The 288,358-nt window shown below is 39.1% G+C and overlaps 4 protein-coding genes, 1 long non-coding RNA gene and 1 pseudogene across 7 annotated transcripts; 3 read left to right on the top strand and 3 right to left on the bottom strand.

Annotated features, from left to right (window-relative positions):
- Positions 1-32,383: 32,383 nt before the first annotated feature.
- On the bottom strand, positions 32,384-35,480 carry LOC132155145 (prothymosin alpha-B-like). Its single transcript, XM_059563967.1, has 5 exons — positions 35,327-35,480; positions 33,496-33,558; positions 33,310-33,391; positions 33,133-33,221; positions 32,384-33,024 (listed from the first exon to the last, which is right to left on the bottom strand). Exons 1-5 carry the CDS (start codon positions 35,369-35,371, stop codon positions 32,980-32,982), a joined length of 324 nt encoding a protein of 107 aa, XP_059419950.1. The 5' UTR covers positions 35,372-35,480; the 3' UTR covers positions 32,384-32,979.
- An 8,096-nt stretch (positions 35,481-43,576) lies between these two features.
- LOC132154274 (uncharacterized) lies at positions 43,577-44,985 on the top strand. The gene is made up of 3 exons (XR_009437139.1): positions 43,577-43,695; positions 43,773-44,812; positions 44,881-44,985. It is a non-coding gene; the product is annotated as an uncharacterized LOC132154274 (long non-coding RNA).
- An 8,007-nt stretch (positions 44,986-52,992) lies between these two features.
- Positions 52,993-82,156, bottom strand: LOC132155144 (prohibitin-2-like). Its single transcript, XM_059563966.1, has 10 exons — positions 82,028-82,156; positions 76,430-76,559; positions 64,683-64,767; positions 63,790-63,869; positions 62,931-63,115; positions 61,438-61,567; positions 58,797-58,900; positions 54,781-54,858; positions 53,905-53,981; positions 52,993-53,572 (listed from the first exon to the last, which is right to left on the bottom strand). The coding sequence occupies exons 1-10, from the start codon at positions 82,136-82,138 to the stop codon at positions 53,554-53,556; spliced, it is 999 nt and encodes a 332-aa protein (XP_059419949.1). The 5' UTR covers positions 82,139-82,156; the 3' UTR covers positions 52,993-53,553.
- Positions 82,157-103,581: 21,425 nt separating this feature from the next.
- LOC132155143 (PEX5-related protein-like) lies at positions 103,582-216,678 on the top strand. Its single transcript, XM_059563965.1, has 15 exons — positions 103,582-103,883; positions 143,552-143,644; positions 161,812-161,923; positions 162,212-162,418; positions 179,649-179,778; positions 183,621-183,669; positions 186,308-186,388; positions 193,042-193,161; positions 197,346-197,489; positions 201,315-201,385; positions 204,974-205,135; positions 206,388-206,468; positions 210,684-210,849; positions 214,506-214,663; positions 214,804-216,678. The coding sequence occupies exons 1-15, from the start codon at positions 103,863-103,865 to the stop codon at positions 214,991-214,993; spliced, it is 1,785 nt and encodes a 594-aa protein (XP_059419948.1). The 5' UTR covers positions 103,582-103,862; the 3' UTR covers positions 214,994-216,678.
- Positions 216,679-217,880: 1,202 nt separating this feature from the next.
- LOC132155142 (guanine nucleotide-binding protein subunit beta-4-like) lies at positions 217,881-237,884 on the top strand. 3 transcript variants are annotated; one of them, XM_059563964.1, is made up of 10 exons: positions 217,881-217,909; positions 220,102-220,210; positions 223,135-223,173; positions 223,664-223,770; positions 225,532-225,595; positions 227,370-227,532; positions 227,638-227,704; positions 236,233-236,434; positions 236,573-236,789; positions 237,093-237,884. In XM_059563964.1, exons 2-10 carry the CDS (start codon positions 220,154-220,156, stop codon positions 237,197-237,199), a joined length of 1,023 nt encoding a protein of 340 aa, XP_059419947.1. In that variant the 5' UTR covers positions 217,881-217,909; positions 220,102-220,153; the 3' UTR covers positions 237,200-237,884. The 3 variants fall into 3 exon arrangements, with proteins under 3 accessions (XP_059419947.1, XP_059419946.1, XP_059419945.1); XM_059563963.1 differs by lacking the exon at positions 217,881-217,909 and adding an exon at positions 218,513-218,535; XM_059563962.1 differs by lacking the exon at positions 217,881-217,909 and adding an exon at positions 218,793-218,921.
- A 5,420-nt stretch (positions 237,885-243,304) lies between these two features.
- Positions 243,305-287,551, bottom strand: LOC132154358 (mitofusin-1-like; annotated as a pseudogene).
- Positions 287,552-288,358: the final 807 nt, after the last annotated feature.

The raw sequence follows: 288,358 nt of genomic DNA, 5'->3' as shown, positions 1-288,358 counted from the left end.
TTGTCATTGCACATGTGGGCACAAGGCAACGAAATGCAGTAGACAGGGGAAGAGATAACAGCAAAACATTAGGAAAGTGAGGAGAAAAAAACCAACACCCAGACTGTGCTCCTATGGGAACCGGAAAAACACCTCAGCACAAAAGCACATAATCAATACACCATAAACACACGACTTGCAACTAGGGACGGAAATTGGGGGGGTCGAGGTAATCCAGCGCAGGCAAACAGTCATCCGGTCCAGCAGCTATTACAGCGCTGGTCATAGACCCGCTTGCCAGACTGGCGGAACAAAGCGGCGAAGGCGAGGTATGGGGGTGGGGGGGTGAATGAATATCTGTATATGTGTAAGAGTTTGTGTATTTTTAGGCCTGGAGAGTTGCGATTCTCTCTAGATGCCTCAGTCCGCAGATTGTACAGCGTCACAGCAAGTTGCCATGGAGACGGCCTTGGTCAGGTCCTAGACAGAGTCAACAATCAACAATATGGGGGTTATGTTTAACCAACCAGGTGTTACCCAACACCACTGGAGCGGTGGGCGAGTGAATAAGGTGAAATCTAATCTCCTCGGCATGATTACCAGACAAAGTTAATGTGGCAAACTGGGTGGTGTGAGTAATATTAGTAAGGTCCTGGCAGAAATAGGTTCGGCCAGCCCAACGGCCAAAATCCCCAGACGAGTTGCCAGTCTGGAATCCATGAAGACGCTCTCTGCTCCAGAGTCATTTTATGCCGAAACCTGGAAAATAGCTCCCCCAAACTGTACTGAAGCTTGAAACTCTGAATGGCCACCAGGTGGCAGTCGAGTTGTAGTGACGCTCACCATACACTCTCCCTTGCATGAAAACCGTCGCCCCGCCACAGGGCATGCCACATGACCCACCTCACGGCAGTACAGACACAGCTGATTATCCAGGTGAAGGTGTCGCTCTCCTATGGTCAGCCGTGCTCTCCCAATCTGCATAGGCTCCTCCTCCGGGAGGATGCGGCGTTGAGACATCGTGTCAAATGCTGCTCCAAGTGTGACCCCGGTGATGTGTTCATGGGGAATCCCCTCTCTTCGGTGCTGAGAACGGAGGGTAATCTGGTCGTCGACATGAATGGCGAGGTCGATAAGCTCATCCAAGTCAGATGGCAGCTCCAGAGAATAGATCTTGTCCTTCACATGCTCAGCCAGGCCGTGGAGGAAGTGATCCCAGAGAGCCTTCTCATTCCAGCCGCAGGACGCCAGACACTGACTGCTCTCCCTCCTGAAGCAGCATCAATGCTTGTGCTGCTTTAATACCGCGTGCCGAGCGATCAAACACCTTGCGCTACTCCTTTGAAAATACCTCAAATGACACACAACAGTCATGCTTGCTGTCCAAAATGGCCGTTCCCCACTCTCTCGCTTGACCTACTAAGAGAGTGATGACAAACGGTAACCTGGATTGCTCCGTGGGGAAACAGGAAGGCTGGAGAGTGAAAGTCAGCGAGCACTGGGACAGAAATGACTGACATGAGTTGGGCTCACCCGAGTATGGAGTGGGCAGATAAGCAGTGGTTCCACGTGGCGAGGAACCACTCCTTCATGACCCAGAGCGGGTGGGACAGCCTGGGCATGCTGAAGGGCTCGCCTGCAGCTGGTAAAGTCGTTTTGCTAGCTGGTTGAGTTGGAGAGAGATTTCCAAGTAGACGCGACGAGAAGCTGCGATTTCCTCCTGCTGTCGACCCAGAAGAGAGCCCTGCTGCAGGAGAGCTCGGCGCAGCTCCGTTTCCTCTGCTGAATCCATTTAATGGTGAGTAGATTCTGTCAGGGTGCGGGCTAGACTGAGGTCTCAGATGCAGAGTAGTGAAAAGGAGAATCTTTTATTTTCACCACAAAACACAAAATAACATAAACAATAATTAAATGTTCAGGTGCACACAGAGATCTCCGAACTGGCCGGCACACTGCAGACCACTCGCGCTGTTGGATCTCCGAACTACGGATCCTTAAACAGGATAACAGAAGGTGAGACTTTTTATGACAAGGCAAGGTTAGTTTAGGTTGGAAAATTATGAAATTATGAAAAAAGAGAGCAGTACTTTTTATTCTAAAATGTTAAAAACAAAAAGAATGATGTAATAATGAAAAATAAAAATAAAGACATTTAAATATCTTGGTTATGGTATAAAGGTTTCACATTTCAGTGGCAAGTCGGCTGAGATTTTATTTTCCACTGAGCTCAATGAATATAGTCTAGTCACAGTACACTAATCCAACCAAAAAGGCAGAGCAAATCCTAGTGTGAAACTCTGTTTTAGAGATATGTGTGTGGTGTGAGAGTGTACTTTGGGCATTGACCTAGTCTGCGCAGCATGACCACATCCCATATAAGGAAAAAGAGGCCTTGTGCCAGTACAGCCAGTGATTGAGCACTGGTCAGAAGACTGTTTTTACTAATGGAAGGCACAGAGAGCACTGGTGTCTGGTTACTGTTGAGAAATAGTGAATAGAAGTGTAAAAGAAAAGAGAGAGAGCAGCACCACAGAAGCAATCTCATCTCAGTAACCATGTACCAGGCTGTACAATAGCTTCTTCTGTTCGAGAGAGCACTAAGGGATGGGTACATTGTATGAATGTGAGTGTGTGTTAATATAAGAGAGCTTATGTTGCCTTGCACACATATTTGTTTAAGCATGCGCACTCACATCCAAACACAATATGCACCAACACAGCCTTTAGAGACTCATAAAACCCTTCAGCTAACCTGGCTTTTTTCAAAAAACTAATTTATACATAATCAAAATCCATCACTACACCAATTAATTATTTACATACACCAATCTGTGTTTTCTACTAAATGTGGCCCATGAATTCCCACCAAGCTGATGGTGGGTGGGTATGGTTAGGAGAAACATCAGGCCGGTTTCTCAAACAGAGCCATTGTGTGTGACTTCAGTAATGTGATCTAATGGCAATAAGGTGGGGTGGCCTCTCTGAGAGAGAGTAAACACTTTTAATAGGAGCTTGGTGTCAATTTGTTTGTTCTAAAGTGTTAGTTCACCCCAAACTTTACTCAACCCCAACCCCCAAAAAATAATAGAGATTGTTAGAAAAAATATAAATTTAAAAGTCTTTTGAAGAGACACAATCACTTTATTATGATCAGATTTAATTTAGGCTCTTTGAATTTTTTTATTTAGACTTTTATAAGGCACATCAGAAATACAAACATACTTGCTTCACTCGCAAGAATTTAAAAGGTTTGTTCTCACGTGTGGATCAGGCAAGTATGGTTGAATAAAAGCCATCATGTCTCTACAGAAGACTGGATTAAACCTCTAAATTCATATAGATTAATTTTATGAATTAATTAATTTTATCTCTGTATTATCTTTTTGTAGCATCAAAGTTTCTGGTGGAATGAAGGAACAAAACATTTTCATTTTTCATTAAAAATATATTTGTGTTTTGGAGATGAGTGAAAGTCTAATAGGTTTGCAATGACACGAAGGTGTGTAAATGAAAATGTACATTTTTGGTTGGACTAGCCCTTTAAATAACATTCTTTATGAGGTAGCATTAGTTTTCATTCAAGAGAAGTTAAATTAGAAAACTACAACGGCCGAAACAGTAATATTTTGGACATTTAAAATCATATGAATGCTATTGAAACTGCAGTAGATAACAAAATACAAAACCAGGTGACTTTTTTTTTTTTTTTTTAAGAAAGACATCAAGTTTAAAGAAGAACATAAATGTTAACTTTCTGGTTGTCAAAAATCAGTGGAACATGTTCTAGTGATAAACTATACTTGGTTTTCTAGTTCTGAAAAAACAGTATTTGTTTGCAGGCACTTGGTTTGAGAAGAGGGTCTATCATTATTTGTCTGCAGATGCAACTTGGTTTGAGATTTCAACTTCAATGTAAATTCACCATAAAAAGCACTGTAACTTAGTCTACTAATCATAACACACTAATGTTTAAGCTACAACAAATGGTAGACCCCTCAAACCCAGATTTTGATCTCATCTGACCTGTCTGTTTGAGTAGAATCAGTCATTTGATGTAGCCTTTGGTAATGCAAATCACAAATTGCCTCTGCCTCCATTCATTGTGTCCGTTCTTCTACCTGTAATTCTCCTATTGAAGTGTGCCTTTGAAGTCCAGCAACTGATAAAACAGAAATAAACTAAAGCAAAATGGAAGCATTCTAATCCTCTTTTACTGATTTTTTTCTTATAAAGAACAGCAAACCAGAAACGTATTTTGTTTAGGATTTAGGAACAGTGAATATTGACCCTTCAATCTCATTATACATAGTTTTACACAGCAAAACACTGAACAAATCAATAGGTTTTAAGCATGTACATTATGTACTATATACACATCTGTGTATATTTTGACTTCTGACCAAAACTTCTGGTCTTCAGATCAAAAGCGGCAAAGCTGCTTATGATGACACGGACAGTTCAAAATCCTCACTAGGCTCGAGATAAGCTGTTCTCACCAGACTTTAGACTAGGACAGGGAAGATGAATTTGTGCATATGTGATTTGAACAATTGTGGATGGCATTTAAAAAGTCATGTGTGTCACTGCAGCACATCTTCTTTTACCAATACACCTCTGTAAACTGATTCTTGTCTAATTGTTGATTAAAGTATATATAATGTGGGCTTGACTGATATAAGGCATGGTTTAGATTGGAAAGCTGATGGGGAGAAACACATGAATTATCTTACTGCATATTTGAAAGTGATGATGATGCTCCTCCCAGATATTTATGATCAATAACAATTTCTCACTGTAAAACTGTTTCCTACATATAGTTTCTGTTCTTTCACTTCACGTCGTATGTATACTTAATTTGCGTTCTAATATTCCTACTTGCCTACTATATAGTAGAGAAGTAGTATGTGAAGAAAGTTCGTTCGAAAACCGCAGTATTCATAAAACAGTAGATTAGAAATCCCTGGATGTACTACTGCTTCAGCCCAGATTCTGGAGTGTTCATTTGATGGATACTTTTCAATCCCAGGATACATACGCAAGAGGATACATAATCATCAAACAAAGTGGAGTACAGTGACGAGGGTGTTTTATAAATGTGAACACTGTTCCGTCTGTTAAAATCATATGTTGAGCTACTGTATAAACTGTTGATTTAAGGTGTAAAGACACTAGTCAGTAATGTTATAGTATACTTGGTGGGTGTTTACTTATTTTTCTGGAAAAACATGTTTTATGTATAGCGAGCAGTGGAGCTCCGGTAAGCAAAAGTGTATTCTCCAAAGTGGAATAACATTAACCATATACATCTTAAAGCAGGGGCGTAGCCATCTTTTCAGGAGTGAGGGGGACAGAAATCACACACACACACACACACACACACACACACACACACACACACACACACACACACACACACACACACATATATATATAAAACATTACGATATAACATTTCTGTAATCTATATAGCCTACTAGTCAACTAGTCTAGTCTAACTACTAGTCAAAATTTTTTATGTTTTGAAAGAAGTCTCTTCTGCTCACGAAGCCTGCCTTTATTTGATCAAAAGTACAGCAAAAGCAGCAATATTGTGAAATATTTTTACTATTTAAAATAACTGTTTTCTGTTTGAATATACACTGTTGTCAACACCGCTTTAGATGAATGCAAGTAATATAAACAAACAGATCTACATAAGTAAACATATTATAGTTCATTTGACCATTAGTATTGTTGACAAACTGAGAAACATTTGTGTTTGATAAAAAGCCAGTGAACCCATCAGCAACTACCTCAACATGTAAATGCAATACTGAGCAGATAAATCTCAGAGGAGACTTGACTCTTGCCTGGATGTTACAGGGACATTTATCTGCTGCAGAGAGCCTGATGAAGGATTGCTGCCATCAAAGGCTCTACATGAGTACACTAGTCATTAATAAAACTTCCTTAAATCTTGAGTTGTACTTTTATTTTAATTATTGTACTTTCAAACAGATATTACAGCACTTTTCTGATTCTTGATTGCTGTACCATTTGATACAGAGCTTTTGTGGTGGAGCAGGTGACAGGGCATTTGTGAAAAAAACAAACAACAAAAAAAAAACAAAGGAAACCTGAAACCAAAATATAAAAGAGAATTGTTACTTCTAATACAGAAATCAAAAAAACATTGTGCTGTTAAAATTACTGCTTTTTGTTTTTGTGCATCTTTGCAGGATCTGAAATGTCTGCAGACTGCTGTATGCACTGAGGATGGAGAAGTCCACAGCATCATCCTGGAAATGGTTGTGTGCTGTGAGTGAAATAATCCATCACTGCATCTGCCCTTGTTTTCTCATCAGGATCAGATGTTGCTGTGGTCTCATCCTCTGTGAGCCCAGAGCCAGCGAGAGCATCTAGAGAACGACCAAAACACATTGAGGATGTGAGTTTGGTCAAGTTTGTTCTGCTGGTTTCTGTTGATTACAACATCAATGAAACCAGCGTTTCAGAAGCTTCAAAAGCATCAAATAATGTCATGAAGAATCTGAAAGTCAGGCTCCACTGACTGATTTTTGTATAAACGCAAACCAGTTGGAGAAACATGACCAAAATCACCTTTTGTTTTCAAAAACAAAAAAAAACTGGATTGAATCACATGGAGGCGAGTAAATAATGACTGAATTTATGTTTAGATTAACTAACCCTTTAAAGCCCCAAATAGAAACCATATGAAATGTATGCATCATGCATTATTATATTAGTACCTTGAAGAAATAAGCCGCTTTATTGAGTGTTTGTGCCCAAGACCCAAAAAAGCATTTACAAAAGTAATTTACATTTATTCATTTGGCAGACCCTTATCTGAAGTGACTTGCAGTGCTCTTATTACAGGGACCCCAATCCCTCTGGAGCCACCTGGTGTAAGGACTGTGGTTGTGACAGCTGCTGAGTTTGATCCAGTAACCTTCTGCTTACCAGACCAGTTCACTACACAAAAGTAATGAAGCAATATCAAAAATTAGCATGCAATTGTAAAAATATGAAGTTAAATTTAGCCATAAATAGAATGCTGACAACATGAGATCTAAAGCTTTTTACTCTGTTTAAAAGTTTTACTGGTAGTCGTGCTCCTAGAGAGCAGGCACACAAATGTTTGGAGCAGACACTGCAGCAGTGAGATTGTTTCGCACATGTTCTCCTGCTCTTGTTCAAGGTTGTGTGGCTTGGGGGGGGGGGGGGGTCATCATGATTTTCCTTATCCTCTCTGTGCACTCAGGCAAGGACAGCCTCGATGATGATGATGAAATCCATGATCATATTCAGTCTGACTGCAGCAATGAGGGATGTGATGGACCAATGTGGTTTCACCAAATTTACTTTTTCAAGAACAGAACAATGTTTGAATAAAGCTTGTTTCATGTGTTGTTGACTTGTATTTATTGTGATGGTTACTTTTATTTATTCTTTTACTCATTTATTTATTTGTCTCCTGTTGTTGTCAGTAAATAAAATCTAGCCAGTAATTGTTTCATTAACACATGCATTCATTACTGAAAATTGAGATGTATTGTGACGATCGAGACCCAGTGAAACACAGGGAGAGAGAGATCCAGGTATGTTTATTAGGGTAATCCAAATCGTAATCCAAACAAGCCAGGGTCAAAACCAGAAACAATCCAAACAAACAAAACAAAGGAGGAACAGGAACGGGAACAGGAACAGGAACTCGGAATACGAGGAACTCGGAAGATGAGAATACTGGGTAACGGAAGGAAAGGAAGGAAACGTAAGGAAAGGACTCCATGCAGAAAACAGGAAAAGACTGGTTAATATAGGGAGGCTAATGACTAATAAGTGAAGGCACTTGGTGCAATTAACAGGAGTGCAATTACTGTGATGAAGGGACAAGCCTAGTGGGAATTGTAGTGCCTATGGTGAGGTGCCTAAGGGGAAGTGAGCCCACTAGTGGACACCCAGGGAAACAGAGACCAGGCAGCGTGACATTACCCCCTCCTCCACGAAGCAGCTACCAGATGCTCCACCCGAACCCAAGAAGAAACCAAAGACACAAAGAGACCAGGAGGGAGGTGGAGGGGCGGAGGACCAGGGGGAGGGACGGAGGGCCAGGTAAAATGGGGAAACAGAGATAAGAGGACCAGGTAAAATGGGGAAACAGAGACAAGAAGTGCAAACACAAAAACAAGGAGCCCAGGAGGGAGGTGGACCGGCGGAGGATCAGGGGGAGGGACGGAGGGCCAGGTCCTTAAAGGGAAACAGAGAGAAAGACAAAGACAAGGAACTCAGGAGGGAGGTGGATGGGCGGAGGATCAGGGGGAGGGACGGAGGGCCAGGTCCATGGATGGAAACAGACAGAAGAGAAACAAAAACGAAAACAAAACAACAACAAACACAAGTCCAGGAAGGACATAACTTGAAGCCCACCAGGGCGGAGCAGAAGACCACCACATCCGTGTGGTTGAGACAGAAGCCCACCAGGGTGGAGCAGAAGACCACCACATCCGTGTGGTCGAGACAGAAGCCCACCAGGGCTGTGCAAAAGACCACCGCATCCGTGTGGTCGGGACAGAAGCCCACCCAGGTGGCGCAGAAGACCACCACATCCGTGCGGTCGAGACAGAAGTCCACCAGGGCGGCGCAGAAGACCACCACATCAGTGCGGTCGAGACAGAAGCCCACCAGGGCGGAGCAGAAGACCACCACATTCATGCGGTCGAGACAGAAGCCCCCCAGGGTGGAGCAGAAGACCACCACATCTGTGTGGTTGAGACAGAAGCCCCCCAGGGCGGCGCAGAAGACCACCACATCCGTGTGGTCGAGACAGAAGCCCACCAGGGCGGCGCAGAAGACCACCACATCCGTGCGGTCGAGACAGGAGAGCAAGTCTGGTTAGGCAAGTCTGAAACAGAGAACATGAACAAGTTAAGGGTAGCCTCCGTGGCCTACGCTTGGTGACTTGCATTTGTTCATGAAGATCATTGGTGACTTGCATTTGTTCATGAAGATAGTCGGTGACTTGCCTTTGTTCATGAAGAATACTGGTGACTGGACTTTGCCCATGAAGATCATTGGTGACTTGCCTTTGTCCATGAATTTCACCGGTGACTTGGCTTGACTCCGGAGTGGCAACGGTGACTAGCCCTGACTCTGGAGGGTCAACGGCAACTAGCCCTGACTCTGGAAGGTCAACGGTGACTAGCCCTGACTCTGGAAGGTCAACGGTGACTAGCCCTGACTCTGGAAGGTCAATGGTAACTATCCCTGACTCTGGAAGGTCAACGGTGACTAGCCCTGACTCTGGAAGGACAACGGTGACTAGCCCTGACTCTAGAAGGTCAACGTTGACTAGCCCTGACTCTGGAGGGTCCACGAGCACCTGACTTGACTCTGGAGGGTCCACGAGCACCTGACTCGACTCTGGAGGGTCCACGAGCACCTGACTCGACTCTGGAGGGTCCATGAGCACCTGACTCGACTCTGGAAGGTCAACGGGAACCTGACTCGACTCTGGAGGGTCAACGGGAACCTGACTCGACTCTGGAGGGTCAACGGGAACCTGACTCAACTCTGGAAGGTCCACGAGCACCTGACTCGACTCTGGAGGGTCAACTGTGGCTGTCATTCTGTGCAGAGGCGCTGGACAAGCAGCCATCTTGTGCCATAACTCTGGACCGGCGGCCATCTTGGGCCGTGGTGCTGGACCGTCGGCCATTTTGGGCAGTGGCGCTGGGCCGGCGGCCATCCTGGGCAGTGGCGCTGGGCTAGCGGCCATCTTGTGCTGTGGCGCTGGGATGGCGGCCCGCTTGCGTCGTGACGCTGGGCTGGCGACCACCTTGTGCAGTGGTGCTGGGCTGGTGTCCATCTTGCTTCGTGGCGCTGGGTTGGCGGCCATCTTGTGTAGTGGCGCTGGACTTGCGGCCATCCTGGGCAGTGGCGGTGGGCTGGCGGCCATCCTGGGCAGCGGCGCTGGGCCGGCGGCCATCTTGTGCAGTGTCGCTGGCTCAGCAGACGTGCGCTTCCTCTTCCCTCTCCGTCCGCCATGGTGAGATGGCGGCTCCGATCCATCCCACATGAGCCCAGGGTCGAAGGGGGGCCATGGTGGAGAGCGATGCCGGACCTCCTCTCGACCACTAACTCCTCTGCGACCTCCTCTGGTCCCACGAAAAATGACCAGGCGGGTTCCCTCAAAACCACTCCTTCTATCCCGCTCGGTGGCTGGGGAGGAAACATCAAAAAACATACCATTAGCTAATGACTAATAAGTGAAGGCACCTGGTGCAATTAACAGGAGTGCAATTACTGTGATGAAGGGACAAGGCTAGTGGGAATTGTAGTGCCTACGGTGAGGTGCCTAAGGGGAAGTGAGCCCACTAGTGGACACCCAGGGAAACCAGGGACCAGGCAGCGTGACATGTATTCACCTTGGCTGCATTTATATAGTGAGAAGTCATGCGTTAACTATGGCATATGAAAAAGCACATTACAATTTGTGTCTTACTAAAAAAAAATTGAATTATTGGTCACCTTTATCACTATTATTTTTCATAAGTGTGGGGGTGGGCTAGCAAGTAGTAATATTTAAAATCTTCAAGTATAAATCTTCAAGTATAAAATCTAGCAGCTGATCAATGTCTCGTTTGTGCAGATATCACAAACACTGAGGAAAACTGTACTAGGTTGGGTTGTGGAGTTACTGTGCACCAGTTGTTCTTATTTTCTTTATTATTATTATTATTACTGCAGAACGTATTACAAGTTCAGAGAAAGATTGTAGCATCTTTAACATTGGACAATCATAATGACAAGAAACAGAAAACATGGATTTCTATAATGGATTTGCATACATTATAATTTGAGATTATATACACAGGGGAAAAAGGGAAAAAGGGATTAAATATCTTTAAAATTCATAACCACAATACATTAAAAATTAGATTTGTTTTTGCTATTTATAAGGCTAAGGGATGCAACGAGAGAAATTCAACAAGAAAAAGAGGAAATCAACCAAGCCAATTTTGTGTGTAGATTATTAATTTTACACAAAATAAAGAAATTTATAACATATTCACAAGATAACGATTTTAGGTGTTTGTAATAAAAAAGAATATCGTTAAGGATTAAACTGAGTCATTTTAGTAGGGTTAAAAATATAAAAACTTAAATCAGCACAAAATGTTTTGGTTATAGTACAATCACAATAAAAGGGCAGCTGTTTCTTCAAAAAGACCACAAAATGAGCTAATTTCATCAACATCAAAATATTTACAGATAGTAGATATTAAACCTGTCGCTGTCAGTCATATCTTTGAAGTTGTTGCACTTGCGCAAACGTAAACATGGTGGATCGCATTCATACTCAATGAGATTTGGCTGTAGAGTATGCACTGTTTTAGTGCTCATTAAATAAGTACTTACTGAAATTAAGTATCTACTCATTGAGTATGCCATTTTGGATACAGCCTTACTTACCTGGGCTCTGCCTACCCCCAAGGTCTTTGTGTGCTCATTAGACTGTGGACTGAAAACCAGGTGCATCAGGTAAGACTGTTTCCATGCACTCTCTGCAACATAAATTTCAGTTGCTTTCATGGAGATACTTCCGGTGTTAGGAGTTTGTGTTTACTTAATTAAAGTGAAGCTTATGTTACCTGCATCTCTCCTAGTCCTTGTCTTTGACACATGGTGACTGTAATGAATTAAACTTCCTAATCGTCGGGAAGAAGGAGGCGGGAACCGGCGGACAATCAAACAACACAAAACAACCTCGAGACCGGCGGGTCGAACAGGTGTAGCTCATCTCCAATCACTCCACCGGCCTCGCTCCCATGTCCCTCGGCCCCGCCCCACTCGTCACAGTGACCACATGTCCCATGGCCAAACCAGCAGTTTATTCGGGTGAGATGTCAGAATGTAACGGCAATCCTTGAGTATACCATTTATTTCTAGCAGCATCCAGCAGCTGGAATGAGATTGCACTCCTCTCAGCATACCAACGCAGATTGAACCTCAAACTTTGTCAGCAGATGGCGATTTATGAGGACTTCATGGGACTGGAAAGTTTCATGCTAAAGACCCAAAACATCTCACAACATTTACTCACAGTCTCCATCGAGGAAATTTCATACATCTCACCCACCCATGATTCTCATCAGTACCATCTATCTACAACTGAACACCAACATTGCATACAACAGAAGCTATGCCTGTACTGTGGTGGAAGTGATCATCTCCTCCAAACCTGCCCAGTCCGTCCTCCACATCCACTGGTGAGTACTATCCGCAACAACTCTGTAGTTTATAACCCTCTATCATGATTCTGTGTTAATCTATGCCAATTGTTCTTTCCCAGTAAAAATCCTCTTTGATTCTGGTTCTTCAGGAAATTTCATCACTTCATGCCTACTACCTACCTTTAAGATCCCACGTCAAAAAAATCCCACACGCTATCAGATCACAATGATTCAAGGAAAACCACTGCCCTCAATACCACGACTTAGGTGCCCTTGAGCAAGGCATCGAACCCCCAACTGCTCCCCGGGCGCCGCAGCATAAATGGCTGCCCACTGCTCCGAGTGTGTGCTCACAGTGTGTGTGTGTGTGTTCACTGCTCTGTGTGTGTGCATTTCGGATGGGTTAAATGCAGAGCACAAATTCTGAGTATGGGTCACCATACTTGGCTGAATGTCACTTCACTTCAATGGACTGCTGCAGTGGAAAACTCCAGAATTAACCCTTTGCATTGGCTGTCTGCATCTGTTTGCAGCAACTCGTTGCTGGTGCTGGAGGAATTTTACATCTACATTGTCCCGTAATGCCCTTGGATGGCTAAACACCAACCTAACATTAACTGAAGCTTGGGGGGAAATCGACCAGTGTCTGCATCCAAAATTGCCTTCAATCACTTCCTGTTACTTTGTCGAAAACTGCCATACTGGGATCGACACCCACTGAAAGCACAGAAACTACTACAAAAATCAACCTCCCTAAGAAGTATGGGGCATTCCAGGACGTCTTTAGCAAAATTGCTGCCACGAAACTTCAACTGCACCGACCATGGGACTGTGCGATAGACCTCCTGTATGGTGTCAAACTACCAAAGGGTAAAATTTACTCTCTATTGTTCCCGGAGCGCAAGACCATGGATGAGTACATCCAGGAAGCACTTCAACAGGGGTTCATTTGACCATCCACCCTCTCCGGCAGCTTCTAGCTTCTTCATGGCCAAGAAGAATGGAGGACTTCAACCTTGCATTGACTATCGCAGTCTTAACTCTCAGACGGTAAAGTTTGTTTACCCCTTTCCTTTGGTACCAGCAGCCCTCAAGAACTGCATGGAGCTCACCTGTTCTCAAAGCTAGATCTACTCAAGTGCCTATAACCTAATCTGCATCCGTCAGGGAGATGAATGGAAGACCGCATTGGTTACTCTGTCTGGGCACCATGAATATCAGGTTATGCTGTACCGGCTCTCCAACTCCCCTTCAATCTTTCAGAATTTCATGAATGAAATCTTCCGTGACATGCTCCACAAATTTGTAATGGTCTACATAGACAATATCCTAATTTACTCAGCCAATCTCGCAGACCATATCTTCCATGTACAACAGGTTCTCAACTGGTTCTGCCAATATCATCTCTCCCTGAAATTGGAGAAAAGTGAGTTCCAGCAACCTACCGTCCAGTTCCTCTGTTACAGGGGCCGAGGCCGACCTCGTCGTCGTGGTTCCCAGATGTCTGGAGACACTCATAGGGGAAGGGGTACTGTCATGGAGACACCATCCACAGCCACAGATCCAATCACTCAGCCATGCCCTCAATCAACAGATTGTATTGAGCACTTGCATCTGCACCTAGTTATCATACCTCTGCATCTAGTTATCATACCCTGCATCTTAGTGTGCTCATTAGACTGTGTATTGAAAACCAGGTGCTTTAGATAAGACCGTTTCCATGCACTCTCTGCAACATTCATCTCGGTTGCTTCCACAGAGATACTTCCTTTGTTATGAGTTTGTGCTTACTTACATGCTTACTTCTCCTAGTCCTTGTGTTTGGCACATGGTGGCACCTATACCTGCGTTTCCACTGCTGGGACTTTACCCAGGAACTAGGGACTTTGGGCTGGTACTCGGAGTGTTTCCACCGCAGGAACCAGGATCTAAATAAAGTTCCGGGCAAAATATTGCACCTCAGAAAGTCCCTGCCCTCGGGGGCGGGACTTGGGCGCAAAACATGCTGATTGGTTAAGTTCATGCAGCATTTTGATTTCAAACACCATTTATTCTGATAATTTTCAAAATATTACTGTTATTGTGTCATGAAATGTAGTTTTAAAACAGTTTCAGATGAGAATGTAGTGGTTAAAAACTCAAATCTGCAGTTTATTTAAAAAGACAGCGCCTATGTAAAAATGTGTTTCACCTATTTCGGAGATGATCAGCTCCACGCAATCAGCGGGGAGCTCAGTGCTCATGTGTCACGCTGTCTAGTCTCTGTTTCCCTGGGTGTCCACTAGTGGGCTCACTTCCCCTTAGGCACTTCACCGTAGGCACTAGAATTCCACTAGTCTTGTCCTTTCATCACAGTAATTGCACTCCTGCTAATTGCACCAGGTGCTTTCACTTAATTGTCATTAGCCTCCCTATATTTACCAGTCCTTTCCTGTTGTCTGTATGGAGTCCTTACCCTTCGTGATCCCAGTCTTCTCGTCCTCCGAGATTCCTCGTCTTCCTGTTCCCTTCCTGTCTGTTTTATTTTGGACTGTTCTCTGGATCTGACCCTGGTTTGTTTGACTTTGATTTGGATTACCCTATAATAAACATACCTGCTTTTGGATCTCTCTCTCCCTGTGTCTTACTTGGGTCGCGATCGCGATTCATTAAGACCCTAAAGAATAATATCAACTTGAGGAAAATGGTCATCCGATGACCCCTTTAAATTTTTAATGAAACATGAGCAGACCGGATATGCTATTTTTGTTCAAATCAAAGCGTAAATACACATAGACAATGTATCCTTGTGTCGCGGCAGGCACAGAATAGCGTATGCTGCTTGTGTCCAGCGGATATTCTCCAAAAATTGGGGTGGTGTAACTCCTTAAGATATTTTTCATGAAATCTGAGAGCTATCTGACTCTCCATAGACAGCAACACAACTGAAATGTTCCCATGTCCAGAAACGTACTAAATACATTGGTAAAACAGTCCATGTCACATCAGTGCAGTGGCTCAAGTTCAGTTTTGCAATGCTCTTTTTTGTGCAAAGAAAACAAAAATAACTTAAAGGTCTCATATGATGCTGCTAACAATTACATTATTTGGTGTAATTAAATGTTTTTATGCAACTTAAGGTTAAAAAAACCCACAATATTTTCCACATGCTGTACATTATTGTTTCTTCTCTATGCCCCGCCTTTTGAAAGCATCTGAAAAGCGAGGTGTGCTCTGATTGGCCAGCTATCCAGTGTGTTGTGATTGGCCAAATACCTTAAGCATGTGATGGAAATGTTACGCCCCTTAACATATTGTGATTCCCTGTCTGGCCGGAACGATGAGACATACACATAAAACCCATTATAAACGTGATATAAACATGATTTCTAGTCGTGTCCTCTTTTGGAAGGCCAAACAAAGTAGTTTCGCTTTCTCAATGAAACAGTGCCACACCCTGCGGCCTTGAGTGAGCGAAGGCCGGAGGCCTAGAAGATTCTTGAAATTGCATCATATGACCCCTTTAATTTACTCAACAATTCTTCTCCCTCAAGTTACGTCTTCCGCCATTTTAGAGAGTACAATGCATTTGCACGCTTTCCCTAAGCGTAAACAACACTTTTAACGCAGATTACATTCATGCAAGCCCTTTGACCCAAATGTAAACAACACTGATTCAAATCCATTCCCCAGCCACCACGGAGGAGCAGAGGGGGAGACTCTTGAACGACCCTTCGCCAGCCCAGCGCCACTGCACAAGATGGCCGCCAGCCCCGCACGACTGGACAAGATGGGCGCCAGCCCCGCTCCACTGCACAAGATGGCCCTTCAACCCAGAGCCAGCCCATGGGATCATGTTTAGATAAGGCTTCTTTTTTTGACCTATAGAGTTTTAGCCGGCAACGGCGAATGGCACTGTGGATTGTGTTCACTGACAATGTTCACTGACAATGTGTTCCTAAGCCCATGTTGTGATTTCCATTACAGTAGCATTCCTGTATGTGATGCAGTGCCGTCTAAGGGCCCGAAGATCACAGGCATCCAGTATGGTTTTCCGGCCTTGACTCTTGAGATTTTTCCGGATTCTCTGAATCTTTGGATATTATGCACTGTAAATGATGATAACTTCAAACTCTCTTCAGTTTTTCTGATATTGCTCCACTATTTTTCGCCGCAGCATTGGGAGAATTGGTGATCCTCTGCCCATCTTGACTTGTTAGAGACACTGCCACTCTGAGAGGCTCTTTTTATACCCAATCATGTTGCCAGTTGACCTAATAAGTTGCAAATTGGTCCTCCAGCTGTTCCTTATATGTACATTTAACTTTTCCGGCCTCTTATTGCTACCTGTTCCAACTTTTTTGGAATGTGTAGCTCTCATGAAATCCAGAATGAGCCAATATTTGCCATGACATTTCAAAATGTCTCACTTTCAACATTTGATATATTATCTATATTCTATTGTGAATAAAATATACGTTTATGAGATTTTTAAATTAGTCCATTCCTTTTTTACTCACAAAGTGTCCCAAATTTTTTGGAATTGGGTTTGTAGATGCCTCATTAACACCTGTTCCTATGTTCGCTATACGTAAGCCGTCCACCATATTGTAATGGTCAAATTTATGTCATTCACCATAGTAATCACTGAATATTCGAAAAATGCCACAATCCTGCACAGAACGGCTCAACATCTCTGTGAGAACCTACAGTATGATGAATGATGTCAAGTTGACTGTTCCAGATGGTGGCCGCATCTATGCGCCTGGAGCCGTCGAATGGGGCATCTATACATATCTATGAGCTCCTCCCAGAAACGTACTCGGTTACTAATGGTCGCTAATAATTGGTCGCTGTTGGACAGTGTTTTCTCTACTTCCTGTTGGCCTTCTGTAGCAAATTGTAGCTCCGTGTAGCTGTTTTTATTTTATTTTTTTCTCTAGAATCTTTATCTTACTATTACTCTTTGTTTTTTAAAGTGGTAAAATATAACTTAATTCACACCATATTTCTGATATTATCGATCAATCTTATCAGATTAACTTTGATCGTTCACTTTTATTTTATTTCCGTGAGTGCAGTACACCTGCAAAGCGTTAGCACTCGTTAGCTTGTCATTAGCGTTTTCATTCGAACCTATCGCTGTTTTCTTTTCTCCTCTCCCTCGCTACAGTTTTTCACAAGTTCATCAAACAACCGCAGTAAGAATTTTCATCAAGCACGGTGAGTAATGGCTTCTCCTATCATTGTTTCTTGCACCTCTTGCCACATGTACAGTTTATCTATCTCTGTCGCTGATGAGGGATTCACATGTGATAAATGCAGGGAAATAGTTAGGCTGACAGAGAAGATTTCAGAATTAGAGACACGCATCCAAACTTTAATTGAGGACAGTAAAAATGTTAGGGCTCTAGATACGGCTTTGGATGCGTCTAGCTCAGGGATTCCTGTACATTGTTCGGTTCCGGAAACAGAGCCCCAGCAGCAGGGCAACTGTAATATGTCAGACACTGTAATATGCTCTGGTCCCCTCCCTGCTTACCGTGGTGATGAGATGCATAGCAGATTGTCATCACTCAATGGCTGGATGTCTAAGTGGTGCCCACAGAATAACATAGGTTTCATAGACAATTGGACGAGCTTTTGGGGCAGACCTGACCTGTTTAAAAGAAAAGAGTCTTCATCCCTCCTGGGGTGGCGCCACTCTTCTCTCTAGAAATATGGCAAATAGTCTTAGTGTTTATACTTGACTAACTGGGGCCCAGGTCAGGAAGCAGACAGACTGGCTAAACCGACCGTCTGCTAGCTGCCTCCCGTCACAGAGGTCAGTTAATTCTCAGCACATAGAGACTTTTTCACCTAGATATCACACTATAGAGACTGTGTCTGTTCCCCGAACTAGAAAATACAAAAAACGTCCAAACCAAGTTAAGATTAACAATTTAATTGAGGTTCAACAAATAAAAAACAGAAGCAATATGGATAAACAAATGATAAAGCTTGGCTTATTGAATATCAGATCCCTTTCTCCAAAAACACTTTTTGTAAATAATATGATCACTGATCATAATACAGATGTACTCTGTTTGACAGAAACCTGGCTAAAACCTGATGATTACATTATTTTAAATGAGTCCACCCCCCAAGATTACTGTTATAAACATGAGCCACGTCTAAAAGGCAAAGGTGGAGGTGTTGCTTCAATTTATAACAACGTTTTCAGGATTTCTCAGAGGGCAGGCTACAAGTATAACTCGTTTGAAGTAATGGTACTTCATATAACATTATCCAAAGAAACAAATGTTAATGATAAATCCCCTGTTATGTTTGTACTGGCTACTGTATACAGGCCACCAGGGCACCATACAGACTTTATTAAAGAGTTTGGTGATTTTACATCCGAGTTAGTTCTGGCTGCAGATAAAGTCTTAATAGTTGGTGATTTTAATATCCAAGATGATAATGAAAACGATGCATTGGGATCAGCATTTATAGACATTCTGAACTCTATTGGTGTTAGACAACACGTTTCAGGACCTACTCATTGTCGAAATCATACTCTAGATTTAATACTGTCACATGGAATTGATGTTGATGGTGTTGAAATTATTCAGCCAAGTGATGATATCTCAGATCATTATTTAGTTCTTTGCAAAATTCATATAGCCAAAATTGTAAATTCTACTTCTTGTTACAAGTATGGAAGAACCATCACTTCTAACACAAAAAACTGCTTTTTAAGTTATCTTCCTGATGTATCCAAATTCCTTAGCATATCCAAAACCTCAGAACAACTTGATGATGTAACAGAAACTATGGACTCTCTCTTTTCTAGCACTTTAAATAAAGTTGCTCCTTTACGCTTAAGGAAGGTTAAGGAAAACAGTTTGACACCATGGTATAATGAGCATACTCGCACCCTAAAGAGAGCGGCCCGAAAAATGGAGCGCAGCTGGAGGAAAACAAAACTAGAGGTATTTCGTATTGCTTGGCGGGAAAGTAACATATAATACAGAAAAGCATTAAAAACTGCTAGATCCGATTACTTTTCTTCTCTTTTAGAAGAAAACAAACATAACCCCAGGTATTTATTCAATACAGTGGCTAAATTAACGAAAAATAAAGCCTCAACAAGTGTTGACATTTCCCAACACCACAGCAGTAATGACTTTATGAACTACTTTACTTCTAAAATCGATACTATTAGAGATAAAATTGCAACCATTCAGCCGTCAGCTACAGTATCACATCAGACAGTGCACTATAGACCACCTGAGGAACAGTTCCACTCATTCTCTACCATAGGAGAGGAAGAATTGTATAAACTTGTTAAATCATCTGACTATTATTAATTCCTCATTGTCATTAGGACATGTCCCCAAAACCTTCAAACTGGCTGTTATTAAGCCTCTCATCAAAAAACCACAACTTGACCCCAAAGAACTAGTTAATTATAGACCAATCTCGAATCTCCCTTTTCTGTCCAAGATACTAGAAAAGGTGGTATCCACACAATTATATTCCTTCTTAGAGAAAAATGGTATATGTGAGGATTTCCAGTCAGGATTTAGACCGTATCATAGTACTGAGACTGCTCTCCTTAGAGTTACAAATGATCTGCTCTTATCATCTGATCGTGGGTGTATCTCTCTATTAGTTTTATTGGATCTTAGTGCTGCGTTTGACACAATTGACCACAACATTCTTTTGCATAGACTTGAATACTTTGTTGGCATCAGTGGAAGTGCATTAGCATGGTTTAAATCGTACTTATATGACCGCCATCAGTTCGTAGCAGTGAATGAAGATGTATCCTATCGATCACAAGTGCAGTATGGAGTACCTCAAGGCTCAGTACTAGGGCCGCTACTCTTCACGCTTTATATGTTACCCTTGGGAGATATCATCAGGAAACATGGTGTTAGCTTTCACTGTTATGCTGATGATACTCAGCTCTATATTTCTTTGCAACCCGGTGAAACACACCAATTTGAAAAACTAATGGATTGCATAGTCGATATAAAAAACTGGATGATGAGTAATTTCTTACTGCTAAATTCTGAAAAAACAGAGGTGTTAATTATAGGACCTAAAAACTCCGCTTGTAATAACCTAGAACACTGTCTAAGACTTGATGGTTGCTCTGTCAATTCTTTGTCATCAGTTAGGAACCTAGGTGTGCTACTTGATCGCAATCTTTCCTTAGAAAGCCACGTTTCTAGCATTTGTAAAACTGCATTTTTCCATCTCAAAAATATATCTAAATTACGGCCTATGCTCTCAATGTCAAATGCAGAAATGTGAATCCATGCATTTATGACCTCAAGGTTAGATTATTGTAATGCTTTATTGGGTGGTTGTTCTGCACGCTTAGTAAACAAACTACAGCTAGTCCAAAATGCAGCAGCAAGAGTTCTTACTAGAACCAGGAAGTATGACCATATTAGCCCGGTCCTGTCAACACTGCACTGGCTCCCTATCAAGCATCGCATAGATTTTAAAATATTGCTTATTACTTATAAAGCCCTGAATGGTTTAGCACCTCAGTATTTGAATGAGCTCCTTTTACATTATAATCCTCTACGTCCGCTACGTTCTCAAAACTCAGGTAATTTGATAATACCTAGAATATCAAAATCAACTGCAGGCGGCAGATCCTTTTCCTATTTGGCGCCTAAACTCTGGAATAACCTACCTAACATTGTTCGGGAGGCAGACACACTCTTGCAGTTTAAATCTAGATTAAAGACCCACCTCTTTAACCTGGCATACACATAACATACTAATATGCTTTTATTATCCAAATCCGTTAAAGGATTTTTAGGCTGCATTAATTAGGTAAACCGGAACCGGAAACACTTCCCATAACAACCTATGTACTTGCTACATCATTAGAAGAATGGCATCTACGCTAATATTTGTCTGTTTCTCTCTTGTTCCGAGGTCACCGTGGCCACCAGATCCAGTCTGTATCCAGATCAGAGGGTCACTGCAGTCACCCGGATCCAGTACGTATCCAGACCAGATGCTGGATCAGCACCTAGAAAGGACCTCTACATCCCTGAAAGACAGCGGAGACCAGGACAACTAGAGCCCCAGATACAGATCCCCTGTAAAGACCTTGTCTCAGAGGAGCACCAGGACAAGACCACAGGAAACAGATGATTCTTCTGCACAATCTGACTTTGCTGCAGTCTGGAATTGAACTACTGGTTTCGTCTGGTCAGAGGAGAACTGGCCCCCCAACTGAGCCTGGTTTCTCCCAAGGTTTTTTTCTCCATTCTGTCACCGATGGAGTTTCGGTTCCTTGCCGCTGTCGCCTCTGGCTTGCTTAGTTGGGGACACTTCATCTACAGCGATATCGTTGACTTGATTGCAAATAAATGCACAGACACTATTTAACTGAACAGAGATGACATAACTGAATCCAATGATGAACTGCCTTTAACTCTCATTTTTTGCATTATTGACACTGTTTTCCTAATGAATGTTGTTCAGTTGCTTTGACGCAATGTATTTTGTTTAAAGCGCTATATAAATAAAGGTGACATTGACATTGACATTAATGTAACCTCAGGTTCCCTGAAATACGGGAACAAGTAATGCGTCAAAGACGCTATGGGAAAAACTTTTTTCTCTTGAACTGAAGCCTTATTCAAACACACAGTGAAACTCCACGTCCATCGGTTCGTGAACCCTGCATTAACCTATGGCAGCGAAGCCCGCCAAAGTCCGCCAGAATGGCTGGCGCTTCGCCACAGGCATTTAGGTTACTTCGACTGAGGCGACGACTGAGTCATGAAGCCTTTTATTATGGTAAGGAACGCTGTACTTGTTCCCATATTTCAGGGAACTGAGGTTATGTTAGTAACCGAGTAATTCCCTTTCAATACTTCACTCGAACTGTGTCAAAGATGCTATGGAAACCCAGTTCAGTCACGCCGTGCTAAGAAGAGGGGAACGACCAATGCAATCATACTTGATTTATGATACCAAGATATAACATAGCAACTACGAGAAGAATAAGATCAATGAGGTTATATCTGGCCTAGCTTGATCGTCCCATGCTTGTTCTGATCGCCCTAATCGGTGCAGAGCGCTCCATGTAGGCTTTCAGGAGTGAGAGCTTCGAAGGGTTGAAGGGTGTAGAGAACCAAACTACTGTTTCTTAATGTGCCCTTCTGCATCATCATCACGCAGTGGTGTCAAAAGTATTGGCATTCATTACTCAAGTAGAAGTATAGATACTAGGGTTTAAAAAGACTTTTGTAGAAGTTGAAGTATCAACTCAAGCTTTTTACTCAAGTAAAAGTGTAAAAGTACTGGTTTAAAAAACTACCTAAAGTATAAAAGTAAAAGTAATGTAAGGAAAAAAAAATGCCATTAAGAACAAAAGCTTAGGCCGCGCCACAGGGGCCTATTGTGCAGTACCCTTCCTCAAAAAAAACATTTTTTAAAGGCCATAGGCCATAATGACTATAATGTTATATTAAAATGTTCATGTTGAAAAATTTGGGATGCACTAGGCTACCTGTTTCAGCCGCATGTATGCCCATTGAAAATGAACGCACTTTAGTACCATGCAGATACATTAAAGAACTAGATATGATGACTAGTTGCCTATAAGTATTGTTATGGTGCAAAAAGTCAAACTTCAGAGGCATGTCATCAATAACCTTTAATGGAATGTAAATGTACATCCAAGCTTAGCTGCAGGAATCTGCGAGGGCAATGGACAAGAAAATTAAGTGAAGTGACATTCAGCCAAGTATGGTGACCCATACTCAGAATTTGTGCTCTGCATTTAACCCATCCGAAATGCACACACACAGAGCAGTGAACACACACACACACACACTGTGAGCACACACCCGGAGCAGTGGGCAGCCATTTATGCTGCGGCGCCCGGGGAGCAGTTGGGGGTTCGATGCCTTGCTCAAGGGCACCTAAGTCGTGGTATTGAAGGTGGAGAGAGAACTGTACATGCACTCCCCCCACCTACAATTCCTGCCGGCCCGGGACTCGAACTCACAACCTTTCGATTGGGAGTCCGACTCTCTAACCATTAGACCATTAAATTGGTGTACCCAGGGCAGGCTTAGTAACAATAAGCCTTGTATGGTTGTCTATTAACAATAAACATTACAGTGCTGTCAAAATGAATGATTAATCCAAGTGATTAATCAAAAAACGAAAAATGAAAAATAACTCATAATCCTGATACCTTCTTGATTGATAGCTTCTTGTATTCTGTAGGGGAGAACCGGGGCGAAAGTAACGCGGGACGAAAGTAACAAAGCGATTTGCTCAGAGCCTATTACTGCATTTGCACTCCCAGCTATGACGGTATATTCAGCATTCAATCCTTGACGGAGCTGAGAAATATCACGTGATTTCCTCATCATTTCCCACAGTTAGGTCGGTAAAACTGTTTTCGAGTACAAAAAGTAAATTATTGAAGCGGTAATTTTTTTTAATTAGTTGTGTTGTTTTTTTTGTTTCATGTGTCACAGTAATGATCAATCTACAGGTTATTTAATGCTTTAACACATCCTAAAGTTTGCATTATCAAAGTTTTTTAGTATAAAAGTAAATCAGGTTTAAATGCCAGGAGTTCCTGTCGGGACGAAAGTAACAGTTGTTACTTTTGTCCCGCTACAGTGACAAGAAGTATTTATTTTGTTCTGGTACATGCTATTCTGTGAATTTCTGTGTCTTGCATCATTTATTAAAATGTTTATGTCATATTATACCAAAAGAATATGTCTGAGTGAGGGTCAGAAAGACAAACAGTGGTCTGGTTTTATCCAGATGTTTATGAGAGAGCGTTTCTGGACATAGAGGACCATCTGGGCAGCTCCTACCTTGCATTTACCTTAGTTATATTTAGGTTTTAGCCATACCTTAGCTTTTACACCTCCAGCTATGAATTTGCAGTGTTTCCAGATGTTTTAATGCACATTTTTAATTTATGCATAAAAACAACTGGATGGAAACATGAATAGGCCTACTGTTACATTATGTTTAGAATTTATATTATGCCAATGTAATTTAATTATTATATTGTTCATTCTGTTGAAAAAATGTTTTATAAAAATACACTGAAATAAAAAAAAATAAAAATTAAAAAATTAAGTTTGTACAGTCGGGTTTTGAGACATTTGATGAAACTTAAATTTAAAATAAAAATATAAATATAAATATGTAATTTAATAATTTTTTTTGCAAAAATAAAATACAGAATATGTTTGCAGTTACATATTAACAAGGTCATAGTCAGGTATACTTAATAAAAATAAGAGTAACAGAAAATAAATCTAGCTTATATTGTTGTGTTACTTTTAACCCACCTGTGTGTTACTTTCGTCCCAACCGATGGGGTCAAAAGTAACAATGTGCAACCTATGTTCAAATTGAAATTATACTGAAGCCTTTCTACATTTCTACAAAATACCACCTGGTATTGATAGACCACACTTATGAGTTACTGGCCACAGCAGAAATATATCTCTGTCTACAACATTATCTTTTAAAATGATGTTTTTCTGAAAAATGGTACTTTCGCCCCTGCTCTCCCCTACATACGTCTGCTATGTTCAGTGTTCAGTGTTAAGTAACTTTTAAAGTTACTTAAAATAACTTTTAAGTAGGGTCCAGTGCCATTTTGATACTTTTAAAACGGTACAGGCGCCTAAACAGTACCTGAACCGATACTTTAAAAAAAAGAACCACAAAAAAAACTATGGATAATATTAAAGAACATTACAAATATTTAAAATAAATCCATAGCTTTCACCTTGGATGCTCTCATTTCCCAAGTTGTGCTTCCCTTAATCTAAGGCTAATAAATGTATTTCATGATCTGGGTTATTATTTAATACAAAACCACACATAATGTTTCTACTGTATCTCTGTCACTCACTCTGATATTTAGTTAATATGAGAGCTGTCTGTCACTGTCTTTAGTCAGTTCTGTGAATGACTGTATGCTCATTCTTTATAAAGTAGCAACGATGTCGTTTGTAAAGTACAGTACAGTGCAAAAGTCTTAGGCACATTAGTATTTTCACCCCAAAAAAAGGGTTTTAAGCCAGTTATTTATATGTTTTGCTGTAGTGTGTCAGTAGGAATTAGTTTGCCATTAATTTTAATAATAATCTAGTGCAGTTTTGAATGCACAAGCAGTCTGTCAACGGCAAAATGATTGTTTGTCTACAGCAAAATATATAAATAACTGGCCGAACACCATTCTTTTAAGTGAAAATACTAACGTGGCTAAGACTTTTGCACAGTAGTGTATGTATAAAGTATGTATGATTAAATTAAGTATATTTAAATAAGTGTAATTAAAGTATGGGTTCGTTCATATGTTAGTGTTAAGGGCTAGATTTTCGCTGGAGGAAACAGCTGTGGTGTGATGAGCGAAAACTTTACAGTAGATTGGAAACCAGCTCCCTCGTGACCTTTTGTAAACTGTATTTATGACAAACAACTGCACAGATACGATATTTGAACAATCTATCGATAAACACATACCTTGTGTCCTCTGTTTGTGTTTAAGTGCGCATGCGCTGCTCTGTTTGCGCGGTCTGCGGGTTGAAGAGCACTGAAAGACGGAGAGGAGACCGGTCTGACGCCGGTTTCATTTGAAATTTAAGGGGACTGACTCTGAAGCGATCGGATACCGGTTCCATACCCAACCCTTCTTTTTTAAGAAATATATTTTTTGATAAACGAACCCAAAACTGTCTATGTCCTTGAGTGTGATGTGATTTGTGTCATGTGCAGGTGCGATGGATCGCGTACAAATTGTGTCAGAATGGTATATGTTTATACTTCTCATCCAACCACATCAAATTCATTAATTATTATTTTAATGATGAAAAATGAAAACAAGCCGAAATGAAATAGCAACGAACCTATTTTTAAAATGTAAGGAGTAGAAAGTACAGATACTTGCGTGAAAATGTAAGGAGTAGAAGTAAAAAGTCGGCTGAAAAATTATTACTCAAGTGAAGTATAGAGACCCAAAATTTATACTTAAGTAATGTAACGAAGTATTTGTACTTCGTTACTTGACACCTCTGTCATCACGTGCCCACACGGAGGTGCCATCATCATGCAAAGTCTTTGCGCAAAGGATCATGGGATCATGTGTCCATCAGTTGTACCCTTCGAAATCCTTTATTCCGAAGGGCCCTTTGAAGTGGGCAGTTATGAGCACTTTGGTTTGGAACGACCCTTCAATATGGCGGCCATGACTGTTTTCACTCCTAAGTGCCCTTCGGAGGGCGATATATTCATTTTGGAATGCGCCATCTGTCTCGCGCTCTCACTCTGCTCATGTAAATTTCACAAAAAAATTGCAAACTTGCATGTGATATGAAACAAAGTCTCTCAGCTTTCAAATATTGTAAGTTTTAATATGAAATAAAAAAATTAATACTATTTTGGTGCACTTTATGTGCTGTAATTCGTTGTAGCACCTCAGTTAAAGCTAGAGCCATTAATAGAGTTGCAATTCAGAGTAGCGACATTGCTTCTTTCTTTGATCTCACCTACAACGCCGCCACGCATTCACATAGCTCTTAGTAGTTCCAAACAAACTGTCAATACATTTGAATGTGTTTAAGCAGGATAGACGACAGCTTCACTGTACAGGTATTTGCAGCAACTTTTGGTAAACATTACAGCATATTATGCATTGATTATTACTTCGATGACATTTACAGTATAATTTTATTTTGGAAAGTGAAAACATTAATTAATTTCTTGTATTTAACCCTCAGTTTTTCTTAACTTAAATGTGACCATACACCTTCACTATTTTTCAGTTAAATAAATGTACTTTGTTAACAATTATGGTCTATCAATGACCACTTTATATTTCTATTATATTTCAATTAGTGTAGTAGGCCTATTTAAGGTTAAAGATATAGATAAAAAATGTTTTAAATTCCAATGCAAAGAGGCAAATTAAAGTCATTTTGTGTTTGGAATTTTAATTAATTATTTTTTTTAATTTGTGATGCCATGGTTTACCCATTAGGTATCTATATGGCTCTTAAATACATATACATGTATCTACTAGTCTAGTTTTGCAGGTCATACCTGCTTACTTATTTTTAAGTTTTGCATTTGAATAAATATTTAGACATAATTAAACACTTTTTTTTATGTGAAATTTAAAAAGTTAATAAATGACATCCTTTTTTAAATTATACTCATATACGTACACACAAGTAAATATTAATTAAATTAATAATTAAAGATACTGCAGGACCCCATCTCCAAGTACCCTGTATTTTTTTACAGTTTATGTCACAGTCACACTAGGATATCAAGTAAGCCGATTAACAGCCATGCTTGGAATAGGATGTGCGGGTGTCACATGCACAGACGACACAATCACTCAGAGAGACACAATCCCATCCATGAGCTCGTGTACACATACTCAAACACTCACACGCCCCTATACTGCAGGGCCCCATCTCCAAGTACCCTGAACCTCCATTCATTTTTTTTTTTTTTTTTCATTTCATATTAATTAATCAGAGGCACAACCTTCCAAAAAGAAAACACAACAGAGGAGCCCATAAGAGGTTTTCCATCCAAGTGCGCACACACAGCAGTGTGTATTAAACCTCCCTTCAGTCGTGGTATTGAAGTTGGAAAAGAGCACTGTACATTCACTCCCCCCATCTACAATCCCTGGAGGTACCGTGACTGAAACCTGTTATATATTTTAGGTTTAGGTTAAGCTTTCCTCTGTATTCCATTTCTCTGGCTTGCATTCTAATCTAGTTGTCTAATATAACTGGTACTGTATATGTTACAGTTTGGATCTTTGACAAATTGCTTTTGTTCTTCTTTGGTAAATCGCTCTGGATAAATGCATAAAAATAAATAAATGTAAATGTTACCTAAGATTTAATTCCTATACAAAAAAAATGGTACAAAAGTTATATATTTTGGGGGAGACCTTGTGACATATGTGCCAATTGTACAGTCTCATAGGTGATGATGCTGTGAGAGCTGTGCAAGTATACCACCTAGTGGTCAAAGAACGATATGTCCGCACGACACAACTTGCAGAAAGAGAAGAGTATCTCTGACTTTTTCACTGTAATACATCATATAAATATAAATATATGTAATTTAAAAGAGAGTTCTTAAAATACCCCTTCCCTCAATCCCCAATTGAATGCATCAACGGGTAGGCCTACAGCTGGTCATGTCTCTGTTTTAAGAAAGCAACTGGCCACCTGCATTTGTACAGGGTTTGGAGACAAAGACTTCTGGACTTAAAGTATGTAACAATTGCTGGATAAAGGTTGGAAGGAGAGGGGGAACCAAGAAATTTTTTTACCACATACAATGGATGCACTTTGAACTATAATATATATACAGTCGTGGCCAAAAGTTGAGAATTACATAAATATTGTAAATTGGAAAAGTTGTTGCTTAAGTTTTATAATAGCAATTTGCATATACTCCAGAATGTTATGAAGAGTGATCAGATGAATTGCATAGTCCTTCTTTGCCATGAAAATTAACTTAATCCCAAAAAAAACCTTTCCACTGCATTTCATTGCTGTCATTAAAGGACCTGCTGAGATCATTTCAGTAATCGTCTTGTTAACTCAGGTGAGAATGTTGACGAGCACAAGGCTGGAGATCATTATGTCAGGCTGATTGGGTTAGAATGGCAGACTTGACATGTTTAAAGGAGGGTGATGCTTGAAATCATTGTTCTTCCATTGTTAACCATGGTGACCTGCAAAGAAACGCGTGCAGCCATCATTGCGTTGCATAAAAATGGCTTCACAGGCAAGGATATTGTGGCTACTAAGATTGCACCTAAATCAACAATTTATAGGATCATCAAGAACTTCAAGGAAAGAGGTTCAATTCTTGTAAAGAAGGCTTCAGGGCGTCCAAGAAAGTCCAGCAAGCGCCAGGATCGTCTCCTAAAGAGGATTCAGCTGCGGGATCGGAGTGCCACCAGTGCAGAGCTTGCTCAGGAATGGCAGCAGGCAGGTGTGAGCGCATCTGCATGCCCAGTGAGGCCAAGACTTCTGGAAGATGTCCTGGTGTCAAGAAGGGCAGCAAAGAAGCCACTTCTCTCCAAAAACATCAGGGACAGATTGATCTTCTGCAGAAAGTATAGTGAATGGACTGCTGAGGACTGGGGCAAAGTCATATTCTCCGATGAAGCCCCTTTCCGATTGTTTGGGGCATCTGGAAAAATGTCCGGAGAAGAAAAGGTGAGTGCTACCATCAGTCCTGTGTCATGCCAACAGTAAAGCATCCTGACACCATTCATGTGTGGGGTTGCTTCTCATCCAAGGGAGTGGGCTCACTCACAATTCTGCCCAAAAACACAGCCATGAATAAAGAATGGTACCAAAACACCCTCCAACAGCAACTTCTTCCAACAATCCAACAACAGTTTGGTGAAGAACAATGCATTTTCCAGCATGATGGAGCACCGTGCCATAAGGTAAAAGTGATAACTAAGTGGCTCGGGGACCAGAATGTTGAAATTTTGGGTCCATGGCCTGGAAACTCCCCAGATCTAAATCCCATTGAGAACTTGTGGTCAATCCTCAAGAGGCGGGTGGACAAACAAAAACCCACTAATTCTGACAAACTCCAAGAAGTGATTATGAAAGAATGGGTTGCTATCAGTCAGGATTTGGCCCAGAAGTTGATTGAGAGCATGCCCAGTCGAATTGCAGAGGTCCTGAAAAAGAAGGGCCAACACTGCAAATACTGACTCTTTGCATAAATATCATGTAATTGTCGATAAAAGCCTTTAAAGCGTATGAAGTGCTTGTAATTATATTTCAGTACATCACAGAAACAACTGAAACAAAGATCTAAAAGCAGTTTAGCAGCAAACTTTTTGAAAACTAATATTTATGTAATTCTCAAAACTTTTGGCCACGACTGTAAATACCATAGAATATTAATAAGGCAATCTTAAATGATGTTACAGTACTTCAATCACCTAAAGACTTTGTCAATAGACCAATGGGAATTACTGTTTAGTCTAACAATCGAACTTTAAATCTTATTATGATTCTGAATAACTGAATAATATCTTACTAAAGTTATTTTCGAACATGAAGAAACCATTTTTTTTTATTATGTTAAGTTTAAATTAAAATATATCGATTTTATTTGAGCGTGTAATGAGATGTACTCACTAATCCGGGTCACACAGAACGCGTTTCAAGTTTCAAAATAAATTGATCCTACACTGAGACCGTTTCCGTTCCTTAATGTGACGCAGCTGATGTGCAATAGATTTGGTTGCCAGTAGGCGGCAGAAAAGGACAGTGAATTTTAAAGAGACAAACGGTGGACGGTTTATTTGAATGGGATGCGCTTCACTTTGTCATATCTAACGAGAACTCGTGCAGTCTGCACGTCTGCAGATGTTATAGACATTATTTTACGTGGACCTCTTCATGTCATGGACTGTGTTTACCTGTGATTTGTCCGTTTTATTAAGCGCAAAGAGTTTTAGTTTTTCATTTGGCTTTCATAAAGAAAATTTAAAAAAAACATTGATCGTGGAGAGATTTTAAACGGGATATCCTTCGAATCGGGTCGTTACGTACGGTCTGCAGTGCACATCTGGTAAGATTCGTAATTAAAGTGTCAACTTATTTGAACATCTGTATCTGGGCCAGATTTAACTAGCTTTTTACATAAAGCTCGATACGGCTATTAGTTGCAATTCCACGTTTGTATCTGTTAAGCCCCTTGCTGCTGTGTTTCAGTTAGTGCATGTTTTTGAATGCTCACTTCCTCATTTCCAATTCATCGCCAAGTACATACTAACTTACTTAGTAAGCCATCTTAGTATGCCTGAGAAATGTAGCCGTCTTGTTACTTGTCAAGTAAAACTACATGAATGTTCACAGAATTTCAGTTGCCAACATCCTGACATGCATTTACATGTTGTGTTTGATAGATTGGCATCGTGCTGTTGTGACACACCAGCAGTGGTGCTGCTGGAACCTCAAACACTCAAGCTGCTGTCTGCATATTGAGATGCACTTCCATGAAGGCTGGTGGACGGCTGCCATTCGGTCTAGTCTAAGCAGCTCCTTTTATCATGATCAAACCAATGCTTGCACTAAAAACTGGGAAATGTGTGAGAGAGATGCAAGGGATGAACTTGGTAAGACAAAATGTGAGGTGAAAAATGAAATGTGGAATATTTAGTATTTTCTTATAAGTTGCTGTTTTCTGAGCTGAATGGTCTATTTTATGGAATCATAGAAGGTTTGAGGATTTCTATCCAAGTAAATGTCTCTGTAGAAAAAAAAGGCAAAATATGACTGAGTGGTTTCAAACACATTCACACTCACTCGTTCTACAGTCTAGACCACAAGTATTCACTCTCCTCAAACCTGACCCTGACATGTAAGCCTGAAATAGACGCCTACTTAGACATGACATCAGCCAGTGTTTTAGCCAAACACACACACAGTTCACGTCTGCAGAGCCAAATGCCCTGCACTTATAAGTCTAGTGGGGAAGTCTCAACAGCTGTGCGAAGGCAGTGAGAACACCAGATGTAAGAACGTAATGCACTTCAAAGCCTGCTTCTGGCAGTATCAGACTAGCATTCCCTTTCTAAAGAAATAATTGTGTAAACTCAGCCTTTAGGATAGAAAACCTGCTTTTCGAAGGTTTTAGATCTGCATGAGGATGACATTTACAAAAATGGGTTTATATGGTTGAGAACTAAAAAACAACTGGCACTTTTTTCCTTTTGGCTTTTCTAGAGTGCTGCAAATTATTCACATTTTGTGGAACCATGCCATTTTTAATATCTAATGTTTTGGAGTGTAACTTCCTAAACCTTGTAATAATACTGCTTTTATGTAGCCACATAAAATCAATTCATTTTATTTATACTCCTGAGTCTAGAAAGTGGTTTTGGAAAATGAATATAGTGCTCCAATTCTTATATTTATCATGTGTCAAAGTTGAGGGTCTCATAAACTGAATTAATAGGTGGAGCATCAGATGTTCCAGTAAACAAATACTGAAGGACAGGCATTAGCAATACCGGTTTACATTTTTCTAGCTACAGCTAGCTTGTTTAGTCGGTCACAATGAATGGCATTTTTATGGGATTTTGAAAAACAAACAAAAACAATAAAGAGGTGTAACTCACAAAATAAAAGTTAAGTTTATTGTTGAACAACAAACTCCACACATACAACAAACAGGCCAAGGTAAAACAAATAATGTAGACAAAACAAAGTCAAAAGAAACCAAAACTCCTTTTCTTTGGCCTTGCCCTCCCATACAAAAACTAGTTTATGGTACAACTAAAGTTCATACATAAAATTTACTGGAATGCTCTTGAGTTCAATGGCTGTTGATTTTATACATGTTGTATTTATGTTGAAATATTGAGACATGGTCAAACCAAACAAGTAAAATTTCCATAAAGAAGCACCGTTTTGGTCACAGAAGATCATGATTAAGTGGCTGACCTCTTCACAATATGTACAAAAATATAAAATGTAAATAAAAATACAAACAAATCCTTGTCTTGCGTATTTTCATTGTGAATGCTGAAAATCTGAGATGTGGTCGGTCCTCTAGAAAATTTTAAATTGGGGTCAAGTTGGTTAACATGGGTGACTGACTTGAAAATGACCATGTTTTATGTATTTGAGTCCTTTATGCCACTGGCTCCAACGGTTTGGGTTAAAGCAGAGACATCTACTCCTGCTCCACAAGATGAAACAATCCTTTAATCATCATCATCCGTCTTCTGCTTCTTGGGGTCAATGTCATCCTGAAGAAAAAAATAAGTTTTATTTAAAAATATATTATACTACAGAGACTCAGGATGTTAACCACCATCAGTTGGATCCAGTATTTAAGTAGCAATTCATTATTGTACCTCATCTTCTTCATCGTCCTCATCAGCAGCCCGTTTTGTTCCTCCACCTAGCTCATCATCATCTTCATCATCGTCCTCATCTTCATCACCTATAGTAGTTGACCAGTAAGCACATGATTAAAACGCCAAATTAATTTTGTCATCTCAGAACAATTTGAACATCAAAGTTGCACCTACCCTCTCCTTCCTCTTCATCTTCCTCATCCACCTCATCGTCCTCTTCATCATCAATTTCAGGCTCTCCGTTTTCTTCATTCTCCTGTTCACCCGTTTTAAAAAAGGTCATTGTAAAAGTGCATAATCTCCATGAAATACCTTTAGTTGAATTTTACGAGAGGTCAAGAACATTTCCCAAGTATTTACCTTTCCGTTAGTGGCATCTTTTCCGTTTTCCTTCTCCTCGAGGAGTTTCTTCTCCTTCAGGTCCTACATTCAAAAAAATATTTTTTTTAAACATTTAACTTCATCAGATTTGAGCCATCTGTGTCCAATAGGCAGAGTCTATGCAGATTGCGACTGACGTGAGCAAAACGCCCCCTATGCGCACAAATTTAAATTGCATCTCTAATGACGCCCCTCTAAAATTGACGCCTCATTGGCTGCAGCGGACAGTTCAGCTTTCCATCAAAGACTCCTGCTCCTCGTTTGTAATCTGACCCTTAAATGAGATTTTGGCGGCTGTGAGTACTGTAAAAGGTAAATTCAATAAGGAACTATATTTTGGCGAGTAAACACACTTACATCGCAGCTCCAGAAAAAACAAAAACAATGTTAAACCACCAATCATGATGGCTCATTCAGAACCAATGGACTGTGGTTCAGTGAGCGGATGCCGAACTCTGAAGGACAAAGAAAGCGCACGCATGGCTTTCACCACCGTTCATTCCGTACACGACAGAGTTCGCCATGCACTTCACTATCGCCGCCGTCACGTTAACCTGGATTTAGTTCGCGCAGTCGCAGAATCGACAAGAAACCGTAGGCAAAAAAAGCCCACAAGCTGTCAAAAACGGCACATTATCATGGCCTCTTTGAATTTGCGTTGACGGGTTCGATTTCAGTTAAAGCCAAACTAAAGTAGTTAAACGAGCCTTACCAGTGCAAACATTTTTTTATTTATTCGTTTATATAATCCTTAGCCCTTAAGCCGTTTATCAACCACATCAACTAGGACTGCCCACTTAAATTAGTCTCTGGCTTCATACTAGTAAACCAACAAGCCCACGTTGCCGTCACACATGGAAAAATATTAACTCGTCCGAAATATTCAACGAGAGCATTAGCCATATTATTCGATGTACGAGCTCGCATATCAGCTGCGAGTTTAAAGGGCTTTCGAATACGACAACAACGTCTTAAACGTCAAACAGTTCGCGTATACTATTTATTAACTTTTTTTTTTTTTTTTTTTTTAGAAAATTTGCGTTTGAAACCCGATGCACTTCAGCGTCTAACCAAGTTCCGCGTATCGGCTGCCTGCATCAGAGTCGTTATCGGACGTGGAGTTAAAAAACCCGAACAGCGGTAATTCGAAATAAGTAAATATATAGCCTATGCTTATTTAATCCCGTCAAATGTGTTGCATTGCATTTAAGATTTCCTATCGATTTAGGCTTCAAGCCACCTAGACAAACCGGCAAACTTTCAGCCCTGAAGCCATCGACCGATCAACGCGTTCTCAAACATGCCATAATGCCCGTTATAGCCACAAACTAACCGGCAAATGTGCATACGGCGTAACATATCATATAGATTTAAGATTTGAAAAACGGCATACAGAGAATTACAGGTATACGGATTTAACGCGGTAAAGCAGTTGCCGTCCACAGCGCATATCGCTGCTGTTCAAAGGGGAACTGACACACTTGTATAAACAAAGAACCCGCGCGCGCAGACTGTTACATTCCGGACAATGAGAAATTGCGTTTGAGTGTGCTCTCATTCCGCACGCGCCAAGGAGCGGGTTACAAATGTTTCCATTTAAAATTCTCAATACAATGCATCAATTTAAATCACGTAGAAAGCGGTTATCGCATACTTCGTCGTTTACTTGTAATAATCAACGATTCTTTCCGGTACCAGCCAAAAACTGCCTACACGTTTTACGATTTTAAATCTGAACTAGAAGACAAATGAAAGAGAGGAACATGCTTTTGAATGAAAATTTCGTTTATCTAGAGACATCTGGTCTTACCTTTGCGGAGATTTCTGTCGCGGAGTCAACCTTCGTGTCTGCCATAATATTTTGTATCAAAATTCAGAACGCAGGAAAAAGCAAAAATATTCCGCTTGTATCCTCCAACAATCACTATTGTAATGAAGCTTTCTTATGCCGACGACATGCGATGAAGGAGGCTTTATTATAGATGTGCGGGCGGAGCATGAGAGGCGGTCGGTTTTGTTTGATTGGTCAGCGGACTCCGAGGGGGGCGTGTTTTTAAGGCAATAGAGTGGAACAATGGAAAGTATTTCTAAACGTAAAAGGACACACCCCCAGCCGGTATTTCACCAGAGAAGACACACCTCCTACCTCCGCTTTTCACGCATATCTGTGCAACGCATGTCCACATTTCCTCACCAAATACGTTGATACGACATTAAAATATGAATTCGTTCCTCTCTTCATTAAAATTGATAAGTTGGCAAATGTCGTATGTCCACGAACTGCTTGGACTTATTGACCCCTAAATCACCTCTAAGCACAGCAATTAGCCTACATCTTTTAAAGATAGTCAGTCACATTGCCGAAGTTCGAAATCCACTGGCACATAAATAAGGAAATGTTTTCAAAGCATGTAGGGGTGGCATTTGGAAAAGAGTTTTCGTGCCAGATGCAGCATTGCAGCTCCTCCCCTTTCCGTGAATTTGCACTAAACTTAGCACTGAGAGTAAACGCAAAAACAGCTAAAAAAGAAAAAAAATAGAAAAGAGAGAGAGAAAACGAAAACAAACCACCAACAACTTTACCAGCCGTGCTTTGTAGTTGCAAAACCTCTTACAGAAAGAAGAAAGCCATATAAAGTCGATGATCAGATTTTTAATAAAGTAAAAACTAATCACACGATGTATGACGGTGCAACCACTAGCGTTTCATATCATGTTTTAATGGAAATGCGTCTTCCTCATCTTGGCATCTGTAAATAATATTGTTAGAATTTGTATTTACTTATTTATTTTATTAAAACACACGTCTTGTGCGGTCTTATTCGGGATGAGAAGAATTTAAACAAAGCAGAAGCCATAACCTCGCCGGCTAACATAGAGGGGAGGGGAATTTCGGATACTTCATCATAACCTACATTCAAATTCTACTTTGATGAAGAGACTTCTTATAGTCGGTCGCAGCTGATTGGATACCCAGAAGATCAGAACCCACAGTTGACGCTTTGCGCGAAATTATTGGATGCCAGAGATGTCAATCACACAAGTGTCCCACAGCGTGCGTGAAAGCCTGGAAAATGGATTCCACAGGATTTCTGGCCTGGATGGCGATTTGTGAGATCAAATCTTGTGGCGGTGGAGTGTAAACTAGCGAAATGTAACAAAATTGTTTAAAAAAGATTACTAAATAAATACAAATGAAATGGAACATAATACAAAACAATTTTTACCGGGCAAATAAGAAGAGGGATTCTTATTTGTATTTGTGTTTATAAACGAAATTAATAAATACTTAAAAAATTTAACATGAATAATATGGAAAAAAACATTGGCTAAATTTAAATCAATAAAAACTTAATCTCTTGCAAAAACCTGTTCTATACATATATCATCTTGTCAATCTAAACATGTAGTTAAAAATAGGCAAATTAAGTTTGTCTGTTTGTACAATTAACTTAGATTCTCATCACTTACTAAAATAATTAACCACCCATTATTGTCTAAGATTTATAGATCTCAATGCATTCTAAATTATTTATAGCTACATGTGTGTTATAAACAGTATTAATAGCTGATGTTATAATACCATCAGTGAAAACATTATAACCTGCTTTTACATTAAAGAGGTGCCTAAATATTGAAATCTGAACACTTATCATCCTTCACACCTAATACTCCACTTTAATTCTAGCATCAGGCCAAATTTCCTGCTTTTCAAGCTAATTTTCCCTAGGGCAGAGTACATATTGCTGTACAAGACAAGAGACACAGAGAAATACTTCCTCGTGAGTAGGCAGTGAAGACTGTGCATGTGTGGACCTGCCAGGGAGATGTGTAGGAGGAAAGCACTACTGTGTAAGAAGTAACTCAGATGATTGCATCTGACTCTCTGAGGTTCAGACAGGTGCATTCTTCTAGTAACGGAAGATGATTGCCTGTTCAAGACATCCAGGCAGACACCAGTCATGAGTAGTGTCCAGTGTTATCTGGCTTTAGAAAACACTATCCAGCTATCAATGTGTATTCCTTCACTATGAGTTTCTTCTCCTAAAAAAATCAAGACATGGTCTAAAATAAGGCTGTTCATTTGCATCTGTCAATTTTTTCTTCTGATAGTGTCTTGGAGACAGGAATGTGTTCCCTCTAGTGGTAAAAAAATATCATAGCAGCTACTGACATCATCTCTGTCTCACAGTGATAATATTAATACTGTGTAATTTATTCTCTTGTGGGTCTCTGTTTCATCTCTGCCCTCTTTGCTTTCCTAGAAGAATATGGGTTTCTGAGAGTGGCATTGAACTTCCCCTTTAGGAATGTTTTGGAACACAGATGCAATTTCCACAAAAAGAAAGTGCTCATTGAAAGTAATAACACTGGCCTGGTGTATTTTAAGCATAATGAGACCAAGCACACTCTGCTGATCCCTAGCAGAAAATAACTGAACAGCAATGATTCCGTTAGTGGCTCAAACTACTTCCTAAGAGAGGGCAATTTTACTTGTATACAGTGATATTTATATAACACAAATGTAATATTGTTACCATTTTGGGCATGGTAATGCATTGTAACCTATATGCTCTCAAATCATTTGTGTGTATACAGTGATAGTAGTAGAATTGTATTACTGTTGCCATCGGCATAATAATGTATTGTAATCAGAATCAGAATCAGAATGAGCTTTATTGCCATGTATGTTCACACATACGAGGAATTTGTTTTCCTGACAGAAGCTGCGCAGTGCAACATAATGACAGTGACAGAACAAAAAACACAAAAATTGAATAAAAAATAATAAAAAAATACAAATAGGTAGGTAAGGAACGAAAATATACAAATTGACAATGTATGGCAGGTATATTACAATGAGCATTATGTATGTACAGGTATATTATGTGCAAAAAAATTTAAGTGTATGCTAAGTATGGTGTTAGATAAATAAGTGTATGTATATATAAATATAAATAGTGTAGTGTGTTCCACAGTTTTTATCAATTGTTCATTAGATGGATTGCCTGAGGGAAGAAACTTTTCCTGTGTCTGGTCGTTCTGGTGCTCAGTGCTCTGTAGCGTCGACCAGATGGCAACAGTTCAAAGAGGGAGTGTGCTGGATGTGAGGGGTCCAGAGTGATTTTGCCAGCCCTTTTGCTCACTCTGGATAAGTACAGTTCTTGAATAGATGGGAGGGTTGAGCCGATGATTCGCTCAGCAGTCTGGACTACCCTCTGTAGTCTTCTGAGGTCAGATTTAGAAGCTGAGCTGAACCAGACAGTTACTGAAGTGCAGAGGATGGATTCGATGATGGTGGAGTAGAACTGTTTCAGCAGATCCTGTGGCAGGTTAAACTTCCTCAGCTGGCGAAGGAAGTACAACCTCTGCTGGGCCTTTTTCACAATGGAGTCAATGTGAATGTCCCACTTCAGGTCCTGAGAGATAGTTGTGCCCAGGAACCTTAATGACTCCACTGCAGTCACAGTGCTGTTCATGATGGTGAGTGCGGGGAGTGCAGGGGGGTTTCTTCTGAAGTCCACGATCATCTCCACTGTTTTGAGCGTGTTAAGCTCCAGGTTGTTGAGACTGCACCAGACAGCCAGCTCTTTAACCTCCTGTCTGTAAGCAGACTCGTCACCGTCCTGAATGAGGCCGATGAGTGTGGTGTCGTCTGCAAACTTCAGGAGCTTGACAGAGGGGTCCTTAGATGTGCAATCATTGGTGTACAGGGAGAAGAGCAGTGGGGAGAGAACACAGCCCTGGGGAGCTCCGGTGCTGATTGTATGGGAGCTGGAGTGTATTTCCCCAGCCTCACTAGCTGCTGCCTGTCTGTCAGGAAGCTGTTGATCCACTGACAGACGGAGGTGGGCACGGAGAGCTGAGTTAGTTTGGGCAGGAGGAGGTTTGGGATGATCGTGTTGAAGGCAGAGCTGAAGTCCACAAACAGGATCCTCACATAAGTCCCCGGTCTGTCTAGGTGTTGCAGAACATAATGCAGTCCAATGTTTACTGCATCGTCCACAGACCTGTTTGCTCTGTAGGCAAACTGAAGAGGATCAAGTGATGTCCTTCAGATGGGCCAGCACCAGTTTTTCAAATGATTTCATGACTACAGACGTTAGAGCCACAGGCCTGTAGTCATTTAGTCCTGTAATTTTGGATTTCTTTGGGATGGGGATGATGGTGGAGCGTTTGAAGCATTAAGGGACTTCGCACAGCTCCAGCGATCTGTTGAAGATCTTTGTGAAGATGGGGGCCAGCTGGTCAGAACAGGATTTCAGACAGGCTGGTGTAACACAATCTGGGCCTGGTGCTTTTTTCCTTTCTGCTTCCGGAAGACCTGGCGCACTGAATCCTTGCTGATCTGTATTGCAGGTGTGGGGGAGAGGGGGGATGCAGGAGGTGTGAATGGTGAGAGTGCTTGATTGGAGAGGTGTTCAGGATGGGTTGCAGGAGCTGTTAATGGTGTGAACGGTTGTTTGGAGAGGCATGTGAGGTCAAAACAAGATTGTAAATCCTGCTCTGCTTCATTAGTCCATCTTTTTAAAGTCCTTAATACAGGTTTAGCTGATTTAAGTTTCTGCCTGTAGGTCGGTATAAGATGAACCAGAAGGTGATCAGAACGTCCCAAAGCTGCTCGTGGAACAGAGTGATATGCATCCTTTATTGTGGTGTAACAGTAATTCACATGCTCTAAAATATTCAGAGTGTGTAGTAAAGAAAATGGTGGAAGATATTCTGATGAACGTCTTGGTGTTCTTTGTACTTTCAGTGAAAGTTAATGTGGTCCAATGAAATTCGGATGCATACAAAATAAACATGGCACAGTAAAACAAACAGTACAGAAAGAGAAATTCCGGACTTGAATGGTTCAGACTGGGTGAGGTGAAACCCAATTCTTCCTGTCCTTCCCACAAGAGTGTGAAGTCATAAATTAGGCATGGTGCCCTTGGTGAAAAGATCGATAACAAGAGAGGAGAATGAGATAGGATGTGAGAGCGACCTCTACAGAAAGCATGCCAGTTCCCCTTTTCTTTTTAAATTAAAATATATAGAAGGTTAACAGGTGAACCTAAACTATCAGCTGTGAATGTCAAAAGATTTTATAACCCCTCACTCATCGTTAATAATAATTAATTTGCCTTACATTTCCCAATCTCAAAGACTTGAGTATTAGTGTTTACATGTCTAGATCAATGCAAACAAGGCATGATTGAACTATTTTGACCGCCATGATTCACAACTTCTAGTGCATTCAGGTGGAAGTAAAATAATCTCTATATTTTATTTTGCTGTATAATTCTCGATTAATACAAGCAAATACATAGGTATATACACTCACCTAAAGGATTATTAGGAACATCTGTTCAATTTGTCATTAATGCAATTATCTAATCAACCAATCACATGCCAGTTGCTTCAATGCATTTAGGGGTGTGGTCCAGATCAAGACAATCTCCTGAACTCCAAACTGAATGTCAGAATGGGAAAGAAAGGTGATTTAAGCAATTTTGAGCGTAACATGGTTGTTGGTGCCAGACGGGCTGGTCTGAGAAAACATCCAGTATGTGGCAGTCCTGTCGGCGAAAATGCCTTGTTGATGCTAGAGGTCAGAGGAGAATGGGCCGACTGATTCAAGCTGATAGAAGAGCAACTTTGACTGAAATAACTACTCGTTACAACCAAGGTATGCAGCAAAGCATTTGTGAAGCCAGAACATGCACAACCTTGAGGCGGATGGGCTACAACAGCAGAAGACCCCACCGGGTACCACTCATCTCCACTACAAATAGGAAAAGGAGGCTATTTGCACGAGCTCACCAAAATTGGACAGTTGAAGACTGGTAAAATGTTGCCTGGTCTGATGAGTCTCGATTTCTGTTGAGACATTCAGATGGTAGAGTCAGAATGTGGCGTAAACAGAATGAGAACATGGATCCATCATGCCTTGGTACCACTGTGCAGGCTGGTGGTGGTGGTGTAATGGTGTCGGGATGTTTTCTTGGCACACTTTAGGCCCCATTAGTGCCAACTGGGCATCGTTTAAATGCCACGGCCTGCCTGAGCATTGTTTCTGACCATGTCCTTCCCTTTATGACCACCATGTAACCATCCTCTGATGGCTACTTCCAGCAGGAAAATGCACCATGTCACAAAGCCCAAATCATTTCAAATTGGTTTCTTGAACATGACAATGAGTTCACTGTACTAAAATGCCCCCCACAATCTCAACCCAATAGAGCATTTTTGGGATGTGGTGGAACGGGAGCTTCGTGCCCTGGATGTGCATCCCACAAATCTCCATCAACTGCAAGATGCAATCCTATCAATATGGGCCAACATTTCTAAAGAATGCTTTCAGCACCTTGTTGAATCAATGCCACGTAGAATTAAGGCAGTTCTGAAGGCGAAAGGAGGTCAAACACCGTATTAGTATGGTGTTCCTAATAATCCTTTAGGTGAGTGTATATGGCTAAACATGTCTTGGAGGCGCAGCAGCCTGAAGTATGTTTCTCTTTGATCCTTTTCATAATATGTTAAGAGCTGCAATATATCAAAAATATATATCAAAATATCAGGCTTGAATCCACCAGGACCTGCTCTTCTACTTTCAAGATGTAGAAAATACCCATAGTATTTACAACATACTAAAATAACCAAAATGTATTTTATTAAAAAATAAAAATGATTATGTTTATTATCATTAGATATTCATATACAATTATTTACTTATATTCAATAATAAATACATTAAAAGGCCTAATGTATGCTTCAGAGATTTCTTAATTCACATGGGGTGATGAATGTTTTAATTAGGGAACATAAAACAAATCATACATAAAAGGTTCAGGAAGCTTTCCCATCCTTTAAAAAGAAAAGAGAAAAAAAAACATAAAAAAAAACGCTCTAATGTGTTTTGACGGTGAAATTAACTTGAAATTGAGTTGTGGGAATGATGTAATAGTAGCATGTGATATGTCTCAAGTTTAGGACTTCAGGCAGATCTTTTTGTACAGTAAAGCCGACTCAATGTATTTATCCCAGGCTGTTTTCATGTCACCTCAGTACTCTATTAATACATTATCATCTAAATTTACACTGCTCTATTTCCCCATTCTTTTAAGTCTGAAGCAAATGGGGCTGTTCACACAAAAAGCATTCTAGGACAGAAGAATTAAAAAGATCGCATGGTGTCTTGAGATGCATTCATAAGTTCTTTTAAGTTTAAAGGTTATTTTAGAAATGCAGAAGTCATGTGCAGGATGCTGAAAGAGCAGCAAAATGGTCAAAGGATGTGGTCTAAGTTTACACAGAAAAACTATCAGTGCACTAGAATTTGTTCTGTGTGAACTCTGAAGCCTACATCTACCTACAAATGACATATGTTGCTACTTATTAACTTTTGGATTTTCTTGATTTCTGAAAATTTTGAATGAACATAGACCTATTTTAATAAATTTTGATATCCTTTTAAAAAAAAAGTGTGGTGAATGTGAACATAAAAAGATAAGCCTGAATATAGACATTATGTCTATAATTTGTGGGAAAATGCTTGTTCACACATTTCGGCTTATAGTGTGTACCTTTTTCTTTCTTTTTTTTTTTTTTGAAGTGGTTGAGCTCAAATGACTTTATGGTCTAACATAAAGTGCACTAAAGGATTTGGAGGATGCAGCAGAAAGTGCCTGAAGCTAAGAAGTTTATACATAGCTGATCAGTGAAGTGCACTAAACTACAGTACATATTTAAAGTGCTACAACTATATAAATGTATCTTACAGGAGTGGGGAACAATAAAACTGTATGCAACAGAAAAAAAAGCTGTAATATTTCATTAACATTACTCTGTAGACTGAAAACTGGAACCAAAGTATCAAATTTATTAATGTCCCAAGAAAAACTAAATACACAGTCACAGTCAAATTCTGAATTTTGTTAAAACCATATGATCCTACTTTAAAAACAAAACTAAATGTATCATTTATTTGTCAAGGATGACAAGATTTCCTTATTGTTTATGAATGTAGCAGTACAGTACCTTTTTTTTTTTAATAAACCTCTTGCGGAGAAATTCTGATTCTCTTCCTTGATGTACCTTATTCTTCCGATTTATCTACACTGTTTACAAATACTGCCTTCCTTTGTTCATCTACTGTATATTGCCTGGTAAAGTCAGATCATTGCATCCAGGGATGTTATTCTAATGTTGAAAATATTTGTCTAACTAAGAGACATATTATCAAAATATGACATTTCCCTGCACTGGATAAGGTTATTTTCATTCTCAGGACGCTGAAGAAGTCCTCTCCTCAGCTGCAACACACTGTGTAAGGAAACTATAGGAATGTCACAGGCATAATGACTGCATTGTGTATTTATTCATTAGTTTTAATAAGAAGCATTCACAGTCACATAGAAAACAGAAATAATAGAGAGAAACAGTGACTGGGCATCAGGGACAAGAACTGAGCTTATTATACACAAGTCCTTGGAGCAGAGAGAACCATTGTGAGACTATTTTTTTAGTTTTTCCACAAAACACATTTCATCACAAAACTGTGTCTCTAAAACTGAGACTCAGAGACACATTCTGTCCCTCCAGTACATTAAGAGTCAGTTGGTGGCTTATAGTGCACAGTTATGAAGGGCAGATATGTGAAAGGTTTGGGCCCTTTCAGAAATTGGAGCAAAGGATATGTATTGGAGCATATGTATTCAATAGTTAATATCACTGCTACAAATGCATGCTCCCACCAGCTCAGGTCAATGAATGTGCTACGCCTTGTTGTTCCTTCACAACAAGTCCAAAAAAAAAAAAAAAAAAGTCAAAAATGTCACCCGCTGTTGCTCTCTGGTGGAATAAGCTAACCTCCACCACCTGCTGAGACCATCACCTCTTTCAAAAAGAAGAAAATATTCTCTGTATTTCTACTGTTCTCTGTCTTGATTCCTAATCTAGTTGTCAAAAAATTTTTCCCAATTAAAATAAAATAAAACCCTGGCACTGTATAATTATGAATATTGTTGAGGAGTTGCTGTGTTTCTCTTTTGAAAGTCGCTTCAGATAAAACTGTCCACTAAATGCATAAGTGTAAATGCAACTGTAATATTATTCTAGTGTGGACACTGACACCATTTTCTCCCACATAAATGAGGTTAGAGGACAAGGTTAGATGAGCAGAGGACTTTCCCATGGACCCTATCACAACAGTCTTTCCTTTCAGATTAAAAATTAACGTCGTCTCAGGTTGGCCCTCAATGCCACATATATCTCTCCATGGCTCTCACATAGGGAAATAATGTGTGTGTGTGTGTATATATATATATCTATATATATATATATATATATATATATATATATATATATAGGTAATTAAAGATGTAAACAGTTAAAATATCAGAGCATGTGATATTTAATGATCATTTTAGTTCTTAAAATAAATGCACAGGTGCGATTTACCATGGGTTAGAAAATTCAATTTAATTAAAAAATGTATTTGTGTAGCCCTTCTTACAACACATACATTTATATGGTTACCATAAAGTAGCTTTACAGAAATGCAAGTGTCTACAATACAGTTTAGAGTGATCTGTTATCAGAAGTGAATGTGTCCATTTAATGTTCATTTCACAAAAATCATACAGTAAGCTAACTTGAATTCATTTCAGACAGAAGCTCATTAAAGTGATTATTACATGGGCTGATCATAATGATTACAATATAGAGAAAAAATATACAGGTGTTAAATACATGGTAAAAACTGTTGTCTGCATGAATTTTCATGAGGTGGGGGATAAAGACTTTTTTTTTTTTTTTTTAAATAAAGCAAAGCAACATACCTTGATCAAACTGGAGCAATCAGACCATGTTTGGAGATCATTCAAGTGGGCAGGAATTGGACTTTGTTCTTAGTAGTTTATTTACTGTCATTATATGCACTATGTCACCACTTTAGGCTGTTACCTTTCCTTGATAGATTCTGTAATTTGTTTTCTTAAAAAAAAAGTATTTGACTATGGACAATATTTGACTAGATGCTTTGACTTTCACACAATGATTAAATCTAAGACCATTTAAACAGTGACTGGCCAATTAAACTGCTATTCCCTCCCTCTAACTCCCACACTAGAGTCTGAGCCCATAAAACAAGCTGCCACAGGAAGAGCTAGAAAGACTTTTGTTAATTTAAATATGATCTAAAAGGCTCAACATCCTGGAATCAATGTCTGCGATCTCAGTACTCTAGCCTCCTCTTGTGGCCAGACAGAGCAACACATAAAGGAACAAACCAAACCTCTCACTTGCATCATGAACTGAAACTGACCGTGATAACACCACACAAAACAAATAGTATTAATTCGCGAATCTTCCCTGCACTCAGTTTGAACTTTGGCAATAAAGATATCAGGGGGGAAAACCATACTTCCAATGAGGCTGGAATATACACTAAACATTTAATTATAGAAGCTTCTGTTCTTGTATGCATTACAGGAATAAAGTATTTCAAATTTTCAGTCAATAACAATCAAGTATATTATGATGGATTATTCATTTTAATATTTGTGGGCTTACTAGAATGTAGTCAGTACCCCCCTTTCTATTATAAATAAATACTGTATATTAAATACTGTATTCCCAAAGAAAGTTTCAATAGGTTTTCATGAGGACAAAATACCATTTATATCCAATTTAGTCAAGAAAGCCAAAAACTTGATTATTCGCATTGTCAGTTAAATTAGATTTAATTTATAATGATGTCAACTATATTAAAAATGAAAGCTGACAGTACTGAACTGGCTTACATTTGTTTATGATCTCATTTGTCAGTCTAGTCTTTTTAAAAACAAATGACATACCAGTCTGTCCTCTGTTGCCTAAAATTGATCAAAAAAGACAATTTAGTACCATCTAGTGTCATCTTTGTGGCACTACATGAAAATAAATGACACTAAAAAAACATGTAGCCTCCATAGAAGGCCAAATAAAAACTTGGCAAAATAAGTTCCAGTCTATTAATTTTTGAAGACAGTTGCAAGGATAGCAACTAACTTATGTAAGAATTAATGAATAAAATGGTGTGGGTTACCTCTGCAACCAGTTCCACATTTTGCATGTAAGGCAGCAGAAAATATCTGCTAGTTAACCGCATTAACTGTGGATTACTCAAGACTATCAAAGTCTACTATGCTGCTTTTCTAAACCTATATTTCAGGTCATAGACAAAAATATTATAAAAAAAAGTGGAAGATTACAAGGAGCCAAAATAGAATTGATATGTCCTGTAATGACAATTGAGAAAAACCTATTTTTGTACAAAAAGTTAAGCTCTCTTCTGAATATTCATTCAATTCTATGTGCTTTGTTCAAAAGACCAAGACGTCTACAGCAATTATCTTAGAATGTGTTCTGGCTGTCTGTCTTTCCATTTAAATACACCCATGTGTAATGCAAAATTCAAGTAGAAAGACGACCCTTTCCATGCTTTTGTAATGTATTAGGGTTAGAACTTGACACAACAAAGCTTTAACAACCCGACTAAATGATTTTCGCCCCACCCAAATGTCAAGTGCTCAAGGGCTTGAATAAAACACTGCAGATATAAAGAGCTTAAACTTATATAAGCCTATACATAAATACATTAGTTTGAGTTCTGTATATCTGTAAATAAAATAAAGAAAACATTAAGTTATTTATTTAGGAACATGATTAAGCGTCTCAGTTTATAACTCCGTGTTATAATGTGACGATTATAAGAAATTCTCAAATTGGAACTTAAAGAATCTTAAAGATCAATGTGCATATAACAATTACTCTGCTTACCAGAGCTCAGCCTCTCATCATGTTACAAAAATCACCAGTCAAACTGGTATTGCTATTTATTTATTCATTCATCGATTCCATCGATCCACCCAAATTTAGCACCTCAAAGAATTATACATGTAAATAAAAACAAATAATAATAAAAATGTCTCGCTGTTTATTTCCGGTACTGGCTGTAACTTCAAAAGGGGGGTGCAGAATCAAATGAACCTGAATAAAATGGAAAACCGCTTTTATCATTCATATTCTACCGGCATGCCGGGTGTTTCGTGTGTTTCTGTGTGCTCATTATATTATATCACTGCACTGTCTCTTCAGCGTGTCTCCTCGTCAGCTGCAGTGAAACAAAGACGCTTTATTGTTCGTCCATGACGCGACTTGCGATGAGCCCTGCGGAACAACGCGAAATGGCGGACAGAAGCGAGCAAGAAGACGGTGAAATCCGACCCAACAATTGGAGGCAAGCACAAAAACACGGACAGGAGCACCACCTGGATCCGCTTCCCCACGGACTTAAACACGTACATACGATAGAAGTGACAGACTGTTGTTATTATTATAACATCGATACTTTAAGACTTCGCTCGGATAGGTGTTTTATACAAATTAACATCTTTTAAAAATATAACCGCTTTAGTTTGTATGATGTCTGATGTTTTAAACCTCGATTAAACTAGCTTTACACCACCCAGTAGAAAAATCAGTTCACCTGTGGGTGAAAGGAATGTCACAGGTGCAGTTCCTCATGTTCTAGCATGTTGTGTTTTTGCTAAATCCTGTTAAGTTTAACTCATTTTTGTTCTTTAATGAAGACCTCTGATTTACCTTTAAAAATAAAGTACCCTTTATATGGTGTTTGTTGTGCCTTGAAGGTACTTCATCTTAAACATTTTTTCCCTCTCCCCATTATGCTACTTACAAAAGCACATCTTTGCAAGAAGGCGGTTTAAAGTATAATAATGATCTGTGAGTGGGTTGAAGTTTGGGTCGTTACAGACGTTTCAAGAAAACAAAAATGTTGTGCTAAATGTAAAAGGTGGCATATTGAGAGACACCAGGGAGCTACTTTATCATTAGCATTATAAATCATTGCAGGAAGTGCAAGAAATTCTTTAAGCTTTCACTAGACACCTATGGGACCCAATCTATAGACAAAGAAAGTCATTAGGGATCAAATTTAAGAATATAATTCCACTCAAGAATATATATATATATATATATATATATATATATATATATATATATATGGAAAACAATGTATGAAAGATACTTTAATTGGTATAGGAAAAAGGAGGGAAAATGTTCTTTAAGTCTAAGTGTCTCCCTCTTTCCGTGGCCCCTCCCCCCTCTTGTTGTAAGTTGAAACCCTTGGGGGCCAGCAACAGAAGCATGGGGGTGTTCTGCTGAACTGCTCAGGAAATATTCATCATAAGTGAGATTTGAGGTGATAGTTAATACATTATCACAGCATTGCTATTGGTTATTAAAATAATAATATTTGTTGCCTTGATGTGCTGTGTTGATTGCAGTCATTAAGTTTATGAACAACAAACTGAATATAAATATCCTTTTGAGATGTAGATTTATATTGCAATTATGGTTAGTATACGATTATTCACCTAATTAGAGGAATAGGTTTTAATGACAACTAAATGTGCCCCGTTTAATTGTGGAGTAAGCCATCATAGGGAAAGTCCTCCATATTGGCTTTGGGCCATGTAATCACACAGGGGAAGAGCCCTGAGAGACTCCGTTAATCAGCCTTGACTGAGTGTGTCAAAGCCGACCCCCAGCGCTCACCATCTGTGCCAAACATAGAGTCATTAGTGGGAGTAGACCTGATGAACACACACGGGTCTGTTTAACCTAAAGCAGAAGGAAGGTAAGATGCCACAGATCCTATGACATGTAACAGAGACTTGTACCTTTCCACTGAAAAAACACATTAAACTGTAATGTGATTGTACATCTAAGCAGAGTAGGAGATATGAAACAGAGTAGTCTGCTCAGATAAAAATGTTCAGGGAAAGTCATAACACAACTTGGAGGCTGTAGAAAGAATTTCCTTAAAGTGAGGTCACTTTAGGTCACAAAAGGTATATTGTGAAAACTTTATCAATGAAAGAAGCACAGCTGACAGGGAAGTCACTGTCAAATCAACCAGATATCTGTTGAATTTGCGTGACCAACCTGATCCCAATGCGAAATCTGCACTAAGAAATATTTCACCCTTAAGCATAATTTCAGATTCCAGAAACAGCAATTTTGGAGGTTTTATTCAGTTTTTCCCCATTCAAGTAAATTGGGCCTATTCTTGTGTAAGTTAACAGCTATTTTGAACTATTTATCCTTTTATGTTTCAACATTTTATTTGACCTCACTGTATTTCATCAAAATGTCACAACTCAATCTTCCAGGGTAAAAAAAACAGACTAATCTTTGGTTACGTGTTCCCAACTCCTCCAATCATTTTGTCTGCATAAACCCAATACAATCAACTGCAAGCTCACATTGCGATCTGCCACCATCTAATCCAAAAGAACTCTGGATTTTGTTAAATTTTTTTTAGTTGTTTACGGAGCTAAACGTGCCTAAATGGAAAACTACTCTCAAAGTAGCACCATTAGAATTTAGTGACTTTCAGAGGAGTTGAAGAGGAAAATATCACAAGCTGACTAATGTTAGCAGGCCATTGTGCTAATCACAGTCAGAACTGAATAACAGCTTCTATCAGTTGTCCACACGTAGGCCAGCCATGTGCACCGAGGCTGATGTGCAGACGCTCCACCTGTAGGAACAGACATGGAAGGACTGATGGCCAGGTTTCCTGACATACAATGAAAGAGGAAACTGCTGCTGCTACTTTGGAAAAATATGATAAAACCAACTAGCTTTGTATTTGAGAGAATGCCAGGAGACACTTTCAACTGAACAAGAAAGATTTGCAGAAATACTCTTCAATTTCTTTACAGATATTTGTAGTTCCTTATATGCATGTGGCTATTGTACCGTATAACATTCACAAAAATAAAGATCCAAATAGGGATTTTTTATGTTGTTGTTGTGATGCCATGAACTATTTTGGGTTCCAGAAAGAACCTTTTGGTGAACAGTATTTAAAAGAAATGTTTTTCTTAGTGCGAAGAACATTTGAATAGTTTAAAAGAACCCTTTGTGCAGTTGAAATATTTTATTGGCATTAAAGGTTCTTCATGGAACCATAGATGTCAAGAAAGTACCTTTATTTGTGTTTAATCACTAATCATGAGTAGAACTTATTAGGCCATATAAAAAAACTAAATATATTCATAACTATTCAGTCCAAAATTAGATTTAATTCCTGCTGTTCTTTAAAAACTTACATGAACTATACAGGCATACATTCATTGCATAACACATCTCTCCATGATGTGAGAGAATCATCGCTCCTCACACAAAAAGGTATGATTCAAATGTTGTACCTAATTGTGAACCAGAGGTTAAGGTTAACAAACCTTCCAATATTGTACTTAGCATTCCTGTTATACTAGCAAGAAACAAAGACACAAGTGTTTCCTCGCAGGAAGCATTAAAAAACTGCACCCATTTTTCAATGTTCTAGAGAGTCCATGGATTTCCAATTAGAGCACACTTTTAAATAGGGAGGATTGTCCATGGAAAGGGTGCACAGAGAACTCCGACACCCACAAGCACCAAAGCCAGGCCGGATCTCTGCATAAGTTTGCGTCAAGTGTGACCTAAACGATGGCAAATGGAGGAAAAAAGGAAGACATAAAAGGAGCAATATTAACCAAACTAGGGCAAGCTTTCCAAATCCCTTTTGACACCATAATGAGGGTACCACAAAAAAGAAACAGGTTAATTAAATCCACGCAGTAAATTAATGCTGAGGCCTTTTCTGACTATGGATGGCACCAATTCATCTCCAGGGGAGCCGATTCATCCTGGAAAAGAAAGATCTGCAGCTTCTGCATCACCAAGCATTACCTAACTCACCTTCAGGTTAACTTTGGTTGATGAAAACCACCTATACCAATGGGTTCTACATTTAAAAATATCCTGTAAAAATGCATTAAGGACAAAGCAATGCATTTTTTGTCATTTTACAATAAGATGCCAATAAGTTGTTTCCTTCAATTCCTGAATCTTGATTTACTTGTTAATAAACTTAACTAAGAGGGTGGATTCAATGCTCTAAACGTTTTTTGTTATTTGAGGTCCATGTATTCATGCTGCAGTTTCTTTTATTATTTTGCTTTTTCTGTGTTTAAAATATAAAACATTTATATATTTAAATGACCAAGCAAAAACTTCAGAGTGTGCATTTCTGTAGATCAGATTCTGAGGGCACTGCAAAAAAACAGCAGAGCATCATGACTTTGAAGTGGGATGTAGGTCACACATCTAGCATGAGTGCACAGTTAGCAAGTGCTAACATGGCTCTTGAGCTGCAGCACAGCAAATAATTATCTGGAGTGCTACAGTGCATGGTGGGAAAAAACCCAGCATGATCTGAGAATGTTGTACCGTTGACCTCCAGAAATAGCAGCAAAGCTGCTATTAGACACATTGTGCTATAGGTAAGAGAGACCAAGTCTACTGTCCTGGCGAATCGCCATGGTGACTGGCCCAGATCTCTCATCTCAGCATGAGGTCAGCGTTGCTATGGAGATGGACCAGCTGAGTCGTAATCTGCTGTTGTTCATGTATAGCCAGGGAGGGGAGGGGCAAGAGAGGACTGAGGAAAGGAAGGGTGGGGGGTGGCTACGTGACAGGCATCTCCTCCGCTTAAATCTGCATATTATTGCATTCACTGCAGCACATTCATCAGATTAAACCGGAACCAGTTTTGGAAATATCCACACAAAATGAGGTTAAAAGAACAGCAACACTATATATATGGCATAAATTCTAATGACACAGATGCCATAGGCAACCTGTAAGACAAAATGCAGCAAATCACTCATCAAGGGTTTCTGCGTTCAAAAAATACCACTGAATGCCATTGGCTGAGGTGAAAAAGGGGTGTGGTCTTATGCAGTATTTCACTGGCTCCACCCTCTTGATACTCACCTCCTCCACATGAATATTACCAATGGATAATGCATTAAACCCCTTCAAACCCCTCCTGAAGAGCGCTCACTCTAATCCAGTGAGATTTTAATTGTCACAAGAGACCCTATTTTTGAGGATCACGTTGAAACATGCTCTCAAGCATTCAGTAAATTCGTGGCTCTGTGCTATGTACCACAGAGACATGCACACAAGCAGACAAGTCTCTTGCCACACCTATTTTTCGACAATAAGACTCGTCTTTATCTCCATGGTTCCAGAATTCCATGTAAAGGACATTTTCAACAAGGAACTATTGGCTTTGTATGTGGTGCCACCCACTGACTAAACATCCTCTACTGAAATCAATGTCTGTTCACCGCATGTTGCTGTCTGTTACTCAGAATCCTATTTATAGGTTTCTCAAAAAAAAAGAAGAAACTTTACACTTAAATTATGTTAATAATGCCTTTTTATTTAATTTTACAATATAAAAAATATATTTTGTTTTAATTTCGGACATCTGGACAGATGGTCAGTTTAGCACAGGGCAAACATGCTGCATGTGGATGACGATTCTGATTCAACATTTCCAAAGAAATAAATATCCCCCACAAATAGTTTTTGAAAACACATAATTTAATCAATCTCTCTGTAAGCACTTTAGTATCTGTCAACAAGCACTTTATAAAGTGGAAATGAAGATGGAGAAATTTAGAAAATTAAATGATTATAGTAATAATAATAAAAAATGGAAAAAAAACAAAGCATTATGTTCTGCAAACAATCAGCAATAAGCTTTTTAGTTACTGGCCCTAGTCAGAATCTTATTTGTGTGTCTTTTTAGTGACATTCAGGAATACATGAACAAGTTACCATTTATCATTTCCAGTGTATATTTTGTGATCACCATTAGTATTTAAAGCTATCTAATACCAAAAATCAAACTGTTGAGCTGAATGTGCCAGAAAATAGTCCTGAATGACTGAATCACTATGTATAAACAGGTACATGTGAATATGTAAGGCTGCCGGACCCATGTCTTATCTGAGCCCTAGCAGAACTGTGCTGTGAGAGGGGCTCTGCTCACAATCACGTTTAGGAAAGTAGCATAAATATAGTTGCTCAGCAAACACTGCTAACATATAGAATGCATATGTTCTTGATGGATGATGCTCCTCATTTCCCCAGTGACGGCCTGACAGAGAAGACAAATGCAAAGATTACCGCGCTGGGGAAACCATGCTAACATATGGCAATTAATATAAACAGAAAATAATACTTGTTTAGCCCATTCAGTATTTACGTTTAAGAGGGGGAAAAAAACAATGTGAGAATAGTATTAGACTCAGTTAGGTCAAGTTGCCCTGCCCCATTTTTCCTCTTAGATCACAGAACAACACACTTCATGAGAACATTTTCCTCTTTTTACAGCTGGGAATGTTTCAGTTAGTTTTGAAGATCAAGGTTGATTGAGGAATGGAGAAGCAATGCTTAGAAGTAGGTAAGGATCATTGGTTAAGATCTTACTTGTTGAAAGAACGGTCCTGGAGGTTCAAAATGAGGCTGTCTGCACTCAGGTACACCTTGTTCTGAGAAGCTGCCACCTGGTTATAAGATATACACAGATTATGAGACAAGGAGTGTTTTATATATATATATATATATATATATATATATATATATATATATATATATATATATATATATATATATATATATATATATATACTACATTTTATATAACATAATATACACTATACTATATTATATATTATAATACATTCTAATATAGCATATAATGGAAAACAGTTAGTCGGTTAAAATTACCTACTTAGGTTGGCTTAATTTGACCTATCTAACGTGATTAAATTTATCTCTACTTTGAGTAATTTTTGGATTGGACTTTCAAAAGTGAAGACATTTTCATGGTAATAAATCTTGCAACTAGATGCATTTATTTGTTTATGCAGTATAATATTTTTTTTAAACCATATTACATGATATATATATTTTTACTAACAAAGTTTATTAGGCAGGACTCTGTATATAATCGTTTTGCTCATGTGCATCTCAAAAACTGAGAATATGATGGAAAAGTTCTATCTTTTTTGTAATTTAATTAAAAAAAGCTAACATTTTTATATTCTAGATTCATTGCACACAAACTGAAATATTTCAAGAGTTTTTTGTTTTAATTCTGATGGTTATGACTTACAGCTTAGGGAAAAAAATAAATAAAAATTCAGTATCTCAAAAAAAGATCAATCAAAAAAAGATTTACAAAGCAAGATCTCCAAAAAAAGGATTAATGCACTCAATACTTGGTTGGGTCTCCTTTTGTATGAATTACTGCTTCAACATCTGTTAATATAACGGAAACAATTTCTTTGAAGTTTCTCTTACCGTTTTGGCAATATTTTGGGCTGCTCTGATACGTCTGAGTTTTAGGTAACCAGGGTTCTTCATAACAGCTTGACCCAACTGAAGTGCAAAAAAAAAAAAAAAAAAAAACAAGAGCAAATTACTCTGTAACCTTGGTTGAGCCTTTGTTTACCATCAGCAGACAGCCATTGACCTGTGGCCCCTTTTAGAAACAGAATTGCATTGTATCAGCAGGAAAGAATCCCAACTGCAGTCATTTCTGAAGACATCAAACGTGTAAATTCTGAACATGAGAAACTGAATCGAAAGAACAACTGATAAAAGTCCATAATGCACAAAAAAAAAAAAAGAGAAAACACATGCTTTCATATGTATTTTGTTTGCTGATAGCTTGTTGTGAATGAGGGGGCAACAGTTCAAAATGTTAGCCTTGATGTATGACTGCAACAACTGACTGTGGCTTAAAGGGATAGTTCACCCAAAAATCAAAAATATGTCATTAATAACTCACCCTCATGTCGTTCCAAACCCGTGAGACCTCGGAACACAGTTTAAGATATTTTAGATTTAGTCCGAGAGCTCTCAGTCCCTCCATTGAAACTGTGTGCACACTATACGGTCCATGTCCAGAAAGGTAAGAAAAACATAATCAAAGTAGTCCATGTGACATCAGAGGGTCAGTTAGAATTTTTTGAAGCATCGAAAATACATATTGGTCCAAAAATAGCAAAAACTACGACTTTATTTTCTGGCTCGGCTTGGTGTTCATCTTCAGTTCTCTCTTCACAGCAGTTCAGTCAGTGTACTATTTGAGTAAATGAATTACTCCGAGATATTGGTTTGTTTTAACTCCGAGGGAGTGTCAGCCACATTAAAAAAGTTGACAGCTTAAGTCATTTGTGGATTAATGCGTATTGGAGACGCGAACCGTTTAAAACGATTCAGTTTGATTTGGTGAACTGGTTCAAAAAGATCCGGTTACATCGAGTGATTTGTTCGCGAACCGGATATCACAAACTGCTTTATTTTGAACTCTCTCACAACAGACACGGAAGAGAAGACAATTAGGGCTGCACGATATTGGGAAAAAATGGTGAGCATACTTACGTTCTCATTTTAAATGATTTAAACATCGACACCATCGTGTCAATTGATTAATATGCGCGAGGGAGAGAGAGCAAGACAGCGCTCGTGTTGTTTGAAGACGGTGGGCGTGCGGCCGGGGCTCGCTCGCTCTCTCTCTCTCTCTCTCTCCCTCTGTCTCTCTCTCGCGCTCTGCTCTCTCTCTCTCTCGCGCGCGCTCTCTCTCTCTCTCTCTCTCGCGCGCTCTCTCTCTGCCCTGTTAAACTGACAGGACTTAAAATGTCCTGGACAGGACATGACCGCCATTTTAGCCTCACTCCACTGGTTGCCCATTCATTTTAGAATTAATTTTAAAATTCTTCTTTTTGTATTTAAATCCTGCAATGGTCTTGCCCCGCTATACCTCTCTGAGCTTGTACAATTTTATACTCCTTCCCGGTCTCTCAGGTCAGCAGATCAGCTGCTCCTGAGAGAGCCTAAAACAAAGCGGAAGCTCAGAGGGGATCGTGCCTTCGCAGTTGCAGCTCCAAAACTTTGGAATAGTTTGCCTCAGCACATCAGACAGGCCTCCTCTCTGTCTGTTTTTAAATCCCACCTAAAGACCCACCTCTTTTCCTTGGCTTTTAACACCTAGTAGGAAGTTGACTTCATTCATTTATTTTATCTTAAGGATTTTATATTTATTTGTTGTTTAATTTTAAATTTTGTTACTTTATCTATTGAGTCCATTGTATTATTATGCTTCTGGTTGTTATTTATTATTATTGTATTTGTATCTCTGTGTGCAGCACTTTGGAAACCATGTGTTTATTTAAATTGTGCTATATAAATAAAATTGGATTGGATTGGATTGGATAAAAACACATGCAAATGATAAACTTTCACTCTATGATGGTTAAGCTGTGCAATTAATCCGCGAATCACATTCGTCAAGGGCCGGGGAGCAGCTGGCCCGTACAGGGCCCTTGCGTACCTCCTGTGTTTGGGAGGCTTTTGTTCCCATTAACCTCCAGACACTGAAGGATGTGAGCGCCAAGCTCAAACCTTCATTCTGCCCAAATGATATCATTCACCCGAGATTTTTAAAATTAATCATCAACATGGTGGGTCCAGGTATGGTATCCCTTATTAACAAGTGTCTAAGCACTGGCTCTGTTCCGGCCAATCTTAAAGTGGCTACGGTCACTCCTCTGCTCAAGAAGCCTTCACTGGATCCTTCTGTTTTAAAAAATTACCGGCCCATCTCTGTCCTATCTTTCATTTCCAAGTTATTAGAGAAAATCGTGTTGGATCAGTTCCAACACTTTTTGTCAAATAACTGTATATATGAGGTCTTTCAATCTGGGTTTAGGACTGCCCACAGCATTGAGTCCGCTCTCCTGTGAGTGCTAAACGACATTTATCTCTCCACTGACTCTGGAGACACTGTGGTTCTAGTTCTCCTAGATCTGTCGGTGGCTTTTGACACCGTTGACCACCCTACTCTGTTAGCTAGACTGGAGACATGGGCTGGTATAAAAGGCTCTGTCCTGTCATGGTTCCAGTCTTACCTTACTGATAGAAAGTTTTTAGTAAAGATGGGAAACTTTTCCAGCTCCATGGCACCTCTGAGCTGTGGTCTTCCACAGGGCTCTATTTTGGCTCCCTCTCTATTTTCTCTTTACATGCTACCGCTGGGCACAATTTTTAGGAAACACTGTGTATCATTTCACTTTTATGCAGACAACACCCAAATTTACATTCCAATCAAGCGCAATAATCCTGCATGAAACTCTCTTCATCTATGCTTAGAGGAGGTGAAGGCATGGCTAGCTCAAAGTTTCCTATCTTTTAATGATGATAAGACCGAGGTCACTGTTTTCAGCCCGAGTGAAAGGTCCCAGTGCACATGCCCAGACTTGGGGAGTCTATCTCACTTTAAATCTACAGGAGTGTGGAACTTAGGTGTTCTTGTTGACCAGTCTTTAAAGTTTGATAAACACATCTCATCTGTAGTTAGTTCCGGTTTCTACCAACTTTGCTTACTATCTAAAATCAAAGGCTTTCTCACTCCAATAACTCTGGAAATGGCGGTTCATGCTTTCATCACGTGTCGGCTGGATTATTGCAACTCACTATATTGCGTTATATCTGTTTTTAAGTCTCTGGTCAAAACTTACCTATTCTCGTTAGCATATTGATTACTTTTCTTAGGCTGTTCTTATTATTTTACATCTGTTTCTTTGATTTATAATTAATCTTAGCTTAGTTGTTCTCTATGTGCTTATGTGTGTTTTGCTGCTTTTATTTTTATATGCTTGCTCTGTAAAGCACTTTGGTCTGTCTAGCGGCTGTTTAAATGTGCTATATAAATAAATGAACTTGAACTTAATGAATAACGGATCAACTACGACAGCCTACATTGCACATCCTGCGATGTAACTAATGTGGATTCGTACATCGCGATATCGATGCTTAAACGACACATCGTGCAGCCCTAAAGACAATGCTGAATAAAGTCTTAGGTTTTGCTATTTTTGGACCAAAATGTATTTTCGATGCTTCAAAAAATTCTAACTGACCCTCTGATGTCACATGGGCTTCAATGGAGGGACTGAGAGCTCTCGGACTAAATCTAAAATATCTTAAACTGTGTTCCAAAGATAAACGGAGGTCCCACAGGTTTGGAACGACATGAGGGTGAGTTATTAATGACATAATTTTGGGTGAACTACCCCCTTAATTAGCACAGAATAAGTATTCATTAATTATATCTGATAATTACAGTCATTTACCACTCACATATCTAGAACACAATAACGGGATAATATTTATATGAAATGTGGTGCTTGTAGATGAAAATAGTGCATTTGGGCATTTTAGAGTAACCACAGAAACCCCTTATAGCTTGAATAAAACAGACACATTGTTAAAATATTTGTCAATATGTGTATTGAAGTGCAGCAACATCATACCATTTTAGCAGCCTCAGCTTCACCCTCAGCCTGTATAATCTTCTGTCTCTGGTCTTGTTTGGCCTTCTCTACATAGAACTGAGCCCTTTGGGCCTCCTGCTGGGCTACATGTCAACAAGAGAGACAGGTCATTTAATAGAAAAAGGTCTCACACACAAATATTATACATTTTCAACATAACATTTCATACAAACAGTTTTGTGCAAGTTGAATACTGTTATTTGGTCAACAGGGAATACTGATGAAATAAAACAAAATCATAGAATGACCGGAGTGCCCTCAAGTGGAGAGCATTAGGATAAGCAAATATTATTCTGAAGAATACCCTTAATGCTTTTAAGAATGCTTCTAAGACACTTCAGTCCATAAAATAAAAAGTTTTTAATGGATTATAATCAGTGCAAAATTATTATTATTATTTATTTATGCAGTTTTGACTATAGCTGTTTAAATTTGAAAAGCAGACCTTGATTATATTTACTAATCTTAATATTTATAACATTGTCAGCAATATACGCTACTATACAAATCTTTGGGATCAGTTTTTTTTCTTAAATATGCATATAAACTGATAAAAAGTGCCAGTAAGGTTTTACATTGTAACAAAAGATTTATATTTTCAAATAAATGCTGATTTCTGTCCCTGTCGTGTTTATGTAGACAAGAAATACATTTAAATAAACATATCGGAGTTTCACTGTATCAAGATGTCCACAATCTAGTCAATAATATTTTGAATGATAAGAAAATACAAAGAAAAGAATGACATCACTCATAGGGGCCGTTTACACCTGGCCACTTCATGCGTTTTCTCAGATCGGATAGCTATCCGATCGTGAAAAGACCAGGTGTAAATGCCCTCCAAAACGCATTTGAGACGGATTTGAATCCGATCGCTCAAACCACTTCAGGAGGTGGTCTGGGCCGCATTCCAGACAAAACTAGACAAGTGTAAATGTATCTGGTTGTTAAAACCACATATGTAAATTGTACTCCTCCCCAAAATGCTAAAAAAATTAAACGTGTGAGGGCGTGTTATAGGCTATATGTAATGTTATAGCCAGATATGACGACGCTACTGGAACACGCACCACCAGATGAGAAGCTGAGCATATATTCATTAAACCAACGTGCAAACTATCGCAAATCAAAGTGAAAGTAAGTCGCGAACGCTTAACACACAATCATCATCATTAATAGTAGAGAAACGAAATGATCTTACCAGTGCTGTTGCCGCTCTCTTTTATTGCGGTCTTTGATTTTGAAATTTTAGCTGATGATCAATAAAATGCAGCTCATATCTGTTGCTTTCGGTGACGTGCACTCCATTAAATCTGCATATAGCGCGGGAATTGAAGATCGGATTTAAATCCGTTTCGCAAAAACACATTCATGTGACCAGGTGTAAATGGAACCGTTTTGATAAATCAGATAGCTATCCGATCTGAGAAAACGCATGAAGTGGCCAGGTGTAAACAGCCCCATACAGTGTGAACTAGTTTCGAGTGGCAAGCTTGATCATCACCAAGGAAATAGGAAAGTGATATCTATAAAGCAATAAACCCCAAGAAGCCGTGGTTTACAGTGAATTTATAACAGCTAAGGGGCGTGTTAGGCACAATGCGAAGTGGCTTGAACGGCTTCACTGGGCTTATTTCTTTTATAAAACGGTTATTCCATATACATAGTAAGGTTTCACAAAATAAAACAGAGTAAATAAAGTAGTTCTTCAGAAACGGTTGTGGTTCCAACAAAGTGGTTGCCGAGCATCACACAAATGTAAACAAAGGTGTATGTTTGTAGTTTAATTTATAACGGCTTCGATCTTGGCTCAACCAATCAGAATCAAGGACCGGAACTATCCGTTTTATAATGCTGCTTTTAGAGCAGTTATTAAAACAAAAAACAATACTTTGTTTAAAAACTACCATTGATAAAGCAATAAAACAAGAGTTTTAAATTATGGAGTTTGTATGGAGTTTGTTATTGTTATCAACCAAACCATAAAAACCCAGAACAGGTTGTGCTGGTCAGCACTTTCTGCAAGATCAAAAAACATGGTCACAGTTTAGGAGAACTATTAGGATAATGTTTCGCTTTCGCATGCAAATTTCAAGGCTTCTCCGTGATACATGTGACTTTGTAAAAACAAATTCATCCTAGTATGACACAGATTTGACTTCAATACAGTAGGTAAATGTAAAAGTGTAGGGCCTTTATAGGCAATTTGAGCCAGGCCCTCCACAGGAAAGTAAACAGATAAGTAAACTGCAGCACATACTTGCATTAATCTTTGGTACATGATATTATATGATGTTATGATTTAAGCTGTATTAATATATATTAATTATGGAGCACTATTACAACAACATGTATTTATTATAATATATTTATTATATAAATGTTATTGTCATTTCACATAGAGTATTTAAAATTGTTGGGTAAGATTCAAGACAAAGACTGTGGCATTTAGACAGGTCAACGTAAGGCTATTGTGTAAAACCAACTTTATGATGAGGCTTGTCTTATTTATCCAGTGTAAACTGTTGGATTAGGATGCTTCGTTTAGGCTAGTTTAGGGTACACAATATGCATTATCATTATCAAGGGTGCATAGATTATGTATTTCGATACTACTAACCGACTTGTTTGGCCTCCACAGCAGCGGTGTACTCTTTGCTGAAGCTGAGCTCTGTGATGGCCACGTCATCCAGGATGATGTTAAAGTCTTTAGCTCTTTCGATTAGATCTCGCCTTATGAGTAGTGACACCTGAACAACAAAACAACACAACACATAAATAACAGATAGACTCATTTTCTCAGTATCAACTTGTTTAAATCATCAACAGACATGCAGATACAATAAGGTCCAAAAGTGAAAGTGCTTATATTTAGAATTGTTTACATTTACATTTATTCATTTAGCAGATGCTTTTATCCAAAGCGACTTACAAATGAGAATTGTTCTTACTTAATACAGAGTTTCTCAGTATATGAACATCCTAATGTTTGCTATGTCCTTCATCTGCTTTACTGAATAATTTCTAGACCTGACCCAACAAGCAGATACTTTAATATGAAATATTTTGTCTAGTGTGTCTCAGCTCTTGTTTCATCTAGTCTCAGCACTTGTATCAAATGAGAGTGTGAAATAACAGTCTGTTGTCTCAAACAGCTCTGTAACCAAATTAAGGCAGAGCTTCTTAGCCTCTGCTGAGAGTTAATCATTTTTGTCTAACACCAGGATCAGACCTGAGAAGCTGCTGACAGTGTTAGGGTCAAAGGTCAGGGGAAGCAGGTGAATGTATGGGTTAGGAATGAATATTTGTGTTACAACACAGTTTGCAATAAGATAAATACCTGATGATATTGATCTTATTTTTTTGGGAACATGGCATCAGGTTATCTATTCTATGAGCATGTCATTCAAAACCAGTTTATGAATGACTTTCTTCCATTCAAAACAAACAAAATAAACATTTTGAATGTGTTCACATTGCTCTTTTCCAAGTACCGGTACATGAATGAGGACTAAGGTTACCAAGCTGCAAAGAATACCTAAAAAATAGCACCATTGCTGAACCTGATTGTGAGACGAAGGGGAGATCAACTAATAATACAAATAATATCCATCAACAATCATACTGTTTAAATTCTTCTAAAAACACAGTTTTGAAACAACCACATCTATGGTAACTGTAAAATGTCTGTAAAAACTATGCCTTAAACTACTTTACTGTTCAAATAATACAGTTTTGACAAACATGTATTGACAAAGTTTTAAAAAAATGATAACCCTCACACTTCTGCCTTTAGGCAATTTTTTGTAAAGTGATTATTTGTTTTATATATTATTGGTCTGAAGACAAATGGCAGAGGGCCTGAAAAAAAAAGCAGCAGTTACCTCCATGTACATAAATCAGCGCTGCACTAATAAGGACCATTGCATAAGGCATTCTCTTGAACCGCTTTGCTAAATTGAACAGCCAATTAGAGTGATCTCTCCCACGGATGGACTCAATATGCCCAATCAGCCAAAAATCCAACAGTCACTGAAAAACAACCAAACATTGCCGAAACCCAACTGCTGACTCTGACTTGGTGAATCACGGCCTTCAGTCTTCATACTGTACCTGAGCTCTCTGTGTGATCAGTTGGGAGGCATTGAACTTGGCCACCACACTCTTCAACACCTCATTGACAATAGAAGGAAGCACACGCTCATCATAGTCTTTCCCCAGCTGCTGGTACATGATTGGCAATTTGGAGGCAATGGGTCGAGACAGCACACGAAGACCAATGTTTACCATCTGAAGATCTGTGATGGACAGGGTCACATGAACTCTTTTAAGTGGCACACTCTTAACATGTTGGTTATTGAGTAGGGCAACAGTGAGAGACAGGGTGTGTTACCTAGCAACATCACTTGGAACTATGGCTGGGATGATAAATCGATGCAGAATCGATTTGTGGATTGATCCTTAGATTTTCAGAATGCATCGTGATGGAATCAATTCTGATCTTAGATTTTAACAGCAGATGGCGCTCTAATCTAATCTGCACTCTTAATTGGTCATGAAGACAAGCACTTAAGAGTGCTTGTGCGTTCGGCTGAGTCATGTAATTTCACTTCATCTTAGAATGCTTTTATGATGCAAGATTAATGTAAACTGCCCACTGTGAACAACTTTGTAATTTGCCTTAACCTTTTTGAATTTTATGAATGATTATTTTAGGTTCAAGTGTCTGTAAGGATTTGGAAAAAAACAGAGTACCGTTGTTTCTAAAGCATGCAGTGCCATCTGCTGTTCAAAGCTAAGCTCAGAATCGATTCAAGAAAGAATCGCGCGATGCATTCAGAAAATCTCTGAATCGATGCTGAATCATTTCTCGATTCCCGATGCATCTATTTATTTTCCCAGCCCTACTTGGAACTTTATCAACCCAAAGTTGAACAATTATTGCATTTATGGGAATTTGGTTCAAGGTTACCTTTGCTTCCAGTGAGGGATGAAATCTTCCTGGGCCTAACTCGAATATCATAGATGATGGGGTACTGGAACCACGGCAATCTAAATGTAAGACAGACTTATTAAGGGAACAGCTTACTGTAAAATGTAACTTTTCACTTCATTTGCTCCCTCTCATGTTTGTTCTGACCACGTATTGCAGAATTCCGCCAAGTTCTAAAAAAGCACATTTGAAAGGAATAGTTGTGAATTGTGGATTATTGCAATGAAGTCGAATGAAGAAACAAACTTCGCTACATTTTGGATGGCCTGAGGATGAGCAAATTTCCATTTTAGGGTAAACTATTCCTTTAAAGTATAATAAAAGTAGTTCAAGTCTCCAAAAGTCATACAATAACTGTGTGAGGACTAGCAAGTATTAATATTAAAACTGCTTATGTTGCATGTATACAGCATCTTTCTTTGGATCATTAAATGCAGTGGTTGCCTCTAATTTTGGAATTATATGGAAAGAGCACAGACAGCCTTATATGAAGATATTTATTTTTGTTATTTACATTTCCATTATATTTTTTTCATTTAGCAGACGCTTTTATCCAAAACAACAAATGAGGACAATATAAGCAATCAAAACGAACAAATAAGCAATAATAGGCAAGTGATATATTAGTATATTATTATGGTGTTATATTTCAATTTCACAAAAAAAAAAAAAAAAAAAAAACGTGCAGCATTTTGTCAAAGCAATAATAAAAGGACACATTTAATTTATAATTTGTCATAAATCTCATTTGCTAAAAAAAATCAGTAAGAAAAAGTGTGAATCGAATCGTGAGTTGATTGAATCATTACATCGCTTTGTACTATTATTATGCAATCTTATGGCTCTAATAAGAACTGATGTGTTTATTGTACCTGAAGTGCAATCCTTCTGCTAGCACAGTGTCCATCTGCATCCCTCCAATTCTGTTGAAGATAACGGCTCTCTGGCCACCCTCCACTACACACACAGCAAAACACAATTAGTTATTAAACTTCCAATAAACTATGAATATTCTCCTTTGTGTTCCACACAAGTTAGACATTTGTATGGGTTTAGAACACGAGTTAGTAAATTGTGACAGAATTATTGTTTTGGTGTGAACTGTATTTTATTATGTAATTTTGCTAACTTAAAATAGCCCATCATAGTAAGGGGGGGGGGGGGGCAGACATATGGCCCAGGTAGTTTTACACCCTGTTGTTCATGATGCATCCAGTAGGGTAGGGCTGTACAGTATGAGCCATCAGAACAGACAAGTCTAAAAGCGACATGAAAATAAATAATTGCAAAAGTTATTATTGTTCAGCAATTGTGCAATGTTATTACATTTATAATTAAATGTCAATTAATTTCAATATGTTTTAGGGGCAGTCATGGCTTAATGGATAGAGAGTCTCAAGTCCAGCTGGAATTGTGGTTGGGGGACTGAAAGTAGAATGAAGAGAGAGCTCTCTTCTGCCCACAATACCACGAATGAGGTGAGACCCTTGAGCAAGGCTATTTTGATTATTTCTTGCAGAATGGAAAAGCCTGCATGAAACTCATCTATGAAGAGGCTCAATTGCATGTACAAATCTTACATTATAATTTTACATTATTTTACAGCAGTTATTTGTAGTTTTTTTTTTTTTTTGTTTGTTTTTTAGTTTCTTCATTTCATATATGAATGGCAAGTGGTAGTCTGCTTAATTTTTCATTTTACTCACATGGCAAAGAAAATTACACTGCCAACATGCATGTTGTTTCCAAGTGAAAAAAACAGTAAAAATCTTTTATGCTGGTTTTAAATAGCGGTGATTTTACCCAAATATCATGAGGCAAAAATAATGCAAATGTGAAATGGATTGCCATAACTCTTTCTACTCCCTGGTAGGGATGTGTACAGAGAACCGGTATTTTTTTTGGACCGGTACACAATTGGGTCAATACCGGTGTATCGATAAGCTTTAGGACAAATGATACTGTTATTGATACTTGCATTATTTAATCTCTGTATACTTCTGTGTTAACGGCGAATTAAATGCTGCAGTTTGCACATTTTCCGTCCCTGAATGATGTGATCACGTGGCCGATAATTGCTCGACGTGCGTGTGATATCCATGAGCATGTGTGGTGTCTGTTTGTGTGCAGACAGTCATTGCAGCAAGGCTGAAATGTTCAAGTGTGGGCTCACGTAACAAAACTGAGTGACACATTTAATGCCAGATGCAATTTCTGCAGTACAGAAATAGTGACCAAAAAGCGGAAACACTGGTAATATGAATAAACATCTGAAAATAAAACACGCCACCTTCATCAAGCAATGCACTATATTTAATGCCTTCGTTGTTTCCCGGCTCCAGCTCCAACTGCAACTCCCCTGCCTCTGCCTCAAGTGAAGGTAAGATTCATTATAAAATAAGTTTTTAGTTAGCAGTAGTAGATTTTGTATGGAAGCACATGGGTAGCGATATTCAATTTGCAATGTAATATGCAAAATGACAATGCAATATGTAAAATGACAATGCATTTCTGTATTTACATTTTCATTTTCCAATACATTTGTGCAACGTTTGGTACAAAATGAAAATGAAAATTAAATTCCATAATTTTCATTTGCCATTTCATACACCAGTTTTAATATGTAAAATGAAAACTAATTTTAACGCTTTATAAGTTGCAAAATTAAAATGAAAACGTATTACAGAAATGATTAGATATGTATAACATGTTCAAGCAAAAACTGTGGCAAAATTATCATTTAAATGCTATTTTTCTTAAATGCATTAACACTCACAGTCAAGACACTTACGATTGCATTTTCATTCAGTGTCACGCAATGAATGTAGCAAAATTCAATGTGCACATTGAAAATGCATTCTGAGCCGATCACGTGTCCGCCCCCTCCCAGCATGTCAATCACTGCGTGAACAAGGCGGGGCTTGTAGAAGGTCAGAGACTCGAGTCTCAAGAAGAGGATTCAAGTGAGAGAACATGGACAAGACAGTTTGTCCATGTACGTTTTGATCATTTCGGTGTATGGCTTCAATATTTCACTCGCACTTGTGGGCGGGGCTGAAACGCTGCTTTCATCTGATTGGTCGAAACGCTCAACCTTCAACTCGGTCTTTTCATTCTTTCAGGCAGAACAAAGAAGCACCGCTCACTGTTAATTAGCATAATATTTGAATCAGATGTAGCTGGGCACATAATTCGTGCTGCTGAGACCTGCAAATTATTTCTAGGTTGTAGTATTGTATGAATATTGTCCCACTGATAAATACAGTGCAAATAGTTCTGTCTCTTTGGAAAAAAGTGAAGTAAAAATCAATAATAGACTGAACAGTTCCATGTCTGTAACATTTACCTCTCATCTTTTAAGTCATAAGGCACTAGGTATGTGTGTTTGACATTAATAAATTATTGTAAAATATAATATTGTTATATTTCTGAAATAAAAATAGTAAAATTAGCTCTATGCTGCTCAGTGCTCCTGTAGCCTACCCCAGAGCGCCCTCTCGCGGCTGTAGACGGTAATGTTTTCTCTTGGTTCTGAATAAATGCGACTCATATATGTTTTTTTCCTCGTCATGACGTATTTTTGGACTGATGCAACTTATACCGAAAAATACGGGTAACATTATTATTATTATTATGAGAGTAACTGACACAGACTAGAACTTTAATGTTTCACCAAATTCAGCTCAGATTTTCAGACTCGTTTGACTCGTGTTGCTGTATAACTGGCCAGACTTACCTTCCCAAAAAATCCTATTTAATTTTATTTCATAAATTTAACTATATTTATTTCCACTTCACTGTTATCCAAGGAGACAGAACTATTTGCACTGTTTTTATCAGTGGGACAATATTTATACAATACTATAACCTAGAAATAATTTAACGGGGTCTCTTGCAAGTCACAGCAGCACGAATTATGTGGCCAGCATCATCTGATTCAAATATTATTCTAATTAACAGTGAGCGGTGGTTTCAGACATTACAGTGCTTCACTCGCACTGACTCTTATTCTGCCTGAAAGAATGGAAAGACCGAGCTGAAGGTTGAGCGATTCGACCAATCAGATGAAAGCAGCGCTTCAGCGCCGCCCACAAGTGCGAATTTAATATTGAAGCCATAAACCGAAATGATCAAAACGTACACGGACCAACGGTCTTGTCCATGTTCTCTCACTTGAATCCTCTTCTTGAGATTTGAGTCTGTGACCTTCTGCAAGCCCCGCCTTGTTCACGCAGTGATTGACATGCTGGGAGGGGGCGGACACGTGATCGGCTCAGAATGCATTTTCAATGTGCACATTGAATTTTGCTACATTCATTGCGGGACACTGAATGAAAATGCAATCGTAAGTGTCTGACTGTGAGTGTTAATGCATTTAAGAAAAATAGCATTTAAATGATAATTTTGCCACAGTTTTTGCTTGAACATGTTATACATATCTAATCATTTCTGTAATACATTTTCATTTTAATTTTGCAACTTATAAAGCGTTAAAATTAGTATTCATTTTACATATTAAAACTGGTGTATGAAATGCCAAATGAAAATTATGTAATTTAATTTTAATTTTAATTTTGCACCAAACGTTGCACAAATGTATTGGAAAATGTAAATGTAAATACAGAAATGCATTGCCATTTTACATATTGCATTGTCATTTTGCATATTACATTGCAAATTGAATATCGCTACCCATGTGCTTCCATAATCTTGGGGACACCAAATCGGTTTTAAAATCTAAATAGAATTACCCCACAGGGAACGCTAGTCAAGTTTCACCTTAAAAAGTAAAAAGTTAGTGAAACAGTCCCCAAACTATTGAACGATTATGTTACAAAAGCTTTCTATTTCAGATAAATGCTGTTCTTTTGAACTTTCTATTTATCAAATAATCCTGAAAAAAAATTGTACACAACTGTTTTCAACATTGATAATAATAAATGTTTCTTGAGCAGCAAACCTTCATATTAGAATGATTTCTAAAGGATCACGTCATGTGACACTGAAGACTGGCGTAACGATGCTGAAAATTCAGCTTTACATCACAGGTATAAATTGCATTTTATAATATATTCAAATAGAAAACAGTCATTTTAAATTGTAAAAATATTCCACAATATTACTGTTTTTGCTTTACTCCTCTATTTGAATAAAATAAATGAATACTTGGTGAACAAAAGACACTCGTTTTAAAAACATTGAAAAAAACCTTATAGTTCAAAAACCTTTGACTGGTAGTGTAGGCAAGTTGCATTCCATTACCAGTAACTTTGTAGGCTATAGCGATAAGTTAGAATACCATTACCATTAATTTAACTGTACAAAAAAAAAAGAGAGCATCCACTAGCATCGCTTACAGCATCTTTAGTTTGATATTGATGTGAACTGAGATGTGTGAGCTGTCCCCACCTGACAATTATTTAAGTTAACTAATTTTGTATAGGTTTTTTTTCATTATTGCTAATATTTTCCTCTAGGAAGAAGACCACAACCATTGACCCCAATTACCACCCCCCTTCCAGAGGGACATTATAAAAAACACACTCATACCTTCTTAGTATGAAACTAAAAAAAAGAAAGTAATTTATGACCTTGTCAGTGTTCCCAAATTAGTGTTAACCAGCGATGGATTGACAAGCATGACACAAGATCACTATATAGTCGTGACATCTTTGAGGAGAAGCAGCGACTCTAGGGTAAGAAAGAAATTCAGTGATTGTTTCAGTTTTATTGATGCATTAGCTACTATTAATACACAAATGCACTGGTGTTTATTAATGCATATTAATAATTATTAACTTAAATTTATTTAAATTGGTCATTATGATTCAGGCTTGCCGAGCCATTCTGTTGTCCTGGATGTCAAGACCCACTGGAACTCCTTGTTTCTCATGGTTGAAAGGTTTGTTGAACAATACCCTGCCATACAAGCTGCCTTCTTGGATGCCCGAGCAAAAAAGCTCATGAAGAGAGACAGGTTATTCAATGAGTTGGTTTCACGCAAGCATTAGTAGAACAAGTAGATTTAAGTTAATGAATTGGCTAGGCTGAATCTAGTAGATTGGTATAATGAAATGTACAATATTCACATGATAATTTAATTCATTTCTTGAAAAGTTTACAGAGGATGACTTAAGGAAGGCTGAGGAGTTCATCAGTGTGATGCACATTTTATACAATGACGGGCATGCAACATATGGCCCAATTCGGCCTATCCATAAAAAGCCTGAGGACCACTTTAGAATTATGGAGGGAGATTCAGTGTGTTGCCGTCGTTAAAGAAAAGGTGTGGTGTGACCTCTCCAAATGGTACCAGGTGCCAAAAAAAGAATACTCATCATCATAACGATGACAATTCATACACAGCCGGTTGTTGCCTATTTAAAAGTGTGAGAAATTCCTAACCAAGCCATGTAGCATACGAAGCTCAATTAGGAGCATACATTTCTGTTGTGTTCACCAGATTCACCAGAAGAGGGCACTATGGGTTACTAGTTGGTAATAAAAGGTGTAAAAGAACAATTCAATGGGAGCAACCATGTGGCATGCAGGCTGTGTTTGTTGTTGGCCTTTGATGCTAATAAATCTTTGAATAGGTAACTTCTAGAATCTGACTCTTCATGCTTACCTGGACTTGAAACACTACAATTTCTTGTGAGGGCATTCCTCGACAAGGACACAGCCATGGACCCTTGATTCAAGGCAAAGGTGACAGTGAAATCTGGGATCGAGTTGTCGAGGCAGCAGTGAAAGAATATGAGCAATGTTTACTAAGATGTTTTTTATTTAATGTTGAATGTGATAATGTACATGACTTTGAAGTCATTTCCCTCAGTTGTTTTCAGAAAAGGATGATCAGGTAAAGTTAGTGAGAGGTGAGTCACAGATTGAAGATGGAGAAGAGCATGAAGAGGAGGAGGACTTGGTAAGTTGGATATATTAATGTGATGCTTATGGGGTGTTCTAACAAGCAAGGAATAAAACTGACTACAATAACTTGGTAAATCTTATATCTTATATAAGTCTCTGCACTAGAAGAACTCTTTGCAGAAGAGGACAGAAAGCTAAAGAGACTCCTCAATCAACAACAACACACTACACAGACCCTCCATGAGTAGATGAAGAGTGAAGTGTCTGTCTACAGAGCCTTGCCTCCCAACCCCATCTCCGAAGACCCTGTCCTCTGTTGGTGGGATATGAAAGACAATTTACCTCTTCTTGCACAGCTTTCCTCCATCTACCTGTGTTCAGGCTTTCTCAACTCCATGCGAAAGTGTGTTCTGTAAAGAGAGATAGCGCCTGCTCCCTGAGAAAGTCAATATGTTGATTTTCTTAAATAAAAACGGCTAGAGACGCCAAACTTCTCTTACATTCTGTTGTGCTCCTATGCACATGGGGTGTTCAGATATGTTGTGCTGTGGTATGCTGAGGAAATCTTTCTCTCTCTTTCGGTATCTGTCTCTCTCTCTCTTGCTCTTTTTGAAGGGCCTTTTTATTTAAAAAATGTGCTTCATGTGCCTTTTTCTGTTCATTTGTAAACTGCAGTACTAAAGTTCAGCATTAAGTAACTAGAAATGTCTTTCTGCACCAAATTATATAGAGTAGTATCGATAAGCGGTATCTGTATCAATAAAATGTAAACGATACCCATCAATACTCCCTGGCCACAACCATTATTTATGCATCCCTATAGGTATTGAAGCCTCCCCGTATAGTTATGAAAGTCTGGTTTTGGTGATGACAAGTACAGAGACGTATTTAGGTCCACAGATAAGAGACGATTGCTATGTTCTTATGGCATATAATGTAGACAGTATGACCTTACTGTGCTGAACATTCCATTCAATTTCCCTCAGGTGAGCTTTTCCATTTTCCTCCTTAAAAGGTTGTTATAAATTTGCTGTACTTTGTTGGTAATTGAGTTTTAACAATAAGAATTGAATACTAATCCTGTAACCATTCAATTTCTTTTAGATTGACATTCCTGCAATCAGGGAGTGGCGTCTACGTCTAATTGAGTGGTTTGAGAAGTTATGAGGGGTGTGTGTGTACTATGTTCTGTATCAGATCTCAGTTTGGTGTTTTATTTTTGAAGTTCTTTCCTTGCCAATAGAAATAACTGACCAAACTGAGGCATTACAGCACACATGGAAAAGCTATAAACCATCTGCACAGCCAAAAGACATCAATCATACCAAGTCATTGTTTTTCATAATCACCTCAGTATTCACATTTCTATTCTTCATAACCTACACTGAAACGATATAAATGAAATTAAAACATTTCAATTATCAATCTACCTGTTTATTGTCAGCAACTAGAGTTATCATATTGGGACTCAGCTGATTTTTTTTTTCCTCACTTTTGAAAGGCAAGAAGACAGTGGCCAAAATAATTCAATGTGGCTTTACTCTTTTTCCAAGCTTTCCACCAAGTCAGCACTTTTGCCTGTATACATTGAAGATCAGGAGTAGTGGTCGACTGATATATCACCAACGCCGATACATCGGCCAATTTCTGGCATTTTTCAAGTAACGGCATCTGCCGATAAGTTTTTCTGCTTGGCCAATGTGTTAGAGGTGGGACTTTTATTTCGACTGCACTGAGAGCGACAGCGCCTGAGAGCATATAGCTCACATTCTCTCTCTTGTTTGCTGTTGTCATTAACAGTTCTGTCTAATACGTATAGAAGTTTGTCTAATAATCAGATAGAATGGTTAAACAAATTAATTAATATATACAAACGTATTCTAATGATTGCTTTTATATTATTAGTAATAGAAAGTCAAACATTATAATACTTTCTTGTTTGCCATCAGCTTTACGCAAATATGCATTTATATAATTTAAACAAATATAATTTAATTTATGACTAAAGAACATTTAATTTTGCAAACTTAGTCGAATCCAGCTGTGAGATCTTGTGAAATGTGCATTTTTATCCAGCATAATCGAGTGACCTCTGGTTGACTGTCAGTGTTAACTGAATGCTTTAACGTTGTGATTTCAAATTATGCTGCGCTTTATGCATTTGCCCACAGTCATATTCATGTCATTTTCTCTGTAAGCTGTATGTAAAACGAGGGTTACCATGGCTTTATTTGAAAAATATGATTCCCAATGCACACAAACTTCCCAGATTACTAAGTGCCCTGTTGGCTGCAGTATTTACTTCAGTTTTAGTAATATTTTTATTAAATATAAATTTATTTGTGAAAAATACTTTATCTAATGTGTAAGTGTTTATTTTACATTTATTTTTTAATCCTTTGTCAAATAATTTAAAATTTCTTAAATATTAATTAAAATGAAAATTACATCGGCTTTATTTCGGCCACCCTGCTTTCCAAGATATCAGCATTGGCAGTCAAAAAACCAATATCGGTCGACCACTAATCAGGAGCAGATTGATGACATTTACTCTCACCTGACTTCAATTCTCGACAGTGCACCCAAAGTGATAAGATCAAATGCATTACAGATGTCCTTTTTCCAAAGGTAGGTCTCATGTTTTAAGATGTGCTTTGCATGATGTTAATTTCACATCGTTTTTAATTTGGTTGGGGGGAGTGAATGTACAGCACTCTCTCAACCTTCAATTCCACAACTGAGGTGCCTTTGAACAAAGCACCGAACCCCCAACTCCTCCCTGAGCGCCACAGCATAAATGGCTGCCTTCTGCTCCAGGTGTGTTTTCACTGTGGGTTTGTGTGTGCACTTTGGATGGGTTAAATGCAGAGCATGAATTTCGAGTATGGGTCACCATACTTGGCTGTATGGTCACGTCACTTTCACTTTTTACTTTCAAATCGTTGATCCATAATGTGAGACCATTGCTCTAAAAAGTGGTTAATATAGAACACTTTTGTAGTAAAAAGCTACAAGCAAAATAATACTTGGCTATTTGGCGTGTGATCTCAATTCCTTCTCTGGTAATCCATTTACCTGTGCCCTCGTTTTTGTGGAATATCAGTCCATCCTGGTGGTGACGGAGAAATTTCTGCAAGGACCTGTCATTTAGATAAGGTATTGTAAGGATTCTATAAAGGAAAACATGGTCAAACATGACATCCTGCCATTATTCACAAATAACAATTATTTTCTACAATTATCGAAATTTATTTTATTTTTATCAGCGAGTGGACGCATTTTGACAGGATTGGACAAAATTTAAAGAAAAAGAGGCAAGAGAGTCATCAACAGGAGTCACCCTAGTTCAGGTTTTTAATATATTGTGTTAATAATATTGTACTATATATATATTTACAATATTATATATATATATATATTTACAATATTATATATATATATATATATATATATATATATATATATATATATATATATATATATATTACTTCTCAGATGGCTAAATGGCCCTTGGAATTTTAGAAAGGGGTGAATTGTTTGTCTTCATAAAATGCTATGTAGGACACTTTTCTGACAGCCAACAGTGAATACTAAAGGAGTTATTTCATTGATTGATGGTCCTTGTGATTACACTGTAAGCCTGATGGGCTAAACAACAACATTTACAGTACATCACTTAATCTCCTGTATATATGAAAACTTACAGTGAATATAATTAGGCTAAAGTAGATCATGTATCATTACATTGTCCATTTGATCCAAATATGTGTATTATAAATTTTTAAATTCACTCATTTAATGTGTAAATGTTAATAAATGTGTATTATTAATTTATCAAAAACACTAATTCAGGTGCAATTCAATTGTCTATTGTAGGCTATGAATGTAAACCAACAGTGAATATCTACAGATATTTTAATATGTAGTGCAGATCATTACAGTGTCTTACTGATAGCTTAATTTAACATATTTAAAATATAATAATATTAAAAAAATACAATAAATAAGTAAATATGGATGGGACGGTTATTAATGTGTAAGTTTCGAGTTTCAATTTAAAGGGGTCATATGATGCAATTTCAAGTTTTCCTTTCTATCTGGAGTAGGGATGCACCGAATCCAGATTTTTTGGGTTCGGCCGAATACCGAATCCACTGTTTAAGATTCGGCCGAATCCGAAACAGAGTACCGAATCCTACTCGCATCCTCATTCCATTAACACAGTAAAACACATTAATGAAGTAAACAACGTCCACAGAAGTGTATTTTTCATTTTATTTTAACTGTAAAAAAAAAAAAAAAGATTAGCCAACATTATGCCAGGATGACAAGTGGGAAAAACTATTTTGACAATTACCATAAGACTATGCTTACCCAAGTACAAACCAAAACATTTCAATAAATGTGCAACAATGCAAAGAAAAGTGTTATTCTTTTCTTTTTTAAACCAGAATATATTTGGTGACTTAACTGAAATTAATGTTATTGACCATTTACTCAATAAACATGGACAGTAGGCAGTTTTCGTTTATAACAGTAGGCTAGGCTACGATTAGAACAGTAGCCAAATATTACGAAAAATATTACGGAAGATCACACACATCTCCTGCGTCATAATTAAATTAATGTAAAACCTCTAACCTTTTTTACATGAAATGTGAAATTTCCTTTCCAAAAAACAAGACGCTCTGCATTAACAGGTGTCAGCCGGTTGCGAGTGTGGGAACGAATGTCCCCAGCAGTACTGAAAAGTCTTTCACTTGGCACAGATGTTGGTGGCACACAGAGGTTGATCTTTGCCATTTTTGCCAGCAGTGGAAATCGCTGCCGGTTTGTCTTCCCCCACTGAAGAGGAATCAAAGGCTCACCGAGAAAAATGCTTATCTCCACGTATTGCTACAGAACGGTCGTCATGTAAACACCATCACGTAATCAACGGCCGTGTGACGTCGACCAGCGTAGCGCAAGCCTAGGGTTCGGTTCGGTGGAAAAAAAATCTAAGGTTCGGCTGAAACCGAACCCCATCAAAAAGCCCAATATTCGGCCGAATCCGAATCCTGGATTCGGTGCAACCCTAATCTGGAGTGTTAAAAGCTGTTTGTGAATAGATAGATCGCCCTAAAGTTGCGAAGACAAAAGTCTCAAACACAAAGAGATATTATTTATATAGTCTCAGCATCAGACGTCATGCCCACGGACCGCTGGCTGAACATCTGATGCATATGGCACACAAACATGGAAACAATTCAGGAGTGTTGAAGTCTTCATCGGATTGGTTGAACTCTACAACATATCCGGGAGATGTTCGTACAAGTCATTTATAATCCGTAATTATGTCCCCACTGGATGCAACAACTGCCACGTTTATAATGGGTTTTAATATTTTTGTGTCTTCATGCCAGGAGACGGCATCACAGTATGGTAAGGGGCATAACATTTCCATCACACACTTGAGGTATTCGGCCAATAACAATGCATGGATAGCGGGCCAATCAGCATACACCTCGCTTTTCAGAACGATGAGCTTTGTAAAAATCAACGTGTTTCAGAAACATTTTTATTACACCAAATAAACACAGTAATGTTCTATTAACATCATATGACCCTTTTAATGATTTAGCCGTAAAGTATATCATCTTCCCCCTACTGGACACATCAGGAATAACGTGCCTAAAACTGCCTCGGCCGTCTATCTGCCTGCTCCAGGTCTGCAGCCTCCCCACGTAGAGCCTAACAACAAGTGTTTTACCTGTGTATGTGGCTTCTTTGAACCCAAAGGCAAGAGCGCCGGCTCCAATGAGCAGCTTCACACCCAGCCTTGTCCCTCGTGGGCCAGACCCCATCCTGCTGACAATCTGCCTCAGCTGTTGCAAAAAACTCTGAGACAGAAAGACACATAAATGTAAACTTTTGAGTACGTTTTAAAATAGTCATTTAAATTATTTGAGTGACGTTGTCTGATATCGAGGCAGCATGAAATTCTACATACTTGATCCTCCTACTAATACATGGGCACTGTGTTTAAAAAAAGACGAAGAATGTAAAGACAATGACATTGCAGTGGGAACTGTGTTCATATATACTTTAAAGCTGATCTCAAGTCAGATTTTTGGAGTAGCTTACAAAATTATATGAAAATAGCTAATTTTTTTAAATGCGCTTAGATTTTTTTAAATTAGTGATATTTGTGCAAGATCCCAGTAGCTTGCTGGAAAGTAACACTCAAGTGAATAAATTAATTCAAGTCAGAGGTGTGGCCAGTGGACGGTCCTGACAGGCTTGCCCACTATGATGAATAGTCCCCTCAAGTTTATTATACAAATGTAATGTCATATAATGGTTTAATTTTAAAACAGTTACAAAACTAGTATAACATCTCAAATACAAAAATAAATAAAATGTGTTTTGCATAATTCTTAATGAGTTTGATTGACAGCTGTGTTATTAGCAGTTAGGTATCTAGACTGTCTGTCTGTAGATATGTACAGGTAGATGCCTCATTTGACAGCTTTAACCATGTAGATGTGTTTACCATGCTGCAATGGTCAACTTGACATTATTCACCCGAAATGTAACCACAAGTCTTCAGATGGAAGATGCTGGTTTTATTGCTTGTTTCCTACTGATGCTGAGACTCTCATGTTTTACGATTATTCCATTTAAACACCACATTTACCGGCTTTACGTGGTCAAGGTAAATGTAAAATTTTAATTATGCATAGTGCTTAAAGCCACATTTAAATTAAATGTTTATGGCCACATGAGGCTGTTAGAAAGCTGAAAGCTTGAGGATTTTCTAGAAGCAAGGATAACATAACATTTTGTATAAACACCTCACTCTGCTGTTATTTAATATATTAAATGCACTAGAATTGTATTGAATACTACGTGGAGATGCGTTCTTTAAATAAAATATTCACGTTAATCAAGGATTTATTGACTTTTAATGCATTTTATTTTAAAATGTACAGAAATGTGCTTTCATATGTGCTTAAATGTTCATTCACTACTTACTATTATTAATGTTTCATTTCAGTTTTAGTTTAGCTCTAGTTTTGTATTTACTCCATTTTTTTATGAAAAGGTACTTTTCACTGAACATGTTTCTAACAATAAGTTTGAAATATAGCTGCAAGAAGCAATTACGGGGGGCCAAGCACTGCAGAAGCAAGCTTCAGACCAATGGCAGGAATGAGTGATTAAAACCATGTTAAGATTAGTCAAAATGGCAGAAAAATCATCAATACAACCGCTACTAATATGATTTTTTGACTTATCACTTTTGACAAATAGGTGGCGCTGTTACCAAATAAGTGTGCCATGGTCAGTCTGAGGTGATTATGACGCATACAAAGTTTGGTGTCAATATGTCAAATATTTGCAGAGATACAACCTCAGATGCAGTTTGGCACTATGCCTAAAATTTGTAGCGGCACTGTACGGTTTTATCAACAAGAAATATGTTTTCAACATAAATCAAAATGATCGACAGGAAGTTCGGCTTACTATGACATAATTGATATGTATGTTGTTGGCATGTAAGGAATATTTTGAGACAAGTTCCATTACAATTGGTCAATGCAATCAAAGGTTATTAGCATTTTCATACTTAAGAATAAATGAATGGTTTATTACTTGAGACCAATAGGTCTTTGCAGAGACACAGCCTCAGATGCATTTTGGCATCTTTCCAACAAATTCGTTGATGGGCTAAACAAAAAACGTTTCATATATCGACACAAAATCCAATAGTTCGGTAGTGACGTTGGTGGCGAGTGACCATGGTATAGTTTGTTTATAGCCTAAGTTTAGCTTTTTTGTTGTGGTATTTAGGATTCAAATTTCATTCATTAAAGTTATTATTATTAGTTATTATTTTGGGAATATTTTATTGATGGACAACACAGAGTTTATTTTTTGCAATAATCCAAAAGCCTATGGAAAAATCCTATTGGGTTTTTGTTGAATGAACCAGTGTAATGCTAACAGCCAATTGGCCTACAAAGTGTAGGGGGGGGGGGGGTCCTGGCCGCAGACTCCGCAGTCTCCTACCTGATGGCAGCGGACTGAAGAAGCTGTGTGACAGGTGAGTGGGATCACCTGCAATGCAGAGGGCTTTGCGGGTGAGACGGGTTCCATAAATGTCCTGGAGGGAGGGGAGAGAGACACCAACGATCTTCTCAGCTGCTCTCACTATACGTTGAAGGGTCTGCCGGCAGGACGTGTTGCAGGCGCCATACCACACAGTGATACAACTCATCAGAATGCTCTCGATGGTGCCTCTGTAGAAGGTGCAGATGATGGGGAAGAAGGGACGGAGGCTGGCTTCCTCAGAGCTAATCTTTCCAAGTGGATCCCTTCACTAAAAAGCTGTGATATCGAGATTGAACATTGCGTGTTTGACGGAAGGAAAAATTCAATTCAAATTTGTATAGCGCATTTTACGATACAAATCAATACAAAGCAACTTTACAAAAAATTACGTTCGGCCACATACTCTCATCAACCATGTACTAAGATGGCATGACAGTTCTGCAATCCTGAAAGGTGCTCGGTAAGCGTATCTGGTGAAATATATGCAGGACAATGTCACGCTACTATTTTTTTCCCGACTTTAGTCTAGCCAAAATTACCAAGAGAAAGAGCTTTAATCCAGTCTTGAAGAAGATGACAGCACTCAGTCTCCAGCCCTTCTCACCTATCTGGTGGTAATTAAACTATGGCAGATGATGTTCGACTCTCCTCAAAAGACAGAGGATTTTGTTACTTCACTGTCGCAGAAGATGTATGCAGTGGGAGGGCAGTGGCTGCCGTCTCCATCCTTTCAGCTCAACGAGGGAAAATCAGCGATGACGTCTGTGGTGATACTAACTTCCCTAAAGAGGACAATAATAATATGGCCATGGACACTTGTTAATCTCTTCTTGAAATCTTGCACTTGTCCTGTACGCTCGTCCGCTGTTGGGTAAATAAGATTTGACTGATTTTTATTTATTTAGTATTAATTATTATTTTTCAGGCTAATGGAGAGCAGGTTCGATCATTACATTTTTGGCTCAGTGGGCCTTTTGGGGGGACATGTCTTTTCACTGAAGAGGACTGGTCATGCATCAACGTGTTTCTTTTGTTAATGCACACCTACACTCTTGGTAATGTCCGGTCTGCTTTGAATTTTGTAAATAGTTGTTTCTTTTTCTTGTTTGTTTTTTTATAATTTTTTTATATGCCCTTCAACAGACAAGTTTTATTTATTATGCTTTTCTTTTAAAATGATTATGCATCTACTGTAGGTGGATTGGTATCTAGGACATGTACTAACGTCTACATGTTACTAGCAGTATGGTCTTGCTTTCATGTTGCTTCACATAAGCATAACCTTGGCATTGCGAGCACACAATGCATGTTCTAAATATATTATCATCACGGAACGTGAATGGCCTAAATTCTCCTAGTAAGCGTACCCATATATTAGAATATTTGCACTGTAAATCGATTTCCTGTGCCCTGATACAAGAGTCCCATTTAAAACAATGCGATGTGACACGTTTTCAAAACAAGTATCAAATAGTATTGATCTCTATTTACTGCCCGAATGAGCATTTTTCACAAATATTTCCAATATATTACTTGAGCAGATTGATTGTAGTTTAGTGATGATTGTTAATTTTAATACTTTCTTAAATCCTGCACTGGAAAAATCTTAACCACAAGCTGCGCAAAACATGAGCAAAATATGATTGTGTTTTTGTGTAGCTTGTCAGTGAACAATGGCTCTGTGTAGCTAATGCTGCTCCATGTGACAGCGTGCAGGTGATGGACATTTACCGCTGAATAAACATTTAACGGTGGCATTAGGCCTATTTCTGAATGAATTAATAAAATGGGACTTATTAATAGGCTATGCGATGCATGTTTTTTCTCTCTCTAAAAAACACATTTTTTAATACGTGTAGTGTAGCCTATTTTAAGAATGCAGCAAACATTTTAAAATATTTTGATAAATTACTGCAAATAAATAAATAACCTTTTAAACTGTTTAACCTAATGTATAAATCGGTCAAAATTCTTAATGCTAGGTTAATGGTTAAACAGTCAAAATTAACATACCTACTTACTACAAAATGATAAATAAAGAATGTGCATCATTTGCTTTATTTTCTGTCTTTATTCAATTTATAAAGGTGATGTTAACTTAATTATTTATATTCTATTATACAACAATATAATATTTTGTAAATGTAACATATAGTTTAATGTATATGAATATTATAAGAGTATATAAAATAATTTTATTAATTAAATTTTTTTTTACTGTCAATACAGACACTGCATATCTAGAGTCTTTGGCTGCATCCTTGCATCCGACATGTTTTCTTACTGACACGCCCCCAGCTGAGATGGTCCTCAATGCAGAACACAAGTCCAGGGGGCGTGTTTGGATGCATATCCAACTCCTCCCACATGACATATTCCTAAACCTACCTGTCTCCACGCCCTAATCCCTAAACCAGACCATCTCCACCTGTAGATGTGAATCCAACCACGCCCCCTTGACCTTGTGTTACGCAGTTAGGGGCTACTAACACGACTTTGTGGTGGACGTAACCATCAACTACATGACTTGAACGCACCATGAGTGACACTGATACAAGTTCACGTTTGTGTCTTTATTCGTATTAGTTGAGCAGACTTATCAACCTTGCTTGGGAGCTCCTTTCTAAACAGCTTCTAACTTTATACAGTTCGAGTGGCCTATTGTAATTTGCAACAGTATGGGACTGGGTCTATTGTGAATGATTTTAGGTTACATTGACAATGGGCAAGTTCGTGACGGAGACGTGGTAGTTTTACTATGCGTGTCTTCCACTGTGTTCTACGGTTTATTTTTCAATATGATCAAAGGTAAGATTAAAAATTCCCGGATATCGAGTCCGACTCCACGCTCACTTTTGCCCAGGCCCGACCAAAAATAAAATTCTGTCTGCGTCACTGATTCAAGTGACAAAATTACCTGGTCTAAGATACATGAAGATCAACTTTAAAAGACTGTTTATTTCGCCTCACTGACACAAATTGTGCTTTTGAATCCGTGAATTAACTATCACAATAATCATATTACAATGGAGATCACATATAAGTTATACAAGGTTGCATCAAAGTGATATAATTAGACCTGTCAATGCTAGCACACAACTAACGTTAGCTTTCTTTAAACATAAATAAACACATACAGTTAAATGCACACTACTAGACGCCAGTTATTTAAAATGCAGTTGTTATTCTCAAACAAAATGTTTCTACACATGTCTAATACTTTCTTTAGATTATAAAATATTATCTGACTTACTCCGGGATCGTTACTCATCATGCTGTGCTGTTCTCGGCTCTGCTGCTCTCTGCTGTACGTCACCTGCGAGGCTCGTGGTGCCGCAAATCCTGGTTTAATCTGTGGCACCATGGGAGTTGTAGTCTTCTCGTAAAGCTGTAGTGCATTAGTTAGTGGAATGAACGTCATTTAACAGAAAGCATTTGTGTTAAAAAATACAATGAAATCACCTCTTTATATTTTGATCCCATCAGAATATTCTCAGCACGCCTTTCATGAAGGCATGGGCCCATGAGAATAGCCATGCACAAGTCAAGTCTCTGTCCACAAATTTATTCAAAGTTTGTATTTACATCAGTCGATTATCTAGATGCATGGGGTGGTGTCGTTGTTTATCCAATTAAAATTATACATTACACCATATAGGAATGTAAGGGGGACAACAAGTACATATTAGATTAGATCAGATCAGATCAGATCAGATCAGATCAGATCAGATGAGATTAGATTAGATTCAACTTTATTATCATTGCACATGTAAGGTACAAGGCAACAAAATGCAGTTAGCATCTAACCAGAAGTGCAATAAGCAGTGAATAGGCTACAGGATATACAGTGTCTTCAATATGTTACAAATGTACAATAAATATGTACACTATAAAAATAAACTATGAACACATGAACATCATTTACAAATTAATATGTAAGCTATACATTAAGCTGTACAAAACACTAGTGCATAGAAAAAGAGTCCAGTGTGCAAATGGATCCTTTCGGTATCCTGGATATACAGAGAGCAGTGCAAGTAATAACAAGTGTAACACCATCTGTGATCAGGGTGAAAGGATTCCTTAAAGGGGTCATATGATGCAATTTCAATTTTTCCTTTCTCTTTGGAGTGTTACAAGTTCTTGGTGCATAAGTTCTAAAGACTAAAGTCTCGAATCCAAAGAGATATTCTTTATTAAATTTAAGACTCATCCACACCCCTCTAAAATGACTCCTAACATGACCCCTCATCTCTACATCACTATGTGGGAAGATTTGCACAATGCCGCCCAGATGTTCACGCAAACAAAGAAGGTGTACCTTTTATTCTTGCTGTAGTATTGTTGTTGCTGCCGCTGCTGCCATGTCATATAGACGCTGTGTGTTTCACTACGAAAGCGAAACTACTTAGTTTGGCCTTCCAAAGTCAAGTCAAGTCAACTTTATTCATATAACGCTTTAAACAAAATACATTGCGTCAAAGCAACTGAACATCATTCATTAGGAAAACAGTGTGTCAATAATGCAAAATGACAGTCAAAGGCAGTTCATCATTGAATTCAGTGATGTCATCTCTGTTCAGTTTAAATAGTGTCTGTGCATTTATTTGCAATCAAGTCAGCGATATCGCTGTAGATGAAGTGACCCCAACTAAGCAAGCCAGAGGCGACAGCGGCAAGGAACCGAAACTCAATCGGTGACAGAATGGATAAAAAAACCTTGGGAGAAACCAGGCTCAGTTGGGGGGCCAGTTCTCCTCTGACCAGATGAACCAGCAGTTCAATTCCAGGCTGCAGCAAAGTCAGATTGTGCAGAAGAATCATCTGTTTCCTGTGGTCTCGTCCTGGTGGTCATCTGAGACAAGGTCTTTACAGGGGATCTGTATCTGGGGCTCTAGTTGTCCTGGTCTCTGCTTTCTTTCAGGGATGTAGAGGTCCTTTCTAGGTGCTGATCCACCATCTGGTCTGGATACGTACTGGATCCGGGTGACTGCAGTGACCCTCTGATCTGGATACAGACTAGATCTGGTGGCTACGGTGACCTCGGAATAAGAGAGAAACAGACTAATATTAGCATAGATGCCATTCTTCTAATGATACAGCAAGCACATCAGGTGTTATGGGAAGTGTTCTCGGTTCCGTTTTACCTAATTAATGCAGCCTAAAAATCCTTTAACGGATTTGGATATTAAAAGCATATTAGTATGTTATGTGTAAACCAGGTTAAAGAGATGGGTCTTTAATCTAGATTTAAATTGCAAGAGTGTGTCTGCCCCCCGAACAATGTTAGGTAGGTTGTCCCAGAGTTTAGGCACCAAATAGGAAAAGGATCTGGCGCCCGCAGTTGATTTTGATATTCTAGGTATTATCAAATTGCCTGAGTTTTGAGAACGTAGCGGACGTAGAGGTTTATAATGTAAAAGGAGCTCACTCAAATACTGAGGTGCTAAACCATTTAGGGCTTTATAAGTAATAAGCAATATTTTAAAATCTATACGATGTTTGATATGGAGCCAGTGCAGTGTTGACAGGACCGGGCTTATATGGTCATACTTCCTGGTTCTAGTAAGAGCTCTTGCTGCTGCATTTTGGACTAGCTGTAGTTTGTTTACTAAGCGTGCAGAACAACCACCCAAGAAAGCATTACAATAATCTAGCCTTGAGGTCATAAATGCATGGATTAATATTTCTGCATTTGACATTGAGAGCATAGGCCATAGTTTAGATATATTTTTGAGATGGAAAAATGCAGTTTTACAAATGATAGTAACGTGGCTTTCTAAGGAAAGATTGCGATCAAATAGCACACCTAGGTTCCTAACTGATGACGAAGAATTGACAGAGCAGCCATCAAGTCTTAGACAGTGTTCTAGGTTATTACATGCACAGTTTTTAGGTCCTATAATTAACACCTCTGTTTTTTCAGAATTTAGCAGTAAGAAATTACTCGTCATCCAGTTTTTAATATCGACTATGCATTCCATTAGTTTTCAAATTGGTGTGTTTCTGTGACGACTGGATGAAGGAGGAGCTGGAAGCAAGTGCGAGTTAAACAAAGTTTTAATGAGATGTAGCAGACCATAACAAACTGGAACACAACCAACGCTGGGATGAAGATACTGTCCAAGATGGTGGAGGGAAGTGATGAGTCCGGAAGGCGGTGGTGAGTTGGCAGCAGGAGGGGGTGGCACAGGAACTGCGGGGAAGCGAGCCGAAGGTAAGACGTGATGCGTGGTTGCGAAGAGTGGACGGGGTTCCGGGGGAAGACACGGACATCCAAAAGCAGAAACACACAGAAAAGCAAGGCACAGGGGCTTCCGGTAATGGCAGCGGACTGATCAGTCGCGTTTTCAACTCTCCCGTTCCGCGTTCCTGCTGTTCTTTATCTACCTTCACCCATCTTTCTCAAAAGTCATTATTTAGTTGCTTTATTGCTTCTTTATCATGCCCAAGCCGTCAAAACAGAACAAGCCGGACCATCCCCGAGGTTTTACGGAAGAATGTACTGATTCGAGCGAGGCTAGTGCTAGCAGTAGCCATGCGGTTAGCAATGAGAGCTCGTTACCTGATTTATCAAATGGGGCTTTGCTGAAACACATTGCAGAAGTCGTTGCAGAAGAAGGTCGTAACACGCCAAAGATGCTGAATGACTCTTTTGTTAAGCTGGAGTCGGGACTGGACGTGAAAGTTGATTGCATCATCAAACGCATAGATGAGGTCGCTGCAGCCACCGACTCCCTTGCGACGCGCCAGGCTGAAACAGAAACTCGTATCTCCGTCCTGGAAGATGACATTGCTCCACTTAAAGGGAAATTGGCTGCACTCGAGAAGCTTAACTCGGCGCTTACGGAGAAGGTTACGGATCTAGAGGGGCGTTCCAGACGGGACAACATCAGAATCCTTAACCTCAAGGAGTCCGTCGAGGGAAGTGACCCCATACTTTTCTTTGAAACTTTCATTCCAAAGCTGCTTGAGCTGTCAGTCCCGAATATCGCAATTGAACGCGCACACCGAGGGCTCGGTACTCCTTCGGATGGTCGACCTCGTCCTGTTATTATCAAGATTCATCGCTCTAGAGACGTCGCTACAATTCTGACCGCCGCTAGACGCAAAGGCCAGCTTCAATACGAGGATCAACCTCTCCGTATCGCTCCTGACATTTCGCCTACAGTTCGTGCCGCGAGGAGAGCCTTCAATCCGATCTGCGCTGAGCTTATTAAGAAAGGCATCCACTTCCAAATGAACTTCCCAGCCGTGTTGGTCTTCAAAGCAAACGGCACGCAGAAAACTTTCAGAGACCCGAAAGACGCCAAAGCCTTTATGGACGGTAATTTGTGAACTCTTTTGGCTTTTCGTTTTAACGGTAATATGATCCATGCAACGGTTATGTTTATTCAATGATGGGTGTATGCCAAAGGAATGGGAGAGTTTTCACATGTGTAAACCGTTATTATCGTGAAGTTTTTATTTAAGCTGGGATATTGAACAGGTGCATATCTTTTTCTGTACTTTTAACGTTTAATAGATCCTAGTTTTCCTTTTGATTCACACAGGAGTTATAGACATGGTTGTGGCCAATCTTCTCCTTGTTCGATTTTTGTTTTTGTTTTGTTCTAATGTTAGGTTTTCAAAGCCTGAACCAGAGAAGTTCCTATTTCCTCCCCATCTTTTTCCCCTATGGAAAGTTTATTTTTCTTGTTTACTTCATAGGTTACCTTGCTATTACTTTTTAAATGGTTGATGGTGCCAAGTTGAATATTCTCAGCCTCAATGCAAGGGGCCTGAATAACCCAGTGAAACGAGTTGCTGTTTTGGACTTTTTGCGGAAACAAAGAATTAATATAGCCTTCCTACAAGAGACTCATTTGTTAAAAAGGGATACAAATCGAATATCTAACCGCTTTTCCAGGTTGTTGCTTGCTCGTCAGCTTTAAACAAATCGAAAGGGGTGGCAATCATATGTCAGCGTAATTTGCGCTTTAAGTTGTTGGATACTTGGGCAGATCACAAAGGCAGAATAACAGTTGCGAAAGTTCATATAGAAAATAGAAATGTTGCCTTTGTCTCAATTTATGCCCCTAATAATTTTGAAAAAGAATTTTATGAACAGCTTACTAAGGTTCTGCTGGAGCTCTCAAACTTCAAACTCGTAATAGGTGCTGATTTTAATGCTGTTGTTGACTATTCAGTTGATAGATCGGGACACTCCGAAATTTTAGATCAAAAATATTCTTCTGAGGCTTTATGTTCCTGGATTAATGATACTGGGGTGATGGATCTCTGGCGTGTATTAAATCCTGGTGTTAAAGGCTTCACCCATTTTTCATCCAGACATAAATCTTCCTCTCGAATTGACTTTATTTTTTCTTCTAGAGATTTGTTTTATAGTATTGTTTCTGTTAACTTATTACCAGTAGCTTTTTCTGACCATAATGCAGTGATTGCTTCTGTGTTGTTAAATTCAAATCCATCTCGGGCCCCTAGATGGCGTTTTAACACCTCGCTACTCCGAGATGAAGCATTTAAAACCAAGTTTTCAAGTCAACTATCAGATTTTGTAGATATAAATAAAGGCTCTGTGGATGACCCAAGGACAGTCTGGAATGCTGTTAAAGGTTTCATCAGAAATTTTACTGTATGTTATGCCTCCAACATAAGGAAAGCTCGTTCATCCAGATTACACCATTTAGAGTCTAAATTATCAGCATTAGATAGCCTATTACAACAAAGTTATGATGAGGAGGTTAGGCTTCAATTTGACCTTGTGAAAAAAGAGATAAATGCTGTTATGAAACAGCGGGCCGAATTTTTAATTCATAGGACGCGACAGTTGTACTATTTTAATGGGGCTAGACCCAGCCGTTTATTAGCCCTTAGATTGCGGTCCAATGAACATTTTGCAGATATCGGCACAATTAAGACCAAAAATGGTGATATTCTTAGTGAACCCTCACAAGTTAATGCTACTTTCTGTAGCTTTTATGCAGATTTATATAGCTCTGAGAAATCACATAATCAGGATACTTGTGACAATTTTCTAAACCAAACACTACTTCCTAAGCTGTCTGAGGATGACTCTCTAGAATTAAATACCCCCATTACTTTAGTTGAGCTTAAGGAGGCTGCTTTTGATATGTGTAGAGGTAAATCCCCTGGGTTGGATGGAATTCCACCAGAATTTTATACCACGTTCTGGGACAGTCTGGGCCCCCTACTTTTTGATATGATTCAAGCCGCTATTGAGAGAGGGTCCTTTTCCAGAGATTTGAATATTGCAGTTATTACACTTTTGCTCAAAAAAGACAAGGACCCCAATGATTGTTCAAATTATAGGCCTCTGTCACTTCTAAATGCTGACTTGAAAATTTATGCTAAATTGCTCGCGCGGAGGCTCCAGCCGGTCATGACTAAGCTTGTTAACTGTGACCAGACAGGCTTTATTAGGACTAGATTAGCATCTGATAGTGTTAGGAGGTTACTCCATATAATACATGGGTCATCTTCGTTGACTCCTCCTACCGCGGTCCTTTCCTTAGATGCTATGAAAGCCTTTGATCGTCTGGAATGGCCATATTTGTGGTCTGTGTTGAAGCTCATGGCTCTGGGGTCCTCCTAGATTCATATGATCAAGGTGCTGTATTCGAACCCCACAGCCATGGTTTTGACAGGTAAGACTTGTTCTTCACTGTTCAACATAGCCAGAGGTTCTCGACAGGGATGCCCTCTAAGCCCGCTTCTTTTTGCACTTTCGCTAGAGCCACTGGCCCAGATAATAAGCATAGATAAAGGTATCACCCCAATCACAATGTGTGGGACCAACCATCATATTTCTTTGTATGCAGATGACATCCTTCTTTTTTTAGGCAATCCCCTGCAGTCTATACCTAACATTTTTAACTATTTTTGACAGTTTTGGCGAGATTTCCGGATATAGAATAAATTGGACAAAGTCGGCACTTCTTCCACTAAATGACGCAATGAGAAACTTAGCACTACCCTTGGGTATACCAGTGGTCAAACAACTTAAGTATTTGGGCATTATGATTGGTGCTTCTTTGCAGTATATAATTAAGACCAACTATGAGGGCATCCTGTCTAAAATTTCTTGTAACTTGGATAATTGGTCATCACTTCCAAACTCCCTTCACGCATCTCGATTATCAAAATGAATGTACTCCCTCGAATTAACTTTGTGAGCTCTATGCTGCCCTTGCCTCCCCCTTCTCGTTTTTGGGATAGGCTACAGAGCATAATTACCAAATTTGTATGGAATGGCAAACGTCCACGTCTGAAACTTTCCACGATGCAACGAGATAGATTCGCGGGCAGACTTGCACTTCCGAATTTTAAGTTATATCACTGGGCTTTTACACTACGTCCCCTGCTTAGCTGGTACAATGAAAAAATGGATGTTTCGTGGCGTTCCTTGGAGGGAAATCTAGTTCTTCCTCTGAAGTTAGATGAAGTTTTATTTGCCAATATTCCTTTAAAAAAGTGTACGCTCCGTTTCGGTCCTTTAGTGTCACACGCTCTGTCTGTCTGGAGAGCAGCAGAAAAAGCTTGTAATATTCGTTCTAATTGGAATCCCTACTCTCCTATCTTTAATAATGATGGTTTGCTAATTGGTAAGCGCCCAATAAAGATTGGCCAGTGTCGACAGTGGTTCGACAAAGGAATTCACTCCTTGGGTGATTTAATAGGTGATAAAGGCCTTCACTCCTTTGAAGAACTTTCCATTCAATTTAACCTTCAGAGCTCTACCTTTTTTTTTAATTTACAGTTGAGGGCAGCCATGAAGGCTTATGGGGTTCCTTGGTTGGCTCCTCTTAAAGATCACCCTTTACTTAAAGTGTTACGTGAGACTCGGGGACCAAGAGGGTTGGTTTCTAAATTATATAATTTTTTTCTGGAAAAAATGCAGCCTCCTCTGACAATAGACTCTTCATGGCGGTCAGATATTCCTGACCTTTCCCCCAGTTTTAATTGGGACAGTGTTTGGGTGATGGTAATGCATGCCTCAAGGAATCCGGATCATCAACAAATCCATTTTAATTTTATTCATAGGACTTATATGACTCCACGAAAACTCTATAGTATGAAGCTTAAACCTGATCCTAATTGCACGCTGTGCCATACAGGGGAAATTGGTACTTTTTTTCACATGATTTGGGAATGCCCTGGGGTTGCTTACTTTTGGAATATGGTTAAAGAAAGTTTGTCCACTTTATTGAATGTTTCGGCCCCTTTGTCCCCATCTGTTTTTATTTTAGATGATCTTTCTGATATCCAACTTAACAAAACGCAGAAACGAGTGTTTTTAGCTGGTTTGACAGCCGCTAAGAAAATAGTAGCAACGAGATGGAAACCTCCACATTCTCTTAATAAGAAGTATTGGGTTCTCACATTTATAGATGTGGTGTATCTAGAATTGTCCACTGCACGCATTCATGGCGCAAGAGAGGACACCATTAGACTCTGGGCCCAAACATTGGAAAAACTCAAGGGTTTACTGAGTTGAATTAATACTCCCCCCCCCCTCCTCTCTGGTTTTATGGTCATTTTATTTATTTATTTATTTTTTTATTGTTCTTGTTCATCTGGTTAATTTCCTTTTTCCTTTTTATTAATCATATATTCCAACTGTCGTAGATTTCTTTCAGCTTTATTCTACGTTTTTTTTTTTTTTTTTTTAATGGATATTTTCTAACAATTCTAATAATATGTAGTACTTATATATATATCTTGAAGAATATTCTGTATGTTTGTTTATTATTTATCCATTATATATATTTTTTCTGTATCTTTGTTATTCCACTGATATAGTGCCCTATGTATGTATGTGTATGTATGTACCCGTGTGTGTGTATATATATATATATATATATATATATTTTTTTTTTTTTTTTTTTTTAAATTTATTATTATTATATATATATATATATTTTTTTTTAATCTTAATTATTAATTTACTCATTTTTATTTATTATTATTTGTATCTTTTTTCATACTGGGGTAATTGCTGATTGTTTGTCTTCGATATGTCATGTTTAAACGAAATTAAAGCAATAAAAATTTGATAACAAAAAAAAGAAAACAAGGCACAGTTAACACACATGAAACAACGCTCTCACAAACACAAGACGTGAGACAAGCCATTATATAGAGAGGGTAATGAGTGACAGCCGCTGCTGATGACAATTAACGGAGACGCCCACAAACTAATCAGTGCAGACGCGTAACACACAGACTTCACCCACAAAGTGCAAAACCCAGAGATCACGGTTTACCAACCGTGACAGTACCCCCCCCCCTCTAAGAACGCATCCTGGAGTTCGCAGAAGGGCCTACCTGCTGATTGTAATCATCGATAAGGGAGTGATCCAGTATGTCCTTAGCAGGTACCCAACTCCTCTCCTCCGGACCGTAACCTTCCCAGTCCACCATGTACTGTATCCTCGCCCCCTCCGTCTCGAGTCCAGAATACGATTAACCGAATAGGTCGGTTCCCCATCTACGAGATGCGGCGGCAGGGGAACCGGAGTAGGCGGATTAATACGTGCATAAAACACGGGTTTAATTTTGTACACATGAAAGGCGGGATGTATCCTCCTGTACGCTGGAGGTTGTTTAAGGCGGACTGTCACCGGACTAATGGTCTTGGTGATAGTAAACGGGCCAATAAATTTGGGAGCTAATTTGTTAGAGATGGAACGCAAAGGAATGTTGTTGGTAGAAAGCCACACTTTTTGACCCACGGCGTAAATGGGAGGCTTTGACCGGTGGCGATCGGCCTTGGCCTTAGTGCGCTCCCTCACCCGGAGCAGAGTCTCGCGGGCTCTGGTCCAGGTGCGGTGTCACCTCTGGACAAACGCGTGAGCGGAGGGGACCGCGACTTCAGATTCCAGACTAGGAAAAACTGGTGGCTGGTAAGCTGCACTGAAACGGAGAGAGGCCCGTGGCTGACACTGGTAACGAACTAATCAGTGCAGACGCGTAACACACAGACTTCACCCACAAAGTGCAAAACCCAAAGATCACGGTTTACCAACCGTGACAGTTTCACCGGGCCGCGAAGAAATATAGAGCTGAGTATCATCAGCATAACAGTGAAAGCTAACACCTTGTTTCCTGATGATATCTGACAAGGGTAACATATAGGGACGATATCCACTTTGTCATTCAAGTGGAACGAGGAGGCGCAGTGGGATATGTTCCTGCATGGGTTGGCCGACCGTGTTCACAAGGAGATCTATCTACTCGAGTTGCCAACCAGCCTCAACGGGCTCATCGACTTGACGCTCCGCGTGGATGCTTGCATCGATCGACTGGGGGTGCGGGCCTGTTCCACACGTCTCCCGGCAACCCTGTGAGTGGCAACTCGAGCAGAGAGAACACGGTCGGTCCCGTCTTTGATCACGAACCCATGCAGGTGGGTAGAGCTCGACTGACCTGGGAAGAGAGAGAGAGGCGGAGGTCCCGAGGACCTTTACATAAAATTGTAAACTTTCTCAGTTTAAACATTTGCTATGTTATCTATGTTCTATTGTGAATAAAATATTGGCTAATGTGATTTGAAAGTCTTTTAGTTTTCATTTTATTAAAATTTAAAAAACGTCCCAACTTTTCCGGAATTCGGGTTGTACCTGGACCTGAAGGAAGTGTTCAGTGAGTCCCACGTTGCTTCTCTCCCTCCGCATCGTTCCTATGACTGTGCCATAGAGTTAGTTCCAGGTAAGTCCCCGCCTAAAGGCAAGCTTTACTCTCTTTCCATTCCGGAGAGGGAGGCCATGGAGAAATATATTTCTGATTCTCTAGCATCGAGGTTCATCTGCCCTTCCTCTTCTCCAGGGGGAGGCGGGATTCTTTTTTGTTGGTAAGAAAGATCATAAGTCCGGTGACAGTCTGCCTCAAACTACCTCCGGCGTACAGGAGGATTCATCCCGCCTTCCATGTGTCCAAAATTAAACCTGAATTTTATTCACAAATGAACCCGCCCACCCCGGTTCCCCCACCACCGCCACTCATAGATGGGGAACCCACCTATTCGGTCAATCGTATTCTGGATTCGAGACGGAGGGGACGAGGATTCCAGTACTTGGTGGACTGGGAGGGTTACAGTCCGGAGGAGAGGAGTTGGGTACCTGCTAGGGACATACTGGATCACTCCCTGATTGATGATTACAATCGACAGGTAGGGTCATCTGGGAGAGCCAGGAGGCGTTCCTAGAGGGGAGGGTACTGTCACGGTTGGTAAACCGTGGTCTCGGGATTTGCACTATGTGGGTGGAGTTTGTGTGTGTCTCTCGTCAGCACTGATTGTTTCATGTGGGCGTCTCCGTTAATTGTTCATCTACACCAGCTGATACTCATTACCCGATCCATACTTATTCCCCTGTCTTTCGTCTTGTTTTTGTCAGAGCGTTGTTTGCAGTCTCCCATGTCTATACCTGGTCTCTCGTTCCTGTTCTCTGTGTTCTTCTCTTTGTCGGATCGTCTGTGTCTCTGGCATCCCATCCACTCTTCACCCCCACGAATTATACCACTCACCCCCACGGATCGCTCATCTCAGTTCCTGTGTCACTCTCTCCTGCTGCATCTCCTCACCTCCACTTCCTGGATCACCATCGGACAGTGCTACTTCCCGGATCGCCATCAGACTTCGCCTCACTCACCTGTTATCCTGTTTAGTGTTACTCGTGTATCTGACTGTGTTCATTAAAATCCCTTTTTACTTGCACTTGCTTCCTCACCTTGATTTACTGTTACACCCTTTAAGAATGTTAGCTTGTTTATGTATAGATGACATATTGGCCTCTTCTCGTGCTTTGTACCATCATAGCTGAGTAAAGTGTTTAATTGCTTGGAAATGCTGGAACATTTAAGCACAGAAGACTTTTTATCTTAATCCACAGTTGATGAAAATCAGTTCCATCAAAAAGTATAATGCATTATGAAGCAAACGTCCTCATTTTTCCACAAAGTTCTTTTGGTTTGTCATAGATCTATTCCTAATCATTTATGCTAACATGACTTCCTATATCACTTTAAAAATATATTTTGTATTATAAAAAATCTTTTTACTCAAGTAAGTCTGGTTAATAGGCTTCCCACACCAATATGGCACACCGTGTATTTATTTCTATGTGTCAGAGATAACTGACATGATTGACTGTCATACTCCAAATCCTGTACCGAATCTCTCACTTTTTATCCCTGCTTGTCAGAATGGCAGATGGTGAATTTATGGATTTAACACTGTGACAATAACACTCTGAACACCCATGTAATACTCACTGTGCTATCATTGTGTGACCTTTGACTAATTTGACATTAGCCCATCTGGCATCTCCTGGCCTGAAGCATTCATTCATTGGTATTCACTTTAATGCATCCAAGAGTTGGACTGTTCACCAGTGTTTAAGCAACCTCAGGTCAAGTGAGTCAAATAAAAAGAAGAGCGAAGTCATATGGCACTTTAAATTATATCATACAGTGTGATTTTATAATTCAAGAAGGATCAGTGTAATAGTGTTTTATCAGGTAAACAATGTGAAAAATGTGCCACGCAATAAATATATTAAAAAAATTATTCAAACACAAATATTTTTTAACTACATCAACTTGATTACATAATTTTGTAATCAAGAACTTAATCATGAAAGTATTTTTTAGGACATATAATGAAGTAATAGCTCTTCAAGGTAACAACTGTGAATTTTCACTTTTTACAGATCCAAAATACATTGCACAATAGTTAATTCCAAGCTCTGATTTAAACAGCAGTTGGACTGTCACTGTTTTTGTGTTCCAGACAGACTGTCGGTCTGTGCATTAGTGGTGAGGATTTTCAACGTCTCTTTCTGTGGGTTACATGGTTTGGGTAGTAGGTAGTGATTGTCTTTATGAGTGAGTCATTTAATTATTCACTCAACATATTTGTTCAACACGATGACTCATTCAGAAAGTAAGAACAACTACTGTGCGTTAATGCTACTTTGTCTCTGTATTTTTATTGGGGAACAGAAATATCCAAATAACTGTAACTGTACGTTTTTAACACCTTGTTTCTTGAAGTTTTATATCACACTTTCAGTTGAGATATACTTAAAGATGTCATATGATCCGATTTCATGTTTTCCTTTGTCTTTGGAGTATTAAAAGCTGTTCGTGCATACAGAAGATCCGTAAAGTCACAAAGATTAAAATCTCAAACCCTATTCTTTATAAAAGTGAACGCTCATCCACGCTTTCCTAAAATGCCTCATTCAAACAAAGATTTGCATAACACTGTCCAAATATATACGTATTTCATTGCAAAAGCCAAACTACTTTGTTTGGCCTTCCAAAAGAGGACACAACTAGAAATCAGTGGTTAAGTTTAATTTACAACACTGTTCCAGAACTGTACAACCCCTTTATTCGAGAATGTACAGTGTTTGGAAAATAAAGTTTTTTTAACGTAAAACCACGTAAACATTGCATTACACCAAATAATGTTCTTTTTAGCAATGTCATATGACCCCTTTAATGAAAGCATGTCTGTAATTACCTGTGGCCTACAGCCAAATCAAAAACTATAATTATGCAACAGCTTGTATATAATTACATGACTGGCTTTGGTTGTCATATGCTTTTATGAATGAGTACTCTTGCAAAAATTGACATTTCAATTTGAAAACACACTCAAAAAGATGTTCATTAATTAAGGTTCAATTCAGTCTGCTCTGGGACAGAGGCTTCATGTATATAATCCTTTCATTTCCAGCTTCAGTCTTGACTCACACAAGGAGAACATAAGGACATCTGTGCCAAAAGCACAGAGAGTTCAACTTTTGACTTTGATGATACAATTTCTTCTTTCGGATTGGGGACTTGAGAGTATTTTGTGAAAAAGCAGAAGATCTCAGGGGCAATTAGCATATAAATGTCTGACATGGAGTTTTGTTGGCTAAATTTAACTTAACCTAAACTGATTTTTGTATGATGGATGGTTATAGAGAGAGGTCTGTTTAAATATGTGACTCTCAAAAGCAAGTGGGTTCATAAAAAAAAAAAAATGTGTAAAATGACTTTTGAAAAAAATTGCTTGGTCATGACAGAGATTAATTCAGTGATGCTCACCAATTGCGAATGTGCACTCTGAACAAAGCCAGATATTTGTTAAGTAAAACTGCCATTTTTTTTTTACTGAATGTAAAAGCAAATATATCATGTCAAAAAGTGCTGAATATCTTGATGTACTGTACTGACCTGTAATCTATATATTTGCTAGAGAAAACAAATACATAAAACATTATTAGGTTGACACAATTTGCATTTTATATGTTTTATATAATTTTCATACTATGTAGTGATCTGCGTATGTCGCCTGATAAGTAATAATTTGCATACTCCTTAACATACAATCTTTTGCATATTTTTAATAATGTGACAATATTTTATATATAATTTGTACAACATCATTGTCTGTGTGTAAAATGCGAATTGTAAAAGCATTTAAATATGAACTGTCAAAGCATTACTTTGTATTTGTCTGGTAGGGACTTCATTGGAAATGTATTTGCAATTGTTTTTGGCATTTTAAATCTAACTTACCATGCACTGTCTGTAATCATTACTTTTATGGACTTTTAAATTAAATGTTCCCTTCTGGTGGAATGACCTGCCAAACTCAATCCGAGCAGCTAAGTGTCACAGTTAAAGGTTTTCACGGGTCCAAAAATTCGAACCCGAACCCGAAAGAGACCCGTAATGTACTACACCGAACCGACCCGGTCCCGTCTATTATTTCAAGAGCTGGACCCGGACCCGACTCGGACCCCTCTATTATTTGTAAGCTGGACCCGAACCCGCCGGGCAAACACAAAGCCGACTGGACCCGATTGTCACATATTCCACCTTAAATTGCTATTACAAGTCAATAAACCTGTTGCGAAAAATACAAGTTTTTTTCTAACCTAATTTAAGGAGCCATAGTTTCTCTTCCTTGTACCTGACTGTCTGTGATGCATTAAAATCCTCCGACAAGAAAGTTATCCATGTTATTCCTCTCGTTATTTCAAGTCCGAGCTTAATCCACTCATTATTTCAGCTGCAAAAGTCTGCTTGATGTCACGGTAACAACTGCGCACATGTACATTCTGACTCGAGTTAACTCGCATTATAACTTCGACTGTTTGCCCTTTTGAACTATAATAACGATCGCTCGTGCAATCGTGCTGACCTTATTTATTTGCTATCATCTCTGTGCTCTCTGCTCTGCGTCGAGTTTGAATCTGACCACTAAAACTTTAAGATTAAACGGTTCATTTATATTATTAAAAAAATGGTAGAAAATGTAAAGCGCGGTTTGTCCCTCAATGGTTGCCATAGAAACATGACACACGCTCGAGACTGCACATGCGTGCTAGCCGGATCAACCTGAAATATGCTTTTTAACGTAATCTGAGTGTTATCGAAAACATACATGTGACAGTTCATTTCAGATCTTGTTGCTGATTTGAAATATATTAAATATGAGTGTGTCAAGTCTGCAAGCATTATTACCGTGCGTGCCCTTGCATTAACTCTGAGTCTGCGCACTTTGCTTCTAACGGCAGAGAGAGAGATCGCTTTTTTTCTTTCTTTTTTTGGCTCACCCTTTTCTTTTCCTAATTTTACAAGATGCAAGTTACAAGAAACACAAGCAGTGTGTGATCACGGCCGGGTGTTCTCCGAGTCCGATGACTCCGATCGCACGGGTATTACACGCAATGTTAAACAGACCCGGGACCCGAAGTAATAGATTCGGACCCGACCCGGACCCGGCTGATCATTTAAAATATAGACCCGGACCCGTACGGGTCCCGGGTCGACGGGTCTTGGGTGCACTGTGAAGACCTCTAGTCACAGTGTCTGGGTTTGTGTCCCTGGGTAACCACTAGATGTCCTCCTTCCCCACAGTGTCTGTCACTTCATGTACCACATTCCCCACTACCTCGGTCTAATCATTGCACTCAGCTGTCACTGGTAATAAATCATTGCACTCAGTCTCTTCCCCATTAGCGTTGTGATCTCCCTTGTATTTATACCCTGTCTGTCTTAGTATGTGGCACGGAGTCTCTGTAGGTTTATCACGTCCGTTCTAGTATTGTTCTCGCCTTGTGTCCTTGTCAAGTTTATGTTATCTGGATTGATGTTTTGGTTTTGACCCCTGCATGGACTGTTTACTCTTTGGATTGCCCTTAAATAAAGACGTACTCGCATTTGGATCTCTCACCGCAGAGGCGTCGTGCCCATTCGAAGTGAGGGGGCACGTGCCCCCTCAGATTTCTGAGCCAAGTGGATTTTAAATGCAGCTTCCAAACGAAAAAAAAAAAAATTGCAGAATAATATTTTTTATATATTTGATACAATCACAGCGGTGTAATTAGATCGTTCAGTGCACAGCATCAGCTGCTAAATTCAAATCTGCGTTCGCTGGCTGGCGCTGAGCCAGAGACAGACGCGTTCGTACAACTTCATGATAACCAATCAAAAACTATTCTGTTGCTCTTATGGATGCAATGGCCAATCAGAGACGTCCAGAAGAGTCATCACTGAAACGCAGTGTTTTGTTCACTTGCTCGCTGACTGAATTATTTAGCGAATTCTCGAGTCGGGGTTCAATCTTCAACTGGCTGGCAGGAGCCGCCACTGGCATGTCACGTGACCTGTCAGTGGGTGGCTGGCAGCTGCCAGTCTGATGCTGGCATGTCACGTGACCTGTCAGTGGCTGGCTAGTTGTCTGCCAGTCTGCCTTTGGCAAGTTTTAGAAACCATTGATTTTTGGCTGTTTTTGTGTTTTGTGTTCCACCCTCTCTAGCTCATTTATTATGCATCTGTTGATATGTTTTTGTTCTTTTGCATGATTGGTGTTTTAGACAATTTATCCCAATTGAAACAGTAAAATGGCCGTGATCAGACTGTCAGCTTAATGACGCTTTGCTGGACGGTCTATTCAGTCAGCCGCGGCTGAACTGCGGTTATAACGCGTTGCCTTACACTCTCGCTGCAATGAAATACACTGTTTTCTTATTATGAATGTAATCTCAGGCATCTCTTCTTTAGTATGATTGGTGTTTTGGGGACGATTATCCCGATTAAAACAGTAAAATGGCCGTGATCAGACTGTCAGCTTACTGACGCTTTGCTGGACGGTCTATTCAGTCAGCCGCGGCTGAACTGCGGTCATAACGCGTTGCCTGACACTCTCGCTGCAATGAAATACACTGTTTTCATATTATGAATGTAATCTCAGGCATCTCTTCTTTAGTATGATTGTTTTTTGGGGGACTATTATCCCAAATAATCCAGTAAAATGGCCGTGATCAGACTGTCAGTTTACTGACGCTTTGCTGGACGGTCTATTCAGTCAGCCGCGACTGAACTGCGGTCATAACGCGTTGCCTGACACTCTCGCTGCAATGAAATACACTGTTTTCTTATTATGAATGTAATCTCAGGCATTTCTTCTTTAGTATGATTGTTTTTTGGGGGACTATTATCCCAAATAATCCAGTAAAATGGCCGTGATCAGACTGTCAGCTTACTGACGCTTTGCTGGACGGTCTATTCAGTCAGCCGCGACTGAACTGCGGTTATAACGCGTTGCCTGACACTCTCGCTGCAATGAAATACACTGTTTTCTTATTATGAATGTAATCTCAGGCATCTCTTCTTTAGTATGATTTGTGTTTTGGGGACGATTATCCCGATTAAACCAGTAAAATGGCCGTGATCAGACTGTCAGCTTACTGACGCTTTGCTGGACGTAGGCTATAGGCTATACATCTATTCACAGTAGGCATAACGTGAATCTTTCTCTATTGTTCCCTAATGGCTAAACAATTTCACTAATTATATGATATACTAATATTGCGAACTACATATATTTTTAACTAATTAATTGAACTAAATATTTAGATAAACTTGTTTGTAACGTTACATGACGTGTGTGCCGGGATCTGACTGTTTTAATAGCCATACCCACCCGAGAAGCAAAGCGTCAGTAAGCTGACAGTCTGATCACGGCCATTAACTGGTTTAATTGGGATAACCGTCCCCAAAACATCAATCATACTAAATAACAGATGCATGAGATTACATTCATAAAAAGAAAACCGTGTTGTTAAAATATGTTCATTATGTCCTCAGTTGTATCAGAGAATGTCTAATGTTGTATGTAATGCTGTATATGTTTATGCCACAGGAGGGCACTAAAGTGTCAGCTATTAGAGGACCCATTTGCGTCATTAAGTTTGTCTCAGTTGAGTTGCCGTAGGCAATAGAGAAAAAATAATAACACTGAAGGCTAGCTGTCCGACCGTGAGACTGATGTGTCGGCAGCTAGAAAAATAAATATGCCAAGAACGGCTAAAGATTATCCATCTCTATCGTCCAGTCTTTTCCTCCAAATGCAACGCTAGCTGCAACTCAACTAGTGAATTTCCTTGCAGCGAGAGAGTCGGGCAACGACTCGACTGGATAGACCGTCCAGCAAAGCGTCAGTAAGCTGACAGTCTGATCACGGCCATTTTACTGGTTTAATCGGGATAATCGTCCCCAAAACACTAATCATACTAAAGAAGAGATGCCTGAGATTACATTCATAATAAGAAAACAGTGTATTTCATTGCAGCGAGAGTGTAAGGCAACGCGTTATAACCGCAGTTCAGCCGCGGCTGACTGAATAGACCGTCCAGCAAAGCGTCAGTAAGCTGACAGTCTGATCACGGCCATTTTACTGTTTTAATCGGGATAATCGTCCCCAAAACACCAATCATACTAAAGAAGAGATGCCTGAGATTACATTCATAATAAGAAAACAGTGTATTTCATTGCAGCGAGAGTGTAAGGCAACGCGTTATAACCGCAGTTCAGCCGCGGCTGACTGAATAGACCGTCCAGCAAAGCGTCATTAAGCTGACAGTCTGATCACGGCCATTTTACTGTTTCAATTGGGATAAATTGTCTAAAACACCAATCATGCAAAAGAACAAAAACATATCAACAGATGCATAATAAATGAGCTAGAGAGGGTGGAACACAAAACACAAAAACAGCCAAAAATCAATGGTTTCTAAAACTTGCCAAAGGCAGACTGGCAGACAACTAGCCAGCCACTGACAGGTCACGTGACATGCCAGCATCAGACTGGCAGCTGCCAGCCACCCACTGACAGGTCACGTGACATGCCAGTGGCGGCTCCTGCCAGCCAGTTGAAGATTGAACCCCTACTGACCAAATGTGGAGAATCTGTCATGCTTTTTAGCCTCCACAGAGAATGACTTGAATGATGAAGATGATACTTTGAGGGCTTTGTTCTTCTCACCACACAGTGAACAGAAAAAAACACACACCACCTACTTGAATGCTTATATGCTGAACAGAAAAGAGATATTGATAAAAACAGACAAATCATAATTGATCATCCGCTGATCGCATGGAGCTCATCTCATTTTTAAATAGACGCTGTCTTCATAAATAAACTGCATATTTGAGTTTAAAACAGCTACATTCTGGCCTGAAATAAACTACATTTAAAACTACATTTCATGAGACGATAACAGTAACATTTAGAAAATTATCCGAATAAAAATGGAGGTTGAAAATGATGCGTGAACTCAGCTGACAGAAGCCCCCCCATGACGCGAATTCGCGTCTGTTGTGAAGTTAATTTCACGCGCGAATGAAGCGAATTATCTGAAAATCTTCAAGCGGCAAACTAGACGCGGTAGAAGCGAAGTTGAGATGAGGTGGACTGGAAGCAGTTGATTGACAAAAAACAAAAAGAATGGGCAGAACATGTAAGAAACGCAAAGAAAAATTTATAAAGGCAAGTCTAGCAATATTTATGGACATTCTTTTAATGTCCTTCAGAGATGACCTTCAGGATGGACAAAATATTGGATATACAGTTCAATGAAGAGTTCAATAATTCCCACTGCCAATATCAGGACACACGTGAGTAGTCAATGTGAGGTCAAATCAGCCAGCACATTAAACAGCAGGACGACTGACCTGAACTGCTCAGTCATTTGAGTGAGACGAGTGCAAATGAGCAAGTGTTTATTGGCACTGAAAAATATCACAAAATTATTATTTTCTCATGCAGAAAAAGCTCTGTGCCAACAATGCATGAACCAAATGAAGTCCCAAAGAAAAAAGAGAAATGCACACTGTAAGAAATATTAACATTGTATCCAGTATACTGGACATATATATATATATATATATACAGGTGCTGGTCATATAATTAGAATATCATCAAAAAGTTGATTTATTTCACTAATTCCATTCAAAAAGTGAAGCTTGTATATTATATTCATTCATTACACACAGACTGATTTATTTATTTATTTTGATGATTATAACTGACAACCAAGGAAAATCCCAAAATCAGTATCTAAGAAAATTAGAATATTGTGAAAAGGTTCAATATTGAAGACACCTGGTGCCACACTCTAATCAGCTAATTAACTCAAAACACCTGCAAAAGCCTTTAAATGGTCTCTCAGTAGTTCTTTAGGCTACACAATCATGGGGAAGGCTGCTGACTTGACAGTTGTCCAAAAGACAACAATTGACACCTTGCACAAGGAGGGCAAGACACAAAAGGTCATTGCAAAAGAGGCTGGCTGTTCACAGAGCTCTGTGGACAAGCACATTAAATTAAAATTAAATTTATGCATTTAGCAGACGCTTTTAACCAAAGCAACTAAACAGTGCATTCAGGCAAACATTTTTTACCTAACGTCAGTGGCGGCTGGTGAAAATTATGTTAGGTGGGGCTGTCATATTCGGTTATTTTAAATAGCTTGGCCTTGGTAACCATGGGACACCAGGTCTTATAGCATGGTGGCTCCCAGGTTGTGGAATGCTTTTGCTCAAGACGTCTGTCAAGCATTCACCCTTTTCTCCTTCAAAACCTTTTTTTTTTGTCTGAATATTACTCTTTAGCTCAGAATCTTTAAATTTTACCTTATTATTAATGTTTATGTTACTTGCTTGAATCTTTAACCTAACTTTGTAACTGAACTCTGTATATTTATATCTGCCCTTGGTATGTCTATCTTTGATGTTGAGGTTTATTTAGTTCAATTCCTTAACCTAGGCCTATATTGTAAAGCGACTTTGTTGGAAAGGCTATATAAATAAAAAAATCCTATTATAATTAATAACCACCCAGGATACCAGTGCTCTGTGAAAAGTAATTATTTAATGCCAATATTAAAAGGTTGAGGCATTTTTGCACAAAAACAAACATATTGCACAAACTTTCTATTTGCATTTGAAATTTAACTCAAACAAAATACTTAGTCATTAATTAGCTGATTAAATACAACTATTACCTGCAACAATTTTGAGTGATTTCAAACAAATGTTCCACAAAATGTAAATAAATAAATAAACATAATAAACTCGATACTTTAGTAGTGGCTCGCGCCCATTGCTCGCGCCTCGCGGCCGCGCGCAGTTTGGGGCGCTAGGCGAAGCGCCCATAGCTGACTAGATTTTAGCTCGCTGATTGGCTACAGTTTATGTCAAACATTTATATCTAAAATCAGCAATTGGCTAAACTGCTCCAAAGACCCGCCTTTCTGGGGCGCTTTCTCCAGCGAGTATACTATATACTAGCTGCATTTACTATCTCAAACACACAAATATTGATAATTTTATATATGATTTATTTATGTATTTACATGTATTTGACTGCAGTCTATGGTATATGCTCATGGGGGGGGCGGCGCCCTAGCGCCCTCTATTGGCCAGCCGCCCCTCCTAAGGAGTGCAAAAACCCGAGGGAAAAGGAGGATGGCCACACAGTTTTAGCCAAATAACGCAGTGAACCAACTACCTCGAAGCTCACAGTGTAATATGAACGCTAGAATCTCGAATGCACGGTCTCGTGAAAGGTCCTGTAAGAGTAATCCTCACGTGGACGCAGCTGGAGCATGAAAACATCCCAGTAACGAGACTCAGGGATAGCACCTCTTTCTCCTTCTCGTTGACAGTTTACAGTAGCGGTGTACGAACACACGCCGGTGTTTTCAGCACTTGGACTGAATATGTACGGGGGACATTCACAGGTAAGCTCGTGTACTTCTTTCATTTATTATTGGCCAACGGCGTATGAAGCATTTCAGTTACCGATACTTGGGCATAAGATAACTAAATCTTCCTTAAATTGAGGAGTTTACTGTTCTCACCGGTCAAATCTAGCTCGTAAAGATGTATTTTAGCATATGGCCAATGGGCAAAACAGATTTCATGACATAAGCATGAACTGTAGTCTATGAGGAGGAGGACGTTAAGTCTGAAGAAAAAATAAAGTTTCAAGGCATTATTTTGTCCTATTTAAACGCCTAACTGTCTGAACACTGTGATCTTGTATTTATGCATTGAATAAGCATATGTATAAATAAGGTCTCTGTGAAAACCATGTGAAAGTTTTTATATTAAGATTACTTTAAAAAGCTTTCCTACCATGTGGTAAAATACACTTCCCTACCATAATCTAATTATTATAATTAGCTATATGCTATCCCATCCTGGATATACTATCCTATCCTGTTTCATTATGTAAATTCAAGATGTGTTTGTATACATGTCTTGCACAATTTTTAAAATCAATAGTCACATTTCATTAACCAGTAAACTTGTGTGTATTTATGTACATGTATGTGTTCAGGTCAAAGTATGCACATGCAATTAAATAACAACTAAGTGAGTCTTAGCATATGTTAGTTTATGGATTTTGAAGAACTTTAATTTGTTTAAAATAGGTTTATTTCCTTTTTAAACTTTTTAACACTTAAAAATTGGATGAAACTAAAATAAGGCATTGATGTCATGACTCATGCAATACTGCTTGCTCAACATCCGTGTTTTGCACTTGAAAGGAATTTGATCTTCATAGAGTCAGATGAACTTAGATATTGATTTCTGCCATTCACATGACTGACGATCCGGTGCATAACTGCCATTAATTGTGTTTGCTTCCGAGTCTTCAAGATCAACGTGTCTTCTGTCTCAATAAGTCGTAAATCTGAGTAGTATGGTATTAGACCACAGGATTGTGTCACATTTCTCATGGTTAAACAAAGGAAAATATGTGTTTGCGATAAAATTAGAAACTGTGTATTGTTTGTTTGCAAGTAATTTGCTGCATAATGATTTGTGGCTGCTTATTTTCATCATCAGTTCCCCTCTGGTACCTTAGAGGTGCAGTATGAGGAACAGTTGTGATGTTTTTAAAATAAAGTTGTTTAAAGGGGTCATGAATTGAGAAATCAAATTTTCCTTGATCTTCCGACATGTAAAAGGTAATTTTACTTATAAAAACGTCCTGTAGGTTTCAGAGCTCAAAACTTCCTTGTTAGTCCAAAAACAGTTTTTATTGAAGTAAAGCTAAGAAAACGATTTGTTTGAGATATTGCCACTTTATGATGTAATAGTGCAGTGAAAGCCTACCTCTGCAGAATTAGATCAATGCTTACTTCTACATCATCACGTCTGTGGCCCCGCCCACTGGAGGATTAGAGAGATGAAGAGAGAAGAGCAATAAAGGATAATTGGACTATAAACAACATTATCAGACAGTAATACCACAACATGTAAGCAACCGTGTTTATTCTAATGTCTAATCTGCGATCAGTGATTTCTGTATGTAATGATTCATGCACAGTCAGATGTTCTTTGTCTCAAAATAATTTATTGCTGTTAATGCATTAGTAAATCAAGCCAGTGATTAACTATACTTTTTTCTCTTAGTAGCATGAAAATAATCTGTTATTTAAATTGTGATTAAATTATATACAGAAAACAATCAAATAATGCTTCCTTTATAATCCTTTATAATATAACCTTTATAAACTGGAGCTGTCAATCACACAGTATGATTTTATAATCAGTGGCGCTGTATACACTGCACAATTAATGTTTTATTTACATCATGTTTGCACTGTCAGTTATGATGAAAGCATTGAAGAAAGTGCAAAACACTTTGCATCTGCTACAATGAACTTTTCATGCGACTGGGGTAGCTCTAAATATAATGCTATAATCAACACTTTTCACGATTAGTTAATCTTAACAGTACAGTGGCCCAGTGGTGCACAACACAACGACATTAAAAAAGCAAACATAAGCTCACAACACAACGACATTAAGCCACAACACAAATACATTAAGCCACAACACAACGAAATTCTCACAACACAACGACATTAAGCCACAACACAATGACATTAAGCCACAACACAAATACATTAAGCCACAACACAACGAAATTCTCACAACACAAAGACATTAAGCCACAACACAATGACATTAAGCCACAACACAAATACATTAAGCCACAACACAATGACATTAAGCCACAACACAAATACATTAAGCCACAACACAAATACATTAAGCCACAACACAACGAAATTCTCACAACACAAATACATTAAGCCACAACACAATGACATTAAGCCACAACACAAATACATTAAGCCACAACACAACGAAATTCTCACAACACAACGACATTAAGCCACAACACAATGACATTAAGCCACAACACAAATACATTAAGCCACAACACAACGAAATTCTCACAACACAAAGACATTAAGCCACAACACAAATACATTAAGCCATAACACAACGAAATTCTCACAACACAACGACATTAAGCCACAACACAATGAAATTAAGCCACAACACAAATACATTAAGCCACAACACAACAAAATTCTCACAACACAATGAAATTAAGCCACAACACAACGAAATTAAGCCACAACACAACGAAATTAAGCCACCACACAACGGAAGTGCTCCCGACCACTAGGGGGCAGTGTTGAAAGTTAAACACCGATATTTCATCGAGACGTATGTGTAACTTAATATGTGTAATCGATTTTTAAATGAAAAACGTGTTTTTATTAAATGTTTTGATATCCTGATAATCTTAATGTATCGATTCATGAATCGAGCAAAAAATTAATTGATAATATTTTAAATTTGGACCGTTTAGCTCTGCTCTTGTACACAATGTTTTTCCTCAGGGGGCTTATTTGAATCCGGTGCTGTGCGGGGAAACCATTGCTCTTTCCGTAGAGCTTTCAAATTGACAAGAGGAGAAGATTTTTCATCTTACAAGAACTTCCCCTGATGACTGTAAATGAATTTCATCGCGCGGAGAAGGGCATTAAACGTTACATCAACAACTTTAGGGTGAGTATTGTTCTATCGTCTTCTAGCAAATCTAGCTAATAAGGCTGGATAACGCTGCTGCACTGACTTGATCAGCTCAAAAATAGAAGGGCTAAGTTAGTTTAGCTTTAAACTCCGTCCGCCTCATCTTTTTATAACTCGTAAGAGATAGTAGAAATAAAAGCAGGACTCACGGTAATCCACGTTGATTTGCATCGGTGGTTCTGATAGGTGTTTGCTGTGATAGAAACTTCTTCCCTTGATATAAAGTATTTTAAATACTGTTGCCATTTTTAGATTGCCATGTATCGTAATAAATCTTAAAGGACCGTTCACACCAAACTATAAAGAAAACGATAAAGATATTTAGTTTTAAAAATCGTTCTCACTATTTAAAAAAAGAGTCCACACCACAGCTATAATGATAAAGACATAGAGAAACAATATCATTGGAATCACTTTAAGAACTATTTTTTTCCAGCTGATGAACGATTAAAAACAATGACAGCCAATCAGAATCCTGCTATAACGAGCTCGAGAATCTAAACCAGCGGACGAGCGTGTGCGCGCTTAGAATAAACAGATTATATCGTTCGCTGCTGTGGACTCTATCGTTATCTTAATAGTTATCATTCATTGTGTGAACGGGGCTTTAGTCTGACAGTTATTGTTATATTTTCAAATTATATTATCTGTAACCTGAAGCTTGAATTAATTGTTCACATTTATATAGCAATTTTCCAGGGATCCCCAACACAAGCATGATAAAGCTATTCAGTAAAAAGCAAAAAAGATCAGAAATGGTTAAGAGAGATAGGGACATCCTTTGAAATATTACTGATCTCTTTACAGTCTATTGGCATGTTTGTAACATTATATAAAATATTAATTATTTGTCATAATTTATTTTAAATATAGAGTAATTTACAATGTAATAATTTAAAATGCAACTGAAAGTAATTCAAAATGTATCTGAAATCAATTAAATATGTAAACCAATGTTATTATCTTCACAGATTGTTTTAACGGACTCCCATCCATACTGTTGCAGCACTGTAGCAGACAGCACACTATTCAGAACTGAGAATCAGTGCAGTTCCTCCTGTACAGAGCTGCGCTGAAGGAAGCAGAGCTGGCACAAACCTAGAACAATGGTAAGTAAGAGAATTATCAAATTCTTTAATGTTAGACATAATAAACTTTGATTAATAATATTAACACGCCCCATTGGTATGCCTAGAGAGTCAAGCCAGGTCCTGTCAGTGGGATGGTGGTCCTGTTTTCAAGAGAGGAAACTCGCTGAGTGGTTAAGGTATGAGGAAAGTGTCTAATATTGATACATCATCTTTTCATATCTTGCTTTTATTCATAATGTATAACATGCCTATTCGATTAGCCCTAACAGAAAAAAGACAAAAACACAATCATAATGATTATGGCTCTATTCATTATGCATGCAACTTGTAATGATGGTGGAAATTTTTTATTTTTCTTAATGGTCAATTTACACTATACCTTTTGTTTTTCATCTCAGGAGAATGTTTACAGTGATGTCACCAGTGATCTGCCTGACAGTCCTCCAAGTGGCAGAAGTGTTATAAATATAGTAGTGTTATAAAAATATAGTAACACACCATTACACTGTCATAATTATTAGTATTTGTATTTTACATAACTATTAAAGAGCCTGTCCTCCAATAAAAAACGACCATATAGGTCGTTTGTACAAGCACCTTATTACGACCCATATTTATGTTTTAAAGTTAAGCGCCATCTAGCGGGCGTAAAAATAATGAAAATATCGCGTTGCGTCTGTCGTCATGAAATGACGTATCACGTCATTACCAATCAAAACGCACGTTTATTTAAATGCAATGTGTGGGCTTTTTACACCGATCTCACAGTTTTTTCTACATATTTTACTAGGTTGCTTATTCGTTCGAATGACCACACCTAACCCCACCCCTAAACCTAACCCTCACAGAAATCTTGCTAAATTATGATTTATTGAGCATATACATTTTCGTAAACGTCCGTTCCCTGGGATCGAACCCATGATAGCATGATTACATATCAAGGTACAGCGCAATAATCTACCAACTGAGCTACACGAAACACAAACCAGAGTGCAAATAAAAGAATACAAAACTTTAATATGAAAACGACGTTTTGTCGATAGGGGTGCAATTGTAGGATACGCTCTGATGGGTCGTATTTCAGGGATTTGGACAAACGACCTATACGAGCGTATTGGTTGGAGGACAGGTTGCTATTAAAACTGTATCAAAGTTTAAAAAATTTAAGTGTGGATATTTACATGTTTACACTACACTGGTGAGCAAGAAAACATATTAAAGTTACATATATTTGCACACATAATATTTAATTTACATTTTTTATTGTAGTCTGTACAAATAAAACCAAATGAATCCATCCCAAGTTTCTTGTGTAAGGCCAGATCTCTCTGTGGAAGATCGACTGAAAGGTGGACCATGAAGTGGGGGAACTCATCGAAGAGCTGCAGAGACTGACACTGTCAAAATAAATGTTAAATAATTATGATACATGCATGTAACGTGTGCATCAAAAAGTGAAAATAAATATAACATTTTCTTTCTCTGTCACAAACAATACAATATCAATATTTACCATTGCATTGCTTGTTATTCCAACTTCTCTCCTCGCTGTAGCTGTCCTTGCTCTGGTCACACGAACCATGTGGAATGCAGGTTCAATAACGCTCCAAAAGGCCATTAAATGGATCTACTTCTCAAATCTAGATTGGATGAGACATGTTTTCAGAAAATACACACCAAACAATGTAAAAAGTTTGTTTGCCTACACTGAACCTGAAGGATACTTAAAAATGTATAATGTATTGACATACAAGTGGAAAAAAGGTAGGTCTGTAAAAAGATTTTAGCTGGGGTTTTAGCTTATTCTCCCTCGTGTCATTCTAAACTGTTCTGAATTTATTCTGTGGGGTCTATCTAGATGGCTGACTGACGGTAACATTATTTACAACATTTCTGTATGCCAATGAACAAAGCAAGCCATATGGGTTTACAGCTACATAATGTTGAGTATATGATGACAGCTTTATTTTTTTATTTTCGGGTTAATCATCTATTAACACGTATTGCCTTGATCCACGGAAGAGGTTTTTAAACAAACAGGTAACCACAGCGACAAAAAATAAATAATGACAATTAAAAAAATCACAATAGGCCTACATTGTGCTCGTTAATGTAGTAATAAAGGTTTAGATCTTACCTAGTGTAGATTCGCATGCTGTTGTCATTCTTGAAGAGGCGCCTGCAGACTGAAGTATCAGAAGTGATGTTGAAATCCTTAAATCTTACATTACTAATTTGAATCCACTTATTTCGAGTTTCTACATCCAGGGGAGAAGTGTGAAAAACTTTTGAGGAGCCTCACAAAACGGGTCACAGCAATAGCTGTGTAAACCACCCTCACAGATGTTTATGGAACTCTTCATTAAATAATTATATTGCTGTGGTATACTTAATTTGTTGTATTATAGCAAAATGTATAAATATTACTTAATATTCATCGTTTATGGATAAAAGTTTGCAGCTGGTAATGCACTCTTTTATTCGCCCTGAGATTTCACAGGAAATATGTAGTCTATTGCCCGTTTCTGCAGACCAACTGCCCCCTAGTGGTCGGGAGCATTTCCGTTGTGTTGTGGCTTAATGTATTTGTGTTGTGAGAATTTCATTGTGTTGTGGCTTAATGTCGTTGTGTTGTGAGAATTTCGTTGTGTTGTGGGTTAATGTCTTTGTGTTGTGGCTTAATGTATTTGTGTTGTGGCTTAATGTCGTTGTGTTGTGAGCTTATTTTTGCTTTTTTAATGTCGTTGTGTTGTGCACCACTGGGCCACCGTACAACAGCTGTAATAATAAAAATTTATATAAGTTTTTGAGAGCTCCACATGTAGTTATTTAGTAGGTCAGCCAATCATAGCAATGGGCATTTCCTCTGAAGTCTCACAGCAGACACGCCCCTTCCAAAAGAGCATTCAAATCCGAGGGCTCAAATCACCGTAGAAAATGCCCTTTTATTTCAAAATTTTGACATTTTCTGATGTAAAGATTGTAGTAACATTATAAGTGCACGTCAGGAAACAATATGTAATAATTAAAAAATGCAGTTCATGACCCCTTTAAAGGCTCAAATGGTGCTGGTTTGTGGATGTTACACAAGCTTCCCACAGATCTCTGCCACTCACAGCACTGCATGCCCTGAATCTGATTATAAGACACAGAGAGTGACTACTTAAATAAGAAAGAACTTTAAATTTTCCTAAATTCTCAGATGAGAGAATGCATTTGATATGGTGCCCTTATGCCCACCTGGAACTCTTGTGATATTGCTATCGATTTTCATCCAACTCAGGGTGCATCAGTACATCCCTACATTTCACTCTAACAAGAAACTCTATAACTGAGGGCTGAGAGTTGTAGTTCCAGTCACACTGTTTTGCAGTGCTATTTGCAAATATTCCTTGGAATTATGGGAAACTACTGAATGTTGGTAACAATGAAATGGTCGATTATAGTTGACTAACAATACACATCCCAGAATAGCACAAATTAATAAAAAAATAAAAAAAAAGAATGCAGAAAAATGCTTAACAGTAACTTTAATACATAGTTTTTGGCACATATATGATCTGTTTGCAGCATTTTAATAATTGTCTTGTTCATGTATCGTCGACACAGGGTAGCTTATCTCAAAAGAAACCAACTATTTATTACTACAAAACCCAATAAAGCACCAGTGAAAGTAGCCATAGTTAATGAAAGAACCTTTTGTACTTTACAATAATTTATTTAAATTTATTAAATTATTTTTTATTTTACCCTGAGAAGCAATAGTAATGAATAGTATGATAGTAAATTCCATTTTATGATTTCAATCTCAGCAAAATAGCTTGCATGAAAAAAAGGACTAAAAATGACAATTGGTCAACACACTTAAGGCTGAAAATGAAAGTGATGGTGCCCTGGAAAAAATAGATCTCAAGCAATAATGTAGAAGGCAAAAAAGAAAAAAAAGAAAAGAAAAATGATAGGAACTTTATCATGATAAGACATCAGGAGGTCTTATACTGAACAAAATTATAAACGCAACACTTTTGTTTTTGCCCCCATTTTTAATGAGCTGAACTCAAAGATCGAAGACTTTTTCTATGTACACAAAAGGCCTAATTTTCTCAAATATTGTTCACAATTCTGTCTAAATCTGTGTTAGTGAGCACTTGTCCTTTGCCAAGATAATCCATCCACACACCTCACAGGTGTGGCATATCGAGATGCTGATTAGACAGCATCAGGGGCGGATCTAGAAAAATATTGATGGGGTGGCGAGAAGGGGGCAGGAATTTTTGAGGGGTGGCAACATATGGCAGACATATATATTCTGACATTTAGTCACAGTTAACACAGTTTGATGATAAATAGTATATGTACACACTACAAAAAGGCACAGGCTCCAATTTCTTACATCATTTCTTTGAGTTAGACCAAACTTTTATTTTGGTGGGTTGTAGACATTTGTGGTGGTGGGTTGTAGACAGAGTTTCTGTGTTTTTTTAATATACTTTTATTATTATTAGCTATTAGGCCTACTTGAAGTATATCATAATCTACTGTGCCATAGAACTATATTTCTGTTTAAATTTCTTGAAGTTATACCGAAATATATTTTGACAGGTTGTCGTAAAGACATTGCAGTTTCTGTCTGTGTATACGATATGAATGAATGACGATAGTTTTATCAAATGTAATGGTAAAATCCTCTCCTAGCGCGCTGGCGTGCACATGTGTAGCCTACATCATGTGTCAATATAGTGAAGAGCTGAAAACACCACGCGTGCTTCTGTGTGTGTGCAGTAGTAGTAGAGCACACATAGATCCCAGAGACGTGTAGAACAACAATTGCAGTCTCTTTGATCTTTAATATTCACAGACACTAGTCCATATCGAGATTTGATTAAATGTACAGCCCTACTTTTTACTTATTCATTCAAAAATGGCTGAATTCCGCGACGTTCTGATATGAGTATTTGCCCACTCAAGTCGGTTATGACGATGAACTCCAGTCAGGTCGGGACCCGGATCAGTACGACGAGCAGCAGATGAGTTTCCCTGAGATGGTTTCTGACAGTTCTGACAGAGAGAAATTCTTTGGTTATGTAAACCGATTGTTGCAGCAGCTGTCTGGGTGGCTGGTATCAGACAATCTTGGAGGTGAAGATGCTTGATGTGGAGGTCCTGGGCTGGTGTGGTTACACGTGGTCTGCGGTTGTGAGGCCAGTTGGATGTACTGCCAAATTCTCTGACACGCCTTTGGAGAGACAGCTTATGGGAGAGAAATGGACATTCAATTCATAGGCAACAGCTCTGGTGGACATTCCTGCAGTCAGCATGCCAAACTGCACGCTCCCTCAAAACTTGTGCTATTGTGCTGTGTGGTAAAACTGCACATTTTAGAGTGGCCTTTTATTGTGGCAAGCCTAGGGCACACCTGTGCAATAATCATGCTGTCTAATCAGCATCTTGATATGCCACACCTTCAGAGGTGGGTAGAGTACCCAAAAACTGTACTCAAGTAAAAGTAAAAGTACTTCTAGAAATATTTACTCAAGTAAAAGTAAAAGTACTAGTCTTGAATAGTTACTTGAGTAAGAGTAAAAGAGTATCGGATAAAAAATCTACTCAAGTAGTTAGTTACTAGTTACTTTGGGTCATATATACTGAGCCTATTTTTATTTAGATATATAGATAAAATGTATGTAATGTATGTGTGCGTGTATAAATGTATATACAACCCGAATTCCGGAAAAGTTGGGACGTTTTTTAAATTTTAATAAAATGAAAACTAAAAGACTTTCAAATCACATGAGCCAATATTTTATTCACAATAGAACATAGATAACATAGCAAATGTTTAAACTGAGAAAGTTTACAATTTTATGCACAAAATGAGCTCATTTCAATTTTGATTTCTGCTACAGGTCTCAAAATAGTTGGGACGGGGCATGTTTACCATGGTGTAGCATCTCCTTTTCTTTTCAAAACAGTTTGAAGACGTCTGGGCATTGAGGCTATGAGTTGCTGGAGTTTTACTGTTGGAATTTGGTCCCATTCTTGCCTTATATAGATTTCCAGCTGCTGAAGAGTTCGTGGTCGTCTTTGACGTATTTTTCGTTTAATGATGCGCCAAATGTTCTCTATAGGTGAAAGATCTGGACTGCAGGCAGGCCAGGTTAGCACCCGGACTCTTCTACGACGAAGCCATGCTGTTGTTATAGCTGCAGTATGTGGTTTTGCATTGTCCTGCTGAAATAAACAAGGCCTTCCCTGAAATAGACGTTGTTTGGAGGGAAGCATATGTTGCTCTAAAACCTTTATATACCTTTCAGCATTCACAGAGCCTTCCAAAACATGCAAGCTGCCCATACCGTATGCACTTATGCACCCCCATACCATCAGAGATGCTGGCTTTTGAACTGAACGCTGATAACATGCTGGAAGGTCTCCCTCCTCTTTAGCCCGGAGGACACGGCGTCCGTGATTTCCAACAAGAATGTCAAATTTGGACTCGTCTGACCATAAAACACTATTCCACTTTGAAATAGTCCATTTTAAATGAGCCTTGGCCCACAGGACATGACGGCGCTTCTGGACCATGTTCACATATGGCTTCCTTTTTGCATGATAGAGCTTTAGTTGGCATCTGCTGATGGCACGGCGGATTGTGTTTACCGATAGTGGTTTCTGAAGTATTCCTGGGCCCATTTAGTAATGTCATTGACACAATAATGCCGATGAGTGATGCAGTGTCGTCTGAGAGCCCGAAGACCACAGGCATCCAATAAAGGTCTCCGGCCTTGTCCCTTACGCACAGAAATTTCTCCAGTTTCTCTGAATCTTTTGATGATGTTATGCACTGTAGATGATGAGATTTGCAAAGCCTTTGCAATTTGACGTTGAGGAACATTGTTTTTAAAGGTTTCCACAATTTTTTTACGCAGTCTTTCACAGATTGGAGAGGCTCTGCCCATCTTTACTTCTGAGAGACTCTGCTTCTCTAAGACAAAGCTTTTATAGCTAATCATGTTACAGACCTGATATCAATTAACTAGATGTTCTCCCAGCTGAATCTTTTCAAAACTGCTTGCTTTTTTAGCCATTTGTTGCCCCCGTGCCAACTTTTTTGAGACCTGTAGCAGGCATTAAATTTTAAATGAGCTAATTAAGTGGATAAAAGTGTAAAATTTCTCAGTTTAAACATTTGCTACGTTATCTATGTTCTATTGTGAATAAAATATTGGCTCATGTGATTTGAAATTCCTTTAGTTTTCATTTTATTAAAATTTAAAAAACGTCCCAACTTTTCCGGAATTCGGGTTGTATTTCATCAGCCTTTACTCCAATTTATGTAATTTATTATAAAACCCTGTCTGTTTACTTAAGTAACAGATATAGGTGTCATGCCATAACATATTTTTAATACGACTGAATTTATATTAAATGTGAATTTAACATTGAAAGTTAATGTGATATAAATATTGCTACTAATCTTTCATTGTTCAGAAAGAGAGCAAATAACATTTACATTATTAAAGATAATTTTCACTGACAGTCTAGATTTCAATCACTCTCAGAAACTCCCATTAAAAATCACTGCAACTGTTAACACTGTGAAATCAATATCTTAATTAAAGATTCGTACACACATCTGCACTTTGTTGTTTCTGACGAGGGAATTCGTCAGAAAGAGGTATTCAGTCAGTGAGCGAGTGAAGGAAGCACCGGCATTTTAGCGATGACTCATCTGAACGCCTCTGATTGGCCAATGCTTTAATAAGCTCAAAAGAATCATGTGTGATTGGTTATAATGCGCAGCGCTGTATAAACGCATCTATCTCTGGCTAAGCGCCAGCAAGCGATCACAGATCTGAATTTAGCAGCTGATGATATGACTTGCTGAACGTACTCACGCCGGTGTGATTGTATTAAAATTAATAAAATCTTAATCGGCTATTTTTTGTCTTTTGGAAGCTGCATTCAACTTGACTCCCCTCTGTTATAAGCCACACATGAACAACAAACTAATGTCACAGTGGTATCGTGTACTGTAATCGAATGTAGCCCAAGTTATTACCTGTTAAACAGCAGACAGCACACGCGGTGTTCATCTAATAAGGATCTCCATCGCAAGCAAATAATAGCCTTTGCAGATTTCAATTCAGTGCAGTTCCAGCCACGTTTTCAATGCTCTTTCTGTTCTTAAACGTTACAACTCCGAGTGAACCACTTCAAACGCTCAGCGCGTGTGGCAGGGAACTGTACGACTCATTCAAACTGATTCATGAACCAATTCACTCGTTTGCCAATTGGTTTGATCAAGCCTTTGAACAGAATTGACTCAAAAGAATGAATCATTCGCGAATGGGCATCGCTCATTGCCCAGAGAAAAGTAGACGGCGCGTTTGGAATAAACTGAAGCATTTATAACATTCATTGCATTAAGATAAAGTAACGGGAGGAGCGTCGCCCACAGTAACGAATTAAAAGTACAGATTTTTCCCCAAAAATTTACTCAAGTAACAGTATAAAGTACCCATCTTTAAATATACTCTGAAAAGTATTAGTTACCCCAAAAAATTACTCAAGTAAATGTAACGAAGTAAATGTAACTCGTTACTACCCACCTCTGCACACCTTTGAGGTGGATGGATTATCTCGGCAAAGGAGAAGTACTCACTAACACAGATTTAGACAGATTTGTCAACAATGTTTGAGAGAAATAGGCCTTTTGTGTACATAGAAAAAGTCTTCGATCTTTGAGTTCAGACCTTGAAAAATGGGGGCAAAAACAAAGTGTTGCATTTATAATTTTATTCAGTGTATTTTACCATTTAACACAGTGATGTGACACAGCTATTCTTTCACACAACAAGCCACATCAAATCCACTGGAAATGTAGAAAGACTGATCGATGGATGGTTAATAGCCTTCTGGATCAGTTTGGTCTCCACTGGAACATTAGAAATGTGATGACTGCTTGTGAAAGTCAAAGAAAGTTGAATCATACCATAAAACCTTGTTCAACAGATATTGCACACTAATTTACTGTAGCTCACAGTGTTCCAGTAACCTGAGATGTTTTCAAATTGTCAGCAATAGTCAGCTCTATAGTCAGCACTATGGACCCTTTTCAAATTTCTGGGTATCTCAACAGCAGAAGTTATCATAGTTGGGTTAAATTGAAGAGCTGTGAATGATAGAGTACCACAAATATATTTTTGCATTCCCATTTGCTCAAATAGCAAAAGAAAAACTCCACAATAGTGTTTTCATGACTTTCAATAGAAGGAATAAAAATTGAGAGAGACTGATAGTGGCCATCAGAAGAGAGAACAATCTCAAATTTACCATCCCTCCCATAGAGGCTGCATTAGAAACACCCAGGCATTAGCGTTAACAGTTTTTTAGTCATTTAATGCAAAGGTGATATAATACAAAATTACAAAGAATAATATTATAAATATTTTATACTTATATTTTATAATTTTTATACATTGAAAAAAAATACAAATATGAAAAACTTTAGAGGATTTACAATGCTGATAACAGTTAAATGCATCATCACAGTCTTGTAAAAAGGGTCCATTGGATGGCTTATCTTAGGCATGGGCCGATTACCAGTTTTAAAGTATACCATGATTTGAAAATGTCATGGTTTTATTATTTTCCGTTATACCGTTCCTGTTTTTCATGTCTCCTCAGAAAACTGAAAGTATAGGAATCCCTCAGGTTGAGTGCAGTGTAAGGCTTCGATCACACCGAACACATTTTCTAGGTCTGAAAAAGTTTTCTAGGTTTGAAAACAGCTCTACCATTTTTGGTGACTTTTAAAAAAAAGAGCAGTGGGCTACGTTTTTTATGTTGCTATGCAACCACCAAATCACCCCCACTGTTGGAGTGGTTCTTGTTCTCGATTCAAGAACCGTTTGCATAGTTAACAATGACATTCACAAATTGAGTTTGTAGTAAATAGAACATGAACACAAGTAGAGCAGCTGATGATATACTGAACGTGCGTGCTGTTTAGAGTGGTTCTCATTCTTGAGTCAAGAACCGGTTGCATTGGTTTTCGGATCACCAATACAATGAACTGAGAAATGTTTCTTTCAGACACAAGTTGATGGTACTGTGCATGCATGATTCAGCGTGAAGCTATCAAACAGATTGCCTACTATGACTGACACAGCACATCTGAAACGGTTCTTTTGGACAACTGATTCTGTGCTAATGTTATGAGTATGGGTAAACCAAAGGCTTGAATGAAGGGCAATCTGGCGAAACATAAGATTATTTAATAACAAATAAATCGGAATGGATTATGTGTAGTAAGTGGATTATGGTTTCTATGCTAATGACAACTAATTTAGATGTGCTTCTCAATAAATACATTTTTTTAATGAAAAAGTTCATTTATTTCAGTAATTCAACTCAAATTGTAAAACTTGAGTATTAAATGAATTAAATGCACACAGACTGAAGTAGTTTAAGTCTTTGGTTCTTTTAATTGTGATGATTTGGCTCAAATTGAACAAAAACCCACCAATTCACAATCTCAAAAAATTACAATATCGTGACATGCCAATCAGCTAGTCAACTCAAAACACCTGCAAAGGTTTCCTGAGCCTTCAAAATGGTCTCTCAATTTGGTTCACTAGGCAATCATGGGGAAGACTGCTGATATGACAGTTGTCCAGAAGACAATCATTGACACCCTTCACAAGGAGGGTAATCCACAAACATTGATTGCCAAAGAAGCTGGCTGTTCACAGAGTGCTGTATCCGAGCATGTTAACAGAAAGTTGAGTGGAAGGAAAAAGTGTGGAAGAAAAAGATGCACAACCAACAGAGGACCGCAGCCTTATGAGTATTGTCAAGCAAAATCAATTCAAGAATTTGAGTGAACTTTACTGGGAATGGACTGAGGCTGGGGTCAAGACATACAGACGTGTCAAGAAATTTGGCTACAGTTGTCATATTCCTCTTGTTAAGCCACTCCTGTACCACAGACAACGTCAGAGGCATCTTACCTGGGCTAAGGAGAAGAAGAACTTGTGCCGACTTGTGCCGGTATTCAGTAATGCAATATATTGCGGTGATTAATATGCACGATATTGTTATTGTGGGCACTTCTAAATACCGTGAATAAATATACATTACAAATTATTCAGAATTTGGAATGCATTTTAAGAAAATTATTCCCATCAGCTGCTTAAAATGCACAACATCCCTGTATGCTGCTTGAAAGAGCGCATGCGCTCTGATGAAAACAAGCGCGCATGAGAAGCACATGGAGGAGGAACACGTGAGAGACGCACTGAAATATTTAGACTTAATAGGCTATTTATCTTCAAACATTCATTTTTTTTTATCTGGACTATAAAATGCCCTAGATATTGTTTGAAAGTGTTTTGATCTTTTATTGTTCATTCACACTTTACATTATGGCTTCATTAGTTAACATAAACTGCCAATGAAAAAGTTATTCTGAACATTCATTAATCTTAGGTATTCCAATATTTAATAACACATTGTTAAAATTGAAAGTTGCAACTGTGTTATTTAATGAGCTAACATGAACTAAGACTTTTAAGATTTTTTAAACAAAGATTAATAACATCTATATCAAATGTAGCTATTGCTCATTGTTTAGCTGTGCATTTATTGAATGAGCACTATGCGATGTCCGAACTGATTACACTATATTTTATGTATTGCACTGTATTTTATGTAAAATCATTTTCTATTTTTAAACTTAAATTCATTAAATTCATTTTAAGTCAATTTTTAAATAATTTTCATTTTCAAGTTCTTAAATTGCTTGTTTTATTTTTGTGATTATTTTTCTTCATGACTTTTTTTTGTACTTTCTTTTTGAATTACCATTGTGTACAAAATGTGCTATAAATAAACTTGCCTTGCCTTGCCTTGCCTTGAATGTGAATACATTAACTAAGGTTAACTAATGAGGTCTTATTGTAAAGTGATACCTATTGGTTTTTATAGTTCTTTTGCACTTTAATATGTAAAATATTTAACTTTTATATATTTTTCTGTATTGCTTTATTGTTTTAAATGTTTAGTTTGTTATAAGGAAAAAAAAAGTTATTTAACCTGTTATACTGTATTATGACCACTTTTTAAAACAAAATTTCAATACCGTGATAATACCGTATACCGTGATAAAAGCATTATCAATTAACTGCAACAGGAAAATTTGATACCGGCATATCCCTACTGTAAAGGAAACCTGGGCTTCCATACCACCTCAGCAGTGCCACAAACTGATCACCTCCATGCCACACCGAATTGACGCAGAAATTAAAGCAAAAGTAGCCCCTACAAAGTGTACATGTACATTAATTGAACATACTTCCCAGAAGGCCAACAATTCACTAAATTTTTTTTCTTTTTTAATTGGTCTTAAGAAGTATTCTAATTTGTTGAGATTGTGATTTGGTGGGTTTTTGTTAAATGTGAGCCTAAATCATCACAATGAAAAGAACCAAAGACTTAAACTACTTCAGTCTGTGCAATGAATTTATTTGATACACGAGTTTCACAATTTGAGTTGAATTACTGAAATAAATGAACTCGAGAACGAGTCAATCGTTCATTCGTTATCTGGCTCGGCTCGGTGTTCATCTTCAGTTCTCTCTTCACAGCAGTTCGGTCAGTGTACATACTGTTTGAGTAAATTAATTACTCTGGGATATTGGTTTGTTTTAACTCAGAGGGAGTGTCAGCCATATTAAAAAAGTTAACAGCTTAAGTCATTTGTGGATTAATGCGTATTGGAGACACGAAATGTTTCAAACGATTCAGTTCGATTTGGTGAACTGGTTCAAGAAGATCCGGTTACATCGACTGATTCGTTCATAAACCGGATATCACTAAACTGCAGTGTTTTAAACTCGCTTACAACAGACCCGGAAGAGAAGACAATGCTGAATAAAGTCGTAGTTTTTGCTATTTTTGGACCAAAATGTTTTTTCGATGCTTCAAAAAATTCTAACTGATCCTCTGATGTCACATGGACTACTTTGAAGATGTTTTTATTACCTTTCTGGACATGGACAGTATACCGTACACACACTTTCAGTGAAGGGACAGAAAGCTCTCGGACTAAATCTAAAAATCTTAAACTGTGTTCCGAAGATGAACAGAGGTCTTACGGGTTTGGAACGAGATGAGGGTGTCATTAATGACATAATTTTCATTTTTTGGTGAACTAACCCTTTAAATCTTCGTATGCACATCCCTGCCTGTTAATGTATTTTTAATGTATCATGATTATGATGTTTTAACTGAGTGAAGTTATAATTACTGATTTTATATATTTGAATGTGTATTTTCATCCCGGCTCGGGTTGATAGACTTGATGTCATTACATCATTGGGAATGATGTCATGTCATTATGTTTTTTGAACCGGTTCATTGAAACAAACTGTCTGAAAGAACCGGTTTATTAGAAAAGAACCGGACGTCCCATAACTACTTTGGCCCTGTCCCAATTGGAACACTTCATGTGCACTTTCGGTCTTGCGGACTGAATGGCTGACACGTGCACATGTCCATTAAGTTCATGACCGTAGGGTGTCGCATTCGTAATTTGAGTGTTCAAAAGGGTGCTCGCGAGCACCTCATTTGCAGCCGTTATGCACCCTCGATATGTACTTCTGCTGAGCCCACAATGGGGCGAGCTCTGTAACAGTCTTCTACCCGACAGTCAATTCGGCATTACGTCACGAAAGTGCGGACTCGGAGGAAGACCACGAGGGTTTAGGGTGCCATTTGGGACAAGGCCTTGCTAAACAACATAAAATTTTTGTCACCACAACGGAAAGCCCGCCTCTCCATTCATTTGATTGGACAATGGAAAAACCTGCAAATGACATTGGGTGCTTTTCTGCTCAGAGTTGCTTTTTTTTTTTTACTTCAGGCACTCAGAGTGCTCCTCCAAAAATGTGAGGTACAGCAGGCGGGTAAGCGCCAGGGTGCATAACCAGCATGCAAAACACTGCCAACAGAAAACAATTAAACAAAGGCGCTGCTCTGCAAAAAAATGTGTTCTGACTGATCGGGGCCTAAGGGGCCGTTCACATATCAAGTCTTTTGCACGCTCAAGTTTGTTATTTCAAAAAAAGACGCATGGCAGGCACGTCTACATTTCAAAATATCAAACTTAAAGGGTTAGTTCAGCCAAATATTAAAATTATGTCATTAATAATGTAACCCCTTTGAATTGTACATTCATATTTTCTTTATTTATTTTTTTAGTCCTACAGTAAATTTATTTGTAACTATTTTTGTTTCGTGTGCTGAAAAAAAAAGAAACTGGTATCTTTGATGAACCACTAGAGGTTAACTCCGCGGCATGTTGAGAGTCGATGTACAGTACAGTACATGCACGCACAAGGTTGCTAATTCATCCTGTAACTGAGGAAAAAAAACACCAGTCAATGCTTTTGATTTCTGGTTTGTCTTTTACGAGAACCTCTGATTGTTTTTTTTGTATGCTGATTCTGTTTGAGGATTCACCTTTTGAACGGCGAGCCAGACCCTGATCTACGATTCAAAAGAATCATCGTGATTCAACACGGATCCGAACTGCGAGCTAAGCACATACACACTACCTGGGTAGAAAACACAAAGAGGCCTTTATACACAATGGAAATTTGAGTATATTACACACACATACACACTCAGTCTGTTGTTCGTTATCTGGCTCAGCACGGTGTTCATCTCAATTCTCTCTTCACAGCAGTTCAGTCAGTGTACTGTTTGAGTAAATGAATGACTCCGGGATATTGGTTTGTTTGAACTCAGAGGGAGTGTCAGCCACATTAAAAAAGTTGACAGCTTAAGTCATTTGTGGATTAATGCGTATTGGAGACGCGAACCGTTTTGAACCAAAATGTATTTTCAATGCTTCAAAAAATTCTAACTGACCCTCTTATGTCACATGGACTACTTTGATGATGTTTTTCTTATCTTTCTGGACATGGAAAGTATACCGTTCACACAGCTTCAATGGAGGGACTGAGAGCTCTCGGACTAAATCTAAAATATCTTAAACTGTGTTCCAAAGAAAAACTTACGGGTTTGGAACAACATAAGGGTAAGTTATTAATGACATAATTTTAATATTTGGCTGAACTAACCCTTTAAGAGTGCAAAAGACACAACATGTGAACAACACCTAACTAGAGGTCTTCACGGGTTCAAAAATTCGTGCCCGAACCCGAAAGAGACCCGTAATGTACTACACCAAAACAACCCGGACCCGTCTAATATTTCAAAAGCTGGACCCGGACCCGTGTAGATCCGAGAAATGCCTACCTGGACCCGACCCGGACCCGTATATTATTTGAAAGCTGGACCCGAACCCGTCGTGAAGACACAGACCCGACTGGACCCGATTGTCACATATTCCACTTTTAATTGCTATTACAAGTCAATAAACATGTTGCGAAAAAAAACCCTATATCTTAATTTAAGGAGCCATAATCTCTCGTCCTTGTACCTGACTGCCTGTGATGCATTATAATCCTCAGACAAGAAAGTTATCCATGTTATTCCGCTCGTTATTCCAAGTCCAAGCTTAATCCACTCATTATTTCAGCTTCAAAGTTCCACTTGATGTCACGGTGACAGATGACAAATGCAACTGTGCACATGTACATTCTGACTCGAGTTAACTCGCATAATAACTTCGACTGTTTGCCCTTTTGAACTATAATAACGAACGCTCCTTCAGTGCCATGGCCGCTTACGCCATCATCTCTGTGCTCTCTGCTCTGCGTCGAGTCTGAATCTGACCACTAAAACTTTATGATTAAACGGTTTATTTATATCAGTATAAAAATGGGTGAAAATGTAAAGCGCGACAAAACGATGGTTACATTTTTTTTTTATAATAAAAGTTATATAAATTTATATAAAAGTTATATATATATAAAAAAAAGTTATATACATTTTAGAGGACTAACAGGCTAGGCGCCGGTGCCCTCATAAGATTCCATCAAAGAATTTAGACATAGAAGGGTAATATTGCAAGTGGGCGGGGCGCTTGGAGGCCTGCAAATACATTATTCATGTTAACAGACTAGCTAGCATTTGATAACACTGGGAATGTAGCAGACAGAATATGTAGACAGCTTAGAATATGAAAAACTGAGGTTGCTGAGCTGAAAACTGAAAAATATAAGGTAGCATGTACAATAAATGACTAGAAGCTGGAAAACATTACTTCTGCAATAAGGCTGGTTTATCATGCAAACAAATAGATGTTATATTTGTACTTTTTATACTTTTGTACTTTTTTTTTCAGCGGTAACCAAGGAAAGGCTGTATCTGGTGTTCTAGAAGCGCTTCCTGCTGTCAGAGAGTGAATCTCCCTCTCATTCAGAGCATATGCTGTTTGCTTCGTTCAGGCATGTAGTAGAATTTCACAAAGCTAGTCATAATATTCTGTTTTTGCTTCAAATTGGGTTCAAATTATGTATATGATTTGCAAAACAAATTATGTTTTGATTCAAATTATGTATATGAAATTATAACTAAATGATATGATCTTTTATGAATGATATATATAAATATATTATATAACTAAAATTAAATAACTGTATAGATTTAGTTAAAATAAAGATGTCAGTCTTTATTTTTATTCTTTTTAGGAAACAAAGAAAAAAATTCTATGTTGCTCAGAATTTTTTTTTTTACTCAGTCATTTAAAAGTAACACATTTTAGAGCTGTAAGGACAATAACGTGATACTGTGAAACCATGATGTTTTTGCTTAAGGTAATCATACAGTCAAAATCTCATACTGGCCAATGCCTAGCTTATCTTAAATTGTGCAGAACTTTCTTTGTAAGCTTATGGATTGCATGGACTCTGTATCACAGTATACTTAAATTTCTTTGAATCCTGGGAGAACTGAAGACAGGACACATATGCTTGCTCACTATAAAATAAGTTCTCTCCTGCCTTCAGAAAGTGGGTCAGATGTGAACCCTGAGGCAGGTTGCTCTTCACTGCAGCTTCAACTGCTAATCACTTAAAGCATCTGGATTTGGCTGATGACACTGCAGCTGTTGTGCCACTTTTTCTGAACCGGATTACGCACCACAGACCACATACCACCATCTGACACAGCATCTGTGGTGGATGGCACGCATATTCCCTGGTGAAAATAGGTGCAAAACACAGAGGATTATTGTAAATTGAAAAAAGCACAGTGAAAATAGCACAGGGTTTTTTCTCTTTGACCTATAAGCATGGCACACAGATTAAACTTGCATCTTGTTCAGTCTTCAAAGTCTATTATCTCATGGTTTTTTGAAAATATGCTCTAGCCAAACTTTTTTCACTTGTCACTGTGACAATTTCATTGATTCATATAAAACTGGGGCTTTTGTCTTACTTTGTTTAGAGTGTGGTTGCTGAATAATAATCCTTTGGTTGACATCAGTGGAGCTGACACTGACCTCGGATATGAGCAAAGATTAATGCAGCCTTAGGCATTAGCTGTGATCTTTGCTTAATATGTGTACAATAAACTAGAAGTTTGGAATTATATTTTTCTTCCAGCTTTGAAGAAATCACAAGTGTATCATGAAGGTTTTAAAGGGTTAGTTCACCCCAAAATCAAAATTATGACATTAATAACTCAACCTCATGTCGTTCCAAACCCGTGAGACCTCCGTTCATCTTCGGAACACAGTTTAAGATATTTTAGATTTAGTCCGAGAGCTTTTAGTCCCTCCATTGAAACTGTGTGTATGGTATACTGATCATGTCCAGAAAGGCAAGAAAAACATAATCAAAGTAGTCCATGTGACATCAAAGGGTCAGTTAGAATTTTTTGAAGCATCGAAAATACATTTTGGTCCAAAAATAGCAAAAACTACGACTTTATTCAGCATTGTCTTCTCTTCCGGGTCTGTTGTAAGCGAGTTTAAAACACTGCAGTGTATGATATCCGGTTCGCAAACGAATCATTCGATGTAACCGGGTCTTCTTGAACCAGTTCATCAAATCGAACTGAATCATTTGAAACGGTTCGCGTATCCAATAAGCATTAATTAAAACAGAGTTAAAACAAACCAATATCCCGGAGTAATTCATTTACTCAAACAGTACACTGACTGATCTGCTGTGAAGAGAGAACTGGATATCATACACTGCAGTGAACACGCTCACAACAGACCCGGAAGAGAACACAATGCTGAATAAAGTCGTAGTTTTTGCTATTTTTGGACCAAAATGTATTTTCAATGTTTCAACAAATTCTAACTGACCCTCTGATGTCACATGGACTACTTTGATGATGTTTTTCTTACCTTTTTGAACAGGTAGTACAGTATACCATACACACAGTTTCAATGGAGGGACTGAGAGCTCTCGGACTAAATCTAAAATATCTTAAAGTGTGTTCCGAAGATAAACGGAGGTCTCACGGGTTTGGAACAACATGAGGGTGAGTTATTAATGTCATAATTTAGATTTTTGGTTGAACTAACCCTTTAAGCTTGTTTAATATTGAATGAGTCATAAATTTGATAAAGGAGAAGTTATATGGAATGCAAAATCTGTCAAAATAGTTGCATTATAGGATGTTGTTCTGGGATGGGCATTTGGCTATGTGGGGTGGGGTGGAAAGTCAGAAGAATTAAGAAGTCAGGAGTTTACATATTAAACAAAATAAATTATTATTATAAGTTTTTTTCCAGGAAAATTTATTTTGTCATGTTGAAATGTAGAAAACACTACTGTCACAATGCACTTAGTTCACTTGAATAAGCCTGGTCTCATTGTTTATATTTTATTACTATGTTAGAATGTAACATTTATACAAAAACATACTTTTTTGTATGTTTAGATAGATACTGAAACATACAATATGGACGTATTGGTAACATTTAAAACATAAGCAGTATTACATTTGTAGTATTACAGATACAGGAATGTCAAATATTTAATTATATTTATATCAAATATATTTGAATAGTTACATTTTTTATGTTTTACCTGCCCACAAAACAGCTGTTCGGTCATCACAGGTTTTTGTAAGGGTTGGATACAGATTGAAGCTTGTGAAAGAAGGAAATAGAGAAAAAAACATGGCGTAGTTGCTGTTCCAACTAAACAAAAATATATGTGTTCAACCCAAGCAAAAGAATGTGCATTTAATCAGATGTAAGTACAGGGTCATGAGATACATTATGTGAATGCTTGGTTAAAGAGACGTGATTTTAATCTAGATTTAGTTTGTGTCAAAACCACAAACATTATCAGGAAGGCTATTCCAGAGTTTGGGAGCCAAATGAGCAAAAGCTCTACATCCTTTAGTGGACTTTCCTATCCTAGGAACTACCAAGAGTCCAGAGTTTTGTGACCTTAGGGAGCTGGATAAATTGTAGCATGATTAAAGACAAGTTAGATATGCAGGAGTTAAACCATGTAGGGCCTTAAATGTAAGTAGTAATATTTTGTAACTGATATGGAAATCAATAAGTAGTCAGTGCAGAGAATGTAAAATTGAGGTAATATGATCATATTTTCTTGACTTAATAAGGACTCTAGCAGCTGCATTTTGGAATACCTGTAGCTCGGGAAGTTGTGGCCTAGGTTGGTGGTTCGAGTCTCGGGCTGGCAATACCATGACTTGGGTGCCCTTGAGCAAGGCACTGAACCCCCAACTGCTCCCCGGGTGCTGCAGCATAACTGGCTGCCCACTGCTCCGGGTGTGTGTCCTCGGTGTGTGTGTGTGTTCACTGCTATGTGTGTGCGCTTTGGATGGGTTAAATGCAGAGCACAAATTCTGAGTATGGGTCACCATACTTGGCTGTATGTCACTTCACTCACTCACTCACTCACTCACTCACTCACTCACTCACTCACTCACTCACTCACTCACTCACTCACTCACTCACTCACTCACTCACTCACTCACTCACTTGTTTACTGAAGATGAAGGACAACCAGCTAGCAGTGCATTACAACAGTCTAGAGGTCTTAAAGGCATGAACAAGCTTTTCTGCATCAGAAATGAACTAAGATGGAATAATGCTGTTTTTTAACATTGGATATATGATTTTCAAAAGACAGGTTGCTGACTAATATAACACCCAAATTTTGGACTGTTTGACATCAGTCTAGATGCTAATTGTAATCTACTGTACGAAATTCTGTGTACAGACTTATCTGAATTAATAGGAGAAAATTATTGGTCATCCAGTCTTTTTCATTTTTAACACACTCTGTTAGCATAGTATCATCTGGTCATGTTGAAATATATAGTTGAGTATCATCAGCATGACAATGTTTTCTAATAATATTACTAAAGGAAAACATATATATTGAAAATCGCAGAGGGCCTAAGACAGATCCTTGCGGCACTCCATACTTTACTGGATTTCATGAAGATGATTCCCCATTTAAATAGACAAAGTGATAGGGATTGGAAAGGTAGGATCTAAACCATCTTAAAGCCTGATCTTGAAATATTTAGTTAGGGTGATGTTTGATTTCTATTTTTTTAGCCACTGTGCTAAATAAAAAAAACTTGGATTTTTTTTGGTTATTTTCTATGAGTTTGCGAATAATCTCGGGCCTGGCAACTTTTAGAGCTTCTATAGCTGTACATACTGTTTTTCCATGCAATTCTAAAAACTTTCAAGTTAGTTTTCTCCATTTGTGTTCAAAATCATGAGTTTCTTTCTTGAGAGAATGGGTATTACAGTTGTACCATGGCACAGTACGTTTTTCTCTAACCTTTTTTTATTTGATGGGGGCAACAGTTTCTAATGTATTAAAGAAGATAGTGCCCAAATTGCTAGTCATTTTATTTGTGAATCTATCTTTGGTGGTTGGAACAATAGCTCAACCTGGACAATAACGCAGAGCCATACAGTTAATATTAGTAATAGGCAGCATCCATGATACAAGTTAGTGGTCAGTAACATCGTCACTTTGAGGTACTATTTCTATACCATTAAGATCAATTCCATGCAATATAATGAAATCTAGTGTATGATTAAAACGATGAGCAGAAGTATTTTGTATGAGTTAAACCGGTCTCCTCTTTTACATTTCAATTTACATTACATTTAATATTTAAACATTTAGCAGACACCTTTATCCAAAGCGACTTACAAATGAGAACAAGAGAAGCAATCAGACCAACAAGAGAACGACAACAGTATACAAGTGTCATGACAAGTCTCAGTTAGTCTAGCACAGAACCCGTAGCCAGGTTTTTTTAATTTAAAAAATTTATTTTCCAAAGAATAGGATAGACAAGAAAAGATAAGTGATATTATAAGTTGGTTAAATGCTGGCGAAAAAGATGAGTCTTTAGATGTTTTTTTTTTTTTAAATGAGTAAAGACTCAGCTGTTCGAATTGAGATTGGGAAGTCGTTCCTCCAGCTTGGCACAGTCCAGAAAAAGGTCCATGAGAGTGATTTTGTACCTCTTTGGGATGGCACCACAAGGCGTCGTTCACTTGCAGAACGCAAACTTCTTGAGGGCACATAAGTTTGAACTAGTGAGTTTAGGTATATTGGTGTCGTGCCAGTGGTCGTCTTGTAGGCAAGTATAAGTACCTTGAATTTGATGCGAGCAGCTACTGGTAGCCAGTGTAACCTGATGAGGAGAGGAGTAACGTGAGCTTTTTTTGGCTCATTGAAGACAACCCTCACTGCTGCATTCTGGATCAGTTGCAGAGGCTTGATAGTACATGCTGGAAGGCCTGCCAGGAGACCATTACAAGAGTCCAATCTGGAGAGAACAAGAGCTTGGACAAGAAGTTGGGTGGCTTGCTCTGACAGGAAGGGTCTAATCTTCCTAATGTTGTATAAGGCAAATCTGCAGGACTGGTTCGTTGTAGCAATATGGTCTGTGAAGCTTAACTGATGATCCATCACAACTCCTAGGTTTCTGGCTGTCCTGGAAGGAGTTATGGTTGACAAACCCAGCTGTATAGGGTAGTTGTGATGAAACGATGAGTTAGCTGTAACCACCAGCAGTTCTGTCTTAGTAAGGTTGAGCTGAAGGTGATGGTCATTCATCCAGCTAGAAATGTCACTCATACAGGCTGCAATGCGAGCAGCTACCATCGGGTCTACTGTTTGGAATGAGAAGTAGAGTTGAGTGTCATCAGTGTAGCAGTGATAGGCTAAGCCATGCTTCTGAATGACAGATCCTAATGATGTCATGTAGATGGAGAAGAGAAGTGGTCCAAGTACTGAGTCTTGAGGAACCCCAGTAGCAAGTTGTTGTGACTTGGAAACTTCACCCCTCCAAGACACACTGAAGGATCTATCTGAGAGGTAGGACTTTAACCACAGAAGTGCGGATCCAGAGATGCCCATTTTTCTGAGGGAGGACAGGAGAATCTGGTGATTAACAGTATCAAAAGCAGCAGACAGATCAAGCAAGATGAGTACTGAGGATTTTGAAGCTGCTCTTACCAGTTGCAGGGCTTCAGTAACTGAGAGCAGGGCAGTCTCAGTTGAGTGGCCGCTTTGGAAGCCAGATTGGTTGCTGTCCAGGAGGTTGTTCTGTACAAGAAACAGAGAGCTGATTGAACACAACTCGCTCAAGTGTCTTTGCAATGAATGGAAGAAGGGACACTTGTCTGTAGTTTTCTAGAAGTGCTCGATTTAGAGATGGTTTCTTAAGCAGTGGGCTTACCCGAGCCTGTTTAAAAGCTGAGGGAAATGTTCCAGAGTGAAGAGAGGTGTTGATAATGTGAGTAAGTGAAGTTATGACTGAAGAAGAAATCGCTTGAATGAGGTGAGTGGGGATAGGATCAAGTGGACAAGTAGTAGGATGATAGGACAGGATAAGTTTAAAAACGTCCATCTCTGAGAGTGGAAAGAAGGAAGAGAGAGAGAGTATGCATTAGTCGTTGTGAAGTTATCCTCAGTCTGCGGTGTGGAGAATTGGTCACTGATGGTTCTTGTCTTATTTGTGAAGAAAACTGCTAAGTCGTCAGCTTTAAGAGTCGATGGAGGAGGTGGTGGCGGATTAAGAAGAGAAGAGAAAGTTTTGAAGAGTGTGCGAGAGTCAGAACACTTGTTAATTTTGTTATGGTAGTATGATGTTTTAGCAGTGAAGACATTTGCAGAGAATACAAGAGAAGAGATACTGATACACACTGAGGTCAGTAGAGTTTTTTTTATTTATGCCATTTCCTCTCTGCAGCCCTGAGTTTAGGGCGATGTTCACAGAGAACATAGAACAGCCAGGTGGCAGATGGGATGGTGCGTGCTGGTCTAGATGACAGTAGGCACAATATGTCCAAGCAAGAGGTTAGAGTGGAGAAAAGAGTGTCAGTAGCACTGTTCATGTCCAGCACTGAAAACTGAGAAAGTGAAGGAAGTGAGGATGAACCATAGAGGATAGGTGAGATGGAGAAAGTGAGCGTAGGTTCCGTCGAAAGGTGACCTGTGATGGAGTGTGTGCCGCTTCAGGAGTAATTTGGAGGTTAGCAGTAATGAGGAAGTGGTCTTAGGTGTGCAGTGGAGCAACTAAAGTGTTGCCCATGGAGCAACAGCACGTGTAAATGAGGTCCAGTTGGTTGCCTGATTTGTGAGTCGCTGTAGTAAATGCTCGCTTGAGATCAAATGAGGCGAGCAGAGTGTTGAAGTCAGCAGCCTGGGGTTTATCTAGGTGGATGTTGAAGTCACCACGCAGTACCAGAGGAGTACCATCCTCAGGAAGGTTTGACAGTAACACATCCAATTCCTCCAAGAAGTTTCCCAATTGACCTGGGGTACGATAAATGACCACAAAGTGGATTTTAACAGGGTGGGTTACAGTAATTGCATGTGATTCAAATTAACCATTACCTGTAAGAGATGGTTGAAGATCAAATTTCCATTCTTTTGAGATAAGGAGACCCGTACCTCCACCCCTCCCAGTCGTACGAGGGGTGTGGGAACAAGTGAAATTAGTGGAAAGGGCTGCGTGAGTTGCAGTATCTTCAGGTTTGACCCAAGTCTCAGTTAGGGCCATGAGGATGAGACCGGAATGAGTAACATTGAGAATTAGGGATGTGACGAGATCTCATGGCATGACTGGTCTCGCGAGAACGTGACGATAATCCTGGCAAAACAATTTGCAGTGTTTACTTAAGAGCTGAAAGATTAATCGTTTAAATATAGTGATCTCAATTCAAACACCCACGCGATCTTATTCCTGAATGACAACTATTCAGCTATGTCCATTATGACTGTTTCACATCGGGAGTGTCAGTGGAGTGTGAGAAGCAAGTTTAGTTGCTGCCCATGTTAATTAATCATTCATGCTGCAGGTTATCCAGAAAGAGCAACACAAACAGTATTTTCAACCACACATAATTATTTTTGTGTTAAATACATTTAGATAACAGAAGTACTGGGATAAAAGTTTATAGTACGGGTATTAACACTTATTCTCAGTAGCAATCAAAATGAAAGTATCTTAACAAATGTATGTATTGTAACGCTTATCCTTTTCCGTCATGAGGTGGCGATAAACTGCCCATTTAAAAAAAGCATTTGCCATTCAATCGTTCATTCAAAAGATTCTAACTGAGAAACATGTTTTTATGAATTGAGACACTGACTCCTTCAGTAACATTTTTTATTTGATTTTGTTTCAATTAATGTATATATTTTTTTAAAGTCTTAAAGGGTTGGTTCACCCAGATAGCAAAATTATGTCATTAATAACATACCCCCATGTTGTTCCAAACCCGTAAGACCTCCTTTTATCTTTGGAACACAGTTTAAGATATTTTAGATTTAGTCCGAGAGCTCTCAGTCCCTCCATTGAAGCTGTGTGTACGGTATACTGTCCCATGTCCAGAAAGGTAAGAAAAACATCATCAAAGTAGTCCATGTGACATCAGAGGGTCAGTTAGAATTTTTTGAAGCATCGAAAATACATTTTGGTCCAAAAATAGCAAAAACGACGACTTTATTCAGCATTGTCTTCTCTTCCGTGTCTGTTGTGAGAGAGAGTTCAAAACAAAACAGTCTGGATATCAGGTTCGCGAACGAATCGTTCGATGTAACCAGATCTTTTTGAACCAGTTCACCAAATCGAACTGAATCGTTTTAAACGGTTCGCGTCTCCAATACGCATTAATCCACAAATGACTTAGGCTGTTAACTTTTTTAATGTGGCTGACACTCCCTCTGAGTTCAAACAAACCAATATCCCGGAGTCATTCATTTACTCAAACAGTACACTGACTGAACTGCAGTGAAGAGAGAACTGAAGATGAACACCAAGCCGAGCCAGATAATGACTCATTCACGAGTCAAGAACCATTTCTGTCAGACACGTCGGATTCGAGAACCGAGGAGCTGATGATACTGCGCATGTGTGATTCAACGTGAGGCAGACTGACACACAGAACGTCTGAACCGAACTGATTCTTTTGGTGATTGATGCTGAACTGATTCTGTGCTAATATTATGAGCCCAGGTAAACCAAAGGCTTGAATCAAGGGCAATAATCGCAAATGACGCCATTACGTCGAGAGCAAAAGAACCGGTGAACCGTTTTCTTCAACCGGTTTATTGAATCGAACTGTCCGAAAGAACTACTGGTGATCCGAAAAACGATGCAACCGTTCTTTTTTTTTTTTTTTAACTTTATTTTTCTACTTTTTTTTTCAAACAGATAAAACAACATCAACAAACATTTATAATACAAGTGCACATCTCCATCCTTACATACTTTTGCGTACACTAGTACAAACAAAAAGTATATTCTGAGCACATATACACATACATGGACATACACTGGTCACCAAGGAGAGAACTTATATTATATTCCAGATCACATGATTCACTCAAATTCTGCAATACTGTTTTGTTAAGGGTTAAACTGCCAACTCTATCCATTAGTTAGAAGTCAAAAATGATTTTCATCTCTTTTCAACCATTTCTGCCAATGTGATACCATACTTTCAGTTTGTTTTCTTAACGAAAAAGTCAGAGATTCCATATTGTACACCTCCGTTACAATCTCTTGCCATTCAAACATTGATGGGGGATCTTCTTTGAGCCATTTCCTTGTAATGGCTTTCTTACTGGCTGCTAGTAGTATATTAGAAAGATAAGTATCCTCTTTTGTCATATCTAAAGGGATGATGCCCAGGTACATAGTTTTAAAGTCACATTCCAGATTCATCCCCATTATTGCATTCATTTCTCTATTTAAATCCTGCCAATAAGTATGAATTTTGTTACAGTCCCAAAAGATGTGAAAATGGTCTGCCAGTACATTTCCACATTTTCTCCAGCATTCACCAGTTTTTGGATTCCCAGTTTGTTGATACTTTACTTTGGGGGTTATGAAAAATCTTATGGTATTTTTCCAGACAAATTCCCTCCATGAATCTGAACTTGTTGTATTCATCTGCGTTTTACACATAGTTAGCCATTCTTCTCCTGTAATACTTATATTGGCTTCCTTTTCCCACTTTTGTTTCACATAAGTTGTAGAGTAATTTTTTGCTGACATTAAACAGGAATAAATTCTTGATACTACTTTCTTATTCAACTTTTTTTTATATGCATCTATAAATATTTGCACTATTGTGGGACCATCTTCTTCCACATTCTTTATATTCTTGTTGAAGTAATCTCTAACTTGAAGATATCTGAAAAAATCTTGTTTATCTAAGTAGTATTTCTGGGAAAGTTGTTGAAAGCTCTCTATTCCATTCCCAGAAGAGATTAAGCAGAAGGATGTTATACCTTTTAAACTCCATTGTTTAAATCTCAGATCCAGTTTTGCTGGTCTAAATTGTAAGTCATGCTCCACCCATCTTAATATTCTTCCCTGTCTTTCCATTTTAGGGTTTTTTAATTCTTTATACCATATTTCCAAGGGGGTCTTTGTCCAGCAGTTCAAATTATGTAATTGTGTCTGCTGATACTTTCTATCTCCTAATAACGCTTGAAGGGGTAATTCAAATTGTGACTGTTCAAATTCTTTCCACTTTGCGCAGTATTCATCATTACACCAGCAAACCAAGTGTCTTATCTGTGCTGCTTTATAGTAATCATCTAATGATGGCAGACCTCTTCCACCCTGTTCTCTAGGAAGTTGTAGAGTGTTAAATCTCACTCTAGGTCGCCCACTTTTCCAAATGAAGCGTGATATAATTTTTTTCCATTCATCAAATTGCTTTTTTGGTATGTCCACTGGCAAGGCTTGAAAGAGAAAAAGTATTCGTGGCAAAATATTCATCTTTATAATCTCTATTCGATTATATAGATCTAAGGGTAGGAGATTCCATCTGTTCAAGTCTGTCTTTATGTTTTCTGTGATAGGGTCGAAATTCAATTTATAAATAATTGATAAATCAGCCGGAATTTGAACTCCAAGATATCTAATAGAGGATGTATTCCATTTAAATGTGTATTCATTACGTATTTTATTACTCGGATTATAATTGCATGAGAGAGTTTGTGTTTTATGTACATTTAGTTTGTATCCTGAGTATGATCCAAATTTTTCAAGGGAATACATCACTTTGGGAAGGCTGAGCTCAGGGGATGTGAGAAATAACAACACATCGTCAGCATACAAACATATCTTGTGTTCTATATCCTTTACTATCACTCCTTTAATTTCTCTGTCATCTCTGATTAGTTGTGCCAATGGCTCAATAAACAAAGCAAACAGGGCGGGGCTTAATGGACACCCTTGTCGGCATCCTCTTTCTAAATTAAAATAATCAGAGACCTCACCATTAATTTTAATTTTTGCTGTAGGGGTTGAATATAAGGATTTAATAATTTTTATTGAGTCATTTTTAAACCCAAATCGTTGCAAAACTAAATATAAGAATTCCCAACTTACTGAATCGAATGCCTTTTCTGCATCTAAACTAATTATGAGGGCATTTATTTTATTCTGATGTATTTTATCAATTACATGTAAGGTTCGCCATATATTATCATATGTCTGTCTTTGTTTTACAAAACCTGTTTGGTCCGTATCTATTAAGTCTGGGAGAATGTGTTCTAATCGTTTAGCTATTATGGATGCATAAAGTCTGTAGTCAATATTTAGAACTGAGATAGGTCTATACGAGCTACATTCCATTCGGTCTTTTCCTTCCTTTGGAATTACAGATATTACGGCCTCCTTCCAGGATCTAGGGGCATCACCTTCCTGTAAGGTGTAGTTAAAACATCCATGAATCATTGGCATCAATTGTTCCCTAAATGTTTTATACCATTCTGCCGGAAAACCGTCCATTCCTGATACTTTATTTGTTTTAAGTTTAGATATAGCTTTGTTTATTTCCTCTATAGTTATATTTTGAGTTAAGACTTTATTTTGTGTTGATCCAATCGATGGTAAGTCTAACTTGTACAAAAAACTCTGTATGCTTCCAGTCTGGATATCCCTTTTTTGAGAGTATAATTCCTCATAATATCTTTTAAAAGCTTGTTGTATTTCTTCCAGTTTATGACATACCTTTTTGGACTTGGGATCTCTAATTTTAAATATGTTTCTCTCTGCCTGCTGTTTCTTTATTCTCCAAGCCAAAAATTTTTTTGCTTTTGGACCATTTTCATAAAATCTCTGCCTTAAAAATTTCAGTTTTAATTGTTCTTGCTCATCATAAATCTTATTAAGCTCGGATTTCACCTCTTTTATCTTTTTCAAAATAGTTGGGTCACTTTTCTTACCATGTTTAGTCTCTAATTCTTTAAGTTTTGTGTTCAAATATTTTAAATATTTCTGTTTTTCCTTTTTTTTTTGTGAAGCCCACATTATAAGTTTTCCTCTCATAACCGCCTTAGCGGCATCCCATAGGATACAGGGTGATACCTCTCCATTATCATTATGTGTTAAATATTCGGAGAGTTCTTTCTGAATATATTCTTGACATGCCTGATCCTTTATATGGTTTGCATTGAGCCGCCAGAATGTGTTTTTAGTTCTACTCTCCATGAGCACCGTTAGGTACACTCCCGAATGATCTGAGATGTCCCTTGTCCCTATTTTGCAGTCCTTGACTGTATGTCTTTCTGAGCCAAACATAAAAAAATAATCAATTCTAGAGTGGGACCTATGAGCGGAGGAAAAAAAAGTAAAATGTTTTTCAAAAGGATTTAAGTCTCTCCACACATCTATTAAACCTAATTCTTGCATAATATTTCTCATTTGTCTAGCTTCTTGACTAATTCGCTTGGAGTAAGAAGAGTCAAGCTTAGGTTGAAGTGGCACATTCCAATCTCCCCCGCAAATAAGTGTCCCAGATGTCTCCACTGCTATAATATTAAATACTTTTTTGAGGAATAATTTGTCTTCTCCAGGTGGTCTATACACATTTACTAATGTAACTTCATTTTGGTCAATAGTCCCTTTTATAACAATATATCGCCCTTCTTTATCAGTAATCTCAGAAAGCAACTGAAAATTAACCTTGTTTGAGATTAATGTTGCTACTCCTCGTTTACGGCCATTATTGTATGAAGAGAAATATACTCTAAATCCCATTTTCCCCAGTTTCTTGTGTTCTGTGTCAGAAAGATGGGTCTCCTGCCAAAAGATTATTTGTTGATTTTCTCTTTTCATTTTAGTAATAAGTTTATTTCTTTTAATTGGACTTAGTAACCCATTAACATTCAAGGTAACTACCTTATATTCCTGTCTCAGCATGTAATCTAAGCAAAAAAAGTTGTAGGAATTGAGGTGACCAAAACATACAATTCAAAACAGTGAACATATTGAACCACACAAAGAACAAAAAAGAACTGACCTCCAAACTTGAAGTTTTTCTTAACTTCCACATGTGAGGGGTAGGCCTTCTTTCTCTAAAGGGCCCCTCTCTGTTGTGCAAATTGCACAAAATGTGTTATCTTTTCAGCACCCATAATGACTGGTCTTATATTCTTGTATTTTCGGCTAGGTTTATAAATTAAGTCCTTGTTTTCTTCCCTTATAGGCCTATAAACTGTTTTATTCTAGGAAATTATAGTCTTCTTGTCGACCTAACGTTATATGTCCATTATTCATCCAGTATTCTGAGTCTTGCGCAATCTTAACAAATTAAATCCAATCATTCAGATAGAGCTTGAGTTATCTCTCTGAAACCCGCGCAGTTTCTCCTGGATCTTTGCTCGATGCGTTTCTTTATTTTTCTTTGATGTCGCGTCCACTTTTTCCCACGATCTCTGCTTAGTTTTTTCAGGAGGGCCCATTCCAGCAGCCTCTTCAGTATTTATCAGGCCCTTTTCTTTTAAGTCTTTCATTGCATCCATCGTCGTATTGTATGTAACCGGGCCGTTCTCCAGAAAGACTTTCAGCTTTGCAGGTGGTGGCGTTTGAAACTTGATTCCTTTCCCTTTAAGAATTTTCCTGATCGGTGCGAATGCCCTTCTTTTCTGTTGGATCTCCGGTGGATAATCGTGGTCAAAGAAAATTCTTTTCTCATTGCAATTCACCTCTTTCTTCTTCCACGCAGACCGAAGAACCAAATCCTTTGTCTTATATTCCAGGAAGAATACCACCACCGATCTCGGATACGCATCCGTGGGGGGCTTGGATCCGAGTGCTCTGTGACATCGTTGGATTTTGAGGTCCAGGTCGCCAAGTGCTAGCTCCGTTTTAATGATAGATTCGACAAATTCTTGGACATTATTCCCTTCGCATCCTTCCGGTATTCCGAAAATACGGATGTTATTTCTGCGCGAGCGTGTTTCAAGATCTAACAGTCTCTCCTGTAGATTATCTTGTATTTGGATGCTTTGACCGAGGACCTCTTTCAGCTCAGCATTGTTTTCCTCTAAATCTGCCACTCGCTGTTCGGCCTCGTCGATCCGCTCTGCTGTGGCGTTTAGGTCCGTGACTAGCTCATTCACTTTTTGCTTGACTTCTTGCTTAAGATTGCACAATTCTTCTTTCATGTCTTTCGCAATAGAATCTCGAAAGGCGGCCAGTTCAGTTTTAATATCCACACGAAAGGCTTTAATGTCAGCGTGTATCGCCGCGATACTAGCTGACAGGTTATCAGCGGGACCGTCAGCTATCTCTTCCACTGTTTTTTCCGCCTTTTCAGGTTTTGGTTGTGATTTAAGTCTAGCCTTTTTTGCTTTGTCCCCCTCCATGTTAATTAGTTAAATTTGTTGGTTGATCAGAAGTATAAAATGGGGGATTAACGCCAGACCGTCTGGGAGCACTTACATTAGGCTGCTGCACGTGTCGGCGCCATTCCGGAAGTTCCGATGCAACCGTTCTTGACTCGTGAACGATTCAGTCTATTTTTCGTTATAAAAAAGATCCGGTTACATCAAACCATTCATTCGCGAACCGGCTATCCAGACTGCTTTGTTTTGAACTCTCTCTCACAACAGACACGGAAGAGAAGACTGATGAATAAAGTCGCAGTTTTTGCTATTTTTGGACCAAAATGTATTTTCAAAAAAAATTCTAACTGACCCTCTGATGTCACATGGACTACTTTGATGATATTTTTCTTACCTTTCTGGACATGGACAGTATACCATACACACAGTTTCAATGGAGGGACTGAGAGCTCTCGGACTAAATCTAAAATATCTTAAACTGTGTGCCAAAGATAAGGTCTCACGGGTTTGGAACAACAAGAGGGTGAGTTATTAATGACATAATTTTGATTTTTGGTTGAACTAACCCTTTAAAGTAGAAAATTTACTGTTTATGATTTCGTGATAATCCATTAGCCCCTTCCACACATGCACTGCAAGCCTGAAATTATAAAGACATCACCTGAAGGAGAGGAATGTGTGAACACAAATGTTCGAATCAGACATTAAATGGATTTAACCCGGACAGCTCTATAGTACAAAGTCCGTGTCATTTCTGAATTACCCCATGTGTGAATACAACAGTGAATTATCCGGAGGATTCACAGTGAGCGACTGGAGGTATTGAAAAGGGTTAACCCTGTTAAAAAGGGTTTTCTTGGGAGTTTGTCCTTAGTCAATGTGAGGGTCTTAGGGCAGAGGCTGTTGTCATGATGCTATGTAAAGCCCTTTGAGACAAAATGTTTGTAAAATGGGCTATATAAATAAAATAACCTTGCCTCTGATCAATTTGTAAAACAAAAAACAGCATCTTAAAATGCATGAGCTGTTATTAGTTTTTCCTTTTCTAAAATAGAGCAGCAGCTCTGGAGGACAATTGACTATCATTCAGTGTGATGTCCTTATTCATATAATTTGGAAATCTTTTGGAACAAAGCTACTTCTAATTTGGAAAATTACTGTTCCTGCAGCAGTTCCATTATGATCTCCAGTCTTGTTCCAAGTGCTCCATCTTTGGCACAAAATAGCGTCAGTAGCTTGGGAGTGTGACGGTCTAACTAAATTTCGATTCCAGAAGTACAGTAGTTTTTCATTGAAATTCTGCATTGATCTGAAACACGAAGGCGACAAAGATATCACATCACTTCTTAGCCTCTTAAACCTCTCATATAAATAGTCTAACAATCAATATTGAAGTATTGTAGTCCTCCTCTACAATATTCATATCTAAACATTCTGGAATTGTAAATGAGGAAGAGTTAGATTTAATTTTAAGGATTTAAAAAAAAACGTTAGACAAATTATTAATCAAAGTAAGAGTTTTTTTTTTTTACATCTTGAATGTTTTCAGAAACTTTTAGTATACGGTTTAGCTGTAAAATGAGAGAGTTTGTGCCAATTTAAGATTACCACACTAAAATTAACAGATTTATGCATGAAAAGAAATAAAATTGCGGCTCTTAAACGTAACACTGTTAATAGACAGACTTCACGTCGATTTAGCTAAGTTAACTTCACATTTGCAAGTTGCAACAAAACAGTGAAACAAAGAGAGAAGTTATGTTACCTGCCTCGGGAAGGCGAGCTCCACACACAAGAAGTAAAGCCAACGGAAGTGCGTCAAGTGCAGTCTGAAATATAAGATGCTCTTCCAGCAATAACCCCAAATATTATGCTTTATGGAACCTTAAAATTAAACGCAATGTACTTATTTACGCAATTTCATAAAAACATACTGAGGATAAGATATTAACATGCAAAAGACCTAGGAACCATGATAGAGAAAAAGGTAACCCACATCCTTTAAACTAAAAGTTTGACTTTGATACATAAGAATTCTTCCAAAATGTATAATGCTGTGTTCATATTATAGAACAACAACATCACACTATAGCCTTCCAACAGATGCCTACTTTGTGTTGCTGCCTCTTTTCCTTTAACTCATTTTATACTGTAATATACCACTACATGCGTTCTTCTTACTAGCCCAGTGATAACAAAATAAGTTTTCTTGATGCAAGATGAGCAATGTGGAAGAAAACATTCACTATCTGTAGCCTACTCTCTTCAAATGTCTTGTAGGCCTGCTGCTTAAAAAAAAGGCACACTTTGACAGGAAGTGCTTTTCAATTAAAATAAGCCTGATTACATTAATTTGAATTCACTCAGTATTCTCTCCATTTGGGATTAAATAAATATAATGCTTAAGTTTTATTTAACTACAATGGGTAGATTTTATTCAAACCATTTTTATTTGAAATTTAATTAAATATTTGCCTCAAAATCAGAAACACAATTATATTGAATACGTTTTAACCAAAAACATTCATTCAAATCTACATGACCACAGAATAATTTCTTACAGTCTTGGGGGTTGTCTTGAGATGTAGAGTTGTGGGCTGGTTGCAGTTTTTAATTGAAAAAATTATGTTTTAATGGTTTCTCATTGTTTATGTTAAGTGGGGTGACCTGATGAAAACTAGATTTCCCTGTTTGCCTGAGGCTATGAATTACAAGTAATGTGTTAAATAATGTTCAGTCTCTTGCACAGACTGGTAATCAACCTCAACTATCATAGGGATTTTATAGTAAGGTTAAATTAGTTTAAACACACAACTTATTGATAGCATTTTTATGAAATCATTATTATTATTTTTTAATGGCTTCAGAGTTTAAAGAAAAATCTTCCTGATGTTTTTCTGTTGCTGGACCATATATTGTTGCATTAGATGTTCACTTCATTCATCACAAAACAGCACAGTAAGATTATCTTGAATTTCAATATGGGACCAACACTGTAGTTGTTCAACTCAGCAAATACATTTGGGTGTTTAAGTGACATTCTGCAGTGTTAAACATTGCCAGTGAATTGCTTCCGCTCCAGCTCTCAGCAAAATCTGAGCATATCACACCAGTCCTCAGGTCCTTACACTGGCTTCCAGTTACATTTAGGATTGATTTTAAAGTACTTTTACTCGTATATAAGTCACTAAATGACCTAGGACCGAAATATATTGCAGATATGCTCACTGAATATAAACCTAACAGAGCACTCAGATCATTAGGATCGAGTCAGTTAGAAATACCAAGGGTTCACACAAAACAAGGGGAGTCCTCCTTTAGTAACTATGCCGCCCGCAGTTGGAATCAGCTTCCAGAAGAGATCAGATGTGCTAAAACACTGGTCACATTTAAATCTAGACTTAAAACTCATCTGTTTAGCTGTGCATTTATTGAATGAGCACTGTGCAATGTCCGAACTGATTGCAATATATATTTTCACTGTTTTTTTTTTTTAATTTTATGTAAAATCATTTTCTAACTGTTTTAAATTCATTTTAAATAAGTAAGGTTTTAATAATTTTAAAAGTTTTAAAATTGCTTGTTTTATTCTTGTTATTATTTTTCTTCATTACTATTTTACTTTCTTTTATGTAAAGCACTTTGAATTGCCATTGTGTACGAAATGTGCTATATAAATAAACTTGCCTTGCCTTGCCTCAGTAGTGGCTTACTGTAAGTGCTTGGATGTGGTGCTTAGATCTAGTGGTGAAATGTCTGAGTGGCGTAGGGATTGTTAAAAGCATAGTTGTAAGCCCCATGTTTTTGGCTGGTGTCTAGTATACCTGAATAGAGCAATGATTTACTACTCTATGTACTATAGCACGTCTTTGCTGAGGTTAAGTGGTTTTATGTTGTGTCAAAGTTTTGGTAATTGGTAATTTGGTAATTTGGTAACTATTTTTTATATAAAATAGAGCTTATTTAAAGGGATGCATTAATATAATGAGTTGATAAATATTTTCATGTTATGGCCGGTAAATAGCCAGTATTAAATTACATACAAATTAGTCTTAAAAAATGATAAAATAAAATAAAGAAAAATGCTGAAATCTAAAACCAGCTCTGTAGATGCTACACTTAATTTAGTCACCACAACGTATATATATATATAAATAAATATGTATGTATGTATATATATATATATATATATATATATATATATATATATATATATATATATATATATATATATATATATATATATATATATATTTATATTGTATATAAACAGAACTAAACTGACACAACTCACTGATGATTTCACTGTTGTAGGGGAAAGACTTTAGAGCGGTTGCTATGGTGCTGAAGGAGCTACCAAGTATGGCATCCTCAGATGGAAAACCCCTGCTCACCGTGACAACCAAGGTGGGCTGAGGCTGAGCACATACACCCAACGACAGGGAGCACTAAGCGTGAGTGTGAAGCCTTTTCCTCCCACAGAAAACCGTTATAAGAAAACGCTTAATGTGGCTTAATGTACTCAGAAAAAAAAACGTACTAAACATTATACTAATGAAGTATACTACAGTATGTACAAAAAATCAGATGAGCCCTGAATATGAATGCAACTCATTTAATAACACGTTAAGCCTTATGATGGTTTTCTATGGGAGGAAAAGGCTTAACGGGTTATTAAACATGTTGAGATCATATTCAGGAATCATCTGATTTTTTGTAGATAGTATACTTTATTAGTATGATGTTTAGTGAGTTTGGTCTGTTAATATCACTGTATTAGTATATTAAACCACGTTAAGCGTTTTTCACATTAAGCGTTTTAGAATGTCCCATAATTTTCACGCATCAGGAAGCCGCTATCAATATGCAAAGAATAATCTCTTTTGGATGGGCACTCACTGTTCACTTTCAATTTTGCGATTACGTGCTCATTGCATAAAGGAAGATCAGATATTTGTCAATTTACCTCAGCAGCAAATTCTCCAGCATGGTCTGTGAGCCATTTCTCCTCTCAACCCGTGATCAGTGAAATCGGACTCCTGCAGGTTGTGTTGGATGCAGGGTTTTTAAGTCCGCATTTTTTTTTTTCCGATCAAATTGGGCTACATTGAATCTGTTGCCATGACTTAATTTCCCCCATGGGTTAAAGGTTTGAAATGTTGCATAAATTACATTTGACTGAAATGCTTGTATATTGAAACATTTTGCATTCTATAAAACTGTGAGATAAATTAAGTTTTGTGAAGATGGGCCACTGGTAGGAAGCTTTTAGGAAGTGTTTATGATCAATATGCATAACAGTGACAGTAAAATATGTATATTAGGTATGGAAATTACATAATTTGAGTTTTGATATTTGAGATTGCGGTACTTTGGGGCGCCTTAGCCTTTACTTTGAACACCAACCAACCACACCCCAAACCTCTACCCAGCCCCACTCCCCTGGCCAGCCCACACTGTCCTCTTTTTGGAAAACTAAAATATGGTCACCCTAGTTAAACTGGATTGTGGGTGGTTTGTCAATAAATCTCTGCAACTATTTTGTGAATTCACCTTAGAGTGTAAAATAGTAGTATGGTGCTTGTAGGATTTCATGATGGACCTCGTATTCTTTACACATTACCAAGAGGTCTTTACCAAGGCTGATAAATGGGTTCCCTTGTGTGCCCCATATTTATCATTTATTACTTCTGTTATGAAGTGAGGGGCACTCTCAGTGCTGACTTGTGTCAGGGCCAGTTGTTTTTTAAATTATTGACAGCCATAAAAATTTCAGTTATTGACAAGCCACAAAAATTGCCATTGTATTACGTATGGCAAAAATCCAAAGATTTGCATCACAATTTGTGTCACAACCTGCTACACCAGAATGATTAATTGTTATAATTGTATACACGTTATATGTATTGTATTATTACGTGGATTTGTCTATTTGATACTTGTAAACAAATGAATATATTTCTAAAAATCTATTTAGAAATGTCACTGAGTTACAGCATTGCATCACTTTAGAGATACATTATGGCCTGTAGTAAGTATTGTATCTGATTTTTGGTCTGAATCTGTGATTTCAATTATTACTACTGTCCACAAGTAAAAAGACACCATCCGTGTTGTGAGAGTAGATGATTTACTGTAAAGAAAATAATCTCAGTTGTAATTATTTAATGTTCTCACTGGAATGAGTATATAATATGATGAAATAACATTTAAAGAGATTAAAGGTTGCAGTAATCCTGCGATTGGTGTTGGAGTAACTAAAGCTAAGAGCTGCTTCTAATTTATGAGTCCAATTTCTAATTCTCTTCTCATTTCGATTTCATAAGTGGTTTTATTTACCAGTTAGCATTTTCTAAGGCACTAGGCTAAGCTGTTAGCTTGTGAACCAAAACTAAAGGTGCAGTCACATTTTATTGTGTGATGTGACGTGACATACAGCCAAGTATGGTGACCCATACTCAGAATTCATGCTCTGCATTTAACTTATCCAAAGTGCACACAGACAGCAGTGAACACACACGGATCAGTGAGCCCGGGGACCAGTTGGGGGTTCGGTACGTTGCTCAAAGGCACCTCAGTCATGGTATTGCCAGCCCAAGACTCAAACCTTAAACGACAACCTTAGAGTTAGGAGTCAAACTCTCTAACCACTAGGCAACAACTTCCCCAGAAATTCCCCAGAATTCCCCTGGGTCGTAAGAATGGGAATCTTGCATCATACCACTACACCAGCGGTGCAACTGAGTAATATTAATTAGGGCCCCAGCACCGCAGTGCGAGAACCCTCTTGGAATTGCTCCATTTATTAACTACATGTACTTGCTCTATGGTTAGTGTTTGGATTTGGTTTTGGCTCTTTGCAAGGGTTACTTGCATGTAATTATGCATAATTGTGCATAATTGATTGTTATTATAATAGTAAGTATATGCAAGGTGCGATTTGCCGGGGGGGATGCGTGGGATTTCCCCCTTTCTGGTCAATGTATCCCTGCCTCTGCTTAATTATTTTTATCCCCGGTGGGGATAGTGATCAGTGCTACTACACTAGTGGCGAGACGGATCACAAAACTTATCATGGATCCGTGGTTTGATTAAAGTCAATTTTATTTTAAAATGCGCTACTTTGGTTGGCTCATCCTCTCTGTATTCACCACTCTGCAGACTTGCTCAATCTGATTGGTTACACCTCATGAGTAATAGCCAATCAACATTTGTGAGACGGTTGAAGCCGGTCTGCTGGCAACTTTGCCACTAGATTTAGCGACTTTTTTTTCCAAAAAGGCGACTAGCGACAAATCTAGCGAGCCTCTCTCTCTGTATCTGCTGTGTTCAGCAAGCGCAGAGAGGAACAGCACTTTCAGTAAAAAAAAAAAGATATTATGTTGCTTCTAACTCTATTTTACAAGCAAGTATAACCGACATCAGTCACAGCACAACCACTGACTTTATCATATGTGTATTTTATTTCATTAGTGCAGATTAATGTTTGAGAGCTGGTTATGTGGTCTTAATGGATCGCGTTTCAGTCATTATAATATTCATTCCATTGTCTGACAACAGAAACATTAAAATATAGTAATAAAGACAGTTTTATTGAGAATTAAATTAAATGGCAAAATTAAATTGCAGTATGTGAGCATAGGGAGGCAATACAATATGACGCACTTACATCATAAATTTGCTAATTAGCGCATGACTCATCTAGTTCATGTTCTCATTATTTATTTTTATGAATTAAAATGTTTCAAAACATCCCACCCTCTGTTTTTTTTACAAATTGCACCCTGAGTACATGTAACGTGTAACAAGGACACCTTTAAAATAAAGTGTTACCCGTATTTGCATGACTACGGGGGCATTTACAGCGACAGTTTTGTTTGAAACAGGGCATGATTCGCATGAAAAATCACTAATGTGAAAGCTGTCAGGCGTAACTGTGTGCGAACTGGAATACCAAACCCGAGACTACCTGAAGAAGGCGTTGTGAGTTAGGGCTGGGTGGTATGATGGTATATATCGTTACCGGGAAATAAAGTGTCTATTGTTAGAGATTTTGCTATTGTGTATTCCACGGTATGCAAATATATCTGCGTATCACAGTACTGCTTAAACGTTATACACCTTTTGAGAGATAAGGAAACACACATTAATGAGAAAATAAAAAGTGGAACGCACTTGGTAGAGCTATTATGTGGAATAAGCAGTGAAAAAGGATTCAATGCTGTGCTCACGCTGACTGACACACAGCCGAAGTGCACGCAAAAAAAGCCCCTCTCAGACAACATGTGATCGCGAAAACAGATCTCTTTCGTGTTTATTGTGCTTGAATGGTCAAATATGCACACAGTAATGTCACAATGCCCGTCGTGTGGGGTATTCAAGTAAACACAGTCATATTTTAAAGGGATCATATGATGTGATTTCAATGTTTCTTTTCTTTTTGGAGTGTTACAAGCTCTGGGTGCATAAAGAAGTTCTGTAAAGTTGCAAAGACTAAAGTCTCTAATCCAAAGAAATATTCTTTACGAAAAGAGTCAACCACAGCTAACTAAAACAGCTAACTTTAAACATGCCCCAAATGTCTACGTTTATTGGGAATGATTTGGGAAGATTTGCATAACGTTGCCCAAATGTTTATGCAAAGAAAGAAGGCGTAACTTTTATTCTCGCTGTTGGCGGTGCCGCCATGTTGTGGAGATGCTGTGTGTTTCCTTGTGAAAGTGAGACTACTCTGTTTAGTCTTCCAAAAGAGGACACAACTACAAATAAGTGGTTAAGTTGTATTTAAAACACTGTTCAAGAACAGTTCAACCCAAATATACAGATATTTGCAGTGCATTTTATGGAAGATTGTTTCCTTATCCTGGGAGAGTAGACTACCATGCCGGCTGTTCTGACTCACAGTCTGTAAGTAGGCTACGTTTACATATTTAAAGGATTTGCCACAGAAGATTCAAACAAAAGCTTTGGGCAGTGTAGAGTAGCACTTATTGTTTGTCATTTCTCCGATCACAAATGCAGACATGGTTTATGTTTACGCGGCACGATGCAACACAATGCGGGAAAAGACAGTATCAAGTCAGTGATTCTCAATTCCAGTCACCCCCCCCCCCACTCTGCACATTTTTTATGTTTCTCTTATCGCTTCAGATGTTTGTTCTATTCAAACGTAAGTGCCCTGCGAGGTGGACATTACAGGATATTCTGCCATGATTCCAGTTTGAAGTGAACATATATGTTCCTTTCATAGTGCACTGAAGTGTGTGAGATGTCAATTTAAATTGTAGTTATTTTAGTGCTGGGTAATGATAATTTTCTTTTGCGCAATTAAACGCATGTCTGTGATTAATTGCAATTAATTACATTGTTATGCACAAAACGAACCTACGAAACAAAACGAAAAATAATGCATCCAAAGGTAGAGTATTGTGCACTTTTTTCATTTAAAAGCACTGTTATATGAACAAAAGTGCAATTTTGGTTTGCAAACACTTTAAACAAACTGCTTTTTTACATCCGTATTCCCTTTACATAGTAGCAGTAAAAATATTTATTGTACATCTTAACTTATAACATTAATGTAATTAAATTAAATATAAAACAAGATATTTGTAACTGCCAGGACATTAACGTTTTTATTGAAAATATTTTATAGTTTGTTATAAAAAAACAAGTTATGCTCAGAGTCCAGAGCCTCGATCATAACATTGTAACAGGCACCTCCTGTTAGAGACCTGCACGATCGCGGGACCCATCACAGCAGATTGTGGTGCAGGACAACATTTGACAACATATTAATTAGGGTGTGCTCACACTAGGCAATATTAACCCCCAAAGCCTGGTTCGTTAGACTAGTGTGATCGCGCCGTTTAGCAGTCCCTGGCTCATTTGGAAGAGGTGGGCCGGAGTGTGGTTCAGTTATATATAGATCAGTGAGTGTGAGCCTAACCACACCACAGCGCAGAGCTTTCTGATTTTGCTGCATGATTGTGTGAATATTTCTGAGTGGCAAAAGCAAAAGATGTGATCCGATGTGGATTATAATTACCATATAAGGCAATACAATAGTAAACATGGTATGTAAGTATGGCATCCTCAGATGGAAAACCCCTGCTCACCGTGACAACCAAGGTGGGCTGAGGCTGAGCACATACACCCAACGACAGGGAGCACTAAGCGTGAGTGTGAAGCCTTTTCCTCCCACAGAAAACCGTTATAAGAAAACGCTTAATGTGGCTTAATGTACTCAGAAAAAAAAACGTACTAAACATTATACTAATGAAGTATACTACAGTATGTACAAAAAATCAGATGAGCCCTGAATATGAATGCAACTCATTTAATAACACGTTAAGCCTTATGATGGTTTTCTATGGGAGGAAAAGGCTTAACGGGTTATTAAACATGTTGAGATCATATTCAGGAATCATCTGATTTTTTGTAGATAGTATACTTTATTAGTATGATGTTTAGTGAGTTTGGTCTGTTAATATCACTGTATTAGTATATTAAACCACGTTAAGCGTTTTTCACATTAAGCGTTTTAGAATGTCCCATAATTTTCACGCATCAGGAAGCCGCTATCAATATGCAAAGAATAATCTCTTTTGGATGGGCACTCACTGTTCACTTTCAATTTTGCGATTACGTGCTCATTGCATAAAGGAAGATCAGATATTTGTCAATTTACCTCAGCAGCAAATTCTCCAGCATGGTCTGTGAGCCATTTCTCCTCTCAACCCGTGATCAGTGAAATCGGACTCCTGCAGGTTGTGTTGGATGCAGGGTTTTTAAGTCCGCATTTTTTTTTTTCCGATCAAATTGGGCTACATTGAATCTGTTGCCATGACTTAATTTCCCCCATGGGTTAAAGGTTTGAAATGTTGCATAAATTACATTTGACTGAAATGCTTGTATATTGAAACATTTTGCATTCTATAAAACTGTGAGATAAATTAAGTTTTGTGAAGATGGGCCACTGGTAGGAAGCTTTTAGGAAGTGTTTATGATCAATATGCATAACAGTGACAGTAAAATATGTATATTAGGTATGGAAATTACATAATTTGAGTTTTGATATTTGAGATTGCGGTACTTTGGGGCGCCTTAGCCTTTACTTTGAACACCAACCAACCACACCCCAAACCTCTACCCAGCCCCACTCCCCTGGCCAGCCCACACTGTCCTCTTTTTGGAAAACTAAAATATGGTCACCCTAGTTAAACTGGATTGTGGGTGGTTTGTCAATAAATCTCTGCAACTATTTTGTGAATTCACCTTAGAGTGTAAAATAGTAGTATGGTGCTTGTAGGATTTCATGATGGACCTCGTATTCTTTACACATTACCAAGAGGTCTTTACCAAGGCTGATAAATGGGTTCCCTTGTGTGCCCCATATTTATCATTTATTACTTCTGTTATGAAGTGAGGGGCACTCTCAGTGCTGACTTGTGTCAGGGCCAGTTGTTTTTTAAATTATTGACAGCCATAAAAATTTCAGTTATTGACAAGCCACAAAAATTGCCATTGTATTACGTATGGCAAAAATCCAAAGATTTGCATCACAATTTGTGTCACAACCTGCTACACCAGAATGATTAATTGTTATAATTGTATACACGTTATATGTATTGTATTATTACGTGGATTTGTCTATTTGATACTTGTAAACAAATGAATATATTTCTAAAAATCTATTTAGAAATGTCACTGAGTTACAGCATTGCATCACTTTAGAGATACATTATGGCCTGTAGTAAGTATTGTATCTGATTTTTGGTCTGAATCTGTGATTTCAATTATTACTACTGTCCACAAGTAAAAAGACACCATCCGTGTTGTGAGAGTAGATGATTTACTGTAAAGAAAATAATCTCAGTTGTAATTATTTAATGTTCTCACTGGAATGAGTATATAATATGATGAAATAACATTTAAAGAGATTAAAGGTTGCAGTAATCCTGCGATTGGTGTTGGAGTAACTAAAGCTAAGAGCTGCTTCTAATTTATGAGTCCAATTTCTAATTCTCTTCTCATTTCGATTTCATAAGTGGTTTTATTTACCAGTTAGCATTTTCTAAGGCACTAGGCTAAGCTGTTAGCTTGTGAACCAAAACTAAAGGTGCAGTCACATTTTATTGTGTGATGTGACGTGACATACAGCCAAGTATGGTGACCCATACTCAGAATTCATGCTCTGCATTTAACTTATCCAAAGTGCACACAGACAGCAGTGAACACACACGGATCAGTGAGCCCGGGGACCAGTTGGGGGTTCGGTACGTTGCTCAAAGGCACCTCAGTCATGGTATTGCCAGCCCAAGACTCAAACCTTAAACGACAACCTTAGAGTTAGGAGTCAAACTCTCTAACCACTAGGCAACAACTTCCCCAGAAATTCCCCAGAATTCCCCTGGGTCGTAAGAATGGGAATCTTGCATCATACCACTACACCAGCGGTGCAACTGAGTAATATTAATTAGGGCCCCAGCACCGCAGTGCGAGAACCCTCTTGGAATTGCTCCATTTATTAACTACATGTACTTGCTCTATGGTTAGTGTTTGGATTTGGTTTTGGCTCTTTGCAAGGGTTACTTGCATGTAATTATGCATAATTGTGCATAATTGATTGTTATTATAATAGTAAGTATATGCAAGGTGCGATTTGCCGGGGGGGATGCGTGGGATTTCCCCCTTTCTGGTCAATGTATCCCTGCCTCTGCTTAATTATTTTTATCCCCGGTGGGGATAGTGATCAGTGCTACTACACTAGTGGCGAGACGGATCACAAAACTTATCATGGATCCGTGGGAATGATTTGGGAAGATTTGCATAACGTTGCCCAAATGTTTATGCAAAGAAAGAAGGCGTAACTTTTATTCTCGCTGTTGGCGGTGCCGCCATGTTGTGGAGATGCTGTGTGTTTCCTTGTGAAAGTGAGACTACTCTGTTTAGTCTTCCAAAAGAGGACACAACTACAAATAAGTGGTTAAGTTGTATTTAAAACACTGTTCAAGAACAGTTCAACCCAAATATACAGATATTTGCAGTGCATTTTATGGAAGATTGTTTCCTTATCCTGGGAGAGTAGACTACCATGCCGGCTGTTCTGACTCACAGTCTGTAAGTAGGCTACGTTTACATATTTAAAGGATTTGCCACAGAAGATTCAAACAAAAGCTTTGGGCAGTGTAGAGTAGCACTTATTGTTTGTCATTTCTCCGATCACAAATGCAGACATGGTTTATGTTTACGCGGCACGATGCAACACAATGCGGGAAAAGACAGTATCAAGTCAGTGATTCTCAATTCCAGTCACCCCCCCCCCACTCTGCACATTTTTTATGTTTCTCTTATCGCTTCAGATGTTTGTTCTATTCAAACGTAAGTGCCCTGCGAGGTGGACATTACAGGATATTCTGCCATGATTCCAGTTTGAAGTGAACATATATGTTCCTTTCATAGTGCACTGAAGTGTGTGAGATGTCAATTTAAATTGTAGTTATTTTAGTGCTGGGTAATGATAATTTTCTTTTGCGCAATTAAACGCATGTCTGTGATTAATTGCAATTAATTACATTGTTATGCACAAAACGAACCTACGAAACAAAACGAAAAATAATGCATCCAAAGGTAGAGTATTGTGCACTTTTTTCATTTAAAAGCACTGTTATATGAACAAAAGTGCAATTTTGGTTTGCAAACACTTTAAACAAACTGCTTTTTTACATCCGTATTCCCTTTACATAGTAGCAGTAAAAATATTTATTGTACATCTTAACTTATAACATTAATGTAATTAAATTAAATATAAAACAAGATATTTGTAACTGCCAGGACATTAACGTTTTTATTGAAAATATTTTATAGTTTGTTATAAAAAAACAAGTTATGCTCAGAGTCCAGAGCCTCGATCATAACATTGTAACAGGCACCTCCTGTTAGAGACCTGCACGATCGCGGGACCCATCACAGCAGATTGTGGTGCAGGACAACATTTGACAACATATTAATTAGGGTGTGCTCACACTAGGCAATATTAACCCCCAAAGCCTGGTTCGTTAGACTAGTGTGATCGCGCCGTTTAGCAGTCCCTGGCTCATTTGGAAGAGGTGGGCCGGAGTGTGGTTCAGTTATATATAGATCAGTGAGTGTGAGCCTAACCACACCGCAGCGCAGAGCTTTCTGATTTTGCTGCATGATTGTGTGAATATTTCTGAGTGGCAAAAGCAAAAGATGTGATCCGATGTGGATTATAATTACCATATAAGGCAATACAATAGTAAACATGGTAAATGCAACCAGGAGAAATCAGACGTCAGCTTCTTATTCTCGATCACAATTGTGTATTTATTTAGTAACATATTTTATTTGTCATAAGTCTTGTCTCGAGAGTTTAGCTCTGTGTAGCCTGTCATAAAAATATAATGTTTTTTGTTCGGGAGCTTTTATAAAAATATAGAACGTCAGCGCCGCGGATCATTTCAGAAAGATATAACACCAGCATTAAACACTTTTGTAACCTGTTAGCCAGCACCCCCCATTATGGGACTCAGAGCTTTTTATCAACCAGATTTGATAATGCTCAAAAAATTAAAATTTATAGACAATTGCCTTGAATTTTTTTTTTACCACACTTAAATATTTTTTTATTTGATATAAAAATACATGAAATGAGTCCTGGAGCAATCTAGAAAAGTAATGGGTTTAAAGCTACATGTCTCATGAGTTTCTATTTCAAATCTGAATAAGATTTCATGAAAAATGAGACTATGTCTAGACTATGTCTACACCCCCCACCCCCCAAATATAAGAAAATATATTTCCCAATAGTATTGAAGGCTTATTTAGTCAGTAAACATACCACTGCATAGTTTTTTTCAATTATAAAAAAACTAGACAGAAACTTTTTTCTATTTTCTAATTTCTATTTTCTATCTACTTTTCTATTTGAGCACTAGAAAAATACAATAAGAATAATTTGAGAAAGAAAAATAATAATAATAAGAAGAAAAATAAAAAAAGATTTAACTTTGTTTGCCAATTACAGAAAATCCTGAGATTGCTAGAAATGCAGCATTTACAATGAATTATTATGCAAATAAGTGCTGATGGCCACTTATACAGATGGTAATAACACAAAGTAAATAATCCACTCTCTCTATTCATATAGACGCGTTCACTTTGATAGCCATGATCATACAGTAATAGCAAGCTGATTTGGGCTGATTTGCACTCAAACGGATGGTAATCATGCAGATACATTCACATTTAACATAAAACACTCTCACATATATAAAAACTGTTGAAAAATAAAACAAACAAAGAAAAAGGCGATCGCTATAAGTTCCGCCTCCATCAGCTGACAGGTGCGTCAGAGCGCTTCACGAGCCCTCACGAGGGAGCACCAAAATTCAAATATACTATGCAGTTTCTGACCGTGAGTTATTCCATAACGGACGCAAACAGATCTGTCGCTGAAGAACTGAAACGTAAACAAAGGAATTATGATCCATATTACAACCTTATTGCTTCGTTGGACTAAACGTGCTTCATGAGATTTCGTTCAGTGGACCCTTACCTTTCTTACTAAACCGGGATTTACAGCTGTGGATGTGTTTATGACTGGTTATTAAGAAGGATCTGGTATGTACTGCGTTTCTAATGTTCATGTTTTTATGTGTACTGCTTACACAAATGTAGCAAATACAGTCTTTATAAGCTTTATAAGCCAGACCCGGGGTTGGGGCTCGTATGCGAGCGCCTGGTGGCCGGGCCTCCCCCCACGGGGTCCGGCCGGGCTCAGCCCGAAGGAGCGACGTGGGGCCGCCTTCCCGTGGGCTCACCACCTACAGGAGGGACCGTAAGGGGCCGGTGCTTAGAGAATCGGGCGGCAGTCGAAGGCGGGGGCCTCGACAGCCCGATCCCTGGACACGGAAACTAGCTCTAGGGACGTGGAACGTCACCTCACTGGCGGGGAAGGAGCCCGAGATTGTGCGTGAGGTTGAGAGGTTCCGACTAGCGATAGTCGGGCTCACCTCTACGCACGGCTTGGGCTCTGGAACCACACTCCTCGAGAGAGGATGGACTCTTCACCACTCTGGAGTTGCCCATGGTGAGAGGCGGCGGGCTTGTGTGGGTTTGCTTATAGCCCCCCAGCTCAGCTGCCATGTGTTGGAGTTTACCCCGGTGAACGAGAGGGTCGCTTCCCTGCGCCTTCGGGTCGGGGATAGGTCTCTCACTGTCGTTTGTGCCTACGGGCCGAATGGCAGTGCAGAGTACCCAGCCTTCTTGGAGTCTCTGGGAGGGGTGCTGGAAAGTGCTCCGACTGGGGACTCCGTCGTTTTACTGGGGGACTTCAACGCCCACGTGGGCAACGACAGTGACACCTGGAGGGGCGTGATTGGGAGGAACGGCCCCCCTGATCCGAACCCGAGCGTTCAGTTATTGGACTTCTGTGCTAGATACAGCTTGTCCATAACGAACACCATGTTCAAGCATAAGGGTGTCCATCAGTACACGTGGCACCAGGACACCCTAGGCCGTAGGTCAATGATCGACTTTGTGGTCGTTTCATCCGACCTCCGGCCGTATGTCTTGGACACTCGGGGGAAGAGAGGGGCGGAGCTGTCAACTGATCACCACCTGGTGGTGAGTTGGATCCGATGGCGGGGGAGGAAGCTGGACAGACACGGCAGACCCAAACGTACTGTGAGGGTCTGCTGGGAACGTTTGGCCGAGTCTCCTGTCAGAGAGGTCTTCAACTCCCACCTCCGGCAGAGCTTCGACCGGATCCCGAGGGAGGCTGGAGATATTGAGTCCGAGTGGACCATGTTCTCCACCTCCATTGTCGAAGCGGCCGCTTGGAGCTGTGGCCGTAAGGTCTCCGGTGCCTGTCGAGGCGGCAATCCCCGAACCCGGTGGTGGACACCGGAAGTAAGGGATGCCGTCAAGCTGAAGAAGGAGTCCTATCGGGCCTGGTTGGCTTGTGGGACTCCTGAGGCAGCTGACAGGTACCGGCAGGCCAAGCGGACTGCAGCCCGGGTGGTTGTGGAGGCAAAAACTCGGGCCTGGGAGGAGTTCGGTGAGGCCATGGAGAAGGACTATCGGTCGGCCTCGAAGAGATTCTGGCAAACCGTCCGGCGTCTCAGGAGAGAGAAGCAGTGCCCTACCAACGCTTTTTACAGTGGAGGTGGGGAGCTGTTGACCTCAACTGGGGATGTCGTTGGACGGTGGAAGGAATACTTTCGAGGATCTCCTCAATCCCGCTGTCACGTCTTCCATTGAGGAAGCAGAGGCTGAGGACTCAGATGTGGACTCGTCCATCACCCAAGCTGAAGTCACCGAGGTAGTCAAGAAACTCCTCGGTGGCAAGGCACCGGGGGTGGATGAGATCCGCCCTGAGTACCTCAAGTCTCTGGATGTTGTGGGGCTGTCTTGGCTGACACGCCTCTGCAGCATCTCTTGGCAGTCGGGGACGGTGCCTCTGGGATGTCAGACCGGGGTGGTGGTCCCTCTTTTTAAGAAGGGGGACCGGAGGGTGTGTTCCAACTACAAGGGGATCACACTTCTCAGCCTCCCTGGGAAAGTCTATGCCAGGGTACTGGAGAGGAGAATCCGGCCGATAGTAGAACCTCGGATTCAGGAGGAACAGTGTGGTTTTCGTCCAGGCCGTGGAACACTGGACCAGCTCTATACCCTCTACAGGGTGCTGGAGGGTTCATGGGAGTTTGCCCAACCAGTCCACATGTGCTTTGTGGATTTGGAGAAGGCATTCGACTGTGTCCCTCGCGGCGGCCTGTGGAGGGTGCTCCGGGAGTATGGGGTCGGGGGCCCTTTGCTAAGGGCTATTGGTTCGTATTGCCAGCAGTAAGTCAGACTTGTTCCCGGTGCGTGTTGGACTACGGCAGGGCTGCCCTTTGTCGCCGGTTCTGTTCATGATTTTTATGGACAGAATTTCTAGGCGCAGCCAGGGGCCGGAGGGGGTCAGGTTTGGTGACAACACGATTTCGTCTCTGCTCTTTGCGGATGATGTTGTCGTGTTGGCCTCATCAAGCCAGGACCTTCAGCATGCACTGGGACGGTTTGCAGCCGAGTGTGAAGCGGCTGGGATAAGAATCAGCACCTCCAAATCCGAGGCCATGGTCCTCAGTCGGAAAAGGGTGGCTTGCCCACTTAAGGTTGGTGGAGAGTTCCTGCCTCAAGTGGAGGAGTTTAAGTATCTTGGGGTCTTGTTCACGAGTGAGGGAAGGATGGAACGGGAGATTGACAGACGGATCGGTCCAGCTTCTGCAGTAATGCGGTCGATGTACCGGTCTGTCGTGGTGAAGAAAGAGCTGAGCCGCAAGGCGAAGCTCTCGATTTACCGGTCAATCTACGTTCCTACTCTCACCTATGGTCATGAGCTTTGGGTCATGACCGAAAGGACAAGATCCCGGATACAGGCGGCCGAAATGAGCTTTCTTCCGCAGGGTGGCTGGGCGATCCCTTAGAGATAGGGTGAGAAGCTCAGTCACCCGGGAGGAGCTCAGAGTAGAGCCGCTGCTCCTCCACATCGAGAGGGGTCAGCTGAGGTGGCTCGGGCATCTGTTCCGGATGCCTCCTGGTCGCCTTCCCGGGAAGGTGGTTCCGGGCACGTCCCACTGGGAGGAGACCCCGGGGAAGACCTAGGACACGCTGGAGAGACTATGTCTCCCGGCTGGCCTGGGAACGCCTCGGTGTCCCCCCAGAAGAGCTGGAGGAAGTGTCTAGGGAGAGGGAAGTCTGGGGTTCTCTGCTTAGACTGCTGCCCCCGCGACCCGGCCCGGGATAAGCGGAAGAAGATGGATGGATGGATGGATGGATAAGCTTTCCATTGAAAAACAGCGATCTGTCGTCAATGCTTGAGTCTTGATCTTTATAATGATACATAGTTTGTCAAGATTCAATTTGTCCCGTTTCATTTAATCTATTCATAAACACTGACACGTGCAAGTTGAGGAGTGTTCAGGACGAGGGCGTTGGGGTGCAGGCTAAGAGGTTTTAAATAAGTTACTCAAAACTCATTTTCAGTCAGAAGCGTGTGTTTGAAATAATTTGATCCGATGTGGATTTTAATCACTGAACAAGGCAGAAATATTTATAAACGATGCAAAAGACTGTGCACGCTAGACATTAACGTTACCATAGTAAACATTGTAAATATGACCACTTGAAGAAATCAAGATGTCAGCTTCTTATTCTCTATCACAATCATGTATTTATTTAGTAATTTATATTATCTGTCATAAGTCTCGTCTCGAGAGTTATAGCTCCACGTTTCCTATCATAAAAATATAATGATGTTTTTGTTCGGGAGCTTTTATAAAAACAGAGATATTATCATTAATTCTAAATGTGACGTACTTTGGCTACAAATAAACAGAAACAGACTCAACTGAATAAGCAGGCTGTTTTCATAAGCGTTAAAATAAATAAAATAGAAATAAGTGTATTTCTGTGTGATTAATTTAGAGTCCTGATAAATTAAATCATTATGATCAATGTATCAATTATTCTATAGTAACACATCGATGCTTTTTAATTTGAATATTTAACAAAGCAACAAAGCAAAGCAAAATTACAGCCGCATTTATCATGTGCGTTTTGTGATCGCGCTAGTTCCATTGACTTATTTCTTAATTTTCTGATAACTTCTCTTTGTTGGTGAAATGAAGGCGTTTCGTGAGTGACGTTGTTCCAGAGAGGCGTGTAAAGGGCGTATTTTAGTGATGCGCAGCAGAGCTTCTGGCTCGACTGTGGAAACCCTGCGCTATTCTGGTCTCGGTGCTACTGGCCCGAGGCTATTAGCCCCGCCCGTTTTAAGCCCTGGCTCGCACTGGCCCGACAGTGGAGATGCGGCTAATATCTCAGCAAAAAGGCCTGCTACATAATTTTTTTTTTTTTGCTGCCATTTATTAGTAATGATTTTACACTGTTGATTTACTATCTATTTCCCTGACTATTTCTCTGACTATTTAGTAGTGTACAATATGTGTTCTTTTTTGTGTGTTCATGTCCTTGTGATTTGTCAGCAAAAAAATAAATAAAAAACAACCAACCAAAAAAAACAACAAAAACCACAAGAAACAAAAAATACTAACATTGTCTCTCGTCTTGTCTCGTCTGTCTCTCGTCTTGTCTCGTCATCTCACTCATGATCTGTGCCTTGCCGTGGCGAGTGAGCTTTTGAACTAAACAGGTCTTGTCTACTTGTGTTTGTGTCTTATGAATAATATATATGTGCCCCATACATGGAATCAGAGTGCCTACTGTATGTAGTAAATTTAAATTCTCTACAGCAAAATGCCAACTGCTACATGCATTCAGTTTGTTTCTACCATTTATTAGTAATGATTTACACCAGTGGTTCCCAACCTTTTTCAACTCGTGGCCCACACAACCACACACATATGTTTGCGCGGCCCACTTCAAAAAAATTTACTGACCCCGCTATTGTTGGGTTAATAACTTAGTACTCAGAAGCTAGATTGTTAACTGTATTTATTGAATGAACTAGGGCTGTGCGATATGGACAAAAAAAAAAACAAAAAAACGATTTCTTTGATCAATTTTGCGATTGTGACACACACCGATATGCTTTTACAGTCATAAATGCATTCAGGATTAATTTGAAACATATTTCCAAAAGAAAACCAATAAGAGCTTTATCAAAATGTTGTAACGTCTCTAGAACAGACACTTTTTATCACTATAGATTTTATCACTATAAAATTATCACTATAGTAAAGATGTAACAAATTGCATAGACTTATGGCAAAAAAAATCCTGTGTACAGGGACTTTTTTTTTCTTTTTTGCCATGCATTGTTCATAGAGCTCATTAATTGTAGCGGTGCCTCAGGTGTTTGCAGTGTGTATACACTATGTGTATGCGGTCAGCAGCGAGATAGCATAAATATAACGCGAAAGCACATTAAAATAATGCACGAGCGCGAATCTCTCTGTTCGCATGCAGATTTCCTTTGCTCTGTCACAAAACCAGACGTGCTTGCTCAGATACACACTGCTCTGCGCGGAGAGAGTGTGCGTACTTAAAACGTGTCTCCTCTCACTTAAACTGCGTCCTGTGCACTCACAATTCTCTCTATGCTCATGTGTTAGATATTAATTATTTTCGCACGTTTTTATTCTAGCCTTTTACCGCGTGCAGTGTGAACGCTCTGATCTGTTAACATGGGCTCAGAAAAAAGGCGCATCACAGACAGTGGTGTGAACCTGGAGTTAGGCATATGCCCAGTCTGTTCTGTTCTCGCGCTAGGCGCAATGCATTCTGATTGGATCGAATAGCATACTACGGGAGGTCAGGGCTGCGGAAAATCGTGCTATAAAGCGATTTAGAAATCGCGCACGCTCAAATCGTGATTTTATGACGAGTTCTTTTAATCGCACAGCCCTAGAATGGACTGGAAATGAACAGAAAATAATTGGCGGCCCACCTGCAATACCACCGCGACCCACTAGAGGGCTGCGGACCACAGGTTGAAAACCACTGATTTACACAGTTTGTTTACTACTTACTATTTACCTGAGCATTCAGTATTGTGCAATATAGCATACAGAAGGTGAGGGACATTTTTGGGGGAAAGAAGTGCTGCATTTTATCATTTAAACGAGAATTTTCATGAAAATTCAATAATCCAAGATGGCTGACACCATGTGACATCATAATATGCAAATTAGATGGGAAAATGTACATTACATTACACAACTTTGGGTCATCCTTAATATTCCTGTAATTAACAGAAAGTCTCTATCTTTTATCACTTTTAAGATATAGCCTTTTGAAATTAAGATGTCAAAATCGAACGTTTTAGGAAAAAACCTCTTGCGCCTAAAGGGTTAAACCTGTCTTGCGTTCTCCCAATTCTCCTCATGTCTCCATTCCTGTCCCCCCTCCAGTGCTGATGGTTGAGGGCACTCCTGCTTTCTTTGTCAGATAAATACTTGAGTCCAGACTCCATGGATGGTTTTTTTTTTAATCTAGTGGACTGGGTGGGATATAGTCCGGAGGAGAAATCATGGGTCCTGGCTCTGGACATACTGGACCACTTGTTGATTGAGGTTTTTAATTGCTGTCAGTCTCATTCCACCATGTGGTGTCCCTGGGGGGATAGGTACTGTCAGGTCACAGGTTTGATCTGTCTCTTCTCCTGCACGTTTTTGTTTTTCATTTCTATGTGTCAGCTGCCCGTAGCGGATAGCCTTCTGCATTCGGCGCGGCCATGCACATGCTCACAGCTGTTTCTGATTTTCTCATTTTGTTTCTCCACTATTTTTACATTTCGTCTTCTCTTTTTCGTTTTGACTTTACGCTTTTTCTGTTGTACTGGTTAGCCTGTGGCTAAACAACAATGGGAGGAAAAGGGGCATGACATAAACTAGAAACAAGAACTTTAAAATATAATATCGACTTGACCAAAGAACATTCAATTGGAAACAAAAAAAAAAGTCTAAATAAATGTTACAAATAAGATCAATATTTTGTGGAAATTGGTGCATGCTAAGATGAAAAGAAATGTGGTTTATGTGTTACAGTTGTGTAGTGAGCAGCAAGAGAGCCGTCCGTTACTGAGCCCTTCTATTGATGACTTCCAGAGTGAGAGCAAGAGTGATACATCCACACGGCCAGTCACCTCCAACAAAGCAGGTTCTCCCATAATTACTGCTCTGTCATCTGTTTCTCCACTCCTTCTCCTTCTCACTCATCTGCTCTTCTTCTCCTATCATATATCCAGTTGCTGTTCCTTGGCATTTACTCTTTGTCTCAATGAATCCTTTAAACTAAATTTTTTTAGGTGTTAGTTTTTCACTATTCATGATTGACAAGTGCATATTACCTTCGAATAGAAGATTTTGAAGGATTTTTTTGTTTTTTGGTTAATAGAATAAGAGAACACAGGTTTTAATTTTAATATTGGCAATGTTTTGTCTCTAGTTTTGTCCACAGGACTAGACTTGGTGGACTTGAGTGAACCTTGTGAGAGAAGGTGGAGTTGGGACAGACAGAGTCCATGTGGGTCTCGAAAGAATGGTTTCTCTAAGAGTAGCCTTCACAAGAAGAAGACTGAAGAGAATGAGCTGCTCCATGTGGAGACAGAGGCATCAACTCCCAGCTGTCCTGAAAGAGCCTTATTAGATTCAGGTATATAGCTTGTTAATGAAAGACACTTTGGCATTGTTGTTTAAATTCAGTCAGTTTAGTTGTCAATTTAGATTTTTTTTATTTGCACTGAGGTATTTTACCTTTGGTGCCATCAGAGGTTACTGAGACTTAATGGTGTTAACCAGACACTGCAACATTACAACTCCCATGAGTATTACATGCACATAGTGTTGCCTTGCTCTTGTGCGCTAGTGACAGAAACGAAGAGATGGCTATCCATTTTTTGTCAACCCAACCCACTACATTGCTTGTAAATCACTCTCATATGCGACTAAATCTTCATTCTGGTAACTAAATTATGTCTAATATTAGCCAATGTCTAACAAATTCTCAGATTTTACTCGCGAGTGTATGAGTTGGAGGCTCAGTATAAGTTTAGCACAGATATATTTTCACTCGCAAACACTCTGACTCTGACTGAGGGCTTCAGAGTTTCACTCTATGTCAAGCGATCTGTGATATTTCTCTCAGTTCATCTCAATGGATGCGCAGCGCACCTGTATTTGATGTACGCTAGTGTGAAGGCGCACGAATCGCCGTCGCTTTCTCACACACACACACACACAGAGAGTGAGTGAGTGAGTGAGTGAGTGAATTGACTCGCTATATTTAAACAATATTCTTTGTTGTATTTTCCTGTGAAAATAACAGCGTTCCTATGGAAGTCTTCAGCTTTTAAGAACAGCTGGGTTCAAGCGAACACACAAAACCTGATTAATATTCATAATTTCAGCAGCTCATTAATCCTTAGTAATCCTTAGTGTGTTTTATAGTTCCTATTATTAGAATTCGTATCATTATCAGTATTTTTGTTAGTTTTTTCCCAATTTTTATTTGTCAGAAACATTGAATGACAGAAAAAAACAACCACCTCTCAAGTTAAAATGTTCAGTTAAAATGACTAATATGCATTCAAACATGGTTATCAAATTTACTTCTAATTACTTAAGTTATATTAAATAATAATTGATTATTATAAAGCTTTACTGACTGATGTTAAAAGTGTATTAAAAGTGTATAAAAACTGCGCCATTTTACAAATTTCAATCATCCTGACGATGCCAAGGTGTCCGTAGAGGGTGGCAACCTAACCAGTAGTCATTATTAGGGCCTGAGCAAAAAAATGACACAAACTGAAATTTGTTTCATCTATCTATCTATCTATCTATCTATCTATCTATCTATCTATCTATCTATCTATCTATCTATCTATCTATCTATCTATCTATCTATCTATCTAATGTATATCTCTATACATATAAATAAATATATATAGATATATATCTGTAAATAAATATAGATATAGATAAATATACAGATTTCAAACATAATAAACATTTTTTTTCTCACTTCTGCTGACTGTTGGGAACCGGAAAACGTACAGGCAGATATCGTAGTGTCAGTGCTGCTTGGTTAGTGACAAGGCAAGGCAAGTTTATTTATATAGCCCATTTCGTACAAAATGGTAATTCAAAGTGCTTAACATAAAAGAAAGTAAAATAATAATGAAGAAAAATTTAAAATAAGCAATTTTAAAACTTTGGAAATGATTTAAAAATGGACTGAAGTTAAAACAGTTAAAAATGGAAAATGATTTTACATAAAATACAGTGAATACATAAAATACAGTGCAATCGGTTTGGACATTGCACAGTGCTCATTCAATAAATGCACAGCTAAACAGATGGGTTTTGAGTGTAGATTTAAATGTGACTAGTGTTTTAGCACATCTAATCTCTTCTGGAAGCTGATTCCAACTGCGGGCAGCAAAGTAACTAAAGGCGGACTCCCCTTGTTTTGTGTGAACCGTATTTCTAACTGACTCGATCCTAATGATCTGAGTGCCCTGTTAGGTTTATATTCAGTGAACATATCTGCAATATATTTCGGTCCCAGGTCATTGAGTGATTTATATACAATTAAAAGTACTTTAAAATCAATCCTAAATGTAACTGGAAGCCAGTGTAAGGACCTGAGGACTGGTGTGATATGCTCAGATTTTCTGGTTCAAGTCAGAATCCTGGCAGCAGCTTTCTGGATGAGCTGCAGCTGTCTAATTGTCTATTTGGGAATGCCGGTGAGGAGCCCATTGCAATAGTCCACCCTGCTGGTGATAAGGGCATGAACAAGTTTCTCCAAGTCTTGACTGGAAACAAAACATCTAATTCTTGCAATGTTTTTTAGATGATAGTATGCTGATTTAGTTACTGCTTTGACATGAAAACTGAAACTAAGGTCTGTCTCCAGAATCACACCAAGATTCCTGACTTGATTTTTTGTTGTTTGACCCCTAGAGTCAAGGTATGCATTCACCTTGAAAACTTCATCTTTGTTTCCAAATGCAATAACTTCAGTTCCCTTTCAGTCGGTCACGTTCGACGTTAAGAATGGGATCTCGCCCGAGAGCCCAATCACCTTCGAGTGGTACAAAACGAGCCAATGGTACACAAAGTACCTTGGTCTGCGGGATTTGCATCGCGAGCTCCGCCCCGCAGAGCGGGTATATAAGGAGCAATGCGAGCAACACGCATTCAAGCTTTCACTTCGGAGCCGAGCACATTGTGTGCTGCTTTCACCAGAGTGCTACAAGCAAGAGCTGGTGTTGGTGTGACGGCGCGATTCAGCGGTTTGTTTGGGTTTCCTGCGACAGCTCCCGCGTTCCCCTGAGCGTTTCCGGATGAGTTTGCTGGTCCCTCTCAGGCTCCTGACATCTCATTTGGGCTTGCGAAGAGGACCGTATGTCGATCGCGGCATCACAAAGCAGGCTTGAGTCCTCGGGAGATGAGGATTCGGCTGCGTTGCCTCCCTCGGGAGTGCCAGCATTGTCCGAGTCTGATCCCGAGCTGACAGCCGTGCTTTCCCGGGCAGCGGAGAGCATCGGGCTTGAGTGGAATCCTCCGCCCTGTCCCGAGCACTCGAGGCTGGATGATTGGTTCCTGGGGGCTGCTCATGCGGCTCGCCAGCACCCCCCTCTGGTTCCTTTCTCCCCGGAAGTGCACCAGGAAGTAACCAGTTGACTGGCTGATCCTAGCTCACTCTCGAGAGCGGTTGTGCGAGCACAGGGATCTGGTGCTCAGACACCTTGCCCGACTGGGTCTTCAGGTCAACTGGGAAAAGAGCAAGCTCTCCCCTGTGTAGAGGATCTCTTTTCTCGGTATGGAAATAGACTCAGTCGCCATGTTCGCGCGACTTACGAACGAGCGCGCGCAGTCACTGCTGAATTGCATGAGACAATTCGAGGGCAAGAGAGCGGTTCCACTGAAACTGTTTCAGAGGCTCCTGGGGCATATGGCATGCGCGGCAGCGGTCATACCGCTCGGGCTACTCCATATGAGACCGCTTCAGTACTGGCTTCACGACCGAGTCCCAAGATGGGCATGGCAACAGGGCACGCTCCGAGTGACCATCACTCTGGCCTGCCGCCGATACTTCACCCCGTGGTTGGACCCCTCGTTTCTATGGGCCGGCGTGCCCCTAGAACCGGTGTCCAGACATGTTGTTGTGTCAACAGATGCCTCTGCCACGGGCTGGGGTGCCATGTGCAACGGGCATGCTGCGTCGGGCTCCTGGACAGGACCCTGACTTCAGTGGCATGTCAATTGCCTCGAGTTGCTAGCAGTACGGCTTGCTCTGCACCGCTTCAGGGCCCTGCTGAAGGACAAGCACATTCTGGTCCGTACGGACAACACTGCGACCGTAGCGTACAATAACCGTCAGGGTGGTCTACGCTACCGCCGCATGTCGCAACTCGCTCGCCATCTCCTCTTGTGGAGTCACAAGCATCTGAGGTCGCTTCGTGCCATTCACATTCCGGGCAGGCTCAATCGTGCAGCCGACGAGCTCTCACGGCAGCAGTCTTGCCCCAGGTAATGGAGACTCCACCCCCAGTTGGTTCAGCTGATTTGGGAACAATTCGGAGACGCTCAGGTAGACCTGTTTGCCTCTCCAGAAACGGACGGCTTTGGCTTCGGTGAAGAGGGTCGGGGACCTGCAAGCATTTTCAGTTGACGAAGTGTGCCTGGAATTCGGGCCAACTAACTCTCACGTTATCTTGATACCCCGGCCTGGGTACGTGCCCAAAGTTCCCACCACTCCTTTTAGGGATCAGGTGGTGAACTTGCAAGCGCTGCCCCTGGAGGAGGCAGACCCAGCCCTGGCGCTGCTCTGTCCAGTACGTGCGCTCTGCACCTACGTGGACAGAACTGCCTTTCAGACCTTCAGTTACGGAGGCCAGCAGAAGGGAAAGGCTGTCTCCAAGCAGAGGTTATCCCACTGGATAGTGGATGCTATTGTCCTGGCTTATCAGGCTCAAGACCTGCCATGCCCCCTAGGGGTGAGCGCTCACTCAACTAGGAGTGTAGCTTCCTCCTGGGCGCTGGCGAATGGCGCCTCGCTATCAGACATCTGTAGAGCTGCGGGCTGGGCGACACCTAACACATTCGCAAGATTTTATAATCTCCGTGTAGAGCCCGTGTCCTCCCGGGTACTCGCCCCTTCGGGCCAGTAAGGACCTGCTCGGTGTCAATCCGCTTGCTGCGCCATTCCACTCCGCGGACTGGATGCATGCACTATTCCCCTCAGGTGAGTTCCTCAGTCAGATCCCTGGGTTCCTCCAGCACTGTTAATGTCCAACACTTGGGTACATGCCCTTTGGTCAGCCCTGTGTGGGACTAGGTGCCTCCATGTGTTGTGATTCCCCTTTCTGGGCAATCCCACGTGTATATGTCCACAGTAAGTCTCTCCACAGCATGTGTCTTTCCCTTGGCAAGCCCCTTGCCAGCTCTGTCATTGAAACTTCCACCCCACGGGCAGGCAGCCTGCTAGCATACGCCCAGCTGGAATATGCTACACAGTGTATTCTGTGTAAGTTATGGGCCCTCACTCGTGCTGGCCTCACGACAGGGTGCTATCACTCACACGGGTCGCTGGAAGACAGCCATGTGGCGTTTTGTAAGGGACCCCATTTGTAACGTCGAACGTGACCGACTGAAAGGGAACGTCTTGGTTACGTATGCAACCCTCGTTCCCTGAAGGAGGGAACGGAGACGTTACATCCCCTTGCCACATTGCTGTTCCGCTGAACGGCCGGGTCACTGGCTCGGCTCCTCAGCGAAGACTTGAATGCGAGTTGCTCGCGTTGCTCCTTATATACCGGCTCTGCGGGGCGGAGCTCGCGATGCAAATCCCGCAGACCAAGGTACTTTGTGTACCATTGGCTCGTTTTGTACCACTCGAAGGTGATTGGGCTCTCGGGCGAGATCCCATTCGTAACGTCTCCGTTCCCTCCTTCAGGGAACGAGGGTTACATACGTAACCAAGACATTTTTTCCTTTGTTAAACTGAAGAAAGTTCTGGCACATCCAACTATTAATTTCACCAATGCAATGGCAGAGGGAGTCAATGGGGCTGTAGTCATTTGGAGATAAGGCTAGGTAAATCTGGGAATCATCAGCATAGCTGTGATAGGTAATTTGGTTCTTTCTCATTATTTAACTTAGTGGGAGCATATATAGGCTAAACAAGAGCGGTGCAAGAATTGACCCTTGTGGGACTCCGCATGTCATGGACGTCCACTTAGACTTATGCTCTCCTAGACTCACATAATAGCCTCTTCCTTCTAAGTATGACCTGAACCATTTGAGTACCATCCCAGAAAGCCAGACCCAGTTTTCCAGTCTCTCTAGTAGTTTGTTATGATCGACAGTGTCAAACGCAGCACTGAGATCTAGCAATACCAGCACTGATATTTTGCCAGAGTCAGAATTTAAGCGAATATCATTTATTATCTTAATGAGTCCTGTTTCTGTGCTGTGAAGCAGTCGGAAACCAGATTGAAAATTGTCCAGGTATCCATTCTCTGCATTGCCTGAGGATGGGCCAGTTGCCTTCCTGATATTGATGATCTTCTCAGAAAGGAAGGAAGCAAACTCATTGCATTTGCTGTCTGAGAGCATTTCACTGGGAATCTGACTTCGGTGGGTTTGTCAGTCTCTCAACAGTGGCAAAAAGAGTACGAGTATTGTTTAAGTTACTGTTAATAAGGTCTGAGAAGAAATTCTGTCTAGCTGTGGCTAGTTTCACATTAAAAGCAAGAAGGTTGTCTATAGATGCTATAGTAAATTTCAAGTTTCATCTTCCACCACATCCGCTCGGCTTTTCTGCATGCTATTTTTATAGTCTGAACTGCTGTTGATCTTCTCCAAACTGATTTCTGTCTGTTTTCTTACTAACTATTATTTGAGCCATATCATCAATAACATTCTTAACTTTTGAGTTAAAGGAGTCAAGGAGAATATCAACAGAGTCTGCAGAAATGCTTGGCGTTAAAGATATAGCCTAAGTACACTTGTGTTCTTGTTTATGCATCTCCTTCTGACATAGACCGATCTAGATTCAGTGGTAGCAGAGATTAATATATCAAAGAAAATACAGAAGTGATCAGATTAAATGAAATGTTTAGACCCCTACTGATGATTAAATCTAGAGTGTGTCCACCTTTCTGTGTGGGTCCATGCACATGCTGAATCAGACGTGGAGAGAGAACAAGCATGGAGAGAGATCAAAACAAAACGCTGGTCACGAATTAGAAAAACAAGGATTTCGATAAGCCAAGAGAAGACTGGTTTTACTATGCTCCTACATCTCAGAGGAGCGTGCACGATGCATACGAGTAGTAGATATACTATACGGAGTGTCATGGGAGTGATTTATGGCTTTGACCTTTGGCCCCTCCCCCACATGGCCTTGACCTTTGGCCCCTCCCCCACTCATCCTTGGTCTTTTAACCTTAACATTTTGACCTTGACCCCTCCACACCTGACCTTGACCTATGAACTTTTAATGGTGACAGGTGTTGCTATGACATGTTTGTAATAAATCAAGGTTTTACATCATCAGTGTGAAATCACACCATCCGTGAATAACCACCAGCTGTGACTTGTCATCTGTTTCCGTAGTAGATCATGTCATAAGGGATTATCCTAATGACGAGTGTGACGGAGGACCTGTTTAATAAATAGACACCAGACCTCCGGTACGTGAAAGATTTTATGGTCTGCCACGTGTGGGGCGGGGTTTCCCCTCACCAGCAGGCAGCATCGGATTGGATTTGCTTAGATAAATAGAATCCCCCTCAGATTTCTGAGGAAATCAGAAAAAGAACTGTGAAAAATAAATAGACATGGACTTCTTATGCTCACCTAAAACCCCAGAGAAGGAATTGGATGAAGAGATGATGGAAAGGTTGACTTTGGTGCCGAGAAAGCCGTACAACAGTAATTTGAGCCTGGCGAGGTTTCTCAGTGAAAATACGGACAGCGTGCGAGATGAATTTTTACTGGGGAGCGGTTGTAAAGATAAACGATTGTGGAGAAAAACCTCTGTACGTTGCTGAGTGGGACGGAGTAGATCCAAACATCCGATTCCGTGTGGTCGGCGATCATTCTCAAAAGAACCCTGATGATTGTGTCTTTGTATTTGTCTGTGGGGCTAAGGCAAGGCTTAGCAGTTATACGGTGGGTGACCCACGTAAGGAATATCACAAAATGTTCTCCATACAGTTTTTGTTCAAGTGGCAATATCTGAGTTTGTTGACAGCGCTCTTGTTGATCGTAAACAAAATGTTCAAATGGTGTGAATTACATGAAAGGTATGACAGAATTAAAACATGATTATTTCAGCCTGAGAATGACATCGACAATGATTCTTGGGCATTACCCTCCTCCCCCATCTGCTACCGTCACTATAAAGAGCAGTAAGTAAACCTAGTGTCATATCATTTCCACCATGTCTCAAGAAGATAACCCTTTATGTTGCGATTATGCTCCTTTCAACCTCAAAGCTCATAATGATAATGCTGTCGAATATATTCCATCGGACAATACCCGTCCACCCGACCTGCACAAAGAATGGTTGGATAAATTCTGTACGGAACTTGGCTACCGCAACCTGACCTTTCTATCAGGTATGTCTGACACCTCTGCTCATGAAGGTTTCGATACCGCAGACGGTTGTTTCAACGGTCTGGGGTTCAGGATCATAAAATCTATGATCGTGGTGCTGCTGCAGCATATCATATCATCAACAACAAACTGAGAGAGGAATGTGACGTTGTGCAACGGACCATCCAAGCCAGCTGGAACATAGTTGCCTGTTTGAACCCCCCGCCTATTATTTCGATTGCCATTTTGACGAGCTTAGGGTTAGTGTTAGGGTTAGGGTTGCATTAGTGTCGAATGTTGTTCAAACCCGACCTTCATACCATCATCGACTTTACTCTGCGCCGTAGTGGTCTGAAGACATACAACATTCTGAGGATTCAAGGAGCTACTGGAGCTATCCTACAAGAACTAACCCTTTAGGGGCCAGAGGTTTTTTCCTAAAACGTTCGATTTTGACATCTTAATTTCAAAAGTCTATATCTTAAAATTGATAAAAGATAGAGACTTTCTGTCAATTATAAAAATATTAAGGATGACCCAATGTTTCGGTAGGGATTACATTTTCCCATCTAATTTGCATATTATGACGTCATATGGGGGTGGCCATCTTGAATTAGAATTTTCATGAAAAGTCACATGTTTAAATGATAAAATGCAGCACTTCTTTCCCCCCAAAATGTCCCTCACCTTCTGTGTGCTATATTGGACAATACTGAATGCTCAGTTGAATAGTAAGTAGTAAACAAACTGTGTAAATCATTACTAATAAATGGTAGTAACAAACCGAATGCATGTAGCGGTTGGGATTTTCAATTTACTACATACAGCAGGCACTCTGATTCCATCTATGGGGCACATATATATTATTCATATGACACACAAACACAAGTAGACAAGACCTGTTTAGTTCAAAAGCTATGCCCCGTGTCACATCGCCTCTGCTCCTTCAATGAGCTGCGCGGCCAGATCTGCCTCGCGCGTGCACCGAGAGTGCACAGCTCGGACTACTGTCAGTGTCATTGCGACTCCCCACCTTGCCTCCTAACTGTCCTATGAATACTTCGACCTCATCTAACATACCCAGTGGCATTAGACAAAGTCTCCACTACAATACTGTTGCCGCGATTGCGGAGAGGCGCGGTCAGAAGACAAGTAACACTTCATTGCGGATTTATTGAAGCTTTATTGATGCCATTAGATAATAATAATGATAATAATAATAATCTAATGCCAATACTCGCTGACATTGACAATATTGCTCTGATAAAATGGCTCACTCTCACACTAGCTCCGTTTTTGTTCGCACTGATTCAATGCGCTCTAGCTCGAAGATTTTGTATAGAAGCATGACGTTTTTTTGAGTCAGAGATGAAGTATTACATGTCTGCCATATGGTGCAGGGGAGGTTGCATTAAATTTGACACCCTATTTGACAAAATCGGCCGTTTTATTCAGTGCCGCATCTTGTTGAGTAAACTCGACCGTGGCGCCAAGAGGGTTAAGAGACGAACCGCACTTGTGCAGGTTATTCTTTTACGGAGGATTATAACGTCAACAAAGTTCCAAGTGGATCTAGTCGACATGTCTGCCTATTCCAAGAGCAATGATAATAATAAATATTTGCTGACCTGTATTGACGTAGTTAGTAAGTACGCCTGGGCTAGAACACTAAGAGCGGGGTCGAAGTTACTAAAGCGTTCGAGTCTATACTCGATGAGGGGCACATTCCAAAGAGATTGTAGACAGATAAGGGTACGGAATTTTTTAACAAACATTTTCAAGATTTTATAAAAAAACACGATGTTCATCATTTTGCTAAGGCTACTGATTTGAAAGCCAGCGTTGTGGAGCAGTTTAATAGAACATTAAAAAGTCATATGTGGAAATTTTTAACCCCCACAAATTCGCAAAGATACATAGACATTTTAAAAGATATTATCCGTGGGTACAAGACCAGCTACCATCGTAGTATTAAGATGAGACCGGTGGACGTCTGCAAAGAAGAGAAAGCGTTGTGTTTCAAAACCTGTATGGCGGTATGAAGAAGAAGCACCAACCCGTATTTAAATTTAAAATAGGGTATGTGGTCAGAATTTCTAAGGTGAGAGGACCGTTCGCCAAGGGTTATGAACAGAACTACACGGAGGAATTTTTCACCATATCATCGTGTATCCCCTGTAATCCGCCGGTATACATAGTGTCTGATTATGATGGAGATGTCATCGATGCTGTGTTTTATGAACAAGAGCTACAAAAAATAATTGTAAGTAAAACCAAAGCATTAAAGGTGGAAAAGATTCTATGGGAGAAAAATCAGGGTTGATCCACGTTAGTTTTAGTGAAATGGTTAGGATGGCCTTCTAAATTTAATAGCTATATAGACAAAAATGCTTTAGTGAACTTACAAAAAACTTAAAAGACTCAAACCTTTAACTAGGAGATCATTTGAGTTAGGGGTGTGCACGGATAGTCGAACATTTGAATATTCGTTCTGCTCTAATTATTCGATAAATAAAAATGATATTCGAATTGTGCAAAAAAAAAAAAAGTTCACAATAAAACCTAATTTGGTCACTTTCTGTGATTCTCCACAGCATTTTTGAAGATGTATGCAAGCAAAAAATAATTAATGAATGAATAAGGGGCCGTTCACATATCGCGCCTAAAAACGCGTGGAAAACGCTAGGCGTTCCGTTTTCTCCTGAGGTGTCTGCCATTGCTAAGCAACAATGAAGAACTCTCTCCATGAAGATGCGGAAATTTCAGCAAAGGATAAATGGATTTGCAGCACAAAAAATCGCTTTCAGTAGCTCTGCTACTAAATTTATTTCAAAATGGCAATCCATATACAGCTATGATCAGCTGTTCCTTCATCTTGGCTGAGCTTTCAACATTGTTACGGGAAAGGAGGAAGCTGAATGTTTAGTTCTTGTCACATGACCTGCGGTGCGCTTGCGGCATTCTGAAAAGTTGAGATGTTTTTAACTTGATGCGGTGCAGACGCGGCTGGAAAAAACGGGTGCAAAACCGCATATCTAGTTATACGACCAGAATAGCGAAAACTTTAAACTTAAAAGGAGAGTGGGAGGTAGGTCTTGTCGAAATTGAATATCCTAGAACTTGGTACACCTTTAATGACGACGAGGGTCATTTTAATCTTAAAGTATTTGCACCACCAACCCAGATACCCAATGATCAAGGGGGTAAGAGATTATTGACGTTTTCAGCAATAGAGAATCTTCAGATAAAAGGAGGGTACTATGAAAACGTTTGTTCGGTCAATCGAGCAATAACCGAAATTATCGAGCCATCAGTGGTAATGGCTTATGATCAATTAAAATACAAAGTTAAACTGATAGCAAAACTGTGCATTTCATTGAATTTCCACAATAAATTTGCAGCTATTTTAGGAGTAAAACCCAACGTACCTTTAAGACTGTCCAACTATCATGAAAAAGCCGATCTCACAAATACTGTTATTACAGATGCACCTCACCAAGCCAATATAAACGGGGTGTTTTATACCATGTATGTTTATTTTAAAACCATGAAATACCATTTTGTAATGGGAAAGTCATTGTAAAACGTCACTTTAGGCCCGTGAAATAATCAGTGTTTTAAAAAATGGTTTATCACAACCCGCGTGAGATGGATACCGATGATTATGTGAACTATTATCGTAATCAGGCTGGCGATGGTCTACCTGGATATTTGGGTGGTGCTGTTATGTACAGCGCCGGTCTGGGAGGACTTTTCAGAGGACTGTTTAGGTTAGCAGTCTCAATGTTAAAAAGGGGTTTCAGCATAGCTAAACCACACCTTATATCAGCGGCTAAAAACATTGTGACCGATGTCGTTTCAAACGAGATGTCAAGATCATCTAGCGGTACCCCCAAAGCTCAAGATGGTTGGGGTCTCATGGTCATGGCACATAAGAGAATGTCTAAGCCTCCTGGTATAATAAGGCGTGGTCATTCGATAAGGAAAAAAAGAAAACAAAGCGTCATCCCAAGAAGGTCTCAGTCACTCTCTGAAAGCGTAAGAAGTCTGTGAAGAGAAAAGTATCAACCGGGAGATCCGTAAAAACCATATTCTATTTGGTTTGACTCGTCACCTCTGGAGTTATTTATCGCCGGAACCGGCGGAGATTATTTAGAACTTAACAACACGGTACTCTTCCTACGACTTAAAATCACTAAACCTAATGGGGGAGACATCGCAGACCCTGCAAAGGTAGCCCTAATAAATTACCCCGGTGCTACTTTATTCTAACAAGTCAACAGCAGTCTTGGAGATCGATTGATATCCCAGAGCTCAAGCACCTACCCGTACCAATGCATCATCGGAAGTCTTATCAACTACAGCAAAGATGCGTTGGAGACGCTCTTCTCAGCAGGTCTGTTTTTCAAAGACAATAACAATGGACTGACCAAGAGATCACGCTACACTACCGGAAGGAAAGTCGTGGAGCTGCTGGCTCCTATTCACAGCGATATTTTCTTTCAAGAAAAATTAATGCTAAATGGCGTGGACATAAAAATACGAATGATCAGAGACAAAGATGAATTTTGCCTGATGACTGGTGAGGACGTGGCATATAAATTAAATATAGTCTCTGCATCACTTTTTGTCAAGAAAGTGTCCGTATCACCAGCTTTGAGGCTTGCTGATAGATACCCGATAGATAGGGTTTGCCAGAAAAATTTTATATACCGGTGGGGTCCCGTCTATCGAATCAAGAAAATTTTTTTAGGGGACTTTACCTAAATATATAGTCCTGGCTATGGTGGATAATGACGCGTTCACCAGAGTTTACGATAAAAATCAGTTTGCGTTCAAGCATTACGATTTAGATTTTCTGGCCATCTACGTAGACGGTCAACAATTTCCCTCCAAACCTCTACAACCAGACTTTTCCTCAGAGTCGGCCATACGAGAGTTTTTCCAATTGGGACCGGGAGACATCTTAAAAATCAGGCGCTCCCTTTCAACAGAGAGGATTTTCTGAAAGATTATACACTTAACGCCTTTAACCTCACACCCGACGAAGACTGTGGTCAGCACATATCTCTCATCAAGTCGGGTAACATCAGATTAGAAGCATGGTTCAAACAGCCCCTGGTGTTGGATGTTAAAAAGTTTTTGATGGAGGTTGGAAAGAGGTCGCTATTAGGCGGGTTGGCTAAACTATCTAAGAAACACCCGACACGATCATGAGACAGATAAACAGTGACCCAATGCTGACCACCCATGTGTGATGGTTGGGTGTTCACGATGGTCATAGCCGGTAAGTCCCTTAGTGGTGTTTCGGGTAGGTGATCACATGGTAGAACCCCAAGAAAATGTGTGTTACACAATATTTTATCCATAATAGCTGTGAGTTGTAACGTGTTCATCTTCTGATCAGTAATAATCGAGAAGGACCTGTCTATGGTTAGACACTTCAATGATTCTGTCAAACACCCCAGAAACAATAAGGTTAATAGTATGTGCCAGCGGCTTTTTTAACCGAAAACAAAAATTCATGGGGCCTTTATTCACCCGCCGGAGCCGTGTGAGGGACGTTTTATTACAGATGCATGCACTTCGAAGGTGAGTGGAACATGGATTAATGAAAATTTTTGTGTGAACTAATCCTTTAAGTATAGATTCTACACGTATATATAAATATATAAATATATAAATATATCATTATTATTAAATTATTAAATTTCTTCTTATTAAAGTTACAAAAGTGGTTTAGTCAAGAGCAGTGAGAAATTTTCACTGTTGTTTGATTAATATGAATGGCCGAAGTCCGGATCCAATATACTGTTACATGTGTTTTCTTTTTCAGCTGTTTACTATCTATTAAGACCTAAATCACTGTGTTCATGAGGATACTTGCAAATACAGAGATTCTGACACATATAAGTATGTTTTTGTCATCATTCGAAGCCAATAAAGTGGCAAAAAAATGTGCACTCCTTTCACACAGAAACAGAGACAGCGCACGCATATAGCTTTGTTGTTTGTGTTTCAGTGGTTTAAAAATCGGTTGTTTTAAAACTGCTGTGCTTAAAAAGTGTAAGTGTTCCTGTAGCTCAAGTGGTAGAGCATTACGTTAGCAAGTGCAAGGTTGGGGGTTTGAATCCCAGGGAACACATGTTAGAAAAAATTGTTAGCCTGAATGCAATGTAAGTTGTTTTTGATAAAAGCGTCTGCTAAATGTATAAATGTATTTATTTATTTATTTTAAAAACATGTGTCCCATGCTACAGATGTAGTCCCTCATTTAGGAACGAGCTCCTCATTTTGTCGTTTTGGCTTGTCGTTTTCTACCTGGTTCTGTCTCCGCTTGACGCCTCGTGATGTATATTGTCATATCGCACAGCCCTATAACTGGTGTTGTTCTATAACTAAAAAAGTAGGCACTTGTGCTCGGAATATGCATATTTTTTTGGACCAGGCTCTTAAAATTGATAGACAAATACATTTTGTTGTTAAATCAGCACTGTTTCTGTCACGGTTCATGAATGCACCATTTCCTGCTCGTCTCATGTTACGTCATGTTGATTGTTTCATGTGGGTGTTACCGCTGATCATCTGATCAGCGGCAGCTGCAGCTCATTCCACCAGCCTACTTAATGCCCTGTCTTTCATCTCTTGTTTGTCAGATCGTTGTTTGTGGTCCTCCGTGATTCTTGTCTGTGTTCCATCTGCTCAGCTACGTTTGTGTCTTGTTCCTGTTCGGTCGCTATTGGAATTACCAGTCATCACAAGGATCCCTCACCATCACCCACCTGCGCACTCAATCACCTCCTCACCAGTCTGTGCTGCCATTGAGGTCCCTGCGTCACCCACCATCAACCCAGCCTGGCCATACTTCTCTAAATAAACATCATTTACTTGCAACTGCTTCCTGTCCTTAATACGAACGTGACAGAACGATCTGACCACCCATGGAAGCAGCGAGTAACCCAGCATTGGCAATTGGAAGAGTTCCTCAGTGCCAGTGCTCGAAGGATGTTCTTCCAGGAACGGAATCTTAACGACACTGGTCGCGCTGTTCAGGTTTTGGTGGCGCAGGTGTCCGAGCTCACCCAGCAATTACAGCTTCTGCGAGCCCCCACTGCGCCGCTCACACCGCCCGTTCCTACCACACCATCGGAGACCCCCTCCCAGCCGGAACCATGCCTTCCTATTCCGGAAACCTACTCGGGTGAGCCGAATTTCTGTAGAGTTTTCTTAACACGATGCGATATGCACTTCTCTCTTCAACCCAGGACCTTCTCCAACGAACAAACCAAGGTGGCGTTCGTGTTGACACTGCTCACTGGGAGGGGTGTGGGAGAATCAAGATCCATGCTGTGCCTCGTTCCAGACACTCTCCGCCGAGATGAAGCGGGTCTTTGATTGAGCCGTCGCCGGGAGAGAGGCGCCTAGGAAGCTAGCCGTATTACGTCAAGGAGAGAGATCAGTTTCAGACTTTTCCATCGAGTTCCGCACCCTGGCGGTGGAGTGTCAATGGAACAAGGAGGCGCAGTGGGACATGTTCCTGCATGGGCTGGCTGACCGCGTCCAGAGGGAGATCTACGCCCTGGACCTTCCAACCTCACTCAATGGGCTCATTGAGCTGGCACTGAGGGTAGATGCACGACTGACACCAGTAGAACGATGTAAACTTCCCAATCCCACACCGAGAGCCCATATGGATGTTAGAGTCAGCGGCGGGGACGCGGCCAGCCCCTCCTATGATCACGAGACCGTTCAGGTAGGGCGAGCTCGGCTTTCCCGGGAGGAGAAGGAGAGGCGGAGGTCCCTGGGTCTGTGACTCTACTGCGGGGGACCGGTCATCACTACATCTGTCCGGTAAAAGGGCCAAGCCCGGTAGTAAGTATGAGGCTACTATCGGGTGGGATCTCCGCCGAGAAGACCTCATCATCATCTACGCTCCCCCTGGTAAGACTAAGATGGTCTGCACGACTTCACGACTGTCAAGCACTTCTGGACTCCGGGGCTGAAGGTAATTTCATGGACTATACACTCGCACGCAGACTTCAAATTCCCCTCGGACCCCTCACTCACCAGATCACGGTTCACGCCCTCAATGGACAGAGACTGCCGGTCATCTCACACATCACAGAAGACATTACCCTCATCACATCAGGCAACCACTCAGAAATCATCTCATTCTACATCCTTGACTCTCCCCTTGCACCCATAGTACTTGGTCATCCCTGGCTCCTCCGTCACAACCCCAAAATAGACTGGCAATTGCATTCCATCCTGGTCTGGAGTAACAAGTGTCATGAGTCTTGTCTAGTGTCTGCTTGTCCGTCTGTTTCTATGTCTGTGTTTCAGGAGTTAAAGGAGTGTGCATTTTCCGTGGCAGCACCTAGGCTGTTGAATAATTTACCATTGTACAGTATATAAGATCAGCCATCTCTGTCCGGGTTTTAAATCGTTACTTAAGACTTACCTTTTTAATGTGGCTTATGGTCTGGAATAATTGCAGTATAACAGCTTATTATGTCTGATTTTATCTTTGTTATAAATTTGTGATTGTTTTATATTGTTGTTTTTTTTTTTGTTTTTTTTGCAGCACTTTGGTCCACTTAGTCCTTATTAAATTTACTATATAAATCAATAAATGTAAACTAAACTTTACAATCTGATGCAAAATTTCACATTACTATAAAATTGGACAATGTGTTATTATTATGATTATGATCTACCTGGGTTAACCTAGACGCTATAGATACTATTATAGATATATTATTAGATTTAAAGTACTGGAACTAAATTGGTGGAAAATTATGGAAATGTTTCAAACATACAGAATTTGGTTTTCATGACACTGGTCCCCCAAGTAGGAATGTATTAATTTTTATTTCAGCTTTGTTGTTTGTCTCAAGCTTATGCTAGAAATGGTTTAAAATGTAACTGACTTATTTTAACCCTCTGGAAAGCTTTAACAACTTGCACTGTAAAGTTCATTTCCAGTACAGTAGATTATGCCTTAAGCTTCTGTAAGATAACCCATTGCCATGTTTTCCCTGTTGTACTTTATTCATCATTCCACAGCCCAGCTGCTTTAATCAATTGCGAGCTGCAAGCTATAGCCTAGTTGAGATAGGCAAGCCTTAAGATGTAAGCTGTATCCTTATCTGCTGCTGGGTAGCCTTAATCTACCTTTTGCACCAATGTGTTGTTTCATTAAAGGCAGTTTGTGTCAGCCTGTCAGTTTTATTTCCTGTTTCACTCTATACTCACTGTCCTGTCTCCAGTGAGCAGCTCACCCTTGGAGAAATGGGAGGAGGTGAGCCTTCACCCAGACGGTGCCTTGAATGGAGGGAGGAAGTTGAGATATGAGAGGAAGATGTGCACCTCCAACCATTCATCTAGAGAGCTTTTGTGGTAGGGACAGGTTTACACATCATTGTGCATGTTATCATGGTATCCTAAACAGGCCTAATATGATATGTTTCCATATTAAGTGTTTAATTTAGTCACAAGATGTGCTTAACTGTTTTTAGAGCCATAAAGATCAACTTTATTCTGCTTTAATAATTAATATGGGGGTAAAACAAAAACAAAGTATTTTGAATTGTTACATTCTATTCCCCAAAACCATTAAATTAAGTTTAACAAGCCATTTATTGTTCAAAAGAACATTAACACATAGTTAGATTAAAAAACAGCTCTGTCACTAACAGTGTGTATGTTGAATTATTAAAAAAAAAAGTCCATCCATCCATCCATCTTCTTCCGCTTATCCGGGGCCGGGTCGCGGGGGCAGCAGTCTAAGCAGAGAACCCCAGACTTCCCTCTCCCTAGACACTTCCTCCAGCTCTTCTGGGGGGACACCGAGGCGTTCCCAGGCCAGCCGGGAGACATAGTCTCTCCAGCGTGTCCTAGGTCTTCCCCGGGGTCTCGTCCCCGTGGGACGCGCCCGGAACACCTTCCCGGGAAGGCGTCCAGGAGGCATCCGGAACAGATGCCCGAGCCACCTCAGCTGACCCCTCTCGATGTGGAGGAGCAGCGGCTCTACTCTGAGCTCCTCCCGGGTGACTGAGCTTCTCACCCTATCTCTAAGGGATCGCCCAGCCACCCTGCGGAGAAAGCTCATTTCGGCCGCCTGTATCCGGGATCTTGTCCTTTCGGTCATGACCCAAAGCTCATGACCATAGGTGAGAGTAGGAACGTAGATTGACCGGTAAATCGAGAGCTTCGCCTTGCGGCTCAGCTCTTTCTTCACCACGACAGACCGGTACATCGACCGCATTACTGCAGAAGCTGCACCGATCCGTCTGTCAATCTCCCGTTCCATCCTTCCCTCACTCGTGAACAAGACCCCAAGATACTTAAACTCCTCCACTTGAGGCAGGAACTCTCCACCAACCTGAAGTGGGCAAGCCACCCTTTTCCGACTGAGGACCATGGCCTCGGATTTGGAGGTGCTGATTCTCATCCCAGCCGCTTCACACTCGGCTGCAAACCGTCCCAGTGCATGCTGAAGGTCCTGGCTTGATGAGGCCAACACGACAACATCATCCGCAAAGAGCAGAGACGAAATCGTGTTGTCACCAAACCTGACCCCCTCTGGCCCCTGGCTGCGCCTAGAAATTCTGTCCATAAAAATCATGAACAGAACCGGCGACAAAGGGCAGCCCTGCCGGAGTCCAACACGCACCGGGAACAAGTCTGACTTACTGCTGGCAATACGAACCAAGCTCCTGCTCCGGTCGTACAGGGACCGGATAGCCCTTAGCAAAGGGCCCCGGACCCCATACTCCCGGAGCACCCTCCACAGGCCGCCGCGAGGGACACAGTCGAATGCCTTCTCCAAATCCACAAAGCACATGTGGACTGGTTGGGCAAACTCCCATGAACCCTCCAGCACCCTGTAGAGGGTATAGAGCTGGTCCAGTGTTCCACGGCCTGGACGAAAACCACACTGTTCCTCCTGAATCCGAGGTTCTACTATCGGCCGGATTCTCCTCTCCAGTACCCTGGCATAGACTTTCCCAGGGAGGCTGAGAAGTGTGATCCCCCTGTAGTTGGAACACACCCTCCGGTCCCCCTTCTTAAAAAGAGGGACCACCACCCCGGTCTGCCATCCCAGAGGCACCGTCCCCGACTGCCAAGAGATGCTGCAGAGGCGTGTCAGCCAAGACAGCCCCACAACATCCAGAGACTTGAGGTACTCAGGGCGGATCTCATCCACCCCCGGTGCCTTGCCACCGAGGAGTTTCTTGACTACCTCGGTGACTTCAGCTTGGGTGATGGACGAGTCCACATCTGAGCCCTCAGCCTCTGCTTCCTCAATGGAAGACGTGACAGCGGGATTGAGGAGATCCTCGAAGTATTCCTTCCACCGTCCAACGACATCCCCAGTTGAGGTCAACAGCTCCCCACCTTTACTGTAAACAGCGTTGGTAGGGCACTGCTTCCCTCTCCTGAGGCGCCGGACGGTTTGCCAGAATCTCTTCGAGGCTGACCGATAGTCCTTCTCCATGGCCTCACCGAACTCCTCCCAGGCCCGAGTTTTTGCCTCCACAACCACCCGGGCTGTAGTCCGCTTGGCCTGCCGGTACCTGTCAGCTGCCTCAGGAGTCCCACAAGCCAACCAGGCCCGATAGGACTCCTTCTTCAGCTTGACGGCATCCCTTACTTCCGGTGTCCACCACCGGGTTCGGGGATTGCCACCTCGACAGGCACCGGAAACCTTACGGCCACAGCTCCGAGCGGCCGCTTCGACAATGGAGGTGGAGAACATGGTCCACTCGGACTCAATATCTCCAGCCTCCCTCGGGATCCGGTTGAAGCTCTGCCGGAGGTGGGAGTTGAAGATCTCTCTGACAGGAGACTCGGCCAAACGTTCCCAGCAGACCCTCACAGTACGTTTGGGTCTGCCGAGTCTGTCCAGCTTCCTCCCCCGCCATCGGATCCAACTCACCACCAGGTGGTGATCGGTTGACAGCTCCGCCCCTCTCTTCACCCGAGTGTCCAAGACATACGGCCGGAGGTCGGATGAAACGACCACAAAGTCGATCATCGACCTACGGCCTAGGGTGTCCTGGTGCCACGTGTACTGATGGACACCCTTATGCTTGAACATGGTGTTCGTTATGGACAAGCTGTAACTAGCACAGAAGTCCAATAACTGAACACCGCTCGGGTTCAGATCAGGGGGGCCGTTCCTCCCAATCACGCCCCTCCAGGTGTCACTGTCGTTGCCCACGTGGGCGTTGAAGTCCCCCAGTAAAACGACGGAGTCCCCAGTCGGAGCACTTTCCAGCACCCCTCCCAGAGACTCCAAGAAGGCCGGGTACTCTGCACTGCCGTTCGGCCCGTAGGCACAAACGACAGTGAGAGACCTATCCCCGACCCGAAGGCGCAGGGAAGCGACCCTCTCGTTCACCGGGGTAAACTCCAACACATGGCAGCTGAGCTGGGGGGCTATAAGCAAACCCACACCAGCCCGCCGTCTCTCACCATGGGCAACTCCAGAGTGGTGAAGAGTCCATCCTCTCTCGAGGAGTGTGGTTCCAGAGCCCAAGCTGTGCGTAGAGGTGAGCCCGACTATCGCTAGTCGGAACCTCTCAACCTCACGCACAATCTCGGGCTCCTTCCCCACCAGTGAGGTGACGTTCCACGTCCCTAGAGCTAGTTTCCGTGTCCAGGGATCGGGCTGTCGAGGCCCCCGCCTTCGACTGCCGCCCGATTGTCTAAGCACCGGCCCCTTACGGTCCCTCCTGTAGGTGGTGAGCCCACGGGAAGGCGGCCCCACGTCGCTCCTTCGGGCTGAGCCCGGCCGGACCCCGTGGGGAGAGGCCCGGCCACCAGGCGCTCGCATATGAGCCCCAACCCCGGGCCTGGCTCCAGGGTGGGGCCCCGGCTGCGCCATACCGGGCGACGTCACGGTCCTTAGATTTAGTCTTCTCATAAGGGGGTTCTGAAAAAAAAGTCTGTTCTTAAATACACCATTCCAGTATTATAAATGGAAGTTAATATTTTGAGTCCATTTTACATATTTTATAATTTTCTCTTCAAATCATCCTAAGTGGCCTCTTTTTCTGTCTTTCTGGTAAACCTACTGGCTATAAAAAAAATGAATGAATACAATGTATTTTTTTTGAGTATGTTCATTTATATTAGATGTTAGATTTTTAGTTGTTTAATTCAGTTGCCTATGTGTATCATTGCCATTATTGCAAGCAATAATATAATCATTCACAGCATCTTGTCCTTTTCAGGTCTGCAGACTTTAAAAGCACGGAGTCAGACCCTGGGCCATCCCCTCAGGTACACACTAATGATAATTTGATCTCATGTAAAAGACTAAAGAAAAATTCAATATTGATCATCATCTCCCCTCATACTCAGAAAATTATTCCTGTGTGCTCTTAAAATGGTACAAACCTTTCTCATTAGGGCCTTCTGAGGACAAAATTGTTCCATTAGAAAAAATAAAATAAAATACTGGAAGCTAAAATCCAAATAGTAAGCTGTGGGTTACCTGAGAAAAGGCACATACATCTTTGTATATGACAGGTACAGAATGATACTATAAAAGGCCTTCCATGTTTCTAAGGTGCAGTTAATGGAAAGAGATACATTCATTGTTTGAAGTACAGGATTTTTACCCTCATGTACCCCTTATCTGAGTGTGCATCAAATATATATTTTTGTCAGATTTTTCTGTATTGTTTCATCTTTATGCAAGACATGTTCTATTTATTTCTTAGATACTAGTAAGGATTTAAAGTGCCCCTATTATGGATCAAGGACTCCCAAATGATTCCCTCAATGATTAATTTTTTCAAACCCCTACTTTGTGTGTGATTGAGTGGTCCTCTAATCTGCGATGATTGATTGATTGGTCTGATGACCCAGTCTGTTGTGATTGGTCTACTATTTTGCATGATACAGAGAACATGAGAGCAACCATTTTTAATCATACTAACAGGTTGTGATTCGGAGGAGGAAGAAGCTGGTCCAAATAAACAGGGTACTGATCCTTCCTTCATTAAAAACCAGCCTGTGAATCCCACTTGTATGCATTTAGCTTGCTGTAGCAGTCATCAGTAAATTGACAGGGATACAACAAAAGTTTGGAGCTACACTGCTGTGGTACTGCTGTAAAAATGTTTCTTCACAGCCTCGTTCTTTGGCATAAAAACAAAACAAAAAACAAAACAAAAACAAGTTACCCTCACAGTGCAGAGCACAACATCTTTTTGACATGATGCTTTCCAAAGGAATCTGCTACAGTGATTGAGGGAGGGGGTGTTCAAGTTTTCCCGGGTCTGTGCATGCAACAAGAGGGTGTGCATTATGCTAATGTTATGTTAACGGTTTGGGATTCGCTTTAAAAAGACTTGTTTAAATGACTTTGAGTCGACTCTTTCTTTTGAGAGACAATATCTTTATACACTGTGCACTTTCAGATTTAAAACTTTGCAGGATGTTTTCATTCACTGTGTTACACACTGCATGAAAGGTACATAAAAAAATCCATGATAGGGGCACTCTAAATATATCAATAATATAGACTGAACCTTTATACTGCCGACAACTTTAATCCTGCCTACTGAGGAACTGAGAACATGAATAATATACAGTGGCCCCAGTAAGTATTCAACAGACCAGAAATTGTCTAAATGTCACTGCATTAGATAACAAAATCTCAATGAACGGACACACACTTCAACATTTAAAAAAAAACACTTGTTAGGCTTTTCATGATAAAACAATAGATTAACTGTTCAACTGTTTTAGACAAAGTATTTGGATACTGTCACAGAGTCACTGGCAACACCAGATTCTCCAACTCCATTTATCTATGTTGTCTCCTTCTGTTCACTGACAGGAGATAAGAACAACAACATGCAAAACAATGCAGTGTCAAGCAATGATCAGAACCTGGACTTGTTCACTGAGCTTGTGCAAGCTATTCGCCAATCGCTTCAACTTCTAACCACCTCTCCTTCAGTATTTGCCTTACCCAGTCCCATGGCCTGTCCAGCAACGTACTCTGGTAAGGTTGAGGAATGCAGTGGATTTCTCCTACAATGCTCGCTTTTCTTCGAGATGCAGCCGCAACTCTTCCCCAGTGAATGGGCTAAGATTGCTTTATATTAATTCACTCTTGTCTGGACACTCATTGCAATAGGCACGATCCATATGGGATGCCAACGGCCCAATAATGAACTCACTTATGGCTTTTGTCACCCACTTTAGATGTTTTTGGACAGACAGCCAACAATCTGTCTGTCAACGATCACCTCTTCTGTTTTCGCCAAGGCCAATTCACTGTGAGTGATTATGCGCTGCAAATCCCCATTCTAGTGGCAACCAGCAGCTGAAATGAGACAGTGCTCATCACTGCATTCAAACAAAGGCTTAATGTAAACATCTATCAGCCAATAGCCATTTATGAGGATGTTGTGGGACTTGAGAATTTCATCCAAAAAGCCATCTGCATCTCACAATGCCTAACAGCCAGCACATTGGCCCAACCTCATGCTTCTCCTTAACCCACCTCATTATCTGTCACACCTCCAGCAACAGAACCGATGCAAATTGACTCTTACCACCTCACTTGTACAGAGCATCAATGGAGAATGAAAAATGGGCTCTTTCTGTACTGCAGAGCAATGAGGCATCTGATATCTGCCTGAAAAAATGTCTAGCATCTTTTATTTGCAGATGCCTCTTAGTCTGATTCATCACCTGATCTTAGTCTGTTCATCATCTCATGTATATTATGGTGTGTAGCTTAAGTGTCCAAATACATTTTGGGGCCACTGTATACTACAAAAAATTATATTGGCCATAACTTTTAGGTTGCTTATTCAGCATGATCTAAAGGACAATGATGGTGTTACAAAGGACTGCTGGTTGACCTTGTCTGCATGTGTGTAACCATCTGTGTGCACAGCGGCCCCAGCTAGGCAGTAAATTACTGCGGAGACAACACTCAGTAGTGGAGGAGTTTGTTCGAGCCAAGGCTGCTGTGGAGGTAAGACAGAGTCCTTACAATATACACACACACACATGCTACCACAAGAAAATCACAGCTACTTATTCATTTGAAAAGTTTGAAAAAAGTCTTAAGTCTTAAGGAAAATTCCAAATCTACATACCTCAGGGCTTACTCGCAATGTATCTGGTCACCTGAGAATTTCAGTTTCTTGCATTCTGTAAGGTTAGTCTCATTCTGTAAGTTAAGACTGCATAATTGGTGTATTTTTAGCCGAACAGTGCAGCATCAACAAAAATGTAATCTCAAAGTGGCTGCTTTGTGATGATGTCAGCTCTTACCTCTCTAGTCTTCCATCCAGAGATGCTTATTGGGCAGTAATATTCATAAGACATCCATTTTAAAGTGATGTGCTCAGTAAAGAAACCAGTAAAAAAGGCCAGAGCGTCTCTACTGCAGCTATATTAAACGGTGACACTAAGATCCAATCAATATCATGATTCAAACTGTCTGAAGGTTTCTGCTTTCTGCTGATTTATATTTATGAATGAGTAATTCAAGATATTTGTAAAAATAAATAGAAACTTCTTTACTTTTTAAAATCTATTAAAAACTAACAAAGTAAATAAATATGTGTACATACAATCACAAGTATGTATGGTGTAATGAAAATGTTACTGTAACAAATTAACTTTATTTTGAGTTTTATTTAACACAAATGGTGCGATAACAAGACAGTCTTGAATGATAACATGGTGAAAACAAAAAGGCGATATAGGACATAGGAGATTAAAGATGAGGCAGATGAAAGAGGAGGACATAGGAGATGAAAGATGAGGCAGATGAGATAATGGGGGGTTAAACTCAAGGCCATTTTTCAAAATTATAAAAAGTGCCCCTCTTAAACAAATGGCAATGATATTGTGGTCAATAAAATTAAACATATTTGAGTTATAATTAACATGACAATGTGTACAAAACTGTAATTAATCACTTAAAAATTGGAAAATTATTATTATTATTTTTTTTACATATCTGTCAATCTGAGGCGTTGCTTTGGTTGTGTGTGTTTTGCTTGACTAACTGATATTTCACAGTCTGTTCGGAAACTTTCTTTCAGTGAGTGCCTATGGGTCACCGGAAGGAAAAAAACAAACTTAACAATATTTGAAACTTTTTTTCATCATAATCAAAGCTAGTGTGCAAATTTCATTATTTTAGAATATAACATTCAATTCAAATGAAGGTTATTTGCATAGCACTTTTAACGATACAAATCATTACAAAGCAACTTTACAGAAAAATAAATACATAATTCATCATTGCCCGTTTGTCATGTGTAATACACCAACCAATCATGATCTGGCTGGCACAAGAAGTTCAAATTTCATTGGACAATAATGAGAAGTGGAGCTGTCATTTTCCGTTCTTATTCATAAATCAGTTGAAAATTACATGGATAGATGAGCTTACATTTGTGGAGCGATCTGGATCTGTGGCTTGTCTCATTTTATAAATCAAATTACATCGCTGAGAAAATGGATGCTAAATGACTACAAAATCACTGCATAAAACCGTGCAATGCCAAAAGTCACAGTAATGATAATCAGTATTCAATTCCCCTATATTTATGTATGGCACACCATTTACTTCATGAAACTATAATAAATAATGAATTATGTGACGTGTAGACTGGCGAAATGATTATGTGAAAGGACTTTATTATTTTAGATTTTTTGATTATTAAACAGCATTATGAATTTGTCTTATGCTCATTAAGCCTGCATTTATTTGATCAATAAATTATTTTAAAAGAATAATTAAATTGCACTCAATTTAAAATAATTATTTTCTATTTTAATATACTTTAAAATATAATTGCTTCTCAGAATGATCCTTCAGAAATCATTTTTAATATGCTGATTTATTTTCAATGTTGGAAAGTATTAAATATTATTATTTTTATTTTACTTTTTTTTTTTTAAACCTGTAATAGGCCTACTTCTTTGGGGTTTATTGATAAATAAAAAATAAAAAAAGAACAGCATTTATTCAAAATAGAGAAGTTTTCTAACAATATCAATATTTACTATCAATGTTTCTATCAATTTAACAATTCCTTGCTGAATAAAAAAAAAAAAAAATGACCTCAAGCTTGTGAACGGTAGTGTATATTGTTACAAAAGTTATATTTTAAATAAATGCTTTATTTATTTATAAAAGAATCACAGGTTTTCAACATTGATAATAAATCAGCATTACATAAAATGTATTTTAAATAAAGAATTTTATCAATGCAAATGCTGGCTTGATGAACTTGCAAAAATATAAAATGTGACCCTGGACCACAAAACGTAAAACTTTTTAAACATTTTAGATTTACACAAAATCTGAAAGCTTTACGTTGATGTATGGTTCATGTACGTTTTGATATATTAACGGTAATAAATTTACAGAATATCTTCATGGAACATGATCTTTTTTTTTAATATTCTAATTATTTTGGCATAAAAGAAAAATCTATCATTTTGACCCATGCAATGTTTTTTTTGGCTGTTGCTATAAATATAGCCCAGCAACTTAAGATGGCCTTTGTGGTCCAGGGTCACAAATACTAATGTATCCACACTTTTGACATTATATATATAATTTTATTTTTATTTTTACATTGCCCCTATTTTACATTTGAGCCCCTGCCCCTCAGGAACTCTGCATGTGCCTCCACATTTAGTAATAAAACAGTTGATGAAACTATAAAGCTAGTGTGCAGGTTTTCTGTGCTAGTTGGCGATTATTTGAGTACAGATGAATGACTCTGGAGAACTTAAGCAGTGTTGCATCTATATGGCACCTCTTCTTCATTGTGACAGAGCTGTTTGAGGGAACCGCTGGCAATCTATGAAAAGATTGATCATCCATATACCCATATTGGGTTGATAACAGACACATTTATTTATTTGATTTATACCTGTGTTTCAGTCATGCAAATGTAAAAGATGAGTGTGTATGTGACTGTTTGTTGTATGTGATTGAATACAGTGTGCAGGATTTTCTGTTATCAATTGGCCAGTCCAGTGGGTACCTTTATCACAGATCCAGCACTCCCTCTCATTTCCCTTTAATGCAAACACTTAGTGAAGCTCTAGGTGGACTGATGAAGCCTAAGCAATCGTTTGTGTGTTGCAAGATTAATTTTAGCTGCCAAGAAAAATAAAAATATTTTTCCAGTCAGTGTTGCTTTAAGAACTGGGTTATTCAAGCAGTACTCTTAAGGGAGCCCAAGTAAGCAAACAAAGAATGCTGGGTGGAACACACACTAGCAAACCTTGCACAAATGCACAGATAGTTGAATAAAAAGCCTTTTACATTAATGTCATAGGCATGAATGAAGTTCACAGGGATATTGGCTGTTTGCCCGGTAAAATAAATGCCCTCATTCATGAAAGTGATGCTGATTTTTCCCTTTGTCATTATCAGAAGCCCTTGAGAAAACATAAAGAAAAGACTTTTGACAGTGACTGTGATTACATCCACAAGAATATTCCACTATTATTCAGACTTTGATTGTATTCCCAATATTTATGTTATGTAAACATGTCAATCTGTGAACTGATTAAGGTTTCTAGAAATCAGAATCTGAAGACAGGTGGTATAAACCAAAATTAATCAGACTTCTGTGTCATGTAACCAACTTATTCTGGATTACACATCTAATCAAATATTCACTTGTACTGTATCTGTGCATGTCCAAATTAAAGTAATTTTTAGAACTGCGTGATACATGGAAAATGTATCACACAAATGTAAATGATGTGACCGGAATGTGGTCGCTAATGCCATTGCTTTTTGTTCTTTTTTCCCATGGTGATTGAAACTGTTAAGAGGTCTCTCTCTCTCTGTGTGTACAGTATGTGTGAGTTTGTAAAAAAATTAAGACAAATTCACACACATGCACACCTACACACAGTCTAAGAGAGTCATTTAAGATAATACTTTCCTTTAGGAAAGTACGTGATGGACTGTAACTGGAATCTGCCCAGAATTATCATACCTCATCCGACACATAAAACTGTGTATAAAAATACACATGAATACATTGTATGTGTCATGAACTGGGCTGGGAGGAACGATGGATACGTTAATTTTAATAGATCCAAAACACAGGGTACATCCACGGAAGGAACTGGAGTAGACACACATACGCAACTTGGTATAACCAAAAATAAACAAGGGGCAGACTATTCTTAAAATACTTAACTTAACGAGGGATAGGCACGTGAGAGTGATCAACAAATAATTGTATAATGAGGACCAAATATGGGCACATGGGGGGAAAACACACAAAAAAAGTTCTATAATCCTGATATACCGCCCCCTCCCAGAAGGCGAATCCTCACGCCGTAGATACAACATGGAGAGGGATGTGTGGGAACTTGGCAGGAGGATCCGGGGGGCCAGGATGGAGCTGAGGGCTCTGGCGACCGAGGCGGACGCAGAGATCCGCAGCGGAGCCGGAGTGACTGAGGACCAAGGTGGAGCTTGTGGGAGGGAAGAGCACAACGGAGCTGATGAGACAAAGCAACGAGGTAAAACCAGAGGAGCGGAGAGTCCTAAGGCTATGGCGAATCGATGCCCGACCAAGTTGGAGCCGGAGTGACAAGGGAGCTGGGAACTGGAACTGGTGGAACGACAGACGAGGAGGCGCTGGGTCTACGGGCAGAGGCGGAGTCCGGGCCTCAGAGGCCTCCTGCCAATCGTTTGATTCTGCGCTGGCTCGTCGATCGCAGCAGAACTTGCTCTCCATCCTCGGTGGGTTCGGGCTCCACACAGCGAGGAGATGGTGGGCTGGCAAGATCCTTCTCAGAACAGACGGTTAATGGGATCCATTTCCATTTAGCAGACGCTTTTGTCCAAAGCGACTTACAAATGAGGACAATGGAAGCAATCAAAAACAACAAAAGAGCAATGATATATAAGTGCTATAACAAGTCTCAGTTAGCTTAAACGCAGTACACATAGTACAGTACACATTTCTCGCCAGTATCCACTCTACAAAAGTGGCGAGATCCGCTCGAAGTCCATATTCATACAACGTGTATAGAGTGTCATCTATGTAGCTGGTAAGATGGGCAAGGAACAGAAACTGTCTGGTATGGTCCACAATTGCTATTTTCCCCTGCTCCAGCAGAGGGAGGAGGTAGAAGCGGGCAAGGGGATCCATAGGGGATCAGCGGAAACAAAACACTGAATAAAATGCAGAAACAAAACAGAGGGGAAACAAACTAAACCTTTTTTTCTATTGTTGGTCGGGTCTTCTGTCATGAACTATGCTGGGAGGAACGACGGAGATGTGGATAAGCGAAACAGTCTTTTAAAGGGGTCCTATTATGCTTTTTCAATTTTAGTTAATGTTGATGTTGGAGCATAAAAAAAGATCTGCAAAGTTGCAAAGCTCAAAGTCCACTTCAAAAGGAGATATTTTATTTAACAAATCACTTTTTAAAAACTACAACAAATGACTCGTTTGGACAACAACTCATATTTAACGGTATGTGATATCACAAATATCAACCAATGGGACGAGACCTGGTTGAGCTGCACTAGAGAAGGCAACGAGTGTTATGAGACAGACCTAGATTTCCCATGGCAAACAAACTTAAGAGTGGTTACAATCATCCAGGTTTTAAAACATGCTCAAATTAATTAGATTTTGATACAATGTTTACACTGAAGCTCACAGGCGGCTATGGTAAGGGGCATGACATTTCCCAACCAGGTTTCAAGTGGTGCCAATCACAACACACACTGGCCCAGCCAACCAATCACAGCACATTTCGTATTTCAGAAGACGGTCCTTCATTTGATACGGGAACTATTCAAGCCATTCATGACAGACTGGAGAGAGAAGTGTTGTAATAATGTAAAATATGTGAAAAATAATTTGTTTTTTTGAACAAAGTAGTATTAGAGACTGTTCTAGTACACCCCCAGAACAAAATCAAGACTTTGTAAAAGAGCATAATAGGACCCCTGTAATAGATCCAAAACACAGGTTAAATACACAGAAGGAACTGAAGTAGACACACACAACTTGATAAACTTGACAAAGAACCATGGGGCAGACTTAAATACCAACCTTAACGAGGTATAGACAGGTGAGGTGAATCAACTAATAATGGGATAACGAGGACAGGAACAGGAATGACCAAATATGGCCACATGAGGGAGAAAACACGCACAAAACAGGTCCATAACCCTGACATTATGGTGCTTCTGCTGACCTCTCAGATTGATAAGAACTAGATACTGTATGGAAGTTGAGAGGTCTGTCTGTAATCCATCATAAATGTGCTTCTTGCAGATTATATTCTGGTGAATCCATAAAGATGAATATGTTGACCTTGTGACCTTGCTGCTTTTAATCACTTCACAGCTTTTTTAGCTAAAAACAATATGTCCTCATAAAACTGGAGCATGATTGTGAGTCTGGCTAATCCTATGTGGAACAATTAAAAAAAAAAATTTTCAAATGCTATGAAGTCTATCCTGTATTCCCTGCTAGAATAAGTTATTGTTAAAACAGCATTTTATAGATGCCAAATAATATCTCTGTAATGCTGTACAGAGTCACATTTTATATGGTATTGCAATATTGAATGTGTCCTGAAGGGCTGTTAAACTGTCTCCCACAGTCAGACACTGAGTTCTGGGATAAAATGCAAGCAGAGTGGGAGGAGCTGGCACGGAGGAACTGGTTGGAGGATGCTGACAGTGAAGGCCTGGTTCCACTCAACTTTTCACCCACTGAGAAGGTATTCTCAACCAATCAGAATGCTCTGCATCAGTGATTCTACACCATGGGCTGGGCCCCCCTAGCAATTTCCAACAGGGTCTTAGGATGACTTTTATTTAAAATGATAAATGATTATTATATTTAAAATAATCTAACTTTAAACATCCCCTATGGTGATAATTAATTTTTTTTTTTTTTTTTTTTTGCTGTTTTTTAAAATGCTTAAAGACAAACTGTGTTCTCCTTAAAGTACAGAAGTTCTAAGGGGCCATGCATTATTTTTATTTTTTTTCCTTCTTGTTTTCTCGTTATAACAACTTAATTTTCTCTTGATGTCGACATAGCGAGAGTTGTTTTCTAGTTATAATGACTTAATTTTCTCGTTATCTTGACATAACCAGAGTGGTTTCTTGTTATAACACTTAATTTTTTCATCTCAACATAACCAGAGTTGTTTTCTTATTATAATGACTTAATTTTCTCATTATCTTGACATAACCAGAGTTGTTTTCTCGTTATAACTTAATTTTCCTGTTATCTTGACATAACCAGAGTTTTTCTCGTTATAACTTAATTTTCCTGTTATCTTGACATAACCAGAGTTGTTTTCTCGTTATAACTTAATTTTCCTGTTATCTTGACATAACCAGAGTTTTTCTCGTTATAACTTAATTTTCCTGTTATCTTGACATAACCAGAGTTGTTTTCTCGTTATAACTTAATTTTCTCATTATAACGACTTAATTTCCTCATGATCTTGACATAACAAAAGTTGTTCTCTAAGAAGTTACAAAACTGCTCCAACAGGTGGCACTAAAGACCTGAATATAACTGATGGCGTGTTGTATTCTGTATTTCCACTTTACAGGTGCTGGTCATATAATTAGAATATCATCAAAAAGTTGATTTAACTAAATCCATTTAAAAAGTAAACCTTCTTGTTTTCTCGTTATAATGACTTAATTTTCTCGTGATCGCGACATAACGAGTTGTTTTTTCGTTATAACGACTTAATTTTCTCTTGATGTCGACATAGCGAGAGTGGTTTTCTCATTATAACGACTTAATTTTCTCGTTATCTTGACATAACCAGAGTTGTTTTCGTGTTATAACACTTAATTTTCCCATATCACGACATAACCAGAGTTGTTTTCTCATTATAACAACTTAATTTTCTCGTTATAATGACTTAATTTTCTTGTGATTGCGACATAACGTGTTTTTTATTCATTATAACGACTTAATTTTCTCTTGATGTCGACATAGTGAGAGTGGTTTTCTCATTATAACGACTTAATTTTCTCGTTATCTTGACATAACCAGAGTTGTTTTCGTGTTATAACACTTAATTTTCTCATTATAACGACTTAACTTTCCTCATGATCTCCACATAACAAAAGTTGTTCTCTAGTTACAAAACTGCTCCAACAGGTGGCACTAAAGACCTGAATATAACTGATGGGGTGTTGTATTCTGTATTTCCACTTTACAGGTGCTGGTCATATAATTAGAATATCATCAAAAAGTTGATTTATTTCACTAATTCCATTCAGAAAGTGAAACTTGTATATTATATTCATTCATTACACACAGACTGATATACTTCAAATGTTTATTTCTTTCAATTTTGATTATTATAACTGACAACTAAGGAAAATCCCAAATTCAGTAAAATTACAATATTGTGAAATGGTTTAATTCTGAAATGATGGCTATGCCCCTGGTGTGACAAAATGTTAGCTTATACATAATACTCTTAAAGCTCTTTTTTTAAATCTTGGTTTACATACATTTTTACATATGCCATGTCATGCCATAGCATCATTAAACTAGCATCTAACAATGGACAATAGTATTTTTTTTTAACCTATGGTTATCTGACTATAATGGCTGCTGTAATTTGCCCCTGACTAAGCATTTAAAGAATTTGGGGAAAGCATTTAAATAATCCTGTGAATGCACTTAAAGAATGCAGAATCTAATCGTTATAATCGAATCGAATAAAATTTAATTGTGAATAGAAACTAATTGAATCGTTCTAAATTTGCAAAAATCGTTCTTGAATTGAATCGAAAAAATATGAATCGTGAATCGAATAGAATCACTGCCTACCCAAAGATTCACAGCCCTACTTTTTAGGTTGGGTAGAATTTCAGATCCAGTTTGTTTGCTGGTTTCCATGGCTGCAATATGCTGTGTCTTCTGCCAGCTGGCAACCCAGGATGCCAAAATATTACTGAATAAATTTCCAGTGGGCGGAATTACTCATATCAAAACAAAACATTTCAAACTAGGATAATTGGCTGTAGGATTGTTTTTCTGAGAAATGAGCAAGTGAACTGTATGTTTTCTAAATATCTATAAAATCATACATTTATTGCTTAGTACTGTAAATAAATTACATACAGCACCTTTAATCAAATCAAATGTGCTTTTCCATACCAACACGTGAATGTATTTTATGATGGTTGCCCTCTGTATTGCATTTTATGTGATGGCAGAAATGATAAAGTGGTAGATTATCACTTCAAATGTTATAGACTCCAGATGCTGGATAATGCTCTCTTTCATCAAAAATGTTCTCTTATGTTTCATCATTGTGTACTTCCAAACAGTACTTTCTATTCAGTAATGTTGGTTTGGGTGGTTGATAGGATGCTGCTATTCAGTATCTTTGGTGCTGTGGATGGCTTAAGATAAATTCTAAGAATTTTGTGCAGTTCATTAAAAACTATTTAGAAGCCTCTTAAGAACATCCTCCTTTTTTATAAATAAGAAAATGAAAGGGTTTAGTTGTGTTTTCTAATTGTATGTTGGTTCTTGTCAAAAAAAAAATCATAATGTAATAATCATAATATTTCTCTACATTATTTTAATTTCCACTGGCTTGACGGGAGTTGAACACCCAGTGTTGCATTTTTTTTATGTGATGTTTAGTATTTTAAGAGCCTGTGGCAAGATGGAGCAGTCTGTTGCTGCATTCATTTGAGTCTTAGTTTATAGTGTAGTGTCCTAGATGGTGTGAATTTTGGGCAAATGGCTTTGCAGTGGATCATTTGAAGAGTGAGTTCCTGTGCCCTTTTCTTCTCCCCATGCCTCTTATTAGCCTGACTGCACTTTCCACTGCAATATTAAAGACCTCAACATGACCGAATTATCAACACACCACCATCTACCTCTTCAAATTTATGAAAGGCTTGCAATAAGTCCTGCTCTCAACTATTCCATTAAAATAATCATAATACTTGCTCATGGTTTTTAATTTGTTTTCATTAAAGGATTAGTTCACTTTCAAATAAAAAATTCCTTATAATTTACTTACCCCCATGTCATCCAAGATGTTTACATCTTTCTTTCTTCAGTCAAAAAGAAATGAAGGTTTTTGATGAAAACATTCCAGGATTATTCTCCTTATATTGAACTTTAACACTGTTTACAAAAAAAATTGAATATGTGTCATTGAACATACAACTACTTTTGAACAGTCCTCCTTCTCCATATTTGTAAACACTGACTGAGTTGATGTGTCAAGCGTGACCTTTTCAACGTGATTACTTATAACGTGAAGTCCTGGAAGAGGCATTGCAGGGCAGTATAATGCAAGCATTTCTGTTTATAAAGCATATACATTTATTTATTTATTTTTAGAAAATGACTGATCGTTTCGCTAGATAAGACCCTTATTCCTCATCTGGTATTGCAGACCGTTCTCATCCCAAGGCGTCATATACTGACCCTTTTGACATTTCGTCAACATCCTACGCACATGGCACCCTCTAGCGTCAATATTACACGCAGATAAAAATGGGCCAGAAGGCGCCTCCTAGCGGTCTAACCCTAACCCTAACCTTAACCCATAATCTGTGTCTCATATTGACGCTAGAGGGTGCCATATGTGTAGGATGTTGACGAAATGTCAAAAGGGTCACTATATGACGCCTTGGGATGAGAATGCGTTGTGTAGAGCCCTTTGAAGTTGCACCGAAACAGTAATTTTGACCTTCATCTGTTTGGTAGCCATTGAAGTCCACTATAAGGAAAACATACTGGAATGTTTTCATCAAAAAACTTTATTTATTTTCGACTGAAGAAAGAAAGACGTAAAGATCTTGGATGACATGGGGGTTAGTAAATTATCAGGAAATTGTAATTTTAAAATGAACTAATCCTTTAAGCTTGTTTTTTTTGTCCTTTTGCTTCCAGGGTTACTGTTTCCATTCTAATAACCCTTTCAAAGACTACACCGATGCCTTTGAACTGGGGCTCCAGAAATGCAGGGATGGGGATCTGAACAGTGCTGTACTACTGCTAGAAGCATCCATCTTACAAGACCCTCAAGACTCAGAGGTAAAGAACTCCAAGAGAAGTACAGCCAATTTAATGAGTATTTGTGTGAGTGTGTGTGTGTATGTGTGTTTTAACCTTTCATACAAATTAGCTGTTTTCCAAAACTTACCAAGTTTACTGTTTATTTAATCAAATTCAAAGGCAGCTTGACATCTTTTGCAATTAATATTATTTAACATTACATAGTTAACATTACATAATGTAAAATGGAAAAAAAAAGATCCACTATGATGATTGACTATTCATCTTTTACATTTAAGGCAATCCCAGAATGCATTACACAGAGCGTAAAAAAGGAGGGGGGGTCCAAGATGATAATGGTTGACTAAATATTGTTCAATCAATAATGTTGCTTAATATTTCTGTAAAAACCATTCAAAATACTGTAGCAGCAACTATTAAGCAGCAACTGTTTTCTGTATTGATAATAATACAAAATGTTACTTGATCAGCATATAGAATCATATAAAATGATTTCATTAGGATCATTTGACACTGAAGACTGGAGTAATGGCTGCTAAAAACTCAACCTTGCCATCAAATGAATAAATGTATTTTAAAATATATTAAAATAGAAAATAAGGAATAATTGTCCATACACTGTTGTTGAAGTCAAGTCACCTTTATTTATATAGCACTTTTAACAATACAGATTGTAACAAAGCAACTGAACAGTATTATATAGGAAAATAATGTGATGACAAAGCAAAAATCAGTTCATCATTGAATTCAATGATCTCATCATCCAGCTCAGTTCAGTGTAAATAGTATCTGTGCAATCAAGTCAACAAAAATGCTGGTAATGAAGTGTCCCCAACTAAGCAAGCCAGAGGCGACAGCGGCAAGGAACCAAAACTCCATCGGTGTCAGAATGGAGAAAAAACCTTGGGAGAAACCAGGCTCAGTCAAAGACTGACTTTACTCTGGCCAGACCAAACCAGCAGTTCAATTCCAGCCTGCATCAAAGTCATATTTTGCAGAAGAATCATCTGTTTCTTGTGGTCTTGTCCCGGTGGTCGTCTGAGACAAGGTCATTACTGGGAATCTGTCTCAGGGGCTCATCTATTTGTCCTGGTGTCCGCTGACATTTAGGGTTGTAGAGGTCCTCTCTTGGTGCTGATCCACCATCTGATCTGGATACGTACTGGATCTGGGTGACTGCAGTGACCATCTGATCTGGATACAGACTGAATGTGGTGGCTACGGTGACCTCGAAATAAGAGAGAAACAGACTAATATTAATGTAGATACCATTCTTCTAACGATGTAGCAATACATTGTGTGTTATGGGAACATAAGAAGTAGCAGTGTCTCTTCTACAGCATTCTCTACTAATAGCGGAACTGAAAGTTCTAGAACAGCAATGTTATCACCTTGTTACTGAGAAATGTTATGTAACTTTTCAGTTGCAGTTATATTTTGCAGAAAAGTCGCAGGGCAGTGCTGACAAGAAGATTTTCAGCATGTTTGTTTCCATCCCTAGTGAATAAAAAAATACACAAATGTATTTAAAATACATTGATTTTGTGTTTACTATTCTACAAATACATTTTCATTTTTATACAGTACAGACCAAAAGTTTGGACACACTTTCTCATTCAAAGAGTTTTCTTTATTTTCATGACTATGAAAATTGTAGAGTCACACTGAAGGCATCAAGGGCTATTTGACCAAGAAGGAGAGTGATGGGGTGCTGCGCCAGATGACCTGGCCTCCACAGTCACCGGACCTGAACCCAATCGAGATGGTTTAGGGGTGAGCTGGACCGCAGACAGAAGGCAAAAGGGCCAACAAGTGCTAAGCATCTCTCGGGGAACTCCTTCAAGACTGTTGAAGACCATTTCAGGTGACTACCTCTTGAAGCTCATCAAGAGAATGCCAAGAGTGTGCAAAGCAGTAATCAAAGCAAAAGGTGGCTACTTTGAAGAACCTAGAATATGACATATTTTCAGTTGTTTCACACTTTTTTGTTATGTATATAATTCCATATATAATTCCACATGTGTTAATTCATAGTTTTGATTCCTTCAGTGTGAATCTACAATTTTCATAGTCATGAAAATAAAGAAAGCTCTTTGAATGAGAAGGTGTGTCCAAACTTTTGGTCTGTACTGTATGCTTAATAAAAATACCCTGCAATTGTACTTTTGGTATACTGGTATGCTTAGAGTCTCCTAAATTGGAACAACTAATTTTGTGCTTAATGCACTTTAAATGTGTGGAAGTAGTGCTGAGGTCCAGCTGAAGATACTTAATAATATACTTAAGTATATTTGATTGTGCTAAAGTGGAACTAATGCAAGTATACTTCAGGTTCACTTCAAATATCTTGCATTTAAAGACTGATATTATGTAGAAATCATAAAATCCTTATTAATAATGATATTACATTTTTTTGCCATAATATTAAGAAATGTGCATTGTGCAATAAAGAAATAATCCAAATAAAATGTAATTATAATTTTTTATCAGTTAGTCTTAAGTGATATGTCAATAAATATGTAAAATAATTTGAAGTATACTTACAGTAGTATGAATTTTTTTTTTTAAAATATGGCATAGGTTCTTTTTTACTAGGGGCGTGAGTGCGAGTGTGTGTGTCTGTATTGTATGTGTGTTCATTTATATGGGAGTGAGCAGGAGAAATACACTAGTTCTTCCATAGATAATAAAACAGAATTTTTGGGGGAACACCTAAAAATTGTTTGTCATTTTTATCCTATTGTTTAATATATTTATATGCTTGATCAATTCTTTGTGGGTTTTTGTTCTTTTGCCGTTGTAGGTTGTAACTAAGAACCTTTGAAATAACTGAAGTCATTTGGCGAAGTGATATTAAACTGTAATGCATTCAAGACCTGCCTGGAACTCTTTTAAGGGTGCTTTTCCCTAGACCTTCATCAACCAATCAGAATCAAGCATCCAACTGCCCTGTAGTATAAATTGAAACTATGTTACCCAATATAATTGTTTTATATAATTATATATAATTTTGTTAATTGTTATAATTTATTACTGTATTTTTGATGAAATAATTGCAACTGGTGAGTAAAAGACTTCTGTCAAAAACATAACCAATGCCAAATGTTTGAAAAGTAATGTATAGAAGATTGGGGTGACCAACTGTTATAAAAGTTTAAGAATTTATATTTAGATCATTCTAAATCAGTCCCTTATGAGGTTCCATCTCTGAAAGCTGCTGTAATCAGTAGACATCAAGGCGGCTTACTAGAATTTGCAACAGAATCATGTACTGTATTCAACTCAGTTTACTTTGAATGTTTTATCCCCTTAAAAAATGAAAAAGTAAAAAGGTAAGTAACTTACTTTTTTACTGACAAAGCAAAAAAACAAACAAACAAAAAAAACCTTAGTAATTTAGTGTTTTTACTGCACAAAGCAAATATGTTTGATTTCCACTGCTAATCCATTTTATTCCTCACATCTCCTGCTATATCTCATTATTGCCCAGTCAGCACCATCAAATATTTAATGAAGCTTCTCATGGTTTAAGAGCCAAGGCGATCCCAGACAGATGGCGTAAACCTCTGGGATGGCTTATGAATATGATCCTGTTTAACCTGAATCAAAACCACATTAAAACCACCATCACCCCCAGACTGACGTGCCATTACATGCATTGGCCAAGCATAAAGAGAGGGAACAATAATATGTTTTAGAAAACTGGCAGGCCCACTAATTTTATACTGTTTTTACAGTGACCTTCAAGCTACAGTATATATGTTCAACCCGTTATATTTTAGTTTTTCTCTAATAATTTTGTGACTGTTTTAAAATATACTACTCTTTTCCCCCTCTACAAAGGCTTGGCAGGTTTTAGGTACCACACAAGCAGAGAATGAGAATGAGCAGGCAGCCATTGTTTGTCTTCAGAGGTGAGTAGAAATAATGGGGGGGTGGGGGGGTTTGTGATTTATGCAGAGCCAGAAGTCTTATTATATTTCCAAACATGTTACATGATGTATGAGGAAATTACATTAATGCTTTAAGAGCTTTTGCACAATTAGTGGTAACAAGTCGAATTGCAAAAATAGTTGTTTTCTGAACGCTTTTTTTTTTTTTTGTACTGTAGTCCCACTCAGAACTCAACAACTCACTTCTCAGAATCAGAATCAGAATCAGAATCAGAAAGAGCTTTATTGCCAAGTATGCTTGTGCATACAAGGAATTTGTTTTAGTGACATAAGCTTCCAGTAAACAGACACACAACAACACACAGAAAAAAAAAAAAAAAAAAAAAAAAAAAAAAAAAAAAAAAAAAAAAAAAAAAAAAAAAATAAAAAAAATTACGGGAGAATTACAAATTGGCAAATAAATAAGTGTATAAACAATTGTGCTATAAATGATAATGGGATAGGATCGAGTGAGATGCAGGAATGTTCTAGGATGGAGGGGTAACAAATAAATATAAGGATATTGCACATTTTTGCATAAGCATAAGTTTAAGTGGGAAACATTTAACTGTTCATGAGGTAGATTGCCTGGGGGAAGAAACTATTCTTGTGCCTTGCTGTTCTTGTATTTGCGGCTCTGAGGCGCCGGCCAGATGGCAAAAGTTCAAAGATGGGGTGACTTGGATGTGAGGGATCCAGAGTGATTTTCTGAGTCCTTTTCCTCACTCTGGATGTGTACAGTTCTTGGAGGGTGGGCAGGGGAGCACCAATAATCCTTTCAGCAGTCCGAACAGTTCTCTGTAGTCTTCTGATATCTGATTTTGTAGCTGAACCAAACCAGACAGTAATTGAAGTACACAGGACTGACTCAATGACGGCTGAGTAGAACTGTTTCAGCAGCTCCTGTGGCAGGTTAAACTTCCTCAGCTGGCGAAGGAAGTACAACCTTTGTTGGGCTTTTTTCACAATGGAGCCAATGTGATTGTCCCACTTCAGGTCCTGAGAGATGGTGGTTCCCAGGAATCTGAATGACTCCACTGCAGCCACAGTGCTGTTCATGATGGTGAGTGGGGAAAGTGCAGGGGGGTTTCTCCTAAAGTCCACAGTCATCTCCACTGTTTTGAGCGTGTTCAGCTCCAGGTTGTTAAGACTGCACCAGACAGCCAGCTGCTCAACCTCCTGTCTGTAAGCAGACTCGTCACCGTCCTGGATGAGGCCGATGACTGTAGTGTCGTCTGCAAACTTCAGGAGCTTGACAGAGGGGTCTTTAGAGGTGCAGTCGTTGGTGTACAGGGAGAAGAGCAGAGGGGAGAGAACACATCCCTGAGGGGCACCAGTGTTGGTGGAGCAGCTGTTTGACATGAATTTCCCCAGTCTCACTAACTGTTGCCTATCTGTCAGAAAGCTGGTGATCCACTGACAGATAGAGCTAGGAACAGAGAGCTGGGTCAGTTTGGTCTGGAGGGTTGTTGGGATGATGGTGTTGAAAGCCGAACTAAAGTCCACAAACAGGATCCTCACATAAGTCCCTGTTTTGTCCAGATGTTGCAGGATGAAGTGCAATGCCATGTTGATTGCATCATCCACGGACCTGTTTGCTCGGTACGCAAACTGCAGGGGGTCCAGTAAGGGTCCAGTGATGTCCTTCAGATAAGCCAGAACCAGTTTTTCAAACGACTTCATGACGACAGACGTTAGAGCCACAGGTCTGTAGTCGTTAAGTCCTGTTATCTTGGGTTTCTTTGGAATGGGGATTATGGTGGAGCGTTTGAAGCAGGAAGGCACTTCACACAACTCCAGAGATCTGTTGAAGATCTGTGAAAAGATGGGGGCCAGCTGGTCAGCACAGATTTTCAGACAGGCTGGTGTAACGCCATCTGGGCCTGGTGCTTTTCTTCTTTTGTTTTTCTTGAAGACCTGGCGCACATCATCTTCACAGATTTGAAGAGCAGGAGGTATGGAGAGGGGGATTGCAGGAGGTGTTAATGGTTGTGCAGGGAGATGGTCAGAGTGGGTGTTGGGGGTTTCAAATCTACAATAAAACTCATTCAGGTCGTTAGCAAGTCGTTGATTAGCCTCAGTGCAAGGGGATGGTGTCTTGTAGTTTGTGATGGCTCTCAGTCCTCTCCAAACTGAAGTAGAGTCGTTGGAAGTAAACTGGTCTTCCAACTTTTTAGCATAGGTCTTTTTAGCCGCTCTAATCTCTTTGTTCAGTGTGTTCCTGGCCTGATTGTACAAGACCCTGTCCCCATTTCTGTAGGCATCCTCTTTGGCCTGACGAAGGTGTTTGAGTTTTACTGTAAACCATGGCTTATCATTGTTGAATGTTAAATAAGTCCTGGTAGGAATGCATATATCCTCACAGAAACTAATATAGGATGTTACAGTCTCTGTGAGTTCGTCCAGATCGGTGGTAGCAGCTTCAAAAACGCTCCAGTCTGTGATGTCAAAACAAGATTGTAAATCCTGCTCTGTTTCGCTGGTCCATCTCTTCACAGTCTTTACTACAGGTTTAGCAGATTTAAGTTTCTGCTTGTAGGTCGGTATAAGATGAACCAGACAGTGATCAGAACGTCCCAAAGCTGCTCGTGGAACAGAGTGATATGCATCCTTTATTGTGGTGTAACAGTGATCCAGTATATTACTGTCTCTGGTGGGACAGGTAACATGCTGTCTGTATTTTGGCAGTTCACGGGAGAGATTGGCTTTATTAAAGTCCCCAAGAATGATTAAAACAGAGTCCGGGTGTTGTTGTTCTGTGTCTGTGATCTGATCAGCGAGTTTCTGTAAAGCTGAGCTCACATGTGCTTGAGGTGGAATGTAAACACTGACCAGAATGAGCGAGTGAAACTCCCGCGGCGAATAGAACGGCTTGCAGTTGATAAACTGCGTTTCTAGATCAGGACAGCACATCTTCTTTAACACAGTTACATCTGTACACCACCGTTCATTGATGTAAAAGCATGTCCCGCCGCCGCGCGATTTCCCCGTTGATTCTGCGTCGCGATCCGCTCTAAACAGCTGAAAGTCCGGCAGATGGAGTGCGCTGTCCGGTATGGCGTCATTCAGCCAGGTTTCCGTGAAACACAGAGCAGCAGAGTGAGAGAAATCCTTATTTGTCCGAGAGAGCAAAAGGAGTTCGTCCGTTTTGTTGGGTAGAGAGCGGAGATTTGCGAGATGGATGCTAGGCAACGGCGTTCGAAATCCGCGCTTCCTGAGTCTGACGAGCGCTCCCGCTCGCTTTCCCCGTCTGCGCGTCCTGAAGCGCTTGATCAGCGCCGCTGCTCCTCCGATAACAATGTTCAGTAAAACGTCTGTATAATAGAAATCCGGAAAAATATCATGTGGTGTGTTCTGCCGAATGTTCAGCAGTTCATCCCTGGTGAAACTGATCGTGTTTGTTAAACAAAAAACAGGAAAAACGAACAAAAACAGTACAAACACTGGAGAGCCAAGCACTGAAGCAGCCATGTGCGGCGCCATCTTGGATTTGCCAAGGATTTGATCTACACTCACTCTATTTTGTCATGTTCTGTCTGTCTGTCTGTCTGGGTTTTTTTTTTCAAACAGATGTTTGGAGCTGTGCCCAAACAATCTGAAGGCCCTGTTGGCCCTGGCAGTGAGCCTGACCAATACAGGACAGCAACCGGAAGCTTGTGAGGCTCTCCACCGCTGGATTAGATACAACCCAAGATACAGACATCTACTCCGGGATCGCAGCCCTCTAGATCAGTGGTTCCCAAACTTTTCCATTCCACGACCCACCTAGACAAGTGTAATATATTTCACGACCCACCAAAATATTAAAAAAAAAAAAAAAACAACGAGTGAAATTACTTTAAACCTAATCTTACTTAAAATTTTTATGACAGAAATTAAGTATTTAAGAAAAATAACCATTTTATTTTAGAGTACAACTGAAAATTTCACTACAAATTTACAAGTTTTAATTTTTGTTTACTGGCGTTAAAATATGTAGTGTCCATAAAAACGTGAAGCAGGCTCACTCCAGTGAAGTGTGATCTGCGCTGCTGTGTTTTGTTGCATTCATGATCCTTCCGTGTGTGTCGGCGAGAACGGAGCACAATCCAACACTTTTTTAGAAAAGCATAAGAAGCAAAGCAGAACTATCTAAAACAGTTTGGAGATTAAAATAATTGTGAAATAGGTAAAAAAAGACCGATTGAACCTTTTAATGACATTGCTCTGAGACCTTCAAAACACGCAACGCACACGGACTTAATTGCAATTTGAAAATCACACTAAGGATATTGCAGTTCATTATTAATGTTGGTGGGCTATATCGTTGTGATGAGTGGGTTCCCAGTTCCCGCCTCCTTCTTCCTGTGATTGTGAAGATTTTAATGTTTTACACTGGTGCCGAAGCCAGGGAGGAAGGAGGGGCGCGCTGCCGAAGATCCTTCGCCGCTGGGGTGAATCCGCAGTGCCATCGAGCAGGGCGAAGGAGTCTGCCGCCGAGGGAGCTCGATGTGGTGGGCTGGAGTGAGTTGCCGGGGGGGGGGGGGGGGCGAACTCACTCCAGCCCACCGCCTCGATGACTCCTTCGTGGAAAGAGGTGGGAACCGGCGGACAATCAAACAAAGTTTTAATAACCAAATAAACACAAAACAGCGCGACAGCCCCTCTCGGATGACTGCCGTGCACAAATAAAAAACAAACACAAAATAAAACCCAGGCCTGGTCCTCTCTCGTCCTTCACTGTCATCGCTCCTCTTTTGTATCTTTCCGATCTCCTCCGTGGTTCTTGAGACCGGTGAGTGTTGCTCATTTCCCAATCACTCCACCGGCCTAGCTCTGTTCCCATGGCACTAGGCCCCGCCCCACTCGTCACATTCGTGCAGCCCTAGACTGAACTGTGTTAGTGTCTGTGTGTCATTGAAACGCAAAATTAGCTGCAGCCAAGTGACTTTGTGCGACCCACCTTGTTCCATTCCGTGACCCACGAGTGGGTCGCGACCCACAGTTTGAAAACCCCTGCTCTAGATGGTTCCACACTGCCTCGCCGCAGAGGGTCCTTCATATCCCATATTTCAACTCTCGGATGGTACATTCACATTCACTCACAGGAATTAACGTCCACATACTGCATATATAAATCATATGTATGTTGTCTGCTTTTTTGAGTTTTAATAAAAGTGGGATTAGCGTGGCGTAGTGGATAAAGGTACTGACTAGGGCTGGGATAAACGATTATTTTTTAAACGATTAATCTAGCGATTATTTTTTCGATGCATCGATTAATCTAACGATTAATTTTCCCGGGCAAAATTCCGATTATCTCCCCATTAATCGACTACTAACAATTTATACATGTTGATTTACATATCTGAATGAAAAAAACATGAATTCCTTAACATTGCAATATATGGTTATTGCTCTTAAAATTACAAAATAAAAGACTGACTAAGAATGCATTACTTTGCACTTGTATAGAGATAGCATTCAATAAAACCTTGAAGCCTTGAAAACACATAGCTTACTGAAACAAGCTTACTGAACACATAGGGACTAGCTTACTGAAAAAAGTTCTTCTTTCAGATGAAAATAACAACAACTTGATGTCTAGCATTCAATAAAAATGGTCACCCAAAATACTTGTTTAGAGCAATTAAAAGAATACAGTAACCAATGTAAACTTGAGGGCTTTAAGCTAATACAGATAGCTTTTCCAAAAAAATAAAAATAAATTAACAGTGGGAGCCAGCAGCCTGTCATGGAGAAAAAAAAATCTCTGAATGCTCCACGTGAAACTTTGGCGTTCCGCCCTTTTTCTATCGTGTCTAATGATTTTGGTTAATATGCACGAATGCACGAGAGAGGGAGAGAGGGAGAGAGAGAGAGCGCTCGTGTAGTTTGAAGACTGTGAGTGCGCGAGCGCACGTGAAACTTTGGTGTTTCGCCCTTTTTCTATCGTGTTTAATGATTTTGATTAATATGCACAAGGGAGGGAGAGAGCAAGAAGCGCTCGTGTTGTTTGAAGACTGTGAGTGCGCGCGCATCCGGGGCTCTCTCTCGTACGCGCCCTGTCACTTTCACTCACCGATCAAATAAGGCTTTGACAGCCGCCATTGGTTATATAACGTTGGACAGAATGTTGATCCAACCATCGCGTATATTCAGCGCACATAAGGTAAACGTTTTGCAAACGTTTTTTAGAGAAATAAAAACAGGTCGACGAATCGATGCGCATATTTTGCGTCGACGTATTTTTTGCGTCGACGTCATCGATGACCCCGACGCGTTGTCCCAGCCCTAGTACTGACTGAAAGATTGTAAATTAAAATTAGGAGTAGGTGATATGACCAAAATCTTATATCACAATGCTTTTTTTTTAATGAATAAGGTTGTTATGTTACCAACATTTTAGATTTTGAAATGACACAATTTTTGTTAACAGTTCCAATACTACAGCATATATATTAGCAAGGGTGCACAAAAGTGGTCCGCATGTGCAAATAAAATAAAAAATAAATAAATAAAAATAAAAAAATTGCTATATACATAAGTTCTAAAAGCACATTTGCGTACCGACATGGCTGACAGCTGTTAATACACAATTACCAATTTAGAGTGACAAACTGTACTATATAAGATTTCTTTTCAAACTGAAAGCATAAATCTAGGCTATCCCATGCCGTTTTCAAATCACAATGCAAAACTGTAACATTCATTCACTGAGACGCTTTAATAGGCAGCAGCGTTAAATTCCGGAAGTGCATATCAACCTTTTTCTTCAACGCGGAAGTAAGCCTATGGGTGAGACTTCCGGTTCATTAGACGCTACAGGTAAATAATGAGGAGAATGACAACAGTAAAACTGTTTGCACTACAAACAAGTATGCTCATAATTAAGATAATACATTAAAATAATATAAGACACACCAACTTACAATATCAAGCAGCAAAACATTCAAAAAATTGCTGGACGGAGTAGATGCAGATGAGACCGGAAGCCAGACCCATAGAATTTACAAATGGCCACACCCATTTTACAAGAAGAAAAAGGTGGATAATTACTTGCCAGCAATCCGCCAAAATAGAAGCCTGCTGATTTTAGGTTTGAAAATGAATGAAAATGAATCAGGCACAATCATATGCACAAAACTAATAATGCAATCAAAAGTAGTGTATTATGCACTTTTTTCATTTAAAAGTACTGATATGAGCTGCATGATTGCGTGAATATGTCTGAGTGGCAAAAGCGATAGATGTGTAAAGCAATATATTGTGAGAGCACCATGTCACTGCGTCTCATACGACTCAAAATAATAAACCACAAAGTTAACAAAACAATGCATTCTACTGTGCTGAGAAAGCTCTTTTCTGCTGTATTCATGCACTATTGGAAACTTCCTATTTCCCCTTTATGAAGTCGTGATTACGAGCTCATTGCATTCTTTTCTGTTCAAAATAACAGTGGACATTGGTTTGTGAATTCTAATGCTTAGCCTAAATAATTTGATTGGTAGAATCCCCTCAAGTGATTTGTCTGTGTGTGTATTCAGAGCCAGGGACCTAAAGACATTCATAATAATAAAAAAACTGCGTTAACGTGTAATAAAATAATTATCGGCGTTAATCAATTAATGCATTAACGTGATAATAATGCTTTAACTTGCCCAGCACTAATTATCAGACATGATAATTTAAGTTTATTGTTTCATTAAAAAATTAATTTAAAAAACCTAAATAAATAGTGTAATAATATTATAACTATTATAAAAAAAATATATAGTTATATTTCATGGGTCATTCTATATGCAGCGTGAGGACCAAACCAAATCTCCAGGTTCTCTTATGAGAACCAGGCTGAAAAATTATGTGCACCCCTGTATATTAGGCTAACTAATGCAAGTAATCAAGATGTTGATAAACAATCAATAGTGTAATAAAAACAAAGCTACAAATGAAAAGACAAATACGTACAGTAGAACACATACTAATTTAATAAACAAAGCTTTACATGTTTTAGGTGTGTTTTACAGTAGTATTCAAGCACAAAATACTATGGAAATGTAATAATCAAATTTAAAATAAAACACTGTATAGTCATCATTATATGAATTAAGTCTTTCCTTATTAAAGCAATGAAAGTTATTCAGTCCAGCAATGAGTGATTTTCTCTTCTTTTGTTTTTTGATTAACAATAATGACACAGACAGCAGCAGGAACAGTATATTAGGCTGCTGTCACTTTAAGACTTAACACATGGATCCAATATGTTGATTAACATTTCTACCACGTGTTTAGGTTCACTTAACAATAAAATATGACCTGTATGAACTGTATTTGTGTAATTACTTGCCATAATGAGCATTTCGACATGTTATTGTGTTCATTTGGCCATTAAAGGGGTAATGAACTACCTTTTTCAATTACTTTGTATTTATCTCCACTTACAAGGTAAACTTATAATGTTATTAAGATTTTTACATAAAAAACAAGATCATTTATAAGTTATAGGCTATTTTCTGTCCTGTTTTGACCCCCCCCCCCCATTAGAACACTCTGTTTGAATTGGCATGACATATCATTGTAGAATTGGAAGTAAACATCCACTGGTATGTTTGGCTAACAGTTGTGTACATGTTTGATAGCCTACATCCTTCATATATGGATGCTGCTTTGGTTTGGGTTAAAATGCATAAATATTACATATCAAACAATCTGTAATAACAGACAAAGAAATAGTGACGACATAATAAAAACAGTTACTCACACTTGTGTGGTACAACATTACAGTCAGATCCAATATAGTCACACATCATCGTCTCTTAGTTTAAATCTGAAAATCCTGCATCTAATTGTGCCTTGTTTGTCAATGAATTCATTGTAAAATGAAGTGAACAAAGGACCAATGTTTTACTGACGTGGTCTGGATCTTCATTGAAAATAAAGAAAATAAAATATGTTTTTATAGTACAATGACCTCTCATATTTCAAAAGATCAATGGAATTTTAATTTCTCAGTTAATGAGCCCTTTAAAGAAACTCACTTGTTAAACACTGTGTAACTGCTGAATTGAGTTTTCATTCAAGCAAGTCGCCCTCTTAATTTTCTCATTAATTTTTCTTTATTGCTCTGACATATCAATAACTTTAAGCAGTCATGCCTGCACAGAATAGAATCAATATAGCGAAATCTATATTGATTGACAGTTTACATTATCACCATTATATATAGCGTCATATTGCCCAGCCTGGTTTAGACTTTGCTTTGTTTAGTGTTTTGCTAATGCTGTTATGTGTGTGTATATAGCTCTCAGCTGGTGGAGGTGTTGGAGCTGTATCAGGAAGCAATGCAGCAGAATTCTGAAGGAGTGGACTCTGATCTCCAGACAGGCCTTGGTGTGCTCTTCAACCTCAGCTCAGAGTTTGACAAAGCTGTCGACGCCTTTAAAACTGCACTTTCTGTCCGGCCTGAGGTGAGCCAGAAGGTCCTATTCATCACTATTTTAAAAGCTATCACAACTATCTGTTATGTACATTGATTTAGTAGGTCATGCATACAAAATATAGCCATTGATTTGGGAGCAGGGTTGTTATAGATGTACATATTTTCAATTTCAAAAGTCAAAATAAGTATCTTGTGTGGCTACCAGCTGCTTTAGATACTACAGTGCATCTCATCCTCATGGACTGAAAAATATTTGCCGGTTATTGCTGTGAGATGTTAGTACCCCATTTTTACACCAAGGCACTTGCAAGTTCTTGAACACGTCTGGGGCGACACATTCTTACACATGGTTAGATGCTGCAAGGACATCAGCTGTCATTCCAGTGTCCCTGTATTAATGTTTTAGGCTTCCCAATAAAGATCTGTAAAGCTTATTTGGATTTTACAACATAATTTTTTAAAATACAGTATCCTGAGAAAGGGACATTTCCTGACATACTTCAGCTGTATAAATGCACAGGATAGTGAAACACTACACTAGACACAGGTGTGGGACATTATTAGTAACCAACGGAAAAAAATAAACTTAGAAACCTTGAGAACCAAGGAAATAGTAACTAAACACAGGAGCTCAGAGATCAGTAACAACATAATAAAAATATATATAAAAGATATAACAAAATGATTTGATATACCATTTTACTGTATGCAATATGTGTGTAAAATTTCCATAAACTGGTTTTCCCATTAAACACAATGTTATCTATACACCGTTTGCATATTAATGTGCTGTTGTAATTAAGGGAGCAATAATTTTTCATATTCATTTGTTGTGTCTCCCAAAATGCATAATAAACATTTAGTCCTGGTGTCTTCTACAGTGGACATGTATGAAATCAATATCATGTTTCTTAAAAAGGAAGTTATATTTTGGTTTGAAACCCCATAACATTTTCTTGAGCTGTTGATTTAAGACAAACAATTTGAAAATTAATCAGATTTAAATAATAATTACAAGATATTCATCATATATATATATATATATATATATGTCACGGCTTACGCTGCTGGAAGGAACACGGAGCCGAGGGATAAACGAAACAAGGATTTATTAAATCAAACATAGGCAAGGTAAGTAACAAATAACAGGTGGCAAGTGGCAAGTAACAGGTAACAAGTGGACAAGTAGACAAGTAACAAGTAGACGAGTAGACCCGACAAACCAGAATTGAAAGGACAAGGCTTTTGTACAAGGGATAATTGGGAAACACAGGTGGATGGCATGACTAAATTAACAGGGACATGGAACACATGCGGAAATGACTGGACACACCTGGGAACTAATCAAACCACATAGTGACAGAAACTGGGTCACAGGGGCAAAAAACACACAAAATGACTCCAGGTGTGTGACAGTACTCCCCCCTCCCGGTAGGTGTGTCCTCGCACCGTAGAAACAACAAAGGGAGGCCAGCAGACAGGGACCACAGAGGAAGGAGCCAGGGAGGAGATGACGGAGGGAGGAGCCAGGGAGGAGACAGGAAGGATCTGAAGCAGGAGGCACCCAGCAGGACCCAGGCCACAGCCATAACGGCCCAAGGTGGGGCCGACGGAGGAAGGAGCCATGGAGGAGGAATGGTCACCGACTCCAGGGACTCGACCCACGGCAACGGAGCAAGTGGAGGAGGAGCCCGAGGCGGAGACGGAGAGCCGAAGAGCCAGGGTGACGGGGAGGAGCCGGAGGTCCTAGGCGGAACTGATGGCTCTGGTGACTGACGCGGCGATGTGGATCCGGAAGGCCGCGGTGAGGCCAGAGTGACCGAGGACTGAGGTGTAGCAGAGGGGATGAAGGAGCCTGACGGAGCCGGAGGGACGGAGGGATGAGGCGAAGCCGGAGGAGTGGAGTCCCGAGGCATAGGATGGACGACGCCAGACCAAGGCGGAGCCGGAGGGACGAGGGAGCCAGGCAGAGCCTGCGGACTGCCGGGCCACGGCGGAGAGGAAGGAGCTAGGAGCCATGGTGGAGCCGACGGGTCAACGGGCCGAGGCGGAGTCCAGGCCTCAGAGGCTGGAGGCGGAGGTGAGGGAGACGCCGACCAAGGCGTCGCTGGAGGATGGCGGTCCCGCTGAGCTTGCACCACAATGATGGTAGGCTGAGGGCGAGCAGAGGGGCAGCCAGACGACAGCGGAGGAGGAGGCAGGAGTGGGTGGGAGGGTGGGAATTTTGGAGGAGCAGGCATTGGAGTAAGCTCTGGGGCTGGAGCCCTTCCTGGGCTTAACGGAGGATCAGGAGCCCGTCCTGGGCTTAACGGGGGTTCAGGAGCCCGTCCTGGGCTTAACAGAGGATCAGGAGCCCGTCCTGGGCTTAACTGAGAAACTGACATAGGTGAATTGGAAACCCCCTCATTTTGACCCATTTGGCGCTCCACATTTTGCTCCCTCGTGGTGGGCAGTGTCGCCGGCTCTCGCACCTGGTCTGACGGGTTGCTCTCTGGCTCTCCGTCATCGGTGGGCTCGGGCTTATGCCTCGTACCGTGGGGAGATTGTAGGCTGGGCTCTGGGTCCTGAGTGGACCTGGCGAGATCCTCCATTGGGCCGACCGTGAGAGGTGACCCATTTCTCACCAGATTCCACTCTATGAATGCGGCGAAATCCTCCCGAGGACCATCTTCGGGCGACAACGCTCTGCACCTGGAGTTCAGGCTGGCGTGATAAAAGGTGCAGAGCGCGTGGTCCGGGTAGCTGGTGGCATTAGCTAGGAAGAGAAACCGTCTAGTATGGTCCTCGAGAGAAAGTCCCTCCTGCTCCAGCAGGAGGAGGAGGTATTCGGGGCGATAGAGGGGATCCATTACACACTACTGAAAGAAAAAGACTGTGAAAAAACGGAAAACAAAACGGAGGGAAAACACGCAGTTTTTAACTTTTTAGGTCGGGTCTTCTGTCACGGCTTATGCTGCTGGAAGGAACACGGAGCCGAGGGATAAACGAAACAAGGATTTATTAAATCAAACATAGGCAAGGTAAGTAACAAATAACAGGTGGCAAGTGGCAAGTGGCAAGTAGACAAGTAACAAGTAGACGAGTAGACCCGACAAACCAGAATTGAAAGGACAAGGCTTTTGTACAAGGGATAATTGGGAAACACAGGTGGATGGCATGACTAAATTAACAGGGACATGGAACACATGCGGAAATGACTAGACACACCTGGGAACTAATCAAACCACATAGAGACAGAAACTGGGTCACAGGGGCAAAAAACACACAAAATGAGTCCAGGTGTGTGACAATATATATATATATATATATATATATATTTTTTTTATCTTTATAAAGTGGGTTTAATTTTTTCATTCAATCTGTATTTTTTATTGTTTCACATGAAGTAATGCTTTTTGTTAATGTAAAATACTTGCATTCCTCGTATGAAAGATGCTATTGAAATAAAGTTATATGTAAAATATATAATATAATATAATATAATATAATATAATATAATATAATATAATATAATACTTATTTGTCTTTATAATGCAGAAAATAATACTGTAGAATAAAAAAAAATGTGTTGCCTTTTTTATGTTTAAAATACATTTTGTAAACATTTGTTTTTCTCTGAAACTTTCAGATGGAAAACCCCTGTCCTAGATTGCCCTTTACTCTGCCAATTCTATGTTTTCGTAGGACTATCTGCTGTGGAATCGCCTTGGGGCCACGCTGGCAAATGGGGACCGCAGTGAGGAGGCAGTAGAGGCCTACACCAGAGCTCTGGAGCTCCAGCCAGGCTTCATCCGTTCGAGATACAACCTCGGCATCAGCTGCATAAACCTAGGGGCACATAGGTAATGAACCGAACCACTGAGCAGGGGTTGATGGGAAAGAACTGTTTGTCTCCTTAGTGTAGCTATAAATAGGCTAAAGCAGCTTTCTAAACTTTCAATTTTGATGACAGCCTGATTGACCTTTCTCTTTTCTCTTGCAGGGAGGCAGTGAACAACTTCCTGACAGCTCTGCACCAGCAAAAGAAGAGCAGGGGTCATCAGGTGATGTCCAGCAACATCTGGGCAGCTCTGCGGATTGCCCTCTCCCTCATGAACCAACCAGAACTTTTCCAGGCAGCCAGCGTGGGAGATCTGGACCTCCTAATGAGGGCCTTTAACATGGATATATGATCAAACTTGCACCTGTGAAATCTATCATTCATGTACTGTAGGCATAAAGTTAGGCTTTAATGAGTATGGAATGTCAATATGATATGTACAGCTAATTTTGTTGTATTTATGGGCAGCCTCTGTCTTCTTCAGAGGTTATTAAAGAGTGTGTTTATCTCCTATAGAGCACAAACAGAATAGTTGATGGGTTTTGAAAGTAGAGGAATAAATGTCAAAGAGAGTGAGAGCTAAAGCACCTTTTTCTTGATGTTTGTTATATTTTATATGTTATCAGAAAACTGTGTATACTTTAGAAAAATTAACCAAACCTCGTTGGGAAATATAGGAGGAATATTGTTTCGTTTGTGGATGGGAATTGAGTATTAATCCTTTCAAAAACCTAGCTGTTTATCACGGCCAATTCTGAAGAACTCTTTTTCAGTTTGAGTGTTTTTAATCTGTTCATTTTACTATGTTAATTTATGTGTCTTTCCACAAGGTGGCACTGTTGTTTCGCTGAAAAGAGCATAGCCATATATCCAGTCCTCTATTAAGCCCAGTGAGGCCAAGTGCAGTGTGTGGAATGATGCTAGCTGAATTTCACTTTAGGACACTACCCTTTCAGGGTGATCTGTGCCCATGTGTGCAGGCAGGGCGTGTTCCCCAGGCTTCCAGCAAGACCCTTTTAATGCTGCATGCTCCAGGGCATTCTGGATCATGGCTCGGTGGGAAGTAACTTCAAAGACTCTGCATGAAAGGTCACAGCAAAAGCAGTATCATGTTGAAAGTGAGTGAGTTTATGTAAGACCGTTAGCCCAAACATATAAAGGGACTAAATACATTCACAAATCTATGAACAGCGTTTTTGGCATATATTTCAGTTGTTTGGCCTGGTAAGTTTGAAGTGCAATTCATGTGACTGAAATTGCTCTCTCTCTATATAGATAGAGCAGTTTCTAGCGAAGAAGCCATGTGCTAGAACAGTTAAGATTTCGGCTCCTTCATATACAATTAGGCTGGATATTTTCGTTGAAGACATAACTATGCAAACCAGCAATTTATTTATTGCTGAAATTACCAAAAAAAAAAAAAAAACTAACTTTGGTGTCTTTATAATTTTGCTACTATGCATTATGAGTAAAACTGGTGTAACAGGAGTTAGCTGAAATAATTGAAGGGCACTGAATGACACACAGTATTTAAAGACATAAATAGCATTTATTCGTCTTTATAATTTAGTTTGGGCAAAGACAGATAAATTGCTTCATTAGATGCACCTACAATTTAAATATTACAAATGAAATCTGATGATTGCATGTATGATACACAAAAGAGATGGTCTATTTTAACTTTAAAGTGAATGTAACTACTATTGATATACATTTTTTGACAGACCAAAATTCCAACACAAATACACTATATATAACAATATTTAAAATCATATGCCATGTATGAACACAGTATGCGGGCATTGATGACATGTATTGTAGTAAATTACACTAGTTTTCCTAAGACCAGAGCTGCAGAGCAGAATAGCAAGAGGAAATGTATTTATTTATTTGTAAAATAGATTCTTTCATGGAACAGTCACAAAATGTATGCATGTCTACTCATCATTTATCATCTTTTAATCCTACATTAACATTAATATTAACAAGATGCATTTATAGCCAATTTATTAAAGTTGTATTTTAGAAGAACTGAAATATGATTATGTCTCTGAGTTTCCTTTAAAATCTAAGGGCACCCCTGACCTTTAAATGATTTAGAAATCCTGTTACCGGGGCAGCACCCACAGGCACATACTGAACACTGCTTTCCTTCTGTTTGAAATAATGCAGTGGTACAAATGTCATCTTATATTATACACAAATTAAGACATAACCTTGAATGACCTTAAATACTGTAAGCATTAGATTTGATATGGGTTATCCAAGATTTCCCCCGCAGGTTGAAATTTTAGACACCTTACATCAACAAGGCTCTGAAAATAAAGCTGTGTGGTTGAAAAGGAGAATGGCTTAAAATTAGTTTATGGATTTCTTTAGGATTTTAGGGAATGGGAGGATGTGAGGTGGATGACTTGGCAGCTTCATGTTTCATGAACTGTCATATCATCTTCAGATATAAAGCGAATCAAAATACTTCCTTTGTAACTGGAATCACTTTAGTGCTGTAAGTACCTTTGGATGCATATATGGAAATTCTTGGCCCTTAATTTGCTTTTGTGATATTTGAGCAGTTTTCAACAAGCAGATTTTTAACCAATAACAAATGAGATACATAAATGCAAATATGGTGTTCATCCAGTGGTGCAGAATGTGTAATAACAAATGAGATACATAAATGCAAATATGGTGTTCATCCAGTGGTGCAGAATGTGTAAAATCAATTTGTGGGCATGTAATAATTCAGTACAATTTTGTCTGAATATTAATATAATTAACAGGAAGCGATTCAATGAAGCACTTGAAATTAAAGAGTTGGCAATGCACTACATGGAAAATATTTCCATTTTAATAAATTGCTGATAGGCCTTTATTACATTGTGATCCTACATTCAGGAATCATTCCTGCTTTTTGTGCATACACCTAGATAATGTGAACAAATGGTAAATAAATTAATATGGTAAATATTGTTCTGTAACACATTCTCAGTTGTGACACTGACCAAAAGAACACACAGTGACATCTACTGTCTCTTTAAGACCTCATCTCCCCACTTCCACTATTCAGCCTCCCCCATCCAGCCCCACCTTGTCACCACTAGCAGTTCTCTCAGTGTAGATGTGCTGGATGTTAACTAAAGTCCCGCTGCTTATCGCAGTGGCAGTGCTCCTATCAGCGCATACTCTACAGAGGGAGTCAGGTGCTTCTACAGAGGGAGTCAGGTGCTTCCACTGACCGAGCTCTCACTGCTGGACTTCAACATTCTAGGTAATACTAAATGTCAGTTAATACTGATTTTGTAATTTAATTACTCTTTTATTTGAGTGCTCTAGACAGGGTTTATAGGAGTGAGACTTGTAGTTTGCATTTATTAACCCATGGCATGGCGCAGATGGCTTCATTCTTGTCTGTACTGCCTAATGCATATTTTTATTTTGACCATGAATATTATATTAATAATTGCATTCAGACTTAAATTCTAAATATCTCTTAATTAATTTTTTTATTAATTGATTTATGTTTGGACAAATTGCCTCTGAAATAAAAAGTCACTCAAAGAAGCTGAAAATTGGCAACCACACAAATAAGTGAGAATATTTTGTATTTATTCTGTGACAAAGTACACTTTAAAAAAAAAGCCTTTGCTGTACAATATCATAGATCAAATTTTTTTCTTTTAAATTACCGAAAGTAGTAGATTATATATAGATTAACACAATTATGTATGTACGTTATGTTTTTTTTTTTTTTGTCTTTTCGTCTAGACTACATATGCATTGTTACAAATCAAATGCTTGTGACACTGTATCCACATGTATCAAATTACTTAAGTCATTTTTATAATTGAGGAAGCTGATAGCCAGAACCATTTCAAGCGCGGGTGACTCCAGCAGGTAGGCGTCGATAAATGTCAAACTATTTTGATAAAAACACATTGGCTTCATGATAATATGCTATATAAACTAATAAGAGCTATAATATACAATTTTTTTTTCCACAGGTACACTGAATACCCTTAATGTCAAAAACACTAAAATAATTAATTGACCCCCTTCATCCAATTGTTGCCATGCTCTCAATAAATATCAGCATGGGCGTGGTTATCGCTCTGTGAATTGTCTTAAAACTAGTACATTACGCGCCCGATATATTGTTTCGGATATAAATAATACGAAATGAGAGCGTTAATATTTAGAAAAAAACAAAAAGTGTATAATAATAATAATCTGCTGCTCACCCCTACAGTCGGTAGGAAGATCTTGTAGTGTTGTTACATCAGGTAATGTGTCAATGTTTGTGTGGTGGTCTGGAGTAACGTTAACTGGCATGATACAGTCACGGTTTGCTAGCCACTGCGCTAACCTAAACCAACCAAATCATAATACAACTATGTGATTAACTTGACGGATGACAAATCTGCAGGGAAATGTTTTTTTTTTTTTTTTTAATATATATATACCTTTTGTCGCGTAAATAATGTCTTATAGGGAGGTTTCTGTGTAGTGCAACATGTGGTATTGAATCTGTTGTCAAATAATGTGAAATGTAACGTGTAATGCTGAAGTTAACGTTACATTTAATCGCATTAAACTGGATGAACAACACGAATGTATGAATTAACGGGCAGGTTTTCGTCTATGTGTGGATATTTTATTTACAACTTTTTTTTTTCTCGCGCGCGTTTATCATGACTGGTTTAACAGGTTCTGAGTGTCACCGGTTAAATGAGTGACTAACAACAACCGTTTGAGAGGATTCTCCCTTCTCTAAAATGTACAGACCTTTTTTTGTATACAGCATGTTATTCTTAATATTATTGTGTGTGTTAATGTGTACAGTGTCTGATGTCGGAATGTACTTTGCTAAAAATGCACACTGATCATTGCTTACTTTTCCTATAATTTGGTTTACTATGGTTGGGACCAGCAGTCTTCCTGTTTAAGCAGCATTGCTTGTAGTTATGGTACTGTGTTTCCCTAAAAGAACTTATGCTGAAATGTAGATTTCACAGAGGACAGGGTAAACCTGAATGATCTCTTGGGATATTCCCATATTGTGTCAAACCACCAATGTGGCAAGACAGCTGCATTTTATTCAGTTACTCACTATTTACTTTTAGGCTGAAATCAGACAAAGCTATAGGTAAGATTAATTGAGTCATGGAAAACATGGGAATTTTAAAATGCAAAATCTGTTATATTCTATAAATCTATGTTATATTCCTAGTTATAGTCAGTATAGTAAAAACATTGATGCTACTGGATCACTTTGTATTCTTCACAAACTATATCCAAAGGGGCTGTCTCACTAGGTCTGTGGGACCTTTGACATGACATTCAAATGAATATGTGGAATTGTGCATGAGTGGCTTAAATTATTGATTCAGCATGAGTGCTCCGTTATTAAGCAGTCCTTTATTGACTACTTAACGTGACTTGGTGTTTGTCTGTGCATTGCAGGTCTTTGTCAGTATTATCAAAGCTGGGAAGGGAGTGAAACGCTTGGAGGACCATGAGTGAGCTGGAGCAGTTGCGGCAAGAGGCAGAGCAGCTGCGCAATCAAATCAGAGTAAGAACTGATACTCTTTCTTGAAAGGATTTTGCCACTCCTTCAGTCCAGTCTGTTGGCTCATTTTGTATTGGTTTGTTGAAGTCATGTCGGAAAGATCATATTTATTTATTGAGATGATTGCACATGAATGCCACCACAAACACCTGACGTTGTAATTATGACTTGCCAGCACATGAATACGTAGTAGGACTTGAATGCACCATGTCTTCCATATTTAATACATCTGATTCATATCATGAGCTCATTAGGAAAGATATCCATGAATTGAACAGAGTGTTTCAGATAAGAGAGACATACAAAATGAGCAGTGGATCCCCAGGACTGTAGTTGGGAACCACTGAATTAGCAAAAGCAGTTTTTTGTGGAAATGTGGAAATGAGCCAGGAGCCAACAGAGTTGATTGAAGGAGCTTCAAAATCCTTTGAGCTGTGATAATTCACACAACGTACTTATTGATACATACGATTAGTTTCAAAAGTTTGGGTTGTTTTTATTTATTTAAATTGTCAGTAAAGGATTTTACTAAGACAAATGTTATTATTTAAACGTTCTATTCATCAAAGCATCCTGAACAAAAATGTATGACCGTTACCTCAAAAATATTAGGCAGCTTTTTTTTTCTGTATTGATTAGGATAAGAAATGTTTCTTGAGCATTGAATCAGCATATTGAAATGATTTCTTAAGGATTTGTGTAACGCTGCTGGGATATCAGCTTTGACATAAAAGGAGTAAATTAAAATTTTAAATGTATTAAAATCGAAAAGTTATTTTAATACATTTTTTAATATTATTTTATTTTTTAAACCTCAAACTTTTGAAAGGCAGTGTATAAGGAAAGTATAAGTGGTTAATGTATGGATATATTGGCAATGCTGATTAATTGGCTGATATTTTGCCATTTAGAGTTTATCTGCATTAGTACATTTATGGTACCCATTTAGCTGAAGTAGAATTAGTTTCTTTCTTCTTATTTTGTCATTGACTGTTTGCTTGTCTTCGGAAAGCTTGAGTTTTATTATTTTTTTATTTTTATTTTTTTTTACTTAAGCTAGTATTAGTTTTTTGTATTATATTGTAATTGATTATGAGAATTAGGAAATTTCAGTGACACAAAATTGTTATATAGTAAAAACCTTACCTACCTTATTTACTTAAAGGGGATATATTACATTGTTAAAAATAACATTATTTTGTTTATTAGTGTAATGCAATGTGTTTATATGGTTTAAGGTTAAAAAAAAAAAAAAACATTATTTTCCACATACTGTACATAATTGTTGCTCCTCTATGCCCCACCTTTCTTTAACTCGTTGATTTTCACAAAGCTCATCATTCTGAAAAGCAAGCTTTACACTGATTGGCCAGCTATCCAGTGTGATGTGATTGGCCAAATACCTCAAGCATGTGACAGAAACATTACGCCCCTTAATAAAACGGTCATGCAGCAACAAAAACAATAAAACCCATTATAAACGATGCATTTGTTGCATCCAGTGGGGACATAATTACTGATTATAATGACTTATACTCTCTTTTTATGAGTTGCATTGCGTAGTCCGTGAGCCCAACGCACCGTCACAGAAACAAGAATGAGATGCATTCTAACATAACTTGACTGACTCAGTTAGTGAGGGCTCGTTTAAAATATTGCACATATATAGGCCATTCAGATTACTTGTTAAAGTGCAATGAAATATCTTATATCTGCAGAGAATAGGGTTGTGCCGATAGATGATAGAATCGTGTATCGACGATAGAGATATCGGCGATAGCATATTTCTCTTTCAATAGTCAAGACGATATTAGGCTCATTCTCCTATTAATGTATACAATTATAATAATAATAATAACTATTATTATTTTTTCTTTTGATTAGGAGGTCTATTATAATTCGGCTATCAACCTGCCCAGCTATTTCACTTCAGCACCGCATTTCACACACACACAGGCTCGCGCGCGCGCGCGCACACACAAAAGAGGATGAGTCTGTAGCAGGTGAAGAAGTCTCCATCTACAAACAGACGTACATTGTCTGCAGTGTCCGGATCAGAGAATATAACACAGGCATCAGTTCAATTGAACTTTTGAATACTTTATATTTAACGTGTTCGTTTATGTCCAATATTAGAGTTAAACCGTTGTACTTTAAATGAAATCTACTATTGATTTTCACAGTTGACATTTAGATTGATAACTTCCGTGTGCAGATGCGGCAAATTTGTCACAGGACGCGCGATATGACAGTTGCGTCTGATTATATATGAACTAGCTGTTTTAAATACAGTATTTTTATATTTAATGTTAGTTTATCAGTATGTTTGAAAGTATATATTTTTTTTGATTATTGGTGATTCCATAGGCTCTCTCTTTCGCACACATACGTGGTTTAGAACACCAAATAGTTATGCTATGACAAGAACAAAGAGTCTCTCTCTTGCTCCACATATGCATGATAATTTTGTATATCGTCAATCTTACGGGCTGACGATATGACGATTTTAAAAATAAACATATCGCCCAACACTAGCAGAGAATGAAACTAATATCGATTTGACTATTGACAGAGACATCTCCTATCATCGATACACAATACTATCATCTATCGGCAAAACCCTAGCATTGCATATTGCGCAGCGTGAACATAAAACTATGTCTGCATTTGTGAGATATACTACTATCGTGAAATAAATTGACTCATTATGCAAAATGTATCATATCGCCCACCCCTAACAGCAAGTAATCGGCATTTACCTACTATACATCAGCTTTGTTTATTGGAATAGTTTTGTGTGCTTTTCGTTTTTATTTGATACAAGTTTCATGTAGACCTGAGTGCCAGGAAATATACTATACGTGTTTTCCTCCGCCTAGAATGCGGTAGAATGACTGCACTCTGATATGCTGCTGTTCCCATTGTAGGATGCCAGGAAAGCATGCAACGACTCCAGCTTGTCCCAGGTAAGCAGCTCTACCACTGTCCCTGCTGGATCTCCCTCCTTATAAGAGAAGATCTGGTCTAACCCATGGCTATGGGGCATGTCTATGGTCACCTGTTCTCTGAGCTCAGCTCAGACATGCAAATGGGCTGCTGACGTACATGCTGAACATGCTCTTGAGTGCGCTGAAATATTAAACAACCTCTTACATGCCAAGTCCTCCATCAAAATTTAAACACTCAGCCCATGCCCTGGTGGTTTTAGTGATTTAATATTTCTATTTGGATTATTTATTTTTGCATTGGAAGAGAAGGCTCTTGTACATTTCAAAGATGTTTAATTCTTAACTTCATTCAGTGTTATGTTAATTTTAGATAATCACCATAAGTCAAATCAACTAAAACAGCACCTTTTCCACATGTGAGTGATCAGTGGCACACCTTGGATTGATGAAATGCCCCCCTGCTTGCTTTATAATGTAACTGTAAATTAAGATTTCTTTGTGTGCTAAGATTACAGCTGGTCTGGATTCAGTTGGAAGGATCCAGATGAGAACGAGGCGGACGCTCCGAGGCCATTTAGCCAAAATCTACGCCATGCAATGGGCTACTGATTCTAGGTCAGTTGATAGAGAGAGAATGAGTGGGCTGGAGGATGGGCGCACTCAGAGGAACCCTGCACCTCTGTCAGTGTACACTGAATGAATAATACAGCAGACCTCTCACAACGCAGGGGTGTTCTAGGACTGTGTAGGCTGCCTCCTGTTCCAGCCTTTCTTTTCCTCCCTTTTCTCCTCCCTCTGTTATTCACCCCTTCTCCAGCTGTGCATCCATTCTAGTGCTTTAGGGAGGAGACATAATAGGGTAACACTTTATTTGAAGGTGTCCTTGTTACACTTTACATGTACTTACCAGTGATGTGCGCACCCGCCTGCAACTCGGACCGCAAAAAAATAAAAATAAAATATTGTACCCGACCCGCTTCCTGACCCGCATTTTTAAAAAGCAGTAAATGCTCATCTTAGCGTCATTGGGCCATAGAAACGTAGGCGAAACTAACTAGGCAAAAAAAAAACACAACACAACTTAATATATTATAATTTTGTCAAGAATTATAAAAAATCGTCAGTAAGCTCATAATTTGTACTAAAATAGTCTAGTCTGGCTATGTCTATTTGTATGTTTCTGCAAGGTCAGCATACATTGAGGCTCGGGTTTGTTCCGATCAGAGCTCGTGAGCGGAGAGCGCATTTCTGAATATCCCGATCCGCTCACTCATTCCGTGGGGTCTCACTCAACCCAGAATGGCCTGCTGGTTCGAAAATATGCAAGGAGTCATTTAATTGTTTAGTAATAAACTGGTGTTTTCTGTGTTGCTGCAAAGATGAAGTTAACAATGCAGACTCGCCATGAACGCCAGAGAGAAATGCACATTTCATATGGATTACATCATCAGAATTTAGCCCATTTATTTTGGTTTGAATATTTTCGTTTAAAAGAAGACATTTCAAGCTTTCTGTAATATATAGCCTACATTTCTCAAATCTGTGAGTCACAAGCTGAGTTTCGGCGCCCTCCAGATCAAATGCAATGCAACTGCCTTATTACATTGTCTGCTAGGCTATATATTTGCTTCTTATTTATTAAATACGGGCAACTGATTGATAAAACATTAATCAAAATTAAGATTCAATTTATACAAAACGAAACTCTTTTAAAAAGTTTTCTATAAAACAAAACTTAATGAAGTCGTCAAAATCATGTTTTACCAAAAACAGTGCTGTTGCTCCCCATGCAGTCTTCTTTGCCGCCTCCATCTCTACATGCAGACTGAGCTCATGCGTCATCTTAATGCCAGTTATTCGGCTAATAAAGTGTAGGCCTATGTATTTCAAAAATGTGTCTAGTACTATATATGACAAAGGTTTAATTGGCATTTTTATTTCAAAGGACCTGACCGACCGTGACCCGAATATCATTAAAACTATTTTGGATCAACCCGCGCATCACTGGTACTTACTATTATAATAACAATTAATTATGCATAAATATGTGCACATAACCCCAAACCAAACCCTTATCCTAACCCTAACCATTTAGTAAGTGCATGTAGTTAATATTATTCAGTACTTAAATGTATAATAACACTGTAACAAGAACACCTTAAAATAAAGTGTAACCCATAATTGTTAGATGGGTGGAGTTTGTGTCTATAGTTGCTAGCAGTGTTTGTCATAAATTATCAAAAGCATTTGCACTGTGTTCATGTTATAAGCATCAATCATTGTCTGCATGTTAACCTTGTAGTATTTTTAATCTGTGATGTGTATTATGAACAGTGGTTTACTCTTTAACCCCCCCCCCCTTTTTTTTACATTAAGGTTACTAGTTAGTGCCTCACAAGATGGCAAACTCATCATTTGGGACAGCTACTCCACAAACAAGGTTAGTCCAGCCCAGCAAGTGAATGTACATCTAAAATGCACAGCTGTTGAACAATAATATGTATGTAACTGTCATAAATGTAGTGACTTCTTTCTAAAAAAAGAAGAATATATTATTATAGTGAGTTAAAGTTCAAAATCAGTTGACCTAGACTGTTATATACCTCCCCGGTTGCCTCAGTGTGCACAAACAATGTACACTCTTGAGTATTTCTCCTTACAACGGGGCACCTTACAAGGGTGCCCTCTCTCTTCCTTGTTATTAGCCATATCAATTGAACAATTGATCAATTGGAGATTAGGCTCGTAAAAGATCTATTCTTAAATAATACTTTTTGCTCTTTTGAAGATCTTCGAAGTCATTTTGCTTTACCTAGGTCCCACTTTTTTAGATTCTTGCAGAATAATAGTTTCATCAAGAAGATATTTGTCTCTTACCCAAGAAAACCACCTTCCTCTCCTATCGAGACACTGCTTGATCTGAACCCTCATAGCAGGGGACTCATCTCAAGCATATACTCTATTATTACATCTATAAACCCACAGAACAATGATGATATTCGTAAGGCCTGGCGAAATGATTTGGGCAGAGAAATTGCAGATGGAGATTGGGAAGACTCTTTAAAACGAGTACACTCCTCCTCAGCTTGTGCTAGGCATGGATTAATTCAATTTAAGGTTCTTCATAGGCTCCATTTTACGAACTCCAAATTAGCCAAGATTTACCCTAATGTCAGCCTTGCGTGCAATAGATGTTCTCAATCTCCTGCGATAACTGCCCATATGTTATGGTTGTGTCCTGTCCTGAATGAGTTTTGGAGGGGAATTTTTAAATCATATAGTCATATATATATATATATATATATATATATATATATATATAGTATTCAGATTGACCCTGACCCTGACAGAATTCAGAAAAGACATTAGCTCTGTTATAGCCTTCACTACACTACTGCGGCTTTTGCAGCATCTCTCCATACTCCGCATTATTTGTACATATTCCCTTTTTTATTTATTTATTTTTATTAATTTTTATTTTTTAAGTTTAATATGTATCTTATGCATTTATTTATCGGTGTGAATATAAAGCTTTTATGCCTTATCTTTCATAAATCTGTTACTGTTAAAACAACTTGTATCATTTTCCTCCATTGTTTTTCTGGGCCAGTATTCTCAAAGTGTGTACTTATGTTTCCTATGAAAGTGTTCCTCTTCTTTTGGGAGTCTTTAACTTCTCTGCTTATTTCTTTACACTGACTTCTCATATGCTCCCTAATTACTGTCAAGCTTTTCAAGTCTAAAGATAATTTATGGACTGTACAAACATGGAACACTGTTTTTCCTCAATTTATTATTATTATTATTTTTTTTTCCTTTTTTTTTCGTCGTGTGTATATAGGGGGGAGGGTTTGATGTTTGTTAATGAAATTGTATATGCTAAAACCCAATAAAAAGTATTTACAAAATCAGTTGACCTAAATTTTGTAGAAGCTAAAATGCAAATGTAAATCATAAAATTCAAGTCATCAAAATGAAAGCGGTAGTTTGCACAAAAATAATGTTCTTATACTTAGCCTCTTGGTGCTTCAACCCAATTGGAGGATTTGTGGAACATCCATGCTCTTGTGCTAAATTTGCAACCATATATTATCATACTACTCTTACTATTTGTAACATTTTGTTATATGACAGAAATAATAGGAGTAGTATGCTCATTCTTTTTAAAGAATGCGAATAGCAAGTGCAACAATTTTTGTTTGGTTTCTTTTCAGATTCATGCCATTCCATTAAGGTCATCATGGGTGATGACTTGTGCCTACGCTCCCTCAGGGAGTTATGCAGCCTGCGGAGGCCTGGACAACATGTGTTCCATCTACAGCCTTAAAACCCGTGAGGGCAATGTCAGAGTCACCAGAGAACTTTCTGGACACACAGGTAAACTCTGTCAGCAGCAGGATTAGCATCATTAGTCTGCATATTTAACATATATTGGGTTGAAGCTCCTGTTCTAAGATATACTTTTTCCCCCTTCCTCACCAGGTTATTTGTCATGTTGTCGCTTTCTGGATGATAGTCAGGTAGTCACCAGCTCTGGAGATACTACATGGTGAGTCCATCAAAGCTTTAAATGACTGTCCCATAGACTGCCATGTGAAATACACTGTCAAGGTCCAGAAAAGTATGAGAAGCTTTTCATACTTTTCTGGTCCTTGACAGTTTATTTGACAGTCAATGGGACAGTCACAAGCCTACCGGTTTTTACCCAAAATATCTTTAATTGTGTTCCGAACATGAACAAAGCTTTTACAGGTTTGGAATGACACGGGGGTAAGTGATTAATGACAACATTTTCAATTTGGGGTTGGAGTATCCTTTTAAAATTCTCATGGAGAACGGTCTTGCCAGGTTGCTTTGAAAGAACAAACTCTGAAGGACACAAGGGACTGGGACTGTTAGTTGAAAAAGATGCATTATTTGCACCCACTACTGAAGGAACTGTCAGTGTCTTCGGCTTGTTTTTAAAGGCTGAGAAATTCCAAACAAACTTGACAACAACGAATATGATTTACATGTAGCAGGTCAATTCTCCATGTTATTTAAGACTCTCTTGCTTATTCTCTCTTTGTGTGTTTGAGAGAAACACACAGTGCTCTCTCAGCCAAGTGATGGCCGTGATAGCACATATTTGATATCTGCTTTTAAATCTGCAAGATGTATTTTTGTGTTTGTTCCATCTGAAATAGGTCTTTAAGACATATCATATTAGATAAGACATTTATAAGATGTCTTTAAGATGTTTTTGATAAAAAACAGCTTTTTCTAAGACATTTATCAGATGTTTTTACACAGCAGATTAGTCACTTTTTACACACTGTCACACTGGCCCGTTGTTTCGGAACCCGGTGTGTTTCCTCCCTTAGCTCGGTTTTGTTTGGGCATATGTGTACACTGAAATTGCGCTCGGATCCGCGCTAAAACATTTGGTCCGAAATTGCCTGATTGAAGTGGTCTCGGCTCGATTGAAAATGAACTCGATTGTTCGGTTGTAGTGAGAAAGCAATCCGATCCATCGGTCCAATGAACCAGGCTATATCCAGGTATAATCTAAAGAAATAGATAAAGTGCTGGATGATCTAACAGAGTCCCTTAAAAGCATAACAGCTCCTTTAGGAATAGCATCCATGACAATGGAGAATTCTTTGGGAGTTACTGGAAAATGTAATTTACTTAAGAATTCTTCGTAACTTTAAAATAAGACCTCCTGAGTTTTATAACTGGGAAACAATCAAAATGTTTTTCTCAAACCAGTTATTAAAAAAAAAAAGATTTTCTCTTATATACAGTCGTGGCCAAATTTTGAGAATTACATAATATTAGTTTTCAAAAAGTTTGCTGCTAAACTGCTTTTAGATCTTTGTTTCAGTTGTTTCTGTGATGTACTGAAATATAATTACAAGCACTTCATACGTTTCAAAGGCTTTTATCGACAATTACATGACATTTATGCAAAGAGTCAGTATTTGCAGCGTTGGCCCTTCTTTTTCAGGACCTCTGCAATTCGACTGGGCATGCTCTCAATCAACTTCTGGGCCAAATCCTGACTGATAGCAACCCATTCTTTCATAATCACTTATTGGAGTTTGTCAGAATTAGTGGGTTTTTGTTTGTCCACCCGCCTCTTGAGGATTGACCACAAGTTCTCAATGGGATTAAGATCTGGGGAGTTTCCAGGCCATGGACCCAAAATTTCAACATTCTGGTCCCCGAGCCACTTAGTTATCACTTTTGCCTTATGGCACGGTGCTCCATCATGCTGGAAAATGCATTGTTCTTCACCAAACTGTTGTTGGATTGTTGGAAGAAGTTGCTGTTGGAGGGTGTTTTGGTACCATTCTTTATTCATGGCTGTGTTTTTGGGCAGAATTGTGAGTGAGCCCACTCCCTTGGATGAGAAGCAACCCCACACATGAATGGTGTCAGGATGCTTTACTGTTGGCATGACACTGGACTGATGGTAGCACTCACCTTTTCTTCTCCGGACAAGCCTTTTTCCAGATGCCCCAAACAATCGGAAAGGGGCTTCATCGGAGAATATGACTTTGCCCCAGTCCTCAGCAGTCCATTCACTATACTTTCTGCAGAAGATCAATCTGTCCCTGATGTTTTTTTTGGAGAGAAGTGGCTTCTTTGCTGCCCTTCTTGAAACCAGGCCATCTTCCAGAAGTCTTGGCCTCACTGTGCGTGCAGATGCGCTCACACCTGCCTGTTGCCATTCCTGAGCAAGCTCTGCACTGGTGGCACTCCGATCCCGCAGCTGAATCCTCTTTAGGAGACGATCCTGGCGCTTGCTGGACTTTCTTGGACGCCCTGAAGCCTTCTTTACAAGAATTGAACCTCTTTCCTTGAAGTTCTTGATGATCCTATAAATTGTTGATTTTAGGTGCAATCTTAGTAGCCACAATATCCTTGCCTGTGAAGCCATTTTTATGCAACGCAATGATGGCTGCACGCGTTTCTTTGCAGGTCACCATGGTTAACAATGGAAGAACAATGATTTCAAGCATCACCCTCCTTTAAACATGTCAAGTCTGCCATTTTAACCCAATCAGCCTGACATAATGATCTCCAGCCTTGTGCTCGTCAACATTCTCACCTGAGTTAACAAGACGATTACTGAAATGATCTCAGCAGGTCCTTTAATGACAGCAATGAAATGCAGTGAAAAAGGTTTTTTGGGATTAAGTTAATTTTCATGGCAAAGAAGGACTATGCAATTCATCTGATCACTCTTCATAACATTCTGGAGTATATGCAAATTGCTATTATAAAAACTTAAGCAGCAACTTTTCCAATTTCCAATATTTATGTAATTCTCAAAACTTTTGGCCACGACTGTACATTGTCTTGATTGTTCAAATGAAGTACTGGTGAGGGCAGAAATTGTGCTTAAAAATGAATGACCATGTAAGTAATGCCTGATAAAAAAATTTAGATAAATTGTAAGGGATTCTAGCAATATTATAATTACAGATCAACAGGAAAGGGAGACCACCTAATTTGTAAAAGTAGTCATTGGGGATAAAATCCCATATTGAGTTTGGATTACACAAAAACTGTCTAATCCAATTAATTTTGAAAAGTGTTGTTCTAAGAAGAGAAATCGAGGAAATTCAACCCACCATACTCATGTGTTCATTAATACAGACTTCTTAACATAATGGATTGATACATTATTTTATCAACTGATTTACAGATTTTGATGTCCACATATAGAGAGAGTGCAGAGTATGTAAGCCTGGAGATGTCGAAATGAGCCGAAAAGAATACACGTCACACCTCTGTTTATCAATTTGCACTGGCTTCCAATAGCTGCTTGCATAAACTTCAAGGCATTGATGTTTGCCTACAAAACTACCACTGGCTCTGCACCCATTTACCTAAATTTGTTACTTCAGACTTATGTGCCCTCTAGAAGCTTGCGTTCTGCAAGTGAATGTTGCTTGATTGGGCCATCCCAAAGAAGCACAAAGTCACTTTTACGGACTTTTAAATTAAATGTTCCCTCCTGGTGGAATGACCTCCCCAACTCAATCCGAGCAGCTGAGTCCTTAGCCATCTTCAAGAATCGGCTTAAAACACATCTCTTCCATCTTTATTTGACCCTCTAACTTTAACACTCACTATTCTAATTCTATTCTTTAAAAAAAAAAAAAAAATCAAACTACCTTTCTAATCTTTTTTTTATTCTATTTTCTTTTCATTTATTATACAATTATTAAAAAAGACCTCAAACACTAGCTTGCTCTATTCTTTTTCTATTCTTTTTTTTTTTATTATATTATTTAAAAGCCCTTGCTACGTGTACTGTGTTAAGCTAACTGAGACTTGTTATAGCACTTATTAAGTTGGCTTGAGAAAGCCAACTTACTGAAATCCTATTTAAACTTATTCTTCTTCTTCTTCTTCTTCTTCTTCTTCTTCTTCTTCTTCTTCTTCTTCTTCTTCTTATTATTTTTCTGACCGCAAAATTTTTGGACACTAACTCCTCCTAGACCGTTCAAGCTACATACTCCAAACTCGGGTCAGACCTTCATACTGTTCTGACTCGGTGTGCTATATCTTTTCAGACTGGTTTGAGTTACGGTTTTCTTAAAAATTAATATTAAAAATCATAAAAATGCCCATAGACTTTCATTGAAAGGATGTTCAGATGACCCAAGCTCCAAATCCCATTAGACTCAATCAAGCTTTGATGCTAATCAATTGAAACTCATTCAAACTCATCCTATCTATCTATCTATCTATCTATCTATCTATCTATCTATCTATCTATCTATCTATCTATCTCTCTCTCTATCTCTCTATCTCTCTATCTCTCTATCTATCTATCTATCTTCAAACCTTTTCTATCTATCTATCTATCTATCTATCTATCTATCTTCAAACCTTTTCTATCTATCTATCTATCTATCTATCTATCTATCTATCTATCTATCTATCTATCTATCTATCTATCTGTCTATCTGTCTATCTATCTATCTATCTATCTATCTATCTTCAAATCTTATCTATCTATCTATCTATCTATCTATCTATCTATCTATCTATCTATCTATCTATCTATCTATCTATCTATCTATCTATCTTCAAACCTTATCTATCTATCTATCTATCTATCTATCTATCTATCTATCTATCTATCTATCTATCTATCTTCAAACCTTATCTATCTATCTATCTATCTATCTATCTATCTATCTATCTATCTATCTATCTATCTATCTATCTATCTATCTATCTATCTATCTATCTTCAAACCTTTTCTATCTATCTATCTATCTATCTATCTATCTATCTATCTATCTATCTATCTATCTATCTATCTATCTATCTATCTATCTATCTATCTATCTTCAAACCTTATCTATCTATCTATCTATCTATCTTCAAACCTTATCTATCTATCTATCTATCTATCTATCTTCAAACCTTATCTATCTATCTATCTATCTATCTATCTATCTATCTTCAAACCTTATCTATCTATCTATCTATCTATCTATCTATCTATCTATCTATCTATCTATCTTCAAACCTTTTCTATCTATCTATCTATCTATCTATCTATCTATCTATCTATCTATCTATCTATCTATCTATCTATCTATCTATCTATCTATCTATCTATCTATCTTCAAACCTTTTCTATCTATCTATCTATCTATCTATCTATCTATCTATCTATCCTAATAATATGCTAATCATGCTAAAATCATGCTAGCAACATGCTATTCGCATGCTAGTCATGCTAGAAACATGCTAGTGAAATGCTAACAACATGCTAATCATGCTTGAAACATGCTAATCATACTAAAATCATGCTACCAACATGCTAGTCGCATGCTAGTCATGCTGGAAACATGCTAAAAACATGTTAATCATGCTAAAATCATGCTAGCAACATGCTAATCATGCTAAAATCATGTTAGCAACATGTCAGTCACATGTTAATCATGCTAAAATCATGCTAGCAACATGCTAACAAGATGCTAGTCGCATGCTAGTCATGCTAGAAACATGCTAACAACATGCTAATCATGCTAAAATCATGTTAGCAACATGTTAGTCACATGCTAATCATTCTAGAAACATGCTAGCGACATGCTAATCATGTTAGGGACATGCTAGCAACATGCTAATCATGCTTAAATCATGCTAATCATGCTAGTAACATGCTAGCAACATGCTAGTCGCATGCTAGTCATGCTAGAAACATGCTAGCAACATGCTAGTCGCATGCTAATCATGTTAGGGACATGCTATAAACATGCTAGCATCATGTTATTCATTCTAAAATCATGCTAGCAACATGCTATTCGCATGCTACAAACATCCTAGCAACATGCTAATCATATTAGCAACATGCTAGTCGCATGCTAGTCATGTTAGAAAAATGTTAATCATGGTAATATCATGCAAGCAACATGCTAGTCGCATGCTAGTCATGCTAGAAACATGCTAGCAACATGCTAATCATGTTAAAATCATGCTAGCAACATGCTAGTCGCATGCTAGTCATGCTAGAAACATGCTAGCAACATGCTAATCATGTTAAAATCATGCTAGTCATGCTAGAAACATGCTAGCAACATGCTAATTATGCTAAAATCATGCTAGCAACATGCTAGTCGAATGCTAGTCAAGCTAGAAACATCCTAGCAACATGCTAATCATGTTAGCAACATGCTAGTCGCATGCTAGTCATGCTAGAAATATGCTAATCTTGCTAGAAACATGCTAGCGACATGCTAGTCGCATGCTAATCATGCTAGCAACATGCTAGTCGCATGCTAATCATGCCTGAACATGCTAGCAACATGTTATTCATACTAGAAACATGCTAACAACATGCTGACAACATGTTAATCATGCTAGAAACATGCTAGCGACATGCTAACAACATGCTAACAACATGCTAATCATGCTAGAGACATGCTAGCGACATGTTAATCATGCTAAAATCATGTTAACAACATGCTAGGCGCATGTTAATCATGCTAGAAACATGCTAACAACATGCTAATCATGCTAGAAACATGTTAGCAACGTGCTAGTCAAATGCTAATCATGCTAGAAATATACTAGCAACATGTTAGTCATGATAACAATATGCTAGCAACATGCTATTAACATGCTAATCATGCTAGAAAAATGCTAACAACATGCTAGTCGCATGCTAGTCATGCTAGAAAAATGCTAGTAATGCTAACAACATGCTAGTAACTTGCTAATCATGCTAGAAACATGCTAGCAACATGCTAGCAGCATAGTAATCATGCTATAAACATGCTATAAACATGGTAGCGACATGCTAGTCATGCTATTCGCATGTTAAACATGCTAGCAACATGCTAGTAATGCTAGAAACATGGTAGCGACATGCTAGTCATGCTAACAACATGCTAGTAACTTGCTAATCATGCTAGAAACATGTTTGTTGCATGCATTCTTTCTGTCAAACTAATCTATCTATCATTCTTTCTTTTGAACTAATATATATCATTCTTTCTAACTAACCTATCTGTCATTCTTTCTAACTAATATATCTTTCTTTCTTTCAACTAATCTATCAATCTAACTTTAAACTATAAACTTCTAACTTCTTTAAACTTCTTCAAACTTTCTGGTCAGGCTTTCTCAAGCCAACTTAAAGTTTGTCTTGGACAAACTTTTTTTTCTAGTTGCTCTTTTGTTGTTTTTGATTACTTCCATTGTCCTCATTTGTAAGTCGCTTTGGATAAAAGCATCCGCTAAATGAATAAATGTAAATGTAAAAGTAAAACATGAATGCAAGAGTACACTTAAAAGACAAAATATTCATGTATTTTATATATATATATATATATATATATATATATATATATATATAAAATAATATACACACAGATTTGTTTCCAGGGTAAATCCAGTCTATAATTAAAGCTTTTGGGTCTGTCACGTGATGAAGGAACGACTCAAAAAACCTGAAGAATCATGAGATTAACTAATCAATTCTCTTTCCGGCTCAGACTGCATTAGTTAACTCAAACCCGAAGACTTGTCATATGAGAGGTGACGTGAGCTAATCATAGACTGAAGACCCAGGTAAACCATAAATTAATATTTTCTGTTTATTATAGCATTATAGTTTTGTATTGTTTGTAGTGTGATCAACATTTGCGTAAGTACTAGTAGACATGTTAGGGAAGTAACACGTAACATTTTTATTGTATTTTTTTAAATGAACAAAATGACTCGAAAAAAGATTTGTTCATTTTGCTGAACAAGACTCAAAAGTCTGAGTCGGTAAAATTATCCGAACTTCCCACCATTAGTTCATATATGCCCAAACAAACCGAGCTAAGGGGGGGAAACATGCCAGGTTCTGAAACAATGGGCCAGGTGTGAAAGCACCCTTACTCAAACGAACAGCACTAACAGAGAAATGGCACCAGAGTTTGTTTTAATCGAACCAAACATGACAAGTGTGAACACACCCTAAGATCTCTTCACTAAGGGACTTCTGGAAGAGTCCTCCATGAAAGGAATTCAGTTGGAACGTCCCTACAAATGTTGTCCCCTTCTCAAAGTGCCCATCAAGAGTACAATAAATGCTGTTTGAAATTCATCCTTGGTTATCTTAGTGAGAACTTTACTTACATTGTAGAGGGTTGTTGAAGTAGCAGGACAGCACCACGCAATGCACTTTAAATAAAACATAACATCACAAATGTTATAACCTGTTTATTAAGTAAAAACATTTAATTGTATTATTTTCTTATTATTTTTGTCTTTTTATGTTACCTCAAGTAAATGAGTATTATCTGATTTTTCTTATGTTTGAAAGTGTCAAGATATGGAAATAAAAGGTACTGCAATATTGCTCGAGGTCTTTATCACTTTGAAAAAACAAAACAACAAATTTTCATTTCAAATCTCTTGAAGTTCAAAGCTTATCGGCTTCTGTATGCCATCTGCCCACAGTGACTTCTGAGATCTATAATGGTTCGATTTTCTCAAGTCTGTATTTTTGTTTCAGTGGTCAGTTTGGTGATCTTGTACTGAATTTGAACCAGCTGTATTTCTCCTTTGCAGTGCTCTGTGGGACATTGAGACCGGTCAGCAGACCACCACATTTACAGGGCACAGTGGAGATGTGATGAGCCTGTCCCTTAGTCCAGACTCTAGGACCTTTGTGTCAGGTGCCTGTGATGCATCCTCCAAATTGTGGGACATCCGAGACGGAATGTGCAGACAGTCTTTCACCGGACATGTTTCTGATATAAATGCTGTCATTGTGAGTGTTAAAGAGAAATGTCATCAGCAGTGTCTGATACTGGTTAACGTCTTATTGAGCCCATGCAATTCTTTCATAATAGTTTATTTTTAGTTTGTAAATGCTCATATCCATTTTCAATTGTGCTCATTTCTTCAGTTCTTCCCAAATGGTAATGCGTTCACTACGGGCTCGGACGACGCCACTTGTCGTTTGTTTGACCTCCGCGCAGACCAGGAACTGATGATGTATTCGCATGACAACATTAACTGTGGCATCACCTCTGTGGCCTTCTCTAAGAGTGGCCGCCTGCTGCTCGCTGGCTACGATGACTTCAACTGCAATGTATGGGATACTCTAAAGGGAGAGCGTGCAGGTCAGTACTACTCACAACCCTTTTGACCACACAGAAAGAAACTCAAGCAAGCACCTATAACTGCCTAAATCGAGCAACAGGACATCACAGTTCAGACAATAAATTACAATAAATCTCACTACTTCAGACTAGTATTTATATACTGGAATGACAGCAATGTACAATTTAGTCAATCTTAACTTGTGTAACTACAGAAGACCATTTCCCCCCAGGATGAACCGTGAACATGCATGTGATTCACATAGACAGCCACTAATTTGTAAGACACTTATCTCTGTTACTTTGTTGCTCTTGTGTTTGAAGGGGTTCTAGCTGGGCATGACAACAGGGTCAGCTGTTTGGGGATATCAAGTGACGGCATGGCTGTGGCCACCGGTTCTTGGGACAGCTTCGTTAGGATATGGAACTGACCTCGCTGGGTTGTACTTTTGGAGCCACTCTTTCTGATCATACAATCACTGTAGTGCACCGCTGACACACAGGGCCCTTCCCTCTCCATCTCCTCTTTATAGAAGACCTAGTTTCTTCATCATCTTTTCTTTCTTAGACCGTATTTTCCCACCATCCTGCAAGAGGTGAGGACCAACATTGAAGAGCCTTCCCTGGCTCTCTATCTTTTGGGGTTCACGTATGACTCAAGGTGGGGGACAGGCTTTGTTGTGTATATATCAGCCATTCTTTGTGCTTGTATGTATAACATATGCACTTCTGACAGTGTTTGGGTGTCCTGGTGTGTGGATACTTGTGATGGATGTCTTGACTTTCCCCGTTTTCTTTTCCTGCTTATTTTTTATTTTCTTTGTCCCCTGTCACAGTGATATTTGCCACACAGTGGCCAGTGTTATTAACTAATGGATTAGACTGCCACAGTATTGTAGGCCATCAGTGTTTGACCGTTGACCTTAATTTAGTTCGCATCAGTGTTGAGTCTGTTGTGTCATAAATGGTTCAGGCTCAGCTTGGTAGCGTGTAGTTGTGAGAGAAACACTGATGTCACTGAGCTTGTTTGCTATCCTCTAAGCTTGACAGTAATGTTTGGCGTGTTTCAGTGTTTTAAAAACTGTATTGCAAACTGCATAGAATGATTTACCATCAGCCCGTCTGTCCATCTGTCTTTACTATCACTAGATATACTATCTGAGATTTGCTGCTTTCCAAACTGATTCGGCTGGTTATATGTAATAGATTTATAGTTAAAGAGATCGTTCACCCACAAGTGTAATTTTTTGTCATTTGCTCACCTTTTAATCTGAACTATTTCTGGAAAGTTTAGGGTTAAGTCTTTTTTAATCCAAACACCAGACATGGCCTTGATGCTTTGTGAGACTTTACCATTTGTGAGCAGGCTCGAAGTGCAACCTGATACCTAACAAGAGGCCTTGGTCACTGCCACTCTGACATTGTCTGCCTTTCTACACACATTATGAACACCTGCCCTCTGAGATGAAGGCCTAGTTAGAACTGTATGCTTTTGCACTAGAAAATAGTCACGTGAGACTGCACACACTGGTGTTTCTGCACATATTTGATTTAATGTGCTTCAGCTCTATGACAAAAAAGCTGGAAAAACTGTCATGGACCACAAGCTACACTGTGCGCATTTAGTCACAAATGTGAGTATTGAAGGTATAAAGCCCTTTGTCTGTTTCTGTAAAATAACAACAAAGAATGCAAGCCTTAAAAAAAAAAAGTCAAATTTCACTTGAACCATAAATCAGTTTTAATTTGTGCCAATCAGTATGAATAAACATATAGACTGGCTTTGTGGGCTTATAAAAATCTGTAAAAATTTTATTTGTTTGTTTTTTATTGTGGTAATTACGTTATTGGTATTTCTTTTTTCAGATATGTTTCTGACATATCATCCATTTAAATTACCAGATTGCATTCAGTGTTCTGGAATCTTTTTATTTTTTATTTAAGGCGAGACACTGCAGGTGAATAGGGCAAAAAAAATAACTAATAGTTATCACCTTACTTACCCAGTTGATTGATTACATTGATTATTGCAAACATTTTTTGTATTACAAGTTTTCAAAAATGTTATGTTTAAATATGCAAATGAGGCATTATTTAATGAAATATGTGCTAATTTGCATAAATGTCTAGTACAAAAATCTGAACACTAGATGAAGTCAGTTTCAAATTTTTTGTTAAATTTTTTTGACATATTAGAGTCAAATGTTTTTACAGAGGGAATTCTGGTTATCTTTTTTTGTCACTCCATAATTCAGAAAATACTTTGAACAGCCAGAAAACAATATATTTTCACAATTTTGGGGGGAATAAAATGTTGTATAAAATCAAGGAAAATATATATGAACAAATCCCTCTGTTAAAACCTTCAGAATATAGACAGGAATAAAAAAGTTTGGTGTGTGTAAGTGCTACTGAAGTGGAGATTTATGGCTCAGTGTTGAAGAAAAAACTCATTTTGAGAAAACGGCCTTTAAAAATATGTATTGTAATTGAAATCTATTGACACAAACAGATAAAGTGCTATAAAAGAAACGCTTAACAGTGTCTTTTGGATGTTTTCCTTCCACTATTTTGAAAAAGCATTTTATGAAAAACCAAAAAGCCCAAAATCTCAAAATTGACAGGTGCTTGAAAAAACAGTGTTTTTGCCTGCAGTGTCTCACCTTAAACATTTTAATGCTTGATTTATAATATTACTGTTCATCAGGTAAATTTTTTTTAATAATTAACTTGAATCATGTCGTCACTTATGATATGAAAGGACATCCAACAAATGTGGAAGGAAGATCTTTTTTTTATTATTATTCTTTACAACATTGAGGTGGTTAAGGTAATTAAGGTACATATACTCTACATAGTGAATGAAGGTGTTTTTTTTTTTTTTTTAGTAAAACCAACATTATTCATATGACATCCAAGTCTCCTCAAAATATAGCCTTATAGTTCTTTAATTGAATGTTCCAGTCTCAATAAAAGTTCAATACCAGTCTCATTCAACAATGTAAGGTACACTTTTAAGTAAATTAGCTCGGGAAATTCCAATTACTGTGGAATACAGCATATTTGGTTATATTTTTATTATTTGAGTTACATAATTGATACATATATACACACACACATATATATATATATATATATATATATATATATATATATATATATATATATATATATATATATATATATATATATATAATGATTTATTTTTATTTTTTCTGTAAATGTCCTCTTGATTGAGTTTACTGACTTAACAGTCATTTCAGGAGTTGATATTGCTATAACTTTATTTTTATGTCAGCACAGTGTGTAACTCTATTTCCTTTACTTTTAAATGGTATTTTAATGTTTATTGCATTGCTCTGTTTAATTTTGTTGTAAGTGTAGTCATTTATCCATGATTGTTGCTTTTTGTATGTGTGTGTGAAGACTAATTAGATTGACTTTATCTTGTATTGAATTCTGGAACATTCAATCCAGGAACATTCATTACATTTAAAGTTCAACCTGAACTTGCCAGTTCATCATTAAAGTACATGAACATGACTGTAAGGAGAAAGCAGCATAATATCCTATGGATAATTCAACTAGTGTACCGAGTCTTATCCTATGGATAATATCAATCACTTGCAATACCACAATACCACTGCTTGCTACCTTAACAGTTTTAGAAACCTTAACAGTATGAAAACATGCATGGCCTTTTAAGTTACTTGAGAACTGAATGGGAGTGAATGTAGTCACCAACTGTGAAAATGATTGTAAGTGTTAGAACTATCATATTAAATGATGCAGCTTCAGCTATTATCCAGATCTTTGCAATCACTATTTTTCCCCCTCATTTACAGTAAGCCACATAAATTATGGCATGAGCCCTAAATATTGTGTACATATCTGCTGGCCTTCCGGTTAGAGGAAGTGAGAGCTTAATTTTTCTGAATCTGTTGTAAAACATGGTTGTTTTTACTGAGGTGGTAATGCTGACAAGAAGCGCTGGGCGGTTTGACCAAAATTCTGTATATCTCTCTTTATTGTTTTATTTTTTTAGGATTGTGGCGGTTTCAAGGTTTATCATGTTTTTTCCCTGACTGGGCCATTATGTGACTCAGAATGCACTTTTGCACACTGTTGCAGAACCACTGCATTTACTACATTAAACAAATGCATGAAACAAAAACAGCAGATGAATGAGTATGCCAATTCACACTCTTCCAGCAGCGCTGCACTTATAAACACTACTTTAATATGTATTATATGGAGGCAAGACGAAAAGAAAATACCATCTGCATTTTCTGAAGACAGTTCCCCTTAGAAATACATTCATATAAACCTCCACTCCCAGTTTGGTATTTAGTATTTTCATTCAATATTTTGTGGAAGAAAACAGACAGTGCTGGAAGCAGCTAATGATCATCAGATTGGGTAAAACAGTGGAAAATAAATAGAATCTATGATTCTGTCTGAGGAAATAAATAAGTAAACGTGTAAATATATTAACATTTCCCCAAGTATGCGCACTTTTGGACTATAGCCCTAATGTACGATTTTCTGTGAAACTACAGTATGTGAACACATATAGCAGATGTGACTGAATATGAATGCGTGCTGTTATCCTACTAAAAACATCATACATTAACGACTGATTATTTTGCACTCCTGACATAAATTAAGTTATTACTTCAACTGCAATAGACACATATACAGTACTGTGCAAAAGTCTTAGGCCACTAGTATTTTCACCAACAAAAATAATGGTTCTAAGACAGTAAGCTCTATCTTTTCCTGTAGTGTGTCAGTAAGTGAAGCATGACTGCTGGTTTGTGCTGTTTTATGATGGTCCTAAGCTGGTCCTGAGCAGGAGCAGCATATGAATGTAATATTTGACACATACCCAACACATACCACACCTATCCTAGCTTCTGATCTCTTGCTGTGGGTTCCTTTTTTAAATCTTTTATTTATTTATTTTTAAACATAATTTATTTGTATTTGTACAGTGGCAGTAACATCTGTTACTATTTGTTCTCCTTGATCCTTTTCATCAAGGAGATTGTCTACACTAAATTTGCTACAAGCAGGTGTTTGTCATTAAGAAATCTGATTTCCTTGGGCTGTCTGAAATATTGAACTGATAAACCGGTAAGTGTTTTAGATTCCATGTAATTTTTCATTCAGCAGGCTTTGTGTTGTTCCAGCACTGAACACTGGAGGACAGTCTTCCCCATCCACAGTTTCTTGCTGCTCTAGTTAATGTTGAATCTGATTAGATATTGTGCTGAAAAAGACTCCAGTTGTGACTCCAGATCATTGGCTTTATGCCTGTGAATAAAACAAATATTATTGGATCAGACCACGTGTGATTTCTGCACTAATTGTGTCACCAATGACAAATGCATATAAGCTTTTTTTTTCCCAGATGAATTTCCTAAACCGTCCCCTCAATCCGCTCTACAAACTCATCCTTTTGATTGAGACAGTACTGATATGTTTTGGAGTTGTTTGGATGCTCAATATATTCAGAGCAACTTTTTTTCACATATTTTACATTATTATAACATCTCTCTCCCCAGTCTGGCATGAACGGCTCGAATAGTCTCTGTATCAAATGAAGGCCCGCCTTCTGAAATTCGAAATGTGCTGTGATTGGTTAGCTGGGCCAGTGTGTGTTGTCATTGGCTCCACTCGGTGCCTGGTCAGGAAATGTCTTGCTCCTTACCACAGCCGCCTGGCCTGCTGCAAGCTTCAGTGTATCAATTCAATCAATTTAAGTGTGATTTAAACCCGGACGATTGTAACCACTCTAAGCTTGTCTGCCGTGGGAAGGCTAGCGTGTCTCAGACATAGTGATAACACTCGATGCCTTCTCTATTGCTGCTCAACCAGGTCTCGTCCAATATCACAAAAATATATTACAAATCCCAGAAAATATGCGTTGTAGTCCAAACGAGTCGTTCGTTGTTGATTTTGAAAAGTGATTTGTTCAATAGACTATCTCCTTTTGAATTAAACGTTGAGCTTGTAACTTTGGAGATCTTTTTATGATCAAACAACAAAGTTACAGATTAACTAAAGTTGAAAAAGTGAAAAGCATAATGTCACCGCAATTTTGTTCATACTATATATATATATATATATGATAAAAATAGATTTAGAATTAAAGGTTGTTTTGGATCCATATAAATTCACTTCTTGATCTAGATTTTCAGATAAGGTAATTCTTCAGGCTTCGATTAGGTATGGCTTAGAGGAATCAATTTACACATGGCTTACTTATAGTTGTCTTTGTATGTTAATCTGTGATAAATACAAAACTATTTTTAATATATAATATTATATATAATATAATATAATATAATATAATATATAAAACTATATCAGATTTAATCCGAAGATGTAGCATAAAATACAATTGCAATTTGTAATGGAGAAAAATATCAAATGAAAATGAAATGCTGTTCTGTGATGCTGCCCCACCTTTACTCTGCAGAATTACCAATAGACAAGGATTTGCTTTCAATTAACGGTAATTATCTCCAGCATTAGCTGTCATCCTCTCTCACACACATCAAGACTGTTCTACCTGAGGGTTTTGGAGTGTCTCTGGACACTCTCCAGGCGCTGAGTCTGCGGATCTCTGTTTCAAGCTCCATCTCGCTCTTGTCAACCTGTTGGCACATGCAGGCAAAGACGGCCAATATCTCTATGCAAGAACACAGACAGGCCTATCCTTCACACATCGCCCACACACACTCATCCTACAGATCATATAAACCAATATATCAAATATCTCAATATGTTTGCATGCAGGTCAGTGAAGTGGAGTGTTGTTTTTTGAGTTGTCATCTTGTGGATGAAACATTCATTCAACATTGCCATGATTAAGAGCTGGGAAAGTCAGGTAATGTCACATTATTTACCTTTTACTAAGTTCATGTCTTTCTGTTGAAAGACAGATCTAAATATCTGGATAAAAGGGTCACTGCTGGAACATTTTTGTTTTCAGTGGGAATTCAAAAAGTAGATTAAGAAATAATGCTTCAGTTCTAGGATTCTGCTGTTAATCCATATGGTGTTTGTAGCATAAATTTGTAGTCATATTTACTATTATTTGTCAAATTTTTGCTGGTAAAATCTAGTCATTTCAATAGGAATCAATATGCTAATTAATAGGAATTGTGAATTTTGCTAATTAATGGGTAAACGATTTCCCCTCATGCATATTCTGCATGGAATTTGAAAGTGACTTCAGTGTGAGCTGTGCTTCGTACTTCCCTACACTACTGACAATAGACAATTAACCTTTTTTTCTCACAATGTTTCAAAGGATGTCGCTGATATAACTGCAGACACATTTTCCATTGCTCTGAGAATTCCTAATCATTTTTTATAGGAATCCATGCAAATATAAATTTTGCGTGAGGGCGAAACATTTTCCTGACACCGATTTCACAGTGGGTTCAGTTTGGACATGCAGATTTCCTGCATTAACCAACAGAAAGCTGCATTGTCTGACTTTGAAAGTGACAACTTTGTGAGCTGTGCTTCAAACATAGCAACACTATTGACAACAATTTATCTATGATTGTGTCTGCACCTTAAAAATCACATTTTACAAAAGGGCATAACAGCAATTCCCAGAATATCCCATTTAAGATTCTCTAGGGTGGAAAACCGTAGCATGTACACTTTTAGAGAAACACTACAGAGGTCTTTGATAAAGGACAAAAATGAGGAAAAGGCAGATATATGAAATTTAGCAAGTTATATCAATGTGCAAGGTGCACGTCTCTTCTTACACATTTGTCTGTCTTCTCTGTGCACCTGCCTGCAACCTTACAGGTGTTATTTATAAAATTAATATATGATGCAGTGTAATATATAAGAGAGAAAAATAACCCTCACTCCCACAGAATGCCACACCTTCCCAAGAATGGCACCACACCAGTATATTTTACATTACTGTATTTACATTGGATGTTTTAGAACTTAAAGAAGTTGGCACCTGAAGCACTTCCTGATTTAAAATGATTTTAATCTGATATTTCTTACCACTTCTGCAATGACCAGCATGGTAGTGACAGAGACCAACCCTGTTGTCATAGAGATAGCCAACTCCTCCTGGGCCTGGGTTCCCAAGGGAGCAGAGGAAGAGGTGAGCTGTGGACAAAGCATATTACATCACTTTTCAGGCCTATTTATGTTTAACGTGTTGGCTATTAGATCATTAAAACAAGTGTTAAAAAACAAAAACACTTGGACAGTTTCTTGCAGTTTCTGATCCAATAGACTCAAAGCTTTTGCTTTAGCAGGCCCCAGGAAACAGTTCACTAAGAATGTAAGACCCAGTGAGAAATGAAAGTCAATGTCCTCCACAAAGTCTTCAAAGAAGCTGGCAAAGTTCAGGTCATAAGTAATACTGAAATTCCTGTTGGGGAGGTGTAGTTGACCTCGGGCAGCAGAGGACGCAGTTTAGTCAAAAATATCCTTTGCCAGGGAAAGCTTGTTTACTGGAGACTTTATGTCTGATGTGAAAACTGTGCATCAGTGTGTACCCATGATAGCTCTCTGAGATGACCGCACATAGATGTGCACACAAATTTTTAACCATTCTCTCCTTCACATAGGCCATGAGGTTCTGCAAAATGCAAAACCATCACAATAAGAGTCTTTATGTCAATTAGAAAATAATACTGAAAATCAAAACTGCAGTAGATATTAACACTTAAAGGTGCAATAGGTGATTGTCTTCAGAAACATTTTTGTTATACTGGTCAAAAGTCTCTTCACATCCCGATAGCAATCATTAAGTAAGTGGTTTAAATTTATTTATCTGTATTTATTGGTCCGAGCATTTTAAATAGCTTTCCTACCTGCCTGTCAATGTATGTATCTGCATACCTCTGCGCACCCTGTTTGCGCAGACAGAATATGTCATTAGCGCATTCATGCACGCTGTGCAGACAGACCTAGAATGGCAGACAAACATCAACAACCCGGTCTTCCTTCCTGGTATTGTAGTACTTATAATTTTTTTTCATTTTCCAGGATCTCCTATTGCACCTTTAATTATCCTGTTATTTTGACTTTTGACATTTTAATTATATGCAGTGAAACAAGTTTTAATATCTTCAGTTTTGATTCTCAGGTGAATTTGCAGGTTAAGGTGTTTTTTTTTTTCCAGTGTATCTATGGATCTTTAGATCTCAGAATTTTATTTCTGTCATACAGTTTTCAAATTATATGATCCACTTAACTATCCATTTTTAATAATTATGCTATCTGAGTAACGTGCATTTATAATGCTGCACAGAAATATTGTTCTTCGTTAGACTAATCTACAGGCCTTCACACAGCTTTGTACCCTCTTCAAATTCTGTTTAAAGATACAATGGTGCATACTATTTATACTAAAATAATATGATCATAAATTCTGTGTAAAAGTATGTAATGCTAAATACTTACACATAATTTATTATTTATTATATAAAAGCCTGTAGATTAGTCAAATTAAGAACAATATTTCTAGTCTGAGTTTCTAGGCCATTAAGAGACCAGTTTATCATTGCTGTAACGTTAATCACAGACACATCACTGCCATCACAGACAGTTCTTACAGGTAATTCTCTAGACATGAATCAGTGAATAGAACTTGACAGTTCCCATAATGCACTGCTTAACAAATTCATGTGTTTGGGTTTCTTTGGAATATGTGTCATACTTCAAAGTTCATTCTTAATGATTTTGTTTCTAATCTGACTTTAATATGAATAGAGAAAAAAACTCACAGTTTTGTAAAGAGCTAATTTGAGGCAGGGGTAAAATCAGAGCAGAATTCATCCACAAGAATATAAAGGCAACGAATCTCTTCTGTCATGAAACATGAGGTTCAAATATTAGATACAGACAATACTCAACCAAAATAAGTATTTTACCAGTAGGGGTACCGCTGCAGCGTATACGGCAGAAATGCATTTGCATTTGCCACCTAAGTGGCAGTTTAACAATAGGCAGATGGGAGTTTTACTTACTCAAACATGTTCTGAGGGCAGAAAGGAAAGTGATTGGTTTACAGATTCAACCAATGAATTTGAAGCAGAGGCGGAGTCAAGAAATTTGAACGTGTGGAAGGAATACTTCAGACAGATACGTTACTGACGCTTTGTGGGAGGCATTTATTGCAAGGTAAGTTAATTTACCATGTATTCTCATGAAAAAAATTAAAATCTCTAACATTTTTGATAATTAGACAGCATTATTAACATAAAAGATAATTAGCGAACAAAGATACACAGAACAAATAATCATGCATTTTCATTTGATTGCTTCATCAGTTAATTGCAGCAAAGCTGGTTATGAGGTAACTAGAGTAAAACATGCTTTTCCAATGTTTCCACACTGTCTGTGAAACCGAAATGAGCGAAAAAGTACTCATTCATATCTCCTTTACATTACATCAGTCAGTTAGCGTTAGCATTAGCATTAACACTGTTCTCAGGGCAGGGGTACTCGATATAACTGTTATTTTTAATGACCCACATGGAAAAAACCTATATAAACATATATGTTTCAATATAGGTTTTGATATAGGTTTTTAATATATGTGACATATATAAAATTGGCCGTTTTCCTATATTATATGTACATATATGCACACATATATTTACACATATATGTACATATATATATATATGTGCATACATATACCTATATAGGTACATATATGCACGTACGTATATATGTACCTATATGTTCACCTATAATAGTAAAATTAAAATCCATAGCTGCTAGGCAACATAAATAAAAGTCCAAAATGTAGAAATGTACATTATTTATTTACTCAAGATCAATCAAATAGTACAAAACAAAAAATATAGTACAAGAACAAAAATAAGACAAAAAACTGAACAGAAAAAAAAATTATCTTTATTATTCTTTGAAGGTCTGTCATGACGCGCCTCATCATACTCCTCCGCCGCCTCCTCCTCCTCCTCTTCCTCTTCCTTCCTGCACTATCCAGTGACATTTGATAGGGTGTCCGAGATTTTTATTTTTTCCTCTTTTTTTTTCGGCGCACAAATTTTTTAGCGGGTAGGTGTTTTCGTCCACACGGATCTGGCGTTTTGGAAGAGTGAAACCGATGTTTTGAAACCGGGTCCCAGAGTGGATATATTTGAAAACGCCGCCTTTGCGTTTCTTCTCGACGGCGAATCTGTACATTTTCTGAAAATATGGCGTCATCAGCCCACGTCTCGCCCCTAGTCAAACACCACTACATCACGTAACAGCAACAAAAACATGAACAAACACTGAACGCTAACATTAACAAGGATTAATAAATGTATTGTTCCATGTTCGTTTGTGTACCACGCGCAGCAAATCCATGTCTTCTTCTCCGTTTTAAGTGTATCTCTGTGGCAGAATTACAGCGCCACATGCTGGTCTGTCATGTATACTACATCGGTTTCGTGTGGACGCAGATATTTCTTGAGACGAGGGAAAAAAAGAAGTAACGGGTACTTACGGTTATGGATAGAAATGTAGCGGAGTAAAGAGTACAATATTTGCCTCTCAAATGTAGTTGAGTAAAGTCATGAGTACTCCCCAAAAATGATACTCGAGTAAAGTACAGATCCCTCAAAATTATACTTAAGTACTGTACTCAAGTAAATGTACTCCGTTACTGTCCAGCTCTGTATATCATGTTAATATATTGCCATAGTTAAATTCCATAACATGCCAACTACATGTGATACCAATTTCACATGTTCACACATACATAAGTTCTTGCATATTTTTTTTTGTTAATTCCTAGTTTTTGCCTTGATAATATGAGCTAGGCATCATGTATGACAGTCAAAAATGGGATATGAGCTACAAAATGACCAGATCCTGCCATTAGCTATATAGAAGACATATCTTGTATGTATAGGGCTTACATGTGGATATGAAGAAGCAATACAGGAGACCTATATTTCCTGTATATGCACATATATGCACCTCAGTTTTGCCTATATGTGGCATATATACGCATATATGCAGCATATATTCAGTATATATACGCATATATGCAGTATATATATGGCATAAATGCAGCATATATGCAGTATATATATGCATATATGCAGCATATATGCAGCATATATATTATCATATATGTGCATATATGCAGCATATATGTGCATATACACTGCATATAGGTTTCATATATGTGCATATATCCACATATAGGTTCTTTCCATGTGGGGAACTGTGTGCTGGGCAGGAAAACTCCATATTCATATTATTATTATTTTAGTAAACTATGTGCTGCTTTCAGGGCAGGAGTACTCAATATTCATATTATTATTATTTTACTAAACTATGTGCTGCTTTCAGTGCAGGAGTAATCAATATTCATGTTACTGTTATTTTTAGTGCATTATGTGCTGCTCTCAGGGCAGAAGTACTCAATATTCATATTACTGTTATTTTACTAAACTATGTGCTGCTCTCAGGGCAGAAGTACTCAATATTCATATTACTGTTATTTTTTGTGTATTATGTGCTGCTCTCAGGGCAGAAGTACTCAATATTCATATTACTGTTATTTTACTAAACTATGTGCTGCTCTCAGGGCAGAAGTACTCAATATTCATATTACTATTATTTTACTAAAATATGTGCTGCTCTCAGGGCACGAGTACTCAATATTCATATTACTGTTATGTTTAGTGTAACGTACTGCTCTCAGGATTGGAGTACTCAATATTCATATTACTGTTATTTTTACTGATCTTTGTGCTGCTCACAGGGCAGGAGTACTCAATATTCATATTACAGTTATTTTTACTGTTCTATGAGCTGCGCTCAGCGTAGGAGTACTCTATATTCATACTACATTTATTTTTAGTGTATTATATGCTGCTCTGGGGCAGAAGTACTCAATATTCATATTACTGTTATTTTTACTGAACTATGAGCTGCTCTCAGGGCAGGAGTACGTGATATTCATATTTTTAAGAGTAATCAGTTTTTTTTAATCATTACATTTATAAATCAATAGACAATTTCTGCATTATTGAATGATCTTTTATTTTGTCTTCCAGTTACCTGGAGGAGCTGGCAAAAACTGGACAAATCAAAGGAGCTAACACTGACGAGGCATCTGATGCTGCTGAGTGCAAAATGGTGCAAAAATGGAGATGAATGAAAAATGGTGCATGTTTGGTTCCACCTGATAAAAGCACATAATAGCCAACGGTATTCGAAGGGTAATTGGTTCTCATGGGGACGTTAGTGATTATCAACATTTACAAGGGTTAGTCTGTGATTTTATTACCATCTGAATCCAGAATGTCATTGTTTTTTCTCCCACAATCCCCATGAAAATATCTGGCCGAATCCCAAGGTCATGTGTTAATTTAATGGCTGTCCAAATCCACATCTCTGAGATTAAATCATTTCAAAATTAACCGTTTAAAACCGTTTTCACCACTGTTTAACATCATATACTAACTGTTGTACTTTGCATGCATATTACAAATATATATATATATATATATATATATATATATATATATATATATATATATATATATGTTGAAATACTAAAATGTTTACAAGAATACTATTTCAGAAATGCTCCATCACAGTGATTGGATGCTTATTAAGAACAAAAAGACCAGAAAAGCACGTAAACATTTGAAATGGGTCATTATTATGGCAGTAACAGGTATGCAACACAATATTTATAGGCCTACAATTACATACTTAAAAATGAAAACCAAGTAGCTTTGTTTGGTTCGTGTAAATAAGAGGTTGCATTTACTTATTAATGCTAATCTCCACATTTTTAATAACAACCATCATTTTGAGAGATAAAATTTAAGAAAACCATTTCAGATATATTGGGTCTATTTTCCTTTTAAACCAAAGATTTAAATAAAACATATTATATTATTACATTTAAATCTATTATTCCAAGAGTATGACATTTTATTTAGAGCAGACAACCATGCAACTGGCCATGTCTGCAGTGCGTTCCTAGGTACACACATCTATCTTCTCCACTGTGAATAAATCATCAAATCCATGAGTTATCACTGAGGTGTCATGTAAATAATTCTTTCCATATGTTCATATGAATAACAATTGCCATCTGAATTGTGAGAGAAGTCCTGAGTTGACTTGGTGATACATAAATGTGATTTCAAAAGTTCCGGGTGTCAATCTATGTGAAACCACTTAATGCTCTCATAGGCTGTTGCAGAGAAATTAAGCCCTGTAATTCTAAAAATAACCAAATATAATGATATATATATATATATTTTAGTGCTGTCAAAGTTAACGCGTTAACGCATGCGATAAATTTTTGTCTGGTTTAACGTGTCAAAATATTTAACGCAATTAACACAGCATCGGTATTTTCTGCCATCCGTTGGCTAGCTTTACAATATATGATCACGCTCTTTGTTACGTTGCTAAATGGCCACGGTTACCTGCTGCTGAGTGCGGTTATTTCTATCTGTTTTTAATTTCCTATACAGATCACGTGAGGTCCCGCCGGCTGTGATTGTGGGCGGGGCAACTGCTTTAAAGACACCCAGTCTGGAGACGTGGGCTCTCTCTCTCTCACTTCCCATCCGCTCCTGGTAGCAGACGGAGCACATGCTCCGACGTGTGCTCGGCCTGCTGCTTCCTTTGAACTTGTTTAGAGCTTGTTTCGATGTTGGTTTCACAAGCACGGTCCCGATATGGGATTATTGTTTGTTATTTTTAGTTTATTATATTTATTTACAGCTGGTGGCAGGTTAGTGGAGAGCAGGAGAAAGAGGACACGGAAGACTCACACAAACTCTGTCTTTTGTTTTGAACGGGAGGCAGGCAAGTTTCATCCGCTTTGAAGAATAGCGTGGGTCAGGGTTTTCTTTTGTTTTTTTTATGTTTATTTTTGCCACCATGCTCTGCGTACACTAAGGCGTATCACCTAATTAAAATAATTTATTTACATTGTCATCGAATCTCTGTGGTCTTTTATATGTTATGCTGATCCATAATTAATTTGATGGGTTCGTAACATATAAATGGGGGCTCGTTTAGTCGGGTTTTGAACTATGTTAGAAGAAGTTCGATTTTCTCTTAGTGAAAATCTTTTTCTGTGGTGGTCGCACTGCGCACTGTGAGTGCGCATTAGTTTGCTGTGATCGCCTTTTGTTAATTATGCCGTGGATTTCCGGTGACTTTTCTTTAGTGTATTTAATTTTTTTCGTTTAGGGTGGACTTATTCTTATTATTCGCAATGTTTAATTTAGATGCCTTTATTCTCGCTCCTTCACAGGAGGTTTTCTTAACTGCTACGCGTGATGACCTTGTTAGAATTGCTGGCCACTATAAACTTGAGGTGAGTGGTAACCCTTCCAAGGCTGAACTTCAGGATAGGCTTCTGGAAGGTTTGCGAGAACTTGGAGTATTTTTGAAAGTATCTCCGGATGCATCTACATTGCCTGAGGGTAAGCGTTTTCCTATTGAACCTCCACCTTCACCTAGTAAAGCAGCACTAGAATTAAAACGTTTACAGTTAAGAGAGAAGGAAATTGAATGGGAACGCGAAAAAACTAGATTAGAGGCTGATAGACAGACAGTACGAGAACGGGAGAAGAGAGAACATGAATTTAGATTGAAAGATCTTGAGTTTGCGCAAGCATTACGTATTAAGGAGCTCGAGCTGAAGGCTCGTGAGGCTGGTGTTTCTGTTAGGCAAGATCAATTTGACATAACTTGTAACATTCGCCTTGTTCCACCTTTTAATGAGAGCGAAGTTGATAAGTTTTTTGCACATTTCGAGCGCGTAGCAACAACATTTAAATGGCCCAAAGAAATTTGGACCATGACGTTACAGTGTGTTTTTACTGGGAAGGCGCAGGAAGCTTATTCCTCGTTAATTCTGGAAGACGCAACAGATTACGAGAAAGTTAAACATGCTGTTTTGCGCATTTATGCTCTTGTGCCTGAGGCGTATCGACAGAAATTTCGCAATTATCATAAACCTGAAGCTCTTACACATGTTGAGTATGTTAGAGAAAAAGAAATGCTATTTGATCGCTGGCTTAGCTCGCAAGAGGTGACAACCTTTCAATCTCTTCGTGATTTGATTATTCTTGAAGATTTTAAAAACGGCCTTCCTCAAATAGTCGCTACCCATGTTAGTGAGCATCATAATCTGACTCCGGCTCGTGCAGCTGTACTTGTGGATGAGTATGTACTCACACACAAGCGTGTTCTTTCTAATTCAAAATTTTCACAAAACGTTTCTAGTCATCCAAATGTGTCCAATTTCTGGCCGTGCCTGTTTCTGGCCGCTCTTCAGACTGGCGTCCTTCGGGGTCTAACGCTACAGCTCCGACCTGCGCGTACTGTAAGAAACGTGGTCATGTTCTGGCAGAGTGTTATTCGCTGAAACGTAAAAATAAGGCAGCGAGTCAACCAGCTTCTGGTAGATCAGAGGTAGGGTTGTGTGTTTCGAACTTGCCTGTGAGTAGGGACGATACTGATAACCACAGTTTTGCGCCTTTTATAATGGATGGCTTTGTCTCTTTGCCCGGTGAATGCTCAAAAATTCCTGTAAAAATTCTGCGTGACACTGGCGCTTCACAGAGCTTTATCTTACAAGATGTGTTGCCTTTTAGTGAGAAGACTTTTACTGGGGATAGTATTCTTGTTCGTGGATTTGAAATGGGTTATGTTAATGTCCCTCTGCATGAGATTTCTCTTATGTCTGAATTAGTCACTGGCACAGTTAATGTGGGCATACGCCCTTCTCTGCCTGTTGAAAATGTAGCTGTGCTGCTTGGTAACGATTTGTGTGGTGGAAAAGTTTTGCCTTGCCCAATAGTGTCTCATGCATTTCCAAAATCCTGTACCGATGACCTGTCAATTAATTTCCCTGAGGTTTTCACCTCTAGCGTGGTTACTCGTGCGATGGCGAAGAAAGAAAAAAAAAATGAAATTGAGGTTCAACTTGATCTTAGTGATACTTTTATTGCTCGACCTTCACTCTCTAGCGATAGTGATTTGTCTTTGAATTCTGCTTCACTGTCATTTTCCTCTGATGTTCCTAATTTATCTATGAGTCGAGAGCAGCTTATCAAGGAACAGGAAATTGACCCATCTCTGTCTTCTCTCCTTTCAGAAGCTATGTCTGAAGAAGACATTGAGCATTCGCCGCACGGCTATTTTTTATGAGATGGTGTCTTAATGCGCAAGTGGAGACCTCTTATGGCCTCAGCGCAAGATGAGTGGAGAGTTCTCTTTCAAATTGTTGTCCCAATTTCTTTTCGTGATAAAGTTTTGAGTATAGCTCATGACCATCACTTCGCGGGTCATCTCGGCGTGAATAAGACTACTGACAGAACTTTACGCCATTTTTTTTGGCCAGGTATTAAAAAAGATGTCGTGAGATACTGCCGAACATGTCATCTATGTCAGGTCACTGGTAAACCTAACCAGGTGATTCCGCCTGCGCCTTTACAGCCGATTCCGGTTACGTCTGAGCCGTTTGAACACGTTATACTAGACTGTGTTGGCCCATTGTCTCGAACAAAATCTGGGAATCAGTGGTTACTCACTATAATGTGTAGCTTGACTCGTTTTCCAGAGGCCATACCGCTCCGTAAAATCACAACTCCTGTCATTATTAAAGCCCTGATGGGTTTCTTCTCTGTTTTTGGCCTTCCGAAAACCATTCAGACCGACCGCAGTACTAATTTTATGTCTCGTGCGTTTGCGCAAGCTATGCGTCAGCTTGCTGTCCATCATGTTACCTCCAGCCCGTACCGTCCACAGACTCAAGGTGCACTTGAGAGGTTCCATCAAACTTTGAAAAGTATGCTTAAGTGTTTTTACCTCGAGTTCCTGCGTGATTGGGATGAAGGTGTACCGCTTACTCTCTTTGCTGTACGCAAGGTGGTACAGGAGAGCTTGGGTTTTAGCCCCTCAGAGCTGGTTTTCGTACACACGGTTCATGGACCTTTAAAGCTGTTGAAAGAGTCGTGGCTCGCCGAGCCTAAAGAGTGTTCCAGTTTGACTGATTATGTGTCCAACATGCGTAATAGGCTCAGCCGTGCATGTCAGTTGGCCAGAGACAATTTAGGTCTTTGTCAGAAGAGAATGAAACAGAGGTTTGATCAGAAGGCTGTTTCCCGAAGTTTCAGTTCTGGTGATAAAGTTCTTGTGCTGTTTCCGGGTATGGGTTCTGCTTTACACGCTTGTTATAGCTGACCTTATCGCGTTGCTCGCAGAATGAATGATTTGAATTATGTCATCTCTACTCCAGACCGAAGGAGAAAGACCACACTGTGTCACATTAACCGTTTAAAATTGTACTGTGATCGAGGAGAAGATTCAATCTCGGAACTCACCCCGCCTTGCACTTCAACTGTCCGTGAAAATGCTTGCGCAACTAAACCGGCGCTGTCCAAGGCGCGTGGTGCTGAAGTTGTTTCTTCACTTGCGGTTGTGGGACAAGGAGAAAATGCGTCTCTGTCAGTACAACACGGTGCTGTGGCGAGTCCTTACCTTGAAGATGAGGGTCGTACTCCATTGATGGAGGTTATTGAAGGAAGAATGAAGAATTCTGAAGTTCTTAATGATTTAGATTTATTTTTGTCTAATTTATCAACATCAGAACGCAACGATTTAATCTCCTTGATTTAAAAAAATGAGAGTTTGTTTCCTGATGTGCCTCGTCGAACAACGGCAATTGAACATGACATTGATGTGGGGGTTACATGTCCAATTAAACAGCATCCGTATCGTACAAATCCACATAAAAGGTTGTTGTTTCAAAGTGAGGTAAAATTCATGTTGAAAAATGGCATTGCAGAAGCTAGTAATAGCCCATGGAGTTCGCCTTGTTTGCTGGTGCCAAAAAGTGATGGTTCCATGCGTTTTTGCACGGATTTTAGGAGGGTGAATGCCGTTACAAAACCTGATAGTTACCCATTACCGCGTATTGACGATTGTGTTGATCGTTTGGGCTCAGCGGTATTTGTCAGTAAAATCGACCTATTGAAGGGTTACTGGCAAGTTCCGCTGACACTCCGTGCCAAAGAGATTTCAGCTTTTGTGACACCCGACCACTTCCTACAGTACACCGCCATGGCCTTCGGAACGCTCCCGCCACCTTTCAAAGGCTTATCAACGGCGTTCTTGATGGTGTGCCTAATTGCGAGGCGTATTTAGAGGATTTGGTCATTTATAGTGCCACCTGGCCTTCGCATATGGCCCACCTTTCTACTGTGTTTCGCAGGCTATCAGAAGCTAATTTAACCATCAATCTAGCTAAATGTGAGTTTGGCCAGGCCACTGTGGTGTATTTGGGTAAAGTGGTTGGCCGTGGGCAGGTGCGTCCTGTCCAGTCAAAAGTTGAGGCGATTTTGAATTATCCTCCTCCAACCACTCGTCGCGAACTCCGCCGTTTTCTGGGCATGGTAGGTTACTACCGGTCATTTTGCAAAAATTTCTCTGCTTTTGCCTCACCCCTCACTGATTTGCTCAGTTCAAAAGTGACCTTCGACTGGACTTCACGGAGCCAAGCGGCTTTCGAGTCTGTTAAAGCATTGCTGACTACTGCGCCTGTGTTGGCCGCTCCTGACTTTTCTCAGCCTTTTTCCCTCACTGTTGATGCGAGCGACCTTGGAGCGGGGGCTGTTCTTTTGCAGCATGACGAGGAGGGTCTTGAACATCCTGTCTGTTTCTTCTCACGCAAGTTTAACCGACATCAGCGTGCTTATTCGACCATAGAAAAGGAAGCCCTTGCTCTCGTGCTTGCCTTTCAGCACTTTGAGGTCTATGTTTGGAGGTGCCGCATGTCCGGTTGTGGTATACACCGACCACAACCCATTGGTTTTTCTCGATCACATGCGCAATTTTAACCAGTGCTTAATGCGGTGGAGCTTGATTTTGCAAGGGTACAACTTGCAGATTAGGCACATCCGAGGACGCGACAATGTACAACCTGAATTCCGGAAAAGTTGGGATGTTTTTTAAATTTTAATAAAATGAAAACTAAAAGACTTTCAAATCACATGAGCCAATATTTTATTCACAATAGAACATAGATAACATAGCAAATGTTTAAACTGAGAAAGTTTACAATTTTATGCACAAAATGAGCTCATTTCAAATTTGATTTCTGCTACAGGTCTCAAAATAGTTGGGACGGGGCATGTTTACCATGGTGTAGCATCTCCTTTTCTTTTCAAAACAGTTTGAAGACGTCTGGGCATTGAGGCTATGAGTTGCTGGAGTTTTGCTGTTGGAATTTGGTCCCATTCTTGCCTTATATAGATTTCCAGCTGCTGAAGAGTTCGTGGTCGTCTTTGACGTATTTTTCGTTTAATGATGCGCCAAATGTTCTCTATAGGTGAAAGATCTGGACGGCAGGCAGGCCAGGTTAGCACCCGGACTCTTCTACGACGAAGCCATGCTGTTGTTATAGCTGCAGTATGTGGTTTTGCATTGTCCTGCTGAAATAAACAAGGGCTTCCCTGAAATAGACGTTGTTTGGAGGGAAGCATATGTTCCTCTAAAACCTTTATATACCTTTCAGCATTCACAGAGCCTTCCAAAACATGCAAGCTGCCCATACCGTATGCACTTATGCACCCCCATACCATCAGAGATGCTGGCTTTTGAACTGAATGCTGATAACATGCTGGAAGGTCTCCCTCCTCTTTAGCCCGGAGGACACGGCGTCCGTGATTTCCAACAAGAATGTCAAATTTAGACTCGTCTGACCATAAAACACTATTCCACTTTGAAATAGTCCATTTTAAATGAGCCTTGGCCCACAGGACACGACGGCGCTTCTGGACCATGTTCACATATGGCTTCCTTTTTGCATGATAGAGCTTTAGTTGGCATCTGCTGATGGCACGGCGGATTGTGTTTACCGACAGTGGTTTCTGAAAGTATTCCTGGGCCCATTTAGTAATGTCATTGACACAATCATGCCGATGAGTGATGCAGTGTCGTCTGAGAGCCCGAAGACCACGGGCATCCAATAAAGGTCTCCGGCCTTGTCCCTTACGCACAGAGATTTCTCCAGTTTCTCTGAATCTTTTGATGATGTTATGCACTGTAGATGATGAGATTTGCAAAGCCTTTGCAATTTGACGTTGAGGAACATTGTTTTTAAAGTTTTCCACAATTTTTTTACGCAGTCTTTCACAGATTGGAGAGCCTCTGCCCATCTTTACTTCTGAGAGACTCTGCTTCTCTAAGACAAAGTTAAAATTTAATAAAACGTCCCAACTTTTCTGGAATTCGGGTTGTAGTTGCAGATGCATTGTCCCGTGCTTGAAGGAAAATATTGTAAATAAATTGTGCTTAAAAAAAAAAAAAAGAAAGAAATTTATTGATTGCACCTTAAAAAAAATTTTTTTCTGTTTAGTTTAGCAGTTTTTTTTTTCCCTGCTGAACATTAATGGTTTGTATATTTTATATTGTCATTTAAACAACAATTTATTTTCTTTAAGGGTGGGGGTGTTACGTTGCTAAATGGCCACGGTTACCTGCTGCTGAGTGCGGTTATTTCTATCGGTTTTTAATTTCCTATACAGATCACGTGAGGTCCCGCCGGCTGTGATTGTGGGTGGGGCAACTGCTTTAAAGACGCCCAGTCTGGAGACGTGGGCTCTCTCTCCCTCACTTCCCATCCGCTCCTGGTAGCAGACGGAGCACAAGCTCCGACGCGTGCTCGGCCTGCTGCTTCCTGAACTTGTTTAGAGCTTGTTTCGATGTTGGTTTCACTAGCACGGTTCCGATATGGGATTATTGTTTGTTATTTTTAGTTTATTATATTTATTTACAGCTGGTGGTAACTGGTGATGGGTTTTTGCATATTATTTAGTACAGGTTAGTGGAGAGCAGGAGAAAGAGGACCCGGAAGACTCACACAAACTCTGTCTTTTGTTTTGAACGGGAGGCAGGCAAGTTTCTTTCGCTTTGAAGAATAGTGTGGGTCAGGGTTTTCTTTTGTTTTTGTTATGTTTATTTTTGCCACCATGCTCTGCGTACGCTTAGGCGTATCACCTAATTAAAATAATTTATTTACATTGTCATCGAATCTCTGTGGTCTTTTATATGTTATGCTGATCCATAATTAATTTGATGGGTTCGTAACACTCTTATTCATTTAAATGCTTTTAAACATTTCAAGCGTGGCAAGACAAAAGAGAATGCGCTGTCTGTGAATGCCCTTATGTGACACATACACGCGTAGGCTACACACACACAATGCATAGACAGGGCGCCAGAATCCAGTTCTCTTAAGCGCTTGAACTAACAAAAATAACCATGGTTTTATTATAGTAAAACTGTAGTAACCCATGTTTTTTTGGCGTATTGACTGCCATTTGTATAACCACAGATTTACTACATATACCATGGTTAAACTATGGTTAATATAGCAAAACCATGGTTAATTTGTGATTACCATGGTTTAACTATAGTAACCATGGTTTTTTGGTTTTATTTGTAGTAAAACCATGGTTAATTTTCGTAAGGGAATAAACATCCCAAAGTGCCAGTTTTGTCGATTATCCTCATAAGAGCAATCTTAAATGATTTATATAAAGTCTAAAATGAACAAAAAGAGTTGTGAGAGTATGAGGCGAGATCCATAGACAGTATATAAACGGTGAGATCCGCGTGTCTGTCTGCTCTTAAAGGGACAGCAGCCAATAAAGCTTCCTGTCAGTAAAGTTAAAGAACAAAGGGAACAGAGAAAATGACTCGCTGCTCTTGACTAAATAACTTTTGTAGCTTTAATAAGGATTAACTATTTAATTTATAGTTTATGCAGTGCAGACTGCATATAACTTTGATAACTTTATTAAATTTCTGTATATTTCCTAACTGTTAAGACAGGAAGGGCAGGAGTAAACATGACATTTATTATGTTAGCATTGTTTTAAGTTTACTTAAATTAAAAACTGTTATATTTTTGAAGCCTAATAATAAATGTAAAAAATAAAAAAAAAATCAGTAGCTGTATTAATATCAGTAATACTGGCCTTCATTCATAAAAAGATGCCATTTAAACAAGTATTTAAAATATACTGTCTTTATGTTGTTTCTACATTAATTTGATTAACTGTGAAATTATTACATTAAAAAATATATTAAAAACGTACAAAACATTTCTTTTTTTATTGCTATTAATTGCGATTAATCACAGAAAAAATGTGTGATTAATCTAGTTAAAGTTTTTAATCGATTGACAGCACTAATATATATATACGTATATAGTGCTGTAAATGTTGTTTCATTCAATGTCTGTTGTACAGATGATTTGTGTAAGAACAAAATGAAATGTTGATGTTGCACTATATACGTATATATATATATATATACGTATATAGTGCTGTAAATGTTGTTTCATTCAATGTCTGTTGTACAGATGATTTGTGTAAGAACAAAATTAAATGTTGATTGAAAATAATCAGATTACAGGTCCAACATTACAATAAAATAATCAAGTATAATTATGACTTCTTTCCTTTTTTAAACAATTACAATTACAAACAAATCCAGTGAATTAAATGCATGTACAATACACAGGAAGGTTTCGCTGCAAAAGGTAGGTGCATCATTAAACTGCTGTAGTTTGAACGTGCTCTTAAACCAGGCCCTAGGTCGCCTTGCAAGATATCTTCTCAAAGCCAGTTTCTCAAAGTCTCCAGAAGTGTTTGCAACGTCTTCCTGCATTTGAAATGCATAAAGAGTCTGGTTTCAATTTACACTGATGATTATGAAAAAATAAGTAAAAATATAAAAATAAAAACAAAAACATTATTTTACCTGAAGTCTTTAGTTTTGGACATTGAATCATGAACATCCTCATTTTCATACAGTACAGACCAAAAGTTTGGACACACCTTCTCATTCAAAGAGTTTTCTTTATTTTCATGACTATGAAAATTGTAGAGTCACACTGAAGGCATCAAGGGCTATTTGACCAAGAAGGAGAGTGATGGGGTGCTGCGCCAGATGAACTGGCCTCCACAGTCACCGGACCTGAACCCAATCGAGATGGTTTAGGGGTGAGCTGGACCGCAGACTGAAGGCAAAAGGGCAAACAAGTGCTAAGCATCTCTCGGGGAACTCCTTCAAGACTGTTGGAAGACCGTTTAAGGTGACTACCTCTTGAAGCTCATCAAGAGAATGCCAAGAGTGTGCAAACAGTAATCAAAGCAAAAGGTGGCTACTTTGAAGAACCTAGAATATGACATATTTTCAGTTGTTTCACACTTTTTTGTTATGAATATAATTCCATATATAATTCCACATGTGTTAATTCATAGTTTTGATGCCTTCAGTGTGAATCTACAATTTTCATAGTCATGAAAATAAAGAAAACTCTTTGATTGAGAAGGTGTGTCCAAACTTTTTGTCTGTACTGTATATTTCCTGGACCAATTTATTTTGTGGAGCAAACTTGCAAACCAGGAACATTACATATTTGAACAGCTCACTGCCCAGGATCTGAAATTAATGTAAGCAAACATAATTACTAGTAAAATCATAAAAATCACATTTCAACTCCCTCAAAATTAAAATTTCTTAATGACACACAATACATCCTTAAACCCTGCCATTTCTACAGCCTACTGTACTCTGTTTGGCCTCCGCTACAACTACAGTGATTGAGGGCAGATTAGAGTAGTAGACGTTTGAAGGACAGCCGATGACGTCCATAGGCTGGCATTATGCAAACAAACCTAACAGGTAACTGGTAACAAAGTGAGATTAGAGTTTCTGACACTCATTTCAGCACAGTAGTTCAGAATCAGTTTTCTTACTTTTACGAGACAAAACTTTATTTGTCATGCATTTTGATCTGTAAACCTTTGCAGACCTTTTACATTTACAAATAGCTAAATTGCAATTCATGAAAAATAATATTTGAGGGAAAAATAATATGGGCACTTATATCAGCAATAATATGGGCACAAATATCAGCAAGATTCTCAAATAAAACTAGAGGAGCTTACAAAGAAAGTCCAGAAATTTCCTTTCTCCAAGAAGGGACCACTGAAGGCTTCTGCCTTTTCCAAGAATGTTATTCTGCAAAGAGAAGAAAAACTACATGAAACAGTCACAGCTGTAATAAAAACAAATGTATGGGCCCTGAGAGCAGCACATAGTTTAGTAAAATAATAGTATTAAACAATAATATTAAACAATCCCGCCCTGAGAGCAGCATATAATACACTAAAAATAACAGTGATATGAATATTGAGTACTCCTGCCCTGAGAGCTGCATATAGTTTAGTAAAATAAAAGTAATATGAATATTGAGTACTCCTGCCCTGAGAGCAGCGCATAGATTATTAAAATAATAGTAATATAAATATTGAGTATTCCTGCCCTGAGAGCAGGGCTTAGATTATTCAAATAATAGTAATATGAATATTGAGTATTCCTGCCCTGAGAGCAGCACATAGTTTAGTAAAATAATAGTAAAATGAATATGGATTACTCCTGCCCTGAGAGTAGCACATAGTTTAGTAAAATAACAGTAATATGAATATGGAGTACTCCTGCCTTGAGAGCAGCACATAATACAATAATAATACCAGTATGTCAATGTCAATGTCACCTTTATTTATATAGCGCTTTAAACAAAATACATTGCGTCAAAGCAACTGAACAACATTCATTAGGAAAACAGTGTCAATAATGCAAAAATGATAGTTAAAGGCAGTTCATCATTGGATTCAGTTATGTCATCTCTGTTCAGTTAAATAGTGTCTGTGCATTTATTTGCAATCAAGTCAACGATATCGCTGTAGATGAAGTGTCCCCAACTAAGCAAGCCAGAGGCGACAGCGGCAAGGAACAGAAACTCCATCGGTGACAGAATGGAGAAAAAACCTTGGTAGAAACCAGGCTCAGTTGGGGGGCCAGTTCTCCTCTGACCAGACGACACCAGTACTTCAATTCCAGGCTGCAGCAAAGTCAGATTGTGCAGAAGAATCATCTGTTTCCTGTGGTCTTGTCCTGGTGCTCCTCTGAGACAAGGTCTTTACAGGGGATCTGTATCTGGGGCTCTAGTTGTCCTGGTCTCCACTGTCTTTCAGGGATGTAGAGGTCCTTTCTAGGTGCTGATCCAGCATCTGGTCTGGATACGTACTAGGGGTGTAACGATATATCGTGGTACGATTTATCGCGATGCAAAAATGTCACGATATGTATCGTAGAGTTATGACGATATTCAACAATTTCTTTTTTTTTTTTATGATTTGACGTCCGTTTTATCCTATTGGTTGAGCTACCGCAGCCGCGTCATACGTCACGCTTGCATTCAGGCTCAAATGAAGAATCGCTTGAACTAGTTTTGCTTCAACATGGTCTCAGTCAAGTGCAAAAGCTCAAGAAATAACCAGGTGCATCGGAGTTATCGCAAAAGACATGAGGCCATTCTCGGTCGTCGAAAATGTTGGATTTTGCGAATTGGTGAGGGTACTGGAGCCCAGGTATCATATTCCGTCACGCCCGCACTTCAGTCAGGAGGTAATTCCAGCCCTGTACAACGAAGTTAAAGCAAATGTGACGGATGTTTTGAAAAATGCTGAGAGTGTGGCGATAACAACTGACGGATGGACTTCGCGGGCTGTTCAGAGTTACATCACAGTCACAGCGCATGTTATTAGCACAGAGTGGGAAATAAAAAGTTTTGTGCTTCAGACTCGCCCGCTTTTCGAGTCGCACACTGGTACAAACATAGCTGATGTCTTAAAAGCAACCATACAAGAGTGGGAGCTTGAAAGATCTGCTCATAGCATTGCTGTCGTTACAGACAACGCACGCAACATGGTTGTGGCAGTGAGGGAAGCAGGGATGTCACCGCATATTAAGTGTTTTGCACACACTTTGAATCTTGCTTCGCAAGCAGGATTGAATGTTCCCCGCGTCAGTCGCTTGCTGGGTCGCGTGAGGAAAGTCGTGGCTTTCTTTCACCGCAGTACCACAGCAACAGCTGTGCTCGCGGCAAAGCAAAATATGCTTGAGATCGCATCACACAAGCTTATCATGGATGTTGTTACACGCTGGAACAGCTCAATGGAGATGCTGGAACGCTATCTCGAGCAACAAGTTGCGATAACAGCAGCCCTCTAGAGCACTGAGGTGCGCAAAAATGCACGTCAACTCGATACTATGGATAGCGCTGACATCAGTGACGCCGAAGAAATCGTAAACCTTCTTAAACCGCTAAAAAAAAAGCCACCACTGTCCTGTCTGATGAAAAGAGCCCCACGCTGTCACTCATATTGCCCTTGAAAGCCATGATTGAACAGAGCATGACACCGGACGAGAAAGACTCCACAACTATTGCTAACATGAAGACAGCCATCCTGCAAAACCTCTCAAGCAGATTCACAGAGGAACAGGATTATCTACTAGAGGGTACTGCCTTGGACCCCAGATTTCGGTCATTGCCCCACTTACTCCCTGAACAACGTGAAGAGGTTTTCCACCGGTTGAAAAATAAATCAAACCAGTTACAGCAGGTATGTCTGCATTACAAATTGTCTGAGAATCTATGTATTTGCACTTGTGTGTGTTTGTCACTCTAATTGCATGTTTGTGTAACCTACTTTGTGCACACCTTTTGTGTATGTACTTGAAACTACACTTACTTACTAGTATACCTTAATTATTTTATTTATTTTATTTTATTTTAAGGCTGTCACTGGGAAGCAAACGAAAGAGGGAGGTGCCAGTGATGGAGATCCCACTGATGCAGCAGATCAAAGAGATGCAGCACACAGAGTTGAGCCAGAACAGCCACCTAGTAAAAAGACAGCACTGGAAGAGCTCTTTGGTGCAACTTTTTCTGAACCACCAGTCACCCAGTCCAAAAGTAGGATAGATGTAGAGATTAACATGTACAAAAAGGACACTTCTATTCCCCTCACTAGCTGTCCACTGAAATGGTGGAAAGAAAATGCTCAAATGTACCCACTTCTTTCACCTCTTGCAAAGGCTTACCTCACAGTTCCAGCAACTTCTGTTCCTAGTGAACGTGTTTTTTCGACAGCAGGGGATATTGTTAATGCGCAAAGATCCCAGCTACTGCCAGAAAATGTAGATATGCTGGTTTTCTTGCAAAAAAACCTGTAAGTAACCTCAAAAAAAAAAACAAAGCTGTTTGTGTTGAAATTACTTGAACAGGAGTCAGGACACTACTTGACGTGTTTTTTGTTGCACTTGTACTGCTTAAAGAAGTTCTCTCTTGGGCTATCCTAATTTTGATTTCATGATACAATTCAGTTTTATTGGTCGGTGACACCTAGTAGTCATTGTTAATTTATTTACGTACTGAAGGTAAACTAAATCTTGATTTATATTGAAGTATTGTATATTCTTTAAGTTGCATGTATAACAAGACAGTTATTGAACACTGTTAATGTTAAATAAATCTGTTATTTGATTTTCAGTTGAATTTTTTAATTTTGTTCAAAATATCGTGATGCATATCGTATCGTGAACCCAGTATCGTGATACGTATCGAATCGTGAGCTGAGTGTATCGTTACACCCCTAACGTACTGGATCCGGGTGACTGCAGTGACCCTCTGATCTGGACGCAGACTGGATCTGGTGGCCACGGTGACCTCGGAACAAGAGAGAAACAGACAAATATTAGCGTAGATGCCATTCTTCTAATGATGTAGCAAGTACATAGGGTGTTATGGGAAGTGTTTCCGGTTCCGGTTTACCTAATTAATGCAGCCTAAAAATCCTATAACGGATTTGGATAATAAAAGCATATTAGTATGTTATGTGTATGCCAGGTGGGTCTTTAATCTAGATTTAAACTGCAAGAGTGTGTCTGCCTCCCGAACAATGTTAGGTAGGTTATTTCAGAGTTTGGGCGTCAAATAGGAAAAGGATCTGCCGCCTGCAGTTGATTTTGATATTCTAGGTATTATCAAATTGTTTTGAGTTTTGAGAACGTAGTGGACGTAGAGGATTATAATGTAAAAGGAGCTCATTCAAATACTGAGGTGCTAAACCATTCAGGGCTTTATAAGTAATAAGCAATATTTTAAAATCTATGCGATGCTTGATAGGGAGCCAGTGCAGTGTTGACAGGACCGGGCTAATATGGTCATACTTCCTGGTTCTAGTAAGAACTCTTGCTGCTGCATTTTGGACTAGCTGTAGTTTGTTTACTAAGCGTGCAGAACAACCACCCAATAAAGCATTACAATAATCTAACCTTGAGGTCATAAATGCATGGATTAACATTTCTGCATTTGACATTGAGATCATAGGCCGTAATTTAGATATGTTTTTGAGATGGAAAAATGCAGTTTTACAAATGCTAGAAACGTGGCTTTCTAAGGAAAGATTGCGATCAAATAGCACACCTAGGTTCCTAACAAGTTTTAGACAGTGTTCTAGGTTATTACAAGCAGAGTTTTTAGGTCCTATAATTAACACCTCTGTTTTTTCAGAATTTAGCTGTAAGAAATTACTCGTCATCCAGCTTTTTATATCGACTATGCAATCCATTAGTTTTTCAAATTGGTGTGTTTCACCGGGCTGCGAAGAAATATAGAGCTGAGTATCATCAGCATAACAGTGAAAGCTAACACCATGTTTCCTGATGATATCTCCCAAGGGTAACATATAAAGCGTGAAGAGTAGCGGCCCTAGTACTGAGCCTTGAGGTACTCCATACTGCACTTGTGATCGATAGGATACATCTTCATTCACTGCTACGAACTGATGGCGGTCATATAAGTACGATTTAAACCATGCTAATGCACTTCCACTGATGCCAACAAAGTGTTCAAGTCTATGCAAAAGAATGTTGTGGTCAATTGTGTCAAACGCAGCACTAAGATCCAATAAAACTAATAGAGAGATACACCCACGATCAGATGATAAGAGCAGGTCATTTTGTAACTCTAAGGAGAGCAGTCTCAGTACTATGATACGGTCTAAATCCTGACTGGAAATCCTCACATATACCATTTTTCTCTAAGAAGGAATATAATTGTGTGGATACCACCTTTTCTAGTATCTTGGACAGAAAAGGGAGATTTGAGATTGGTCTATAATTAACTAGTTCTTTGGGGTCAAGTTGTGGTTTTTTGATGAGAGGCTTAATAACAGCCAGTTTGAAGGTTTTGGGGACATATCCTAATGACAATGAGGAATTAATAATAGTCAGAAGAGGATCTATGACTTCTGGAAGCACCTCTTTTAGGAGCTTAGATGGTATTGGGTCTAACATACATGTTGTTGGTTTAGATGATTTAACAAGTTTATACAATTCTTCCTCTCCTATGGTAAAGAATGGGTGGAACTGTTCCTCAGGGGGTCTATAGTGCACTGTCTGATGTGATACTGTAGCTGACGGCTGAATGGTTGCAATTTTATCTCTAATAGTATCGATTTTAGAAGTAAAGTAGTTCATAAAGTCATTACTGCTGTGGTGTTGGGAAATGTCAACACTTGTTGAGGCTTTATTTTTCGTTAATTTAGCCACTGTATTGAATAAATACCTGGGGTTATGTTTGTTTTCTTCTAAAAGAGAAGAAAAGTAATCGGATTTAGCAGTTTTTAATGCTTTTCTGTAGGATATGTTACTTTCCCGCCAAGCAATACGAAATACCTCTAGTTTTGTTTTCCTCCAGCTGCGCTCCATTTTTCGGGCTGCTCTCTTTAGGGTGCGAGTATGCTCATTATACCATGGTGTCAAACTGTTTTCCTTAACCTTCCTTAAGCGTAAAGGAGCAACTTTATTTAAAGTGCTAGAAAAGAGAGAGTCCATAGTTTCTGTTACATCATCAAGTTGTTCTGAGGTTTTGGATATGCTAAGGAATTTGGATACATCAGGAAGATAACTTAAAAAGCAGTCTTTTGTGTTAGAATTGATGGTTCTTCCATACTTGTAACAAGAAGTAGAATTTAAAATTTTGGCTATATGAATTTTGCAAAGAACTAAATAATGATCTGAGATATCATCACTTGGTTGAATAATTTCAACACCATCAACATCAATTCCATGTGACAGTATTAAATCTAGAGTATGATTTCGACAATGAGTAGGTCCTGAAACGTGTTGTCTAACACCAATAGAGTTCAGAATGTCTATAAATGCTGATCCCAATGCATCGTTTTCATTATCAACATGGATATTAAAATCACCAACTATTAAAACTTTATCTGCAGCCAGAACTAACTCGGATGTAAAATCACCAAACTCTTTAATAAAGTCTGTATGGTGCCCTGGTGGCCTGTATACAGTAGCCAGTACAAACATAACAGGGGATTTATCATTAACATTTGTTTCTCTGGATAATGTTATATGAAGCACCATTACTTCAATCGAGTTATACTTGTAGCCTGTCCTCTGAGAAATCCTGAAAACGTTGTTATAAATTGAAGCAACACCTCCACCTTTGCCTTTTAGACGCGGCTCATGTTTATAACAGTAATCTTGGGGGGTGGACTCATTTAAAATAATGTAATCATCAGGTTTTAGCCAGGTTTCTGTCAAACAGAGTACATCTATATTATGATTAGTGATCATATTATTTACAAAAAGTGTTTTCGTAGAAAGGGATCTGATATTCAATAAGCCAAGCTTTATCATTTGTTTAACCATATTACTTCTGTTTTTTATTTGTTGAACCTCAATTAAATTGTTAATCTTAACTTGGTTTGGACGTTTTTTGTTTTTTCTAGTTTGGGGAACAGACACAGTCTCTATAGTGTGATATCTAGGTGAAAAAGTCTCTATGTGCTGAGAATTAACTGACCTCTGTGACGGGAGGCAGCTAGCAGACGGTCGGTTTAGCCAGTCTGTCTGCTTCCTGACCTGGGCCCCAGTTAGTCAAGTATAAACACTAAGACTATTTGCCATATTTCTAGAGAGAAGAGTGGCGCCACCTCAGGAGGGATGAACACCATCTCTTTTAAACAGGTCAGGTCTGCCCCAAAAGCTCGTCCAATTGTCTATGAAACCTATGTTATTCATTGGGCATCACTTAGACATACAGCCATTGAGTGATGACAATCTGCTATGCATCTCATCACCACGGTAAGCAGGGAGGGAAACCAGAGCATATTACAGTGTCTGACATCGTGCTTGCAAGTTCACACACCTCTTCAATGTTATTTTTAGTGATCTCCGACTGGCGAAGTCGAACATCATTAGCGCCGGCATGAATAACAATCTTACTGTATTTACGTTTACCATTAGCCAGCACTTTTAAATTTGCCAAGATGTCAGGCGCTCTGGCTCCCGGTAAACATTTGACTATGGTGGCTGGTGTCTCTATATTCACGTTCCGTACAATAGAATCACCAATAACTAGAGCACTTTCATCAGGTTTCTCAGTGGGTGCATCACTGAGTGGGGAGAACCTGTTTAATGTTTTGATCGGAACCGAAGAGCGGTGTTTTGACCCACGACTACGCTGCTTCACCGTCACCCAGTTGCCCTGCTGCTGGGTCTCTGTTTCCGGAACCGAACAATGTACAGGAATCCCTGAGCTAGACGCATCCAAAGCCGTATCTAGAGCCCTAACATTCTTAATGTGAAGTAATGTGAATATTGAATACTCCTGCCCTGAGAGCAACTCATAGTTTAGTAAAATAATAGTAATATGAATATTGAGTACTCCTGCCCTGAGAGCAGCTCATAGTTTATTAAAATAACACTAATATGAATATTGAGTACTCCTACCCTGAGAGCAGCACATGGATTATTAAAGTAATAGTAATATGAATATTGAGTACTTCTGCCCTGAGAACAGCACATAGTTTAGTAAAATAATAGTAATATGAATACTGAGTACTTCTGCCCTGAGAGCAGCACATAGTTTAGTAAAATAACAGTAATATGAATACTGAGTACTTCTGCCCTGAGAGCAGCACACAGTTAATTGAAAATAGCATAAATTTAATTATTGAATACTCACGCCCTATAAGCAGCACAGAGTTCATTAATAGTAATATGAATATGGAGTACTCCTGCCCTGAGAGTAGCACATAGTTTAGTAAAATAACAGTAATATGAATATGGAGTACTCCTGCCTTGAGAGCAGCACATAATACAATAATAATAACAGTAATGTGAATATTGAATACTCCTGCCCTGAGAGCAACTCATAGTTTAATAAAATAATAGTAAAATGAATATTAAATACTCCTGCCCTGAGAGCAGCTCATAGTTTATTAAAACAACAGTAATATGAATATTAAATACTCCTACCCTGAGAGCAGCGCATGGATTATTAAAGTAATAGTAAAATGAATATTGAGTACTTCTGCCCGGACAACAGCACATAGTTTAGTAAAATAATAGTAATATAAATACTGAGTACTTCTGCCCTATAAAGTACTAGAGACAAAGACTTGAGTAAAAGTACAAGTGCTCTATCAAAAAAATGACTTGAGTAGAAGTTGAAGTGCTCTTTAAGCACCACACTTAAGTAGAAGTACTAAAGTATTAAACATGTTTTGTAATTAAGTATTGCAAGTAGTCTATTTGAAAATTTACTACTCAAGTACTGAAAGTAAAAGTACGAGTATTGTGTTATGTAGTTATTAAAGAAAATAGTCAAAAGTTTGAACATACTGTTTTTACTATTTCAAATGATTAACCTAAAGGACAATCACAATTCCTTTGACTGTAACTTTTTGTAAACAAAAAATAGATTAAAGGGTTAGTTCGCCAAATTTGCAAAATTGAAGTTGAAAGGTAAGAAAAACATTATCAATGTAGTCCATGTGACATCAGAGGGTCAGTTAGAATTTTTTGAAGCATCGAAAATACATTTTGGTCCAAAAATAGCAAAAACTACGACTTTATTCGGCATTGTCTTCTCTTCCGTGTCTGTTGTAAGACAGTTCAAAACAAAGCAGTTTGTGATATCCGGTAGTGATGTTCGATTCGTGAACGAATCGTTCAATTTAACCGGCTCTTCTTAGTGAACCAGTTGAACCAGTTCACCAAATCGAACTGAATCGTTTGAAACTGTTTGCGTCTCCAATAAGCATTAATCCACAAATTACTTAAGCTGTTAACTTTTTTAACGTGACTGACACTCCCTCTGAGTCAGAATAAACCAATATCCCGGAGTAATTCATTTACTCAAACAGTACACTGACTGAACTGCTGTGTAGACCGAACTGAAGATGAACACCGAGCCGAGCCAGATAACGAACGAACACGCCCACTGCTGGAGCAGTTCTCGTTCTCGAGTCAAGAGCCGGTTGCATCAGTTTTCGGATCACCAGTACACTGAACCGAAAACCGTTTCTTTCGGACGCGTCCGATTTGAGAACCGATGAAATGATGCTACTGCGCATGTGTGTAAAGTATTTCGGAAAGTGTGATAAAAGATCTATATACATTTTTATTATTATTATTTTTATTTTTATTTTAAGATGAATGTTTTTAATCTGTATATTGTAGATTATGTATAGGCCAGAGGGGGTTTCAGGGAAGTTGGACAATAATTAAGAACTCTAAAGTCTCTATGTTTAATAGGTTGGTTTCACGTGACGGAATAAGGGATGATTTATGAAATATGTGTACTGTATTTATAGTTAATGATGACACATTCACAAATTGAGTTTGTAGTAAACAGAACATGAACACGAGTAGAGCAGCTGATTATACTGAACTGCAGCACGTGCCGGTTAGAGTGATTCTCGTTCTCCAGTCAAGAACTGGTTGCATCGGTTTTCGGATCATCAGTACACTGAACCAAAACCGTTTCTTTCGGACATGTCCATTTTGAGAACAGAGGAGCTGATGATACTGCGCATGCGTGATTCAGCGTGAAGCCGACTGACTCACAGCGCGTCTGAACCGAACTGATTCTTTTGGTATTTGATTCTGAACTGATTCTGTGCTAATATTATGAGCGCGGGTAAACCGAGGGCTTGAATGAAGGGGCAATCTGGCGAAACGTAAGTTAATTTAATAACAAATACATCGCAATGGTTTATGTATAGTGGTTTCTGCACTGATGACACCTAATTTATTTACTTTATATCTTCAAGACCTAAATCCTCATATGCACTTTATTGCTGTTACTGTATTTGGGTGCGTTGTTGCAAAACTTAATTGTAAACTTTTCATGATTATGAGGTTTTTAACTGACTAAAGTTATGATTACTGACTTTATATATTTGAATGTTTGATAGACGTGACGCCATTACGTCATCGCCAATGACGTCATTACGTCAAGCATAAAAGAACCGGTGAACCGGTTTTTTCAACCGGTTTATTGAATCGAACCGTCCGAAAGAATCGGTTCGCGGAAAAGAATCGAACTTCCCATCACTAATATCCGGTTCATGAACGAATCATTCGATGTAACCGGATCTTCTTGAACCACTTCACCAAATCGAACTGAATCATTTTAAACAGTTCGCGTCTCCAATACGCATTAATCCACAAATGTCTTAAGCTGTTAACTTGTTTAATGTGGCTGACACTCCCTCTGAGTTAAAACAAACCAATATCCCGGAGTAATTCATGTACTCAAACCAGGGCTGGACTGGGACAAAAAATCGGCCCGGGCATTTTTGCCCAGACCGGCCCACTAGATGATCATAAAGACCACCCATCTTTGCACGCCCGTAATTACATGCATACCAACTCCTATTCATAAAAACCACTAATGCCATGTAATGAGTGAATATAGGAACGAGCGAGAGTTAACAGATGAAATAAGTCAAAATTTTATATTCATTAATACAGTTGAACTATACTCCACAGCGGTGAATCCTAAAACAAGCTATAAGCGGCTCTGGCATAGCAATACCAGTGTTTCTTACAGGATTTTTGTCAAAACTATGGTGGTGTGTCCTCGGTCCTTCTAGGGGGGTTCGGGGGCATGCTCCCCTGTGAGAAAATTTTGTGCATTTTAATGTTAAATTCATTAATCTGGTGCACTTTGAGAGTTCAAAATTAAAAGCTCCAACCCATATTCAGTGTGCAAATTAAACAAAGAAAAATTCAAACCTCTTTTAGTTACAGTGTCTATATACATTACACCTATAAATAGTTATAATATTAATCCAATGACAGTAATAGCCATATTTTGTAAAACAAATGCACAAAAAATAAAGGAAACTTTCTTAATTAGTTTTACCAATTTCTATACTTGAAAGAGATAAGCACATGATCTTTTATTTTGACGCAAACTGCATCAAGCTTTTATTTTGGCCGAAAACATGGTTTACAAACGCCTCTTATTAAATTTCTAGTGAATTGCGGTAATCGTCAACTATGCAGATGTGGAAATCTACACTCATGACATGGCCTAAGTGTTTTGAAAGTAGTTATGCTTACCGCAGGCTCTACACTTTCTCATCTCTCTCCTGATCCTCCGTCCTCACTATCATCATCTGCCACAGGAGCTGATGAAGGTCAGAAAACATATATTTTGACACAGTTTACAGTGTCTGCTTTAAGGGCCTGGTTCTATTTTTTCACGCTATTTATCTGCACATTCCTTGCGTTTCTTCTCAATCTTTTTTTACAGATACACAGCACTGACACTGCTGCCGCTTGCTCACTCATTTAAAGTTGTGATTGGGCCAGCCCAGTGTCAATCAAGAAAAGAGCCAATGGGCCGCTGATCTACGTGTTTCATGGGCTGGTCTGTCAGAAAAAAAAACTAACACTGACTTTGACCAATGCATTACACCGGCACAAACCCAGCGCCGCCAATTAAGCAAAACAAAACGAATAGGCCGACGATGTACAAATTTTATGGGCCGTTTAAAAAAAAAAAAAAAAAAAAAAGTATGAGTATGAGATATATCGGTATGCCCAATGGCCAGTCCAGCCATGACTCAAACAGTACACTGACTGAACTGCTGTGAAGAGAGAACTGAAGATGAACACCGAGCCGAGCCAGATAACGAACATCAGACTGACTCGTTCACGAGTCAAGAACACTGATCTATATAACTTATATTATAGATCAGTGGTCAAGAACCGTTTCTTTCAGACGTGTCCGATTCGAGAACTGAGGAGCTGATGATACTGCGCATGTGTGATTCAGCGTGAAAGCAAACCGACACACAGAGCATCTGATCCGAACTGATTCTTTTGGTGATTGATTCTGAACTGATTCTGTGCTAATGTTATGAGCGCGGGTAAACCGAAGGCTTGCAGTCAACGCCAATGACGCCATTACGTCGAGCGCAAAAGAACCGGTGAACTGTTTTCTTCAACTGGTTTATTGAATCGAACTGTCAGAAAGAACTACTGGTGATTCGAAAACCGATGCAACCGGTTCTTGACTCGTGAACGAGTCATTATCTGGCTCGGCTCGGTGTTCATCTCTCTCTTCACAGCAGTTCAGTCAGCACGCTCAGTCTTCTCAATCGCTTAATTCGCTCAATGATGTGCCAGCTTCATCAAACCTGCCATCTACAGTTCTGTTTGTAATGGAATGATTCGTAACATTTTTATAATTGTAACGAGTAACGATGCAGCACATAAAAAAAATATCGGAGTAAAAGTATTAAACTCATCGAAAATATGTACTGAAGTAAAAGTGGAAGTAGGAGAAAAAAATAATACTCTAGTAAAGTACAGATACCGCCTTTTAGTACTTAAGTACAGTAGTGAAGTAGTTCTACTTCGTTACTATACATCTCTGAATAACAGTAGTATGAATACTGAGTACTTCTGCCCTGAGAGCAGCACATAGTTTAGTAAAATAACAGTAATATGAATATGGAGTACTTCTGCCCTGAGAGCAGCACACAGTTAATTGAAAATAGCATAAATTTAAATATTGAATACTCATGCCCTATAAGCAGCACACAGTTCAATAAAAATAACAGTAATGTCAATATTGAGTACTCCTGCCCTGAGAGCAGTGCTAATGCTAATGCTAAATGACTGATGTAATGTTAAGGAGAGTTCTTTTTTCGCTCATATCCATTTCATAGACAGCGTGGAAGCATTGGAAAAGCATTTTTTAATCCAGTTACCTCATAACCCGCTTTGGTGTAATCAACTGATGAAGCAGTCAAGTGAAAATGCATGCTATATAATATTTAGTCTATGATTACTTGTTCTCTGCATCTTTGTTTGCTAATTATCTTATTAAATGTTAGAGAATTTTTTTCATGAAAATACATGAACTTACCTTGCAATAAATGCCTCCCACGAAGCGTCAGTAATATATCTGTCTGAAGTATTCCTTCCACACGTTCAAATTTCCTGACTCCGCCTTTGCTTCAATTTCATTGGTTGAATCTGTAAACCAATCATTTTCCTTTCTGCCCTCAGAACATGTTTGAGTAAGTAAAACTCCCATCTGCTAACAATAGGCCTACACTTCAAGTTATCAGGCTAATGTGTCAAAACGTCTCTGGTTACTTGTGTAACCCATGTTATTTTTCATGTTCACATTATTCGTTGAGTAGCTATGATGTAATGGGAATGCCCTCTGTGTGTCCCAATTGTCTGAATACCCACAGAAAATCATGCAGGCACCACCTCAAAAAATTCGAAAAATGCCTCTAGTCTGCAGCACGAAATGCTTGGCAGCAGATGCAGGGTCTTGTCTCGATTCAGAGAACATGGGTTATGCAAGTAACCCGAGACGTTTTCTTTTCCGTATCTGGCCCAATTATGAACAAGATAGTATCCATGGATGGTTCAAGTGGACAAGACCCGGGAACCAGGAGCAATGGTCCACCATGGGTGAGTGAATGCATCTATGCACAGAGATGTTGGTAAACTTAAGGGGGTCGCACACTGGACGAGAAGCACAGCACGGAGTCGCACCACATCTTTAAAATTCAAGCACATTGTTTTCTATTAGTGTATGCACACTGGCGTCATTCGGCGTCTGTCTGCGTCACCCAGCTACGATTTAGGACGCTCATCAAATTCCTGCCATGCCACAGAGTGCCATCTGCATAATTTTATATTAAATAACATCATATTTGTTTCAAATCATTGTTTATACGTGTAGCGTATCAGACCCAAACCAGACAAATTAAAGAGTCGATTAGGACTGTGGTTGAAACACGAGCCGAATTCCTGAGAAAGGCAACAGGAGGTTGTAAATCATTCCTAGTGCCACAAGTCAGAAGATAACCAACCAACCAACTCTTTCACAGAACAGCTTTCAACATTAACACCACTAGAACAATTATTGACAATTTCAATTCGGAGAAGAGATTGTCAAATTTGGGGCAAGTAATCAAGATGCAACGCCGGCCAGCACATGTAAACCCATGAGAGTAATAAACAAGATCCTTGGATTGACTTCCCCCCACCTAGCAGAACCTGACTGAAATTCCTATGGGGACCTTTTAACCTCTGGTCTCCACAGAAATCTTTATGTCAGAGAATGGCAAAGAAACTGTCTTTTCTAGATATAAATGGACCAAACTGAACTCAAAAGGACTTATAAATGAATATCAGTCCATCCCTTAACTCCAAATTCATTTATATGTAACCCACACATTTGACTATCATGTTTATAATCACTTATTGTGTATGTCTTTTAATAACTATTGGATAGCTTAAGGATTCATATTCATGTTTAGTATGTATGTGTTTGAATCTGCTTGCTGCTTGGAATGTTTCTGACCATCAGTTATTTGTCAAATGTATAATATCCTTGTTATAGGAATCATGTCCAAAATTATACCCTGCAAGAGCGGGAAAATTTGGACCACGTGCCTGATAAGATAATATATGATTTATGATACCCAGAGCAAAGACAATATCTAATTGGTCAAGACAACATTTGAGGTGTGGCCAAAAAGCCAGTTTAAATACTCAGGACACCATCAAATTTGATTTTTGCTTTTAGCTTGGGTTTAGCTTTTGCTATCAGTCATGCAGGCTTTTAGCTTATAGCTTTGCTTTTAGTCATCACTGTTAGCATTCTTTGAGCGCGGTTCCAGCATGCTTCGGCCTGCACGCCTGCTGCTACTTAGCCACGATGAAAAGAAACACCACCTAGTCTCGTCAAACTGTACTTCTGTCCTTTTACTTTAGTTTCTTTTCTTTTCCGTTTGAGAGTTTTGTGTTCTGAGTTAAGTTTTGTAATGCTGTGTCTCCGAGTCTGACCTCGAGTGCCCGTTCAACTTCAACCAGCCCACTACTTTTTAGCCGATGCCCAACCACAGGCTTCCCAAGACGTCACTTCAATGACTACTGAACTTCCAGCCAATCAGCAACATCGGGAAACCCCTTTTCAATGACAACAAAGGGAACCCCTTTACACAGGAGACGTAAGTAACTCCTCCAGACATTTGTACTGGTGTATGTAATATAATTTTAACGTCATTAAGGAACTCAATGTGAGGGTTAATTAAGTGATAGATGGCTTTTCATGTCTATGCAATTTCACGTATTGCTGTAAACTTGGGACTTCAAATTTTCGTTCTCTTAAACTCATTCTTCCCCAAATTTCTATCTTCCTGCAACTTGTATGAGCGTGTGAGTGCGTGTGCTTATGTGTTAGATTAGTTTATATGTCTTAGATTTATCTAATAAAGCCTTATTCATATTGAAAAGATAATTATCTTGTGTTTTCTGCTTACAAGTTAATGTCTTAAAGTTCCGATCTTGTAACTGTGCTAATTATGTTTTCACTATAGTTTGGATATTAATATCCAGTGCAGATTTGATGTTAAACGGCTCGTTCAGTGAATCGCAGGGCGTCAAATTCCCTTTAAAATCTTAAATGATTCCCTTTGAGATAAATTGACCTGTTTCCCTGACATACTTTATACCAAGCTGCAAAATACTACTTACATTAGTTGAACAGCTTGAATAAAATGTAAACATATATACTTAAATGTATAGTAAACGTAGTCCTTTTAATCTTTTATTTTTCTCTTGAGACATTTTTACATATGCAAAATATTACAGTATTTGTCTGTCGTGATTACATACAGCCACCTTCTGGATTTACCAGGTCACAGTTTCGATGAGATGCAAGGAGAAGACCTGAGACCTGAGTTTAATCTTTTTTTAGCCCTGCCCCATACCCCCACATTCCTGTTTTTCCTCTGTGTTGTCACAACCCTTTTGTTCAGTCATATTTTGATTGTCCGTGTCCTTCCTTGGTGTGTCACTTTGTTCTTTTGATTTCATTAAAAATGTTCTGTTCCTTCTGTACACCTTCCCATCAGGGAACATAAGATCTTGGCTGCTCAGAAAGTCCAGTAACTTCAGCTGGATTCCATGTGCCATATCTTGCCATATTCTTACATTGTCGCCAACCTGATGTTTCTGAAGAGGTTTGGATCTTTGATCGAAATATTCCTTCTGCTTCTTTTGCCTGTTTTCTAATACCTGCTGTACTGGGCTAGTTATCATGCTTGGCTTCAGCAACTCATCCATCAATCCATCAACAGTTGGGCTGGAGATGCTCCAATATCCTCCATGGGTGTGCTTTTCAGGTTCAGCAGAGACAGGTAAGGATCTTCTCCATCAGCCTTCACCTTCTTTAGCATATTTTTAACAGTCTGTACTCCTCTATCCGCCATTTCATTCGAATGTGCATGATGGGGGTTTGAGGTTTTGTGCAAGAATTCCCACTCTTTTGCAAAGACTTAAAATTAATGTGAGCTAAATTGTGGCCCATTGTCTGAAATTACTGTTTCAGGAATTCCATGTCTGGCAAATTGTGACTTCAGATGGGTGACAACTGTTGTGATTCTTGTATCTGTTCTCAGCCACTCGATTTCAATGAACTCGGAGTGATAATCCACTAAGATACTCCTGTTGGTCAAAGGTAAACAAGTCAACACCTATTTTCTGCCAGTGTCTTTCAGGAACACTGTGTGGATGTAATGGCTCTTTGGTTTGGGGTTTCTGGTATGTGCTGCACTCTTTACAGTTGTTTACCATCTCCATTACGCTTTGTGACATTCCAGGCCAAAAGAGCACATCTCTCGCTTTCCATCTGCAGCTTTCTATGCCTAGATGACTTTCATGAATTCACTTTTGCATATCTGCTCTCATTGATGCTGGAACTATGAGCCGTTCTCCTTTGAACAAAACTCCATTCCCAACTGAGATTTCCTCTCTGAAGTTCCAATATCTTTGTATTTATTTTGCTGCTTGGCTCTTCATTTTAGGCCATCCATTTAGCACTGCCTCTGTGAATTTTGTCAGAAGAATCACATTCTTTTTAGTTTCCTTTTTGAATTCATCTAGTTTCTCTTTTGACACAGGTAGATTTGACATTACTATATGCACCTGAGCTTCCTTTTCTTTATCAGGAGAGTCGGTCTCAGGTAAGTATGCTCTGGATAATCCATCTGCTTTATACATCTCCTTACCTGGCTTGTACTGTACGTTCACTTGATATTTTTGTAATCTCATCAACAGTCTCTGTATTCTAGCTGGAGTGCTGCTCAACCGCTTTTTCATTATTGCTTCCAGTGGTTTGTGGTTGGATTGTACGTCTACCTCTCTTCCATAAATATACTGATGAAAACGCTCTGCTCCTAACGCTCTGCTCCTCTCCTTTTCTGTTTGCGCATTACGCTGTTCTGTTTCAGTCAATGCACGCAATGCATAAGCCACTGGCTTGTCTTCTTGAAGTAAAACAGCACTCAGTCCACTTTTAGATGCATCGACAGAAAGTGTTACTGGCAGACTGACATCATAGTATCTGAGCAAGGGGGCCTCAGTGAGCATTGCTTTCAATTTGTTGAAAGCATACTGATGTTCCTCCTCCCACTGCCAGGCAACGTCATCTCTGGTAAGTACATGCAAAGGCTCAGTGTGTTGTGACATGTTTGGAATGAACTTTGCAAGGTAAGTGACCATGCCTAGAAATCTCTCCACATCCTTTTTGCATTCTGGAGTGGGCATTTTTCTGACAGCCTCTATTTTGGTCTCATCTGGTTTCAAACCGTCCTTTGCGAAGATGTGACCAAGATATTTGATTTCCTCTAGGCCTATCTTGCATTTCTCCTTATTCAGCTTGAAGTTCTTGACCCTTGCTCTCTCTAGCACTTGCCTCAGTCTGTAATCATCCTGTGCTTTTTTTCTCCCCAGATCAAAAGATCATTAATGTATGTCTCAACACCTTCAATTCCTTCAAAAAGTTATTTCACCGTCCTCTGGAAAACTTCTGGAGCTGAGTTGACCCCAAATGGGAGTCGGAGGAATTTGAAGCGGCCAAAAGGAGTGTTGAATGTACAAAGGAGAGAGGTGGCTTCATCTAATTTGAGTTGCCAAAAACCTGAACTTGTATCCAACACTGTAAAGTATTTTGCTTTTGAGAGTCTGCTTGTTATTTCTTCTAGCTTTGGTAACTGGTAGTGTTCTCTCATTACCGCTGTGTTGAGATCTCCGGGGTCTAAACATATTCTTAATTTCCCATTAGACTTTTCCACAATCACTATGGGGTTGACCCACTGTGTGGGCTCTTCAATTCTTTCTATTACTTTCAGTTTTTCCATTCTGTTCAATTGTATTTTCAGGTTTTCTCTCAGGGTCACTGGAATTTTCCTGAGTGGATGAACTCTCTGAATCACATTTTTAACTATTCGGATCATGTAATCACCCTCCAGACAACCTATGCTCTCAAACACATCAGCATACTCTGTGAAGATATCCATCTTGTCACTTTTGCTCAATTCCATCACTCTCTGTATGAGCCCCATTTGTTCACATGCATTAATTCCTAATATTGGTTTAGCATCTGATTTCACCACAATGAATTCCAGTTCATGTGTTTTCTTTTTATATTTCACCGTCCAGTTACGCTTTCCTTTCACAATTATTTTATCTCCGGTGTATGTTGACAGTTTCACATTTGTGGGTATGAGAATGTTCTTCTTTCCAATTCTTTGCAGCAGGGTGTATGGGATTACATTGGCTTGCGCAGCAGTATCAAGTTTAAATTGGACATGTTTGTGCTCCAGTTTCAAGTCAACTGTCCATTCATCGCTCCCTGTCTGCGTTTGCACTGCACTATTGAACAGACTAGGTCTCTAATCTGTGACGTCATCATCAACCGCATGCACTTTCTTTGATTTACACATCTTAGCAAAGTGATTCATTTTATCACAATTCTTGCACTGTTTGCCATATGCGAGGCAGTTGCATGCTCTGTGCCACACCTTTTTCAATTAAAAGTGCTTGCGTTATCTTTTTTATTCTGTTTGTATTTATTTCATTGCTCATTTTTGTGTGTCTATTTTGTTTCACTGCATCAATGTGCTTGCTTTCATCTACAGAGGCATCTGCGTTATGATCTTCGTCATGCATTTGCTTCATCTGAGCTTTTGTCATTTCTGACGTGATATAGCTTATTTCATTAAATAATGTTCAAAACTCTGATATTATCAATTAAAATGATATATTTAAAATAATAAATGAATTAAAACTCATTCATCTTGCTGCTCAGAACTTCGATATTGAGCTCGAGCATATAGAATGTGCGTGTCCGCTGTGCGATACCTCGAGTTGTCCTAGTTGTGGTGAGTTGCGGCGCTGCGCTTCTCGTCCAGTGTGCAATCCCCTTTAGGGAGAACCAAAGTGGCCATTGGGATGAATCCTGCGATGCAAATAGTTCCTTCTCCGCCCTGCCTAACAAGTCCCAAATCTGGGCTACAGTTTGATGGTTCAGCGTCCATTCCTGATCTGAGCTTCTGTCTCAACTTCAAGGCTCTTAGGATGTGAACTGCTCTTTTGGAAAGTAGTCTGCCTTGAGCCCAAAGGAGAAGATGGCGAACATACCTGTCTAGGGTGCAGGACTGTGAACCCCCTTGGTGGTTTATATGAGATACCACTGCCATGTTGTCCGTCCTGACAATCATGTGACACCCCCTGAATGAGGGGAGAAAGTATATCAGTGCCAGAAAGATGGCTCTCAGCTTCAGACTGTTTATGTGCCAAGAGAGCTACTCTCCTGTCCAAACTCTACACACTGTTCTACCTTCGAAGACCGTGCCCCAGCCAGTCAGAGAGGCGTTCGTCATAACCATTTTGTGATTGTGAACAGCACCCATACTAACCCCTCTCTAAATAAAGAAAGGGTCCCGCCATATTGAAAGGGCGCAGAAGCAACTGCACGACACCTTAATAGGTGAAAGGCTGGTCCTGTCGATCAGAACCCTAGGAGTTTCATCCACCAAAGGAACGGCCTCATATTAAGCAGCTCCAGGGGCAGTACAGGGGAGGCTGTGCCCAAAACATGATGGCCCAGCCTGAAGCGGGCCAAGCATGCATTTAGGCTGGAAAACTGGGCAGGTGCAAGACAGGCCTGCATCTGAACGGAATCCCAATGGACCCCCAAGAAATCAGTCTGTTGAGAGGGAGTGAGAACACTCTTATAATCATATATATGATATATATTGTTTGGAATGTCTTAAATGTTGATGTTAGTCAAAGTTTGTAAAAATATATAAAAATATAGGAAAAACAGTGGTGCTGACCATCTCTGACTCTCCTCTAGCACCAATTGACTCACTTTGGCCCAAGGTATTTGGCAGGGAGAAAATTCAACGCCACTGGCCCAGAGTAATCCCCAACAAGGCACAGTCAAGACCCAGAAGTGACAGTGGAAATGCGGCTGGCCCTGGTACACACTAGCACACCTGCTTTTGGCCAGACAGGGGAAAAGTGGCTAATGGGGCTGGGCCAGAGCAGCATCCATGCACTTTGTGAATGTTCTTGGTGCCAAGCCTAGGCCAAAGGGAAGAACCTTGCACTGGTAAGTATGTCCCCCAAAGGCGAACCTGAGGAACTTCCTATGTTGCTGAACGACCTGAATATGAAAATAGGCATCATTCAGGTCAACGGTGACAAACTAGTCTCCCACACAAATCTGTGACATGATAGCCTTCAGTGTCAACATCTTGAACTTCCCTTTGAGCCAGTGAAGGTCTAGGATATGGTGTTGCGACAGAACTGAAGTGTGGAACCTAACTGACATGTGATGAGAACCCAATGTGATACCCCTGGTAGACACTTCCATTTGTGAAAGAATTGCAATAGAGGAAGCAGATTGTTGCAGTCTAGAGCAGGGGTTTTCAAACTTGTGGGTCACAGAATGGAACAAGGTGGGTCACACAAAGTCACTTGGCTGCAGCTAAATTTGCATTTCAATGACACACACACACTCACACAGTTCAGTCTAGGGCTGCACGAATGTGATGAGTGGGGCGGGGTCGAGAGCCATGGGAACGGAGTAAGGCCGGTGGAGTGATTTGGAAATGAGCAACACCTGCTCCACCCGCCGGTCTCGCATCCCACGGAGGAGATCGGAAGGATAGAAGAGGAGCGATGACAGTGAAGGATGAGAGAGGACCAGGCCTGGGCTTTATTTTGTGTTTGGTTTTTGTTTGTGCGCGACATTCGTCCGTGAGGGGCTATCGCGCTGTTTTGTGTTTATTTGGTTATTAAAACTACATCAGATTATCCTCCGGTTCCTGCCTCCTTCTTCACGTGATTGTTAAGTTTTTTTAATGTGTTATACTGGTGTCAAAGCCCGGGAGGAAGGAGGGACGCACTGCCGAAGATCCCTCGACGCTGGAATGAATCCATGGTGCAATCGAGCAGGGCGAAGGAGTCTGCTGCTGGGGCTCACTCCAGCCCACTGCCTTAAGCATCCTCGATGGCGGACTCCTTCGGGAAGGAGGCGGGAATCGGCGGACAATCAAACAAAGTTTTAATAACCAAATAAACACAAAACAGCGCAACAGCCCCGCGCGGATGACTGCCCCGCACAAACAAAACAGAAACACAAAATAAATCCCAGGCCTGGTCCTATCTCGTCCTTCACTGTCGTCGCATTTCCCAATCACTCCAAAGGCCTCGCTCCATTCCCACAGCTCTCGGCCCCGCCCCACTCGTCTCAGCGATATAGCATACCAACATTAATTACGAACTGCAATATCCAAGTCCGCGTGCGTTGTGTGTTTTGAAGCGCGGGCGTGCACGAGTTGTGAAGGTCTCAGAGCAATGTCATTAAAAGGTTCAATCGGTCTGCATTATTAAAGAGAAAAAACTTGCTCACTTCAATACACTATATTCTGCATGAGATTACATGTTTTCATTCGGGAAACAGTGTAAAAAGTATTTCACATGTACAGGGTAAGCAGGGCACAAACGCAGGGTTAATTGTAACAATACAAGATTTAAACATTTCCACATAACAATGTACAAAATTTTGCAATATTTCCTTGACATATAATCTCTGTTAAGAGAAAAATTTGCCAAAGTTCAGAAATCTTTTGAAGACATTGCTGAACATTTATTTAACCATTGCAAAAATAAATTTCTGCCTGAACTAAATGTCACCCAGGTTTTTGTTGTTGTTGTTTATTTAAAACGAGACACATCTGTTTATTATTATTTTTTACCTATTTCACAATTATTTTAATCTCCAAACTGTTTTATATATTTCTTCTTTGCTTCTTATACTTTTCTAAAAAAGTGTTGGATTGTGCTCCGTTCTCGCCGACACACAGAAGGATTGTGAATGCATTTTCTGCAACAAAACACAGCAGCGCAGATTACAGTTCACTGGAGTGAGCCTGTTTCATGGTTTTATGGACACTACATATTTTAACGTCTGTAAACAAAAATTTAAACTTAAATATTAGTAGTGAAATTTTTCAGTTGTACTCCAAAATAAAATGGTTATTTTTCTTAGATACTTAATTTCTGTCATCAAACTTTTAAGTAAGATTAGGCTTAAAGTAATGTCAACAGTTTTTTTCTTCTCCAAATATTTTGGTGGGTCGTGAAATAGATTACACTTGGAATGGAATGGAAAAGTTTGGGAACCCCTGGTCTGGAGGACATACATGTGTTGGACTGTCGAGATGGTCCAGAGGGGGAAACATCATCCACCGTGAAAGAGAGGCCCTAAAAAAGAATGAGGAATGATGAAGTATGAGGAAGCCCACAGGGGCCGAAGTGAAGGCTTGGTCTGTGACTGGTACAGAGTCTGCTGGGTCTGGGAGAGAACCGCACATGTCTCCTATCACATGAGCAGCAGGTGACAAGGGGAAAGGTGGTAAGGAGAGAAAGCCTGGAACATATCCCATCCCCCGTTGAAAGAGAGTGAGCCTGCACGATTGCTGCACACCAAAACACGCTCGGCAGTGGATGTGAGGAGAGCATGTCAGAGGTAGGAAGAAATGTTTGAACGTTCTCGCCCAGCCTTGATAGGCGGGGAAGTTCTCCTCTTCCTGACTTGATGGTCAGGAGTGGCTTGACAGAGCTAAAGCAGTGGGTTTGTCAGATCACTTCAGGTTAAGATGCCTGCGGGGTCGCCGATGAGGAAATGGGCAGCTGCGGGGCTCCCAAGACCTTATTCGATGGGGGATGAACCAGGTCGCTGCCCCTAATAGTGGACTCCTTCCTGGGCAAGGACCACTCTTTGGACAAGGAGGGGAAGGGGTTAGAGGACTCGCACACCCTCCAGAGCATTAACTCCCTGAGTGCAGCTGACTGGGACCTGCGACTCGAAATTTTTGACTGCCTCAACTCTGTGTGAAGAGCCATGCCTGCCTGACCAGCTGCCATGTAGGACTTCCAGATAAGGGTATTCAAATACCTTTCTGGTATTTGTTCAAATACCAGAAAGTATAGTATAAGTTTTAATTTAATAAATTAAAATGCATTCATTTTCACAGTCCCAGTGCAAGTTTAAGTACTCTCCAATTTTTTTAAGACCTACCATTATAATCACTGAAGCTCTTTACACTGTGAAATTAAACACTAAATTTCATCATAACCACATCTGCATTTTGTTGTTTTTGAATAGGAAATTCACGAGGGTGCAGAATTCAATCAGCAAGCACAAGAACAAAACTGGCATTTCAGTGTTGACTAATCTGAACGCATCTGATTGGCCATTGTATTCATAAGCTCAACAGAATCGTGTGTAATTGGTTACAATGTTCAAAGCTGTAAAACATAAAAAAACATAATGCAACATAAGCAGATCTAAATTTAGTGGGGAGTCAACACTTTTCATTTAATTTTCACTATATTTGTGACCGTAGAATGGGGCATTTTTGTGAGCAATTTTCGACCTATGCCAAGGGAAGGCCGAAGCCTTGCACCACAGGCGAAAGTCGTGGCCTATGGTTTGTAAATTTGACTGCTAACCTTAGGGTTATGGGTTCAAATCTTGGGCTGGCAATACCATGACTGAGGTGCCCTTGATCAAGGCACCGAACCCCCAACTGCTCCCCGGGCACCGCAGCATAAATGGCTGCCCACTGCTCCGGGTGTGTGTTCACAGTGTGTGTGTGTGTGTGTGTTCAATGCTGTGTGTGTGCACTTTGGATGGGTTAAATGCAGAGCACGAATTCTGAGTATGGGTCACCATACTTGGCTGAATGTCATGTCACTTTCACTTTTGTCACTTTCCTCACACACATTCCATCTATGCTGGTATTGGCAGAACTTGCAGGTTACCTTGTCAGCAACTTTGTCAGTGATGGCCTTTATCTTGTCTTTGATGTTCTTGGTTAGGACGTTGAGTTGATTTCGCACAAACTCCAGCCGATCCATTAGAACCGCATGATCTTCAAGTGAGAACACTATGGATTTACAGATGTTCAAAAGCAGAATATTCCAGTTGTAACAACAACAAAATACCATGCTAATGAACAAAATGGTTTTGCACTGACTGAGAGAACCTTGGTTCAAAAGTGGTACCAAATATTGTCTTTGGGAGCTTGGAGTGTCCATTAAGTGTGTTATTGAGTCATCATTATACCACAATTGTCAGGAATCAAGTCACGATTACAAATAATCAAAATAAGATTTCAAGATTTAATCTACGCCTATCAACATGGGTGACGTTTTTCATTCTCATCATTGACTGTTCATATAGTTGAGTCACAACAGACCCATCTATTAATGCAATTGTAAATTACTGTGAATTTTCATCCCTGGATCCCAAGGATGTGAAGTACGCTCACCTATTCAAATTTGCTAACTTGGCTCAGTGATTGCCACTATGGAAATGGCTTCATGGAATATATGAGGAATACCAAATATCTCACACATCTGGGAGCCAGCAGCCCATGGCCTGAATCGATGCAAACCAGCTTGCTTAAGGAGACCGTCATCACGTCACACCATTTCTGGGTAAAGCTGTCATAAATTATCTTCTAGTCTAAACAGCATACAGACAGGACTAAGGCTCATTTTCCACAAAGCTCCTCTTAATCTTCATTGTTTTTAACCTCACTGTCAGACAATGATTATCCTGGAGCCAGTCACCACAGTTTGAGCACATTCTCACATCAAATGTTCTTTCAAAACTCTGGAACTCCATCAGTCACTCTTGGAATCCTTCGGCCAAAGCACTGCCTTTAAATAAAAAGCACATGCCCCATTTCGGTTCCATAATACCACCAATATATAAAATAAGAAATTAATATGTGTGATGGAGCATCATTTTGTATCTCAAACAACATTCTCAATATCATTGGGCCACTCCAAGATTTATTAGCATTTGCCTAAGAGTGTTTTATGGTTGTTGCACTCATTTTAACTTGACTAGGCCTAGTTTTCTTGGTCTTCCTCCAGAGCAGTGTCAAAAGCAGAAAGCTCTGCAGTGTGTGACCAAAGCATTGGAGCCTACCAGTCTCTGGCATTCCCTGGGCGTGGTGAATCCTGGAACTCAACACCTCCTTGGCAGAGACAAAGAAGATGCGGTTAGGTGCCTTGTTAAGGTCTAATACCTTTAGCTCCTCCACTAAGAAACTGACACAGCGATCCATGTGTTATTTCCGCAACTAAAAAAGCATGAAGTAATGAACTACACCTCCATTAACACACTTTCATTGATATCATTATAAACGTATAGTTCATAAACTTTTTCAATATATTTTCATATCTATTTATATATGAATATACACAAACTTCTCAACTGTGAAGCACTGTATTATGTTTGTGAAAAACATTGGAAATTATGAAGTGTAAGCAATCAAATTTCTTTGAACCTATAAATCTGAAATGTATGAAGGAGGAATGATAAATTATACAAAAATCTGCATTGTTTGCAGCGGTTTCATGTGGTGAATCACTTGTGGCTAATAAATATGGGTTATAACTTATAATTCATATGTAATAAAACTTACATCTTCCAGATACTCTGGCTTTAAGACAGATGCGTCCCAACGATTAGTTAGGATGAAAATGTTGGGCTTTTTATATGCGCCCATTCACTTTGTGGAAGAAGTGTTTCTCTTTTCAATGTAGAATGAAACCAATAAAAATAAAGCATTTAGGTAAAAAGAAAAAGAAAAACAGTAAATAATTTAAATTAAAACACTACAGACACACTTTTTTTATGATTAGTTACTCCCTCTACTCACAGTTTTCATTATGGTAGACTCAGAGATGGCCACAAGCACAAAGACATCAGCATCTAAACAAAACGTGTCAATCCAACTGTCCAACCCTGATGTGACATCTGTTTCTGGGCTGCAGAGTGAGAAGTTGAGTGTGAGTTATTAATATTTTATCAAACATCACATCACATGTTTAATTCTTTATTGCCAATTAGATCAGGCAGTTTAATGTCT

Source organism: Carassius carassius, chromosome 12, assembly GCF_963082965.1.
Source record: "Carassius carassius chromosome 12, fCarCar2.1, whole genome shotgun sequence".
Taxonomy (NCBI): domain Eukaryota; kingdom Metazoa; phylum Chordata; class Actinopteri; order Cypriniformes; family Cyprinidae; genus Carassius; species Carassius carassius.
The sequence above is the reverse complement of the archived record's forward strand: the minus strand, read 5'-3'. Positions and strand labels throughout refer to the sequence as shown.

What these genes read in the sequence shown, in the direction of transcription:
- LOC132155142 (XM_059563964.1), top strand. Translation starts at nt 220,154, where the DNA reads ATGAGTGAGCTGGAGCAGTTGCGGCAAGAGGCAGAGCAGCTGCGCAAT. An exon ending in ACGACTCCAGCTTGTCCCAG is followed by an intron (nt 223,174 to 223,663) that starts GTAAGCAGCTCT and finishes TTGTGTGCTAAG; the next exon opens with ATTACAGCTGGTCTGGATTC. An exon ending in ACAGCTACTCCACAAACAAG is followed by an intron (nt 225,596 to 227,369) that starts GTTAGTCCAGCC and finishes GTTTCTTTTCAG; the next exon opens with ATTCATGCCATTCCATTAAG.
- LOC132155145 (XM_059563967.1), bottom strand. Translation starts at nt 35,371, where the DNA reads ATGGCAGACACGAAGGTTGACTCCGCGACAGAAATCTCCGCAAAG. An exon ending in CGACAGAAATCTCCGCAAAG is followed by an intron (nt 33,559 to 35,326) that starts GTAAGACCAGAT and finishes TTTTGAATGTAG; the next exon opens with GACCTGAAGGAGAAGAAACT. An exon ending in AAGATGCCACTAACGGAAAG is followed by an intron (nt 33,392 to 33,495) that starts GTAAATACTTGG and finishes ACGGGTGAACAG; the next exon opens with GAGAATGAAGAAAACGGAGA.
- LOC132155143 (XM_059563965.1), top strand. Translation starts at nt 103,863, where the DNA reads ATGTACGGGGGACATTCACAG. An exon ending in ACTTTTCACCCACTGAGAAG is followed by an intron (nt 193,162 to 197,345) that starts GTATTCTCAACC and finishes TTTTGCTTCCAG; the next exon opens with GGTTACTGTTTCCATTCTAA. An exon ending in GATCGCAGCCCTCTAGATCA is followed by an intron (nt 205,136 to 206,387) that starts GTGGTTCCCAAA and finishes CGCGACCCACAG; the next exon opens with TTTGAAAACCCCTGCTCTAG.
- LOC132155144 (XM_059563966.1), bottom strand. Translation starts at nt 82,138, where the DNA reads ATGGTGCCACAGATTAAACCAGGATTTGCGGCACCACGAGCCTCGCAG. An exon ending in GCAGAAGGATTGCACTTCAG is followed by an intron (nt 63,870 to 64,682) that starts GTACAATAAACA and finishes TCTTACATTTAG; the next exon opens with ATTGCCGTGGTTCCAGTACC. An exon ending in TGTGGAGGCCAAACAAGTCG is followed by an intron (nt 58,901 to 61,437) that starts GTTAGTAGTATC and finishes GTTGACATGTAG; the next exon opens with CCCAGCAGGAGGCCCAAAGG.